Genomic DNA, 288,358 nt, shown 5'->3' on the forward strand with positions numbered 1-288,358 from the left:
CTAGCACAGAAGTCCAGTAACAAACCACCACTCCGGTTCAGATCAGGGGGGCCGTTCCTCCCAATCACGCCCCTCCAAGTGTCTCCATCATTGCCCACATGTGCGTTGAAGTCTCCCAGCAAGATTAAAGAGTCCCCTTCAGGAGCCCCATACAGGACTCTTTCCAGGGTCTCCAAGAAGGCCGTATACTCTGAACTGCTGTTGGTGCATAAGCACACACAACAGTCAGAGTTTTCCCCCCCATAACCCGCAGGCGTAGGGAGGTGACCCTCTCGTCCACTGGGGTAAACTCCAACAACGAAGCACCTAACCGGGGACTTGTGAGTATCCCCACACCCGCCCGGCGCCTCACACCTTGAGGAACTCCGGAGAAGAATAGAGTCCAACCCCTATCCAGAAGTAAGGTTCCAGAGCCGACGCTGTGTGTAGAGGTGAGCCCAACCAGATCCAACTGGTAACGCTCCACCTCCCGCACAAGCTCCGGCTCCTTCCCCCCCAGAGAGGTGACGTTCCACGTCCCCAAAGCCAGCTTCTGTCGCCCGGGTCTGGTCCGTCGAGACCCTCCGCTTTCACTGCCACCCTTCTGGCAGCGCACCCGACCCCATCGCTGTTTCCCGTAGGTGGTGGGCCCGCGGGACGGAGAAGCGGAGGTGTTGCCCATGTTGCCTTTTCGGGCTGGGCCCGGCCGGGCTCCGTGGCAAGCCCACCGGCCGGGCTCCGTGGCAAGCCCAGCCACCAGACGCTCGCCGACAAGTCCTCCTTCTGGGCCTGGCTCCAGAAGGGGACCCCGGGCTTCCTCCGGGCCGGGTATCCTCACTTCTTGTGTCGTCTTTCATGAGGTCTTTTGAACCAATCTTAGTCTGGCCCCTTGCCTGAGACCAATTTGCCATGGGAGACCCTACCAGGAACACAAGGTTCCAGACAACACAGCACAGACACAGACAACACAGTTCATCAGGGCACACAAACCTCTCTACCACGGTAAGGTGCTGGTTCTTCAGAGAGGTAAAGTAAATACATTATAAGGTTATTTTGGTTTATAAAGGGATAGGAGTTCAACTTTAAAAATTGCTCAGGATCATTCTAAGAAGAGTGAGAGGGCTAATGAGCCAGCACCATACCTCCTCCATGCATTTTCTTGACCTGTATCTGATCTTGAAAAACTCTGGTAAGTACTTTTTATTTTATTTTATAATATCATGTAATTATTTAATGCTGCTTGGTGTGTGTTAAACAACCTCTGTGCATCTGTTGTATTTTATTTTGTAACAGCAGTATGGCTCGTAATGATTTAGAAGCTTTGGGAAAAGTACCCCTCTATGTACAAATAATGTGGTGTAGATTTGTAATCACATTTTTTTGTTTTTTGTTGTGTGTGTCTCAGTTCAGGAAAGTCTGAACCAAATACGAATTGGAATATTAGAGAGGATTAACTCTTTTGGTGGAACCCCATATGATTCATTCCCTGTGGAAAGTGAGTATATATGTATTTAAAACTGTATGTGTTTGTATCTAGCTTATTTTTTAAATCAAATATGTTTTTATTTTTTTTTTGCTGATGTGTAAAATATCTAAAATAACGTTTTATATACTTACTCTCTTGTTAAAAGGTGATGAAGTTTGCAGTGTAAGCCAGCCATCAGTGTACCAAAACCTCCCCACTCTGGAGTTTACACACAGCATACCTTCTGCGACAAGTGCTGATCTAAGTTTGATCTTCAGTGATCCTCTCACACACCATCCCTCAGAGAGCCAGACAGACTCGTCCCCCTGTAACGCCCCCCTTCAACAGGTCTGATGCTAACCCCCAACACAACTAAGGAACTCGTTTTCTTTTAATGGCCTAGGCAGATTTTGGCTTTTTTATCTTGCCAAGATACTTTTAGAAACACTTTGAGGTATGCAAAACCTTAAAACTAGAAATGAAGTACACTGTCTGATTAGATTTTTTCTTAAAGACTGTTTCTCTAAAAGGCAAGTTTGTGATTTTAACACTTTTTACTGACACTCGGCAGATTTGTGTGTCAATCACTTTGTAACAAATGTATTTTCTTAAAGACTGTGACTCTAAAAAGGCACGTTTTGTGATTTTAACACTTTTGTACTGGCACTATGCAGATTTTGTTTTTTCTCTCGTTGTTTTTCTCTTCCTTGTGGATACAGTTTTACGTTGGTCAACTTTATAACTGGTAGAAAGTTAAGTGCTTTTTCTGAACACATTTTCTTAAAGAATCAAACTCTAAATGGAAAGTTTGTGATTTTAACACTTATTTACTGACACTAGGCAGATTTTGGCTTTTTTCTCTTTTCTTGTGTTACTAAGATACTTTTAGATACACTTTGATGTATGCAACACTTAACAACTGGTAGAATATGAAGTAATTTGTAAGGAATTCAGTTTTCTTTTAATGGCCTAGGCAGATTTTGGCTTTTTTCTCTTGCCAAGATACTTTTGGACACACTTTGAGGTATGCAAAACCTTAAAACTCGAAATGAAGTACATTGTATGATTAGATTTTTTCATAAAGACTGTTTCTCTAAAAGGTAAGTTTGTGATTTTAACACATTTTTATTGACACTCGGCAGATTTGTATGTAATTCTCTCACAAAGGAACTGTAAGATACACTTTTTTATGTATGCAAAACCTTAAACATTTTTTAAACCAAGATACTTTTGTGATACACTTTTATGTAGGAGCATTGTACAACTGGTAGAATGTCAATCACTTTGTAACATTTTATTTTCTTAAAGACTGTGACTCTAAATGTGAGGAATTGCGGTATCTCCTTCTCCTTTTTTCTGTTTGTTTGTCTATCTGTTTGTCTGTCTTCCTGGCTGGGCGTGGTTGACCTATTTTCCGTTTTCCGCCAACTCACCTCCGCTCCTGTTTCTCATCGTCAACTGATTACTGATCATCAGACTTCGCCAGTTCTTCGTATACTCACAGTGGTAAACTCCAGTTCCGGCTGACTAGAATTTCTAGTTCTTTTGTATACTCTTCCTGTTGGATTTTTTCGTATGCTAATCCTGTTCTGTTTTTTGCCTGTTCCAGAAACTCCACATTCCATTCTGTCCTGCCTGCCACGTCCAGCCCAACCTCCATCTCAGCCCTGCTCCAAGTTCTCCCCACTCTGTTCAGAGTTTGCTTTGTCCCCTGCCTGGTTTTTGTGGACTTATTAAATCCAGTCTTTTTGACACTTCACCTAAGTCTCCGTCCCAGTGTTCTTGCATAGCGGGTTCAAGTTTTGTGTCTCTTTAGGAGCTTAACAGAAGAACTGGCCAAAAATGAACCCCGCATGATCCGGAGCGGATTCTACCCCAATCCTTCATCCCCTGTCAAGTCAGGGTTCCATGGCTCATCATGTCTCCGAGTTGGCGTGCCAGATCTCCGCTCTCACTACCTCGACGGTAGCATCTCAGGCCACTCCCAGTCCAGCTCCTTTGCCCTCTCCTCGCCAGGATTTTCCTATCACTGATCCTGAGCCATTTCACGGAGATGTGGAGAAATGCAGAGGTTTTTTGTTTCAATGTAACAAGGTTTTTCGCCAGCGTCCTGTTGCATTTGCTGCTGAAGCAATGAGGATCAATTTTGTTTTGGGGTTGCTCCGCGGTAGAGCTTTAACCTGGGCAGAGGCTTTAAACTCTTCGGTGGATTTTGACACTCTACGTTTTGAGAGCTTCTCTGATCGGTTCTCAGCTGTTTTTGTTCATCCCAACTCCTCTGGCTCCGCCGAGAATAAGCTGCTTAGCCTGCAACAAGGAAGCCGGACAGTGGCTGATTACTCCATTGAGTTTCACACACTCGCTGCAGAGGCTCGATGGGACGAGGCGGCTCTCAAGGCGGTGTTTTTGAGAGGATTAAGGGACCAGCTTCGGGACGAATTGGCAGCACGAGACGTTCCAGCGGATCTCTCAAAGCTGATTTCCTTAGTGTCTCGTTTGGACGGTCGTCTGCGGGAGCGCCGAGCTGAGCGGACACGGAGGGATTCACCAGCCTCACTCAGTAAGCCCAGTTTTTCCTCCTACTCTGCTCACTCAGTGTCTAGACCTCCCTCTTTCCCCCCGTCGTCCAACGTGCGCACCTCTTCTAAGGAGGAGCCCATGCAACTGGGTCGTGCTAGACTTTCTCCGGAGGAGCGTTAGCGCCGGATAGGTGCAGGCCAATGCCTGTATTGTGGAAAAACTGGGCAGAGCATTCCCAACTGCCCAGTACGTCCAAACTGGGAGGCTCGTCAGTGAGATTGGGGTTCCTGACGAGTCCACAGCAATCATCTCTAACCCCATCCTTGAGTCGTTTTCTTATTCCCGCCAAGCTCTGTGTTAGTTCTATGACATTGCCTCTCCAGGCTCTCATTGATTCTGGTGCGGAGGATAGCTTTTTGGACCAGGAGCTAGCTGAACAGCTGGGACTCTGCATGGAGCCTCTAGAGCAGTGGTCCCCAAACTAAGGCCCGCGGGCCGGGTACGGCCCGCCTCCACATTTGGCCCGGCCCCCTGAACAATACCAGAAACGCATTATGATTATTTAAAAAAAAAAAAAAATTCAGTCTGGCCACGTGAATCCTAGACTAGCCCCTGTCAAAATGTTGTGACCTGCTCTATCGAAATCAGTCGCATTGACCCGAAGACACCTTTTGAGTTGTATACACTGTTGGAAAGAGGATATTCCTAGCTTTCTAATGATATCAGGATTGTTTTTGTACTTCAAATATTAAGCGAAATATGTCACATTATATAATGACTGTCACCGAGTCATCATTTTGAGAAAAAGGCCTTCAAAGTTGTCTCTTCTCTGGAATCCATCGATCTGATTGATTATTAGCGGAGCAAATGATCAAAATACTACCGAGGGAAGATATTTTCGTTTGGAGGGGAAGCTCGCGAGTGTGTGTGTATACGTGTGTGTGTGTGTGAGTGTGTGTGCTTGTGTAATTTTGCGTTTGTGTGTATTGTGTTCAGTGGCGACTGGTCATTAGGGGCAGGTGGGGCACAGCCCCACCTAGTGTCAGCAGAAAGTATTAAAAATAATGATTACAAAAAAATGCAAAAAATAAATTAAAAAATATATAAAATATATTTTAAGATCATGTTTAATCATCTGATTCGTCTGTACATTGCTGTTTTAGTCTGTGTTCTTCTAATTAGTGTCTACAGTGTGTGCCTATTGAGCTGTTTAGAGCCATGTGGGACAAAACCCGATCCTGCCCCTCCCTCTCCCTGTTTAAGTCAATGGTGACTGTAAAAACTACACTGCGCATGCTCAGAGTATTGTCCTATTTAATGTGTGTGGCAAAAAAATAATGACCATAGGGGCATAGAGCTGCCATCCCCACCATACGTCATCTCACATCATTCAGAGCTGATTGGCTGTAAGTACGTGTGCCGCGAAAAGTGTGGTGTGTGAAGAGGAGGAGAGAGAGCTGCAGTGAGGCGTCCTACAACCCGGAAATAAACTGCGCATGGCTTCCCTCCACAAAAAAGCAATGATATTTCTCCATAGGATTTTAGAAAATAGCTCCAAATAAGATCTGTGGGAAACAAACCTGTTAGATAAATGCACGTTTTGTTCAGCCGGATAATATCCACATGTCTACCCTACTTTTATAATTTTCGAATCATAAATCTATTGATTAGATCAGATTTATGATAGACTTTTGAAACTACAAGAACATAAGGAGGACTTTTACAAAAAAGTAATAGAGATTTTTGTCCAGAAGGATAGGCAAATGGACTTCATCTTCAAGTCAAGGTAAGACCGCAATTTTACCACCGCCATGAAAATGGGATCTTACTAAGAGAGAACAATTCAATATTTAAATGATACAATTACATTTTTTGGGTATCCTTTTGTTGAACTGTCTGTTTAAAATTAATTGAAGCATCAGACAAAAAAAGCTTTTGAAAATAATATTATATTTTGATTTAGGTCAAAATATAATATTTGTAAACCTGAAGAGTCAGAGCCTCACCAGCCATGAACCTCACTGCAGAAGCTTATATATAGACATCTAAGTTTTTTGTGCCCCACCACTTTTGTACATATAAAAACGCCACTGATTGTGTTTGTTTCCCGGGGAAAACACTCACGAGAAACACCGGCTGTTCTTATGCCTGCCGTTCTCCGCTTGTAATTATGCCGAAGCTTCAAAGTTGTATTTATCATCTGAATTTGCCGAAACAAGTTTAATATTCTGAAAGCCAAGACTTTGTTTAATTGAAATCAGATGAATACAAACTGTAACGGACCCTGCAGTGTTATCTATGATTACTATACTCTTACATTCATAATTTCAGCGGAGTGAGGGGGGGGGGGGGGGGGGCGGCGCTGCGGAAGAGCAGATTGCGAGTGAGAAATAAATAAATTGGAAATAAAAGTTTAATTATGAAAGCCAAGACTTTGTTTGTTTAAAATCAAACAAAACACCCGAACCCCGAAATTTTTATTTTTTTTACGTAAATCCACGTTTATTTTGAGAGATTCTGCTCTGACAACTAAGCTAAACTTTTACCTGTTAAGATTGTGCACGGCACAACAGAAAGTTACAGTAATTTTCAATGGACTTTTTTTCTGTGAAGAACCCAGAGAGGGTTATTTGGTTATTATTTATTTCATAAATAGTGTTATTTATTTCATTAATAGTGTTATTATTTATTTCCTGACTTTTTTTTCCGTGAAGATCCCGGAAAGGGTTATTAATATTTGGTTATGTGTGGCTTTCTAGAAAACAATAAATGTTTACGTTTAGACACCCATGCGATCGTCACACTTTTTCTGTTACAAACTGACCCGGCCCCCATCAGAGAAGGGAAAAGTTATGTGGCCCTCACAGGAAAAAGTTTGGGGACCCCTGCTCTAGAGGAACCGTTAACTGCCTATGCTCTAAATAGACAAATCATCTCCTCAGTCACAGCACAGTCACCCCTTGTGACTTTAATCACCTCCGGAAACCACTGTGAACTTATCCAGTTTAAGGTAATATCCTCTCCTTCCACACCTCTGGTTTTGGGTAAGTTTGTGATTTTAACAATTTTCACTGACACTTGGCAGATTTGTGTGTAATTCTCTCACAAAGGAACTGTAAGATACACTTTTTATGTATGCAAAACCTTAAACATTTTTTGAAAATAAAATACTTTGTCTGAATACATTTTCTTTAAAGGCACTTTTTTTTATTTTAACGCTATTTCAGTGGAACAATCTAGTTTTTAGCAAATGTATTGCTCACTTTGTCGTAGTTGTTAGTTTTTGGTTTTATATCAGGATTAATACGATTGTGTGGAGGAGAAAGAAACACATCTGTCTAGCGCACCGCCATCTTGGAATCGCCATCCAGTATTTTTTAACCAAAATCTGTCCCTTTCTACCAAGATCCAGTCTTTATTAACCCAAATCTGACCCTTTCTACCTAGATAACATCCTTTTTCTACCAAGATACAGTGTTATCTACCAAAACCTTTGCCTTTTTTTTACCCAGATACGGTCTTGTTGTGCCCAGATAGGACCGTCTTTTACCCGGATCAGGTATAATTATACCCAGATACAATCTTTTTCTACCTAAATCTTGCCTTTTCTACCTAGAAAACTTCTGTATCTATGAAGATTTGGTGTCCTCTACCCATTTCCGGTCATCTTCAACCCAAAAATGATCATCTCCTACCAAGATTTTCTCTATCCGGATCCATCCATCTTCTATCTGTCAATACAATATATTTGGATCTTAACTTCTTTTACCTAGATCCGTTCTATTTCTAGTAACCTTAATAAAACATGTCTCAATTTCACGTGTGCAGGTGTGTGTATAAAAGCACACCTCTTTCAGTAATCAGGAGAATACATGGACACAAAGACACACTTGTGTTTCCGAAGCCACTTCAAACAAGCTTCTTGAATATAGATGAGCTCTCTGGTGAACAGCAACACACACGACACACAATTTGCAATTTAAAGGATGCTTTTGTCGTTAGCCATGTGATCTTCCCTTTGATAGGTTGCTTTGTTCTCTCCATCACCCATCCAATCCTTCATATTTGTCAGTCCTTCATGATTAATGTCTCATGAATCTCACTAAATGGATAGAGATGGGTTGCAGATGAAACACAGACGTGAACATAACTGAGGGATTGATGAGCTAACGTTGGGATATCTGGACATTTATCAGGTTTGTTGACTTCGAACATCTCTCTGTTTCTCCCTCTTATGATGTGTTGTCATAATTACTTTACAGCTTGTTGCTATGCTATGTGGTTTCCATGGTGATGCCTAATATGGGATGACCTCGTACTGGATGTCCTTCCTTTTCTGACTGTGGGTCCATCATTGCATTAGTGTGTGCTGCTTAGTGAGTTGATTGTGTGTTTGGCAGTCAGCGTGAGCCTCTGTAATGTAAATGTATGTTTGGTAGCTTGCATTTTTTTTGCATTTATCCATGTATGTTATGAGAGTGTTTGTGTATGTTCAGTTGACGTTTTAGTTTAGTTTTGTAATTTTATGTCGGCATGTCTGTCAGTGGTGAGAATGGAAATTAATTGAGACTTGCTGTGCGCAGGATGACAGGACCAGTGCAGGATTCACACAGGCTTTCTGTGAAAACATGGACAGAGGACGAGAGTGAGCGAGCTGACAGCACACTCAGCAGGTACACACACACACACACACCACACACACACACACACACACACACACACACACACACACACACACACACACACACACACACACACACACACACACACACACACACACACACACACACACACACACACACACACACACACACACACACACACACATTTTTATAGTACCGATATTCGTAAATCGAGTTGTGTGTTAGCTTACTCGTCCTGAACTCAACCCCGGTATCACGGCAAGACGTGAACATGTGACGATTTACCATGCTGAGAGACGTGAATGTGTGACGGTTTCGTCCCTTCAAACGTGACAGTTACACGCAGGGCCGCCCCTCCCTACAGGCCAATCACGCAGGCTGCATGGGGCCCCCCGCCCAGAGGGCCTCAGCTGCTGTGCGCAGCAGTGACGTTTTCTCCTGGAGGCCAAGGGAAGCCAGGCTTCCCCTGTTTTTTTCAGATTGTAGTTATAATTTTAATAAATAAATAAAAATACTTCGTTTAGTTTCGGAAATTCTTGTTGTGTGTTGCTGCCGGCCCGTCTCTCCTCCATTCTCATTGAGTATTTTACAAAGAGTGAAACAGCGCCCCTCTAGATGTTATGGCGAAACAGTAGATTGCACTCTCTGTTGCGAGAGGAGGCCAGACAAAATTGGCTTCCCTGGTGAAACAAAATGGAGGGATTGACCAATCAGACAAGGCTCACGTCATGTCCCTGCCAACCTGTGATTAGTCAGGGCCATGCCAGAGGCTGGCTTCCCTTGCCTCACAATCCAATCAAATCGCATCAGCTTAGTGGTGCAGTGACGCGTCGTATAACCCGGAAGTAAGCTGCGCTCGGTTTCCCTCGCCAAAAAAGCAATGGGATTTCTCCATAGGATTTTGGAAAATAGCTCGAAATAAGGTCAGTGGAAACCGAACCTGATAAATGCACGTTTTTTTCAGTCGGATAATATTCACATGTCTACCCTACTTTTATAATTTTCGAATCATAAATCTAATCGATAGAAGATAGATAGCGCCACTGCACCACTCTCACCGCCGTTAGAAAGTAGCAAGCAACTGAAGCAAGTGCAATTATGTAGGGTGGAGATTTGGAGTATATAATCGAAAAATAATTGTACTAAACTTCCATTACAGCAGCAACAACAAATAAAATCTGATGACAGGCCAATGCCCAAACTGGAGCTGTGTACAGCGAGGAACAAAGGAGCGAATCGGACGTAAAACGTGAAAGGTCTCCTGATTTAGTTTGTGAATGAATGCTTATTAGAGTTTCGGCTGGAGAGTGCGTGCGGACCTGTCGGTTAGATAACAGGCGTGTGTATGTCCTGCATCTGTATGATACAAATGTGTGTAAAATGATACCGGGTGCTGTAATCACTCATCTGGTTACGTTATACATTGACCACCACCCCCCCCCGACCCAAAAGAAAGGACGTATTATTGGCTTCCCCTAATTTTTTTCCCACGCCACGCTACTGGTGCGCAGTTCTCCGCTCAGTTCTCCGTGCACCCCCCGCGAGAGTGGGAGGTTACAAGGGGAGCACGTCTGTAACCCGACACCGTTGCAATGAATCGACATCTGACCAATCACGGCTTTGATACGGCCACTAGTGCAGGTGAAGAGATGTCGGTGAAAAGACAGTTTCAGTCCGGCGCAAGCAAGAGGGAAAAAAAACAAACATGAAGAAACTAGAGCATCACTCAAAGGTGGGTTATTGTATGAGTCAAATGTACAACTTGCGAATGTTGTATAAGTCAAATTGCCAATTGCCATATTAAAACATCAGCTGCAATTCACGACATGAATAAGGCAGTGTCTGCATAGCATTATAGGCTAATGGAGATGCAGTTATTTCCAGCATTCTTTATTTACCATTCATTCAAGCAGTGGCGGTTCTAGACCAATTTGACTGGGGGGGCCAGTTATTTTCTGAGGGGGGCACAATAAATGCAGGATGAAAAAGAGAACTAGACAGTATGAAGTAATTGCGCATAAGAAAACAATGCAATACAGTTATTGGTATTTGTTTCAGTACACTTATTTATTTCAGATAGATCTTATAGTTATTACTGTTAGCTTCAGCTTAAGTTATAGTGCAATGTTTGCACTCACACCATATGTATATAAAAATAAAGGCAATGAACAGTTACATCTCTACTTTACATAAGGGTGTCTGCACAATATCACATTACAGCAACAAAATCCTGCGGTTTTTGGCAAACCGAGTACCAGAAAATATACAATTAAATTTTTTTTTAAAAATAAAAGTTTTCATTGTTAGGGGGGCCACAGGGGGGTCAGAGGTCAGTGTTAGGGAGGCACTGGCCCCCCTAGAACCACCCCTGCATTCAAGTATGTTATGCCTTGTATCTGCTAATGTACAGGAGGAAGAGTAATACACTGTCTGTCTAGTTGGCTTACATAACAGTCAAAGTTTACAGCCTAAAAAACATGGAGCATTTTTCCCCCTTTTATTCATTTTTATGTCAATTTGCACATTTCATGGTGATGCTCAGCCTCTCCCCTTAACTCCTAACAGTCATCATCATGTCAACCACAACACAGAGAAATACTGATAGAAATGTGTGTGTAGTTGTTGATACATTGCTGACAGAGGGAACTAAATTTGAATACAGATTTAAGAAATATCAGTTTTTGAGCATGTCATAAGCATGTTTTGTCTTGACTATATTACAACTATATTATAATAAAATAATATAGTATTTATATTATTGAATTGATTATGATTATTATTATTAGTAGAAGTAGTTTATTTGCATCAATTATATTTTAATCTTTTTGAGGCTAGTATTTGGCAGGAAATGCAGACGTATTCACCTGTAAACGCATACTGAACGACATACATGCACATTCACCATTTACCTCACTGTATAAAAAAGTAACTGTGTTGATAATAATAATAAACAGGAATTATATTTGCAAAGTAGCCTACTTTGTTTAAAAAAAAATGTGTTTCACTCCTGTCGGTTGGGGGGGGGCCTCATCTCACAATGTCGCTTGGGGCCCCAAATTGGCCAGGGGCGGCCCTGGTTACACGGTATTGTTAACATGGTCCAACCAGTGGATAAATACCCGGAAGTGCCATTATTATCAAAATTAGATGTTTTTAATTTCTTTTTTAATCCTCACACTCGATTTCGCCGATTTTCTTGTGGCCCTATCTGGTCAACACCTCTTTTAGCAGAAACAAAGGCTACATTAATGTATTACATCGATGTTAATCCCCTTCAAATGTGACAGTTACACGGTATTGTTAACATGGAGAAATACCCGGAAGTGCCAAGCAAATGGTCTACCGCACCTATTGGTCGGTTTTTATTGTCAAAATTAGATGTTTTTAATTGATTTTGTAATCGTCACACTCGATTTTGCCGATTTTGTTGTGGCCCTAGCTGGTCGACACCTCTTTTAGCAGAAACAAAGGCTACATTAATGTATTACATCGATGTTAATCCATTTGTGTTGTTGTGGAAATACCGGACGTGACGTTGTGTGATCACTTAGCTACTGAACTCCGGTTGCGGTCGGTTAATCCGAAAATCAGCTCCTAACGTCCAACCCTATCGTCTATTCCTTTACCTCTGAGTGAAACGTCACAGGGTTAAAGGATAGTGGATAGGAGAATTCTAAAGGACATGGGCTGAAGTCGAATAGTCCATTTAGCTTAGGAACCTTCCTAACGGAGTGAAATGACCCGGAAGTCCCTCAGTGGCAGCCATGATAAGTGCCGTTTGAATTCTCTAGATCAGTGCTTCTCAAACTTTTTTCAGTCATGTACCCCCTTTGAAACATTTTCTCAGCCAAGTACCCCCTGACCGACCCCGAAAATGTTTGATTGAAAAAGCCTATACAAATCATTCCAATATAGTGATGTTCCCTCAGTGTGTGATTTACTAACTCCTTTACAACAAACTAAGGATATTTTCATTTTATGCATGAAAAAAGAAAACAAATTTAAACTGATTTTTCAAAGGAGTTTTTCAACTGAAGTAATACATTAATTGGTTTAACAAACCAATGAACAAAATGATATATTATGCAAAACTATAAAATACAATACACCAATTTGACATGTTTATATGTGGTTCTAGGAATATTTTATATAAAATTGTGTTTTCTATTTAACTTATTGTACTAAGATTATTTTTGTAATCATGCATGGTATTTTTTTTGAGGAGCTTGACGCTCGTCAACTATCAGCAGGAGGGCGGGGGAGCCTCGCTGCGGGGAAGCAGTGTGTGGACCTGTCAGCGCAACTTACATGATGCCGAATTTAACAAACACATTTAAATAATTGGTTTAAACGGCATAATAATAAGGACGATCGTCCGTTCTGTGATTCTCCAGAGCACACGTTATGATATTAGAATATGGAGGGATGAAACCCTCTTGAAACCGCAGGTCCTTCCTTCCTGCAGCGGTCAGACTTTACAACCAGCACTGCCCCTAGTAGACCCTCACACACACCACAAGACAGACTATAACACCCCTTGCTGCTAAATACAAACCAACTTTGTGCAATATGTGCTATATGTGCAATATATATATATGCCATTAATAACTGTCTAATTTATTCCTGGCCACTAAATCAATATATATGCCGTTTTGTTTTTTATCTGTATTTTTGAAAATTATGTAACTTTTGATCTTTTTTTGTAGCATATTGTTTATTATATTATAGCTTAGTACTTTTTTAGCATATTGTTTATTTTATTATAACTTAGTACTTTTTTAACGCATGTAAGATATGCAACACTAAGCTGTCTGTGGCTCTTTCCTGCTGTAACGCTGCACATTTCTCCTCTGTGGAACTAATAAAGGTATTCTGATTCTTTAATGGTCACACATGCAGAGCACACAGCACACACAGTGACATTTGTATCTACAGATAAATATTAAGCCTGACAAAGTACTTAACGTCTAATATATTGCTTTCCTGCAATGTTAACTATGTTTAAGCACTTATTTGTTTATTATTTGTTTATTATTAAACAGATATTATACATATGTATTATACTCTTATAAGATGTATGTAGATAGTATAGGAAATGTGCAGAATGACAGTTTAATGGTGGAGTATAAACACATATTGATAGATGTCTTGTAATGCACTGTTGAGGAACCTGCGACCCAAGTTTTTCATTCATTGCATAACTACACAGTAGTTGTGTATAATATGATATGTCAATAAACCTTAGCTTAGAAAATCTTGAAAGGGATGTGCAAACTAGTCATTATATACAGTCTTTAATGAACTATTAGTAGAGAATAACGAGTAATGAATATACTTTATAGGGATCCTATTAATATCTAATAATAAAATAATACAATTCAATAACGTGCTTTAACCACCAGGTGTCCCTTTCTATCAGCTCTGCACCGTTATGGTGTAAATACAGCCTATCTACCAATTGGATCAAATATAAAATGTCAGCCGAATTAGTGTTGATACTGCAAGGAGACGCATTGTGTGAAAAGAAATGTAAGATGTTGTTTAATTGCTTATATATTTATGATCCACGTCACATCTTCAGTTTTGGCGGCAGTTCTCCTGTTTGTCTAGAAGTCTTCTCATCAGGGCTCTATAAATAGAGAACTACGGCAGATATGTAATATTTAATGCAGCCGAACCGTGTATTACAATGCCGTTATGTGATGACTTTCAAAGAGAAAAGCAAGCACACTCGGAATAAAGTATTATTGTATTTTTAAAAAACGTTTTCAGATTTCACATCACATAAACACCAAATCCCAGCATGCATTGCGGCTAAACCATCCAATCATCGAGCTGAGGATCTTGCCTACGTCTGTTTCCGGTTTAGTTTATGACCGATGTATTTTGTTATACACACATTCCTTCACATTTACATTTTAATTTGCATTAAAGTATTTCGTGAGGCCTCCTAACATGTTTTCAAATATAACTACGGTTGTAGTTGAATAGTTTGTAAATTAACATGAACCGAAGCTGTTGCCTGGCAACTCAATCGCACAACGTCACGTCCGTTAATTCCACATCTACACGCATGGATTAACATCGATTTAATACATTAATGTAGCCTTTGTTTCTGCTAAAAGAGGTGTCGACCAGCTGGGGCAACAAGAAAATCGGCGTAATCGAGTGTGACTATTACAAAATAAATCATTACTTCGGGGTAGCATTTGCTTGGTATTTCCGGTTATTTCTCCATTGGTTAACATGGGTTAACAATACCGTGTAACTGTCATGTTTGAAGGGACGAAATCGTGACATCTTCACGTCTCCCAGCATGGTAAATCGTCACATGTTCACGTCTTGCCGTGATACCGGGTTGGATATTCGGGTCATGCAGAGTGAGATGAGATCGCTGTCCCTTTAAGAGAGCGAGGGGTGTGGCTTGTGCATGTGTGTTTGTGGATGGTAGAGCGACAGTGAGAGAACCTATGGAGAGAACGTGTGTATGTTTCTGGAAGTGAACCGAGGAAGCAGAAAAACAGAGGTCTGTGATGTATTTTGTGAAACAGAAGAACAGCTAAATAAATGCAACGGCCTCCCAAGAAGAGCTCGCCTCTCTCCAGTCATTTAAGCTAAAGTGGGTTATTGAACCTGAAGCTTGTTGCTTCTGCCTCCTCGACTATTCTTTCACACACACATACGGGTATTGGGCCGAGGGCGACACCGTACTTCCGGTATCCGCCATTTTACGCGAGGTGCAAGCAGGCCGAGGGTTTAGCCGTGCACCGTCTAGGTGTTGCTAAACTTCCTGTACTGAATCTGAGTCTATTGCCTTAATCAATATCTAGTCAACTCTAAAATACCACATATATGCAATGGCATGATAATATTAATGTGACAAGTGGGGTATTCACCTGGTGTTTCCAGAAATTAGACGTAGATGCTGCCAAAATCGACGCAGTCTGTAAGGGCAATCCGACAACCCACACAGCTCTAGTTTACGCTGGTAACAACCTAGAGCACACCCCTCAAGTCCAGAGATGTAATCCGAAGACATGCAGCGATTTCTTCGGTCGTTAATTCAGAAAAAAAACCTAGTGCGCTCTGCCTGGCTACGTTAGCTAGCTGTTTATATTTGCGACTCCAGGATATTTGCACCTCCAGGAAAATGGCGTATTTATATATATATATATATATATATATATATATATGGCGCGCGATGCATTGTGGGTAGCTCGTGACGTCACTGTGTGTGAAAGAATGGTCTGGGAGCCGACAGGAAAGTTCAACACACAGATGGCCAGTCCGCCCCTTCGTAGCATATTATTTCGATGAGTGATGAGCAGATCGCCACTGGGCTTTCAACTAAATACACAGCCACGCAAAAACTGCGGCATTTGTACAGCTCCTTATGGGTAGGCCTACTGCAATTTGTGAAGTGCTTTCCTCCGTGGTGAAACGATCAGCGCTGCACCACGGAGGAAAGCGGCAGAAAGTCACCTGGAGTTAAAGAGAGCGGGGCTGCGTTGCGTGCATGGCTTCCTTCTGCAGGTAACGGGGAGACGTGCTCTGGCGGCGGTCTCGTTCAGGATCCGAAAATACAATTTAAATATTTTGCACATTTATTCCACTTATTCCTAGTGTGCCACTGGTTACGGTGGCACGCGTGCCAGGGGTTGCCGACCCCTGCCATAGACGGTATATATAAATGGACGTAGGGTCCGTGACGTCACCCATAGGATTCTGCAGAGTTGCCGAGAAGCCCTTAGTGGGCGGAGTCGGCCACTAACGGCTCGACAGTGACATCAGAGTTCAACTCCCGCCTGTTCCAGCCTGCTCCAAATGGGCAAAGAGGCGGAGCCGAGGCAGGACCTGCTGCCACCGAGCTGGAAGTTCCGGAGCTAGCTGAAGCTACCATGCTAAGCTAACATGCTCTCCACCTGCACACTGCCGTGGCATTTTACGTTTCTAAGGTAAGCGGACATGAAACTATTCAGCAAAACTATAAATAATAATCTAAGTTATTGAGTTTTTAGCATAATACTTCAGAATCTTAAAACCCCTTAACGTGTGTATGCAATTGTGCTAAATTCAACCCTGGAATCAAGCAAATATTAATATGTTTGCATGACATTAGTTATTTCTATTTTGATATCACTTAATTATACGTTTAATACAATTAAGTCAAGCTAAGGTACATGTGATGGTAGCTAGTTAGTGCTCTTACCTGTGAGGCCTCCTTCAAACAGCATAATAACCAGACTGTATCATTACAACTAAGTACCAGTTCTAGATCCTTGACTTTAGACAAACAATTCAAAAGACAAAATGTATTTAAAGACCAATCTTTATTTAAATGTGCCTCTTAACCTGATATATTAGTTATACAGTAATAGTATTGACAATCTAAAAGAACTGAGCAACTCAACAGTCAACTTTATATTTCTTATTGTCTAAAGCATTTATTATTTTCATTTCCCCCCTCTCATATTCAGTGTGGACGGATTGAGACAGCGTGGTGTCCAGAGAGCTGCAGAGACTTCAGGGAGAAACCTCCGTGTGATGGATGTCCTGTCTGTTGGTTTGGAGAGGACTGAGGGTCTTTCCTCAGCGAGGAGGACCAGGCCTGATGGAGGAGCCCATGCTGGGTATAGCTGATACCAACTGCACAGGCCTAGTCTGTCACTTTATTTGACTAAATGTGTTTACTTATACATTTAATAGGTTTATACCTTCTGTCCATATGTGCTTTTTATTTAAAACATGTTTGATTCACTTTTGGTTCACATTTCAATAAATTGTATTTGCACTCCTTTCGTCCATTATTCTTACTGAAAATGTTAGATTACACATTCACATCTGACTGAAGATTGGCCCCATTTATTTGTGACGTTGCAAACTCTGCGGTACAAGGCACAAGTGATGTGAAGCTCATAAAGCGAGGCAAATGGAAATAATCAGCTGATGGAGTGTAGATGTAGGTGCATTCGATCAGCTGACTGTGTTTTCACAATAAAAGTAGTTTCTTAGTGAATGTCCAGTACTGGTCTTAAAATCTCATAGCATCAGCTTTTAATGTTCCTCTTGGATGTTCTTCTTGACCCTCAGAGAAGGATAAAATGTTGAGTCGTGTCTTTCAGGCATGTCCTTTCCAACAAAAATGACAGGAAACATAAAACATATTATTGCAGAACAAGTGTGTTATTTATGAAAGCGGTGTGTTTGTGTGTTTAGGGGCTGTAGTGTAGATATCATTATTTTGTAATTGTAATGTTTTTTTTTTATTTCAACAGTGAGCTACAAAGACAATCAGATTATGAATGAACAGTATGAAGTTCATCAACATTGAAATATATGTTATTATCAAAATAATATTTAACTGTTATCAAAAGGTAGTGCAACTGTAGAAGCTTGCTCTGTTGTCTCACTGAAATAATAACTTTTACCACGTTTTTTACAGACAATATTGAGAGATAAATAGTCGCAGTTCTCACTATGTGTTAAATATCTTTGCCTTCAATACATTAAATTCGAAAGCTGACAGTCATATTGCTAAATATCTAAATGTAACTTTTTGCATGGAAAAAAACCCTCAACATAACTGATGTGTAGGTGATCTAGTACAGTGGTTCTCAACTGGTCAGGCCTCGGGACCCACTTTTTACTTGGTCAATAAATCGCGACCCAACATTTTGAAGCACTAAAATCTATTCAACAAAAAATCGTGCTGTAATATACGCTTTTCAGCATACAATATTAATAAAAGTGAAGTACAGTGCATATATCCCTTATATCCCTTCACAGAATTAAAGTATGCTTTTAAAAAAGTTTAATGAGTTGATGGAATCAAAGCTGAACTGTATAAAAAGGCACACATGCTGAAAACCCAACCCCAGCAGGGGGGTCTGGGGGGATTCTCCCCCAGGAGATTTTTAGAAATACTAACATAAACTACACATTCTGGTACACTGAGAAGAAAATAAATAAATCTATCACTACCCGACATATTAATAATATTTTATGCCATTGTTTGTTTTTCACTTTGTTCTGAAGCTGAACTTGCTGCTCCTCACAGAGAGAAGAGCAAAGAGGAGATAGTCTGTGTGACTTACTTTAAATTGTGGGTAAGGGTAGATAGCTCCCATTGTTCTGTGACCTGTCAATCATCAAACCGGGGGTCATATTTCATTACGTGTTCATTTGTATCTGAAGTTGTACCCATGGATGTATAAAGAATAATTCTACCGCAAAGTTATTCTCCGGCAACAATCTTGATTCTGATTGGCCAGAAGACTCGAAAAAACATCAGCAAAGATGTTTTATTGAGAAGATGATCACTACGTGACAGAAGTTTTCAAAGCCGGTACTTCCAGTTCAACGCCTACTGCATGCACAGCGTTAGAAAATTGGGCCTTCAAAATAAAAGTTTGACTTTTTCCAAAAAAAAAAATGTTTCTTCACTCACACACTTTTGGGTCGCGACCCACCAGTTGAGAAACACTGATCTAGTATATTTAGTATTGTTTAATGGAATGTATATCAGTGTATTAAAGTCAATACTTCATTCATTTAAACCAATATCTTTCTTGATTCTTTGTACAGTATGAACAAAAGAGTCTTTGTACCTGTGCTGAAGTTCACTGCTGTGAGGAGTCCAGTTCTGTCTCTCGCTCTCTGGTCCAGCCTGTCTGCATCACCTGGACACCTTAAACAAACATATATATATATATATATATATGTAAAGTACCATGTGCACAAACAATATAACTGATTCTCTTCTGTTGAACATGTTGGATTGTGTATTGTCCGAGTCAGGGTCCTTTTTATTTTTACTGTAACTTTGGAAGTTGTGTTACCAATGCTTACTGTTTATTTGATACCAATTTGGTAATGCAATTAATAAAAACAACTAGGTTTGGGTTCGTTCTTCAGATGACTGTGACGTTAACGTGTAAACTCAATAATGAACTCCAGTTTAGATTAGAATCTTTAATGACCACACAGCCAGGCTGGTGGAATTAGTGTTCAGTGCAGAGTATTACAGCTTGTTCCATACAATTCAACATACAATAAAAAGTACAACACACAGCACAGGGCAACTACATATCATAACATAAAGTTCAAGGTGTGGTGGATTGTTATTGTTAATTGGGGTTATTTAGAGTCCATTTAGAGTCCATTTAGTGTCCGTATTGCAAAGGGGAAGTAGCTGTTTTTGAAGCGGGCGGTTTTGGTGGACAGTGACGTAGCGCCTCCCTGAGGGCAGAAGTTGGAAGACATAGGTGGGAGGGGTCAGAAATTATTTTCTTTGCCCTTGTGACAGTTCGTTGGTGGTGAAGTGATTCGAGTGATGGAAGGGGACTGCAGGTGATTTTTGATGCTTTATTGATGATACGTTGAAGTTTATTCCGGGAGAGGTTGTCTGTACTGCTGTACCAGACTGTGATGGATGATGTAAGGATGCTTTGGATGATGGCTGTGTAGAACTGGATTAGGAGATGTTTCCTCACTCTGTATTTCTTGAGCTGCCGCAGAAAGAATAGCCTTTGGTTGGCTTTTTTGTAGATGTGGTCTGTGTTGGTCTTCCATTTGAGAAGATATATTGTAATATCTATGTAATCATCTTGAAATATGACATTAATAATTGTAATATACACACATCTTATTGTGAGGTTGATTTCACATACACTACTTCGACATTAGCTTGTCTACATACTTGAGCAAAGCCAATTTAAATTAACCTTAGCGATGCATACAGTTCCTACCTACATAATAAAATATCTCTCTAAGTTACAAGGATGACATTATTTTATCAACCTCAAACAGAAGCCGTTTGTTCTACAGTATTATCCCACTTAACGCTTAACACTTGTCTATTTCGTTTGAACCTTTATATACAGTCTATGATTTTAACTTGGAGGCTACGATTAGCATCGTTAGCACCGATGTAGCTACCACTCGCTTACACGCTAAACCAAGCCTTAACATTCATTACGTAGCTGATTAGAATCATTAACACATAAATAAAGTACTCGATTTTCACTTACCGTAAAACCGCATTCATGCACCGTCTGTTTTAACCGCAGAGCGAGTCACAATAGTCCGATATATAAGCATGAAGAACAAACAGCCACGCCCGGCTTCAAGTTGTGTTCCCTGGATGAACTGAGCATGCAGAGTCCCTGTAGCATCAGGTAGCATCACGGAGCTGCTAGCAGAGAGACAAGAAGCTAGCAGCAGCAGTCACTTGACAGAGCCGTCACTCAATGTGACCACGCCCTAATTTATGCAAAAACGTTAAGACCTAATATAAATAAAAGGGTCGCGTTAGAAAACAATTCACTCACAGATCCATAATCATGAAGGTGGAATCTAACTATATTCATAATAATATTTATTGCATCTGTGGCGGGGGTGGTGAGGGTAGGGGTTTAAAGTCGGTTTGCGGACAACGCCACCTGGGGGAGTTTCGCCCCCAGGAAATTATAAAGACTAGGTCTAATACTGCTAAGGACAATCAGGTTCGTTTTACACCACGGGCAGAGACAGTTTTAAGGGTCAGAATACAGTTTTATTTATAACATACAAAATATCTAAAAACACCACACACAATACATTCTGAATAAAATACCCACTTTGGGGAAACGGACAGGGCTTGGCTTACCACGGCGGCAGTTAACAAAAAGGGGAGTAAGGGGTCCAAAATAAATCACCCGTGACACTGCACACCACTCAAAACGGATATGTGTAGAAAACCTCTGCCACCACCAGGGTCGGCTCTAGAACAAATCAAATGGGGGGGGGCAATCATTTACCAAGGGGGGGCACACACTGCCGTCAACAACCAACACACAAACACCAACGCAACTTCAATTTAAAAAAACATGCTGTAAAGTTTATTGTCTTTCACACACATTGCAGGGGTGTAGTGCTATTTTATAGCGCACTTATGACTTGTGCATACATGCACGGTTGTGGCACGATCACCAAAACAGAAACATATGGACATAGGCCACCATATGAAAAGTGTGCAAATGTATTTAGTATCCTATCCATGTGAACATGTTTTAGGTGGGGGGTGGACCTAACCTCCTCTAGGAGGGTCTGGGGGCATGCTCCCCCGGGAAGATTATTTCTAAAATATTGAAGTTAAAAGCATCAATCTGGTGCACTTTGATAGCAAAATGAAGAGATCTATGGATACATCTCTCAACATCCATATGAAACAGAACTGTAAACAGATTTACTTTTTCTTTATGGATATTTTACTATCACTCCCCTTTTAAATGGTATTATTGTGTTATTGTCCTATAGTATTTCATACCCGTTTTTCATTTATTCTTTAATAACTACAATGATCATATAAAGGTATTCCTCGCAAATACTTGTTTACATAAATGGTCACCAAAACGTTTGAGACCCACTGAGATAACTTACACTAAAGTGAACTATCTAAACACAGAGTCCTTTACCTCACTGAGCTGACGTTATAAGATCCTCTCAGTCTGACAGGAGAGGACTCTCCTCCACCTTGGTGTAGAAACAGCTCTTTATATCCGTTAGCATAGCTAGCTAACCAGATGCTAACAACAATATTCCACGTTACCGCTCGCGCACTGACAAAATGCGCTCGTGCCACACACAGAGAGCCGAGCTTGAATGAAACACAGAGACCCATGTACTTGTACATCATATTATTTTCGATGGCTTTACTGTATAATCAGTATAACAGATGGACAGATCGCCACTGGGCTTTCATCTAAACACACAGCCACGTAATGATAACAAAACAAAAGTCGGGGTCATTGGTCAAGCAACACACCAATCAGAGAGCAGCAGTGAGCACACCTCAGGCTGTGTTTCATATAAAGAATAAATAAATAATACAAATTTGTATTCTTTATTTCTGATGTATTTCACACAAAAAACTTTTGGTGGAAACTTATATGATTAAAAAAAAAAAACTGCAAAGTGGCAATAAGGCTTGCCCACCCTGCGTTGGGGGGGCACAGTGACTCATTTGGGGGGGCATGGCCCGCGAATGACCCCCTATGACGCCGACCCTGGCCACCACCAGGGAGTCTGCCGCCTCAGGCCCACAGCACCTGTCTGGCACAGGATAAAAGGTTATAATTCTGACAAAAGGATAAACAAAAGAAAACAACAAAATACACCAAATCTGAATGAATGGAAACAATTGAATAAACAAATTAAAGCAAATTTAAAGGACTGCAAGGAATAAACAAATTAAATCAAATTAAAGTAAATGTAAAGGACAGCAAGGAATACACAACTTAAAGTAAATGTAAAGGACAGCAAGGAATACACCAATTAAATAATAAATGTCCTTATAGTCGTGTATTAGGACTATTCCCTGACGCCAAGAACGGCTCCAGCAACAGGCCAGAGCAAGCAGTCTGGGCCTGTCCACAGCGAGGAGCGAAGCTCACAGAGAGCCCAAAACTCACAGAGAGCCAAAACAGCAGCACGGGACGGGAATGATGGCCAAAGGTGGGGAGCGAGAATAGTTAGAACACCCCTGGAAAGGGGATTGGAATTACTATAGAATCTGTATGAAAGTGACGGTTTAATTTATAATATGGGGGAGGGGCTCATACGTACCACCCCGTGCAGCCAGGCGCAGCCACAGAGCCGACAAGGGAGGGAATGAGACCCGCAAATCCCACGGCCAAATCCCGCTGTGACATATACCTCATTCACACCAACGGTGTTTCAGGGCCGGTTCGGAGCTGGAGCTTGAAAAGCACCGGGGTTTCCTCTTCACACCGCAGCGGAGCAGCCTCTTAGCTCCGGAATCCGGTTCGTTTCAAGCACCAAAAAAGTGTCCAGCCAGAGCAAAAGCACCACATACGTCACGCTTACGTCGAGGCGGGGGCAGAGACACATCCATGGCAGAGACAGATCAACTCCTGAACAACAACCAAAAGCCCGCGTTTTATCCAGTTTGTACACAACGATGGAGAAACTTAACAAGAGTTTCAGTGTTTCTGCCATAGACTGTATATATAAAGGTTTCTGCTCATGGTGAAGCAACGTGTCTGCGTGTTAAGGTGGAACCTGAGCATTCACGTTGATCACCTCTCATTATAACTCATTATAAATCTATAAAACTATAAATATTAAACTTTACTTCACGTGTTCATTTGAGAACAGCTGTTACATACCTGGGTGAAGGTTACAGTTCATTTAAATGAAAGATACAACGTTACTCCACACTCATGGTTCAGTCCACCTTAAGAAATAAGACCGACCTCGGAAGCAGTTGTGTTTTAAAAAAACCTTTATTGACACGAGTACAGTTTTTTATAAGAATATAACTAAACCACAGAAATGACTCCGGAAAAGCTGCAGATAGAGCCATAAGAAATGAATGCAACTGATTTCATCCGCGCGGTTTGGCTTTATGAAGCAGGCACGCAAACGGTTACGTCATGACGCAAACGATGACGCAACGACGCATTACCAGTCGGACTCTGGGCGGTGTGCAAAGAGCCAGAGCTAAACCGAAGAACTGGTTCTGAACCTGAAAAGCTCTAGCACGGAGCTTGAACCGGAGTTGCGTTGGTGTGAATGAGGTAATAAATAATTGATAAGGCAGGGGAACTACGCAGCAGATTTAAAGAGAGCAGACAACGGCACTCACCCAACAGTGTGCAACGCCGCTATCACGGAGCCTCTGGCGGAGCAAATGCCTCCTCTAACGCCCCGGACGTCAGCTGCGCTAAAATGGGAAAGTGTCAGCCGTGTGCATCTTGTGACCATGAATACATTACAGACTGCACAGTGCTTTACCTGTCTGGTAGAGAGTAGGACATGAATGCTGCCAAGCCAAACTATTTGCGTTACTACGCCAAGCTGCAGCCACCACAGGAGAAGCGGAAATGGGAGGGACCCAGTTTGTCACCTCAGTTTAAATAGCCGGTGCGCACAATTGGTGCGCTGGCCCGGTGCCAAGCAGCGGCACAGAGGGAGAAGACCTCCGGTCACACATCCATGGGTAGAAACATGTTTTTTTCTGCTGTAAAGTTTATGGAAATTGCTCCTTTCTGCAGTCAGTCCCTATCGGCCAATATATGAACTGCAGTGTGTGGCACTTCCGTATTGGCGTCCCGGCTCTTCCCCAGAGTTTCTCCTAAATCCTTTTGAATTCTCCTATCCACTATCCCTTAACCCCATGACGTTTCACTCAGAGGTCAAGGAATAGACGATAGGGTTAGACGATAGGAGCTGATTTTTGGATTATCCGACCGCAACCTTAAGAGACTGCGGTACTTTAGAGCAGTGGTTCTCAAACTTTTTTCAATAATGTACCCCTTTTGAAAAAAATATTCCGCCAAGTACCCCCTGATCAGCGCAAAAACAATTTGTTAGGTACAAAATGCCTATATAAAGAGGTACAGTACAGCGCTGCACCATCGGTGTCTGATTTATTAAAACAACAACAGTAACTGAGAAACACTTAAATGCTACATTTCAAATGTTTACAATGCATCACTAAATTCATGGCAAACCAATTTTGACATCATGCAATAACACTAAGACGACATTATTTACATTGAACTGATCTTTTTAATAAGTTGTACTTAATGTCGTGAGAAACATGGGCTTGTGCTTCACTGAGGATCTTTGTCATTCCTACAGGGAGGCAACTGCAGTTAGGCTATTACTCTTCACGTTTTGAAATATGTGTAACTCTGTTCATATAAAACCCACACTGCTCAAATTTCGTTACTTTTCCTAAAATGTGTATATTTATTTATTTTGGGGCGTGGGGAATGAAGAAAAAAAAAGATATGAGCATGTAATGAGCATGGGATTGTGACCCCTCATATAAACATATGCATAATGCTATACTTTGCGGCCACACGCCGTTGCCAAGCAACGCTTATTGTTTAGGTCCTTTGATAAGCAGGCAGTCATATCATTAACTAGAACTAGCTAGATCTGATAGATTTGGACAAAAACGCGAGTGAAGTCTAACTGGACACGAGAGAGAGATCAGAGATCAGATCAGCTGCTGCTGACGGAGAACACGCAGCTCTGCATGATCACAGCTCCGCCGCTGTGACGGACCGGTGAGCGGACCAAAATACACTAAGAGTTAGACCTAACACACTTAGCTATAGCCAGTGCTGGAATTGGGCCGGTACTCACCGGTACGCAGTACCGGCACTTCTGGTTCTGACCCATGGAGTACCGGCACTTCTTGCTCAGTACCGGCATGCTGGCGGTACTCCGGTACTCATGCACCGTGCCAGTACTCAACACTCTCCCGCCGTTCTTATTATACATCCATATATATATATACAGCCGCCCGGTACTCAGTAGATGCATCATGAGGTGCCGAACGGACATTCTCATCGCTCTAACCGCTGGAGTTTCACAGCGGCTGTCAGCTGTTTACTCCTGTCATTCAAACAGAACGTACTGGAGAGGGGGCGGGGCTTATCTTCTCCATGTAAATACTGTGGTGGAAACGACTATGTCAAAATTAACCTATTGACCGTGATTTAATAGTAATACACGTTTCAAAATAATAATAATAATAATGCCGAAGTAACAACATACTGAAAACTGTTAGTAAAACCATGTTTTAATGCTTTACAATTTACATACCTAGATGCACGTGTGTTGTGTTTATGCAGTGCAACTCCCACCCAGTGGGTGGCTATGTAGAGTGATAGAACAGAGCAGGCACGCCCCCGAGAGAAGGAAAGCAAATCACGTTACAAATTAGCATTTCTAAAATGTTAGCGTGGATTAATAAAAGTGGCAAAAAGACAAGCGGTTGTCGCCGGAAGAAACTTCAAATACAGAGAATGCTGTGCCTGTGTTGGAAATTGTGTCTGATGGGGAGCTTTCTTTGGTTGATCCTCCTGCTTCCAAGTTCTAGTGCATTAGCATTAGCACTAGCTCCGCCGCCTCCTCCAGAGCCTCTAACGTTAGCTGCTGCTGGCGCAACTGCCACCACCAACACCGGGCAAAGCGATGCACCTGACTGCTGGACAACGGACCAGGTGCAATATTTTTGCAAGACCAATGCATGGCTCCTTCTTAAAGATAAGAAGCTAGGATGTCGGATATGCAGAGATGTCAAATCTTTGGGAATACACACTGGACAAGGACTGAAACGGTCAACTGAATGGGGTGAGTGTGCAGTGTCTCATTTCGGTGTTGACAAGGACAAACAACAAGCTAGCCTGAGAAAAAAAATCAAAGAACATAAAGAATCACAAGCCCATGTAAAAGCTGCTGACATCCTTACATCTGCTTCACGTGAAACTATTCAACATCAAGTGCAGTCTATGCATAAATCTGAATTAGACACCACTATCAGAGTTTTTCGAACGGCATATAAAATTGGCAAACATAGCCGGCCATTCACAGACATGCCAATTGATTTGAATGTACAGAAACTGAATGGGCTGAACGTGGGCAGGGTTTTGCACTCCAATAAAACCTGTGGCGAAATCATCGACCACATAGCTCATGAGCTGAAGAAAAAAATGGCAAAAGACATTACAGAAAACCAAAGAAAACTCTGTGTTTTGGTCGATGAATCTACCACTATTAGTGGTAAAACGGTGCTTGTTGTGTGTCTACGCTCAGCATTAGCTGATGCTGAGCCCGAAACGTTTTTTTGGGAGCTGATCGAGTTGGATGGAACAACGGCTGATGACATCACAAAGGCGTTAATGGAGTGTCTTGGAAGAGATTTTAACGAGGACTTTTAGGTCAGTGTTTCGTTTCTTTTGCATGTGATGGGGCTTCAGTCATGCTAGGGAAGAGAACAGGCGTTGCTACCCAGTTGTGTAGTGAATTCCCAAGCCTGTTTGTGTGGCACTGCTCCAATCATCGTCTAGAGCTGGCAGTTGGGGATGTGGTCAAGGAGGTCTCAGGGCTCAATCATTTCCAGATCTTTTTTGACAAACTCTATTCCTTGTTCCATGCCTCCCCCAAAAATCAGAGGCAGTTAGCGCAGTGTGCGCAAGCAGTCGGACAGCGTCTCCTGGTGATAGGGCGTGTTTTGTCCATCCGCTGGGTGGCTTCAAGTGAAAGGAGCGTCAGAGCAGTCTGGGAAAACTACCGAGTGCTTCATGATCACTTCACAAATGCTGCAAACGACACGAGCAGGGATTCCAGAGACAGAGCAAAGTACAAGGGCCTGGATGATGTGCTCACATCTGCAACGTTTGTCAGCAATCTGGGACTGATGTACGATGCGCTCACAGAGCTCAGCGACCTCTCTCGGCAACTCCAAAAAAGAGAGATGACACTGCCTACAGCAGATAGGCTCTTAACTCGAGAAATACGAGTTTTTGAATCCATGGTCACCATGCCTGGCCCACACATGACTACAGTTCATACAGCTCTAGCTGAGAAGTCCTTCAAGGGTGTTGCCCTTTGTGAGAATGGCAGGCTTGTACAGATTCATGCAGGTCAGTTTTTCCGCAGTATGGTAGAGAATCTGAGACACAGAATGACTTCCACAACCTCCTCTCATGTCAGCACAAGAGAAATCCCATTACATGGCCGGGAGGCCCGGGACAATCAGCTAATCCAGGACATGAAAGTTATCCATCCTGGAAGTTGGCCTGAAGAGGAGTTAGACGTACAGTATGGGGACGTAGAGGTGCTACGTTTGTGCGAAGTGCTGAAAGTGGACAGAAGAGAGACTGTTCAGGGCTTTCGCGAATACAAGGAAACCAGGGCATCCCGTACACCTGCTGCCATGGAGCCTCTACTGAAAGCAGTCCGAACCATCGCTGTCTCCACTAGTGAGTGTGAGCGGGCATTCAGCTGCATGAACGATATCCTTACTGCAAAAAGGAATGCTCTCTCTGTCAGCCGACTGTCCAGCCTGGTTTTCATTAAATGTAATGGACCATCACTAGGACAGTTCAATCCGGAACAGTATGTGAGGTCCTGGCTGGCAAAGGGAAGGAGAAGTGCTGATGAAAGAGCCTGTCCAGCTCCAGCCCCTGATACTGATGTCCCCAAGGCCTTCTGGAGCCTTTTCTAACAATGTGAAGTATATTGCAAAGCAGCTCACCCAGTGAGAAGACTTTTGGCATAATGTGCCGATTTGTACAGATCCTGGAGATAGAAGGACTTCAGACCAACCAGGGAGTTATCTGATCAGCTTGGTGTTCAATGTAACTCTTTACCATGGCTCAGACTTTGTTACTTGCAGTTACAGTTTCTCATTTTAGATTGTGCACATTTTGCATTTGTTTTTACATGTTCTTTGTTCATGCTCTTTATCATTTTTCTGAGTTGGAAAGTTAGATTGCATCATAGTTTACTTTATACATATTTGTATTCTTCAGTGGTGAAGTATATTGCAAAGCAGCTCAGCCATGTGAGAAGACTTTTGGTACTTTTTCGTTTTTCGTTTTCTGAGTTGGAAAGTTAGATTGCATTCAAAATGTACAGAAATACTTAATTTTGTTAAAGCTTTTTATAAAAAATGCTTCTGACCAGAGCTTTGTTTCCTTGTCATTAATGTTGAACACCACCAGAGGGGCTCTCACCTGAAAGGTCTCTGCTTCATGTGTCTTCAGCAGAAGATCTAGACTTTGATTGCTATATTTTCAGTTAATATTGACCTTACTGAGCTTTAGCCATATCCGCTGCCTATCATACAAAATGTTAAGTACAGTGAACCTTTCTAAAATATACAGTAGTAAAGAGACAAACCCACCAGCATTATAGTAGCCAAATTCTTGTTTGTGGGCTGTATATATAAAATTGACTTGAAAAAGTTGCTGATTTTAGAGTACTGGCACCTTTTTCATTCCAATTCAAGCACTGGCTATAGCCAGTGCTGGAATTGGGCCGGTACTCACCGGTACGCAGTACCGGCACTTCTGGTTCTGACCCATGGAGTACCGGCACTTCTTGCTCAGTACCGGCATGCTGGCGGTACTCCGGTACTCATGCACCGTGCCAGTACTCAACACTCTCCCGCCGTTCTTATTATACATCCATATATATATATACATATATATATATATACATATATACAGCCGCCCGGTACTCAGTAGATGCGTCATGAGGTGCCGAACGGACATTCTCATCGCTCTAACCGCTGGAGTTTCACAGCGGCTGTCAGCTGTTTACTCCTGTCATTCAAACAGAACGTGCTGGAGAGGGGGCGGGGCTTATCTTCTCCATGTAAATACTGTGGTGGAAACGACTATGTCAAAATTAACCTATTTGACCGTGATTTAATAGTAATACACGTTTCAAAATAATAATAATAATGCCGAAGTAACAACATACTGAAAACTGTTAGTAAAACCATGTTTTAATGCTTTACAATTTACATACCTAGATGCACGTGTGTTGTGTTTATGCAGTGCAACTCCCACCCCCCCCAGTGGGTGGCTATGTAGAGTGATAGAACAGAGCAGGCACGCCCCCGAGAGAAGGAAAGCAAGTCACGTCACAAATTAGCATTTCTAAAATGTTAGCGTGGATTAATAAAAGTGCAAAAAGACAGCGGTTGTCGCCGGAAGAAACTTCAAATACAGAGAATGCTGTGCCTGTGTTGGAAATTGTGTCTGATGGGGAGCTTTCTTTGGTTGATCCTCCTGCTCCAAGTTCTAGTGCATTAGCATTAGCACTAGCTCCGCCGCCTCCTCCAGAGCCTCTAACGTTAGCTGCTGCTGGCTCAACTGCCACCACCAACACCGGGCAAAGCGATGCACCTGACTGCTGGACAACGGACCAGGTGCAATATTTTTGCAAGATCAATGCATGGCTCCTTCTTAAAGATAAGAAGCTAGGATGTCGGATATGCAGAGATGTCAAATCTTTGGGAATACACACTGGACAAGGACTGAAACTGTCAACTGAATGGGGTGAGTGTGCAGTGTCTCATTTCGGTGTTGACAAGGGCAAACAACAAGCTAGCCTGAGAAAAAAAATCAAAGAACATAAAGAATCACAAGCCCATGTAAAAGCTGCTGACATCCTTACATCTGCTTCACGTGAAACTATTCAACATCAAGTGCAGTCTATGCATAAATCTGAATTAGACACCACTATCAGAGTTTTTCGAACGGCATATAAAATTGGCAAACATAGCCGGCCATTCACAGACATGCCAATTGATTTGAATGTACAGAAACTGAATGGGCTGAACGTGGGCAGGGTTTTGCACTCCAATAAAACCTGTGGCGAAATCATCGACCACATAGCTCATGAGCTGAAGAAAAAAAAATGGCAAAAGACATTACAGAAAACCAAAGAAAACTCTGTGTTTTGGTCGATGAATCTACCACTATTAGTGGTAAAACGGTGCTTGTTGTGTGTCTACGCTCAGCATTAGCTGATGCTGAGCCCGAAACGTTTTTTGGGAGCTGATCGAGTTGGATGGAACAACGGCTGATGACATCACAAAGGCGTTAATGGAGTGTCTTGGAAGAGATTTTAACGAGGACTTTTTAGGTCAGTGTTTCGTTTCTTTTGCATGTGATGGGGCTTCAGTCATGCTAGGGAAGAGAACAGGCGTTGCTACCCAGTTGTGTAGTAAATTCCCAAGCCTGTTTGTGTGGCACTGCTCCAATCATCGTCTAGAGCTAGCAGTTGGGGATGTGGTCAAGGAGGTCTCAGGGCTCAATCATTTCCAGATCTTTTTTGACAAACTCTATTCCTTGTTCCATGCCTCCCCCAAAAATCAGAGGCAGTTAGCGCAGTGTGCGCAAGCAGTCGGACAGCGTCTCCTGGTGATAGGGCGTGTTTTGTCCATCCGCTGGGTGGCTTCAAGTGAAAGGAGCGTCAGAGCAGTCTGGGAAAACTACCGAGTGCTTCATGATCACTTCACAAATGCTGCAAACGACACGAGCAGGGATTCCAGAGACAGAGCAAAGTACAAGGGCCTGGATGATGTGCTCACATCTGCAACGTTTGTCAGCAATCTGGGACTGATGTACGATGCGCTCACAGAGCTCAGCGACCTCTCTCGGCAACTCCAAAAAAGAGAGATGACACTGCCTACAGCAGATAGGCTCTTAACTCGAGAAATACGAGTTTTTGAATCCATGGTCACCATGCCTGGCCCACACATGACTACAGTTCATACAGCTCTAGCTGAGAAGTCCTTCAAGGGTGTTGCCCTGCGTGAGAATGGCAGGCTTGTACAGATTCATGCAGGTCAGTTTTTCCGCAGTATGGTAGAGAATCTGAGACACAGAATGACTTCCACAACCTCCTCTCATGTCAGCACAAGAGAAATCCCATTACATGGCCGGGAGGCGTAGAGGTGCTACGTTTGTGCGAAGTGCTGAAAGTGGACAGAAGAGAGACTGTTCAGGGCTTTCGCGAATACAAGTAAACCAGGGCATCCCGTACACCTGCTGCCATGGAGCCTCTACTGAAAGCAGTCCGAACCATCGCTGTCTCCACTAGTGAGTGTGAGCGGGCATTCAGCTGCATGAACGATATCCTTACTGCAAAAAGGAATGCTCTCTCTGTCAGCCGACTGTCCAGCCTGGTTTTCATTAAATGTAATGGACCATCACTAGGACAGTTCAATCCGGAACAGTATGTGAGGTCCTGGCTGGCAAAGGGAAGGAGAAGTGCTGATGAAAGAGCCTGTCCAGCTCCAGCCCCTGATACTGATGTCCCCAAGGCCTTCTGGAGCCTTTTCTAACAATGTGAAGTATATTGCAAAGCAGCTCACCCAGTGAGAAGACTTTTGGCATAATGTGCCGATTTGTACAGATCCTGGAGATAGAAGGACTTCAGACCAACCAGGGAGTTATCTGATCAGCTTGGTGTTCAATGTAACTCTTTACCATGGCTCAGACTTTGTTACTTGCAGTTACAGTTTCTCATTTTAGATTGTGCACATTTTGCATTTGTTTTTACATGTTCTTTGTTCATGCTCTTTATCATTTTTCTGAGTTGGAAAGTTAGATTGCATCATAGTTTACTTTATACATATTTGTATTCTTCAGTGGTGAAGTATATTGCAAAGCAGCTCAGCCATGTGAGAAGACTTTTGGCACTTTTTCGTTTTTCGTTTTCTGAGTTGGAAAGTTAGATTGCATTCAAAATGTACAGAAATACTTAATTTTGTTAAAGCTTTTTATAAAAAATGCTTCTGACCAGAGCTTTGTTTCCTTGTCATTAATGTTGAACACCACCAGAGGGGCTCTCACCTGAAAGGTCTCTGCTTCATGTGTCTTCAGCAGAAGATCTAGACTTTGATTGCTATATTTTCAGTTAATATTGACCTTACTGAGCTTTAGCCATATCCGCTGCCTATCATAAAAAATGTTAAGTACAGTGAACCTTTCTAAAATATACAGTAGTAAAGAGACAAACCCACCAGCATTATAGTAGCCAAATTCTTGTTTGTGGGCTGTATATATAAAATTGACTTGAAAAAGTTGCTGATTTTAGAGTACTGGCACCTTTTTCATTCCAATTCAAGCACTGGCTATAGCTAGTAAATATACTCTGGAACAAGCTAAACTAGATACATATATTTATTCTTTACTGTCGGGTCACTTATTACAGGTTCAGCGAGCTGCACGAGACTGACGGGGGAGCTGTCAGGAGAGGGAGAGGAAAAGAGAGCACCCTGTTTATTTTTCCCATTTTATTATCCAGAATTACTGTAAACCTTTGAATATAGTAGTTAATCTACTATTAGTAGTTTGTTTAAATGCATTAATTATGTTTTGTTTTTCATTAACATAAAATAAATCTCACGTACCCCCATGCAGTACTCCAACGTACCCCTAGGGGCAGTACTCGAGTTGAGGGGGGATGGCATCCCCCCTGAAATAAAAACGGTCAAAATCATCCCCTTCTAAAACTGCCATTCCCCCTTTCCATCCCTTATGTAATTTTATCAATGAACGTGGCGGACACATTTTCACCATTTTCACCCCTTTTCTGCGGTTCTTCCAAAAGTGGCACTGGTATTACTGCTATTTCAACATTAATTTTGCGCATTTTGAGTAAAATACTGTGGGCGAGGGAGCACGCACACACGCAATGACATTTTTACCAAGTCACTGACGCTATGCTATGCGAGTGCCCTAGAGGGCGCCAGAGCGCCGTGATGCGCCTGTTTGATCGACGCCAGAAGCGCAGGTAACGGTCATCACAATGGCCAAGCGACCAGGAGGACAACGCGATCTCAGGGACTTCATATTTAAAAATACTAAAAAATAACATTTCAGGTAAGTCAAGAATCAGTAATCTTAGTCATTATTCACTACTTTAGTCAACAAAGGTGGAATCTATGGACATAAGCAGCAATAACAACTTAGTTTGGAGTTTAGCTACGTTTTTCTCTCGTGTTAGCTAGCTGGTAAGACTCAAAACTGTTGATGAAATGATACCACCAGCACCAGAAGAGCTGAAACCCCTCCTTCAAGCAGTGAACACTCTGGTCATCTCCACAGCTGAGTGTGAACGTGGGTTTAGTCAGATGAACATTTTAACCACAACTAGAAGCTCCCTAGAGGTAAAAAGCATGTCAGCCTTGCTTTTCATCAAGTGTGTTGGCCCTCCACTGAACAAGTTCAGACCAGAGGTATATGTCAAGACTTGGCTTCAAAGCCATTGCTTAGCTAACAATCCGAAAGCAAGAGCCAGACAAATTGAGACCAAAAAACATGATTATGAAAATCTTTGGAAACTTCTCTGAGATGGGGGAGAGTGGAGCAGGCAGCCATTGACAACATTGGTCCTATTTTGTATTATCTGTATAATATTTTAATATATTTTCATATTTTGTAAATAATTTAAATTTGCACTTAATGCCCTGTTAAAAAAAGTAACATTGGGAATGTTAACATAAAATATTTGTATTTGAACTGCAATAAAATGATGACGGATCAATATTTTTCAAATTGTTTTCCTTAATTTTTTCATAAAGAATTTACACAATGATTTAATTAATTACGATACAAATGTAACCCTTTAGATACCAGTTTTGATCGTATACCAGTAACTGCTTTTTTGAAAAAATACACTATAATTCAATATTCTAAAAATTATTTTGATTTGATTATTAGTATAATCAGTTGATCCATCTGAATGAGGGACTGTTAACCTACAAGATTTGTACCATATACTTCCATTATAACCACATTTGTGTATCCCCTCCCCCCCTTTAAATTAAAGTGAAAAAAAGATTTTGCCCTAATTGTCCTCTGCATTTGTCCCTAAATGTTAGTGGTGCCATGGCAGCCCGGGGACCGACTCTAATTCTGAGGTGCCTTGGTCAAGAGCAATGAAAGGAGTATCTGAACATCCATAACATGCATGTTGTTTTAGGAGTATAATAATTATCTTTATGCTGGTTGGTCTCCCACCCTCGGCGGGTTATCAGCACAAATGATGTCCCCATATGATAAAATCCACCATCCCCCCTGATTTTTTTTTACAACTTGAGTACTGCCTAGGGGTCCGCGTACCCCCATTTGAGAACCACTGCTTTAGAGAATCCGAATGCACTTTCACTATCCGACGTGTTTATGATGCGCCAGCGGACTTCCTAAATGTGCGTCTGCTGCTGTGGGGAAACTATGGAAACTACAGTTTTCTATACAGCGGACTACAACATGGATGTTTAATAAGAACGAGGGACTACTGTAAACTCATCTAGAGACTCTGCACCGTGCTCTGATGCTGTTGTTTTATGCTTTATGAACGTGGACAACAGAGAAACATATTCTTCATGACCAAAGTTGGAATTGAAATAAAAAAGGAAAGTGAAACTTACGCTCGTCACCCTCTCCCTCTGGTCCACATTAATACAAATGATCCCAATACGTATGATTGTATGAACTATGAAAATATCTTAAAATAAATACAAATGTATTTATTATAAACGTTAGTTCTTAACATCTATCACTGTGTACATCACCATTCAAACATCTTTTAAAAGTTGAACAAACCCCACACAGCTCAGTATGAAATGAAATGTTGACTTTATTTGATAATTTCAGTAAAAACTAACGTTCATATTTCTCTTTGATTATAATACTGATGAACGTTCAAAACAAAGCACTTTGGCAACTTACCACATACGTTTAAAAAAGCTTAATAAGCACCGTAACTTTCATGATATAATTTCTCGGTCATAATCGGTTGTTTCCGTGAACGGCCAACTGTTGTGTGACGGCAAATGCTGCGGCTGCAAGGCATTGTGGGGCAACATTTTCTCATCTCCTTTCGTCAAGGGAGGTCTAGTGGTTCCTAAGCTAAAGGAGGTTATAAAGGAAGTTTGAAACCTCCTTTCCTATCATCTAGAGAATTCGAACGGCACTTATCATGGCTGCCACTGAGGGACTTCCGGGTCATTTCACTCCATTAGGAAAGTTCCTAAGCTAAATGGACTATTCGACTTCAGCCTCTGTGAAAAATAAACACCACAAAGATTCAAGGGTTTTTGTTATCAGATGCTAGCTACAGTGTCATTTTGGCATTTAAAATCTTAGATCCCGAGCTCCTCCAACAGTGCAACATAATATAAATAGGACATAATAAGAAAATAAATAAAGATAAATCAAAAATAGTGCAAAATGTACCACTTGTGGTTCAAATTATGAAACCAGTAGATTCATTCATTTATTTATCTGTGTTGCCCCAGCTAAATCGATGTTAATCCATTTATGTGGTTGTGGGATTACTGTACGTTACGTTGTGCGATCGCGTAGTAAGTGAACACCATGCTACTGATTACTATCCGATGACCATGAACGCACCGGACATCGGCTACAACTTCCTCTCTGTCTGACTTCGCCAAGCAAGTAATGTGCTGCACCGCATGCCTCCAATATTTTAATGTTTATTGCATGTAAATCAGTTGTAGTTACATTTTTTTTTTAAGCACGAGCTAGCTAAACACATATTAGCTTTACTTGACCGGAGATATAGGCCCTTTCTCATTTCTCTAACTCCCCTCCTCAACTCCTATCCTCGAGACTTAGTCCCGCCCACACGAGATGCGAGCGGAGGAGCCGAGGAGGGGAGCCGAGGAGAGAGGAGGGGAAGCAGCAGGCGGTTAGAGAAATGAGAACTCCTCTGAGCGGTCATTTTAAAGAGACGTCCATCAATGATGACAGGAGGCACAGCAGCCCTCTGTCTGATGGACAGATGTGTTCATGATGACTTACTTTTAATTCATTCACAGTGCGGTATGATGAGACAATAACAGGCTACAGATGCGGACACACACACACATGTATATGTAATATGTATATATTTATATAAATATATACAATTTCACACACACCTACACCACACACACGCACCTACAGCTCCAAAAGCATAATCAGGCTACAGCCGTTGTGTATTTTATTATGTGAAGCACTAAATGGTTTTAGAAAAATATCGACTCTTTGTTTGTAGATATCTACTAAACTAAAGCAAATAAAGAGAGTAGGCCTGTTATACTGAGTGATATATATTTTACACACTGCTCTGCTTTCTGCACGGACCTCACAGCTGTTCTCACTGTAAACATCGCATCGCGATGAAAGCAGTTAATAAAATAATATCCAGGGGATGCATGCAGAGCTGTCATTGGCTGAGATAAGTCTGGCCGTGCGTCACGACTTTGAAACATCTCTGTTCCCGGAAATGCATCCACGAAGGAGCCGTGGAGGACCGTGGAGGACCCATCAGTGTATCCTCGGTTATAGCTCCTCCAGAGAGCCTCCTCGATGCTCGGTCCTCGAAGTGCATTTAGAGAAATGAGATGTCCTTCAACATGGCGCGCTAAAATTCATTTCCGGGTCACTATCGGAGGACTGAGGAGTCGAGGAGTCGAGGAGGGGGATTTAATTAAATGAGAAAGGGCCATTGTGCAGTAATGAGTCCTACAACCCGGAAGTGAGTTAGCATTTTACAACTATTGGTTCCCTCGTCTCAGAGTCTATAGAGGTTTCTCAATACTCTAATTTCCCCTCCTCGACTCCTCGGTCCTCCGGTAGTGACCCGGAAATGGATTTCAGCGTGCCATGTTGAAGGACATCTAATTTCTCTAAATGCACATCGAGGACCGAGCATCGAGCATCGAGGAGGCTCTCTGGAGGAGCTATAACCGAGGATACACTGATGGGTCCTCCACGGCTCCTCCGCGGACGCATTTCTGGGAACGGTGGAGGCGTTACGCACGGCCGGACTTATCTCAGCCAATGACAGCTCTGCATGCATCCCCTGGATATTATTTTAGAAACTGCTTTCATCGCGACGCGATGTTTACAGTGAGAACAGCTGTGAGGTCCGTGCAGAAAGCAGAGCAGTGTGTAAAATATATATCACTCAGTATAACAGGCCTACATTACTCTCTGTATTTGTATGCTGTAGTTTATCTACAAACAAAGAGTCAATATTTTTCTAAGACCATTTAGTGCTTCACATAATAAAATACACAACGGCTGTAGCCTGATTATGCTTTAGGAGCTGTGTGTGTGTTAGACAGTGCGTAGATGCGGCGGACAGACGGGTCTCAGTTGGTTTGGTGTCCTATGCTTACTTTTAATACTTGTAAATACAACTTTTGGCCCGTAATTTCAATTCCCCATTTCAGCGACCAGAGAGAGTCTCTGGTTGTGTTATGTTATTATGAGAGTGCTCTCATACTTGTTTGATTCTAAATTGTATATATTTATATAAATATATGTGTGTGTATATGTCCGCATCTGTAGCCTCTTATTGTCTCATTATACCGCACTGTCAATTAATTAAAAGTAAATATATAAGTCATCAGGCTGTGCCTCCTGTCATCATTAATGGACGTCTCTTTAAAATGACCGCTCAGAGGAGAGGAGTTCTCATTTCTCTAACCGCCTGCTGCTTCCCCTCCTCTCTCCTCGGTTCCCCTCCTCAGTCCTCCGCTCGCATCTCCTGTGGGCGGGACTAAGTATCGAGGATAGGAGTCGAGGAAAGGAGTCGAGGAGGGGAAATTAGAGTATTGAGAAACCTCTAATGGGATTTCTCCATAGGATTTTGGAAAATAGCTCGAAATAAGATCTGTGGAAAACGAACCTGCTTGATAAATGCACGTTTTGTTCAGCCGGATAATCTCCACATATCTACCCTACTTTTATAATTTTCTAATCATAAATCTAATGGCCAGAAGCAAAATGCTAACGTCATGCTATAAACGAACTACAGACCATGGATGTATAATAATAACCTTTAAAATAATTACCTTTAGAAGTACACCAAAACATAACTGCTAACAATGTAAATGCTGTGTTGGAAAAAAAGTTAACGTAAGAAAATGTTGAGTTAAATACTTTTGGCACTGTATATACAAAGCTTGGAAAAATGCCTATTGTGGCTGTCATACTTGCATACAGTGGCAACTAATAGTATTGTGAAGAAATGTCATGACAACCATCTACTGTTACCTCACGCTGATTGTTGTGGTCCTATTTAGGACAAAACGTTCAGAGCTGTCCTTGTTCCAGTCCGCCCCTGATTGATTAGTGCTTTAACTCGTAAATTACCCCCAATGTTAAAGCTTGTTGATGATATGTGAGATTGTAAATGGTCATGCATTCTAAAGTGTTCACTGTATTTTTTTCCTTCAACAGATTCCAAGCCAAAGCAAGATCAAACAGCACTTTTAAGAGCCTTTTTCTATTTCTTCTCTTCTCCTTCCTCAGAGCTATATTCCCTACATTTCTTCCTGTCTTCTCCCTATTTTTACCATCTTCATCTCTGTCTCTTTACCACTTTCTCTTTTGTATTTATACGCACGCAAACACACACACGCACACACACACACATGGGTAGTTGTGCCCACAGGTAAGAACTTAAACTTTTCACGATTTATATATAGCATTACAATCGACTAACAGTGTCATATGTTTATGTCTTTGTTATGCAAAACTTACAGGGAAATAAAAAATGGTCTTATTCGAGCTGGTAACACAGTAGACGACGTTGCAGCGTATTACTGTAGTACTGCTATAATTCGAGATTATATTATAAAAACAATTTTATATATAGGATTTCAACAGATTAACATTATCATATATTTTCGTCAAATTCAAGATTGTGCTTTTACAGTGCAATGTCATGGTCAAGCTTGTAAGATAGTAGAAGTTGTGTAACCTTACTTTCGATTACATAATATTTTACCGCTGAATTTGAGCTTTGCTTTGAAATTGTACTAAAACTAAGTAAGGGGCCATTATTGCATTGATACTAAATTAATTTACTCAAATCAAATAAAAATGCAAGTGTTTTTATTCTATTCTAAACAGGATACAGTTTTTGTTGTAGCTTGAGGAGGGACTTACAGTGAAAAAAAAACTATACAAAGGAAAATTAGTCAATATTTGTATTTGATTGCATTCTGAATTTGAAACCCAGTTTTAAATGTGTCACGATCTGTCTGTGTTGTGTTTTGTCTTGTCTAGATCTGTCTTTGGTGTTCTGTCTGCGTTGTGTCTTGTCTAGATCTGTCTTTGGTTTTCTGTCTGCATTGTGTTTTGTCTGGTTTAGATCTGTCTGTGGTTCCCTGTCGTTAGTTTCCCTGGTGTGTCTAATTTACCCGATTGTGTTCACCTGGTGTCCCTGTGTTTTCTCCTCCCTCCTCACCTGTGTCTTATTTGTATGATTAGTCTTGTGTGTATTTAAGTTCTGGTTTTTCTGTCTGTCTTTGTCGGTTCGTCTTGTGTAATGACTTAGTCCTTCAGATCCAACGGCTGATGAGTAGTAGAGAACGGAGAAGTGGTGTACAGAGTACGATTTAAAGCGTTTGTGAGGGTTTTTTCACGGAGCCTACATATTCGTTGTTTTGGTGAACGGTTGTGGTTCTTTTTTGAACGCCCCCCCTGGGGGTTCTTCCCCTGAGCTGTTTTTTTTTTTTTTTATGACAGAATCAATGGCAACTGAGCCAGGTATGGACAAGACCACGGCAACGCGGATCATGGACAACGAGAAAGAGGGGGGCAAAACGGACGGAAAGGAGGATACCGACGAAGAACAAGGACAAAACAAGAAAGGAGAAGGGGAGTGAGAGGTACAGTGTAGAACTAACTGTGGAGGTAACTGTGGATGGAGGAGCTGCAGTAACAATGATGGACTTACTAAAGGGAATACAAAAAAGTGTGGGGTTGTGGACGGGTGCAGAGTGAGAGGGGAGCGGCTATATGAAGTCACCATGCGGACCTGTCTAGGAAAAATGAAAATAATGGAGGGGCTGAGGGTGAACGGGGTCATGGTGCACGCACAGGACCTCTTGAACAAAGATCTGACTGTCTCGTTCCTAAATCTGCCGGTATATGTACCTGATAGGATGATACTTAAGAGACTGGAAGAGTGGGGGGTCGAGCCCATCTCGGCAATCAAAAAAAGAGTGTGGCCGGGCACAGAAATCACAGACGGCACCAGATTCCTGAGAGTAAGGTTCAATGACAAGGTCAGCTCCCTCCCCTATTCCACAAAGTTAGACACAGTGGGGGGGGCGGAGTACTTCAGAGTATTGCACAATCGCCAGGTTCCTGTCTGCCGGCTGTGCATCCAGTCCGGTCACTTCTTTAGGGAGTGCCCGGAGTTTAAGTGCCACAAGTGTGGCCAGACAGGACATTATGCCAGGGAGTGCAGGTTCAGGGCGGAGAGAGAGGAGAAAGAGGAGGAAGAGAAGGAGGACAAGGAGGAAGACGAGGAGCAAGATGAGGAGGAGGAAGACGAGGAGGAGGACGAGGAAGAAGCGGAAGGAGCGAAGTAAAGGTTAAATTCTTACCTGCCTGGATTTTGGATTACCTCACGGTTTGTTTTCCCGATCCTGATAGACCCAGGTCTCCCCATTCCCTTTTTGATACCACACGCATTGGTGTGGTCCGTTTGGTGTCAGCCCCTGCTTCTCACCCAGTGTTTGCTACAGTCCAGGAGCCTGGCTTTTGGAGGTCCACGGAGCCTCCAAACGGTTCCTAAAAGAAGGAGTCGCAAGGCCAGGTTAACAGCACAAGCCCAAAGGGCCATGGTTACAGACCCAGTTCTGGCCCCAGCAGCCATGATTCTTGCTCCAGAACCGGTCCCGGCAGCCATGGATTCGGCTCCAGAGCCGGCCCATACAGCCATGTTTCCGGCTCCAGAACCGGACCTTACAGCCATGGCTCCGGCTCCAGAGCCGGCCCATTCAGCCATGTTTCTGGCTCCAGAACCAGCATGTTTCCGGCTTCAGAACCGGACCTTACAGCCATGATTCTGGCTTCAATTCCGGCTCTAGAGCCGGCCCACTCAGCCATGTTTCCGGTTCCAAAACCGGACCTTACAGCCATGTTTCCGGCTCCAGAACCGGACCTTACAGCCATGTTTCCGGCTTCAGAACCAGACCTTACAGCCATGATTCTGGCTTCAATTCCGGCTCCAGTTCCAGAACCAGTTCCGGCCTCAGCAGCCATGGTTCCAGAACCAGTTCCGGCCCCAGCAGCCATGGTCCCAGACCCAGTTCTGGCCCCAGCGGCCATGTTTCCGGCCATGTTTCCGGTCCTGGTTCCGGCCCCAGCAGCCATGGTTCCGGCCCCAGCATCCATGGTTCCAGACCCAGTTCTGGCCCCAGTAGCCATGGTTGCGGCCCCAGTTCTGGCCCCAGCAGCCATGGTTCCAGACCTAGTTCTGGCCCCAGCAGCCATGGTCCAGGCCCCAGTTCCGGCCCCAGCGGCCATGGTTCCAGACCCAGCTCTGGCCCCAGCTGCCATAGTCCCATCTCTTGTCCCATCTCTGGTCCCTTCTCTAGTCTTTTCTCGAGTCCTAACTCAAGTTCCTTCTCTAGTCCCTTCTCTGGTCCCCTCTCTCTTCTCGAGTCCCTTCTCTAGTCCCTTCCCAAGTCCCTTCTCTAGTCCCTTCCCAGGTCACTTCTCTAGTCCCTTCTCCAGTCCCTCCTTTAGTCACTTCTCTAGTCACTTCTCTAGTCCCATCTCCAGTCCCTTCTCTAGTCCCTACTCTATTCCTTTCTCAAGTCCTTTCTCAAGTCCCTCCTCTAGTCCCTTCTCTAGTCCCATCTCCAGTCCCTCCTTTAGTCACTTCTCTAGTCCCTTCTCAAATCCCAACTCTAGTCACCTCTCGAGTCACCTCTCGAGTTCCCTCCTCTAGTCCCTCCTCAGGTCCCCTCTCGAGTCCCCTCTCTAGTTCCCCCTTGGTTCCCCTCTCGAGTCTCATCTCAGGTCCCCTCTCGAGTCCCCTCTCTAGTTCCCCCTTGGTTCCCCTCTCGAGTCTCCTCTCAAGTCACGTCTCAAGTCCCTACCCAATGTCCTGGTCCGTTGGAGGTTCCGCTGGGGGTCCTGCCAACTCCATGTCCTGTCCCGTTGGAGGCCCCGCCGACTACTCCTCTGCCGGGGGTCCTGCCAATCCTATGTCCGTGCCGTTGGAGGTTCCGCTGGAGGGCCTGCCAATCCTATGTCCTGTGCCGTTGAAGGTCCCGCCGACTACTCTTCTGCCGGGGGTCCTGGCAACCCTATGTCCTGTACCGTTGGAGGTTCCGCTGGGGGTCCTGCCAACCCTTTGTCCTGTCTCGTTGGGGGTCCCGCCGACTACTCTCCTGCCGGGGGTCCTGCCAACCCTATGTCCTGTGCCGTTGGAGGCCCCGCCGACTACTCTCCTGCCGGGGGTCCTGCCAACCCTGTGTCCTGTCCCGTTGGAGGCCCTGTCGACTACTCTCCTGCCGGGGGTCCTGCCAACCCTGTGTCCTGTCCCGTTGGAGGCCCCGCCGACTACTCTTCTGCCGGGGGTCCTGCCAATCCCTTGTCCTGTTCCGTTGGAGGTCCCGCCGACTACTCTTCTATCGGGGTCCTGCCAACTCTATGTCCCGTGCCTTTGGAGGTTCCGCTGGGGATCCTGCCAGCTCTATGTCCAGTCCAGTTGGAGGCCCCGCCATCACCTGTCCTGCCGGGGGTACTGCCAATCCCTTGTCCAGTTCCGTTGGAGGCCCCGCCATCCTCTGTCTCACCGGGGGTGCTGCCAACTCCTGGTCCTCTTCCGTGGGGGATCCTGCCGAGGCCTATCCCACCGGCTCCAGTTCCTGTTCGGCCGACACCGGGCTCTGCTCGGTCTCTGGAGCTGTCTGGTCTTCGCCCTTGAGCCCGGCCCCCTGACTTTCCCGGCCGGGGCCCTCACCCTCATGCTCGGCCCCCTGACTTTTCCGGCCGCGGTCCTCACCCTCATGCTCGGCCCCCTGAGTTCGCCCGCGGTGGCCTTCGCCCCTCCATAACCCCCACCTTGGAGTCTGTCTTGCACCCGGGCCGTCCGCCCGAGTCCCCCTTCTCGGCTTCTGCCTTGCCCCCGGGCCGTCCGCCCGAGATCCCTTCCTGGTCCTCTGCTGTGCCCCTGGGTTAGCTCAGTCGCGTCCTCCTGACCCCCTCCACCCACCCTGGTGGCTTAGTGATGCGTTTTTTCTGTCTGTCTTTGTCGGTTCGTCTTGTGTAATGAGTCTGACTTGGTCTGCGGTGAGTGTAGCGATGGAGGAGTTCGGCTATATAGGCAGGAGCCAGCCCATTTAGGGCTTTAAAAACAAATAAAAGGAGTTCTATCTATTCTGAACCGAACTGGAAGCCAGTGCAATGAAGCCAGAATTGGGGTGATATGGTCGCGCTTTTTATGGCCAGTGAGAAGACGTGCAGCTGCATTCTGAACTAGCTGAAGGCGTCTAATTGAGGCCTGGTCCATACCCACATACAGAGCGTTGCAGTAATCCAGTCTCGAGGTAACAAAGGCGTTAATAACCCTTTCTAGGTCTTTAAAAGATAAAAACGACTTGGTCTTAGCCAATAGTCGTATTTTGAAAAAGCAGGTCTTGACTACAGCTAACCTGCTTATCAAATTTAAAGGCGCTGTTGAAGGTCACTCCAAGGTTCATAACAGAGGGGAAGATATTTTTATTGAGGGAGCCCAGAATATCAACCGGGGAGACTGTTGGTTGGGGTCCAAAAAAGTTACTTACTCTTATTAAGGGTGAGGAAGTTTTGGCTCAGCCAGGATTTAATCTCTATTAAGCAGTCCTTCAACTGCTGTAATGAGTTGGCATTTTGATTGAGAGGCAGATAGATCTGTACATCATCAGCGTAACAATGGAAGGGGATATTATGTTTATATTGATATGATATTATGTGTTAATGGGTGACATGTCCGGTGAGTATGCTGGCCATGCAAGAACTGGGATATTTTCAGCCTCCAGGAATTGTGTACAGATCCTTGCAACATGGGGCCGTGCATTATCATGCTGCAACATGAGGTGATGGTCGTGGATGAATGGCACAATAATGGGCCTCAGGATCTCGTCACGGTATCTCTGTGCATTCACAATGCCATCAATAAAATGCACCTGTGTTCGTCGTCCATAACATACACCTGCCCATACCATAACCCCACCACCACCATGTTCCACTCGATTCACAACATTGACATCAGAAAACCGCTCCCCCACACGACGCCACACACGCTGTCTGCCATCTGCCCTGAACAGTGAAAACCGGGATTCATCCGTGAAGAGAACACCTCTCCAACGTGCCAGACGCCATCGAATGTGAGCATTTGCCCACTCAAGTCGGTTACGACGACGAATCGGAGTCAGGTCGAGACCCCGATGAGGACGACAAGCATGCAGATGAGCTTCTCTGAGACGGTTTCTGACAGTTTGTGCAGAAATTCTTTGGTTATGCAAACCGATTGTTGCAGCAGCTGTCCGAGTGGCTGGTCTCAGACGATCTTGGAGGTGAACATGCTGGATGTGGAGGTCCTGGGCTGGTGTGGTTACACGTGGTCTGCGGTTGTGATGCCGGTTGGATGTACTGCCAAATTCTCTGAAACGCCTTTGGAGACGGCTTATGGTAGAGAAATGAACATTCAATTCACGGGCAACAGCTCTGGTGGACATTCCTGCTGTCAGCATGCCAATTGCACGCTCCCTCAAAACTTGCGACATCTGTGGCATTGTGCTGTGTGATAAAACTGAACATTTTAGAGTGTCCTTTTATTGTGGCCATTCTAAGGCACACCAGTGCCATAATCATGCTGTCTAATCAGCATCTTGATATGCCACACCTGTGAGGTGGGATGGATTATCTCGGCAAAGGAGAAGTGCTCACTATCACAGATTTTTTCAGATTTGTGAATAATATTTGAGAGAAATGGTTATTTTGTGTATATAGAAAATGTTTTAGATCTTTGAGTTCATCTCATGAAAAATGGGAGCAAAAACAAAAGTGTTCAGTGTATATATGAAGGGCTTATTCTAAGCTAATCACAACAAAAAATAGTTATAGGTGATTATACACATTAATGGAAACCTAATTATGAATACCATAATCAATTATATCTTATAGAACCCCTATAAATACTCCAGAGTGTACTTTAGAGATAGAGATATTATCTCAACACTGTGATTGAGCCTGTGCTTAACAGCAGAACATCTAGTATACTTGTAAGGCATCAAGTGAATACTCACCTTCTAGTAGTACAATTACCCCAAGCACAAGACTAAAGAAAATACTGCAGGTGATACAAAATTGCGACGTTTATGTTGTTGAATGGCTCTAAACTTAATCCCACTTAGAATCTGTGGCACTGTTCATAAACCACAGTGCTACTCCAAAAACCTAGATGATATATACAGTGTAAATTCCACCAAGAGAAATGAGAAATGCAATGCAGAATAATGTTCAAAGCCTCTACTTGCTGATCGCAACAGTCTTAAGACTGTTAATGCATGCATCAAAAATGTCTTTGTTATTGCATAGGGGTTAAATATTTGTGCAAGCAGTGTATGTGATTTATGTTTAACAACTGGTTTTGCCTTTGTAAATAACCAGGGCATAATTGTTCTGAAATAATGTATATTTTGGTTTATTGGAAGCTGGAAAAACTTCAGGCCCTTGGAGCAAGAGGCGTCTTGTTCCTAGCCCGGCCTGGAATAAAGAAGGACTGGACCTGCGAAGTAATGATGCCAAGGTGCAATGTCAGCAGCAATGCCTCCACCTGCCTCCGAAGGATGGAGGTGTTATTTGAATTTGTTGCAAAAGGTATTGTTGTCTGTTAAAGTGAATAAAAAACTTATTAAGTAGGTAGTACTGTAACTTACATTTTTGTAGAATTAACCAATAATGTCATTGGAAATGGAATTAGACACTTAGATGTCGTTTTCTTAAAAAAGTTTAGGAGGAGCCCATAGCCCATAATTGACAGCAATTAACTTACACCTTTTCCTTAAATCAAGCATTCAAATGGGAGAACTAGTGAATTACATGATGTTGTTGATGCTATCCAAAGCTTATTTTCTTTAATCTAGGTTGGAGTCATACAGAGCCTGCAGCAGCCTCCGAAACCCCACAGCCTCCTGCGGAAAACTCGCCAGCCACATCAAGTAATTGCAGAAGTCTATTGTACCACTCTTCTTATTGTTTTCTGACTATTTTCGTTATATGAGGATTTTATAAACAGCCAGGAGCTGACCATTCAAAATGACATTTGTTGAACTGCCTGAGTCAAATAACGCCTAAGAACTTAATGTCATTACTTTTATTATCACTTATGAGGACATTCCTATTGGTGGGGTTAGAGACCAATGTGTCCTTTTTCTGTGGTAAAATTATGTTTGCATGGTCCATTGAGTGGTTGTACTTGATGTAATATAAACTTGTGTTATTTTTGTAAGCTTCAAAGTCATTGTCACTTTTAACAGCAACTTGTATGTTTTACAAATTGTAACCTTTTCTTTTTCAGAAGTCGTCATTGCCACCGCAGACACCCCCACCGAGTCCTGGTAAGTAGCACAGCATAGTTCATCGCGATTTCCAGTAAAATAGAAGGTTCTGTACATTGAAGAAGATGGCGTACATCCATTCTACTCTTTCTACTTCTATGTAGGAAACCTATCCGACACCCATCCCTGTCCCAGCTGCAAGCACCTATTCACTCCCTTCACCATCGGCTGCATCCCAGCCAGGGAAGAGGAAGAAGGGTTAGTGTTTTGTTTGTGTGATTCATTACATTTTAAATAATGAGTGTTGAGTGTTATTTGCCCTCTGGCATCATGGTTTATAATAATAGCACTTGTCATTTAAATGCACCTTTCAAGGAACCCAAGGTCATTTTACATATACAACAGAAATACAACACAATTCACAGATATCTTAGGGAAACCGTCTTTCCATAAATAGGGTGTGATTTGTCATAAAGTCACAGCAGGACGCTAATCTTACATCTGTCACAGGTTTGCCCACAGAGCGCTCCTCCTCTCCAAGACTTGCTACCTCTGTAGCAAATGGGTGTAGCAGTACCACAGGTGAAGGGATGAAGAAGAGGAATAAGGGTATGTTTTGTTTTTGTGGTACATCCTACTGAACAAATAAATAGCTGTATTCTCCTATTCACGCGCAAGTCCTTTTGCACACCACAAGTTACGCACATTTCAGACAAGATATCAGATCCAGGTTTCCATAGTCCCTCTCTTTTTAATAACCATAAAAAACCATAAAAGTTTGCTCAATGACTTGTCTTTATTTATAAGGTGGTTAGAAATGATGTTTCATGAAATAAAACAAAAAGGAAGTTGGATACAAATAGGCCACAGTGCAGATTAGCTAATGTTCTCTTCCTATATGAAAGTCATTAATCAAATATTCTTCTGGAGGATGTCCAAACCTTTTCTTCATTTGTTAATAACTTCTTATTTGCATCATTTCAGGCTGCAGAAAATGCTCAAGGCAGCAGATATTTAAGTACAACGGCATAAAAGACAGAAGGGTAGAGAAGGTAAGATGTTGAAACTGAGAGAGCATGAAGCAGCAATGCATTTACCCGTAGTCGCTGATATGGCTAACACTTGTTTTTGCCTGTCTGTTTGTGTGTGCCCGTGTGTAGGGAAGAAAGGAGGTAATGGTCTGCTGGCTACCTTGCATGGTGAGAACACAGCTCTTTGGTTAGCTTTTTTTTAGACTGTGCGTTATAAATAAATGTATTACTTCATAACTAGTTTACTATCAGGCTTCTACAAAACTGACCCTAAGTAATTTGTTGTTTTATGATAACCCATGCATATGAAATTATCTTGTGGCACATGCAATGATCTTATGGTTGTTTGTATTCATTGTGTTTTTCAGTGGGAGAAAATGGGAAGACACCTGGGAGCCTGCCAGTCAATTCAGTGTCATTTGTGTGTGTGTGTGTGTGTGTGTGTGTGTGTGTGTGTGTGTGTGTGTGTGTGTGTGTGTGTGTGTGTGTGTGTGTGTGTGTGTGTGTGTGTGTGTGTGTGAATACCGATTTGTTTATTTGTTTTATTAAAAACATTTCCCTTTTTGCAACATGAAGTCAAATGCTTCAATATTGTGTCATTATTACTCATGTCATGAGACACTATTACACCACATTTCAAATAGATATAACCCATGAAATAATGTTATAAATATTTAGGGATTGAGATTATGAAATCTAACAAGTAGCCTACCTTTGTGTTCATCTGAACAATAAACTGGACTGGTCGGATCACTGCTGCTATCTACAAGAAGAGCAGACTGTATCTGCTGAGGAGACAGGTATTTTGGAGTGCAGGGGGCACTACTTAAGACCTTCCATGACTCTGTGATGGCATCACCAGCAATCTTTTATGGTCTGGTCTGCTGGGGCTGCAACATCTCGGCTGCTGTCAGGAAAGTTACATGTAGTTTGGTAACAGCACCAGAATGGACAGGGTGTGCAGACACAGGAGAGCCGAGTCAAGGGAAAAGGAGCTTTGCATTAATTGTATTTATATTGACCCGAATGGTCTTGAACGGGACTTTAGTGGCACTAGATATACGACCAGGCTAGGAGTAGGCAATATCATTTTTTCACCTAGTTGTATCCCATAAGTGTGCATCTTACTGAGATTAAGATAAAGATGTGCCTTTACCTCACTGGTTGTAGAAAAAGCTTCTTATATTCTTTAGCATAGCTAGCTAACCAGATGCTAATAACAACAAAGTTATTGATTGTATGATCAGTATGACAGATCGCCACTGGGCTTTCAACTAAAGAACAGCCGCGCAAAAAGTGCGGCATGTGTACGGCTCCTTATGGGTACTGCAATTGTTGGCTGGAGCGACGTTCTGGTGCTCTCCGTCAGAACTGCACCCCTGTCAGACAAGACATATACCACGTGATGACATGTTAGGCTCGTGTTGTGTTCAAGGACCCCGACAGGAAAAACAGGCACTCGCTTGTTTAATTTTTTTGCGGTCTAGATTTCTTTAATTTTTTTCTTTTTTGCGTGTTTATAAATTACCTCGAGGGCCGTACCAAATGGTCTCGCGGGCCGTATACGGTACGGGGGCCGGAGGTTCCCCACCCCTGATGTATGAGAATAAATGAAAAACAGTTATGCAATACTTGACTGTAAAACAAGAATACAGTTTAAAAGGTGAGTGATTTGTAAAATATCCATAAAGAAAAAGAAAATCTGTTTGCCATAAATTCATTTTGCTCTCAAAGTGCACCAGGTTGATACATTTAACTTCAATATTTCAAAAAAAATAATTCCTGGGGAGCATGCCCCCGGACCCCCCTAGAGGAGGTGAGGACCCCCCCCCCACTTATAAAATAGCACTTTACCTCTGCTTACACTTATATGCTATTGTATATGCTGTGAGCTGATTATCGAGCCTTCATTGTAAGAGTCGCGGGTACACTGTGTATGAAAGTATTCCACTGTAGCGCCCGGTACATTAATGGGAAACCCTAGTTTGTACATGTTCAATTCATTTGTAACACTGTACACATGAACGTTTCTTTTTTCGGTTCACCAAAAATCTCACTCCAAGCTAAACTCAAATGTTGGCAGCCCTGGGTGACAGTACTCTTCAAAGGGTTCACGAAATATGACTACTACACAAACAAATGCTTTGGCTCAACAAAGAAAATCAACGCAACAGTTTGCATCAATGTTTATTGAGTTAAGACAACTTCTAATGAAATTGTGTTAAACCAACAAACTTATTTGAGTTAGGGGAGAAGGCTTTTCCTCTACAATCAGAGGTGTTTTTAATTACCACTTACTTAATAATTGGTAGCATGAACACAAGTTTTTTAATTGATTACTCAAAATATTAAGTTGTTCCGACTAGTTTTACCGTATGATTTAAAAGGAATTTTAAGTTGTATGTACTTAATTACCATCATTGTGAACAACCATTTATAAATTAAGTTGCTCCAAATATATTGTATTCAATAGTTTTTTTTCTTAGCTTTTTCATGTTTTTGCCTTTTAAAGAAAGAAATTAATTGATTCCACAACAAAAATATTAGGCAATTCACTTTTTATTTTGAACTGCAGTTGTTTATTTCAACACATGATGTTCCAATCAGGAGAGACTTCATTTAGTTTGAACATTTATTGACACATGCCATATGATAAGGTGCATGAACACCTGAAATCACAGCTGACTGCAGGAGAGAGGAGAACCATTTTATAGTTTGGCTGCAGCACGTTGATTGGCTGCTGGAGAATGAGGTGAAATGTAATAGGTTAAAGAGAACGCCTGTGATGAGCTGATTATATGCAGCTGCGGAGTGAATGTATATACACTCTGGCCCATTCCCAAACCGCCCACTACACCCTACCCCTACACCCTACCCGCGCGTTCACGTGACTTCACTATTATTTAACACCTCTTTTTATTGGGTTCTTTTATTTGGGGTTAAGTACATTGTCAGAATAAGTGAGAAATGTATTTAACTTCTGTTAGACAGCTATCATACTGAATACATATTGACTGTGAATGTATGCAAAAATGTATGGCATATGGCTGTCTAACAGAAGTTACATTAATTTCTCACTTATTCTGACAATGTACTTAACCCCAAATAAAAGAACCCAATAAAAAGAGTTGTTAAATAATAGTGAAGTCACGTTGTAATAACAATAACTCATCTCTCTCGAGTTTTATTTTGTAGCTTTGCTAAAAGCCACTGTGTCAAGTGTCCATCTTGGGTTGCCGTCCGGAGTTGTCCAATATGGCGGACCATCTCGCACATGCGCAGTACAGATCGGGCAGGGGGACGGATCGGGTAGTGACAGAGGGATGCTAACTCACTTCCGGGTTGTAGGACTCATCACTGCACTATATCTCCGGTCAAGTAAAGCTAATATGTGTTTAGCTAGCTCGTACTTAAAAAAAATATGTAACTACAACTGATTTACTTGCAATAAACATTACTTGCTTGGCGAAGTCAGACAGAGAGGAAGTTGTAGCCGATGGTCATCGGATAGTAATCAGTAGCATGGTGTTCACTTACTACGCGATCGCACAACGTAACGTACAGTAATTCCACAACCACATAAATGGATTAACATCGATTTAGCTGGGGCAACACAAATACATAAATGAATGAATCTACTGGTTTCATAATTTGAACCAAAAGTGGTGCATTTTGCACTATTTTTTTATTTATCTATATTTATTTTCTTATTATGTCCTACTTATATTATGTTGCACTGTTGGAGGAGCTCGGGATCTAAGATTTTAAATGCCAAAATTACACTGTAGCTAGCATCTGATAACAAAAACCCTTGAACCTTAGTGGTGTTTATTTTTCACGGAGTTCAGTTGCTAAGCGATCACACAACGTCACGTCCGGTATTTCCACAACAACACAAATGGATTAACATCGATGTAATACATTAATGTAGCCTTTGTTTCTGCTAAAAGAGGTGTCGACCAGCTAGGGCCACAAGAAAATCGGCGAAATCGAGTGTGAGGATTAAAAAATAAATGAAAAACATCTAATTTTGACAATAAAAACCAACCAATAGGCGCGGTAGATCATTTTCTTGGCACTTCCGGGTATTTCTCCATGTTAACAATACCGTGTAACTGTCACATTTGAAGGGGATTAACATCGATGTAATACATTAATGTAGCCTTTGTTTCTGCTAAACGAGGTGTCGACCAGCTAGGGCCACAAGAAAATCGGCGAAATCGAGTGTGAGGATTAAAAATAAATTAAAAACATCTAATTTTGACAATAAAAACCGACCAATAGGCGCGGTAGAGCATTTGCTTGGCACTTCTGGGTATTTCTCCACTGGTTGGGCCATGTTAACAATACCGTGTAACTGTCACATTTGAAGGGACAAAACCGTGACATATTCACGTCTCCCAGCATGGTAAATCATCACATGTTCACGTCTTGCCGTGATACCGGGTTGCCTGAACTACAGATACTTGAGATAAAAAAAACAATTATATGAAAGTTTATGAGATGCTACTATGAGAAAATACATGTAATTTTCAATTTAAATTTCCCCTTTGGAGAATTAAAGCTTTATGTAGGAAAGCCAAGTAAAATATTTTAATTATAATATTCTGGTGACATTTTCTAATCTCATATCTGAATAGTTTTTAATCCCTTGTTTATTACCTTAAAGCGGACCAAAGATAACAATAACGTTTTATGTATTTTGTCAATGATATATATTTGCTTTAACATTAACATGACAAATTGAATGCCAATAATTCATGTATATTAGCAATGGGAAAAACTAAATGTGTAATTTGATAGTTGTTACTTCAAAACCTATTGAATACCACCAGAATGTACGGTTCCGTTAGCTCTGCAGAGCTCAACTCAATGTCTTGGTTTCATGGCCCCAAAACCTTTTGTTGGTTCAGTCTCACAACTGTTATCAAACCCACAGCTGCAGGAAGCTGCTTTCAGCAAAACAACTCAGATAAACAACTGTATGCTACTTGCTCCGCACCAAACAGCACACAGACAAGTTAGCCCCTAGCTAATGAACAAAGCTTAGCAGTTAGCCGCTAAGCAGCCACTTTTATTTTCTAAGCAGTCGGTGGTTACTAAAGCAGCACTAAAAGGCGAGTTATGTTATTGTTTACTTGTGCGAAGAAGAAGATACTTATTATCACTAAATAATATATGTCTATTTATTTGTTATATGTGTAGAGCACAGTCAATGTGTGATGACACTTCTTCGGAGCTTCAGAGAATGGCGGCCATTGAAAGAAGAGACATTCATTCCCAGAATTCCTTGCAAGGGCGAGGTGCTCTATCCAGGTAGGACAGCTGATAGCACATAAGATGAATTTGACAAGTTCAGTTTTTTAAATATTCAAATAGATGTATTTAGATCTGATCTATTTCCTGTGAGCGATAATGTTAAATATTTGATTATTGGTGCCATTTACTATAAATGTAACATTTTGTCTTCAGGATAGTGAGTATGGTTATGACTCTGAGAGAATGGGCCCATAAGAGTTTGGCAGAAGAGACCGAGCGTCCCGATTCCTTCTTGGAGCGTTTCAGAGGCCCCGCCAACACGGACGAACAAGCCCCGCCCAGCAGGTTCAGCCACAGCCAAAATGGTTCTGATGCAGATCATGAAATCAGACGCTCCAGACGCATGTAAGACAACAAGAAATATTTTTAAATGCCTAAAGATAAAACATTACCTGAAACTTACATGCTTAAACCTTTGAATTTTCGTTTTCTCTTCTCTGCCAGGAGGAGGAAGTGTAAAGTGGAGGTCTTATCACCATCTGATGACGTCTACTACCACTGGCTGATTGTGATTGGTGCTGCTGTTTTTTATAACTGGACCCTACTGGTTGTCAGGTTGGGAAATATTACCGTGCCAATACAACAATACCTTTCACAGTTCTAGTACTACTGTGTATCTTTCTTAGAGATTCCACTGACTATAAATGCTATAACAACTATTACAGTTCCAGTAATGCAGAAAAACATGGACGTCATTATTTCAATATCTCTGAAAAGATGATCAGACACTTGAATTTGGGATAACAGTTGGCTTTTTTTTTGCCAGTCTGTGGTGTGAGAAATCCATTAGTATGGCTTTGAAGGAGGAATTGGCAAAGACAGTAGTGCTATAAAAAAAACTGTGAGAAGCACCACTTCTGATACAAACTGGCTGACACACACATGCTCCTAAAATATAATTTAAAGGTGCAATAATTCATATTTTATATCAACAAAATGACTGCGTAAATAAAAGCGTAAAAAAAGAGATTACATTACATTACATTACATTGCATTTAGCTGACGCTTTTATCCAAAGCGACTTACAATAAGTACATTCGACCAGGAAGACACAACCTTGAAGAAAACAGAATCATATAAGTACATCAGGTTTCATAGAGCCAAAACATTTCAAGTGCTACTCAACTGGCTTTAGATAAGCCAGTCCTTTATTAGTATATAAGTGCTTTGTTAATAGTTCTATCGCTCGAAGTGGAGTCGAAAGAGATGAGTTTTCAGTCTGCGCCGGAAGATGTGCAAGCTATCTGCTGTCCTGATGTCAATGGGGAGCTCATTCCACCATCTTGGAGCCAGGATAGCAAACCCACGTGTTTTTGCCGATGGGAACTTGGGTCCCCCTCGCAGCGAGGGCGCAACGAGTCGTTTGGCTGATGCAGAGCGGAGTGCACGTGCTGGGGTGTACGGTTTAACCAGATAGTCGACAAAGGAGACTTCCGCTGTGTCTTAACTCGCTACGTGAACCAAAGTTAAGTAAAAAATAATGTGCGCGATTGCCCGGTGTTTCGGCTCCGCCCCAAAATATTTAATGTTTGGTCAATTAAACAAACAGACAGACACACCAAACCAAAGAACATAACCTCCTCTGATGAGCTAATTATCCCCAGACTCTGCAGTCTGCCGCAGCTCTGCAGGACATTTTTACCTTCTTTCAGCTTCTTGTTATATTTTTCTTACCTGCAACTCTATGGTTTTGGATCAGTCTTAATGCTCTGATCAGCTTGTTTTTAGGAGAAGAGCATAACTGTACAGTTTCTGCTTGGCGCTTTATAGCCGAGAGACAATGCTAGCAGCTAACTATTGAACATAGTATAGCAGCAGCTTAAGAACCAGGTATATCCCACAGGAATTGGTAGGAACCAAAACAGTGAATAGAGTGAATATTGTACTTGTTGCTGTGATTTACTTTGTTTGTTAGAGTCACTAATGGCGCGTTTCCACTGCAGCGGGTAGCTCGCTTTAAGCGGGTAGCTCGCTTTAAGCGTGCCGAGCCGTGCGGGGCCCGTTTTTGGTTGCGTTTCCACTTGGCCTAGTTTTTGCCCGGGGCTACTTTTTCACCTTTTTCTGGCCCGACTAAATCGTGGTCCTAGGGCCAGGAACAACCAGGCTGAGTCGGGCTGAGTATGCTAAACTAGAGAGAGAATCGCTGGCAAGGGGGCTACAACTACAACAAGATGAACATATTTGATCGTGATTTAATTATAATACACGTTTCAAAATGATGCCGAAGTAACAACATACTGATACCGGTTAGTAAAAACCATGAATTCATGCTTTGACAAGTCTGCAGACAGACGGCAGGCGAAAAACCCTTTTAAAATGCGTGTTTTCTAAATGTAGCTTGGCTAAGCTAACGTTATATATGCTCCGACCGTCCACACTCACAACAACGGCCTATACAGACATAAATAAACCAGCGACTGTATTCGCCATGACACAGGCAGTCTGTGGTTTGTACTTGTTTAACTTTTGTCTAGTTTCTGAACAGATATGAGGAGCTGTGAGCTCTGAGTGCTAAGAGCTAACGGCTGTGTTGTTTTTCTGGGGCTCTCATTGAAGATGACGTCATGGCTCCGCCTACACTGCGTTACTATAGTAACTGCCCCAGTTCCTAAACTGTAATGGAAGCGCAGCATTAAAGTGAGCCGGGCCTCATAAGGCCTAACCAAACCGAGCGAGGCCGAGCGAGGCCTGCAGTGGAAACGCGCCATAAATGTATGTACTTTTGTAGGGCCTGTTTTGATGAGCTCCAGATGAGGAATGTGATGGTGTGGCTGGTACTGGACTACGTCTGTGATGGAGTCTATATCTTGGATATAGCTGTTCGTCTCCACACAGGTACTGAAAAGACTAATTTCTATTACTACATAAACATTTTTGATTAGAAACTCTGTTCTGGATTGTTGTTTTAACTGATACCCTAATGCTTTAGTTTATTTGTGTTTCTAATGTATTTAAAGGTTTCTTGGATCAAGGCTTGATGGTAAAAGACATGCGGCGTCTGAGAGAATCCTACATTCAAACCTTGCAGTGTAAGCTTGACATTTGCTCCATCCTCCCAACCGACCTCCTGTACCTGGCTGTTGGGATGAGCTATACTCCTCTTCTTCGATTCAACCGCCTGCTGCGTCTGTCACGTCTGTTCGAGTGGTTTGAACGTACAGAAACACGAACGGGCTACCCCAACGCTTTCCGCATCTGTAAGCTGGTTCTGTACATCCTGGTGATCATCCACTGGAACGCCTGTGGATACTACAGCTTTTCCAAGGTCCTTGGATTGGGATCTGACTCTTGGGTTTATCCCAATGCATCTGATCCGGAGTTTGGCACCCTGACCAGAAGTTACATATACTGTCTGTACTGGTCCACTCTGACGCTGACCACCATTGGAGAGACTCCTCCTCCAGTTAGAGATGAGGAATATTTGTTTCTGATTTTTGACTTTCTGGTAAGTCGATATCTTACCTTAAATGATTCATAAATTCCTTTTACTGTAAGGATCCCAGTTGTTCCAGTCCATCAATACAGCTAATACCAATATTTCTGTCCTAGGTTGGTGTTCTGATTTTTGCCTCCATTGTGGGTAATGTTGGAGCCATGATCTCCAATATGAACGCCACAAGAACAGCCTTTCAGAGCCGCGTTGACACCTTGAAACACTACATGCAATTCAGGCATGTAAGCAAGGTGCTAGAGCAGCGCGTCATTCGTTGGTTTGACTACCTCTGGACCAATCAAAAGACAATAGATGAACAGGAAGTGCTGCACAGCCTGCCCAATAAACTGAGAGCTGAGATTGCTATTAATGTTCACCTGGACACACTGAAGAAGGTAAAGACACTTGGATAGTGTGACACAATTCCATTTAGCCTCTTTTCTGTAGTATTTCTGTTGAGAGTATCATAAAAGGTCACAGTATCATTCTTAGAGTTTGGCTAAAACACAACGTTGTCTTAAATGCTGCATTGTCATTTAAACACTGTCTGTTGGAATTGGTTAACAGTGTCATTTAAATATTTTTGTTTTAATTTTTGCACCATCATTACGTGTAAGCTCCTCAACATTATTGTTGTGTCCATGTGTGTTTGAATAAAGGTGCGCATTTTCCAAGACTGTGAGGCAGGTCTCCTCGTAGAACTTGTTTTAAAACTTCGACCACAGGTTTTCAGTCCTGGAGACTACATCTGTAGGAAGGTTAGTATTCACTTTACCTCTACTGGTACTAAAGAGATACAATGAATTGCTTTTGCTGTAGTACTGTCTTGAATGTATTAAACTAGTGACTGTTTACCGTACAGTGGTCATACCATAATAAGCTGCTGCTTAGACCACAACTTTTTTTTAATACTGAACTGTACACATGTTAAATTGAGCAGTTTATCATTGGGCTCTTTCGAGATTGACTGTCTAGCTTACTGTGAAAGGTTTACGTAAGCAATACGATAATACAGACAAAACCAAAACTGGGCACCAAGACTGGGCAACACAATTTTAGTGATTTAGTAATTTTAGTAATCACAAGATAGCTACCCTGCCTTTTCATATATTGAACTCCAAGTGGGACCATAACTTACTAAATGAACATCATGCTGTATTAAAGAAGACATGAAACTAGTGTTTTGGACAATACATTCATTATGAAAATGTTTACTGACGTGATAAATTAAGTGACAAGTAGGGTAATTTTCTCATAGACATCTATACAATCAACCTTCTTTGATGTATATATGTGCTATACATACGGTAGTGCTAAGTGCAGCACTAGTATTAACAGCCTTACTCTGCCATTTTGTTGAAAGGACAGTATTGTAAGTCCTGATATATATCCTCATTCCTTTTTTTCTTCCAAGGGTGATGTGGGTAAGGAGATGTACATCATTAAAGATGGCCAGCTGGCAGTGGTGGGGGAGGATGGAGTCACCCAGTTTGCTGTTCTGACATCAGGAAGCTGTTTCGGGGAAATCAGCATCTTGAACATCAGCGGCAGCAAGATGGGGAACCGTCGTACGGCTAACATCCGCAGTCTGGGATACTCAGACCTCTTCTGCCTTTCAAAACAAGACCTGATGGAGGCCCTTCAGGAGTTCCCCCATGCCAGGGCCCAGCTAGAGCAGAGGGGGCGGGACATCCTGCAGAAGGAGGGGCTTCTGGAGGAAGTGAATGTGTCTGCAGGGGAGGAGCTTGAAGAGAAGGTGGAGAGGCTGGAAACCAGTCTGGACCGGCTACAGGTCAGTTTACTACTTCTGCAGGTTTAATGCTACGCTACAGCCACTACAATAATGCTGATTATTAACAATTACCTTGTTTTTCAGACGTGTTTGGCCCGTCTGCAGAGTGAGTTCAACTCTTCCCAGCTTCGACTAAAACAGCGGATCACAAACCTCGAAACCAACGTCACCACAGTGTGCACAGGCAGCGGCTTCCTGTCAGACGGAAACGAGAGTGTTTTCGGTGACGGTGTGCGCAGTGAAATCAACATCCGGCTCTGAAAGAGAGACTAGGAAAATATATGGGAATAGAACAAAGAATATCACAAAATACTTACTGCGTTTTTTGTTAACCTGTTAAGCCCGAGAGACTTTGGTACCGGGGCCCTCCTGCAACATCTTGCAGGAAAGTGTCTGAGGGCATGTTCATTTAATAAACTATGAATGTTTTATATCCATGTAACGGGAAGAAACTCATCTACCTGATCATTTTTATTTATTTTTCAAAAAAAACAACACAATGCTAATGCTGAGCCTCTGAATTAGCAACGAGCGAAAAATGCTAACAGATGACTGCACCGAAATTCACTCACAAAACCTTATTATTTATCTTTGCTGCACATCCAACCCATCGTTTCACATCGTGAGGTGACACAGAATCGAGGGGTACCGTTCATTATCACTCACTAAAACGAACTCTTGGAGATAATAACAAGAACAGACATCAAAACATATGGCGCTAGGTAGCTAAAAACGCTAACATGGCTCACCTGTGTCGTAGTCTGGTCAAAAGTGGTCTTCAATGGTATTACAACGATAAAAACGCTGCTGAAGTTAATCCATAGGTTAATCCAAAGTGTCTGTGTCCCTTTGAAATGATTTCTGATCCATGAATCCATGAGCAATAAACCTGCTTTTCGGTTTTCAAATGTCAGAGCGAGAGATAGGTTCACTCTGGTGCAAAACTGTGTGCGCAAAGCCCCCACCTTTTTGTTTTACCATGTGTGTGAGCAGAGATGGGGTCGTTACTAAAAAAAAGTAATATATTACATATTACATATTACTTTAAAAAAAAGTAATATATTACACTACTTCGTTACTCTCACATAAAGTAACTCGTTACTTTACTAGTTACTTTACTCGTTACTTTACTCGTTACTTTACTCGCAGGGCCGACCCGCCCCTCCCTACAGGCAGATCACGCAGACTGCGGTGCACCTACAGTGTGCGCGCCACAGTTTTGCCTCTGCGAGCAGTGGCGGCGCCAGAGATTTTCTCTAGGGGGTGCTGTGGGGTAGCTTGACGTTTCATAGAGGGTGCTCAAACATTAAGGGTTTCCCATTAATGCACCAGCGCTACAGTTGAATTTTCTACTGCAACACTCCCCACACGCACACACAGTATACCCGCGACTGTTACAATGAAGGCTCGGTAATCAGCTCACGGCATATAGGTGTAAGCAGGAGTAAAGTGCTATTTTTACAAGTGGTGTGTGGACCTCACCTCCTCCAGGAGGGTCCTCACCTTCTCTAGTGGGGTCCGGGGAGATTTTTTTTTAAATATTGAAGTTAAAAGCATCAATCTGGTGCACTTTGAGAGCAAAATGAAGAGATCTATGGATATACTGTATCTCTCAACATACATATGAAACAGAACTGTAAACAGATTTTCTATTTCTTTATAGATATTTACAAATCACTCCCCTTTTAAAACAAACAGTTTGAGACCCACTGAGATAACTAGACTAAAGTTAACTATCTAAACACTGAGAGTCCTTTACTTCACCTGAGCTGAGGTTATCTGAGACTCTTCGTCTGACAGGAGATAGTTCTCCCTCCACCTTGTTGTTGAAAAAGCTCCTTATATCCGTTAGCTTGGCTAGCTAGCACCAGATGCTAACCACAACGATCTCCGGTAGATACCCACCGGTGCGCGAGCTCTCTCTCTCGCTCGCTTGCGCACGCACACAAAATGGCTCGTGCCACACACACACACAGAGCAGAGCTTGAATGAAACACAGAGACCCAGAAGTAAGCTACTTGTACTCACGAGGCCTATTATGTGTAGAATCCCTCTCGCTTTCAGTTGGTTTTGATTGAGTGTCCACATGTGGACGTTTAAGGACTAAAAAACGATCCATTTGTCACTTTGCTGTTAGCAAATAATGTGGGGCTCCAGCTAACAGGAAGTCACTCAAGTGTCACAAAGTAATTTAGCCTATGGGTAGGTCAAAAATCTAATGGGTGCTGGCCATTGGCCTAATCATATCACCTGTGTTGGCTTTATGTTTTTGGTCAAACATGTTTGTTTCACATTTGCATTGATGTAATCAATAATTTTTCTGATTTAATTTAATAAAAATAATAATAATAATTTTCGAAAAAAAAAAAAAAAAACATTTCTTGGGGGTGCTTAGGGGGTTGCTTCGGCAATCCTGTGGGGTGCTTCAGCACCCCCTAGCTCCCCCCTGGCGCCGCCCCTGTCTGCGAGACTCCACTTGCACCCCCAATTACTATTGCATTAAGGAAGACATAACACAAGTCTTTCTTTTTATATGCTCTCAAATAGGCTACCAGCCACACAACAAGCTAACAGTCTGTGAAACGTAAAGATACTAATTAATGAAACCAGTTCAAGACGCATTATTCTTATCATTCTTTATGAGCGCATAACGGTAAGGTATCTAATTACTTATTTATTTAGTATTCCATAACTTAGTAACAGAGATGGTCAAACTAAAGTGGTAGAGACATGGCAGAATTCCTACAATGAAGCGGGACATTGAACTGTTCACCCGTGAGAGGGCGATCAACAAAAGAGAGTGAGCGGCCCCGTTGAGGGAGTTTACAGATGAAAAGACTCAGCCATGTTTATGCAGCACTGCACGTGGAGATGATGTCTCGCAAATCGCGGCGGAAACCCCTCTTGTCTGTCAGTGAGTGTGATAATTTTATAAAAGTAACGAAGTAACGCGTGTCGGGGCAATGTTAGTAACTGTAGTGTGATTACTAAATTATAAAAGTAGCGCGTTACACTACTCCGTTACCGACAAAAGTAATATTATTACAGTAACGCGTTACTTTGTAACGCGTTACTTTGTCACGCGTTACACCCAACTCTGTGTGTGAGTGGGGAGATTCCCCTTTGATTATATTGGCTCTAACGGTCAGAAAGAGATGTCAATCACCAAAATCGACCAATGGGTTCCAGAGACACGGTAAAACCCCCATTTCCACCCAAATCACCTCAGAGGTGGAGTTTTTTTGCTAAACCTCTCTAAAAAGGTCAAATATCACTTGTTTTGCATCAATCTTGATACAGGGTACTTATTATATGTTGTAATTTAGATTCCTAAAGCTTTTAGTCTACCTTACCATCATCCAAGGGTAGTTTTCACTATAAGTAAAAAAGAATCTTTGGGCGGACACTATCATTTACAGTTTTTTACTATGTCTGAATTTTCTTTAAAATAAAAAACATCTATATTGATTCTGACTCTTCTACATCCAACTCACAGGTCTATCATTACTTTGAGAAAAAAGATTATTAATTTAACCCTTTTAGAAGGGAAGATATGGTCATTTGTTCTGGGAATGTCATTTTCGAGCATGATACCTGAAAAACAGGCTCAGGGTTGAACTGGTTAATTCGCAAAAATGTATGTACATACATGTTTGCATTTACGTATTACGTTAGTTACTTAACTTTTTAAAATCAAACATTTACAAGTTTACACAATTTCTTCAAAGGAGTATGAGAACATATCTGTGTACTGTTTAATGTATTCTAATGCTCCTAAATGTATCACTGCTTTGTGTCTCAACTTTTAAACTGACAAACAAGTTGCAGACACACAATTAAGATAAATAAAGTAAAATAAATATTTTAATAACTAACATATTCAAACCAATACACTACTATGGAACTATGGTTGCTAAATTCCGGGAATTTTCAAAGATGGAAACTTTCCATGGGAATTAACGGGAATAAACAGGAATAAACTGGGAATTTTCCAAATTGAAGGTTGGCTCTTCATAGGGAACGTAAATATAGTTGGGGAAAGTATATTTTAGCACAATCTTGACTAAAACAAACATATGCCATTCAAGTACACTTGAATATCCATGCCATAGCACACTGCTTACTGCATGGCTATTGAGACCACACCCCCTACAGGCACTGTGTATGCCTCCATCACATGCACAGATGATTTAGAGAAGACTGGATCACACTATGGGACTTTTTGGAGGGAGAAGGGCTCTTTTCATTTAACATTTTGAATGGGACTGTGTGGGGATTTTTGGATGGGGTGCATTTTTGTTAATTTTTTATTGAGTGGGGTTGGAGGGGATGAGTAATTAACTCAACATTCCTGTTTTCGTTCTTCAATGAAACAAATAATTGTTCAATAAAATAATTAAAACTTGTTCTGTTCTACTTAACAAAAAAAACAAAAAAAATCTGTTGAAATGTCATGTTTTTTTGTTTAATTTTGCATCGAATATTTCCAAAATTCCCCAGCTTAACTTCCCATGGAAACTTTCCGGAAATGTACCGGAAATGTTCCGCCCCTTTGCAACCCTATATGGAACTAGGGTGACCAGATAAACTGGTTAATTCGCAAAAATGTATGTACATAAATGTGTGCGTTTACGTATTACGTTAGTTACTTAACTTTTTTAAATCAAACATTTACAAGTTTACACCATTTCTTCAAAGGAGTATGAGAACATATCTGTGTACTGTTTAATGTATTCTAATGCTACTAAATGTATCACTGCTTTGTGTCTCAACTTTTAAACTGGAGGGAGAAGGGCTCTTTTCATTTAACATTTTGAATGGGACTTTGTGGGGATTTTTGGATGGGGGTGCATTTTTGTTAATTTTTTAATGAGTGGGGTTGGGGGGGATGAGTAATTAACTCAACATTCCTGTTTTCGTTCTTCAATGAAGCAAATAATTGTTCAATACAATAATAAAAACTTGTTCTGTTCTACTTCAATTAAATAAAAAATCTGTTGAAATGTCATGTTTTTTTGTTTAATTTTGCATCGAATATTTCCAAAATTCCCCAGCTTCAATCAATCAATCAATCAATCAATGTTTATTTATATAGCCCAATATCACAAATGTTACATTTGTCTCAGTGGACTTTACAGTTTGTACAAAATATCAGTATGACAATACGACACCCTTAGACATCCTTAGACCCTCACATCGTACAAGGAAAACCTTCCGAAGAAAACCCACAGTTTAAACGGAAAAATGGGAGAAACCTCAGGGAGAGCAACAGAGGAGGGATCCCTCTCCCAGGACGGACAGACGTGCAATAGATGCCGTGTGTAAATTGAAAAGATAATACATTTGCAACATAGGTAGTCCAAATGTTTGGAAATGCATGTGTGTATAATAGGAAGATGAATCCACCAGGATATCCATCCAGGACCTATGATCCAGGACCACAGCCACGACTCAAGATCCAGGGCTCGCGATCCAGGACAGAGGAGCGCAGGATCATCCATGACTTCGGATCCCGGCGTATATAGACACCAAAAAGAAAGACATTTGGGGAAGCTGGGTTAATCGGAACATGAGAGTACACAGGTATAGACAGAGAGAAGGAAGAAGTAAGATGTCCCCCGACAAACTAAGCCTATATCAGCAAAACTAGGGGCTGAATCTAATCAGCCCTAACTATAAGCTTTATCAAAAAGGAAGGTCTTAAGCGCACTCTTAAAAACGGATAGGGTGTCTGCCGCCCGAACACAAACTGGAAGCTGATTCCACAAATGTGGAGCTTGATAAGAAAAGGCTCTGGCTCCCATTGTACTTTTAGAGACTCTAGGAACAACCAACAACCCTGCATTCTTGGAACGCAATGCCCTAGTAGGACAGTAGGGTATAATGAGTTCTTTAAGGTAAGATGGCGCCTGCCCATTAAGGGCTTTGTAGGCGAGAAGAAGAATTTTAAATTCTATCCTGTGTTCTATAGGGAGCCAGTGTAAGGCAGCCAGAACAGGAGTAATGTGGTCCCTTTTCCTAACTCTGGTTAGTACACGAGCTGCAGCATTTTGAATCAGCTGAAGCGACTTGACTGACTTCTTGGTACACCCTGATAATAAAGAGTTACAATAATCCAGCCTTGAAGTAACAAATGCATGGACTAGTTTCTCTGCATCGTTTTGAGGCAAGATATGCCTGATTTTTGCAATGTTACGTAGATGGAAGTAGGCGGTCCTTGAAATTGATTTTATGTGGGCGTTAAAGGATAAATCCTGATCAAATATAACACCAAGATTCCTTACAGTCTCACTGGAGGCCAAATTAATGCCATCCATAGTTAGTATATCCTTAGATAATTTGTTTTGTAGATTCTTCGGGCCAAGTACAATAACTTCAATTTTGGTCGTGTTTAACATCAAAAAGTTTAAGGTCATCCACGTTTTTAAGTCCTTAAGGCAGTCTTGAATTTTATTTAGATGATTAATTTCATCAGGCTTGATTGATAAATATAGTTGAGTATCATCCGCATAACAATGAAAATGTACAGAATGATTCCTTATAATATTGCCTAACGGAAGCATATATAATGTGAACAAAATAGGTCCGAGCACTGAGCCCTGTGGCACTCCATGGCTAACTTTGGTTTGCGTGGAAGATTCATCATTGACACGTACAAACTTTGAGCGTTCAGATAGATAGGACCTAAACCAGCCTAAAGCAGTTCCCTGTATGCCAACTAAGTGCTCTAGTCTTTGCAATAAGATATCATGATCGATAGTATCAAATGCAGCACTGAGATCGAGCAAAACAAGAATAGAGACATGTCCCTTGTCAGAGGCTATTAGAATGTCATTTGTGACTTTAACCAGAGCTGTCTCTGTGCTATGATGTGTTCTAAAGCCAGACTGAAAATCTTCAAATAAATCATTGTTTTTTAAGTAATCACACAACTGTTTTGCGACCGCTTTCTCAAGAATTTTTGAGAGGAACGGAAGATTGGAAATAGGTCTATAATTGGCTAAAACCTCTGGATCGAGGTTGTGCTTTTTAAGAAGCGGTTTTATCACTGCTACTTTGAATGATTGTGGAACATAGCCTGATAATAAAGACATATTCATAATATTTAATAAATAAGTGCTAATTAATGGAAAAACTTCCTTCAACAGCTTAGTTGGAATTGGGTCTAACATACACGTTGATGGTTTAGAAGAGAGAATCATTGAATTTAATTGTTCAAGGTTTATGGCTGAAAAGCTTTCTAGTTTACTATCTAGTGTAATATTAGAACTTATGTTTCCGGGAGCTGTTGATAACACTATACTGGTCAAAGGCAAGAGGTCATTCATTTTGTTTCTAAGAGTAACAATTTTATCTTTAAAAAAGCACATAAAATCATTACTACTGAGTGCTATGGGAATAGAAGGCTCAATCGAGCTGTGGCTTTCTGTCAGCCTGGCTACAGTGCTGAAAAGAAATCTTGCATTATTCTTATTCTCATCTATTAATGAAGAGTAGTAGGCTGCTCTCGCTTTACGCAGTGCTTTCTTATATTCATTGAGAGTAATATGCCAAATTAAACGAGATTCTTCAAGTTTAGTGGAACGCCATATCCTTTCAAGTTGTCTCGACTTTTGCTTTATTTTGCGGGTTTCGGCATTATGCCATGGAGCTAATCTATGTTGTTTTATTTTCTTCTTTTTCAAAGGAGCAACAGAGTCTAATTTTATTCGCAGCGCATCTGTAGCACTATCAACAACATGATCAATTTGGGGTGGTGTACATTTTGTATAAGTTTCCTCCCTTACATGCAGACATGCTATCGAGTTAAGTATTGGTGGAATCTCTTCCTTAAATTTGGCTATAGCACTAACAGATAGGTTTCTGCTGCAGGAGCTTTTGACTAATGCTTTGTAGTCTCGTAACAGTACTTCAAAAGTTACTAAGAAATGGTCGGATAAAGCAGGATTATGCGGTTCGACTAATAGTTGCTCAATTTCAATACCATAAGTCAGAACAAGGTCGAGAGTGTGATTATAGCAGTGGGTTGGTTTATTTACACTCTGACAAAAACCAACAGAATCTAATATAGAGTTAAATGCAACAGTAAGGCTATTTTTATCATCGTCAACATGAATATTAAAGTCACCTACGATAATTACTTTATCTGTTTTAAGTACCAAAGTTGATAAAAACTCAGAGAATTCTGATAAGAATTCTGAATAAGGACCTGGTGCACGGTATACTGTAACAAATAAGATTGGCTGCAAAGTTTTCCAGGTCGGATGCGTAAGACTAAAAACGAGACTTTCAAAGGAGGTATAATTTAATTTTGGTTTAGTATTGATAAGTAAACTTGAGTCAAAGATTGCTGCAACTCCACCTCCTCGGCCCGTGCCTCGGGCAATATGAGTATTGATATGGCTGGGTGGAGTGGCCTCATTTATGCTGACATATTCTTCATGTCTCAACCAAGTTTCAGTGAGACAGCATATATCATTATTATAATCTGATATTCATCAATGTTTATTTATATCAATGTTTATTTATATAGCCCAATATCACAAATGTTACATTTGTCTCAGTGGACTTTACAGTTTGTACAAAATATCAGTATGACAATACGACACCCTCTGTCCTTAGACCCTCACATCGTACAAGGAAAAACTTCCGAAGAAAACCCACAGTTTAAAGGGAAAAATGGGAGAAACCTCAGGGAGAGCAACAGAGGAGGGATCCCTCTCCCAGGACGGACAGACGTGCAATAGATGCCGTGTGTAAATTGAAAAGATAATACATTTGCAACATAGGTAGTCCAAATGTTTGGAAATGCATGTGTGTATAATAGGAAGATGAATCCACGAGGATATCCATCCAGGACCTATGATCCAGGACCACAGCCACGACTCAAGATCCAGGACAGAGGAGCGCAGGATCATCCATGACTCCGGATCCCGGCGTATACAGACACCAAAAAGAAAGACATTTGGGGAAGCTGGGTTAATCGGAACATGAGAGTACACAGGTATAGACAGAGAGAAGGAAGAAGTAAGATGTCCCCCGACAAACTAAGCCTATATCAGCAAAACTAGGGGCTGAATCTAATCAGCCCTAACTATAAGCTTTATCAAAAAGGAAGGTCTTAAGCGCACTCTTAAAAACGGATAGGGTGTCTGCCGCCCGAACACAAACTGGAAGCTGATTCCACAAATGTGGAGCTTGATAAGAAAAGGCTCTGGCTCCCATTGTACTTTTAGAGACTCTAGGAACAACCAACAACCCTGCATTCTTGGAACGCAATGCCCTAGTAGGACAGTAGGGTATAATGAGTTCTTTAAGGTAAGATGGCGCCTGCCCATTAAGGGCTTTGTAGGCGAGAAGAAGAATTTTAAATTCTATCCTGTGTTCTATAGGGAGCCAGTGTAAGGCAGCCAGAACAGGAGTAATGTGGTCCCTTTTCCTAACTCTGGTTAGTACACGAGCTGCAGCATTTTGAATCAGCTGAAGCGACTTGACTGACTTCTTGGTACACCCTGATAATAAAGAGTTACAATAATCCAGCCTTGAAGTAACAAATGCATGGACTAGTTTCTCTGCATCGTTTTGAGGCAAGATATGCCTGATTTTTGCAATGTTACGTAGATGGAAGTAGGCGGTCCTTGAAATTGATTTTATGTGGGCGTTAAAGGATAAATCCTGATCAAATATAACACCAAGATTCCTTACAGTCTCACTGGAGGCCAAATTAATGCCATCCATGGTTAATATATCCTTAGATAATTTGTTTCGTAGATTCTTCGGGCCAAGTACAATAACTTCAGTTTTGGTCGTGTTTAACATCAAAAAGTTTAAGGTCATCCACGTTTTTAAGTCCTTAAGGCAGTCTTGAATTTTATTTAGATGATTAATTTCATCAGGCTTGATTGATAAATATAGTTGAGTATCATCCGCATAACAATGAAAATGTACAGAATGATTCCTTATAATATTGCCTAACGGAAGCATATATAATGTGAACAAAATAGGTCCGAGCACTGAGCCCTGTGGCACTCCATGGCTAACTTTGGTTTGCGTGGAAGATTCATCGTTGACACGTACAAACTGAGAGCGTTCAGATAGATAGGACCTAAACCAGTCTAAAGCAGTTCCCTGTATGCCAACTAAGTGCTGTAGTCTTTGCAATAGGATATCATGGTCGATAGTATCAAATGCAGCACTGAGATCGAGCAAAACAAGAATAGAGACACGTCCCTTGTCAGAGGCTATTAGAATGTCATTTGTGACTTTAACCAGAGCTGTCTCTGTGCTATGATGTGTTCTAAAGCCAGACTGAAAATCTTCAAATAAATCATTGTTTTTTAAGTAATCACACAACTGTTTTGCGACCGCTTTCTCAAGAATTTTTGAGAGGAACGGAAGATTGGAAATAGGTCTATAATTGGCTAAAACCTCTGGATCGAGGTTGTGCTTTTTAAGAAGCGGTTTTATCACTGCTACTTTGAATGATTGTGGAACATAGCCTGATAATAAAGACATATTCATAATATTTAATAAATAAGTGCTAATTAATGGAAAAACTTCCTTCAACAGCTTAGTTGGAATTGGGTCTAACATACACGTTGATGGTTTAGAAGAGAGAATCATTGAATTTAATTGTTCAAGGTTTATGGCTGAAAAGCATTCTAGTTTACTATCTAGTGTAATATTAGAACTTACGTTTCCGGGAGCTGTTGATAACACTATACTGGTCAAAGGCAAGAGGTCATTAATTTTGTTTCTAAGAGTAACAATTTTATCATTAAAAAAGCACATAAAATCATTACTACTGAGTGCTATGGGAATAGAAGGCTCAATCGAGCTATGGCTCTCTGTCAGCCTGGCTACAGTGCTGAAAAGAAATCTTGCATTATTCTTATTCTCATCTATTAATGAAGAGTAGTAGGCTGCTCTCGCTTTACGCAGTGCTTTCTTATATTCATTGAGAGTAATATGCCAAATTAAACGAGATTCTTCAAGTTTAGTGGAACGCCATATCCTTTCAAGTTGTCTCGACTTTTGCTTTATTTTGCGGGTTTCGGCATTATGCCATGGAGCTAATCTATGTTGTTTTATTTTCTTCTTTTTCAAAGGAGCAACAGAGTCTAATTTTATTCGCAGCGCATCTGTAGCACTATCAACAACATGATCAATTTTAAATCATTTACCAATATTGCTTTAGATGCTAGAGATCTTATGTTTAAGAGACCACATTTAATATTCCTGTTTTGTTGCACTGTAGTAGTTGTTACATTTACTTTTATTAGGTTATTATGTATGACACCTCTATTAGGTTTTACCTTAACTTGTCCTTGGGCAGACACACACACCGCTAATATTGGGTATTTTATTGGGTTCGGGATTCCTATGGATGACTGCCTAGGAGAGAGCGCAGAGAAGCGTGTAAGACTGCGACTCCGCCTCCTGGTCTCAACTCCAGTTTGTCATGGATTAAGTCCACAAAGCCCTGAAATGCTTGCCGAAATGAGATTTGCACCTTCCAAAGTAGGATGAATGCCGTCTCTCTTAATCAGACCAGGTTTTCCCCAGAAGGCTGTCCAATTATTTACGAAGCCCACATTGTTTGCTGGGCACCACCAAGACAACCAGCGCTGTAATGATGACATGCGGCTATACATGTCATCATTGATCAGATTGGGGAGGGGACCAGAGAAGATTACGGTGTCCGACATTGTTTTAGCGTAACTACACACCGACTCCACATTAAGTTTGGTGCATTCTGATTGGCGTATACGAACATCATTACCACCGACGTGAATAACAATCCTACTGTAGCTTAACTTCCCATGGAACTTTCCGGAAATTTACCGGAAATGTTCCGCCCCTTTGCAACCCTATATGGAACTAGGGTGACTGGCTAAACTGGTTAATTCGCAAAAATGTATGTACATAAATGTGCATACATTTTTGTGCAGTCCCGCGAGTCAAATTGAGACGATGTCCCGCATATTTCATTTTGATAAAACGCTTTTCTAAAATCAGATTTATCCAATGGCTGTTGAGAAAGCATGCTGGTCAAGTGTTAACCAATGAGAGTAACTCACTCACACACCCCCCCCACGGCCCCGCCAAACAACAACAACGAAAGTCAGTCAGAGCGAAGTCACTCCCGGAAAAAAAATTATGTATTGAAGTCAATGGAGAGAGAAAGATTATCTTTCGATCCCTTTCGATTACTTTTCTTTATTAAGATACTAAATTGTTACTGCATTTTGACTTCATTGTTTATTGGATGCTGTTGAATAAACCAAATGAAACAGAATAGAAATAGAGATTTTTTTTGCCGTCGAATAACTTTAGCCTACTTTCAGCTACATTCAAATGTCAAACATATTCAGCCTTTTCAGCACATGATTGGAAACTTTCAACTTTTTCAAAATATGTTATACTTTTTGAAATATTCAGCTTTTTTAATTCTTTTTTTAACATGGAACCTTCAAATCCTATTTTAACTACAGCGTGCGCCAAATGCTACTCCATCCACATACTTTCAGCTATAAAACTTGTTATTCAGATTTTTATATCTTTTATACTTTTTGAGATATTAGTTCAGACCTTGGTAAAGAGGCCTTCTTCAGATTTTAACATTAGTGTGTATTGCGCAGCTCGTTAAGTCTAGAATGCTTTGATCTCAAAACAGAGTAGAGGAGAGCTTGAAATTCTCCCAAAAAAATGTTTTAAACCAGCCATAATTCCCAAACCCTACACTCCAAAACCTCTTCTACATTGAAAAAATAAAAAATAAATAAGAAAAAATATTAAACAAAATGCCTCTTGAGGGCACTGCACATCTCCATGGAAACCTTTGATCTCTGGGCTCACGTACACAGGTGTTTAATAACATCGTCACCATGGTAACCTTTGATCTCTGGGCTTACACACACAGGTGTTTGTAAACATTAATTCACTGGTACTTACATTTAAAGGTCCCATGTCATGCTTTCCCGGTTATTACCTGTCCCCTTGTGTGTTATGAAGGTTTGTATGCATGTAAACGGTCTGCAGAGTCAAAACCCCTCAAAGTACACCCTGTAGGGAGTAAAACTCTAACACAGAAAAGACCTCTCCAAAACGCCTCGTTGGAGATATCTCATTTTCTTCCTGGGTACTCTGACGTGGGGATACCCAGAGGCCACACCCTCTGCCAGCCTTTCACGAAACAAAGCTTCCCAAACCTTTCAGCGATTCATGCCGGATACGTACAGCGTAGGGTACTGAAGAACAATGCTGTTCCTACTTTGTTTGGACCAGCGGGAGATTCGGGTACACAACCTGTAAGTATTCATTGTTGGTTGTGTATTTATGATGTTTAAAACAAACAAGGTATCTACCACGACTGTTTAAATGGGTAAACGTTTTTCGGGCTACTACGTTGGGATCGCGCCATCGCGGAGAAATGCTCTCCGCAGACCCATGCTCACAGCGTTATAAACCTTTTTCTTACTCAATATCAAGCCACACTTATTGTTTTTACTTCGGCTGTGAGTGTTTGTGTGTGCTCAGTATGAGCTTCGCTTGTTCTCGCTGTATCGACAACACGGAAGCCTGTCTGCTCCTGCTGCAGTTCGCAGCAGCTGGGAGCCGCAACTAGCCTCTCAAAGTCCCGACCAATCAGTGCACACTGGCCTCACAGGGAGGGGGGGGGGGGGGGAGCTCCAAAAAGCCATTTAGGACTGAGAGTGAATACCGGTGAATACACATATTTTACAGAGATGCTGTATGAGAAACCAATGTGAGTTTGGAAAATTGCACAATATAAATCTATTTTAGTAGACCTCAACAATGGAATTATGATCAGTAGAAATGGCCATGACATGGGACCTTTAATATCTAACTCTTTCAGCCTACTTTCAGCTGCAGAAACCATTCAACTATTACATTATTCAGCTGTTTCAGGACATTGAGGCTATACATTTAGTTGTTTATACCTTTTAAAAAACATTTTCTTTTAAATATTAAGCTTCTTCACTATTTTTCCTACTCTTCCAGTTTAACATGTCACTTTCAAGTTTCCAAGAAAGTCATTGCAATGCATTTGAGCTTTAACAATTTTGATTCAAATCATTTCACTTTTCTGCATTTCTCCGCTAAGTTCAGCCACACACTCACTTGGTTTTTGTAGCTAAAAGCAGCTACAGAGACCATTCAACTAATAACATATTCAGCTTTTTCTGCATTTTCAGCTAAATTCAGCAACAAATGTACACAGTTTACAGCATTCGCACGCATTTTCAGCAGGAAATGCATTTTCTAGTTGTTAGTAATATACTGTATCAGCAGATTCGTGAAAATACTATTAAATACTACCTCTGAAATGGAACATTTATTTTGAGCATTAATTAATTACTTTGAATAACGCTACATCAGTGTGTGTGTGTGTACACACGTGAATTGCCATAACAACCCCCTCTAATGTGGCTAGTGCTCTGCAGCCATGTCAGTAAGTGACTAGGGACCAAAGTTCAACATCACATGACGACAAGAATTCAGGAAGTGACTTTTAAGGAACTCGTGGAAAGTGTGTTAAATCACTGTGTAAAAAAGGTAGAAACAATCTGCTTCTCTTATTTTCACATCGTCTTTGTGTTACGTCCCACTCTGATCCCCCTTGTGCATGTTTATTTCCCTATCCCTAGCATCTAGTTCTCATTTCCCTTTTTTAGGAGTGTGTGTAGATAATTTTTTCTCTCAGTGTTTGCCCTTTATCTCCCGGTCCCAGTTTGATCTTTGTAAATTAGATCAGGAGAGATAGAACACAATGGTAATCAGCTTTTTTGCCCTTCATTAGGATCCTGTGTTTATTTTGTTTGATATATCAGTATATTGGACGTATATGTGTATGTGTATGTATCTTTATGTATGAATGTGTGTGCATGTAGGTGTGTGTTTCAGACATGGGGATCAGCGTTGTGTTGGGTCTGATGCTGGCAGCCAGTGTGACACCTGTGTTTGCTGCAGCACAGATGTTTAATCGGATATATTTTTTAATTGAATTCAGTCTGTTGATGAATGTCACAAAGAGAGTAGTGTTCTCTTTTAAAAACCATAGAAAGCACATATAAAACATAAAAAATGCTAAAAAAAATTTAAATGTACATTTTTTTCTACAATTATTTTTCTTTTCTCAGTGAACTTTTATCCTCACACAACTTTTGTATCACCTCTTCTTAAGTCATAAACACAAACAACAAAAACAATTTAGATCTTACTTTAAAAATGGATCCCCAGAATATTTTTTCGTACTTGCTTCTTTGTGCTTCCGTACAGTTATGGTAAGCTTGCTAATTCCAACTACTTTAGTGCGGTGCATTAGTAGTAGCCTACTATTACTTACTTTGAATATCTTACGGAGACTCCATAATCCACTGAAAGGTTTTCTGCAATTAACACTTCAATTTCTGTTTCCACATACTTACTTTAAGCAAGGGAATGCTCCGGTTTTGTGACAAAATTAACATGGGATCCCTCCGACCATGTGACGTAGGCCTACTTCGTCTCACTGGAATATTAACGGTCAGATTGAATACAAAATCAACCCCATTTCTCCGGCCAATGACGGGAGAGTTTTGAAAGTGACAAAACACTGTTCCATACATTTAAAAACACTTAACAATTAAACAATGTTTACCCAGGATTCAGGCACCTTCCCTGGCTTGTAAAGTGCGGTGATGAGCCCTGGTAGTATCATACTATTTTAAACAACTTTTCCCCGCCTTTCAAACATTTATTTCTGCCTTAAAAAGTCAGGTTTTGCACAGCCTGCTCTCTGGGTACACTCTGCCTCTATTTACACCACTTTCCCCCGCCTTTCAAACACATTTCCTGGGTTGAAAAGTCAGGTGCTGCAGCCTGGTTCTCTCCCAGTACTGGGTACTAGTTAATGCCACTATCCCCACCATATTTAAACCAGATGAACTTGTAGTTCTCCGGGGTGCTGGAGAGTCATTTTCAGGCTCTTCTCCACACTTTTTCCCCTAAAATGATTTTAAATCATTATTTTTGCATTTAAATGCATTTATTTTATCATTAATATGGTTCCCTGAAACAATGCACATACTCTAAGGCTCATTGGGGTCCTGCATATGCTTTAATTAGGCATTTTAACACTTTCTTTCCATGAAAATGATTTGTAATCACTATCATGGGGCTATATAAATCCAATTCCGGGTAATTTGGAGCACAATTGTACCTTATACTATTTAAATGTATGTATTGTATATTTTTGGGCGAGAAAAGTGACATTTCTGGGTGATTTTGTCAGTTTATGGAGCTATGCTCACAAATACTGGAGGTTCCAGGCCGAGTTTGGGTGCTCATAGGCGGCCTGCCATGCGCACCCACCCGTGGAAAGAAGAAAAAAGTGAAGAAAACGGTTAATTATATCTTAAAATAATCAAAAATGAAGTTTTAAAAAATTGTCTGGGGTGGGGGGTGCCTTTTCCTGGGTTGAAAAGTGCTGTGATGCCGGCTTATGCCAGGCCTCAGATGATTTGAGGCCAAATCAAGCGGCAAACTCTGGGGAAGAGCCGGGACGCCAATACGGAAGTGCCACACACTGCAGTTCATATATTGGCCGATAGGCGATGTCTGCAGAAAGGAGCAATTTCCATAGACCCCCATGTTAAAATGCCCAACTTTACAGCAGAAAAAACATGTTTCTACCCCTGGCTGCAATAAATATTATGATGAATATACTTAGATTCCACCTTCATGATCATGGATCTGTGAGTGAATTGTTTTCTAACACGACCCTTTTATTTATATTAGGTGTTAACGTTTTTGCATAAATTAGGGCGTGGTCACATTGAGTGACGGCTCTGTCAAGTGACTGCTACTGCTAGCTTCTTGTCTCTCTGCTAGCAGCTCCGTGATGCTACCTGATGTTACAGGGACTCTGCCTGCTCAGCTCATCCAGGGAACGCAACTTGACCCCGGCCGTGTTTGTTTGTTCTTCATGCTTATATATCGGACTATTGTGACTCGCTCTGCGGTTGAAACAGACGGTGCATGAATGCGGTTTTGCGGTAAGCGAAATTCGAGTACTTATTTATGTGTTAATGATTTTAATCAGCTACGTAATGAATGTTAAGACTTGGGTTAGTGTGTAAGCGAGTGGTAGCTACATCAGTGCTAACGATGCTAATCCTAGCCTCCAAGTTAAAATCATAGACTGTATAAAGGTTCAAACTAAATAGACAAGTGTTAAGCGTTAAGTGGGATAATACTGTAGAACAAACGGCTTCTGTTTGAGGTTGATAAAATAAGGTCATTATTTGCAGCACCTGACTTTTCAACCCAGGAAATGTGTTTGAAAGGCGGGGGAAAGTGGTGTAAGGTCAGATATTTAATTATGTAGGTAGGAACTGTATGCATCGCTCAGGTTAATTTAAATTGGCTATGCTCAAGTATGTAGACAAGCTAATGTCGAAGTAGTGTATGTGAAATCAACCTCACAATAAGATGTGTGTATATTACAATTATTAATGTCATATTTCAAGATGATTACTTAGATATTACAATATGGTTGGTTGAGCTGGAGTTCATTATTGAGCTTACACGTTAACGTCAGTCATCTGAAGAACAAACCCAAACCTTGTTGTTTTTATTAATTGCATTACCAAATTGGTATCAAATAAACAGTAAGCATTGGTAACACAACTTCCAAAGTTACAGTAAAATAAACAGGACCCTGACAATACACAATCCAACATGTTCAACAGAAGAGAATAAGTTATATTATTTGTACACATGGTACGTTACATATATATCTGTTTGTTTAAGGTGTCCTGGTGATGCAGACAGGCTGGACCAGAGAGTGAGAGACAGAACTGGACTCCTCACAGCAGTGAACTTCAGCACAGGTACAAATACTCTTTTTCATACTGTACAAAGAATCAAGAAAGATATTGGTTTAAATTAATGAAGTATTGACTTTAATACACTGATATACATTCCATTAAACAATACTAAATACTAGATCACCTACACATCAGTTAAGTTGAAGGGTTTTTCATGCAAAAGGTTACATTTAGATGTTAACAAGCAATATGATTTTGTCAGCTTTCTAATTTAATGTATTGAAGGCAAAGATATTTAACACAGTGAGAACTGCTACTATTTATCTCTCAATATTGTCCGTAAAAAACGTGGTAAAAGTTATTCTTTCAGTGAGACAACAGAGCAAGCTTCTACAGTTGCACTACGTTTTGATAACAGTTAAATATTATTTTGATAATAAAATATATTTCAATGTTGATGAACTTCATACTGTTCATTCATAATCTGATAGTCTTTGTAGCTCACTGTTGAAATAAAAAAAAAGAAATGACAAAATAATTATATCTAGCCCCTAAACACACAAACACACCGCTTTCATAAATAACACACTTGTTCTGCAATAATATGTTTTAGGTTTCTGTAATTTTTGTTAGGAAAGGACATGCCTGAAAGACACGACATTTTCTCCTTCTCTGAGGGTCAAGAAGAACATCCAAGAGGAACATTAAAAGCTGATGTTATGAGATTTTAAGACCAGTACAGGACATTCACTAAGAAACTACTTTTATTGTGAAAACACAGTCAGCTGATCGAATGCACCTACATCTACACTCCATCAGCTGATTATTTCTATTTGCCTCACTTTATGAGCTTCACATCACTTGTGCCTTGTACCGCAGAGTTTGCAACGTCACAAATAAATGGGGCCAATCTTCAGTCAGATGTGAATGTGTAATCTAACATTTTCAGTAAGAATAATGGACGAAAGGAGTGCAAATACAATTTATTGAAATGTGAACCAAAAGTGAATCAAACATGTTTTAAATAAAAAGCACATAGGGACAGAAGGTATAAACCTATTAAATGTATAAGTAAACACATTTAGTCAAATAAAGTGACAGACTAGGCCTGTGCAGTTGGTATCAGCTTTGCCCAGCATGGGCTCCTCCATCAGGCCTGGTCCTCCTCGCTGAGGAAAGACCCTCAGTCCTCTCCAAACCAACAGACAGGACGTCCATCACACGGAGGTTTCTCCCTGAAGTCTCTGCAGCTCTCTGGACACCATGCTGTCTCAATCCGTCCACACTGAATATGAGAGGGGGAAAATGAAAATAATAAATGCTTTAGACAATAAGAAATATAAAGTTGCCTGTTGAGTTGCTCAGTTTTTTTAGATTGTCAATACTATTACTGTATAACTAATATCTCAGGTTAAGAGGCACATTCAAATAAAGATTGGTCTTTAAATACATTTTGTCTTTTGAATTGTTTGTCTAAAGTCAAGGATCTAGAACTGGTACTTAGTTTTAATGATACAGTCTGGTTATTATGCTGTTTGGAGGAGGCCTCACAGGTAAGAGCACTAACTAGCTACCATCACATGTACCTTAGCTTGACTTAAATGTATTAAACGTATAGTTAAGTGATATCAAAATATAAATAACTTGAAATAATACAGTTGCTTGATTCCAGGGTTGAATTTAGCACAATTGCATACAAACGTTAAGGGATTTTAGGATTCTGAAGTATTATGCTAAAAACTCAATAACTTAGATTATTATTTATAGTTTTGCTGAATAATTTCATGTCCGCTTACCTTAGAAACGTAAAATGTGACGGCAGTGTGCAGGTGGGGAGCATGTTAGCTTAAGTTTGGTAGCTTCAGCTAGCTCTGGAACTTCCAGCTCGGTGGCAGGAGGTCCCGCCTCGGCTCCGCCTCTTCGCCCTTATTTGGAGCAGGCTGCATGGCAGGCTGGAGCAGGTGGGAGTTGAACTCTGACGTCACTGTCGAGCCGTTATTGGCCGACTCCGCCTACTAAGGGCTTCTCGGCAACTCTGCAGAATCCTATGGGTGACGTCACGGACCCTACTGTCAAGGATGAGCGAAGCAGGCAGGACCCAAACGCAGATTTCACAGGGGAAAAAAACACCTTTGTTCAGGGGCGGTTCTAGGGGGGGGCAGGGGGGCCAGTGCCCCCTAACACTGGCCTCTGACCCCCCTGTGGCCCCCCTAAAAATGAAAAGTGAAAAAAATGAAAAAATGATGATTTATTACCAGTGTTGGGCAAGTTACTTTTAAAAAGTAACTAGTAATAGTTATAGCTCTCAAAAAAGTAACTAGTTACTTTATTAGTTACTAAAGTAAGAAGTTACTTTACTTTAAAAATAATAACAATACAAATACAAGTGTTTGTGTTGTTCTGTGGCACAGTAAGAGAAAAGACAACTCCCCATCATTGTAGCATAATGGAAACATTAACATTATGGATAGATTACCGGCCCTCTAGCGAGTACTGCAAGACATAGCCCAAGAACGCAATGGTGAGAGATCTATTGAGGCACGTGGTCTGCTGGCACAGTTGGATCTAGAATTCATTGTGCATCTTGTAACACTCCGTAAAGTGTTTGCAGAAACAACATTTCTCTCTGACATGTTACGGTCTTCATCCCTTGACCTTTCAAAGGCTGTGGATTTAGTTGGATCTTTAGTTCAGACATTGAATGACTTCAGGCAGGAGTCATTTTTTGATAACTTTTGGGATGAAGTGTTGAACATTTCTGAGCAATGTGATACTGCAATACAGCCAGCAGCAAAACGACAAAAACGACTGAGCTCTAAACTTGCTGAAAGCTTCGTACTGACAGAGAGAGACAGAACAAGATAAAAACGGGTTTCGTACAGCCTTTTTCTACCCTGTCATTGATCAGATGCTCAATGAGCTTAATAGACGGTTTTCAAACACAAACTGTGACATGATGAATATCATCCAAGCTCTTAACCCCAAAAGTAATGAATTTCTGAAGGAGACAACTCTGTTTTCATTTGTTCAGTTGTATTTGAGCTCTTCAGACTCTGCAAAATAGCAGTCGCAATCCCAGTCAGTTCTGCTTACTGTGAGTGTAGTTTTTCTACATTGAAGCTGGTCAAAACTTTTCTCAGATCCACCATAACTGATGAGAGACTGAGCAATCTGGGTCTGCTTAGTATTGAGTCAAGGAGGTCAAAGGCTTTGAATCTTGACTTATTTGTTGATTGGTTTGCCAAAAATCACAAAAACCACAGGATTTTGTTGCTGTAATGTGACATTTTGGGAAGGAAACTACAGCCTGGGATGCAGACACCCTTATGTAAAGTAGAGATGTAACTGTTCATTGCCTTTATTTTTATATAAATATGATATGGTGTTAGTGCAAAAATTGTACTATAACTTAAGCTGAGGCTAACAGTAATAACTATAAGATCTATCTGAAATAAATAAGTGTACTGAAACAAATACCAATAACTGTATTGCATTGTTTTCTTATGCCCAATTACTTCATACTGTCTAGTTCTCTTTTTCGTCCTGCATTTATTGTGTCCCCCTCAGAAAATAACTGGCCCCCCAGTGGCCCCCCAGTCAAATTGGTCTAGAACCGCCTCTGCCTTTATTTCAAGGCTTAAATGAAACAAACTTGGACAAAACAGAACTCTCACCCCGTGAACAACGTCCAACTACAACAAGGAACTAACCAAGACTAACAGAAAACACAGAACCTAAATGCACACATGACTAATCAAACAAACAAGAGACAGGTGAGGAGGGAGGAGAAAACACAGGGGCACCAGGTGAACACAATCGGGTAATCAAGGAGGGAAAACAGACAGAAACCAACAGGCAAAACAGAAGTTGAACACTTTTACAAAATAAAACAGGAAACCAAAGACAGAAAAAGACAAGACAAAACACAACACAGACAGATCGTGACACCTACACTGTTAGCCTTTACTGTTAATTTACGGCGAATTTTCAACATTAACATACTGTTTTTATGTAATACAGCTCTTAACTGTTATTTGCAAAGCATTGTGGAATTGTCAATTGCAATTAACAGCACATTGACCATGAACTCTATGTTAAGGTTAAATAAAGGTAAACTACAGTATTTTTGGGAAATCGGGAACTGGAGCCAATACGCCTGCAACTCAGAGGCACGCTTCTCATCAATCCTCTGGAGTCCTGGGGCTAATTTGGCCGTTTTCACATACTTTTAAATTGTCTTTCTTAACCCCAATGAAATGTTTAACATGTCAATATTTTGTATCTTATGTAACCTCATCACCTGATAGTTATTTATTTCATTTTAACACACTATATGAAAATATTTTGACCCAAAATCACACAAAAATGCAAACATTGATTTTGAAAATGATGTCATTATGATGAGGTAAAAGTGTGATTGACGAATGAATATAATAATATATATTTATTATATGTATATATTATGAATATATATGTATATATTTGTGTATATTATATTTGTATATATTTTATATTTCTGTATATTATTTATATGTGTATATATTATATTTGTATCTATTATTATATTATATATGTTTATATTATATATCCATTATGTATATCATATATAAAACGAAGGGTCCTCCACTTCCTCATCCAAGTCCTCACTCTTTGACTCTGAGGAGGGACTGTCTTTCTCCTTCTCCATGTCAAAACACAAGCTTATAGTTTCCGTCTACATTATAGTTTGCGTTTACATCCTGGATGTTTAATAAGAACGGTCTCCCCCTTTCTCAATGCTTATTCCTGATAACCCGCCCCCCCTTCCGGGTATATGCTTCCTGTTGAGCAGGATCGATAGTTACGGCTGTAACTACGGTTCTATGAGTCTCTACTGACCGCCAGAGGCGGTGCTTTTAGCACTGGATATGTCCATCACATGCATGCGCAGTTCGAGTACGTAATAACAACAAAGTCACCTGTGACCCACGTGACTACGGCTACATAGGCCGGCGTCACTAGTGGATCGGTTCCCAGAATCTTCTCGCGAGCACACAATAATTCTGAGTGACCGGAAACTCTGGCGGTCATCCGGGACTCATAGAACCGTAGTTACAGCCGTAACTATCGTTCTATTTCGTCCCTACTGACCGCCAGAGGCGGTACTTTTAGCACTGGATGACTATACCAACCATGTCATGAAGAATCCGAACACTTGCTTACCTAGCTGGAAGCAGCGGAGCTCGGCAACAGGACCACGCCCAAAGGATGGGGAGTGGCGACATTGACCCGGTAGAACCTGGAGAATGTGCCAGACGATGCCCACGACGCCGCAGCGCAGATGGTCTCCAGGGACACCCCTCTCAGGGCAGCCCAAGACGTTGAGATGCTCCTTGTAGAGTGACATCTCACCCCTGATGGTGGGGGGTGGCCACTGGCCCCATAGGCATGTGAGATTGTATCCACAACCCAGTGGGACAGCCGCTGCTTGGAGAGAGCACAGCCCCTTCTCGTGCCGCCATGGCAAATGAAGAGCTGCTCTGACTGTCGTATATATGGGCCGTAGCACCAATATACGCCTCTAGGGCACGCACAGGGCACAGCAACTCAGGCGTGCCATTCTCCTGTGGGACGTTAAAGCGCGCCAGCTGGATAGGCCGATTGGAGTGGACTAGTGGAAGCACCTTGGGCAGGAATGCCACGTTCGGCCAGAGGGCAACACCCGAGCCATCGGAGTTCCACCTCAGGCATGTATCGCTCACGGAGAGGGCATGTAGCTCATGTAACTCGTTTCCCTGAGGTCATGGAAAGCAGAAATGCTGCCTTTAAGGACAGCCACTTAAGCTCCACCTGGGCCAGGGGCTCGAAGGGAAGAGATGATAGGGCATCCGGCAGCAGGGGCAGGTCCCAAGCCGGAGCCCTCGGGGTGCTAGGGGGATGCTGCCATAAATCCCCTCTCAGGAAGAAGGACACCAACCTGTGGCACCCCGCCGTGGCACCGTCGACCCGAATATGTCGGGCAGAAATAGCAGCCACATAAATTCAGAGTGGAGTGAGAACGCCCACTGTCTATAAGGGACTGCTGTCTGGGCAACAGCGTACATGCTGTCCCAAGGAACACGCACATTCTTGCCCCCCAGTAGGGGTAGAAAGTGCGTGAGTGCAAGCTGCACAGCCCGAAGCTCTAGCACGTTGGCATGGCGTGCACCCTCCTGGGCAGACTACTGACCCTGAACGGCCCTGCCGTACTGCACCCCACCCTGAGAGACCTGCACCTATGGTGACGGTCTCCTGGCGGGATGGGATGGCGCCCATGGGCACGCCCATCAGGAGATAGGCCCTGCCCCTCCAGTGTGACCGAGAGTGGAGGCAACGCTGCGACACCCTGACTTCCCTGCGCCACTTGGCGTCCAAGTGAAGGCTGTTCAGCCACATCTGCATGGGGCGCAACGCCAGCGGGCCCAAGGGACCAATGGCCGAAGCAGCCTGCCCAAGGGCCGAAGGAACTGAATATAAGGCACCATGTTGCCCGGCCCACGTGGAAGTAGGCACCCCTTAACTCCACGGCTGTGCATGTGCTGTGGTCAGCATATAGAGTGGCAGCACCTTCAGGAATCTGTTGATTCCTCTGAGGTCCAAGATCAGGCGAAATCCACCGACTTTCTTGCTCACGAGAAAGTACGCAGAGTAGAACCCCCTGGGCTAAGCAGAGGGTCTACTGGCTCGATTGCGTCCTTGGACAGAAGGACGGACAACTCTTGGGCCAGAGCTAGGGCCTCTGCCGGATTGCTGACGACTGTCATTTTGGCCCGGCCGAAGGCTAGGGGCCGGAACTGCGGTTCGTACCCCTGGGTTAAGGTGAAAACCACCCAAGGGCCGGAAGTACAGACAGCCCAGTAACTGAGCTGCTGCTGGGAAAGCAGCCGACGACCGTCCCCGAGACTCTCGGGGACGGTCGTCGGCTGTCGTAGGCCAGCCTGGCGACGAGTCTGCACCAATAAGGACATAACTCATCCCCATTCCCTAGACATTAGGGCAAAGGTTTACAGTGATGCATCACTGAGGTCCAGCAAAGAAGGCTCAGCCGGCACCTGCTGCAGAGAGGTAGAGAAAGCCAGTATCAGATGGGAGAGGGAGTTCCCGTGCCGCTGTGTCGTAGGCCCTACAGAGCAGCTCGTTTATGACCCTGCACTGAGGCCGAGGGCACCTGGCATCAGGAACCCGAATCGGGGAGGCGATGGCAGGCTCAATGGATGGCAAGTGACCCAGCCCCACCTTTGCCGGATCCTGCCTGGCAGCAGAGTGGGAGAGGGCCCTGGTGTCTCTCCAGCCTGCATGGAGCTCCCTCAGGTACTCCTCTGAAGGAGGAACAGTGGGAGTGAAAAGGGGCAGGGTTATGCCTGAAAAAGGCGCTAGCCTGAGCCGAGTCGGCCTGCGGAACCTGAAGCTGCAAGCGTACCAGGGCTGCACGAATAATGGCCGCCATGAAGGCGTCCTCCGTGCCCTGCAGAGAGCTCTGAGCAGAGGAGTGGGAAGCCTCCTCGGGGGTGAGCGGGGCCCCCGCCCCCCACCTTCATAGAAGAGGTTTGTCCGGAGCCGCTAGCGACATGGCATCCTCAAGTAGAGGTGTGGCAACCGAAGGAGGGCCAGGCGGCAAGCTAGTAGCTCCCGCACCGGCCCCTGGCTGAAGGGCCAACAGGAGCGACTTCGTCTGCTCCATGACGGCAGCTAACCGACCCACCTTAGAGGACAGCCTGTTTCTAGCCCTCTACCTGGGGGGTGAACCCATAGCCATCCCGCCATCAAGTCGCCGGGAACGGTCAGACTGAGCTGGAGGAAGTTGTGACGAGGAGAGGTGCCACCTCTGTGACTCTAGCCACTCTGAGCGCCCGAGGCATGAATCTACAGCTCATGCAGGCGCTTTGCGTGAGACCCTCCCTCAAATGCTCGAGGCCAAGGCAGAGGGGGGCAGCGGTCATGGCCGTCCTCGGGCTCAAGAGAAGCCATACAGGTGCTACATGAATGAGCCAGTCTATAGGTAGCCAGATGCAGCGTAGCCGGGAGTGGGCGCGAGAACACAGCCTTCCCCAGCTACCTGCTGAACGGAAAGAGTAGAGCAATGCTCCTACTCGCCAAAAACAAAGAGGGATGTAACTACACCCACGTTACCGGCAGAGGGAGCGGGAGTGAGAGCACTGCCTTCACCTAGCTGGATTAAATAAAGAAGCTTAACGGGGCAGCTTAGCCAGGCGGCTGCTGCTAAGAATCAAGCAGCACGTCTACCAGGATCGGGGGCGAAAAAACACTGCCTTCACTGGATGATTTAAACAACGAAGCAAGCAACAACAGAACACGCCAGATGTTAGCTAAGCGGCCGCTGTTAACAATCAGAGCAATACGTTACAGGGAGCGGGAGCGAGAGCACTGCCTTCACCAGCTGAGTTTAAATAAAGAAGCTGTATCAAAACATGCAAGATGTTAGCCAAGCGGCTGCTGCTAACAATCAAAACAATACGTTTACCGGGAGCGGGAGCGAGAGCACTGCTTTCACCAGCTGAGTTTAAATAAAGAAGCTTTAATAAAACATGTAAGATGTTAGCCAAGCGGCTGCTGCTAACAATTAAAACAATACGTTACCGGGAGCGGGAGCGAGAGCACTGCCTTCACCAGCTGAGTTAATAATGAAGCTTAACAGTACACGCAAGCCAAGCGGCTGCTGCTAACAATCAAGCGAGATCAAGTCAAACACAAATGTTTAAGACCAGATAACTAGCTTCTAAAGAAGAGAACCGCACAGAGCCGTAGTTACAGCAGTAACCATGGCCAGTGCTTACACGGCATAGAACCGTAGTTACAGTAGTAACTATGGCCAGTATTTACACGGCTTAGACCCGTAGTTACAGTAGTAACTATGGCCAGTACTTACACGGCTTAGAACCGTAGTTACAGTAGTAACTCTGGACAGTACTTACGCGGCTTAGAGCCGTAGTTACAGTAGTAACTGTGGCCAGTACTTACACGGCTTGGAACCGTAGTTACAGTAGTAACTGTGGCCAGTACTTACACGGCTTGGAACCGTAGTTACAGTAGTAACTGTGGCCAGTACTTACGCGGCTTAGAGCCGTAGTTACAGTAGTAACTGTGGCAAGTACTTACGCGGCTTAGAACCGTAGTTACAGTAGTAACTGTGGCCAGTACTTACACTGCTTGGAACCGTAGTTACAGTAGTAACTATGGCCAGTACTTACACGGCTTAAAACCATAGTTACAGTAGTAACTGTGGCCGGTGCCTAAAAGTGTCAGCCAACGGCTGCACCCTAGATAATATAATATTGGGAGGATGAAATCCTCTTTAATGGCCACACATGCAGAGCACACAGCATACACAGTGAAGATTGTTCTCTGCATATCATCCTAGTACAGTAGTAGTAGACTAGAGTCTAGTACTAGGAGCAGTAAATACCACGATATAGCGCTACTGCAATCAAAACCATACGTTAGCGGGAGCGAGAGCACTGCCCTCACCGGCTGAGTTAAATAATGAAGCTTAACAGTACATGCAAGGTGTTAGCCAAGCGGCTGCTGCTAACAATCAAGAAACCAAGTCAAAACACAATGTTAAGACCAGATAATTAGCTTCTATGGAATAGAACAGCCCGCATAGAACCGTAGGCCATGGTCACAGTAGTAACCCTGGCCAGTGCTTACATGGCCTAGGACCGTAGTTACAGTAGTAACTATGGCCAGTACTTACCTTACTCTCTGCGTCTAAACAAAAAACGGGCAAAGTATGGCACACTGGGATTTCCATACTAAATTGAATGAGAGACGCAGCTAAAGCTGGGACTCAAATGCTAATGATAGCTCGGGCTCAACGCCACAAGCAGAACTTTCAAAAGAGCATAAGGGCAACTTCATGGGAGAGGAAGCGGGAACACTGTCGTCACCAGAAAGTCTAAGCCAAACAATAAATAAGACAGCAATCAGGACAATTTAGCTGTGAGAGGGTGCACAAGTTGACACAAACCTGTCCGTCGAGGCTCTGCACGGCGCACAGCCGGCCACAGCTCCTGGAGGACGCGTTAACAACCCGTAGCTCCGACTGTCAGTCGCGAAGCTGCACGCGGCCAGCTGCTTGCAGAGAAATCCCTCAGATCAAACGTTCAAACCTGAACGCTGTAGGCTACAAGAATGTAGCCGCGGTACTCTCGCGAAGCGAGAAGATGAAAAGGAACCGATCCACTAGTGACGCCGGCCTATGTAGCCGTAGTCACGTGGGTCACAGGTGACTTGTGTTGTTATTAGGTACTCGAACTGCGCATGCGTGCGATGGACATATCCAGTGCCAAAAGCACCGCCTCTGGCGGTCAATGGAGAGACGAAGTCACGCCCATCTACTTCCGGACCATGGGACCCCGGAAGCGAAAAATGTACATTGAATTCAATGGAGAGAGAACACGTATCTTTTGATCCCGTTTGAATTGTGCCACGAACTACACATATGATGTTTGTCAATCTTAAACAATAATTTCCATGTCAAAAAAGTCACATTTTGTCGTAAAACTGCTGAAATATAAGACTGAAAAATACGCTACTACAAAGACTACAAATCCCAAATCCCATTCTGGGTCGCGTAAGTGATGTCACAGGCATGCTCGGTGATTTATAATAAGACTCGTAATTAAAGCGAAGAAGAAGAAGATCTCATAACTGATTTATTCCCTCCAATAAATTATAGATCGCTAAAAATAAATTCACTTTTACAAGATGCCTGTGTGCTTTGTACCAGGTTGTAGTCATAAAAGTGATCATACCACTTGCTCCTTCTATCGATTCCCGTCTGATGAAAGGACCAGGAGTCGCTGGATCAGACATATCAGGTAATATCATAGGTAATATACATGTTGTGCATGTTCATGTGCATAGTCAAGTTAGCTACCTAGCTAGTAGCGACGAGTAGCGAGCACGTTAGTTAGCATTACTTTACTTAGCCTTGTTATTTTTAGTAGCCTTACCATGAAGTTATTATTTTATTACATGAAGTAAACCAACATTTTAAACAGTAAGAGTAGTCATGATGGTAAGTATTTCGTGAAACATTTGAAACGTAGCCTACTGCGCCATCCACCGGGTGCTAAGGAAGCAGTCAGGGAGAGTCGCAGGCAGGCAGGCAGGCAGGGAGCTTTGCATGACATTCTTCTGGACGTGTTTCCTTGTGATGACAGTAAGGGTGAGTCAATCTGTTTGTTGGAAAGACAGTCGTTGTGTGCTTACTGAGATAAAATTATTAGAAGAGATAATTATTCAAAGTGTTGTTACTTTCAAGTGTTGTTACTGACCTTTTTCTCTTTTATTTTATTTACCTCACCTGTAACTGCTGAGACGTTGAGGAACATGCACACTGGACTGACCTGGCAACCTGATTTCCACTGTACGTATTTGGTTATGGTATATTATTTATATATATCAAAGGCACATTGCACCCCCCAGAGACACACATGTATTGAGTGTGATATTTTGCATAGGTCAAATGAAATCATCTTTACATACTAGAAAACTGTAGGAGCGGCAACTTGTTTTGAAAATTGAATTTTTAATATCCGATAATAAAGTTGATCTGTTTTCTTTATTCTTCTCTCTTCCCAGCTCCACCCATCACCGTTCTCTGTTCCTGCAGGTCCTGCTTGCTAATCAATGCTTTATTTTTTTACACAATTACAAATGAAGTCAATGTATTGTATGACATGAAGTTGTGCTTCATTCTGAGTCAATAATAAATTAATTCTGCCTTCAACTGCAAAATGATTGTGGACTGCACCGACATCCATGTAGCTGCCCCCCAGTAAGATGAACCAAGCAAAGTTGACATAGTCAACATACAGCTGTGCTCTTAAATTGACATGAAGAATTTGTGAAATATTGGTAATTATTTGGAAAAAATTACGGACGATGCAGAAAACCTTTTTTATTAAGTAACAGTGGTCAGGTGAAGCATTTATCCCTACATATGTGTCACACTTAAAAGGCCAAACACACTGTTTGGCCTTAAGAGCTCTGTCTTACTTAGGGTTCAACTAAAACACATACAAGCTGAATGTTACAAGTGCTTCACAATATAAATACAAGAGTGCAGACTGTTTAAACTATGGGTAGGGGGGCTATTTGGCAGGTTTAAATGATTGTTAGTAATGAATTATATAATTTTCTCATTGTAGACGAGCAGACAGGGAGCCAGATGAGAAAAGCCGAATATGCAGCTGCCATTTTCCTCATGGAAAAGAGAAAGGGCCAACTGTATTTGAGTGGACCAAAGAGAAAGGGAGCTTAGCGGTTAATCAGTCCAGAAACCGAACCTTCCAGTGTGCAGTCCAGTTGTTCCGCAGACCTGGCAGGGGATACTTGGATGCGAATGGCCAAATATTCAGCAGCAGGCTTACCTGATGATGTAATCCGTATGGAAACAAGGCTTCCTGATCAGGCCATGTTTAAAAGGGTGGCGGGGTTGGTGGAGCGCTTTGAGGGCTCCATTGTCTATTTCGCTGGATGGAAAGTGGAGGGCATCCTGCTGGCAGACCAGGTCTTCATGGCCATGATGAAGATCCGGCAGAATTATCCTCACCTGCACCTTGCACAGCTGTTCCACTGCAGTACCGCAACAGTGGGTAATGTGGTGAACACCATGGTCCATCTGCTCCACAGGTTGCTGTTCAAAAAAATGATGTCCACTGTGCCCAGTAGGCAAAAAAAACAAAACAGCATGCCTGCTGCTTTCCAGTCCTCTGCCTTCAACTGCAGAATGATTGTCGACCGCACCGACATCCACGTGGCCGCCCGAAGTCAGATGGACCAAGCCAAGCTGACATACTCCACCTACAGAGGGATGCACTCCTTCAAAGTGCTCATCTCTGTGGCCCCAAATGGAGTCATCAACTTCTGCAGCCAACTCTTCCCGGGCTCTGTGTCTGATAAGGCCATTATGCAGCATTCAGGCATTCTGGAACATTTAGTGGCTGGCGACCTTATCCTGGCAGACAAGGGCTTCTTAATATCTGATATTGTGCCTGCGGGTGTGATTGTGAACATTCCCCCTTTCCTGAACAAGGGTAAGTTCACAGAGAGTGAGGTGAGAGCTACCAGGGAAATAGCCAAGAACAGGGTCCATGTGGAGAGGGCAAATGCCAGAATAAAGGAGTTCAGGATTCTGGACCTGATTCCTTGCCACCTCAGGAACACTGCAGATGTGCTGGTACAGCTTTGCTGTGCCTTGGTGAACCTGCAAAATCCCCTGATAAAGGAAGTAGCCAGCACCCTCACCGTTGACTAAGGCAGGGGTTCCCAAACCTTTCAGCCTGCGATCCCCGGGGGGAACATCCAGCTGGCCCGCTGCATCTGCTGAGACCAGCCCAAAGTCACACAACGGCTCTTTTAAGAGCCACCTACACCTTTTCTAAAGAGTTACAATCCTAAGTTATTATAATGATTACACTGGTTCATATTTTACTCAGTTTACTGAACTGTGATGCATGAAACCAGAAGGGGAATTGTTGAGGTTTACTGAAGTTACAAAGATATGAGTATAACAGGTCAGTGTAAAAACAAGCTTCTGTCAGTCATGAATCATTCAAACTATTTATATAACCATGTAATACAGTTATGTAGTAGTTCAGTAAAAGTAATTCCTTATTTATATGTCTTAAATATCCTTTATTTTAGAGGGGCCTGAGACTTAACATGTTCATTGCCCAAAACTGCACTGTAGTTATTGTGCATGTGACAATAAGGCCTTAATATTAGGGCTGCACGATATCAGGAACACATAACACGATAACACTTGCTATATTTGAACAAAAACGTACACATGCAGCATTATTACTTTTCCAACAACATGGGATTTATTGTTTATTAGTTAAATATCATGTGTGTGTGTGTGTGTGTGTGTGTGTGTGTGTGTGTGTGTGTGTGTGTGTGTGTGTGTGTGTGGGTGTGTGTGTGTGTGTGTGTGTGTGTGTGTGTGTGTGTGCGTGTGTGTGTTTATTTATATGTCCTCCTCTCTACTGGCCAACACAGGGAGCATATGCTGAGTGTAGAAGTTCTCCAGGAGGAGGAGAATTCCATGCCATGCAGGGTCTTTGGGGATGGGGATGATGATCGCCTCCTTCGTGGTCCACACAACAAAATAGCAGATACTCCGGTCTGTGATGTGCAGCTGCCCTTGGACCTGGTGCCAGTATGGGTGATTCTCCTTGAGAACATAAGACCCACCCTCCTCACGGAGACAGAAGGATGGTAACTGGACTGCCTCTGCGATGGTCATGTTCCTCTGGCTGTGTGGACACTTCACCTCCAGCAGGGCAGATGGCTGCACAAGTCCATCGGGTGATGCTCCCAAAACACCCGACTCACTCACAAAGAGACCAGCGTCGATCACTGTCACCCGATAGGCCTGCACAAAAGCCTTCACCCCTTCGGCCTCATTTACAACTCTCCAGTTGACAGCCATGACTCCGTCTAAATTGTAACCCCCAAGCACCCTCTTCATGAGGGACGCGCATGGAGTGGATGAAAGTCCCGACCTCAGCACAGCACCAAAATTGCTGGCTGTCAACCTGCCCTGTCTGTGTAACTGCCACTGGGGATTTGTCCGCTGTCCTACGGTGGCTGTCTGGATGGCAGCTTGCTGGTCTCTTGTCAGTCGCATTGAGGCAAGAATTGCCTCAAGCCCCCGACCCCCATGCTCCTTCACCAGCTCCGGCACGGTGACAATGGCCTGATGTTGAGGCTGCGGCTCTGGCTCAGGTGATAAAAGCCATGCCATGCCACACTGTGTGCCCCTCAGTGCAGACCTGAACCAGTCTACATCCTGAGTGGCGATGTCTCTGGCCAGTGGGTTGTATGTCTCCTCTTGCTGTTGATAGAGTTGAGACACCGGCTGGACTACTTTGGAAGTGCCAGGCTTCCTCCACTGGCACTCAACATCTGTGGAGCTGATCTGCCACATGGCAAATATTGCCAATGCTGCAGTGTGGCTGCATTTGTACATCCCCCGTGCACAATCACAGACAGCGCTCTGCATCGCGCCATCGTCTCCCATGCAGATTTGTAAAAATAAAGTAAGTACCATTTGTTAGCATGCTATAATAGATTGAATGAGCAATACAAGGATGGTCAGGATCTGGGGGTGGGAGGGTTTATTTTTCCATATATTTGTCTGATTGTTGTTATTGTTTGATTTTTCTGTATTACCTATGAGGTTGTTGTGTTTAATATTCATGAGAATATTTGTCATTGTTCAAATGATAATAAACATTTGCATAAAGCATATTTGTCCACTCATATGTTGATAAGAGTATTAAAAACGTGACAAATATTCCTCTAAGGTACATTTAGAACAGATACAAAATGTGCGATTAATTTCCGATTAATCGAGATTAACTATGGACAATCATGCGATTAATCGCGATTAAATATTTTAATCGACTGACAGCCCTAATTTTTTTAAATGTGTATGAATACATTTTGAAAAACATTTGATCAACAAAAAAAAAGGATTTGATCAGGATCTAGACTCAGTGTGTAGTTTATTAATTAATCAATGCTCTCTACATTAGGAACACACATACCAGTGTACCAGAGGGAGTCACACACAGCTGTGCCTAGATAACCAAACAAATTGACAAGATAACCAAAATCCTTGAATCTACACACAGCAAATAAACTCAAATGACACAAAGGAGATCACACATACAGTATAGTCGATATAAAACTGTCCGCTTCAATCTGAAGAGCAACTAAAACAAAACACGGGAGTGTACCTTGTTCTTGTGAACACTAATGTTATCCACAGCATACACAGAGACCACGAAGTTCTTAAAGGAATGGTATGCTCATGACACTCATTTTTAAATAATTATCATCCGATAAAACAGACCAGTCTCTGCCAGTCTCTCTTTTTTTTTTTTGTAATCCGATGACGTTATCAGTGATTTTAAACTGATTAATTACCGAAATAACATCAACACTGTGGGCGGCGCCATTTTACCGGACGTGACGTAAACCATGCGTTTGGTTTCGAGGACACGTTGATGTTCATGTTATTTACTGTAGTTACTCTCTTCAAATATGCCTCATTGTATCGCGAAACATTGCCACAGTTATGATAGGAACAATCCACGGAATGCTCGGTTCTATCTGTTGCCAAAAGGTAAGCGTAGGAAGTACGTTCGGAGGCAGTGGCTAGCGAAATGTGGCCGGCCCGAACCGAAAGATCCACAGGCGCATGTATGCAGCGAACATTTCAAGTTTCCGGACGACTACTATGAGTATGATAAAACATAACATGGGATTTATTGAACAACCATTACTTAATGGAGATGCAGTACCATTGGTCTTTCTGGTGTCATCACTGACCAGGACACCAGTTCGGCCAGTTGAGAAATCGCCCTCTGCAAGTGTGAAGCGACGGAGAACCAGAAGTAGTGCTCGGAGTAAGAATAAGGTATGTTATGGCGCATTTCCATTGCAGCGGGTAGCCCCGTTTAAACGTCCTTTATCGTCCAGGCCAGGCCAGTTTTTGGTGGCCTTTCCATATAGCGTAGTACCGGCTAGTGGGTATTTCCCCCCAGTTTTCCGGCCCCATAAAATCGTGGTTCTAGGGCCAGGGACAACGAGGCTGATTATGCTAAACTAGAGAGGGAATCGCTAGCAAGGGTGGTACTACATGCATACATATCTAGTAATCAAAATCATTGTATCTACTAAGTAGTACTAAGTAGGCTCGAACCTGTATGGCTGAATTCCCCCTTCCAATCTCTTCATATTGCTCAAAACTTCGCCATGTTTTCGTGTGTTTACAAAGTGAACGCATGGATGACGTCACGACCATCACGTGACTACTGAAAATGGGCAAAATGGCAGCGGCCTGACGGAATATACAGGTTTTGATAAAAAAGAGCTATAAAATCATTATTTACAGGAGAATATCGCTGATTTCTTCAGGGTATGGTTTAAACATAATGTTTCACTAAATACTGAAGTTTTGATTAATTATCTAATGAGTGGAGCATTCCTTTAAGGAGAAAACTAGTTGCTAAAACAAAACACGTTAGTGTACCTTGTTAGCTAATGTTATTTAGCTGACATTAACGTTACACATTGCACTCATATTACTCACCGAAACCTTGTAAAGCCGGTCCCGCATGCTGGCTCTTACAGAACCGACTAACTCCCCTTTCATATAGGTACAGCTCTCAACGTGCCCAGACTTGTAGTGATTTTCACCTCGTAAAATACTTTTATTCTCATTCTGAAAGAATGTGGTGAAATGTGCTAACGTGACGGCCATCTTTATGTTGGTGACGCGTATTGTGCGAGACGAGAGACCTGTAGTTCACTGAGCGGTTTCACACAAAAAAATGTGTAACTTCACAGTTTTACGACACATTTTTATTTTTTTGACTTGCAAAATGTTCTTTTAAATTGACAAACATCATATGTGTCATTCGTGGCACAATTCAAACGGGATCAAAAGATAACCTTTCTCTCTCCATTGACTTCAATGTATAATTTTCCGCTTCCGGGGTCCCATGGAGGCTTTCGGAAGGGGAGGGACTTCGCCTCTCTATAGGGACGAAATAGAACCACAGTTTCCAGCATCATTTTCCGTTCAGTAAAATTATAAAATAGGGCAAAGATATTCAAATATGCGCTTCCTTTTTTCATACCTTTTGAGCGGGTGAACAAAATATATTGTTATCAATTTTATCGTATCTCCGTTTTTACTGGGTCGATTTGAATGAAACAAAGACTGGCTTATAGTTTCAAGCCAGTACTTTCGACAGAAAGTCTGCAATGTCCGCTATGTTGTTTTTATGCGGCGTTGGCTTGAACAGTTCACATGATCGCGCCGGCGCGGCGGTCGACTTCAAAGGGTTATGGTTAACTAACGGTAAACTACAGTATTTTTTGGAAATCGGGTGTATGGAGCCAACACGCCTGCAGCTCAGAGGTACGCTTTCATCAACAGAAACTCCGGGTTCATCCATCTGGCTGCATCTACAAAATCGACGGTGATTACAAACCTTTTTTTCTCTTTCTCAGTTTAATTCAAGAATGCGAATTTCCCAAAAATAATGTTTGAAATAAAACGGATGCCCAGCAAGCTGTTGAAGCATTGACTGTGTGATCGAGCACTGAATAAAGAAGATGGTTATGTTGTTGATGCGGATAAATCCAGGCAGAAAAGTGCTTTATCTTTGAGAGGAAAGTCGGGTGAAAGTGTTTAGGCTACACGTGTATACAATTAAAATAACATTTTCTTTTGCTGTTGATTTTCCCGCACTAGCTAAGATGGTTGCCCTAGCCAAGATGGTTGCCCTAGTCAACTAGCTAGCTAACTTTACCTTATAGCCTCTTGCCGCTTGTAAATAACTGTACACCAAAAATACACACTCAACAAGAATGTTATACTGTTGATGCAGATGATTATAAGCAGAAAAGTGCTTTATATTTAAGAGAAAAGTTGTCTAAAAGTGTGTAAAGGCTACATACAATTAAAACATTTATTTTCTTTTGATTTTATAGACAAGCCTACCAAAGTTAACATTGCAACTTGGTTTGAGATTATAACATTCCAGCCTCAACATCGATGCATAATTTGTTAGAAATGTGTTTGGTGGGTGTGCACACTATTTGTTATTGAGAATGTGGAGTAAAAGTCAGGGCATTGTGTAAAACGTTTTTTCCTACATTGGTTGCAACCATGTTCCCCTATCAGTTCTGTGGTAATAACTGTTTAACAATATTGGCCTATGTAAGACACATGAGAGTTCATAAAAATACCCCTAATTGATGCTTTAAGTGTGTTTTGTCTTACTCAAAGGAGCATATATGCTCATTTTGTTACGATTATTGTGTTATGTTACGTTTTGTATGTCTTGTTTTGGGTGTTTTGCTGTTCTCCCTGTCGTGTTTTCCTCCGTGTATATTGTCTGGTCCTTTTCCCTGTGTTTTTCCTCCTGTCGTTAGTTTCCCTGGTGTGTCTAGTTGTCTGATTGTGTTCACCTGTGGCCCTTGTGTTTCTCCTCCCCTGCCCGGCTGTTTCTCGTCTTGTGATTACCCCTCCCTGTATTTAGTCTTGGCTCTTCCTGTGTTCAGTGTTGGTTCGTCTTTTGTTGGTGACTGAGTTCACCGGGGAGTGTTCTGTTTTGTCCGAGTTTTATTCATATCCTTGAAATAAAGGTGTTATCAGTTTATTCTGCATTTGGGTCCTGCCTGCTTCACTCTACCGTAACACATTTTGAGCTGCTTACTGACATCAATGTGCTTCGTAGCTTGGAACTCAGCATGGAGGAATGTGGGAGATCCATCAAAGAGTTCTTCATGAAGATACCTACAAATAAGGAAGTTGAGGATGTGCTCTCCAATGGTGACAAAAATGAGATGGGGCTCCGCATTCTGCAGCTGCTCATGGCACACTTTAGAGAAGACCTTACAGGGCTGGTCCGTCTTGCAGATATAAGTATATACAGTATATATTTGCTTTATTTACCTACATTTACATTTTAAATATGATATCTATTTATTGACAGTACGCCAGCTACAGTACTTCAGAAGCCTACTTTTTTTACTGGTTATTCTCACCCAGTGTTTTCTACTTGATTACCTTTTTCTTCTTTGTCTAATAAAACCATACTATATTCATAAAATGTATGCCTTTGTCTGTTCCCGACAGCCATTTTTCACTGCAGCTGATGTTGAGACAACCCTCACGCTTCCTGCAAGTCCTCGCCTGATACTGCTTGGTATGTATTTAATAGGACACATGTGTCATACAAGCCATTGCTCTATTATTGTACATAATGCTTGGATAAGGTGAGATGAATTAAGATTTTTGCTCTGACATTAAGTTTCAGGTGGAACAGGACAAGTCACTATTGAAAGATGGATGATCTCCCTTGAGGGCCGTGTGATGTTTGAGGGCATCACACCAACGTTTTTGCAGCCTTGTTTGCGATCTTCTACATGCTCAACCTGCAGTACCAGGAAGAGGCCGTCTGTACTCTAGAATTCATTCAGAGGTAAAACATACTTTCATTTTTATGTCATCATTATAGTTTTTTGATTTTTCTTTTGGATAATTGCATATCTTGAAACCTAAATAACCACAAACTGAACCTTGCACAGGGATAGTTTGTTTGTTTTCTTTTTTTAACCATGAAAGGTAAAAGTTACTTATCAGTAATGACACAGACATTTACTCAGGCAGGCATTCCCATGATGAGAAATGTCTTTGGCAGTAGGTAAATTGTGGTCAGGTAACAAAAACATTTGAAGCAACAGCACACAAAACATTGCTGCTTAATGCTCATGTCCAATCTTTCTATCTTGAAAACAATGTATTTGTTTCAATACATTGTAGTAGAGCTGACTCTCTTATAATATGCCTATAAGCTCTGATGAGGCGTGAATGTCAATATGCAAATTGCATACTATTAAACTGGCAAGTTCCCCAAAAAATTATAAATGACCAAAATTGATACAAATTAATGTTCCAAACTTGGTAATCTCTTTAAACCTGATATACCCAAATTACCCTTTTGTGTTCCTTATAGTTTTCTATTCAGTCTCTTATCTAAGACTATTCTGATTTCAGGCGCTTCATCGGTATAAATCCGGAGAGAGGCACGAAGGCAGCCCAGGGTAAGGTCGTCTCCAAGAAGTCTGGACGGATTGTCCAGAATAAGTCTGCCACGGTAAACACACATGTGTCCGTCTTAATAAAGAAACTAATGGACTTTGAGTGGGACTTCATTTAGCTTGAACTCAATCAACACAAAAAGACAATCAGCACAAAAGCAATGAAGGAAAGTAAAAGTTTAAAGTAAGATTTAATATTTCAAGATGTTCATATAAGGTTCAGAAGTTAAACATTTCAACTTTTAAACTCTCAGGGTCAACGATAAACAACGATTAGAAACCCTTTGTAAATTAAGAAAAAATACACTAGATTTAGATATATTTTAAAGAGAGATAATTAGCGTTCAAACATGCTGCTATCGATAACATTGTTAAAATGTCTTTACTAATGTTGATGTTCAAATGTTCTTAATGCAATGTTCTTAGTCTCCAAATACTTTAGTTTAGTTCAGTTACGAGATAATCCACAGCAGCAAATTCAGAGAAATATCTTTGAAGTGGTTTACGTCACAGAATTCTTTGTATCATTTATTATTTGTTCATATTATGTTATCTTGAGTATTAAGACACATTGTTTAATGAACTCCCAGGCTATTATTTTTGCTATGTTTATCTCTTGTTTCTCTGGATTATCCAAACATTTTTGTATTTTGGAAAAGCATTATTTATGTTGACACTGTCCTTTTTAAATAAAATGTTTTTTGATGGATATAAATCAATGTTTATTTGAACTGCTAATTCGTTTTAACAATTGTTCAACAGTATGGATACTGTAACATTACAATAAACTTCTGGGGTCTGTGATGCCAATACTTTTTCTGTAAATTTAAACAAAGGAAAGATATAATGTATTTCTCTTTTACAGCAATAGGCTGTAAAATAATTTCACAGTTAGATACCGTAAAAATAACAGTAAATGGCTGGCGTCTCTGCTGCCAGCTCTTTACTGTTATTTTACAGGAAAAAGTCTTACAGTGTACGTCCATTGATATATACAGTCTATGGGCAAAATATCATATTTAGACTTTTATTTATTCTTTTACTTTTTTTTACATATAATTGTAACGCAATACATGATTGTCACTAAAAGCCTTGTCTCTACATTACAATAAAATATAATAATAATTGATTAATGCAGTAGTGATGGCCCTGCACAACATAAAGAATAGAGGGCAGTTTCAGTTTACTTGACATTTGTTTCTTGTTAATGGTTCATTTGTTTCTAATCTGCAATTTGCGTGTGTGTGTTTGCATTATTAAACAAACAATTTCAATGTGATTACACATTGTCTCCGCATCGAAAAGTGTTAGAACGACTACAAACATGCACAAACTATATATGCAAAATTTACACGGGAGAAAAGTGTTCCTTGCTTAATTAGGGATAGTTAATTTACTTGATTCACATTAGAGAATAAAACTTGTACGGAAGGCAAGCGGCAAGACTTATTTAACTAGCTTACCCATTCTCCCAACATTAAATAAAACAATACATTATTTATCCTACCCGAGCACGTCGTCCTCCACAAAGGTGCCGACAGAACATCCTCCTCCTCCGAGCAGACAGACGCCGCCGACACTCCCGTTCGATCTCTTCCTCCTTCTCATTAAATGCATGCATACAAGACGAAACCAATACAAACGTTTCCATCTTTGTAAATCAGTTGAGTTTTCAAACAAATCGCGCTCCATTTAAGGCGGGGCCTCGCATATGACGCACACCTGCACACCTGTTAGCCTGTTCCATTCTTCGTTTTCCGAGGCTAGGAAGTATTCTTGCCTCGCTTCTGAAGCAAGACGCTCGGAAGACGTGCTACCAAGCAAGCATACTCAACATTGAGAAACACCCTGTATCTCTACCGCTACTTGAATACTGTGGCTCAAACTGGTATGGTTCCACCACGTTAGACTCGCCCGCATGATCTAATTCCACCACACCGGCATCCTCTTCAATAAAATCCTCCTCTTCTTGGAAGTGCACTCGATTCTGTCGAAATATCCGAGCCAGAGTCCGACATTAGCCATATAGTTAGTGTATTATTTAAAAAGTGTTCTACTCGTGACGTACCGTGACGTGCGAGACGTCACTAACTGGCAAAAGCTGTTTTGTTCGGTGCGGTCTTGTAACATCGGAAACGAATATGGAAAGTTGTAATAAATCACGATTTATAAATACAGCGGGCATATTGTCATTAATGACAAATGATTTTCCATTTTTAATAGTATATATTATCATAATAAGAACATATTGTCCTTAATTTCGTAAGCTCTTTAAGATGTTTTTGATAACATTGTTAGAACATTGTGCCCTTCTATTCTTAAAAAGTTTTCAGCCGGATGTTTTATTTTGTTGTTCCCAGAATGTTCTTCTGAAAGGTAGGATAACGTTCTCTAAAAGCATTCTAAAAATGCTTGGTAATAACCTTTTTTTAAATGTTTTTGATAACTTTGTTAGAACATTATGCCCTATTCTTAAAGGCGAGACACTTCAGGCAAAAACATCGTTTTTCAAGCACTGGTCAATTTTGAGATTTTGTGCTATTTTGATTCTATAACATGTTTTCTTTCAGGCTTTTGGAAGGAAAACGTACAAAATACACATTTAAGTGTTTATTTTACTATAGTTTGTCTATTTGCGTCTGTAGATTTATCCTAAATTCACCAAAAGTTAGCATTCTAACGTAACATAAAGTACCGTGACCGCTGTGTGCACCATGTCAACAGAGGTATCGCTGGAAAGCTCCGTCTCTCCTGCACAATCGCATCAGATCCAAATATGGTCATTTCCTTTGTATCAGCAACCAATCGTGAAAGTACAAAGGGGTCTTAAACCAAGAAACTAAATCTCATTGGCTGGTGTCAATTTCTGACAACGTGATTCGTTCAGATGCGTCATGTGGTGTGCTAAAACACTTCCTGGTTAGCTTTCCGCTAGAAATTTAAATCTCAAAATGGCAAAAGAACGGCGAAAAAAACATTCACAGAAAAGATGACAACAATTGTCGTTTGCACGAAGCAAGGTTATACAAAAAACAAATGACCCCGAACATGAAATACATTCACGGAGTGCGTCGATGCGCAAGCTATCTACCAAAGAACAGGAGGGTTTAGCTAGCGCCTCACTGCAATCTTTAAAGGTGTGGTGACCACCTTTAATACACTGGGTTACATAATCCACACATGGAACTAGAGTTGGGGGTATTGTTTCCACACGGACATGTATGTGGTTGTGGTTGTCTATATGTATTGTGTGCCCTCCTGTCTTCTCTCTCTTGTCGTCCCGGGCTGCGACCCGACAACACCTGCATTTCTGCTGCTCATTAAAGCAAGCTTTGTACCGACTCCCTATCTCTCGGCACTACACTGGTGACCCTGACAGCGTCTTGGGAAGTTTCCGAGACGGACCCGAACACGGCAAAGGAAACTCAGGTTTCTTTCTCGAAATGCCGGGGATTTTTTGGAGTCGACCGTGGCTGCTACAGGCACGCGGACCGAGGCTCGGTGCGCGCCTCGCGGAATGGCTGAGGATGTTGCTCGCCATTCCCGCATCTGCCTTCCGACTACAGGGTGGACGATGCACGACCTGCTGGGTAGGGATGAACCCGATTGCTACCTCGTGGGGTTGTTTCTTTGGGGCGTGCGGCTGCACGTCCCGGCTGCGCTAGCTAACGACAACTAGCAGCTAACCACGTTGGCTAACTACGGCTAGCAGCTACAGATGGCTGCCAGCTAACGGCAGCAGCTAACGGCTTTTTTTGGTGCCGGAGAGGAGGTTCGACCAGCCGGTTGACCTCGTGTTGACACTCTCACTTTTTCACCGCCTCGACGGCGGTTCCAGACGCCACTCATGTTTCCATCGGCGCCTGGGTAGTGCACTCCCGGACCCCGTCTCGCCTCGACAGTTTTGGACGTCGCCCATGCTTCCATCGGCACATGGATGGCGCGCTCCGGGACCCTGTCTGGCCTCTCCTCTGTCCACGGCTCCTTCCTCCCGGGGAGACTGCTCCTGCCTTCCGGGGATCCCTCGACGCCTGCCGAGGATTTCGTGCCCGCCGCCGCTGCTCGTCTGCCTGCGGCCGGGTTACGCTCCTTCCTCCGGCCCCCCTTCCGACGGCCCGTTCCATGGCCCGGCCCTCACCTGCAACCTCACCCTCCTCGGCCCCTGTGGTGCTTCCTCCCGGACGCAGAGATTTTTTTTGTTGTTGCCATGTTTGGATTCTGGGGGGGCTTGTGTGGTGACCATGCACTGGGTTACATAATCCACACATGGAACTAGAGTTGGGGGTATTGTTTCCACACGGACATGTATGTGGTTGTCTATATGTATTGTGTGCCCTCCTGTCTTCTCTCTCTTGTCGTCCCGGACTGCGACCCGACAACACCTGCATTTCTGCTGCTCATTAAAGCAAGCTTTGTACCTCCATTGCACCGCCTCCGACTCCCTATCTCTCGGCACTACAAAGGTCGTTTTCTCAAAATGAGTTTTTTCTCCTACTCTGAGTTCGAAATTTCAACTTCAGTAGCACGTAGATACACCAAACCTTCCAGTTATATTCCTATCAATATTATGAAGGCTTTTACAGAAGGGGTTGTTCATATATCATTCATAGCCTGAATTATACAACATTGTATACCTAAAAACATGGCGAAAATTGATATTTTAGGGCTATTGACAGTATTTTCTGATTTATGGAGTGATAAAAAGAGATATCCAATATCCCTTCTGTAAAAGCCTTAGATACTAATATGACTACAAAATGAAACAAGAATTTTGAACCTGGCTTTATACAAAGTTCAGATTTAGATTCCTGAAATGTGTTAAAATATGCGCATATTTAATGAGATCATGGCTAATTTGTATATTTAAAATTTCAGAAAACTTGTAATACAAAAAACAATTGCCTTATTGTAAGTAATTAACTGGAGACATTTCTAGCTGATACCTTTAAGTTAAAAAACATTACCCTATTCACCTGGGGTGTCTCGCAACGCTTTCAGCTGCAAGTTAGATTTTTTAATGTTTTTTTTACAGCTGCGACCAGCAGCTAGTACAAGTCACTGTCGGTGTCACATATACTGGAGGGGACCCATAATCAGACTCGGAATCAGCTGGTGAAAGTAACATTTGTTTATTAGAAAAGGGGAGCTGGGAGTAGAGATTGGTTATGGCGGCAGTGGGAAACAGTTGTTCCAGGGTGGAGACGAGAGGCCTGGGCTGCATTTAATTTCGGTTAAATGGATTCCTTGAGTCCCTCACTTGCGTCGTTTCCCTGCGACTAGTCCCTCCCACCAGGGAAGCATGGAGAGACGCGAGGAAACCACGAGAAGCAGGGAAATGTTAAGAGCAATGGGACGTCCTTTCCTCCGCACAGCTGATCGTCTGACAGCAGCCAGCTCTGTCCCCGTTATTTTCACAAACACCCTGTTAGCATGGCCGTATCCACCATTGAGGTCACCGAGGTCCGGACCTCGGTAATATTTTTCGAGCTGTGTAACAAAACTTGTGAAATAATTGCACTAAACGGGATTCTTTGTAGTACTTCCATTTACTGACGATGGGGGCGCTGCATAACTACGTAGCCTCGATTAAAGCAATCAGAAGAAGACGACATGTATCAACAAACCACCGCAGCTCGGACTTGAACAGGAGCAGCGGAGGAGTGATGAGGTATCTAGAGATGTGAGTCCAGCGGGCTGCTTGTGTTTCTGTTCATCAGGACATCATATGACCAGCAGATCCTGTGTGAACGCTCTACGTTAGTCAGTGGACGTCCGACAACATGCACACTAACTTATATTGCAGCTATAGGCTATACTTTAATTTAAATTGCGTGAATAAACTAGCTAGAGAGCTAAAGTTAATTACATTCATCCAATGTCAGAAGGATTACCTTTTAACAAACGTTGTAATGCTTTTCTTTCATTTCAATTTGAGTAAAACATTGGAGATATAACATTGTATTGTTTTCTTTTTACACTGACTCAGATATAATGAAAAGACTACGTCAGTCGAAGCTCAGCTTTGGTAAGGAAGAGACAGGACAGGCAGAGAGAGAAAGAGATGGAAGTCAGGGAGGAACTGCAGGGACAGTCTCACAAAAATAATGTAGGCTTAATAAGCCCATCTATTTATCTATATATAACAATAGTCTTCATTTACAATATAGACAATAGGCATAATTGTAAAAAAAAAAAGGTGCAGTTATGTCATAACATACCATTTTATAAAACACAATTTGCTTACATCTTTTTTCTCTTTTGAGAATCAAACAAAACAGATTTAAATAAAACAAAAAGTGCAAACAAACAAGTGAAATGAACTAAATTGCTGAATTGCTTTTAATTCACTGGCAGGAGCGACAAGTGAGGAGGAGCAAACAGTGAGCAACGAGGGAGAGATTGAACAAAGAGAGAGAGAAGAGGACAGAGAGAGTAATGAACAGGAAGAAGACAGAGAGACTAAAGACGATGGAAGAGAGGCTGCAGGTTATGGAAAGGAGAGAGACATGGAAAATGAATGTTGACAATGTTTTGTGATCATTTTAGCCTCTTCTGCATGTCCAGATCATTAATAGTAACAATCAACTGATTCTCATGCATTACACTTCCAAAAATAATTGATGTGTCAGCCCACTGACATGGTTTGAAATCAATATATTATCCAATGTGTGACCCCCCTCAGGACTTAAAAAGCACCTAACTAGATCATGAAAATCCCAAAAATCTCGGGGTATCCCCCGAACCCCCCAAACATGTTTGGACCTCGGTATTTAGGAAATCCTGGATACGGCCCTGCCTGTTAGTACACATTTACTGACATAAACATTTGTATCATCTGTTGTAGACCCAAATAAATAAAATAAGAACTCATTCTCAAACAAGATAAACGCCATTCTTAAAATGTATAAACGAACAATAGTTTGATTAATATTGATTAGAGTGCACAAAATAAATAAAACAATTGAGAGAAGAAAAAGAGATATGTTATCTATCAAAACCCAGTTAGATTAACATTCATTGGATTGCACACTTTGTGTGTTTGTGTGGATATGTAGCAAATTAACATTTTAAATAGTACTTAATGACTGACTGAATGGAAATGACTATAAATGAAAATGTAAAACGAAAAAAGCGATCATGAAAATGTTTCCAATAAATGAGGAAAATGATTTTTGACCACTTTATTGTTCAGATATATCACCTATTTGTAACTAAATTATACATTAATTGAAACAAAACACTGTATAAACTTAGGAGTGACTCCCGTGAGGTTCATGTATTTTCTTCACTCCGCTGGGAAACTGCTCTCATGTCATGAAGCATCAGATCAGTGCATGCACTGCATCGTCCAATCAGTGAGCGATACACAGTGAGGGGGCGGGGCGAGTGTCTGAGGATTTCATCGGAGGATGGTCTGGTGGTTCCTCCATTATCGCTCCTCCATTATCACTCCTCGATCCTCGGTCCTCCGGCAAAAATAAGGCCACTGGGACGCTACTCAAGATGGCGCAGACAAATCAACTTCTGGTGAGACCGAGACCGAGGAGCGAGGAAATGAAAAATAAGAGAAGTGAAACACAGCCCTGGCTGGTCTTGGGAGTGTGGCAGGCCTTGGGTTCCTCCTGGGAGAGACACACAAATTAGTGTGAGGCAAAAGCAGGCAAAGTTGTCAAAAAAATCTACTGTCAAAAAGCTAGAGCGGCCCGCAACAAACCATTCATGGCAACAATCCATTCACGGCAACAATCCAGCAGGGAATGAGTGCAAGCTGCAGGTTTTCAGTGTGGCTGATGAGCCGGTTGCAGGTGTGGATGATTGGAGATTGCTCCCAGCCGTGTAGAGCAGACCATCAGGCAGGGGGAGAGACACACAGTAGAAACAAACACATACAAACACTAACAGGGGTTTCAGGGATGGCCAGGGATCATAAAAGAGTTGGAATGATATGATGATTCATACTCATGTACAGTAGGTGGCGGTATGCACCTTTTAAGTTGTTTGCAATCCGCCAAAAACGAGAGAAGAAGAAGAAGAAGAAGAAGAAGGGACGGCCAGTGACAGCTATAGAGAGGCGAAGTCCCTCCCCTTCCGAAAGCCTCCATGGGACCCCGGAAGCGGAAAATTATACATTGAAGTCAATGGAGAGAGAAAGGTTATCTTTTGATCCCGTTTGAATTGTGCCACGAATGACACATATGATGTTTGTCAATTTAAAAGAACATTTTGCAAGTCAAAAAAATAAAAATGTGTCGTAAAACTGTGAAGTTACACATTTTTTCGTGTGAAACCGCTCAGTGAACTACAGGTCTCTCGTCTCGCACAATACGCGTCACCAACATAAAGATGGCCGTCACGTTAGCACATTTCACCACATTCTTTCAGAATGAGAATAAAAGTATTTTACGAGATGAAAATCACTACAAGTCTGGGCACGTTGAGAGCTGTACCTATATGAAAGGGGAGTTAGTCGGTTCTGTAAGAGCCAGCATGCGGGACCGGCTTTACAAGGTTTCGGTGAGTAATATGAGTGCAATGTGTAACGTTAATGTCAGCTAGCTAACATTAGCTAACAAGGTACACTAACGTGTTTTGTTTTAGCAACTAGTTTTCTCCTTAAGAACTTCGTGGTCTCTGTGTATGCTGTGGATAACATTAGTGTTCCTAGTTTTGCTGATATAGGCTTAGTTTGTCGGGGGACATCTTACTTCTTCCTTCTCTCTGTCTATACCTGTGTACTCTCATGTTCCGATTAACCCAGCTTCCCCAAATGTCTTTCTTTTTGGTGTCTATATACGCCGGGATCCGGAGTCATGGATGATCCTGCGCTCCTCTGTCCTGGATCGCGAGCCCTGGATCTTGAGTCGTGGCTGTGGTCCTGGATCATAGGCCCTGGATGGATATCCTCGTGGATTCATCTTCCTATTATACACACATGCATTTCCAAACATTTGGACTACCTATGTTGCAAATGTATTATCTTTTCAATTTACACACGGCATCTATTGCACGTCTGTCCGTCCTGGGAGAGGGATCCCTCCTCTGTTGCTCTCCCTGAGGTTTCTCCCATTTTTCCCTTTAAACTGTGGGTTTTCTCCGGAAGTTTTTCCTTGTACGATGTGAGGGTCTAAGGACAGAGGGTGTCGTATTGTCATACTGATATTTTGTACAAACTGTAAAGTCCACTGAGACAAATGTAACATTTGTGATATTGGGCTATATAAATACACATTGATTGATTGATTGATTGATTCACAAGAACAAGGTACACTCCCGTGTTTTGTTTTAGTTGCTCTTCAGATTGAAGCGGCCAGTTTTATATCGACTATACTGTATGTGTGATCTCCTTTTTCTCGTTGTGTCATTTGAGTTTATTTGCTGTGTGTCGATTCAAGGATTTTGGTTATCTAGGCACAGCTGTGTGTGACTCCCTCTGGTACACCGGTATGTGTTTTCCTAATGTAGAGAGCATTGATTAATTAATAAACTACACACTGAGTCTAGATCCTGACCAAATCCTTTTTTATTGTTGATCAAATGTTTTTCAAAAATGTATTCATACACATTTAGAAAAATACAATGTACAATCACAACCAATACAACACAAATTAGAAAAAATACAGAAAAAACAAACAATAACAACAGACAAGAGGACAAAACTATGGGAAAATAAACCCTCCCACCCCCAGATCCGGACCATCCTTGTATTATTGCTCATTCAATCTATTATAGCATGCTAACAAATGGTACTTACTTTATTTTTACAGATCTGCATGGGAGACGATGGCGCGATGCAGAGCGCTGTCTGTGATTGTGCACAGGAGATGTACAAATGCAGCCACGCTGCAGCATTGGCAATATTTGCCATGTGGCAGATCAGCTCCACAGATGTTGAGTGCCAGTGGAGGAAGCCTGGCACTTCCAAAGTAGTCCAGCCGGTGTCTCAACTTTACCAACAGCGAGAGGAGACATACAACCCACTGGCCAGAGACATCGCCAACTGTCAACTGGGGGGTTGTAAACCAGGCCGAAGGGGTGAAGGCTTTTGTGGAGGCCTATCAAGTGACAGTGTTCGAATCGAGTCTGGTCTCTTTGTGAGTGAGTCGGGTGTTCTGGGAGCATCACCCGATGGACTTGTGGAGCCATCTGCCCTGCTGGAGGTGAAGTGTCCACACAGCCAGAGGAACATGACCATCATGGAGGCAGTCCAGTTACCATCCTTCTGTCTCCGTGAGGAGGGTGGGTCATATATTCTCAAGGAGAATCACCCATACTGGCACCAGGTCCAAGGGCAGCTGCACATCACAGACCGGAGTCTCTGCTACTTTGTTGTGTGGACCACGAAGGAGGCGATCATCATCCCCATCCCCATCCCCAAAGACCCTGCATGGCATGGAATTCTCCTCCTCCTGGAACAATTCTACACCCAGCATATGCTCCCTGTGTTGGCCAGTAGAGAGGAGGACATATAAATAAACATACTCTTAACACCCTCGGACTCTGCGTTGTGTTTCGTATGTGTGATGGGGTGTTATGCAGAGGGGAGGAAAACAGGACACAGCAGATTGGGATTGTGGTGGAGATGCTGAGCAGTTATTTAATTGTTGCATGTAATTATTATTATACTGCGTGCTTCTTAGTTATTCCATCTTTTGCTGTAACATGGATCTGTATGTAACTCTATATTTACTTGTTATCTACCACACTTCCTTCTACATCATACACCATCATTATACATGATGGTGTATATAGGATATATATATTTGTATACATATCTGTAAATTGTATAATTTTATTTAAACGTCTTTTTGATCTCTCAAACTGGGTAAGATTGACAATAAAGTTGACTTTGAAAAATATATATATTCTTTATGAAAATAGTTGACTGTTGTCAAATGAATCCAAATGAAACGTTGGACTGAACTACAACTACGCCTTTAAATCTCTACGGACTGTTTTTCAGTGGGATGGCAAGTTCCTATCTTTAAACATTTATTAGTTTTTTCTCAGAACAGATTTGATTTTCTGAAGTTAATTTAACTTTGCCGACCATGTAAGGTCATCATTAAAAGGTACAATCAATTTGTTTAGGGTTGACTAAAATAATGAAAAACATTCATTTGGATAATTTACTGACAGAATAAGAAACTCAATGATGCTCTACTCACCTGTTCCCTTTTTATAAAGTGAAACAGTTGAAACGATAGATTTTAGTAAACTTAAAAACAACCTTCTCCAAAAGCTATCAAGGAATATACCGAATACTTGTTTTCGAACTTTATTACATATTTTTATATAAATAGTTTGAATGATCCATAATTGACAGAAGCTTGTGTTTACACTGACCTGTTACTCATATATTAATGTCTTTGTAACTTCAGTAAACCACTACCTCACTCATTTCACTTTCATTCATCACGGTTCAGTAAACTAAGTGATATATTAACCAGTTTAATCATTATAATAACGTAGGATTGCAACTCTTTGAAAATGTAGGTGGCTCTTAAAAGAGCTGTTGTGTTTGGGTATGCTGGTCTCAGGTCAGTCTAAGCCCTCTCTCCGCGGATGTGGCGGGCCAGCTGGATGTCCTTGGGCATGATGGGGACCCTCTTTGCTTGGTTCATCTTACTGGGGGGCAGCTACATGGATGTCGGTGCAGTCCACAATCATTGCGCAGTTGAAGGCAGAATTAATTTATTATTGACTCCGAATGAAGCACAACTTCATGTCATACAATGCAATGACTTTATTTGTAATTGTGTAAAAAAATATGAGCATTGATTAGCAAGCAGGACCTGCAGGAACAGAGAATGGTGATGGAGCTGGGAAGAGAGAAGAATAAAGAAAACAGATCAACTTTATTATCGGATATTAAAAATTCAATTTCAAAACAAGTTGCCGCTCCTACAGTTTTCTAGTATGTAAAGATGATTTCACATGATCTATGCAAAATATCACACTCAATACATGTGTGTCTCTGGGGGGTGCATTGTGCCTTTGATGTATATAAATAATATACCATAACCAAATACTATTACGTACAGTGGAAATCAGGTTGCCAGAGCAGGTCAGTGTGCATGTTCCTCAACGTCTCAGCAGTTACAGGTGAGGTAAAGAAAATAAAAGAGAAAAAGGTCAGTAACAACACTTTAAAGTAACAACACTTTGAATAATTATCTCTTCTAACAATTTTCTCTCAATAAGCACACAACAACTGTCTTTCCAACAAACAGATTGTCATCACAATGAAACACGTCCAGAAGAATGACATGCAAAGCTCCCTGCCTGCCTTCGACTCTCCCTGAACTGCTTCCTTAGCACCCGGTGGAGGGCGCAGTAGGCTACTCTTCAAAAGTTTCACGAAATACTTACCATCATGTTTGGTTACTGTTTAACATTTTGGTTTACTTCATGTAATAAAATAATAACTTCATGGTAAGGCTACTAAAAATGACAAGGCTAAGTAATGTAATGCTAACTAACGTGCTCACTACTAGTCGCTACTAGCTAGGTAGCTAACTTGACTATGTTCCATGCACAACATGTATATTACCTATGATATTACCTGATATGTCTGATCCAGCGACTCCTGGTCCTTTCATCAGACGGGAATCGATAGAAGGAGCAAGTGGTATGATCACTTTTATGACTACAACCTGGTACAAAGCACACAGGCATCTTGTAAAAGTGAATTTATTTTTAGCGATCTATAATTTATTGGAGGGAATAAATCAGTTATGAGATTTTCTTCTTCTTCGCTTTAATTACGAGTCTTATTATAAATCACCGAGCATGCCTGTGACATCACTTACGCGACCCAGAATGGGATTTGGGATTTGTAGTCTTTGTAGTAGCGTATTTTTCATAGTCTTATATTTCAGCAGTTTTACGACAAAATGTGACTTTTTTGACATGGAAATGATTGTTTAAGATTGAAAAACATCATATGTGTAGTTCGTGGCACAATTCAAACGGGATCAAAAGATACGTGTTCTCTCTCCATTGAATTCAATGTAAATGTTTCGCTTCCGGGGTCCCATGGTCCGGAAATAGATGGGCGTGACTTCGCCTCTCCATGGAGAGGCGAAGTCACGCAGTCGAAGGCAGGCATGGAGCTTTGCATGTCATTCTTCTGGACGTGTTTCATTGTGATGACAATCTGTTTGTTGGAAAGACAGTCGTTGTGTGCTTATTGAGAGAAAATTGTTAGAAGAGGTAATTATTCAAAGTGTTGTTACTTTAAAGTGTTGTTACTGACCTTTTTCTCTTTTATTTTCTTTACCTCACCTGTAACTGCTGAGACGTTGAGGAACATGCACTGACCTGCTCTGGCAACCTGATTTCCACTGTAGGTAATAGTATTTGGTCATGGTATATTATTTATATACATCAAAGGCACAATGCACCCCCCAGAGACACACATGTATTGAGTGTGATATTTTGCATAGGTTATGTGAAATCATCTTTACATACTAGAAAACTGTAGGAGCGGCAACTTGTTTTGAAATTGAATTTTTAATATCCGATAATAAAGTTGATCTGTTTTCTTTATTCTTCTCTCTTCCCAACTCCATCCATCACCGTTCTCTGTTCCTGCAGGTCCTGCTTGCTAATCAATGCTCATATTTTCTTACACAATTACAAATAAAGTCATTGTATTGTATGACATGAAGTTGTGCTTCATTCGGAGTCAATAATAAATTAATTCTGCCTTCAACTGCGCAATGATTGTGGACTGCACCGACATCCATGTAGCTGCCCCCCAGTAAGATGAACCAAGCAAAGAGGGTCACCATCATGCCCAAGGACATCCAGCTGGCCCGCCGAATCCGCGGAGAGAGGGCTTAGACTGACCTGAGACCAGCACACCCAAACACAACGGCTCTTTTAAGAGCCACCTACAGTTTCAAAGAGTTGCAATCCTACGTTATTATAATGATTAAACTGGTTCATGTATCACTTAGTTTACTGAACCGTGATGAATGAAAGTGAAATGAGTGAGGTAGTGGTTTACTGAGGTTACAGACATTAATATATGAGTAACAGGTCAGTGTAAACACAAGCTTCTGTCAATTATGGATCATTCAAACTATTTATATAAAAATATGTAATAAAGTTCGAAAACAAGTATTCGGTATATTCCTTGATAGCTTTTGGAGAAGGTTGTTTTTAAGTTTACTATAAAATCTATCGTTTCAACTGTTTCACTTTATAAAAAAGGAACAGGTGAGTAGAGCATCATTGAGTTTCTTATTCTGTCAGTAAATTATCCAAATGAATGTTTTTCATTATTTTAGTCAACCCTAAACAAATTGATTGTACCTTTTAATAATGACCTTACATGGTCGGCAAAGTTAAATTACCTTCAGAAAATCAAATCTGTTCTGAGAAAAAACTAATAAATGTTTAAAGATAGGAACTTGCCATTCCACTGAAAAACAGTCCGTAGAGATTTAAAGGCGTAGTTGTAGTTCAGTCCAACTTTCATTTGGATTCATTTGATAACAGTCAACTATTTTCATAAAGAATATATATATTTTTCAAAGTCAACTTTATTGTCAATCTTACTCAGTTTGAGAGATCAAAAAGACGTTTAAATAAAATTATAAAATTTACAGATATGTATACAAATATATATATCCTATATACACCATCATGTATAATGATGGTGTATGATGTAGAAGGAAGTGTGGTAGATAACAAGTAAATATAGAGTTACATACAGATCCATGTTACAGCAAAAGATGGAATAACTCAGAAGCACGCAGTATAATAATAATTACATGCAACAATTAAATAACTGCTCAGCATCTCCACCACAATCCCAATCTGCTGTGTCCCGTTTTCCTCCCCTCTGCATAACACCCTATCACACATACGAAACACAACGCAGAGTCCGAGGGTGTTAAGAGTATGTTTATTGAAATGTCCTCCTCTCTACTGGCCAACACAGGGAGCATATGCTGGGTGTAGAATTGTTCCAGGAGGAGGAGATTTCCATGCCATGCAGGGTCTTTGGGGATGGGGATGATGATCGCCTCCTTCGTGGTCCACACAACAAAGTAGCAGAGACTCCGGTCTGTGATATGGAGCTGCCCTTGGACCTGGTGCCAGTATGGGTGATTCTCCTTGAGAATATATGACCCACCCTCCTCACGGAGACAGAAGGATGGTAACTGGACTGCCTCCGCGATGGTCATGTTCCTCTGGCTGTGTGGACACTTCACCTCCAGCAGGGCAGATGGCTGCACAAGACCATCGGGTGATGCTCCCAAAACACCCGACTCACTCACAAAGAGACCAGACTCGATTCTAACACTGTCACTTGATAGGCCTCCACAAAAGCCTTCACCTCTTCGGCCTCGTTTACAACCCCCCAGTTGACAGTTGGCGATGTCTCTGGCCAGTGGGTTGTATGTCTCCTCTCGCTGTTGGTAAAGTTGAGACACCGGCTGGACTACTTTGGAAGTGCCAGGCTTCCTCCACTGGCACTCAACATCTGTGGAGCTGATCTGCCACATGGCAAATATTGCCAATGCTGCAGCGTGGCTGCATTTGTACATCTCCTGTGCACAATCACAGACAGCGCTCTGCATCGCGCCATCGTCTCCCATGCAGATCTGTAAAAATAAAGTAAGTACCATTTGTTAACATGCTATAATAGATTGAATGAGCAATAATACAAGGATGGTCCGGATCTGGGGGTGGGAGGGTTTATTTTTCCATAGTTTTGTCCTCTTGTCTGTTGTTATTGTTTGTTTTTTCTGTATTTTTTGTAATTTGTGTTGTATTGGTTGTGATTGTACATTGTATTTTTCTAACTGTGTATGAATACATTTTTGAAAAACATTTGATCAACAATAAAAAAGGATTTGGTCAGGATCTAGACTCAGTGTGTAGTTTATTAATTAATCAATGCTCTCTACATTAGGAAAACACATACCGGTGTACCAGAGGGAGTCACACACAGCTGTGCCTAGATAACCAAAATCCTTGAATCTACACACAGCAAATAAACTCAAATGACACAACAAGAAAAAGGAGATCACGCATACAGTATAGTCGATATACAATTGGCCGCTTCAATCTGAAGAGCAACTAAAACAAAACACGGGAGTGTACCTTGTTCTTGTGAACACTAATGTTATCCACAGCATACACAGAGACCACGAAGTTCTTAAGGAGAAAACTAGTTGCTAAAACAAAACACGTTAGTGTACCTTGTTAGCTAATGTTAGCTAGCTGACATTAACGTTACACATTGCACTCATATTACTCACCGAAACCTTGTAAAGCCGGTCCCGCTGCTCTTACAGAACCGACTAACTCCCATTTCATATAGGTACAGTTCTCAACGTGCCCAGACTTGTAGTAATTTTCACCTCGTAAAATACTTTTATTCTCATTCTGAAAGAATGTGGTGAAATGTGCTAACGTGACGGCCATCTTTATGTTGGTGACGCGTATTGTGCGAGACCAGAGACCTGTAGTTCACTGAGCGGTTTCACACGAACAAATTTGTAACTTCACAGTTTTACGACACATTTTTATTTTTTTGACTTGCAAAATGTTCTTTTAAATTGACAAACATCATATGTGTCATTCGTGGCACAATTCAAACGGGATCAAAAGATAACCTTTCTCTCTCCATTGACTTCAATGTATAATTTTCCGCTTCCGGGGTCCCATGGAGGCTTTCGGAAGGGGAGGGACTTCGCCTCTCTATAGAGTGGCGAAGTCCCTCCCCTTCCGGTGGACCTCCATGGGACCTTATTTTGAAAAAATTATGTATTGAAGTCAATGGAGAGAGAAAGATTATCTTTCGATCCCGTTTGAATTGTGCCACAAATTACACATATGATGTCTGTCAATTTCAAAGATAATTTTGCAAGTCAAAACAAAAAAAATGTCGTAAAACTGTGAAGTAACACATTTGTTTGTGTGAAACGCTCAATGAACTACATCTCTGGTCTCGCAGAACAACATACGTCACCAAGATGGCCGTCACTACTGTCTTGTTAACAAAACGATTGACTACCCTCACTATCACCACAATGAAACACGTCCAGAAGAATGTCATGCAAAGCTGCCTGCCTGCCTTCCTTTGATTCTCTCTGAACTGCCTGGTCTTTTTAATGTTTAATGTCAACCATTTGTGCAGATAGCATGAAGTAGAAAATATCGACGATGCTAGCGTTAGCATTTCTCCCCCGGGCTTAAATTGTGTATTATAGTCATATGTCACACCAGTGACAGTACTCTTCAAAGGGTTTCATGAAATATGACTACTACTCTTACTGTTTAACATTTTGGGTTACTTAATGTTACTTCATATTAAGGCTAATAAAAATTACAAGGCTGTAATGCTAACTAACGTGCTAGCTACTAGCTAGGTAGCTAACTTGATCCAGCCACTCCTGGTCCTTTCATCAGACGGGAAGCGAAAGAACGAGCAAGACCCATTGCTGGTATGATAACAACCTAGTACTAAGCACACAGGCATCTTGTTAAAGTTATCTTATCTTAGCCAGCGCCATATAGATAGATTATATATCTATATGGCGCTGATCTTAGCTATCTCTTAGTGGAGGAAAACAATTGTGACATCACTTACGCGACTCTGGGATTTGTAGTCTTTCTAGTTGCGTATTTCTCATAGTCTTATATTTCAACAGTTTTACGACAAACTGTGACTTTTTTGACATGGAAATGATTTTTTAAGATCGACAAACATCATATGTGTAATTCATGGCACAATTCAAACGGGATCGAAAAATAAGTGTTCTCTCTCCATTGACTTCAATACATTATTTTTCCGAAATAAGGTCCCATGTGTGAGGAATTGCGGTATCTCCTTCTCCTTTTTTCTGTTTGTTTGTCTATCTATTTGTCTGTCTTCCTGGCTGGGCGTGGTTGACCTACTTTCCGTTTTCCGCCAACTCACCTCCGCTCCTGTTTCTCATCGTCACTGATTACCACCACTCACCTGCTGCTGCTTAAAACTCCGGTTCGATCATCAGACTTTGCCAGTTCTTCGTATACTCACAGTGGTAAACTCCAGTTCCGGCTGACTAGATTTTGTAGTTCTTTTGTATACTCTTCCTGTTGGATTTTTTCGTATGCTAATCCCGTTCTGTTTTTTGCCCTGTTCCAGAAACTCCACATTCCATTCCGTCCTGCCTGCCATGTCTAGCCCAACCTCCGTCTCAGCCCTGCTCCACGTTCTCCCCACTCTGTTCAGAGTTTGCTTTGTCCCCTGCCTGGTTTTTTGTGTCTTTTTGACACTTCACCTAAGTCTCCGTCCCAGTGTTCTTGCATAGCGGGTTCAAGTTTTGTGTCTCTTTACGAGGAGCTTAACACCATGGACCGGAAGTAGATGGGCGTGACTTTGCCACTCTATATGTCTGTTGGTACTCAAATCTAAAGGGTTCAATAATGATTTGTATTCCACTATGCATAAACAGCGGACACTGTTTATACGCAGCCCTCACAAACCACACACGGCCAGATAGCTTATCTAACAGTTAGAACCTACATATGAGACACAACCTTTATAGTCAGAAAAAAAGTGGGATTATTTTCTCATATTTTACAAATATGATATTATGAATACTGTGGGCCTACATACCTTAGTGTGATTATAAGTCCATGTGAGTGAATATTGGCATGCAAATTCGTTTTTATACGTCCTATTCATTGTCTCAATGCACTCATACGGCCATTATGCAAATGCACTAACTCGGCTGCCGGAGGAGAGTATTACCAACGTTAATTGGCCATACTCCTGGCGACTAAAAGTGGCTTTGGTCATGATAAAAATAAACCTAATTGGTTATTCTATCAATATGACAATAGAGACATGTGCATAAACAACAAAAACACTTGCAGCTAAAAACATTTTATGAATAGTAGCCTATGGCATAATGTTCTAAGAATGTTATCAAAAACATCTTAAGAAGGTTATCAAAAACATCTTAAGAAGGTTATCAAAAACATCTTAAAAGTTTTTAGAGAACGTTATCCTACCTTTCAGAAGAATATTCTGGGAACCAAAATAAAACGTCCCGCTGAAAACATTTAAAGAAGGTTTTTAGAGAACGTTATCCTGTTATCCTACCTTTCAGAAGAACATTCTGGGAACCAAAATAAAACCTTGCGCTGAAAACATTCCTCGAACAATGAATGTTTTTAGAACCAAAAATGTCTGGCTGGGAACTCACACATGCCACCGCAAACATGCAATATCATGAATTACGTGCTTGTTTGTTTTTTTCAAAAGGAAAATGTGGTGACATCAGATTTTTTAAACACCCTTTTCAAACAAATGCAACAACTTGTGTTTTATGACAACTTCTGCTCAATTCTGTTTGTTATAAAGCACTTTGGCACAAACCTGGTCTGTTTGCGCTCTACAAATAAATCTGACATTGACGATGACTGTGTTAATATTTCGCATCACAGGAACATTTAATAAAAAAAAGAGTAACCTCCTGAAAACCTACCTGACGTTCTGTCCTCTCAGGCCTCAATAACCTCCTGATTTTCTGAATGTTGCTTTGAAAATGTTCTTCTTTTGTTATCATGTAACATTGAGGGAATGTTTTATAAAAAGAACATCTGTAATGTGTTACCCCAACAACGTCCAAAAAACATCCTTAGAATGTTGCAGGCAAAACGTTCCACCTTTGTTAACATATCACATTAAAGGAACGTTTTATAAAAAACATTCTGCCATCCCAGGACTCAATAACACTCTTAAAACATTTTCTGAATGTTGCTTTGAAAATGTTCTTCTTTTGTTATCATGTAACATTGAGGTAATGTTTTATAAAAGAACATCTGTAATGTGTTACCCCAACAACGTCCAAAAAACATCCTCAACATTTTGCAGGTAAAACGTTCCACCTTTGTTAACATATTACATTAAAGGAACATTTTAGAAAAAACGTTCTGTCATCTCAGGCCTCAATAACATCCTCAAAACGTCCTCTGAATGTTGCAGTTACAACGTTATGTCTTAGTTAACCTTAAACCTTATAGGAACATTATTTAAAATGATAAACATCCTCAAAAGGTTATTTGACATTAGATTAAAACGTTTTCTTTAAAACATTATTAGACCCTGTAGGTAACGTTAGCCAAAGTTGTGAGAACGTTCCCTGCTAGCTGGGTTAGATTACTGCTCAGGTGAATGTGCTGTAACTATCAAGCCAGGGTCTGCTTAGCTTATCATAATACAAAGACTGGAAACAGTCAGACCATATCTGGCTACAAAAACATTGTCTTCTTTTCTTTGACAAGACACGTAACTTTTCTTCATTTCTAGTTATTTGACAACAGTACAATTATTCACTCAAATTCCTTTGAGGTCCCTTGAGATGAAATGTTTCCTTCTGCTCTGCCTCTTCCTGCATTGCACAGAGCTGACCTTCACTGGCATTTAGCTGCTTGTGACGTTTATTTGAAATGACACAATGCCCCTCATCAACAACATGACTACTCAAGTCTTTTAATGACATTCAGAGCTGGATAAGTGGTCATGAAGGAGCAGGGAAATGAAAGAGCTGGCCGCAGGAGAACAGATGAGAGTAATGAGAAAAAGAGAGGACAGATGGCTGATCACAGACAAAAGGAGAGATTTGCGGATGTTAAGCAACAGCTGAGAATGTTTCCTTTGATCAAATATATGTGTGTAGAGGAATATGTTTTTTTACATTCTGTTAATATAACAATGCCAAACCTTTCTTCTTTTTTATTCTATTATTACATAAATGTTCCCTGAAAACTGATTCTACTTTTTGTGCATCTGTTTTAGACTCTCCCTGCATATTTTGTATAGTTTATGACTGTAGAGAATCAGGTATTTCATCTGTTTTTCTTTCCCCTTGGACACAGGGTTCCACCAGGTCTGTTCGACCAGGTCTGTGAGCATTTAAAAAACGAAAAATTCTCTGGATTCAACTGAGTTAGAAGTCCTGACTCCTGTACCATATTGACATTTGATTTTTTTGTATTTTGCACTCAAAACAAGGATGGCAGGCTTGTTGCTTCTCACAGGACTGATAGTCATTGCAGCTTGCTCTCAAACTCTATCTGTAAGTACTCTGCACGTTACATCAGTTTTTCTATGGTTATGTGTATCAGGTGTTTTTTTAAAATCTTTGTTATTGTTCAAAAACATTCTGTACAGAATGGTCTAATCATCACTTTGAGTACATTTCGAAAGAGATGTTTTAGAGACACATGAATTTACTTTATTTGTGTGTAGCCTTTTGAAAGTTGAAGGACTTATTCCAATAAAAGTGATAAATAGAATGGTGTTACTTTTCACACTACAATGTACAAGCTCAATTTCTATTTAAATGCACGTCCTGTTTTTTTCCCATTAGGGATAGTTAACCATATCCTGACAATGGTAGATTTGATATCTTTGTGTTTGTCAGGGCGTCCTTGTTATTCTGAACCTGTGAAACACTTGACTGGCTGTAGGAGTAGCTTAAACATTTTGCAAATGTATGTTTTTGCTTGTTTGCAGGGAGTTAGAGAACAAAATAATACAGCTCACATGACACTAGAACCAGTAGTCGGTTAGCTTAGCTTAGCCTAAAGATTGAAAACAGCTGGAAACAGCTAGTCCAGCTTCGTCCACATTTCTATTTACATTTCTATTTAAATACTCACCGTGTTATTTTCCAATAGTGATACATGTAGTTAACCATATCCTGACAATGCTAGGCAGGGCCGGTTCTGACCAATTTGCTGCCCTAGGCGAGATTTTAGCTGGTTTTTATTTATCCCAATAAATGTAAAGGTGTGCCTTGGAAATATTTGTTTAAATAAATTGTAATCAAAACGTTTAAGACCCACTGAGATAACTTAGTGCTCTCTCTCTCTCTTGCTGCGGGCGCCTGATAAGCCAACATCCCCCACTTTCATCACTTACAGCGTCCATCGTACAGGGCGAATTAAACGTGTAACCGGGAATGTTGTTACATCTAGGCCGAAAATTAGGATGAGCGCAACCAATCAAAAATAGTTTTTTCCCCTCCCAGAGCTACCAGATCATGCGCCCTATAGGCGAGCGCTTATGCCAAAAACTGGCCCTGATGCTAGGTGTGATGTATTTGTGTTTTATTCAGGATGTTCTTGTTATTCTGAACCTGTGGAAAAACTTGACTGGTTGTAGGAGTAGCTTAACAATTTTGCAAATGTATTTGCTTGCTTGGAGTTAGAGGACAACATTAATACAGCTCACATGAAGCTAGAACCAGAAGTTGGTTAGCTTAGCTTAGATTGAAGAGTGGAATGAGCAGGAAACAGCTAGCCTGCTGTGGACCAAAGTTAACTAAAGTCAATTCGTCATTCAGGTCTGCACATTGTCTGGAGTTTCGCTTTCACACATATAGTTTGCGAGGGAAACTTCTGAAGCAATTGGAAACAGGACTCAGAGAGACACGAGGAGAGCTGGAGCTTTGATGGCAAACACTGACGGTTTATTTGTAGCTTCGGCTGGAGAATTCAACAGACCTGTCATGAGCCACGAGTTGACACAGGTTGATATGCCAAATCAATTCTGAAGAATTCTTCTGTAGTTCAAGGTTTTAACTAGTTCGGAGTGTAATAATCAACATTCTTTATCAGCAAGACTAAACTAATTGGGCCCTGAATCTAACTAGAGCTGTCGTCTATAGAAAATAATGTGTGCTAGGGAACCTACGTTCCAGAAAAGATGGGCCTCTAGATGTCCCTGAACAATACATTATCTCATGTCAGCTTGTGCTCGGTCATAAGCTGGCAACAACAATGCGCCCAAGCTGCCCCTCCTCAAGAGAGATAGCAGCAATACCCAAGGCCGTAGACCTATGCCATGGGAAAAGAGACAGTGAAAGGAGAAAATGATGAACTGTTTCAAAGGTTGAATACCTAAGCAAATTATTCCCTAACATAGTTCACAACATTAAATTGTCTGTAGCACAAGCCTTCTGCTTTCCTGGAAACACGGTCTTTGGTTTAGAATAGGAGTACGGATAAAGTGTACAGGAAGCATCCTTTGGTCGTAAGCATCCTAGTCCCTAGTCCCTAGTACTTTAATTTCTCTAAAGACTGCGACTTCTGGTCTTACATACCGAAGTTACGGAATCTTGCCAACTCTCCGGTTAGATATTTTCGTTGCCGTCTTCATATTTATGACCCTTCTTTTTCACGCTCAGATGTTTGTTTTCTTCTATTTCTTCTTGGTGACTGCCATGGTAGAAATGTCATCACCAACATTTTCTCCATTTAATGGGCTCAAACGGACATCACACAGTATTTATACTATAAAGATGGTATTAAAAAAAGGTCTGTTTGATGTCCGGTCCAAATGATTCGGACATTTGCGTTTTAACAAACATCTTCTCTGTGTAATATCTTCATAATTTCAGGGTTGTAGTGCATATAGGAAAAGGTCTAAAATCTGCCAGCCGAGCAGCTCTTAAACTCACAAATAAACAAGTTATTTTGTCGTCACTGAAAGTCACTGCTACCAACAAAGACTCTGACGCATAATGTTAACACTTTGGTTTTCGTACAGACTTAAATAACTTACATTATTGAAAGGATAGCTGTCTGGCTAACTAAGCTAACTAACTGCCACTGTAACTTTTTTTTCACTGGCAATATTTAAGTGTGACGTCAATCGTTTTAAGAAATAATAATATTTCCCAAAATGGACCAACATTTTTGAAAGTTTATGTTCTAGGGCTGGACCCGGTTTGGGTAAGAGTGCTGGGGTTCACTTTAGTGTTATTAACATGACATGCTTGCTGCTCTAAGGGTAATATATATATATATACATGTACAGCTTTTATTATATGCTGATTGATAGCTTACAACAGCTGACTTGCTGTATATCCAAATTCGATTTTTAACAAGTGAAGATATCCAACTTTCAACAAAAAAACAACAGTATTTTACAGATCAAATAATGGTTACTTGATTTAGACAAGCAGAAAGTAGAAAAAGTTATGTTTCACTCTTTGACTTATGAGTATTTTATCTAAGAGTTAGGCAATGAATATTGAAGACCTTCACAAATGAAGCGATACAAATGTGTGTGTAGGCGTCAGACAGTTGCCGTGAGGAGGAGGCTCGTCTGCGGGAACAAGAGAAGCTTCTGAAGGGCCAACTTCAGACACAGGAAACCCTCCTACACCGACTGCAACTGCTGAACCAGCCTGGCAAAGAGGACAAAGCCAGACCGGACCATTGCCTAGACACCGAGTACACAGGTCAGGGCCACAGCATCAGGACTGGAAAACATAATTTGATAAATTAAATTATCTCGTTTCAGGTCTCACATTGCAGAAACAGGACTCACTTGATGTAACAAAAACTGAGTGCATATTTCTGTTTTTCTGTGTGCGTGTCAGACTGCTCCCAGCTCTTTAGTTCTGGCTGCGAATCCAGTGGTTTCTACTCCATCAAACCCCATGGCAGCCCTTTCCCTTTCAGAGTCTACTGTGACATGAGTGATGGAGGGGGTTGGACCGTCATTCAGCGACGGATCAATGGAACAGAGAGTTTTAACAGGTGTGTCTGAAACCTGTTAGTCTACAATAATGAAATCACAGGAAAGTATATCTATCTATGTATCTATATGTCGATATATCTGTCTATCAGATCGTGGGCAGAGTATAAGGATGGTTTTGGAGACAAGGATGCAGAGTTTTGGCTCGGAAATGATAACCTGCATTACATTACCGCACAAGGTAAATTACACTTCTTAAAAGCATTAAGATGTTTGAAGATTGAAGGCAATAACAATGAAAAAAATCATTAGTGTTGTGCAGATGGGATATGTTTTTTTTTTATAATCGTTTGTCTGTTACAGGAAATTATTCACTGAGGATTAACCTGGGAGACTTTGATGGTAACCAGCGCTATGCAGAGTACAAGAACTTCCAAGTGGCCAATGAAAAGGTGTTGATTGAACACTAAACTTAGAGAGAAAGAATTATGTTAGAATATTTATATTTTTTGGGCAAAAAATCTGCAAATATTTGATACTGCTCAGGAAAGTTTACATCTCATGTATAGTTTCTACTTGATGCATCTAATCACATTGTTTTCATCTAGCTAAATAAAACAGTTTCCCTGTTTCTCCCTTACGTACAGGCTTAAAGGAATTGCCCACATTGCAATTCCTTAAGTTTCTCACTCATTTTGACTTTTATCAGCCCATAAATGGCCATAATGGGTTGTAATCAGTCCCATTATAATGCTTTAGATGGGGTCAACTGCACCTACCCGTACAATGTGAAACGGTTGCAGTTTTAAAACAATATTTCTTTGTTAGGTTTTGGAAAAAGGGAATTGTTTGGATGTACGCTTGTTTCGGAACTTAAGTTACAAACATAATCGAAGTAAATTGCGTTTGTGATGTAAGCTAACGTGAGTCTAAAGTGTTTTTTCCTAAAATGTCAATCTTTTTTTGTTATTCGCGAGTGGTCCAGCTATCTTCATATCTGTCTCTTTCTGCAGGATCACTATCGACTTGCCTTTGGGTCCTATGTAGGTACAGCTGGAGATGCTTTATCTGGAAGTTATCAGGTAGGCGCGTCAGAGTGGGCCAGTCACCAGGGTATCAAATTCAGCACCCACGACCAGGACAACGATAACTACAAAGGAAACTGCGCACAGGAAGACAATGGAGGCTGGTGGTTCAACAAGTACGGGATTAATGATATGATATACACATATGAAGCAAGCAAAGCAAATGTTTGTATGCCTCATATTGCTATCGCAGGTTTACATTTTTGTTTATGAATTAGCGTGTAAGACACGCCAGAAAGGAAGAAGGAAATACTTCTGTGTAAATACCAATGCTTCTTTACGGGATTTCGCGCCATTATCTGGTTCAAATGTTTTTATTAAGAAGCATACATATATACAGCCATAGTATATATTTCTGTGCGGTGGATTTCAGCCCATTATCAACCACATAGAAACATAGGCTGTTGAATCTAAATTGCTACCAAGCCAGACATCTAATCTTTGAAATCTGTTGGGCTAATGGGGGCTTATGCTATTGGTAACCTGTTTCGAAGTACAACAGATAGCTGGAATCAAGTTACAAAAAATCTAGTCAACTTGCTCGGTTACTTTCCTTAAAGAAGGTCCTTTTTTGTACCGTCTGTACAATATGAGGCATCATGTATTACTCCATTTCTGATTCAACAACGTCCGGGAAATCAGAAAGATCTCAACGGTCATAGGCGTACCGTGTGTGTGCAACACAAAGAATTGCAAATGTACTTAGTTTGTGTCAGAGTGTGAAAATGCAAATTTTTCAATTTACACAAATTCATATCATTGCATTGACTGCTTTGGCACGTAATGACAGAGCGCAAGGACCTCACTTTACGCTTGATGTTAAAACACCATAACAGTCATTCAATACAAAAATATACATATTTCCTCTGCATTTATCAATCCCTAGGTGTCACTCAGCCCATCTTAATGGAATGTACTACCCCAACGGGCACTACAGTGCTTTGACAGACAACGGTGTAGTTTGGTACACTTGGAGAGGATGGTGGTACTCCCTGAAGACAAGCTCCATGAAACTGAGACCCATGGACTTCAAAATGGATCCCATTGACGACCCCAATGCTGTACATCACAGACCAACTTCCTAAATAAGACATGTGGAGATATAAAGTCTACATGGCTTGATTATTTTTGGAGCGAAGCAAACCTCTCAAATCCGTACTTAACAATCCCACTGACACCTTTAACAAATATGCTTCCTGGTTTATCTGGATGGAGTCGAGTAGCTGTAACTAAAAGAGTAAATGTAGAACCACAGATTAAATTACACACATTTCTGAAATGGTTTAAATGAAACATTGTGCTAACAATATTCTAACATCTTTATAGAAAATATTTGCTCATATCACGACATACTTGTAAGATGACTTGTGAAACCGTGTGCCTGTTTTAGAGACATGAATGTTGTAAGGGGGAAGTAACTTGCACACACAGCTGTCTGTTTTGCAGGATAAAAGGGAAATTGAGGCAGAATGATTGGACTGAAGGCAAGTGAAAGCAGCCATTATCATGTCATTGAAAAAGGCTGTAACAAGAACTTAAGTGTTCTCTTTATACAGCAATATATGATAATAGGAGCAGCAAATTGGCCCAAATGTTATGATACATAAGTTGTTCACACAAAAAGAATGCTATTATATGAATGAAAGCAAAGAACGGTAGACATAACGTACTGTATTGTTATTTTTCACGATGTTACAGGTAAAGCTATCTTTTAGAATTGCAGTATACATTGTGCTTGTTATCAAACAATGTTGATTGTGAACATACATCCAGCTATATCCAAACCATTTGCATTTTTACCATATTTCACATAATAAAACCAATAAACACATCGTTTTGTCCAGTGAATTATCGCAAATGCTTGCATGAGCACCTTGAAGAATTGACATAACAATGTCAAGAATAACTATTACTCACCATTAATTATAATGTTTTGTGTACTTTATGTATTGCATATTATGTGTTACCATTTAGGAAAGCTGAAATGGAGACTGGATAAAATGCTCAAATTATTTAGGATTTGGGGAGAACAAAATCTTCTTAATGAAAATAAAAGCCTAATTTTACCATAAACAATTAGTTGGGCTGATTTATGCCACAATGACAATTCCTGTCAAATTCCTGTAAAAAAAGGGTTAAGAATATGTTAATGGTCTTTTGATATCTTTCAATTGTGTAGAAAGCAAAGTCATGCAATTTGTTGAAATAATAATTTTATGACTTATTGTTTAATCCATTCATTCATTTGATTATAAAACAATAGAATAGTATTGCGGTAGTATTCTTGGCAGTTAACCAGTAAACAGTTTCTTTAACATTTCATATGAATCCTTTGTCTGGCCTTTAAATTCTGTGAACATTAGGTAATACTTCAAAGGGCTTTTTGCCAATATTTTTATCTTTAATTTTTTCATTGTTTTACAAAATAGAGATAGGTAAATACAGTAATGTTTTATTGATGTCCAGAGAATTACTGCTCAATATGTGTGAAACAACCTGAGGTGAATATGTCTGAATAATACGTATTCATTACTGTGAAAAACAATATTTTAAAATTCAAGAAACATTGAAACAAAAAAACTATTTAATAAATGTTAGACAGCAATTTAATCTAATGCCTGCCAGAAAAAAAATCGAATAACCAGGCTTGTTGATCCTTTATCTCGTCGTACGCTTCATTATTATACCTGGTTGCCCAGTCGGTGGGTTATATTTCAAGTACAGCACAGCAAGCGTTTAATTAGATCCCCGCCCTTCAATTCGGGCTGTCCTGTTTTGTAAACAGGCGCACCGTCCTTGGTTAACACACGCGCTGATTGGCTGACACTCTTTCACATTCGAGAGATTGTCAGTCAGTCAGTCAGATCGAAGAGAATAACAGTTGCTTGTTTTTATCTGTTGGGAATTTTGAACCTGGCACATTTTGTCATTGTAACACTTTTTGCCATTGCAAACCTTCCCATTCATCATATTACAGAGAGGACAACCAGAATGTAATGTTGTTATTGCACACCTTTTGCCACGATAGGTAAGTACGCTAACATTAGCTGATGTTCAATTGGTTATTTAGCAAGCGAGCTAGGTAGCTAGCGTTCGATATCAAGTCAAACCGCACAGCAGTTTTAGAATATTCACTGCTTCTTACTTGTATTTTATATATCGTTCTGTTTTAAAGCATGTAACAGTAACTTATGTTGCCTTCTTAGTTCAGCTTACTGCTAGCTCAGTTGGTTAGCTACAGTCACTAAGCTACCCTTGCACCTATTTGTCTCCAAGGTGACGGTGGATGTTGCTGCTATCACCCCGGGTCTCCTCCTCCTCCGCCTGCTTTTTTCCGGCTCCCGTCGCCCGGTGCCCTGTTCTTCTGCCCAGGGTACCGTGTTGTGGATGACAGGGCTCCGTGCCTGTGCTGGTGCCGATGCTAGAAGCGTGGAAAACATAACGGCGTGGGTCGGAGAGGAGATGTCAGAGCGGGGATGCCTCGTCTTGGACACAGTGTTGTAGTCGAGGGAGATCTTGACTGTATACCTACCTCTCTGACTTCGCGTATAGACTCCAACTTTTCAGCCTCGCTAGCAGTGACACATATATGGATGGTGGGGTCGCAGCATGCCCACCCCCTCAACTACCATTACACCACTGGCTGGAGGGAGTAGCAGCACCGGAGAAGGGGAAGAGGGGCCCATGTCGGCCGCCCTCACCTCTTCTTCTCTCGGCTCCTCTTTCCGGTTCGTCCCGGCATTCTGCCTGGGCGTGGTGGCGGCGGTAGTGTTTCAACTGGCATGGGGAGGCCTGTCTCTCACCTCCTTCTTCCTCAAGTTGTTCATCTATGTGTCCTTCGCCCTGCTGTGCTTCCTGGCTGGGAGTTTTGTTCTGCTGGTCAGGAAGAGTCCTCTCAAAGTCAGCTGCTTCAACAGGAGCAGGAGGCAGTCTGCTGCACGGCTGGAGTTCTTCGACAAGCTGATGGTAAGAGCCTGGCAGTCTACACCCATTCATTAAACTGTTAATAATGCACTCTTTCTCGATTAGGCTCAGTCTTATATCATTAGTCACAGATTCATAGGCTTTATTGGCGCACAATAGCCACCAGCCTCCTCTGACACTAAAACATACAATATACTTTAAACACACACAAAAAGACACAACATAGTGCAAATGACACAATGCTCGAATAAGTGTACTATACAATAAGATAAAACAGAATACAAACAAATATGAGTTAGAATTAAATACTGCTTATTGTAATAGTTAATCAAATGTGGACTGTAAACAGATATTAGCATTATTAATTCTAACCAAATGCTGGAATCCATTGATGGATGGAAAACTGTCAATCTCCAAAGCAGTAATTGCAATTTTGATGTAATGCTTTTCAACCATCGATTTAGAGTGTTATTCGAAGTCATAAAAGAGACAATTTAATTTACAACTTTAATTACAACCATTCAACTTTTATCATTGACTATTCAAATGCAATTACAGCCATCTCTACTTCCATTGTGACATGTTATTATTGTTGTTTCTGGAAGTTATCATACATAGAATTCCAGATATATAACATTCAATTAAGACTGGTAAAAAAAAAAGTATTGACAATCTTAGCCTCAAAATGGTACTAGATTGAATGTAATAACAGATATCAAGAAGTGCATTTCAGATAATTAAATTACAATTTTAACTTAATATCTCACTAGTACAAATGATGACTTGGATATCTTAATTTCCTTTGATAACTTTACATTTTACAACAGCCCTTGTAGTTATCGTTAATATTCTAATTATGTATCAGAAATGCACATGTTTATATGAAATGGGACAGGACATTTCCACCAGTCACAACCCTTGTCATGTCAACAAAGTATCTTTATTTAAAAACATCCCGACAGGTTAAAGTAACCTGTTGACGTGTCAAAATGACATTTCCACAGGGGAAACACAATTGCTCCTAATTATAAAGGTCAAATAGGTCGCCACATTACAAATATTACTAGTCAAATACAATTACAGAGATCTAGTATTTCACATTTTTTTAACAAAATTATAACTAGTGGAGAAATCATTTTGTAATAGTAGCAACTATGTTTGAGATATCTTTAATTTATTTTGTTATATCAGATATCATAATATGGAATTGTAAATATCTTCAATGGCGTAGATACATAATCTGAAATGAAGCTAACTTGGTTAACTTAATGTTCAAAAGGCAATTGTTAGTCTGAAACTCAAATCTAATTTCCTCTAGTCACAACCCTTTTTCAACATGTTGAAATTCAATTGTCGATATCCTTCATTTGTTATTCTTACCAATACAAAAGAAAGCTCCTAATATCTTTAAGTGAATTAAAGATATCAGTAAATCACTTTTCATTAGTTATGTCATTCTAAATGGGAAAATATTTGTAACCTGTAAAAATAGTTTTCCAGCTATCTTTTATTAACATACCGACATGTTAAAATAACCTTTTGATCTTTAATTGCATTTAACATATCTAAAATACAATTGCAAATACTGAAGATGTAATCTATACCAGGGGTTCCCAACCTTTATTGTGACATTAAAAAAAAAATCGCGGACCGGTTGTCAATTTGAACTGATTTTAATATTTACTCACCAGCAGCAGCAACAGAGGCTAATTGTATGTAACAGCCTGAACAAATACTAGAACAATCCAAAACATATTAACAACGTTTAAAAAAGAACCGGTGTCGTTTTTTGGGAAAACCAAAAAACCGACGGTATTCAGTTTTTAAACCAAAACGGGAAAACAGATAAATCAACGTTTTTGGTTGTATGATTTACGGATAATCCAGGTGTGTGTGTGTGTGTGTGTGTGTGTGTGTGTGTGTGTGTGTGTGTGTGTGTGTGTGTGTGTGTGTGTGTGTGTGTGTGTGTGTGTGTGTGTGTGTGTGTGTGTGTGTGTGTGGTGTGTGTGTGTGTGTGTGTGTGTGTGTGTGTGTGTGTGTGTGTGTGTGTGTGTGTGTGTGTGTGTGTGTGTGTGTGTGTGTGGGTGTGTGTGTGTGTTGTGTGTGTGTGTGTGTGGTTGTGTGTGTGTGTGTGTGGTGTGTGTGTGTGTGTGTGTGTGATGTGGGTGTGTGTGTGTGTTGTTGGTGTTGTGTGGTGTGTTGTGTGTGTGTTGTGTTGTGTGTAGTGTGTGGTGCTGTGTGTGTGTGTGTGTGTGTGTGTGTCGTTGTGTGTGATGGTGTGTGTGTGGTGTGTGTGTGTGTGTGGGTGTGGGTGTGTGTGTGTGTGTTTGTGTAGTGTCGGTGTGTTGTGTTGTGTTGTGTGCTGGTGTGTGCTGTGTGTGTGTGGTGTGTGTGTGTGTGGTGTGGGTGTGTGTGTGTGGGGTGTGTGTGTGTAGTGTGTGTGTGTGTGTGTGTCGCGATTATGGCTTGTGACGATTATGAAAACAGCATAATTGACAAAATACGATTATTTTGCTGGGTGTGCTTTCGCCCCTCCCTAAAAGCCCACTCAGCCACGTGGGAGTGACATGTGTTGTGAGTGTTCAGTCGCGGGGAGATTCCCAGTCGATCGCGAGATGTGTCTAAAAATAGAACAACAATATTCTGTTTTATCGTTAATGTCCTATAACATAATCTTCCTGTGCCAGAATAATGCACTTGAACGCATCAAAGCTTTGTGATTGGCCGGCGTGGCTGGTGGGCAGTGGGCAGTGCAGTGACAGTCCGCACACACACAAGACCGCAATTATGGCAGTAGCAAAAAAGCCCAAAATATATAATTTTCACTCCAAGTGGGAGGATGATTATTTTTGTATCTATTCCAATTCAAAGTCCATCTGTCTCATCTGCAATGCGAGCGTGGCTTTATCGAAGAAGGGTCATTTAGGAGCGGCATTTCAAAACAGTGCACAAACGCTACGAGACGGAATTCCCTCCTAATTCTGCCCTACGCTCCAAAAGGGGAGGGGCCTGAAAGGACTGCTAAATGCACAGCAGTCCATTTTCACCAGGCCCAACAACAAGAGCAAGGCTGCTACCATAGCATCTTATCGTGTCAGTCACGTTCTTGCGAAACACATGAAGTCTTTCAAAGACGGCGAAGTTGTGAAAGAAGCATTCCTGGAGGCTGCGACGCGCTTTTTGGGGACAGTAAAAATAACAGTAGCATTTCAACAGGTTTTTGATATAATAAAAACTCAAGTTAGATACCGTTATTAATCAGCTGTAAGTTTTAGTTTGTTTGAACTTATTCATCATAATTATTGTACAAAATGGTATAAGAATGCAAACTTAAATTGATTATAGTCTATCATCAATTCAGGTTAAGAAACTAGTGTTGCTGGCATCCTATTTTAAGGCATTTATTTTTATAATCTACTAAAATGCAACAAAAAATGGGTTTGATTCTATTAATGTTGTCTTTTTTATTGCACTGTTGCTGCAGCAGATTACTGTGTAGCTTCAGATCTGAGTTGTCTTATTAGTAAGCCTAATTTATACTTTTGTAGCAACACTATTTTTATATAATGGCAAAGAAAGGGTTCTTCAGAGTCTTTTCTTTTTTTCCTGTGTCATATGTGGCAGCACTGCCACAAGTTCCTCTTCAGAGAGGGTCTTCAGTACAGGTGGCAATATTGTCACCTGCCTGCGCTCATCTCTGAAACTAGACCATGTAAACAGGCTGGTGTTTCTTGCAAAAAATCTTTAAGAGATGACACGAGCAGCCCTACCAGCATTTGCCATGGTGGCCTAAACATTTTTATTTGGTCTTTAATTGTAGTTCAACATTTATTTCCTGTTACTTCTGGACCATGACGGTTGGCCAGCCTTCAACGTTTAACTGAGTGGAATATGTTGAATATGTTTTACCAAAATGTTGGCTATATGTTAAGGAGTTTTCAGTAGGTTGTGACAGTGCACTGCAACATATTTGATTTCATTTATTTTGGTCTAATTTATTTTTATTGATCATATTAATAATATATGTTTAGTATGGTTTTGGAAGTGCGCTCCAACATATTTGTTGATCTTGTTTATTGGTAAAATATTATTTGTTTTAAAGTTCAATAAATGGTCAATGAATAATCGTCCACATAATCGTGATATCAATTATTGACCAAATAATCGTGATTATTATTTTTGCCGTGTGTGTGTGTGTGTGTGTGTGTGTGTGTGTGTGTGTGTGTGTGTGTGTGTGTGTGTGTGTGTGTGTGTGTGTGTGTGTGTGTGTGTGTGTGTGTGTGTGTGTGTGTGTGTGTGTGTGTGTGTGTGTGTGTGTGTGTGTGTCTGTGTGTGTGTGTGTGTGTGTGTGTGTGTGTGTGTGTGTGTGTGTGTGTGTGTGTGTGTGTGTGTGTGTGTGTGTGTGTGTGTGTGTGTGTGTGTGTGTGTGTGTGTGTGTGTGTGTGTGTGTGTGTGTGTGTGTGTGTGTGTGTGTGTGTGTGTGTGTGTGTGTGTGTATAGAGGTATGTGTGGTTAACACGTAGCGGCCTGCAGTCACTCTTAAGCTGTTCTGATGAAGGTAAACACAGCGAAGGTGGTGCGTAAAAAGGCACAGCTCTCGGCGCGCTGGTGCTGCACTTCTCAGAGGCGGAGTTCCACGTCCCGCTGCCTCCTGATGCTGCAGCCATTTCATGAAGCGAAGGAGGTTTTCCTTCTATAAAACAGCTGCGGGCAGCAGATACCGTGAGAGTCCCGGACATGAATTCATAGATCAAGGCAGACTGGTTTACTCTCCTGTTTTGCCAATCCGGTGCTTAAACAAAGGCAAGGCAAGTTTATTTATATAGCACTTTTCAACACAAAGCAATTCAAAGTGCTTTACAAAAAAATGAAAGACATTAAGAAAATGGCATTTAAAATCAGTCATTAAAAAGAAAAGCTAATAAAATAAACATATAGTTCTACACCCCTGGCCGACATAATCCTTAAAATGAAGTCTGAGTTTGAAATATATCTCAAATAATGTATGCACTGCCATTTCCCCACATAAACATAACAGTCTGCAATGAAACGGTTGTCTCCTGTGCGCTCCTCTTCCTACTTGGCGCACCGGTAACTTTCTCGTGCGCACGAGAGGCTGAGACCTTATCTGAGCCGCTGAATCCCTCGGAACATCATAAAAGCCATTTTCAACGGTTTTCTGGTGAAAGATTAACCAGGCTACTGGATGAAATAATATGACTGGTATAGGTGCGAACATTAAACACTTTTTGAAAAAAATATTATGATAAAATATTTATAATTCTGCAAATATTACGATAAACTCACAGCAATTTCGCAGCCCTGCAGTAACACCTTACTTATTTACTGTCATTAGTATAGATCAGGGGTTCCCAACCCCCGGTCCGCGGACCGGTACCGGGCCGCGGACCGGGGGTTGGGAACCCCTGATCTATACTAATGACAGTACATAAGTACATACCCAATATTAGTAGGTCATTTTGACTACGTATACAAAATGTAATTGTTGATATCGGAATTTGGAAATCACATTTTTCACTAGTCACAACCCTCTTTCCTCATTTATTATATTGTACAATACATATATGTAATAATTCTTCTAACAAATGAAAAAGGACTAACTATGACTATTTGTAGTGTTATTTCATAATGTCAAACACATTTTGTCTTGTCAAAATGGTTTTACAGCCATCTTTCATTAACATTCCTACATGTCAAAATGACCTTTTGATGTGTCGAAATGACATTTCCACTAGTGAAAACAAAATTGCTGCTAATTATAATGTTCCAAGGGTTCGCCAGACTTCTGCATCTAACCTTTACTTCAGTTACAGACACAGGTTGATATTTTGCTTTAATTTTTGCTCTCAAAGATTCATCCTTTCCCCGCTCGATTACACCCCTCCTCCTCCTCCTCCTCCTCTTCCCATCTTTCCGCCTCTCATCTTCTCTCTTCCCTTTGGATCCTCACTGTGTTCTTCTATAATAAATGAGATGGAGTCATGCATGCTGCTGGATTTAGACACACTTTAACACACACACACACACACACACACACACACACACACACACACACACACACACACACACACACACACACACACAGGCTGATTTTTATTCTGCTGTTGTGTCCTTGCTGCTTGCTGGTTGGTGGCTCGCCTTAATGGCAGCCACAACCCAGCGGCTGCCTTTCAGTTTCGATTAGTTATTGATGTTGACAGCGGAGGAGTATTGTCACAAGCATTCGCCTGGTCCACATGTTGTATACACTAGGGCTGCTCAATTAATCGTATTTTAATCGCAATTACGATTTTGGCTTTCAAAGATTATGGAAACAACATAATCGAAATAAAACGATAATTCTTTATTTTTTTAATTTAATGACATTTTTCAATTAAATAATTGTTTTTGTTGGTTTTTCAGTTGAATTATACTTAAAGTTCAGGGTAATCAACTGTTAAAAACATACTTTTCAATAACTGGATGTTTTCAAAGTAAATGGATAATCGTGACCCAATTATTGACCCAAATAATCGAGATTATGATTTTTGCCATAATCGAGCAGCCCTAGTATACACTGTGATACATTTTGGCTGCCTACCTTCTTTTTTTAGAATTTTAAGGCTTTTAGAGTCGTGCAGTGATGACGTATTTTTGTAAGCGATAACGGTTAGCGTCGCAAGCACTTCCTTGACAAAAAGCAATGGTATTTTTCCGTTGGATCTTGGAATATTGCAGAAAATGGGCTCAGACACATTTTGTTCTGCAGGATAATGTCCACATTTGGATCCACTTTGTGATTTTGTAAAAGTAAATAAAAATGCTAACGTTAGGCTAAAACAGAACTACACGGTCACATGGCTTCAGTTCACCACCGCTAAGCTAAAGGCGGCTAATGTTCTTAGCCACTTGTTAGCAACTGTTGTTTTTATGACACATAGAATCTGATATTCACGAAGAGGTTACATACTGACGTATTTTATGTCGTAGAACAAAATGTTAAAATCTCTTTTCTGTTAACCAAAGATCTTATTTCAGGCATCTTACCAAAAACACCTTAAAAAAAACGTTGACTTCTAAACAAGAGAACTGCAAGTGCTAAAAAATGTTATCCTATCTTTTACTTGCTGTGTTTTATGCCTTTTATTCTACATTTTATAGTTGTAGTGTGTACTGTATGTAAAGCACGTTGTACATTCGTGTTGAGAAGGGTGCTATATAAATAAAGTTTTACTTACTTACTAAAATGCTAACTCATTTCCTTAGTTTAAGGACTCATTCCTGCACCACTCTATTAGACACACAGCTGTCCATCTCCTCTTTCTCCTTTGCCCAATATTTCCTTTTTGTCCCTGCTTTAGTCAACTTCTGTGATATGATAATTGATGTGATCTTGTTGTATTTCAGGCCCGTTTTTTGGTGCCGGTTCAGGAGTCCAGCCAAAGCAGGAGGGTGGTGGTGTCACACAATGTGGACAAAGCCCTGAAGGAAGGTAATTCATCACTTTAAAGATATTTTTCTTATGTGTTTTATGACCATTTTATGGCCATGTTAATGCAAATGCAGTTGAACATTTGTCATGAGATTTTTACCAGGGCTACAGGTTTTAAATCATTGTATAAAAGTATTCTGTGGACACTAAAGAAACAATTGAAACATAAAAACATCTACTGCACATCTTTCCAAAAAAAAGGAAATCATTTGCAACATTCTCCTTTTAACTGAATTGACCTGAACAAAGATGCACCAATAAAAAAAGTAAAAGAATGATATAAGTTATATTTGAAAGTGCAGTTTTTTCCTGTTTATTTTTTTCTAAACTGAGTCCAGCAACAGGAGTAGAGTGCAACAGCTGGGCGTAAAAAAGTAGGTCTTAACTCTAACGTCGGGCTTAGCTACGTCCGACTTAGTGATTTGAATTCACACCAAGTGCTCCAAGCCTGACTAGTCACGGTCGTGGCTGCGCCTAGTCTTAAGATGCGCGTCCACGTCGTCAACACGTGTGAAACAGTAATTGTTGCCAAGCAGCACACGTAATCAGCACCTGCAAGGTTGGGGAGAGCGCAGTGTTTCTGTCTGATCCATGCTGGAGTTGAGGGGAGATCTCCTCGATAAATTCTAAAAGGGCTTGTCTGCCGAAACGAAACCTCTATCAGCTCACTGTCCGAATAGATGTCCAGTGGGTTTGTTCGATCACGGACGACTCTCGTCTTAATGCCCTTTCGTTGTTAAACCTGTAAACAAGACGCACTGCCATCGTTATTTTCCTTCTTGCCTGTTTTACGTTACTATGGATATTAGTCTGTCGTTCCGATTTACGCCTGTTCCATACTAGGCGTAAAAGTTACACCCAGGCGCAACGTATACAGGGCTTACTGTAAATCTAAGTGGTGCACTAGGCATAACTTTAGTTTTGTCTTAACCTTTGGTTCTACGTCGGATATAGAGTTACACCCAGTCTTACGCCCAGCTGGTGCACTCCACTCCTGACGATTTGAGATCACTTGAGAAATCAAACTTTAAGTAAAATTACATGTACTGCTCACACTTAAAAAAAAAAAAAACCTTTATATGTTCTTGTGTACAAGGTTTAATGTTTTAATTTAGGTCTTTCGAAACCCACTTCTTCTATGCTGTCTATTACACTGTTGTTCCTTTCTATCATTTTGATAGAATTAAAGAAATACAAAAATGTTTAGGGCTGCAGGAAATTAGGAGAATATGCTAAATGGGCTAAAGTTGTTGACATCTGCATTTACACAACTACTAGTGTTAAATAAACATTTGTGCAGCTTTAGTAAACTTCTCAAACACAATAGTATGCTTTTTGAATAATAAAAACAATTAAAGGGAATTGTTTACAACATTCTTTTATTGACAAAATTAAACCTTGAACTGAATACACACAACACCAATACAAAATACATCTATTAATCTGTCAATTAACAAAAAGCACATGAAATGCATGAATTGATATGTGAGTGTAGCACTTAAATGAATTCAAAAAGGAAGAAGTTGAATAAATAAACATTTATGCGATAACACAAGATTAATACAAATACAAACAAAGATACAATCCAGATATTCTAACCAAAATAAAAATCAAATGGTGTTTTTGTTTTTCTATTTTCCTCAAAAACCAGTCTTGCTTTCAAAGTGTCTTAGCTGACTTTCATGAAAAGTTTGTGAAACTGTTGGAGACTCTTAACTTCTATTTTTTGGGAAAACTGCTGACGGATTGAGCTCTGTTTGTGTCAGTCATCCCTCTCATAGTGGATTACAACTGTTCAATGTCCTGGTCAATGTACACACTCACTCACTCACTCACTCACTCACTCACTCACTCACTCACTCACTCTGTCTGGCTGCCAAGTGACAGATGGTTCCAGGATTTACACCCAGGGTGTGTAATTACATGTGCTCCTCCCGTGTGTTTTATAAAGGTCTTTGTTTGTAGTGTGGTGCCAGTTTATCATGATATTATTAGGTACATTGCATTTAGCTGACGCTTTTATCCAAAGCGACTTACAATAAGTGCATTCGACCAACAAAATACAAACTTAAAGAAAACAGAATCATATAAGTACATCAGGTTTCATAGAGCAAAAACATTTCAAGTGCTACTCAACTGGCTTTAGGTAAGCCAGTCCTTTATTAGTATATAAGTGCTTTGTTAATAGTTCTATTGCTCGAAGTGGAGTCGAAAGAGATGAGTTTTCAGTCTGCGCCGGAAGGTGTGTAAGCTTTCTGCTGTCCTGATTTCAATGGGGAGCTCATTCCACCATTTTGGAGCCAGGATAGCAAACCCACGTGTTTTTGCTGATGGGAACTTGGGTCCCCCTCGCAGTGCGGGTGCAGCAAGCCGTTTGGTTGATGCAGAGCGGAGTGCACGTGCTGGGGTGTACAGTTTAACCATGTCCTGGATGTAGGAAGGGCCAGATCCATTCGCAGCATGGTACGCAAGTACCATTGTCTTGAAGTGGATTCTAGCAGTTACCGGAAGCCAGTGAAGGGAGCGGAGGAGCGGCGTGGTGTGGGAGAATTTAGGAAGGTTGAAGACCAGACGAGCCGCTGCATTCTGGATGAGCTGCAGAGGTCGGATGGCACATGCAGGTAGACCAGCCAGGAGGGAGTTGCAGTAGTCTAGGCGTGAGATGACGAGAGCCTGGACCAGAACCTGTGTCGCTTTCTGGGTCAGCTGGGGACGTATCTTCCTGATGTTGTAAAGCGTGTATCTGCAGCAGCGGGTTGTAGCAGCTATGTTTGCAGTGAAGGACAGGTTGTTATCTAGGGTCACACCCAGATTCCTTGCAGTCTGAGTCGGGGAAACAACAGAGGTGCCAATGTTGATTGTTAGGTCAAGAGTGGGACAATCTTTTCCCGGAAGGATAAGCAGTTCAGTCTTGTCAAGGTTGAGCTTGAGGTGATGAGCAGACATCCACTGAGAGATGTCAGCTAGACAAGCAGAGATGCGTGCGACGACCTTGGTCTCTGAGCGGGGAAAGGACAGAATTAATTGGGTGTCGTCAGCGTAGCAGTGGTATGAAAAACCATGCGGGCTAATGACAGATCCGAGCGAGTTTGTGTACAAGGAGAAGAGGAGGGGACCAAGAACAGAGCCCTGAGGGATCCCTGTAGTTAATTGACAAGGGTCTGACTCCGACCCTCTCCAAGTAACCCTGTAGGTACGGTCTTTGAGGTATGAGGTGATGAGGGAAAGTGCAGAGCCTGAAACTCCAAGTTCTTGGAGAGTGCGAAGGAGGATCTGATGATTCACCGTGTCGAATGCAGCAGACAGGTCCAAAAGGATAGTGACAGAGGAGAGGGAAGCTGCTTTAGCAGTGTGCAGTTCCTCAGTGACAGCAAGGAGGGCAGTTTCTGTGGAGTGACCTGCCTTGAAACCAGACTGGTGCGGATCCAGAAGGTTGTTCTGATGGAGATAACAGGAGAGTTGTTTAAAGACAGCGCAGCGCGTTCAAGTGTTTTAGACAGGAACGGGAGGAGAGAGACAGGCCTGTAGTTTATAACATCAGACGGGTTGAGAGTGGGTTTCTTTAGGAGAGGGTTTACTCTTGCCTCCTTGAGACTGTTTGGAAAGTGACCAGAAGTTAGAGAAGTTTTGATGAAATGGGAGAGAAACGGTAGAATATCAGGAGCGATAGTCTGAAGGAGGTTTGAAGGGATAGGGTCCAGACGACAGGTGGTAGGGCAGGCAGAGGTAATGAGGGTAAGAACCTCACTTGGAGAGAGAGGGGAAAAGGAGGTCAGTGTGTTGGTGGAAGGAAGGTCTGGTGACCCAGCGGTGAGTAAAGGTGAGTCAGAAAAAGAAGAGCGAATATCATCAACCTTTTTTTCAAAGTGGTTAACAAAGTCGCTTGACAGAAGGGAGGAGGGGGAAGGGGCTTTGGGGGGGTCCAGGAGGGAGGAGAAGATGGAAAATAGTTTTTTGGGATTGGAATAGGAAGATTGGATCTTATCTTGAAAGAAAGTGCTTTTTGCCTGAGAGATCGAAGCAGAGAAAGAGGAGAGGAGAGCCTGATAGGTTAGGAGGTCGTCTTGGTGTTTGGATTTCCACTGTTTCCGCTCTGCTGCCCGAAGGACGGTTCTATTAGCACGCAGTGCGTCATTTAGCCAGGGAGCAGGAGGGGACTGACGAGCCTGCCGAGATGTGAGAGGACAGAGAGAGTCCAGAGAGGATGAGAGAGTAGAGAGGAGAGTTTCTGCAGCAGAGTTTGGAAGTAGGAGTTGGAACGAGTCAGAGGAAGGGAGGGCTGAGAGCACCGATGAGGCAAAGGTAGAGGGGGAGAGGGAACGAAGGTTACGGCGGACAGGTGCAGGATGAGAAGAGATTAGTTCGTTATGTTTGGAAAGGGGTAGAGAGAATGAAATGAAGAAGTGATCGGATGTGTGGAGTGGGTTTACAGAGAGGTTAGAAGTAGTGCAGTTCCTTGAGAATATGAGATCAAGGACATTGCCAGCTTTATGAGTTGGTGGGGATGGAGACAGTGAGAAAGCAAAGGCGGTTAACAGAGATGTTAGTTCTTCTATCTTCCCTTTCTGGAGGTTGAAGTCTCCGAGAAGTACAGCGGGAGGGCCTGTTTCAGGGATGTGTGAGAGGAGATTATCTAATTCCTCCAAGAAGTCCCCCAAGGCGCCTGGTGGACGGTAGAGAACAACAATGGTTAATTGTATAGGATGGGTTACTGTGACGGCATGGAATTCAAAGGTGGAAGGAGTGAAGTTAGGTAGCTTGAAGAGGGAAAAGCTCCATTTGGGAGAGAGCAGGAGACCAGTGCCACCTCCTCTGCCAGTGGGTCTGGGTGTATGGGAGAAGGAATATGCTGTGGAGAGAGCTGCTGGGGTGGATGTGTTGGATGGAGTAATCCACGTCTCAGTGAGAGCAAGGAAATCCAGAGACTGCAGGGAAGCGTAGCCAGAGATGAAGTCAGCCTTAGGAACAGCTGACTGGCAGTTCCACAGGCCGCCTGAAACTAGATGTTGGATGTCAGTGGAGCATGTGGGATAGACGAGAGCAGGCCGGTTATATCGATTAGGAGATACACGGGGCCAGTGATAATTGCGAGAATACACATGAACAGGAATGGAGAAAATACACATGATTATAGCATGAGGGGCTAAACAACCAAATAAAATAAAACACCAGCGATACTTAGTTTAGGTTCACAGACAACACCTGCTGTTTCAATTATTGTGATAAACCGATTAGATCGGTGCTCTATATATGTATTTACATCAAGCACCCTTGTTCATGGCATTAGCTTAGCAGAAGACCTATCATAAGGCTTGTTTGATGATGGCAACAATTATAACAATGATTATTTTGGTCAATATTTAGATGAGGTTTATTTACATGTTTGAACACTTCCAAAATGAATACCTCAGAGCAACATTTAAATTCAAACTTTATTTATAAAGCCCATTATGACAAAATGCATTTGTCTCAAAGGGCTTTACAGATCAACAAACATGATTGTCAATTTAAAAAGATAAGAAGGAATATATAATTCAAAAAACAAATGAAATGGAGTAAAATAAGCAGCTGTATCTCTGAAGAACACTGTTCTCTAGTTAACAATTACATGTGCTCATTAGTAACAGAGATTAGAAAGTGAGAAAATAGTGAAAGATGTCCGTCTTTTAAAGATATTGAGTTTATTATCATATTAAACAAAGAAAAGAAGGACATCTCCATGAATGAGAGGCTGGAAACAGTTTTTTGTTCCCTTTTTTTTTTAATGAAAATGTAGATAAACAATGAATCAATCATGAAAATAGTGTGATTATCTTTCTGCCGATAGACTTATCTATTAGTAGACTTATAGTGGGGGTAGATTTGCTCATCTACCAGTCAGAGGGTCATTGGTTCTATCCCACCCCCTGCAGTTAACATGTCTAATGGCGCGTTTCCACTGCAGGACCTAGCACGGCTTAGTATGGTATGGTTAGGCCTTGGTAGGCCATGCTCACTTTATGCTGCGTTTCCATTACAATTTACCAACTGGGGTAGTAACTATAGTAACGCAGTGTAGGCGGGGCGATCGGCTGTTCGACGGGCGGAGCGACGCTGCGTAAAAAAACAAAACATCAGCCGTTAGCTGTTAGCACTCAGAGCTCACAGCTCCTCATATCTGTTCAGAAACTAGACAAAAGATACAAAAGTACAAACCAAAGACTGTCTGTGTCATGGCGTATACAGTCGCTGGTTTATTTATGTCTGTAGGCCGTTGTTGTGAGTGTGGACGGAGCATATACAACGTTAGCTTAGCCTGATCGATCCAATCTCCATTCAGAAAACACGCATTTTAAAAGGTTTTTCGCCTGCCGTCTTTTCTGCAGACCGGTATCAGTATGTTGTTACTTCGGCATCATTTTGAAACGTGTATTACAATTAAAATATGTTCATTTTGTTGTAGTTGTAGCCCCCTTGCCAGCGATTCTCTCTGACCAGCAGTCGAGAGTGTTTACGTCACTAGTTTAGCAAATTCAGCCCAGTTGTTGGCCTGGTAAGAACCTCGAACGACACCCTCTATCCTTAGACCCTCACATCGTACAAGGAAAAACTTCCGGAGAAAAACCCACAGTTTAGAGGGAAAAAATGGGAGAAACCTCAGGGAGCGCAACAGAGGAGGGATCCCTCTCCCAGGACGGACAGACGTGCACTAGATGCCGTGTGTAAATCGAAGAGATAATACATTTTACAGCATAGGTAGTCCAAATGTTAGGAAATGCATGTGTCTGTAATAAGAAGATGAATCTACGAAGATGTCAACTATAATCCTGTGGGAGCCTTCAGGGAGGCAGCATGACGAGACCCAGGCAGGACCGCAGAGACAGGTTTAGCCACGATCCGAAGTCCACGACTTAATCCAGAACTCAGGATAGAGGATCCAGGACCACAGCAAGAAGATCAGCCTCGACTCCGGATCCCGGCGTAGATATAGACACAAAACAAGAACAAATTTGGCTGGGTTAATCGGAACAAGAGAATACACAGACAGACGGAAGAACAAGCACTCCCTTAGAATAAGTTGAGGGCAAAGGGTAGCAAGTAAGAGAGTAAGAAACATAGGTGAAGAGGCACACTCAGGGAACAAAGTCCCCACTGGAGCCTTAGTTGGAAATTGATGAGAGATAGGGAGGCACGCTGTGTCTACGAATTGTAACACTCCCCGGCCTGTCTAAGCCACTCTACAAACCGTTTCCTTCTAATAAAACTCAAGAGGTTAGAGAGGGAAAAGGTCTTGGGTAAATCTCTAGCGACCCCGCAGCCCAAGCTACGAGTGAAAGAACTAAACTTACATGAAACTGCCGTTGGGTTGCAACCTGTTAAACCCCATCCCTGTTTTTCAGGTCTCAAAATGACATTTCCAAAACAAATGACCATAACTACACTTCTGAAAGGGGACAATTAATAATCTTTTTTCTCAAAGTAATGATAAACCTGTGAGTTGGATGTAGAAGAGTCAGAATCAATATAGATGTTTTTTATTTTAAAGAAAATTCAGATTGAACATAGTAAAAAACTGTAAATTATAGTGTCCGTCCAAAAATTATGTTTTACTTATAGTGAAAACCACCCTTGAATGATCGGATGGTAGACAAAAAGCTTTAGGAATCCAAAGTACAACATATAATAAGTACCCTGTATCACGATTGATGCAAAACAAGTGACATTTGACCTTTTTAGAGAGGTTTAGCAAAACAAACTCAACCTCTGGGGTGATTTAGGTGGAAATGGACGTTTTTGCCATTTCTCTGGAACCCATTGGTCGATTTTGGTGATTGACATCTCTTTTCAACCGTTAGAGCCAATAGAATCAAAGGAGAATTTCCACATACACACCAACGTTACCAAAAAAAAGTGGGGGCTATGCGCATGCAGTTTTGCCCAGAGCGAAAGCTGTCTCACGCTCTGAAATCTGAAAACGGAAAAGTAGGTTTATTGCTTATGGATTATCAGAAGTCATTTCAAAGTGACACAGACACATTGGATTAACCTATGGATTAACCTTCAGCAGCGTTTTTATCGTTTTAATGCCATTGAAGACAACTTTTGATCAGACAACAACAGAGGTAAGACCTATTGCCGTTTTGGCTACCTAGCGCCACGTGTTGTGATGTCTGTTTTTGTTTATAAAGTCGCGACTTCTTATCACGGAGTGATGTTATAGATACCTATCGATTCTGTGTACTATCACGATGCTAATCGATGGGTTGGATTTGCAGTTACGATAAGTAATAATGTGTTCTAAGCTCCGTTAGCATTTTTTCGCTCGTGGCTAATTAAAAAAAAGATCAGTTAGATGAGTTTCATGGATATGAAACATTCATAGTTTATTAAATATTAAGAAGCCCTCAGACGCTGTTTCCTGCAGATGATGCGTTTTTCCCCCAGGTGGTGGGGGGATGGTGTTCAACAGGTTAAAGTCAAGCTTCAGTTTAAGATTCACCCTGTAATAGATGTGAAACATGTGATGGAGCATTACTAACCTGCAGTGGCGGATTTAGGATTTAGGAGATCCGGGGCTTAGCCCAGGAGTTGTTGAGCGGGGGGGTTGGTGCAGGGGTAATCATCTGCAAGTGCTATTTTTGGGGGGCGGACCGAACATCCTTTAGGTTTCTTTTTTTTAAATATTGAAGTTAAAAGCATCAATCTGGTGCACTTTGAGAGCAAAATTAAACCTACCTTAACAATACCTTAAAGCGGACAAAAGGCCCTGGAGAACACTTATTCATTAACACCCTTTTAATGAAGCAAACTAATGCCTTAACACACTCAAATACAGTCAGCAGCTGGTTGAAGTCACTTCAGATCACTGATCCAGGGAATGCCTCACATCCACTGAAAGAAGAAAATATAAAACAAAATTAAGATTAACCATATAATTAATATGTAAAATAAAATGCATCTTATTCTCTTACAGTACATGTGATCCTGACTGGCACCTCATAAACGTCAGATGTAAATAAGAAACATGAAATGTATCTTATTCTCTTACATGTGATCCTGGCTGGCACTTCTGCAGTCTTTTACAGCTCTGTTCTTCACTCCGTTCTTCTAATCCTGTTTTCTTCTTTTAGTGTCTTAAAAGTAGACTGAGGTATGAAGGGTTAACGTTACATCTTAGGATAATTTTGAGTCATGTTCTGTATACATACTAACATATATGGGCATACATAGTGTGGTTACTCCATGTTTACTAGCTATAACATTAACGTTACATCACTCTTTTTCACTTGTTACTCAGTCAGCCAGAGTGCAGATATCACCATTAGCCTGTTATTCACTTTAACGTTAGAAAACCAGCAAAGTAAAATTTCAAATAAGATTCACAAACCTGAAACATCATCCATTTCTTCACTGCTGGTGATGACATTGTTGTCAGCTGCTGATACTGCTGCTGCTGCAGCTTGTGGCGCCTGCTTCGATGAAAATAACTTTCTATTATCCATAACTTTATAGCAGGGGTCACCAACCTTTTTTAGGATGAGGGCTACTTTCAAACAATAAAACAAGTCGGGGGCTACTTTTACTCCTCTTTTTTTTGTTTTTTGCAATGTATATATTTAGCACATTTTAACATTATTATATGCTTACCTTTAACCTTTGTGTGCTGTTTGGGTCTTTGGGACCCGTTTTCAGTGTTTACTAAAAGAACATGTATGCAATTTAATTATTTTAACCTGCTTTATTTGGGGGTGGACCTCACCTCCTCTAGGGGCAGCCTCACATCCTCCAGGGGGGACCTCACCTCCTCTAGGGGGGTCCTCACATCCTCCAGGGGGGACCTCACCTCCTCTAGGGGGGTCTGGGGGCATGCACCCCCGGGAAGATTCTTTTTTTAAATGTTGAAGTGAAATGCATCAATCTGGTGCACTTTGAGCACAACATGAATTTATGGATACAGCTCTCAACACTCAGATGAAAGGGAGCTGTATACTTTTCAAGAAACAAACATCTTTGGAATATGATCACAACCAATAATAAATCATTTAAACTTGTTTATTCTTATCTTGTGTTACCTAGTTAGCATTCTTTCTTTTTATTTATGCATATTTTACTAATCACTCCCCTTTTAAACTGTTTTTGTACTGTCCTGCTATTGTACACATTGGAATGATTTCTTACTTTATCTATATTAAATAGATAAAGGGGTGCACTCAAACACACACAGGTTGTGTGCTCCTCCGTGGCGATGACGGCTTGCGTTAAAAAATAATAATAAACATATTTGTAATGTGGGGGGACACAAACGGGATTTCGAAAAGAGCAGGGGACATGTCCCCAGTGGAGATTACGCCATGCGTGTGTGTGTGTCAAGTGCAATAAATAAATATGCAAGTTGCAACACACACAGTAAAATTCTGCCCCTCATGTGGTGTATAGGCTGGCATGATGGGCTGTTCAATGGGGCTGATGTGTTGTGTAGATTCTGCCAGAAGGAACATCAGCGGGGAGGTGCCACATTGCTTTTCTTCCCGACTGCAACGCTGGTCCCGCAAATCAAGCAAGAACGTGATTGGTCGATATTCATTGTGGGGGTGGGGGGAGGAGGGGTGTTAGATAGATATAGAGTTGTAGTAAGTAGATAGAGTTCGCTATGATTTAGGTTTCATTTATGCATGGGGGAGATTCTTTTAATTACATTTCCTTTTTTGTTTTGTGTATTTTATACATTTTGGATTTGCTTGGCGAGCTATTTTTAGAACGTGCCCGGTGGGCGCCTCATGTTGCCCCTGCGGGCGACTGAGTGCCCGCGGGCACCGTGTTGGCTACCCCTGCTTTATAGGCTATTAGCTTAAAACTTGTCAGGCACTAGGAAGGATCACTTCTTCTTCAGGAGAGTGAAGGCTACGCAGTACGCAGGCTACTGTCCCGCAGCGGCTACCTCTCTGGTGGACTCCGGTACTGCACATTACTCACAAGACGTTTAAAAAAAAAAGTGAAACATCCGGGGCTTTTCAGAAAACATCCGGGGCTTGAGCCCAAGTAGCCACCCCCTAGCGCCGCCACTGCTAACCTGACTCAGATGGTTTGTTTAACCAAACCATCTAGGAAAGCTCCATTGGAAGCCATTTGGAAAGGGCAGGCCCTTTCAAAAATACTTGGCAGGTGATTGGATCAATCTGTCTATCACCTTCTATCATGGGCCACTTCTGATTGGTTAACAATGGCTGGTACATGTGGAGCACAGCACTTCTGATTGGTGTGAATGACTGAGACAAAAAAAATAAATAAATGCAAAAATAAATCGCAGGCTTTGCGATTTGATAATCGCATCATTTCAAATTTCGATTTCAAATCGATTAATCGTTCAGTCCTAATACATACTGATGAATACATTCTAATAGAGTGGTGGAGTGATGCTGTGTTTTTGTAGGCCGACCTAGAAGTTAGCTTTGCAAGGGCTCACTTGACAAAAGGAAAGGGATTACTTTATTATATTCCGGAATGTTGCAGAAAATCAGTTTGTATTAACCACTAAACTTATTTTCAGACCAAAAACCTGTTAAACAAAAAACGCTGAACTGACGGTTTAAGGGCTCCATAAAGACATCAGTGTACTTAACCTGCACGCCTTTGGACCGTGTGAGGAGGATAAAACCTACACAGGCAAAATGTGAATGTGCACACATCTTTTGTATGGTAAAAGGGCACCGACTGTTAATACAACATGCACTCAGTAAACAGGAGATGATCTTAGCTCAGACCAGACCTAATGATCAGATCATTAAAGACTTACGATAACCTTAGTCTCCAATGCAATTCCTCATCCACCATGTCCTCTCTTTGGTTATTGCTGTCAAGATGTTAAGATCACTTTACAGTACATACAGTTATAAAGCCTAAAAGATATTTCCTTTACTTATCGAATCAAAATATGGCAGATTGATTTGACTCACAAAATTGATGGAGTTCTACTTCAGTTATCATTCAAAGAGAGGGACATACCACATTTCTTTCTTCAAAGCAAAACTGAATTACTGACACAAGTGTTGATTGAGATTGCACCATAGACATTCCTCTTTAATGCATAAATAGTGCTGTGTAGAACGCTTTTAATACTCTGGTTGGTTGCAATTTCCTGTTGCACTGGTTTTGCTTATTGTGCATGATTAAGCTAGTCTGAAATATAAGTAACATCTAACTGAATCCGTTGATTTGCATATATTTTGCTGAAGAGAAACTGAAGCCGTTTGTCAGAACTATACACGACTTTGTCAACTTTAATGTGAGAGGTCACCTGTCAGTGTGTCCTCAGCCAGCGTAGAAAAAAACATGGATAGATGGATGAAACTTGCTCTATATTTACAAATGGCTGCACCAGTGTTCAGCTGGGTTTTAGAGAAATGAAACCGATTGCAATGCACACAGTTGGCAGTTCAGGGACCCTGGGAGATTAAAGCATTACCAATAAAATAGAGCTCTTCTTGTTGAAAGCTTAAAATACAAAATTGGTAACGTAGGATTAGCATTAGTCAACTACACTTGTTAAAATGATGATCGTTTTCTCATTTACACCATGTTTTTTTTCTAACAAAATAATGTTTTTTAATCCACGTTGGCATTTACAAAGCTTCAACTACAAAAACAATCGTTTGTTTTTTCATCAGGAAATCCAGCCCGGCTCAAACAAACGATTTTTAATCATCATCCATCATATGTTCACCGAATTGACGTGAAAGCACATACACATATTAATTTGCTGTAGTCAACTTCATTACAACTTTATTAACGTGCCTAAACTAAGTAATTCACTAAAAATAGGTTTATTTTTAATGGAGCCTCGTCATTTCACCACGGGCAAACAATAATATTTACAGTGTTAATAGTTTACTGTATTATTACTGTTTAATATTACTACTATAACAATCACACATTGAGTTCATTGTTGTGCACTGATAAAATCAGACCGTTGTTTTTTTAAATAGTCCGAATGAAACTCGGCAGCTCTTAGGTGATCAGCTGATCAGCTATGTGTGTGACTCTCTTTGTTTACACACCTAATGGGCCATCAGCCACAGCTCTTCCACCCCCTCTGTGATCTCCCACCCCCCTGTGATCTCTCTTCTCCAGCAGTAAACTTTAAGGCTGCAGCCACACAAGGATAAAAACGGCCGTTTGCGTTACTGTTTAGTGTCATATAGACCATTCGGCCACACGAGGACGATCGCATACGGCACTAAACGACTGAGGAAACGATAACGGGTCCCAAGGTGGATAGAACGGCATACGCAACGCTCTGGGGGGTCCAACGGCTCCGTGTGTACGCCCTATACGATCATTTTCTGATAATGATTGCGCAATAGCCCACGCCATTGCTGATGTGTTTCGCCACCAACAACAACAACAATGGCGGATCGCAGAGTTGCTATCGTGCTCCGGACGCTACTGACCATGCTACAGTTCTTTGTGCAACATCTACAGCAGACTTACACATCCGGAGGGGATCTTACTCGCTGCTTTTGTGGATATGTACTGCAGCTTCAGCGATCATTTTCTGATAATGATTGCGCAATAGCCCCGCTTCTCCCCACCTCTGCCGCTCACCCCCGCGTCAAAGTAAACTGCACACTGAATTCAGATTATTTATCTTTCTCTCGATATGGACATAAACGCGAGTGAAGTCTAATCTGACAGGACGGAGACACCTCTCAAACTACCTAAACTAGTTATAAATATGTTTATTTTTACTGTCGGCCGGGTCACTCATTACTGGATCAGCTGCTGCATGAGACAGACACTGACGCTGTCCGAAGAGAGGGTGGAAAAAGAGAGGCTCCGTGTATTTTTATTATTATATTATATAGAGTCGTTATTCATTTGTTTTAAAGCTCAATAAATAACAAAGAAGACATTTGACCGGCACTTTTATAATTTTGTCGGAAGATTTAAACTTTAATACACGTTGACTGGCGAAAAACTCTAACCGGTTCCCTCGGCCCCCACCGCGGAGAATAAACAGAAGGGCAACCATGACAACCATGCTTCTTCGCTGCTTTTGTGGAGGAAGTTACAGCACCACGTACAGGCTCCTGCATATGTACTGCAGCTTCTCCAGCGGTTGGAGCTAAACGGAGCGGTCTCGTGTGGGCAGACACTATCCGGATAACTATTGCGTGTGGACGGAAGCTTGTTTGCGATTGCGTTTGCGTTAATCCTATGCGTTTAGCCGTTTTCGTCCTCGTGTGGCCGGGGTCTAACTGTAGGTTTGGGTTTACATATTTATGCTGTCGCAGTTCCTGTTGTTTCTATCGCGCATTGCCTGTATGAAAGGGTCTGTGGAAATATCAAACATTTAATAAAAGTGAAAAACAATGAACAAGACTTAACGTATTCATAATAATTAATTATATTTATTCCATTTTGGATGTACAATTTTTGACTTTGTTTAGAGCAGTGATCTGTATCTTTCTCTCTGCAGCAGAGAGCTGAGCGCTGTCAGACCGGACCATGGCTGTTAAGGCAGAGGGGTGCCTAGTTCCCCCTCAACACATAGACTGATCCTTTTTTTGTCCATGTCTGATTGGCTTAGAGCTTTCGCGACTGCAAACATTTTTAAACAAACATTGACCATGCACCGTTCACCACCCCCCACCCCCCGACAGATCCCTTAAGGTGATCAAGGTCCAGGTCCAGGTCCAGGTCCAGGTTATTTATTTGTACCCGTAGGTAGATTCTGTTTGCAGAGAAAAAGACAAGGGTTCCATCCTGACACTAAAAATAAACACAAACAACAGACACATCTCTAATAAAGGACTAGTAAAAGTACAAGTACAAGTATATCCTGCTCAACCAAATCTCAAAATATATATAAAAAAAAAAAAAACATTTTAAGAAGGAAAAACACTAGTACAAACATGGACATTGAAAATTCACAATTAAATAAATAAATAAAAATAGGCATCTGTGTGATGCTCCTATGATGTGTTAATTTGTGCAATAGCTGCTGGGATAAAACTGTTTTTATACCGCTTCGTTCTACTCCTTGGGACAAGTAACCTCCGGCCCGAAGGAAGAAGCTTGAATTCTGAGTGCAGAGGGTGGGAGTCATCGTCTAATATAGAGCTGGATAACCGCTGTAACTGCCTGAGGTACAGGGTCTCCAGGTTTAGCTGTGGCTCACCAATCAGTCTGCTGGACCACTTTATGATCTGACTCAGAGAGTTTCTGCTCTTTAAAGTCAGGTTACCAAACCATGACATTAGTGAAAAAGACAGAATTGACTCGATAAAAGCACGATAAAACATGATCATCATGGTTTTGTCAATGTTAAAATAGGACAATTTCCTAAGACCGTACAAACGCTGGTGCCCCCTTTTGCACACAGCCTCACAGTTTGGATCAGAGCTCAATTTTGAGTCAATAATTGTCCCGAGATATTTGTATGATTGCACAAATTCTACTTTCTGATTCTGGATTGTTAAGACTGCATGTATGTGGGGATGTCTTCTAAAATCAATGATCATGTCCTTGGTTTTGCTTATGTTCAGTTGTAGATAGGACTCCTCACACCACCTGACAAAGTCGTCAATGACAGGGCCGTGGCTGGTCTCATTGTCCTGGAGCCTACTAACAATTACAGAGTCATCTGCATACTTTAAAATAGTCCTATTTTCCCACCTACTTTTACACATATTAGTGTAAAGTATAAATAATAGTGGTGAAAGGACACATCCTTGTGGGGAGCCAGTGGAGGAGCTGACTTGATCAGATAAGGTCCCATTCACCCTCACTCTTTGTGTCCTATTGGTTAAAAAATCAAGAATCCAGCCCATAAGATTATTGCTTATATCAACGCAGGACTGTGACTCTCTTTGTTTCAAATCTACAGTAATGTAGAAAGGGTCTGAAAGGGTCTGTGGAAATATCAAACTTTTAATTAAAGTTTTAAAAACAGTGACAGTGTCCAAAATCAGAGGTGGAAGAAGTATTCCGATTATTTACCTAGGTAGGTAATAATACGTGTTAGAAGTAAATGTCCTGCATTCAAAATTGTCAATTGCCCGATTGAAAAGTATTATCATCTGAAAGTAAATTTAATCATTATGTTCAGGGGTGCACATAACTTTTTTGCCCTGGTTCTCAAAGGAGCACCTGGAGATGTTGCTTGGTGCTCATCCTTAAAATGAAATAAATAAACCGGTCTTTATTTGTCAGACACACGGCACAGAACACACAGAGGTGAACACAGAACACACATGCAGAGGTGAACACAAGACAACATTAGCACGACCAGTAATCCTACAAGCTGTCATCACTACCCTCCTGACTGTTCTCCTCACTGTCTTCCTCTCTGTCAGACATGGTAGCTGATGATGTAGGCCTACTACTTTCTCTCTGGTTGAGTCTGCGATTAGCTGCTTGCATCCACAAGTCAACAGCTGGGTTTGGGTCAAAAGTCCAGTTTTAAAAGGATATGTTTGGTTACTGTCCTATAGTATACATTGGAATGATTTCAAACCTGTTTATCCCAATCATTATAAAGGAGTGCCTTGAAAATATGTGTTTACATAAATTGTGACTAAACCGTTTGAACTTAGACTAAAGTGAACTATCTAAACACTCGGAGTCCTTTACCTCACTGAGCTGTAGTTATCAGCCTCAGTCTGACTGGAGAGGACTCTCCCTCCACATTATTGTAGAAACATATTCTTCTTATATCCGCAGCAAGCACCAGATTCTAATAACAACAGCGCCGGTACCGGTGCACCCTCCCTCTCTCCCTCGCTCCCTCGCACTTTGGCTGTGAGCTGCGGGCGCCAGATAAGCCAACATCCCCCATTTTCATCACTTACAGCGCCCATCATACAGGGCAAATGAAACGTGTAACCGGGGTGAAAAGGGTGTTACATTTACTTAATTATGAATGTTGTTGCATCAAGACCGAAAATTAGGATGAGCACCAACGGTAAAAAATGTTTGTTCCCCTCCCAGAACTACCAGCGCAGCGCCTCCACAGATCTGGCGCCCTAGGCGAAAATCAACGCCAGTGCGACGGGCCGGCCCTGAGTTTCATATGCAACTCGCAAATAGCTTTCTCTCTCTCTCTCTCTCTCTCTCTCTCTCTCTCTCTCTCTTCTCTCTTCTCTTTTCTCTTTTCTCTTTCTCCCTTCTCTCTCACTCTCAATGTTGGTACGCAAATGCGCCTTTTTTCAAATGACCCGGTGCTCTTTTTTTGGCCGAGGTGCGCATGCGCACCTGGTGCACCAAGTTATGTGCAGCCCTGATTATGTTATAAGTATTTTTAAACTTATATTTATAAATACTCCGTTTTGTAATTATTGATGCATAAATGTGTTCATCCATTCAATGTGGCATCTGCTATAATGGGGTTAGTGTATGATATTACTTAATAATACCAACACATTATAATACATAATAATGTATAAGTTAATTTACTTCGGTCTACTGTACTGTGTAAAAAACACCACAACAATATTACAAAATGATACTGCATATTGTGAAATAAGTGTAAACATTTACATTATTATGATTATTTAATATATAAAGACTATATATGATTGAATACAATTAAGATAATAAGATTAGATATACTTTATTTTGATCTAAAATATTGATGTTTTTTCGTTATAGTCGCCTGTGAAAACCATAACAAATAAGTGATTAAATGCTATTCAGCAAACACAACTGCAGAGCTGCAAACATTACTGAAGTACTGAAAGTCCAGGAAACAAACTGAAGACCAAAGTTCACCCAGTTGTCTTTTGTGTATTGTGAATGAAGCGCCATCTCATGGTTTAAATTCTGAAATTGAAACAAATGGGGAAATCTGGCAACGCCCTTTTAAGAAAATAGTGGGAGGGCTTTAAAATCCGCTGGGTTTTCTGGTTGGAATCCGCTGGGTGGAGTGCATTCTAGCGTGCTACATCTGTAGGTATCCATGGTTAAAAAAAAAAGTGAATAAGTAGCGGTATTATAAAGGATGTGAAAATGTAAAGTAGTGTCCAGTCATAACTACATTATACAATTCTAATTTAAAAAAACGGCTGTCTGCCTCTTTCTAGCATGTCTATTCATTCTGTTTAAACCTTTGATTTTATAGGGCCGTCCATTTTGCCCCATTAGTTGACTATGTAAGCATTTTGTTGTCATATTTTATGCTATTTTTTTATGCTTAATGGCACATCTATGGGTAAAACATATTTTGAAGCAAAGCAGTGTTTTTGCTGGGTTGTTTGCCTACCACTTTATATTTATCGATTAAATCACCTAATACATTGGTCTTTATGATTGTTAGTTGAGGTAGACTTTATTCGAGGACAGCCCTAATCTTTCCATAGTTGCAGAATAACATCAGACTACACTAATATGATCACTAATAATCTATTTGTAGAATTATATTCCAGTGGTGGCTATGCAGAATTGTTTCCCAATGTGATATACACATTTAGAATACCTCCGTAGCTTTCTAAAGTCAAACTGTATTGAATAAAGATAGAAGAAATAATTTCCAAAATGACAACACGTTTCTATCTACACACAATCTGTTTCACTCCACATTTGTTGCCAGTCATCCCTTTTTTTAAAACAACTTTCCATTGCTGTCAAAAACGTTGCTTTTCACACACAAGGGAGGCCCACACAACAGAGTTATATCCATTATGGATAAAATTGAATTTAGTTCATTAAAATCGGACCAATTGCTTTAGTCCAAATTTTTGTTTATATTTGTATTACTGGGAGGATGTCGTAAAAAAGCACATGCAAAGCTTATTTCAAAAACCTCAATAGAGGCTTTGAAGGAAAAAACAACAACACCTTCGGTAGTAAAGCACTAATTACAAAACACACAAACATTATATTCTATTTCTCTCTCCTTCTGTCTCTCCCCAGTGTTTGACTTTGCCTACAGAGACTACATCCTGTCCTGGTACATCCCTCTGAGTCACGATAAGGGCCAGTTGTACTGCATGCTGTCGGAGGACTGGTGGCAGATGATTGGTCAGTTGAGAACCCGGCTGGCTGACATCGACGTCGTCAATGTCGTGTGTTACGACACCATCCGAATCCTGCACACACACTTCACTGACCTCAAGGCTGCATCTGCAAGGTACAAACACACGTACAATTGTAAAGAGTTGGGGTCTGAGTTAGGGTATGCAACATTAGTTACTGCTTCGGTGTTGCAAGGTGTTCATCAAGTAAACCTAAGTCTTTTACACTTCTGACTCACTGCTGACTCACTGTTTAATGTCAGCGTTGTTTTTTATTTAAATGTGAAGAAAAACCATAATCAACCGACCGACCAACCGCATGGCTCGACATTATAAATGGCCCGCTGGCCCGGACGCACTATTTAGACACCCCGGGCCAGCATAACGTACTTTCCACTTGCCCGCTCGGGCCACTAAAAATATTGCTTTAAAATAATTGTCCTGTGGTATTGGTATTTTAAGCGCAGCGCGAGCAGGCTCCCGTGAGCGCAGCGCGAGCAGGCTCCCGTGAGCGCAGCGGGAGCAGGCTCCCTGAGCGCAGCGGGAGCAGGCTCCCGGGAGCGGGAGCGCAGCGCGAGCAGGCTCCCGTGAGCGGGAGCGCAGCGCGAGCAGGCTCCCGGGAGCGGGAGCGCAGCGCGAGCAGGCTCCCGTGAGCGGGAGCGCAGCGGGAGCAGGCTCCCGTGAGCGGGAGCGCAGCGCGAGCAGGCTCCCGGGAGCGCAGCGGGAGCAGGCTCCCGTGAGCGCAGCGGGAGCGCAGCGCGAGCAGGCTCCCGTGAGCGCAGCGGGAGCAGGCTCCCGTGAGCGGGAGCGCAGCGCGAGCAGGCTCCCGTGAGCGCAGCGCGAGCAGGCTCCCGTGAGCGGGAGCGCAGCGCGAGCAGGCTCCCGTGAGCGCAGCGCGAGCAGGCTCCCGTGAGCGCATCGGGAGCAGGCTCCCGTGAGCGGGAGCGCAGCGCGAGCAGGCTCCCGTGAGCGCAGCGGGAGCAGGCTCCCGTGAGCGGGAGCGCAGCGCGAGCAGGCTCCCGAGCGCAGCGCGAGCAGCTCCCGGGAGCGCAGCGCGAGCAGGCTCCCGGGAGCGCAGCGCGAGCAGGCTCCCGTGAGCGCAGCGCGAGCAGGCTCCCGTGAGCGGGAGCGCAGCGCGAGCAGGCTCCCGTGAGCGCAGCGCGAGCAGGCTCCCGTGAGCGCAGCGCGAGCAGGCTCCCGTGAGCGGGAGCAGGCTCCCGTGAGCGCAGCGCGAGCAGGCTCCCGTGAGCGGGAGCAGGCTCCCGTGAGCGGGAGCAGGCTCCCGTGAGCAGGCTCCCGTGAGCGGGAGCGCAGCGCGAGCAGGCTCCCGTGAGCGCAGCGCGAGCAGGCTCCCGTGAGCGCAGCGCGAGCAGGCTCCCGTGAGCGCAGCGCGAGCAGGCTCCCGTGAGCGCAGCGCGAGCAGGCTCCCGTGAGCGCAGCGCGAGCAGGCTCCCGTGATCGCAGCGCGAGCAGCTCCCGTGAGCGGGAGCGCAGCGCGAGCAGGCTCCCGTGAGCGCAGCGGGAGCAGGCTCCCGTGAGCGCAGCGCGAGCAGGCTCCCGGGAGCGCAGCGCGAGCAGGCTCCCGTGAGCGCAGCGCGAGCAGGCTCCCGTGAGCGCAGCGGGAGCAGGCTCCCGTGAGCGCAGCGCGAGCAGGCTCCCGGGAGCGCAGCGCGAGCAGGCTCCCGCGAGCGCAGCGCGAGCAGCTCCCGCGAGCGCAGCGGAGCGCAGCGCGAGCAGCTCCCGTGAGCGCAGCGCGAGCAGGCTCCCGCGAGCGCAGCGGAGCAGGCTTCCCGCGAGTGGGAGCGCAGCGCGAGCAGCTCCCGCGAGTGGGAGCGCAGCGGGAGCAGGAGCGCAGCGCGAGCAGGCTCCCGCGAGTGGGAGCGCAGCGGGAGCGCGCTCCTTCACTACAGACTATCGCGCCCCCTAATCATTCGCCAAAATGTTTTTGATACCAGCGGTAACCGGCCAAGCGCCGGGCAAAAAACATCTTCAAATAAAAGAAAGTCACCGGAGAAGTTAAAGGAGAGTGACAGGGAGCATGAGAAGAAGAGGGAGAGAAAGTTTCAGCCAGCTTGATCGATGGAGTTGGCTTCTAGTGGTGCAGTGACGCGTCCTAAAACCTTTTTATAATCTATCATTAGATTTAGGATTCGAAAATTATAAAAGTAGGGTAGACATGTGGAGATTATCCGGCTGAACAAAACGTGCATTTATCAAACACGGTTTGTTTTCCACAGACCTTATTTCCAGCTATTTTCCAAAACCATGTGGAGAAATCCCATGCTTTTTTGTCGAGGGAACCCAGCAGCTTACTTCCTGGTTTTAGGATGCGTCACTGGCTTGCACCTCTAAATATGATGCCAATATAAACAAGGTATTCTGTCGGCTCTGTTACATCAATGCCGACCTATGCCTGACAATTAAGTGAAGAGTAGAAAATATAAAAGGTATTGGCGAAATGTCCCAGCAGTTTAGGATAATTATTATTATCCTAAATTGTATTGTATTATTGTAAGTATTATCTCTTCGATTACACACAGCATCTAGTGCACGTCTGTCCGTCCTGGGAGAGGGATCCCTCCTCTGTTGCTCTCCCTGAGGTTTCTCCCATTTTTTCCCTCAAACTGTGGGGTTTTCTCTGGAAGTTTTTCTTGTACGATGAGAGGGTCTAAGGATAGAGGGTGTCGTTTTTCTCATACTGATATTCTGAACAATCTGTGCTGTTGTATTTGCTGTAAAGTGTCTCTACTGTAGGCTATTTTTTATTATATGTACAGCACTTTGGCTCGACCAAAAACCATTTATAAATGTGCTATATAAATAAAACTTGATTTGATAATGAAGGTTCTAATCCAATTTATTACATAGCCATTACATGTCTAACTCCTGATGACAGGAAGGCAGAAAGTGCATTATACAATAATAATACTCATAATAATAGCAGACATTTCTTAACAATGACCACAATATCATATTTTAATAAACCAAATATGAACAATTGATGGTAAATGAGGAAGAACTGATGATTCAAATGTTGTAGTAATGTAGTTTAGTGCATAAATTACTATTGCAACAAATGTTGTTAATTTTCTGAAGTCGATTTTCTTTGGACGAATGCTCCGGGCCAGTGGTTACAATGGTGGGGGGCCAGTGATAATACAATTCCACCGGCCCGGAGGGCCAGTGGCATTTTACCCTTAATGTCTACCCCTGAACCGACCGACCAATCAATTCAGTCTATTCAAGTTAAAAGTTCTATCGTAATAATACAAACATAAGAAATAATGTAAAACTGTGCAATTTGAACATTACAAATACAAATGTAGTATAACATAACAAAATAAATTATATTAAGTAAATGTGTAATAAAATAAAAAATTAATAAAAACACAAGAAGTTAAAGTAAGAATGTGCACATTGTGCTAACATTGATAACATTTTGTATTACAATACATAGAGTGGTGAATAAGTATTATTATTATTATATTATTAGTATTATTGGGGCGGTTTTGGCGCAGTGGTTAGAGCGTTGATCATCAGATCAAGGCGTTGGTGAACCAGTTCGAAACCCGCCTCGGCCGCCACTGCGTCAGGCCGTTGTGTCCTTGGACACTTTACCCGCATTTGCTCCTGTGGGTAATGTCCACAGTAATGACTCTTACATGTCTGATATGTGTAATGTGTAATTGTAAAGCGCTTTGAGCACCTGTAAAAAGCGCTCTAATAAAAAATGTAATTTATTATTATTAATATTAATAAGAAGCTCTGTGAAACGGGCCCATACACTAAACAGACAGTATTTAAAATATCATACAGTTATTTAATTGGAGACAGTTCATGTATTACAAAAAAATAGCATTCATTTCATCAGTGTAAACATTTTAAATAGATTATGTATAATCAAAGAGACATTCTTATGTGTGCAGAGAGGGTAAAATGATGGCAGTTCATCAAAATGGTTTGCCTCCCTGTTTTCTCCAGAAAGCAGCTGCCAGGTACACTCAGAGACTGTGATGATTCATACACTCTGCTTTCATTATCCTGGCGAGAGCAGCGAGACTTGTGATTTGATCACACTCTAGATATGTCTGGCCTCCCTAGGCTTTAATACTTTAGGAACAATGTAGCAGCAGTGTAGCGATTAAACTCCCAATGAATATATTGGCTCAGAGGCTGTGTTTGGCTCATCATTTTGACGCCAAGAGTCCATACTGAAGCTAGAGTTCTACAATGTTTTAATGAAGAGAATAAAACAAACGATAAACTAAAGCGCGACCGTACAGTCAACAGTAATATCTGAGCAAAATTACCCACAAACCTCGACTTACAGGTGCCCTAGATACCATAAACCACACTGAGGTGACGATTACAGGATGTTGTCAAACACCAAGGCCAGCTGTGTAAAGAATATTGATAATAAAAACAATAAACAAAGGCCAACTAAGCATTTTGGCTCAGTGCTGCAAATGTATTCAGAACCTTTACTTAAGTTAAATTACCAATGTGACAAATACATGTAAAAATACTCTTATTACACATAAAAGTCCTGAATAAAAATAGTAGTAGCAGCATGTCAAAACTGCATTGTATATGCAGCCATTCATACAAATACCATATGTATACCAACAGAAAAACAGATGCATTTAGGAGACACATTCTCATAATGCAGGGGTCGGCAACCCCTGCAATGCTGGCACGCGGCACCGTAACCAGTGGCACACTAGGAATAAGTGGAATAAGTGTGCAAAATATTTAAATTGTATATTCGGATCCTGAACGAGACCGCCGCCAGAGCACGTCTCCCCGTTACCTGCAGAAGGAAGCCATGCACGCAACGCAGCCCCGCTCTGTTTAACTCCAGGCGACTTTCTGCCGCTTTCCTCCGTGGTGCAGTGCTGATCGTTTCACCACGGAGGAAAGCACTTCACAAATTGAAGTAGGCCTACCCATAATAAGCTGTACAAATGCCGCAGTTTTTGCGTGGCTGTGTCTTAGTTGAAAGCCCAGTGGCGATCTGCTCATCTCTCTCGAAATAATATGCTACAAAGGGGCGGACTGGCCATCTGTGTGTTGAACTTTCCTGTCGGCTCCCAGACCGTAGTCGAGGAGGGCAGAAGCAACAAGCTTCAGGTTCAATAACCCACTTTAGCTTAAATAACTGGAGAGAGGCGAGCTCTTCTTGGGAGGCCGTTGCATTTATTAGCTGTTCTTCTGTTTCACAAAATACATCACAGACCTCTGTTTTTCTGCTGCCTCGTTTCACTTCCAGAAACATACACACGTTCTCTCACTGTCGCTCTACCATCCACAAACACACATGCACAAGCCACCTCTCTCTCTCTCTCTCTCTCTCTCTCTCTCTCTCTCTCTCTCTCTCTCTCTCTCTCTCTCTCTCTCTCTCTCTCTTCTCTCTCTCTCTCTCTCTCTCTCTCTCATCTCTCTCTCTCTCTCTCTCTCATCTTCTCTCTCTCTCTCTCTCTCTCTCTCTCTCTCTCTCTAAAGGCAAGGCAAGCAAGGCAAGTTTATTTATATAGCACTTTTCAACACAAGGCAATTCAAAGTGCTTTACAAAAAATGAAAGAGATTAAGAAAATGGCATTTAAAATCAGTCATTAAAAAGAAAAGCTAATAAAATAAACATTAAAAGAAAAAATACATGGATAAAAGTTACAGTGCTGTCAATTAAACATTAAAAGAAAAAAAGTACATGGATAAAAGTTACAGTGCAGTCTAAGATATGAATAGTTCAATTAAAAGCAGCGACAAAAAGAAAAGTCTTCAGCCTGGATTTAAAAGTAGTCAGAGTTGCAGCGGACCTGCAGGTTTCTGGGAGTTTGTTCCAGATATTTGGAGCATAATAACTGAACGCTGCTTTACCATGTTTAGTTCTGACTCTGGGGACAGAAAGCTGACCAGTCCCTGAAGACCTGAGAGATCTGGATGGTTCATAATTTAGCAGGAGGTCAGAAATGTATTTTGGGCCTAAACCATTCAGTGCTTTATAAACCAGCAGCAGTATTTTGAAATCTATTCTTTGACACACAGGAAGCCAGTGTAAAGACTTCAGAACAGGAGTGATGTGATCCACTTTCTTAGTGTTAGTGAGGACTCGAGCAGCAGCGTTCTGAATTAGCTGCAGCTTCCTAATAGATTTTTTAGTGAGACCTGTGAAGACACCATTGCAGTAGTCGAGTCTACTGAAGATAAAAGCATGGACAAGTTTTATAAAGGGACAGCGATCTCATCTCACTCTGCATGACCCTAATATCACAACATGTGTGCTCTGGAGAATCACAGAACGGACGATCGTCCTTATTATTATGCCGTTTAAACCAATTATTTAAATGTGTTTGTTAAATTCGGCATCATGTAGTTGCGCTGACAGGTCCACACACTGCTTCCAGCGAGGCTCCCCCGCCCTCCTGCTGATAGTTCACGAGCGTCAAGCTCCTCAACCCCCCCCCCCCCCCCCGTTGATAATTCTCGATCGTTGGCACACTGTATATAATATATATAATCAAAAAGGTTGCCGACCCTGTCATAATGTGTGTGGTGTGTTATAATAGTTCATTTTACTAAAATCAGATGTAATTGGTATTCCTTTTCGCCTCATATGAACCATTTCTCAAATGTTTCTTCAAACTGTGATTTTCTCTCAATGATTTGTCAGTTGTCAGTTTTGACATTATATGAATGTCCTTACCTTGCACCATTTCCTAGTGATAGATTTTTTTTCCAGCTTTTAACATTTTTGACAAGATATCTTTTCCTAATTAGGGTATTTTTTCTGTAAAATTACCCAAGATAGAGTATTAGAGTAGATGTAATTCATATGAACATCAAATCCTAGTATCCTTTGCGAAACCCAATGTATTAATCTCCAGAACTTTATATACATTTTGGACATTTCCCAAAATATGTGTATGCGGTCCGCCTCGGGTGCTCCACATTCTGTCCTGAAGGAACATTTTCATTCAAGTATTTACTCTAAGTCGAACGTGTGATTAAAAAAAATGTGATCAAATATTTCCAAGAGGACTTTCTTCATATCAGCTAATGTATTTTAAGTATTAAAGAAAATCTATGGGTTTGGTCCCTCTGACTGTTATATGATTTTATAAAACGGACAAGTCAAATCAAGCAATCTGATTGGTTCTTAGCCATGATATACTGAGCGTATACCACGGGTAGAATTGTAGTTACTTTTCACAACAAGTCAGTTATCCCTCCGCGTCTGAGAAAAAAACTGTAACAGTTGGGTAGTGTTGCACAGTGTACCGATACTTGAAAGGTACCGCGATACCCTGCCGTTAAAAATGTTACGATTCCTCCGTTTCATTAGTATCGGTACTTTAAGAATGACGGGGAAAAGTACTCCGGTGAGAAAGCGCCGTTTTAGTAAGAGTGTATTCAGCGCTCTGCTTCCACTCCCTGCACTGCAGCCGTGCCTGCAGTCCCGCCCCTCTCAAGCACGCTCTAAGTCCCTCCCCTCTCAAGCACGCTCTAAGTCCCTCCCCTCTCTCGTGCACGCGCTAGCTGCCAGAGCATGTGAGAAGACGAGAAGCATGGCTGCAAGTGGGAGTGCAACTGCCGCTGCGCCTCGGCTTGTTGACAAAAAAGACGCCAGAAGCGAAAAACAAAAAAGTTGTTTATACAGAAGATGATGCTTAATTGTATTTAATACAAATTCTAGTCATTTATTTTATTTATTGTTCTCATTGTTTAAAAGTTTGTGTTATGGTTCTGGTGTAAAATAAAGCACAATAATGACATTTAAGACTGTTTCCCTTTTTTAAGAAAAGTATCGAAAAAGAATCAGAATCGCAATTCTTGACTTGGTATCGAAACCAAAATGTTGGTATCGTGACAACACTAAAGTTTGGGTTTGCTTTTCAAACTGGGACAAGAAAACAGCGAAGTAACGGGGGCAGAAACCCTCCTTTTTACGCAGCGGTCCAGACATAGACATCAAACGGCAAAAAACATATTCAGTGTGCAGTTCCTTGGCATTAGGGCAGGGATATCTAGATACTTTCCAAGGTTTGACATAATGAATTGTGCTACTTTTAAAGTAAGCAACGATGTGTGTCAAATCTGTAATAAAAAAGGTCCGCAAAAACGCTATCGAAGCAGTTCCTACCGTTGCCTACATCGTTCAAACAATAACATTCACCTAAACGACGACATGCAGAGCTACGTGAAGAGCAGGTAGACCAACTGGAAAGTACCAACCATTCAAAAGCTTTCTGATGCGGGTCTTGAAACAAGCAGAGAAATTATGACCGTTAGTGGCCACAGGTGCGAAAGCTGTCTCCAGAGCTACTGGAAGCCAAATCTCGGGGACCGGAGAAAGTGGAGCAATATTCCTCGCCATGCCAAGCAACAGCCTAGAACAGGGGTGCCCAACCGGTCGATCGCGGGGGAGATTCCCAGTCGATCGTGAGATGTGTCTAAAAATAGAACAACAACATTCTGTTTTATCGTTAATGTCCTGTAAACATAATCTTCCTGTGCCAGAATAATGCACTTTGAACGCCATCAAAGCTTTGTGATTGGCCGGCGTGACCCCATGTGTCGGGGCATGGCTGGTGGGCAGTAGGCACTATTTCGCTGACGTTTGTCCGTGTCAACAGGAGTGACAGTCCGCACACACACAAGACCGCAATTACGGCATAAGCAAAAAAGCCCCAAATATATAATTGTCACTCCGAGTGGGAGGATGATTATTTTTGCTATCTATTCCAATTCAAAGTCCATCTGTCTCATCTGCAATGCGAGCGTGGCTTTATCGAAGAAGGGTAATTTAGGAGCGGCCATTTCAAAACAGTGCACAAACGCTACGAGACGGAATTCCCTCCTAATTCTGCCCTACACTCCCAAAAGGGGAGGGGCCTGATGAGGACAACTAAATGCCACAGCAGTCCATTTTCACCCGGCCCCCAACAACAAGAGCAAGGCTGCTACCATAGCATCTTATCGTGTCAGTCACGTTCTTGCGAAACACATGAAGTCTTTCAAAGACGGCGAAGTTGTGAAAGAAGGCATTCCTGGAGGCTGCCAACGCGCTTTTGGGGGGACAGTAAAAATAACAGTAGCATTTCAACAGGTTTTTGATATAATAAAAACTCAAGTTAGATTACCGTTATTAATCAGCTGTAAGTTTTAGTTTGTTTGAACTTATTCATTATAATTATTGTACAAAATGGTTATAAGAATGCAAACTTTCAGAGTCTGTTCTGTTTTAAATTGATTATAGTCTATTATCAATTCAGGTTAAGAAACTAGTGTTGCTTGCATCCTATTTTAAAGGCATTTCTTTTTTATACTCTACTAAAATGCAATAAAAAACGGGTTGATTCTATTAATGTTTTGTCTTTTTTTATTGCACTGTTGCAGCAGATTCCTGAGTAGCTTCTGAGTTGTCTTATTAGTAAGCCTAATTTATACTTTTGTAGCAACACTATTTTTATATAATGGCAAAGAAAGGGTTCAGAGTATTTTCTTTTTGTTCCTGTGTCATATGTGGCAGCACTGTTCAATGTTTCTTGAAAACATTACCCACTGTAGTATGTGACGTGTGAATACACTCCAACTCTGTATCAACAACACTGTTGTGTAACTTCAGTTAAATACTTGTATGTGTGTAGATTAGAAAGAGGTAAGATAAAGGATCTGCAGTATTTTATGAAGTGTTAATCGTACGAAGGTCAGTTTTATACAAGTAGTAAGTGTTGTATTTACCTGGTAGTAGGCTATCAGTAATGGCTACGCCTCTCTATTTGGACTGGTAGATCTCGGCAGACTGGCAACTTTAAAAGTAGCTCTCGGTTCAAAAAAGGTTGGGCACCCCTGGCCTAGAACAACCTCAACCTATACAAGTAACCACGTAAGCCATTCTACTGATGCTGGACAGTTTTTCAGTGGGTGCACAATAAATGGCAACAAACAAATGAATGTAAATAAATAACCAAATAATCGATCAACGCTCTCTGTCTAATATGTTCGCTAGCTGTTAGTGTTGCAAGCACTTCGCACTATGTTTCGTGCAGAAGGCAACGGAGGGACTATTTTATTTTGAACATCATTATTTACTAATAAAAACTATTTAAATTAGAGTGTGTATTTTTCTTTCATATTGCCACACTTGGTAACCGTTTTATAAAAGCAATAGCTCACGACAGGCCATGGTATATAATCAGTATATCACAGCTAAGGGTCGACAAGCCCCTTAAATATATAACCAGGGCCCTCCCTGGCCAACTTGGGGCCCCAAGCGACATTGTAAGATGAGGCTCCCCCCCCCCCCCCCCCCAACCGACAGGAGTGAACACATTTTTTTTGGAAACAAAGTACTTTGCAAATATAATTCCTGTTTATTATTATTATCAACAAAGTTACTTTTTTATACTGTGAGGTAAATGGTAAATGTGCATGTATGCGTTTACAGGTGAATACGTCTGCATTTCCTGCCAAATACTAGCCTCAAAAAGATTAAAATATAATTAATGCAAATAAACTACTTCTAATAATAATAATCATAATCAATTCAATAATATAAATACTATGTTATTTTATTATAATTTAGTTGTAATATAGTCAAGACAAAACATGCTTATGACATGCTCAAAAACTGATATTTCTTAAATCTGTATTCAAATGTAGTTCCCTCTGTCAGCAATGTATCAACAACTACACACACATTTCAGTATTTCTCTGTGTTGTGGTTGACATGATGATGACTGTTAGGAGTTAAGGGGAGAGGCTGAGCATCACCATGAAATGTGCAAATTGACGTAAAAATGAATAAAAGGGGAAAAAATGCTCCATGTTTTTTAGGCTGTAAACTTTAACTGTTATGTAAGCCAACTAGACAGACAGTGTATCACTCTTCCTCCTGTACATTAGCAGATCAAAGGCATCACATACTTGAATGAATGGTAAATAAAGAATGCTGGAAATAACTGCATCTCCATTAGCCTATAATGCTATGCAGATACTGCCTTATTCATGTCGTAAATTGCAGCTGATGTTTTAATATGGCAATTAGCAAAAGTTTGACATTTGACTGATACAACATTCGCAAGTTGTACATTTTACTCATACAATAACCCACCTTTGAGTGATGCTCTAGTTTTCTTCATGTTTTGGGTGGCGCAGTGGTCTGTGCATCTGATCATCAGATCAAGGGGGGTGCTGGGGAACTCCAGTTCGAAACCCGCTCCTGCCGCCACTGCGTCAGGCCGTTGTGTCCTTGGGCAAGACACTTCACCCGGATTTGCTCCTGTGGGTATTGTCCACAGTACATGTATGATACTAATGTGTACTTGTAAAAGCGCCTCAATGACTTCGAGGCGTGAAGATGGACGGGTGTGGGCGCTCGTGCAATGATCATCAGATCAAGGGGTGAAACCCGCCGCTGCTGCGTCTGTAAAGCCGTTTGTGTCCTTGGGCAAGACACTTCACCTGAACTTGCTCCTGTGGGTATTGTCCACAGTACATGACCATTGCATGTATGATATGTGTAATGTGTATTTGTAAAGCGCTTTTGAGCATCTGGAAAAGCGCTATAATAAATGTAAGGAATTATTATTATTATTATTATTATTATGTTTTAGTTTTTTTTACCCTCTTGCTTGCCGCCGGACTGAAACTCTTCATCTGCACATAGTGGCCGTATCAAAGCAGTGATTGGTCAGATGTCGATTCATTGCAACGGTGTCGGGGTTACAGACGTGTCCCCTTGTCACCTCTCACTCTCGCGTGTTAGCCTGGGGGGGGGGGGGTGCACGGAGAACTGCGCCTGAGAACTGTGCACCAAGCCGAGCTCATAAGCCGAGGGCCCCCTGCGTTGAGGCCCCCTCCGCAATTGTTGACGGCCCATGCAGCCTGCATGATCGGCCTGTAGGGAGGGACGGCCCTGTATATAACCACATTAGTAGATCAACGTTTTTCAGACTTTTTCCTTTAATCTTGGATTTTTTGTGAGATATTTCATCAAGTTTAGAGGAAAAAATCTTCACTTTGTAGAACTCAAAGACATCTGAGATGTGATCCCATCTTATTGGGTTTTTTGTAGTACATCAGAAGTAAACAATGTTTAACTACTGGTTTCATCTTTAACAATGTGATACATTTAAAAGCTTGTATATAATGCTTTGAGTATGATCTTAAATGTTGTAACTAAAGCTGCCAAAAACATGAAGTAGAGTAAAAAATAATTTCTTCAGAGGTGCAGATCATTTCATGAAGTGGCATGAAATGGAAATACTCAAGTACCTCTTAAGAATTCTACTTAAGTACAGAGCGTGTCCTGTTCAGTTTTATTAGCACTCACAGTGAGATGTCACACCACTGAATATGTATAACAGTAGCAGTGTTATCTGCCAGAATACAGCTCTGTCTCTTTCTGCTTGTATCTCCATTTAAATGTGTGTGTGTGTGTGTCTCTCCCATGTGTGTGTATCCAGACCGGAGGAGTGCACTCGGCCGTTCCCTCTCCACCCCTGCTTGGTGAGTCCGGACTCTGAGCTGGCCTTCCTCCGCTGTGTAGCCAGAATCCTGCTGCTGTGTCTGCTGCCACAGAAGGATGCCAAGTCCCACACACTACGCTGCTGCCTCACAGAAGTCATCACTACCAAAGGTACTGGGAGTGTGTGTGCAAGTACGGCATATACTTTTTTAATAACAACGGAAAAACTAGAAATCTAGAAGAAAACCGTGCATGTTACTGATCCCATGCAGTTTGCTTAGAGGAGGAGGAGTAGAGGATGCCACAGTCACTTTAACTAACTTACTTTTTAAAATTGGTCTCATGCTAGACTTCTAACCTATTGGCTGGATTCTTGATTTGGGTAACAAAAAGGACACAAAAGTTTGAGAGTATGTGTAATTCTGTCTGACCAAGTAAGCGTCTACACTGCTTACCTACAAGGATGTGAGCTTTCACTATTATCACAGGGATTTTAGCTTTGCAGACCATTTACATCAGGGGTCGGCAACCCCTGGCACGCGTGCCACCATTGGCACGCGGCATCATAACCAGTGGGTCACTAGGAATAAGTGGAATAAGTGTGCAAAATATGAAAATGTTATTTTCGGATTCTTTTAAAACCAATTATTTAAATTTGTTTGTTAAATTCGGCATCATGTAAGTTAGGGATGCTCCGATCGGCCGCTGATCGATATCGGCCGATACTCACTTTCTGCCGATCGATCGGTGCTCTCTAAAAATACTGATCGCGAGAGCCGATCACATGATGTCAAATACATGACACTTTTCTCTGTGCGCGGCAAAACAAGCTCGTCAAAATGGCTTCACCAGTCTGGCAGTATTTTAAGGTGCCCGAAAATGACAATAAAATAGCGGTATGCAACGTGTGTGAAGCAGAAATCCTGCAGCACCACCCGCTGTGACGGACCGGTGAGCAGAGCAAAACACTCAAGAGTTGGACCTAACACACTTGGCTATTTTATCTACCTCTGGAACAAGCTAAACTAGTTATAAATAACTATAAATAATTCTTCACTGTCGGGTAGGGATGGGTATCGTTAGCAGGGGTAGACATTAAGGGTAACATTTCACTGGCCCTCCGGGCCGGTGGAATTTTATTGTCACTGGCCCCCCACCATTGTAACCAACTGGCCCAAGAGCATTCGTCCAAAAAATCGACTAATGAAGAAAATTAACACATTTGTTGCAATAGTAATGTAGACACAAACTACATTACTACTTGTGCTACAACATTTGAATCACCAGTTCTTCCTCATTTTCCTCAATTGTTCATATTTGGTTTATTAAAATAATTATATTGTGGTCATTGTTAAAACATTTCTGCTATTATGAGTATTTTTATTATTTGTATAAAGCGCTTTCTGCTTTCCTGTCATTAGGAGTTAGAAATGTAATGGCTATGTAATAGATTAGATTAGAACCTTCATTATCCTAAACTGCTGGGACATTTCCCTATAGCGAATACCTTTTATATTTTCTACTCTTCATTTACTTGTCAGCATAGGTCGGCATTGATGTACAGAGCCGACAAAATACCTATTGCCATCATATAGAGTGGTGCAGTGACGCATCCTAAAACCAGGAAGTAAGATGCTGGTTCCCTCGACAAAAAAGCAGCGGGATTTATCCATAGGATTTTGGAAAATAGCTGGAAAAAGGCCTTTGGAAAACAAACCTGTTAGATAAATGCACGTTTTGTTCAGCCGGGTAATCTCCACATGTCTACCCTACTTTTATAATTTTAGATTTATGATTAGAAAATTATTAAAAGGGTTTTAGGATGCGTCACTGCACTACTCTATTGAAGCCAACCCCATCGATCAAGCCAGTGTGGCTGAAACTTTCTCTCCCTCTTCTTCTCATACTCCCTCACTCTCCTTTAACTCCTCCGGTGATTTTCTTTTTATTTGAAGATTGCTTTTTGGCTGGTTACCGCTGGTATTAAAAACATTTTGGCGAATGGTTAGGTGGTGCGAAGTCTGTAGTGAACGAGCCTGCTCGCGCTCGATCCGCAGCACAGCTGTTTGCTTTTCACCTAACAATGACAACCGCCTCATGAAACGCTATGTTGTAGCGTTAATAAACGAAACAATGTAACACAATTGCTAGTCAAAATACCTATATTACAGGACAATTTTTTTTTAAAGCATTATTTTTTAGTGCGCCGAGCGGGCAAGTGGAAAGTACGTTATGCTGGCCCGGGGTGTCTAAATAGTGCTTCCAGGCCAGCGGGCCATTTATAATGTCGAGCCCTGGTTAGGATTTTATCGATACCGATACCGGTACTGCTTATCGGTATTTTTTCGATACTCTTATCGATACTTTTCAATAATTTGGTGCTCAAAATTATAGATATGATACAAGATGTGAAGATTAAACAGTCATTTTATTGTTATTTTACTTGCAGAAATAACTGTATAACTTATACATTAGCTTCTCAGAAGCAGACACAAATAAATAAAATAACTTAAAGGGGCCTGGCTCGCCCCTATCATGCTTTTTGGGGTTTTCCCTCAGACAGAGGATGAAAGAGGCATTTTTTTAAACATGTTTTAACAGTTGTAAATCAGTTATATCTTCATCCAGACATTTCAAACTGACAACCTAGCTCGACAAGAGATCCTTAAAACATTGTCCTACAGTGACATCATGCAAAACTGTGATATGAAGACATTGGTAAAAAGGCTAAGATGGCAAAAAGATAAAGGTGAGTACTTATATTATTCTGGATTGTACTTTTAAATCATCACAAAATAAATGATGTGCTGAACTGAAACACGTCAAATGTGTCTGAAGGTTTTAAACATAGGAACAAAGTATTTGAGCTTAAAATATGTAAATTCCTAGTAAACGACCAACAATTGCTGAACCATACATTGAACGTTGACCTTTTTTAACAACATTTAAATGCAGTCCAATTCACAATGACATCTGTAAGTTTAACTGGTTTATAAAGCAGTCAATGAAAGGCCAAATTATTATAGGTGTAGGCAGTGGCGTTTTTACATGTACAAAAGTGGTGGGGCACAACAAACTTAGATGTCTATATATAAGCTTCTGCAGTGAGGTTCATGGCTGGTGAGGCACTGGCACTGACTCTTCAGGTTTACAAATATTATATTTTGACCTAAATCAAAATATAATATTATTTTCAAAAGCTTTTTTTGTCTGATGCTTCAATTAATTTTAAACGGACAGTTCAACAAAAGGATACCCAACAAATGTAATTTTATCATTTAAATATTGAATTGTTCTCTCTTAGTAAGATCCCATTTTCAATAAAATTGCGGTCTTACCTTGACTTGAAGATGAAGTCCATTTGCCTATCCTTCTGGACAAAAATCTCTTACTTTTTTGTAAAAGTCCTCCTTATCTTCTTGTAGTTTCAAAAGTCTATCATAAATCTAATCGATAGATTTATGATTCGAAAATTATAAAAGTAGGGTAGACATTTGGATATTATCCGGCTGAACAAAACCTGCATTTATCTATCAGGTACGTTTCCCACAGATCTTATTTTGAGCTATTTTCTAAAATCCTATGGAGAAATCGCATTGCTTTTTTGTAGAGGGAAACAATGCGCAGCTTACTTCCGGGTTCTTCCTCTTCACACACCACACTTTTCGCGGCACACGTACTTACAGCCAATCAGCTCTGAATTATGTGAGATGACGTATGGTGGGGATGGCAGCTCAGTGCCCCTATGGTCATTATTTTTTTGCCACACACGTTAAATAGAAAAATACTCTGAGCACGCGCAGTGTAGTTTTTACAGTCACCGTTCACTTAGACCAGTGATTCTCAAATGGGGGTACGCGGACCCCTGGGGGTACGTTGGGGTACTGCAGGGGGTACGTGAGATTAAAAAAAAGGTTAATTAAAAAAATACCATGCATGATTACAAAAATAATCATAGTACAATAAATTAAATATTTAATAAAATGTTATATTAAATATTTCTAGAACCACCAAGGGTTCGAGATCCGTTCTTGTGCTTTTCTGGTGCTTAACTGGTTCTTCTCTGTTTTTACAAGTGTGTGGTCGTGTTCTAGTCACTTTGCTCAACGCTACTGCTTGTTACAACTTTTAATGCCGTACTCGCCATTAACTGTTATTGCTCAGGTTAATCTCGCCCCCCTCCGACGTAAGCGTATTGTTTCTTGCCAGGCAGCCGAGTGGGGCCATCTAAGAATCGGGTTTCGGTACTGAGAGCCGGCTGTGCTGCGCTGGAAACAGGAAGAACCAGAGCTAAATCAGGCTCTAGCCTGGAACCACGCTGAGCGGAAAGCCAGTTGCAATATTATATTATAACAAATAGACATTGAATTGGAATCGTGGTTTTAAACGTAGCAGCACTACAGCAGGGAACGTGGACAACGGAGAAAAAAAGAGAGCCAAAATTGAGCCAACAAAATGCCGTCAATATCAGGAGGCGTATGCTTTGATGGGATTCACGTCAACCAACGGCAACACGCCCCAGCCATTGTGTTTGTTCTGTGGGGGGAAACTAACCAACAGCTCGATGAAACCAGCGCACCTCCAGAGACATCTCAGCACCAGTTGAACATCAGTTGAACATTGCTCAACTTTTGCAGCCTGAAACGCCAGGAAAGCTCCGCTCTACTTCCCACAATGCAGTTCGGTGAAAAGTGACGGTACCCCATTCAAAGTGAATGGGCAGAAGCTTCCAACGCCGCTGTGTGGACGGGCCGTTAGCACTAGCAGTATCGCTAGCAGCCACATTGTTTAGGCTGTCAAATACGCTGCACCGTTTTAGATTCAATGAGTGTCTCGTTTGCAAATGCTTCATTAAGTTGCTTGTGTTACCCCCTTTACAAGCAACTATTGAGTACATAGATTGCACCTTGCACTATCGCCACTACATTTTTTAACGTGCACCCAGACCTTCCATCGCTTTGCTCTGTCCGCCATGCCTGCGGGAGTCTCACAACTATCATAAGAGCGCTGTTGAGAGAGATGACGAGTGGCATTTACAGTAGCCAATCAGAGGGTTCTCAAACCGGATACATCACACGGGATGAGGGTTCCCAACCAACCAGAATGTTTTAAAGTTAAACTAAGGAAGTAGACACATATAGTGGCGAAGTCACGCCCATCTACTACCGGTCCATGGGACCTTATTTTGGAAAAATAATGTATTTAAGTCAATGGAGAGAGAACATTTATCTTTCGATCCCGTTTGAATTGTGCCATGAATTACACATATATGTCAATTAGGGATCGACCGATATGGCTTTTTCAAGGCCGATAACAATACAGATTATTAGTAATCAAGGAGACCGATAACCGATATTTGGAACCGATATACATTTGCAGTAAAATCAGAAAATCTTGGTGTCAAAATGTAGAATAACACAAACTCCAACACAACTCAACACAACTTCTTTGAAATGCATTTAAGCATATATTATGTTTAATTAACTTTTAAACATCTTACAACTGGTTTCCTCTCTGTGCCCTTTTCTTTAGTGCAGTTATCTGCAATGAGTTAGAGAGAGACAAGAAGTGGGGCTGCAGGCTGACATGCTTAACTAACAATAATGCTTAATGTATTATATCTGTCTATCTAGCATAAAATCCCAATAAGCTGCTAGCAACTGCAAAACACTAGTGCTAGCTAATGTTTTGCAAACTATTAAAAGTGAGGCTATTACAGTAGACCTAACGTTAGTCTAGTAGCCTCACTTCTAATATTTTGCTAAACATTTGCTAGATACATGTTGGCTAGCTAATGAGCTTCACATATCAACCTGAAAAACTGCGAGGCTCCACTCGCAGTCCCTCCCCCCCCCTCCGCACCACAGTTACTCCGCTGCGAGACGCTGCACGCACCCCCAACTCTGACTGACTTACCGCGTCCCTGTGTAACTGGGAAACTGATAGAATTGGATCATAAGATAGGGATGTTTATTGAACTTCGGTTTAACACATATATGGCTCTGCCGCTCAGCGCTGCTGCTTGCTTCAGTCTGTGTCTGCGTTCTTTCGCACCTGCCTGTAATCTGAGAAGGTCCCGCCTCTCTGGCTGGCTCCCGCCCGGAAATCTTCAGTAACGGCCCGTCTACACTACAGGCATCAAAAAAGCTTGAAGCTGGGCGTGTCTGAAGCTTGGCGATTTTTTGCGAGCAACGCGACCAACAACCAATCACATGAATCTCCCGCCCCCGACATACAAAGCAATAGCAATGTTAAAACGAAGTAAACTGGATATAAAATCCCCAAACAGTCGAAAACCTACCAGTTTCACCCACTGTCTCTGCCACCTCCCTCCATGCCTGGTTCCTCCGGTTTGTATCCCGGTAAATAGTTATGGTCGGAAAGAACCGGGTGATTTGCTACCGTAATTTCTCGTTTGGAATATGAGGAAATGAACTGCGGTCTGGCTCTCCCAGCTTGCACGCGGTTTGATTGGCTAGCGCTTGTACTGGTGTGAATTGCAAAAACGGGATTTGATTGGCTGACGCCAGCTTCGAGCAAGCATCGAGCCTCAAAAGTTGAACATTGTTCAACTTTTGACGCCGATAGACGCTTGCGATGCTTGCAACGCCTTGCCATGCTACCCACAATGCAGTTCGGCGAAGTTTGAAAATATCCTACGTCACCCCATTCAAATTAATGGGCGAAGTGTTGAAAGCATTTTTTGACGCCTGTAGTGTAGACGGGCCGTAATAGCGCTGTGGGCGGGACATTGCTTGTGTACACAGAGTGGTGACTGCAGCCAGAGAAACGGCCGCATCAGAGCCAAAGTTTTATCGGCAATTTGATAATAAAAAAAAGGCCGATACCGATAATCGGTCAAATGCTGAAAATATCGGCCCCGATAATCGGCCAACCCTAATGTTAATCTTAAAAAATAATTTCCATGTCAAAAAGTCACAGTTTGTCGTAAAACTGTTGAAATATAAGACTATGAAAAATACGCAACTTGAAAGACTACAAATCCCAGAGTCGCGTAAGTGATGTCACAATTGTTTTCCTCCACTAAGAGATAGCTAAGATCAGCGCCATATATATATAATCTATCTATATGGCGCTGGCTAAGATAAGATAACTTTAACAAGATGCCTGTGTGTTTAGTACTAGGTTGTTATCATACCAGCAATGGGTCTTGCTCGTTCTTTCGCTTCCCGTCTGATGAAAGGACCAGGAGTAGCTGGATCAAGTTAGCTACCTAGCTAGTAGCAAGCACGTTAGTTAGCATTACAGCCTTGTCATTTTTATTAGCCTTAATATGAAGTAACATTAAGTAACCCAAAATGTTAAAAAGTAAGAGTAATAGTCATATTTCGTGAACCCTTTGAAGAGTACTGTGATCATTCTATAATACATAATTTAAGCCCGGGGGAGAAATGCTAACGCTAGCATCGGCGATCGCCAATCTTTTCTACTTCATGCTATCTGCACAAATGGTTGACATTAAACATTAAAAAGACCAGGCAGTTCAGAGAGAATCAAAGGAAGGCAGGCAGGCAGCTTTGCATGACATTCTTCTGGACGTGTTTCATTGTGGTGATAGTGAGGGTAGGCAATCGTTTTGTTGACAAGACAGTAGTGACGGCCATCTTGGTGACGTGTGTTGTTCTGCGAGACCAGAGATGTAGTTCATTGAGCGTTTCACACAAACAAATGTGTTACTTCACAGTCTTACGACTTTTTTTTGACTTGCAAAATTATCTTTGAAATTGACAAACATCATATGTGTAATTCGTGGCACAATTCAAACGGGATCGAAAGATAATCTTTCTCTCTCCATTGACTTCAATTAGGGATGCACGATATTGGTTTTTTGAAACCGATACCGATAACTTCCTGCTTCTCAAGACCGATACCGATAACCGATAATAATATAATATATATATATATATTAAATGTACCTGTAGTTTTTGCACACCTGGTGGTAAAAAAAAGACTAGTAGTGAGCAAATGACATGAGCATTACTACTATGAACAAAACTAACCCTGGGGTCGTCTCTGGCAAACTTCTTGCCTTTTTCAAAAGCCTCGTCGATAGGTAAAAGCCCCGGTGCCTTTGCAGCTGGCTTTGGATTCGCCGCTAGTTTAGCAGCGCAGGCGTCTTCGTACGCTTTTAACACACCATCGTAGCGATGGCGATGTTTCAGGTGACTAATCAGGTTGGAAGTATTATAGCTCGTTGCCTTTTTCCCTCCTCGTGGAACTTCTGCATTGCATTTGTTAATACAAATAGCAAGCGAACTATCTAACTCTGAAACTTTGAAATAGTCCCATACTACCGACGACATGTTTGTTTACTGTCCTGGCTTCACGGCCGCACACCATTTACGTCACAGCCAGGCTTGAGTTAGGGAGCGCTGGATTTGTGAAAAACTCCCCTCTTCCTAAACCACTAATACCACAGTACTGGCAAAACGGGAGGAGCCGAGTGAAAAACAAGCGCCCCTCATCCCAATCCACCCACACTGCAGTATTTTTTTCTTTTTTTTACCCAAAAAATATATTGTATATTATCGGGGCTATTAATACTTTTATCGGGTTTATCAGGATGACGTCATAATTCCTAATATCGGATAATTATCGTGCACCACTAACTTCAATACATAATTTTTTCGAAATAAGGTCCCATGGAGGTCCACCGGAAGGGGAGGGACTTCGCCACTCTATACCGATAGCAGCACCGTTTGTCCAGCGGCTTAACGGTATACCGATACCGTCCAATCAGGTACCGGTATTGACTTAGTACCGGTTCTCGATACCCATCCCTACTGTCGGGTCACTCATTACTGGATCAGTGAGCTGCATGATATACTGACAGGCTGTCAGGAGAGAGGGGGAGAGAGGAAAAGAAAGTGCTTCCGCTAATTTCTCCCGTGTTATTATCCAAAGTTAATGTAAACTTGAATAATGTACTTCATTTGAATGTAATAATTATGTTGGTTGTTGTTTGTGGAAGCGCCAGTGAATGAGCCCCATTAACTGAGCCCCATTAACTCAGTTTTAAACATCACTTTAAATGGAAGATCCCCATAGGCCCCACCCACTCGATCGGATCGGCAATCGGAGCATCCCTAATGTTTGTTTGTTTGTAGCCTTTATTTAACCAGGTGAAGCCCCTTGAGATCAAAAGATCTCTTTTTCAAGGGTGACCTGCAGGACATTAGTTACACATGTAACATAAAAACAACAGAACAACAATAAGGATGACATACAACATAATGTACAGGGTACAGTTTACAAACTCTATTTACAGTGACAGGTACCATGAGTATCAAACAGCATGTCACCCAGCCGAGTTTTAAAATGATGCAGGGGAACCAAAGTGCTCAGTTTTAAACATGTTTGCAGACTGTTCCAATTTAGTGGAGCTGCACAACTAAAAGCTTTCTTCCCTAAGACAGTCCTAGCACTTGGCACATTTAATAAAACAACATCATGAGATCTCAGGCAATATGTACTTTCAATTCGTCGAGAGATCAGAGAGCAGATATAAAAAGGTAGTTTACCCAACATGGCTCTGTAAATGAACATGTACCAATGACTGAGCCTCCGTACAGTTAGTGAAGGCAGACCTGCCTTGGCATACAGGGTACAGTGATGAGTAAGTGCTTTATAGTTAGTAACAAATCTCAGGGCACTGTGATAGGCGGCATCTAACTTTTCCAGGCAATGGGCAGGTGCATTCATATAGATCAAATCACCATAGTCCAGCACAGGTAAAAAGGTCACAGTGACTAGCCTTTTCCTGGCCTCAAGTGAGAAACAGGACTTGTTTCTGAAAAAGAAACCTAGTCTAACCCTCAGCTTTTTAAGCAAGTTATTGACATGAAGTTTAAAAGTGAGACAATCATCAAGCCAGATACCTAGGTATTTATAACTGGTAACTGTTATGGAAATAATTATCATAGACGCCAATTTGTAACATACAGGACAAACCTTGATGTCTGTTTACCTTCTTTAAGGACACAGGCTGCTTAGCCAATAATGTTATTGTTCCCATTCTGTGACCGGTCAATACTGGGTCACAGATGGTCTGTGTTGTGGGTACAGTGGGACACTTCCTTCTCTGTATTTGTGGACTCCAAGGTGAAATCTTCGAGGTCATAAGTGTCCGACGCAAGTAGCTCAGTGTTCCCACACTGTTCACACTCAAATATGTTGTTTACTCTCTGCGAAACCAGTTAGATGGGCTGGCAAGAGAGAGGCTCTCCAGAATTGACGTGGCAAACTCTACCGTGAAGTCAGAACCTCTGACTCTTGGATTTGTGATGTGAATACTCTGGTACCAACTCCAAATAAATCACAGTGGTTTGACATCAAAGCTCCGACTCTTCCCGTGTCTCCTTCCTGAGTCGGTGACTCCACTGCATGCTACACAGAAGTTTCCTTTACAGTAACCACTTCAAGTACTTGTCCTTGCATAGTAACAATATCCAAAACAGGCTCTGGTGTCTTTTTAGCTTTTGAAAATAGCATTAACTTGGTTTTATCAACATTTTAAAATAAGCTCAAGTTCAGCAAGCTGAGTCTGAATAATGTTAAAAACAGCCTGTAATTTAACACCAGCCTCCTAATGTAAGTTGAGCTGACAGGTCCACACACTGCTTCCCCGCAGCGATGCTCCCCCGCCCTCCTCTTGACAGTTCACGAGCGTCGAACTCTTCCCCCCCCCCCCCCCGTTGATAATTCACAATCGTCGGCACGCTGATAAACATTTTTTTTTAAATTGCACTTCATATCAAAAAGATTGCCGACCCCTGATTTACATGTACACAAACCTATAATCACACTCTACAAGAGAGCGAAAACCTAAATAGAACCTGATTATGTGACTATGTATGTTTTTTCACGTTGTAACTTAACAGCAGTTCTCAGAAGTTGTCAGTAATTCAGACTTGATTAACTGCAGTATCTTGTTTTTTTTATACACCTTCTTCCTGTGTGTTTCTCAGTGTTGAAGCCTTTGGTGGAGGTGCTCAGCGACCCGGACTCCATCAACAGGATGCTGCTGTCTCAGCTGGAGCAGAGGGAGCAGCAGGCGGAGCAGCAGAAGAAAGCCTACACCTACGCTGCCTCCTACGAAGACTTCATCAAGCTGATATCAACGTCTGCTGATGTCAATTTCCTCAAACAACTCAGGCATGCAGCACACACACACACACACACACACACACACACACACACACACACACACACACACACACACACACACACACACACACACACACACACACACACACACAATATATACATACTGTATATACACAAATATACTTGTTAACCAGACAGTGCTGTTGGGTAACCATGGCAACTGACAGTGTCTCTGTGGCAATATTTTAGATCTAAATGTAGGAAGGACATGATACTGCTATACTGTTTGTTAGTTTGAAAAGTAATTGCTCAATACTGAATTGTTGCTGATCTATTTCATTTACTCTGGGTTCCCACCATATTGAGATACTCTGATATATGTGCAAGTTTTAGAATGACAATGAATGCTTGCTTTACCATTGTAACATGTCATACTGTGTATATTGTAAACTAAATGCATATGTATATATTAGGGTTGTCAAGTTAACGCGTTAATATACATTTAAAAAAAAAAATAACGCCACTAATTATTTTAATGCGATTAACGCATGTGTATTTTTTTTTCTTGGCCGCCCCGTAGTTTCAGAGCGCATCGAGTTTAAAATACCATCAACAAGCTGATGCTGACAGCCCGCTCCTGCCGCCCGCTTGTGGCAGACCACACTTCCACGCTCACCGGCAGGCACCGACTGGCCATCTGGAGGACCGGGAGGGCGTGTGTATGTGTGGCCCGAGCGAGCGAGAGAGAGACCTTACGTGCATTGTTGTTGTTAGCATCTGGTGCTAGCTAGCTGCGCTAACGGATATAAGGAGCTGTTTCGATGAAAACAGAGGAGCGACATTTCGCCACAACTGCGCCGAGCACTTGACTTTATGCAGGTAGTCAGCACACTCAGCACGGATAGTGCGCGCAACATGATTGCAGCGTCCAGGCAGCTCCCGTTCGAGCATATGCCTTGAGTTGCACATAGCTCCAACGATCCATCACACACACACACACGCACACGCACACACACACACCATTTGTATTGTATGAGAGAGGTTCCAGGTTGAATTGAGGCGAATATTTGTAATGTTCAGAGGTTGTTGTGTTTAATATTCATGAGAATATTTGTCATTGTTCAAATGATAATAAACATTAGCATAAAGCATATTTTTCCACTCATATGTTGATAAGAGTATTAAAAACTTGAAAAATATTCCTCTAAGGTACATTTAGAACAGATCAAAAATGTGCGATTAATTTGCGATTAACTATCGACAATCATGCGATTAAATATTTTAATCGACTGACAGCCCTAATATATATATATATATATATATATATATATATAGGTGTATAAAAAAAACAAGATACTGCAGTATATATATATATATATTAATATATATATATATATTAATACATATATATATTAATATATCTAAAAATATTCTGAGAATGTTACCATTCATTGCTTTAGGAATGTTTTCAGCGGAAAGTTTTCTTTTGGTTATCACAATGTTCTTCTGAAAGGTAGGATAATGTTCTCTAAAAACATTCTTAAAAAGTTTGGTGATAACATTGTCAGAACATTATGTCCTACTATTCTTAAAACGTTTTCAGCTGGAAGTTTTAGTTTGGATCCCAGAATGTTCTTCTGAAAGGTAGGATAACGTTCTTTAAAAACATTCTTAAAATGTTTGGTGATAACCTTCTTAAGACGTTTTTGATAATATTGTTTGAACATTATGCCCTACTATTCTTAAAATGTTGTGAGAATGTTCCCTGCTAGCTGGGCCCAAACAGCCCATTCATACTTGAGGGTTGATTCCAAAAACTTGATGTAAATTGTCTCTCTCTCTGTTTACAGGTATCAGATAGTGGTAGAGATTATTCATGCAACCACCATCAGCAGCCTCCCTCAACTCAAGAAGCAGAAAGGTACAGAAACACTACACTTCACGTGACAAAAGGGCCAAACAAATCATTTCACAAAACAAAGCTTGAATTTTAGGATTCTTACTTTAAAAAAAATCATGTTCAGTTCAACAGCACCACGATGGATAGTATTAATTATAGTGATTAATCAACCTTTGTACTTGCTATGTTTAAAGCTTGGATCTCATTTTATGTTACTTCTAACGGAACATTTTTGATCTATAAATACAAATTTGACGGAATCTGTGGACCTGCATTATGGCGATTGGGAAAAGTGGTAATGCAGATGGTGAGTTAGTGATATTAAGCCAGATAATAATACAAATGTCAAATCATATCAACTAGAGTGTTACCTTTTTTGCTTATGCTGGATTTCACATTCACATTTTCTGGGTACAATTGTTTCAACATGTGCAAAAATTATTGTTGTATGTATTTGATATAACTTTTTTCCTTCATGCAGTTGACAAAAGGATGACTGGAAATGAGCTATACAATCTGGCATAAAACATTTCTTTTATTTTCTGAGATTAATGTGCTTGTCCTTGTTTAAATAAATACATACAAAAATACTCAGAATGATTCCAATCCACTTCCAAAGGTGATAACATTTGTTAACATACAACACTTGCACACAAAAAAAACAAGTTTTAGCCCGTTTAGGAGACACACACATAGAACATACAGTGCCTTGCGAAAGTATTCACCCCCTTGCCATTTTTCCTATTTTCTTGCATTAAAGCCAAAAATAATATAATATTTTTGGGGGGATTTTATGGCAAGACCCCTCACCAAGTCAATCAAAATTAGTGAAGTGAAAGAAAAAAAGAGCACGTTTTAAAACATAACAAAAAATGTAAAACTGAAAAGTGGTGTTTGCATATGTATTCACCCCCTTTGCTATTGAGCCCAAACAAAGACCTTCAGAGTCACACAATTATTTAAATAAAGTTCACCTGTGCGCAATCAAGTGCCTCATTATCTCTAATTATTATATTAATTAATTATTATTACACAACTGTTGTAGACAGTGATGCAAATTAGTCGCTTTTCGGCGCCTCCCGCTTTCTTAACTTGACCTGATTTGGGTGACTTGTGTAATTCGTGGAGAACCGAAGAGTTTTCGTTTTTGGCGGGGGGGGGTCCGTCCGTCAGTCCGACTGACGGACAACTTCTCACTTCAAAAAAGGAGAAGAAATCTAGACCGCAAAATAATTAAACAAGCGAGTGCCTGTTTTTCCTGGCCAAGGACAGGTTCCTTGATAACAACACGAGCGTAACGTTTCTTCATGTGGTATAGAGTGGCGGTGGAAGGGGAGGGGACCTCAGTTTCAGTTAACTTTTTTTTCTTCTCAACTTTGTGTGGAAAAAGGCGGGGATTATGCAGTCTTTTGATAAATATGCGGCCTTTTAAAAATCTGCGGCATTTTGTTGATTATGCGGTAAATTCTGCGGTAAATTCTGCGATCGCAGAATCGCGTTTTTCTGGAGAGTCTACACTCCTTTCAGACGAGACATATGTGGCGAAGTCACGCCCATCTACTTCCGGTCCATGGGACCTTATTTTGGAAAAAATAATGTATTGAAGTCAATGGAAAACGTATCTTTCGATCCCGTTTGAATTGTGCCATGAATTACACATATGATGTTTGTCAATCTTAAAAAATAATTTCCATGTAAAAAAAGTCACAGTTTGTCGTAAAACTGTTGAAATACAAGACTATGAAAAATACGCAACTAGAAAGACTACAAATCCCAGATAAGTAAGTGATGTCACAATTGTTTTGCTCCACTAGGAGATAGCTAAGATCAGCGCCATATATATATATATATATATATATATAATCTATCTATATGGCGCTGGCTAAGATAAGATAACTTTAACAATATGCCTGTGTGCTTAGTACTAGGTTGTTATCATACCAGCAATGGGTCTTGCTCGTTCTTTCGCTTCCCGTCTGATGAAAGGACCAGGAGTGGCTGGATCAAGTTAGCTACCTAGCTAGTAGCTAGCACGTTAGTTAGCATTACAGCCTTGTCCATGGGACCTTATTTCGAAAAAATTATGTATTGAAGTCAATGGAGAGAGAAAGATTATCTTTCGATCCCGTTTGAATTGTGCCACGAATTACACATGATGTTTGTCAATTTAAAAGATAATTTTGCAAGTCAAAAAAAAAAAAATGTGTCGTAAAACTGTGAAGTAACACATTTGTTTGTGTGAAACGCTCAATGAACTACATCTAATAATAATAATAATTTCAATTTATATAGCGCCTTTCACGAAACCCAAGGACGCTTTACAATGGGAAGTAACACAACAAAAAGTTATAATAAACATACAGATACATAGTACATAGGCTGAAGAAAACAAAACAGGAACAGGTTGCTGTTAGTTGAGGCCAAAGGCCTGAGTGAACAGATGGTGTTTGAGGTGTTTTTTGAAGGTGTCCAGAGTGTCTGCATTCCTGATTGCAGAGGGGAGAGAATTCCAGAGGGTGGGGGCTGCGACACTGAAGGCTCTGTTGCCAAATGTTTTCAGCTTGGAGCGCTGGATGGAGAGCAGCCCTTTGTCAGAGGACCGCAGGTGACGAGAGGGGGTGTAGGGCTGAAGGAGGTCAGAGATGTATGGAGGGGCTAGGGAGTGGAGAGATTTGTAAGTTAGCAGGAGGAGTTTGTACTGGATGCGTGACCTGACCGGGAGCCAGTGAAGGTGGATGAGGGTAGGGGTGATGTGTTGCCAGGGCTTAGTGTGGGTGAGGAGCCTGGCTGCAGAGTTCTGGACGTACTGGAGCCTGTCCAGGGCTTTGCTGGTGACCCCGAACAGAACTCCATTGCAGTAGTCCAGACGAGAGGAGATGAAGGTATGAATTAATGTTTCTGCAACGGGGTCGGGGAGAGAGGGCCGGAGTCTGGAGATGTTTCGTAGGTGAAAGAAAGCGGTTTTGACAGTAGACCTGATGTGGGAGTTGAAGGTGAGGCTAGAGTCCAGAGTGACGCCCAGGCTGCGAACCTCAGGGGAAGGGTGGATGGAGCCGCCATCGATGGTGAGGAGCAGATCTCCAACCTTCCGGAGCAGTGTTTTTGGGGCCACAACCATGAGCTCTGTTTTGTTATTGTTGAGTTTAAGTAGATTTTTTGACATCCAGGCTTGGATGGAGGCAGTTGACAAGTGACAGTGGGGGTAGCTGGGTTGATGGATTGGTACTGATGTAGGGTGTCGTCGGCATAGGAGTGGAAGTTGAGACCATGTCGGCGGATGATTTCACAGAGGGGGAGCATGTAGATGTTGAATAGAAGGGGGGCGAGCACCGAACCTTGCGGCACACCTTGGTTGACAGGGGCTGGGGGAGAGCTGGATTTTCCGATGGTCACAAACTGTTGCCTGTTGGAGAGGTAGGAATGGAACCAGGAGAGGGCTGTTCCAGAGAGGCCAAGGTAGACGGATAGGCGGTTGAGTAGGATAGTGTGGGACACTGTCGAATGCGGCGGAGATGTCCAGGAGGATAAGGATGCTGACGAGGCCTGAATCGGCGGCTATGAGGAGGTCATTGGTTATTTTAATAAGGGCCGTCTCTGTGCTCTGGTTGGATCTGAAGCCTGATTGGAATGGTTCGTAGAGCTCATGGTCGGACATATGATGGTGGAGTTGGGCAGCAACTGCTCTTTCCATGATCTTACTAAGAAAAGGAAGGTTGGAGATCGGCCGGAAGTTGCTGGGATCCTCGGGGTCGAGACCAGGTTTTTTGACGATGGGGGTGACAGCTGCTATCTTGAGGACGGCGGGAACCTTGCCTGAATCCAGTGAGGAGTTGATAATTTTAACAATGGTGGAGCAGAGGATGGGTAGGCAAGTTTTGACCAGGGCATGGGGTCGAGGGAGCAGGTTGTAGCCTTAGCTTTTGAGACAAGTTTGGTAACCTGTGTGACATCCACTGGTGCAAAGGAGGAGAGACAACATTGAGGCAGGTGTTGAGTTGAACGAACAGTGACTGGAGGTGGTGTGGCATGTGGATGGGATGGGGCAGAGGCCTGGAGTTCCTGGTGGTTGGAGTTGACTTTGTCCTCAAAGAAGTCAAGGAACCTGGTGCAAAGCTCTGGGGCGTCTGCTGGGTTGGGGGGGTCAATTGGGCGGAGTAGGCGGTTTATGGTGGAGAAGAGCATACGGGGGTGGTGTTGCTGGTTACCGATGAGTGAGGAGTAGTAGTGTGCCTTAGCTTTTGAGAGGGCGTCCTTGTAAGATTTGACATGCTCTCTATACGCCTCCAGATGGACGGTGAAGCCAGACATCTCTGGTCTCGCAGAACAACACACGTCACCAGGATGGCCGTCACTACTGTCTTGTAGAGATGGCAAATCCGGATCCTTTTACGGACTCAGGGTCTTCTGAGTCAGTCATTGAAGAGATCCGGATCATACGAGTCATTTGAGTCATATGAGTCAGCATCACCAAGACCGTAGAAATCCTACCGGTGAAACTGAAAACTTGTTTCATTTCACGAGCATATTAAACTGACGTTACATTAACCTCCGCTACACAGTGTCTTTTGCTTTAATAAAAAATGTTGATCACAAAAAAAAGGGTTATTTTGCGATTTGGCGAATCTGAGTCTGCTGTTGACTCGTGCATGAGGACGAGTCTGCTGGATCTCTGGATCTGCTGCTATATGGTTACGGCTCTGAGTCCGCACGAGTCTGCTGTGTTTTCCACAGTGAGTCAGGATTGCGAATCTGAGTCTGCTGTTGACTCGTGCATGACGACGAGTCTGCTGGATCTCTGGATCTGCTGCTATACGGTTACGGCCCTGAGTCCACACGAGTCTGCTGTGTGTTGCACAGTGAGTCAGGATTTGCGAATCTCTGAGTCTGCTGTTGACTCGTGCACAACATAGCCGCGGGAGCCGGGAGCTGGAGGAGGGGCTGCAACATGTTACTGTTAATCTCTTCCCACTTTTGGCCACACCCCCTAAGCCGCGGCTATGCTCGTGCACATGACGAGTATGGATCTCTGGATCTGCTATGCTATTACGGTTAGGAGCCGTAACTTTCGGCTCCTCTGAGTCCCCACGAGTCTGCAGGAAGTTTCACTGATCCGCGTCCACTCCCCTGAGCCAAACGATAACTTCTGGCAGCTATCCTACTTGCTAAAGGCTAGGATAGACTGGGGTACGTTGTAATGTGATTTTACATGTTATAAAGAGAGTAGCGAGTGACACAATTTATAGTTTTAATTTGTACGTCATACCAGGTGTAGGACTCAAAGGACTCGGGTTAATGGAGAGGGGAGACTCGTCACGACCAGCTCATTACTAGGATCCGGGTTAATGATCCGGATGAATCAGGACTCGCCCATCTCTACTGTCTTGTCAACAAAACGATTGACTATCACCACAATGAAACACGTCCAGAAGAATGTCATGCAAAGCTGCCTGCCTGCCTTCCTTCCTTTGATTCTCTCTGAACTGCCTGGCCTTTTTAATGTTGAATGTCAACCATTTGTGCAGATAGCATGACGTAGAAAAGATCGCCGATGCTAGCGTTAGCATTTCTCCCCCGGGCTTAAACTGTGTATTATAGAATGATCACTCCGGTGACAGTACTCTTCAAAGGGTTCACGAAATATGACTGCTACTCTTACAGTTTAACATTTTGGGTTACTTAATGTTACTTCATATTAAGGCTAATACAAATGACAAGGCTGTAATGCTAACTAACGTGCTAGCTACTAGCTAGGTAGCTAACTTGATCCAGCCACTCCTGGTCCTTTCATCAGATGGGAAGCAAAAGAACGAGCAAGACCCATTGCTGGTATGATAACAACCTAGTACTAAGCACACAGGCATCTTGTTAAAGTTATCTTATCTTAGCCAGCGCCATATAGATAGATTATATCTATATGGTGCTGATCTTAGCTATCTCCTAGTGGAGCAAAACAATTGTGACATCACTTACTTATCTGGGATTTGTAGTCTTTCTAGTTGCGTATTTTTCATAGTCTTGTATTTCAACAGTTTTACGAGAAACTGTGACTTTTTTGACATGGAAATTATTTTTTAAGATTGACAAACATCATATGTGTAATTCATGGCACAATTCAAACGGGATCGAAAGATACGTTTTCCATTGACTTCAATACATTATTTTTCCAAAATAAGGTCCCATGGACCGGAAGTAGATGGGCGTGACTTCGCCACATATGTCTCGTCTGAAAGGAGTGTAGACCCTCCAGAAAAACGCGATTCTGCGATCGCAGAATTTACCGCATAATCAACAAAATGCCGCAGATTTTTAAAAGGCCGCATATTTATCAAAAGACTACATAATCCCCGCCTTTTTCCACACAAAGTTGAGAAAAAAAAAGTTAACTCGTCTTGACGTGAAGTGATGATGATGATGATGACGCGACATCATCAGCTCGCGCATCACAGAAGGTAAACAACACCGTAGAGTGAACGTGTGGCACTCACACGAGAGAGAAAACACCAAGATGAAAAAATCTAATCCATCTCATTTACCGACGAACATTTCTGCTAAAGACCGGGCAAGCAGTACCCCGATGTCTTGCACGAAAGTGGGGGTAAACTATTCTGCACCCCGTGCAACTGTGTGTTGGAGCATAAGAGAACATCGACGGTGACGACCCACTTTGATTAATTCAAAGATTCGAAAATGCTTTCTGCTGCTGCGGACAAGAAAACCAAACAACTCACGTTCACAGAGGCATCGACCTCCAAAACCCTTTCGAGGGCTACAAGAAACGAAGTGAGTAGCCTACAAGATTGAAGCTGGTCAGATAAAGAACGAGTAAATGAAAACAGAATGAGGCGAAGAAGTGTGTGTGTGTGAGAGTGTGATTAAAATAGCCCAATTTCTTTTACAATAAATAAACATTGAATGTGTTTAATTGAATAGTAAAGGGGTTTAACGTTAGTGGCAGGTTGTGTGTGAGAGAGAATAAATAAATAAATAAGACAGCCCAATATTTATTTTTTCCGCATATTTCGCAATTTCACCGCGTAAAATTATGGAGGACGGAACATGACTTAAGTATAAATAAATAAATGTATGAAGAAATACAGGAATAAATAAATAAATACGTAAATAAATAAATAAATACAGGAATAAATAAATACAGGAATAAATAAATGACGAAATAAATACAGAAATAAATAAATGTTGAAATGAATACACAAATAAATAAATAAAAGAATAAATGCATAAATAAATGCATAAATAAATATGGAAATAAATACATCAATGTATAAATAAAAGTCGAAAATAAAACAGAACACACGTTATTATATATCTTTCATTTATTTCTACATTTACGCGACATACATTTATTTATTTATGTATTTATGTGTCCGTATGCTAATGAGGTGGGCGGTCCTAACCTCAGTCTGAAGCAGGATTCGCCAATTGTTGGAGCCAGGCAGAAGCAATAGATTCGTGGCAAGTCACATCATGTCGAGCTGAGCCAAGTCCTCTATACATCGTTCCACACGAAACTGGACATAGTCTTTTGGTTCTCCGTTCTCTAAATGGTCCGCTAATGATCGTAAATGATCTCCAATGGCTCTTAAATCAATATCCATAAATAAACCTTACAACTGTGGATAAACCATGGATGTATAAAGATAAGGGCTAAACAGTAAAGCTCCTGCATTCGAATCAGCGCGGTTATCCAGGCGTTAGTAGTAGAGCCCTCTGCCAGAAATGATCACACACTCCTGTAACCAATCCTGCTTCAGACTGAGGTTAGGACCACCCACCTCATTAGCATACGGACACATAAATACATAAATAAATAAATAAATAAATGTATGTCGCGTAAATGTAGAAATAAATGAAAGATATATAATAACGTGTGTTCTGTTTTATTTTCGACTTTTATTTATTTATTTATACATTGATGTATTTATTTCCATATTTATTTATGCATTTATTTATGCATTTATTCTTTTATTTATTTATTTGTGTATTCATTTTAACATTTATTTATTTCTGTATTTATTTCGTCATATATTTATTCCTGTATTTATTTATTCCTGTATTTATTTATTTATTTACGTATTTATTTATTTATTCCTGTATTTCGTCATACATTTATTTATTTATACTTAAGTCATGTTCCGTCCTCCATACAAAATCACATAAAACCCTGCATGTTTGATCGCATAATCAAGGATTTTTGCCCGCGTTTTTCTGGAGGGTCTAGTAGACCAGCGCCATATAGATAGCGCTGGTGTAGACTAGAGTGCTGACGGAGAGCACCAGAACGCCGCTCCAGCTCTTCAAATATTGCAGTACCCATAAGGAGCCGTACACATGCCACAGTGTTTGCGTGGCTGTGTCTTTAGTTGTAAGCACAGTGGCGATCTGTTGTTATTAGCATCTGGTTAGCTAGCTATGCTAAGGAATTTAAAGAGCTTTTCTACAACCAGGTAGAAGAGAGCTCTCTCCTGAGAGGCTCAAATAACCTCAGCTCAGTGAGGTTAAGGCACACCTTGATATGATCATTATAGTTCTTAATGAGACATTAGAGACTAAATGAAAAACAGGTATAAAATACTAAAAGTTGTTAAAAATAACAAGAATAGAGTGTAAAAGGGGAGTGATTTGTAAAATATCCAAAAAGAAGAATCTGCTTACAGTTCTGTTTCATATGGGTGTTGAGATGTATCCATAGATCTCCTAATGTTGCTCTCAAAGTGCACCAGGTTGATGCTTTTAACTTCAATATTTAAAAAAAAATCTTCCCGGGGGAGCATACCCCCCCCGGACCCCCCTAGAGGAGGTTAGGTCCCCTGATGTAAATAATAATAAAAACTAGGGATGCACGATATTGTTTTTTTGAAACCGATACCGATACCGATAACTTCCTGCTTCTCAAGACCGATACCGATAATAAAAAAAAATGTACGCCACTAATTATTTTAACGCGATTAACGCATGTGTATTTTTTTTCCTCGGCCGCCCCGTAGTTTCAGAGCGCATCGAGTTTAAAATACCATCTACAAGCTGATGCTGACAGCCCGCTCCTGTCGCCCGCTTGTGGCAGACCACACTTCCACGCTCACAGGCAGGCACCGACTGGCCATCTGGAGGACCGGGAGGGTGTGTGTATGTGTGGCCCGAGCGAGCGAGAGAGAGACCTTACGTGCATTGTTGTTGTTAGCATCTGGTGCTAGCTAGCTGCGCTAACGGATATACGGAGCTGTTTAAATGAAAACAGAGGAGCGACATTTCGCCACAACTGCGCCGAGCACTTGACTTTATGCAGGAAGCCAGACAGTGGGACATTGTACGAAAAGTCAGCACACTCAGCACGGATAGTGCGCAACATGATTGCAGCGTCCAGGCAGCTCCGGTTCGAGCATATGCCTTGAGTTGCACATAGCTCCAACGCCCATACCACCGACGACATGTTTGTTTACTGTCCTGGCTTCACGGCCGCACACCATTTACGTCACAGCCAGGCATGAGTTAGGGAGCGCTGGATTTGTGAAAAACTCCCCTCTTTCTAAACCACTAATACCACAGTACTGGCAAAACGGGAGGAGCCGAGTGAAAAACAAGCGCCCCTCATCCCAATCCACCCACACCGCAGTATTTTTTTCTTTTTTTTTTAACCCAAAATATATATTTTATATTATCGGGGCTATTAATACTGGTATCGGGTTTATTGGGATGACGTCATAATTCCTAATATCGGACCGATAAATATCGGGCCGATAATTATCGTCCATCCCTAATAAAAACCCATGATTTATAACTCAACATCTCTGTCTCCTATTGATCTGAGTATATTATAAAGAATAGCCAGTTAATTGAAGCATTATAGCACAGGCCTTTGTCATATGGTATAATACGCTGTTTTTGTTCTGCTTCGAATAGTTCTCTCTTTTTTCACCATACCTGTGTTTGCATCACTGTGTAGAAGGCCTCCGTCTTCCATACCACAGCAAGTGGCCTTTCTAAGCAAGAAAACGACACCATGAAGACTAAAGAGCTCTCCAAACAGGTCAGGGACAAAGTTGTGGAAAAGTATGAGACAGGGTTGGGTTATGAAAAAATCTCACACACTTAGAACATCACAAAGCACCATTAAATCCATTTATTTTAAAATGGAAAAAATATGCCACAACAACAAACCTGCCAAGAGAGGGCCGCCCACCAAAACTCTCATACCGTGCTAGGAGAGCATTGATCAGAGAGGCAACAAAGAGGCCGAGGATAACCCAGAAGGAGCTGGTAAGCTCCACAGCAGAGAGAGGAGAATCTCTACATAGGACCACAGTAAGCTGCACACTCCACAGAGCTGGGCTTTATGGAAGAGTCGCAAAACAAATAAGAAAACATGTTTGGAGTTCGCCAAAAGGCATGTGGAAGATTCCCCAAACATGTGGAAGAAGGTCCTGTGGTCAGATGAGACTAAAATTGAACTTTTTGGCCATCAAGGTAAACGTTTTGTCTGGCGCAAACCCAACACCTCTGATCACCCTCAGAACAACATGATGCTGCCACCACCATGCTTCACTGTGGGGATGTTTTTCATCGGCAGGGACTGTGAAGCTGGTAAAAATAGAAGGGGTGATGAATGGAGCTAAATACAGTGAAATACTTGAGGAAACTGTGTTTCAGTCTGCCAGAGATTTGAGGCTTGGGCGGAGGTTCACCTTCCAACAGGACAATGACCCAAAGCATACTGCTAAAGCAACGCTAGAGTGGTTTAAGGGGAAACATTTAAACGTTTTGGAGAGGCCCAGTCAAAGCCCAGACCTTAATCCAATCGAAAATCTGTGGTATGACCTAAAGATGGCTGTACACGAGCGGAACCCATCTAACCTAAAGGAGCTGGAGCAGTTTTGCCAAGAAAAATGGAAGCACATCTCAATGGAAAGATGTGCCAAGCTTATAGACACATACCCCAAGAAACTTGCAGCTGTTATTGCTGCAAAAGGTGGCTCTACAAAGTATTGACTTCAGGGGGGTGAATAGTTATGCACGCTCATGTTTTCTCTTTTTCATTATTATTTCTTGTTTGTTTCACAATAAAAAATATGTTTTGCATCTTCAAAGTTGTAGGCATATTGTGTATATCAAATAATACAAATTCTCCAAAAATCTAATTAAAGTAAATGTTTTAAAGCAATGAAACAAGAAAAATGCCAAGGGGGGTGAATACTTTTGCATGGCACTGTATATACAAATATTGAATATAGAATGGATCAAAATAAACATAAAATAAATGATTATTCCAAGTTAGTATCAAAGCAATGTGTAATCAGCCATGTTGGGCTACAATAATTAGGTATTTATTTAAAGTATAGTTAAATAATCAACATGTAAGGAACTTTTCTCTCACTATGTTTGCCTGAAATGGCCTATTAGTAAAACAAGATTAGCAACTATCTTTCTCTTAATGAATCAGTGGCTCCATACTAGGAAATAGTGTTTTTGTGTATTGTTGTGTGACCAAAACTACCTTTTTCACCCCACTGCTGTCCCTCTTCCCGTAGATCGTAAAGGTAAAGAGTCAGCCGCCATGAAGGCAGACCTTCTGCGGGCCAGAGATATGAAACGATACATCAATCATCTGACTGTTGCTAAGAAACAATGTGAGAAAAGGATCCGCCTTCTCGGTGGACCAAACTATGAGAACAGTGAAGAAGGAGGGGCCGAGGACAGCGACGATCCGCAAAGTCAGAAGGTAAGACCAATAAAGTTGGAGACAGTGGTCTTAGAAAACGTTTTAGAACATTCTGTCAGGTGTTCAAAAGGTTGAATTTGATTTTTTGCATAAAAAAATGCTCCCCACAGAATCAGTATACTTTATTTATCACAGGGGAAATGTTTTTTTGTGACAGGCACTCCATTTGGAATAAAATATTTAAAAGTATAAGTAAGAAAACAAGTTTTAAATGTCCAATAAAATAAAATAACAATATTATATAAACATAAGAATTTTACGATATATAACAACAACAAATATGTATATAAATAGTATAGTATATCAAATGTGCGGATAAAATAAATCCAGTGTCATGGCTGATGTTTGTCATTTCTTCTTCTCCCCACATTCAGATTCTCCAGTTCGATGACATCCTGTGTAACCCGGGTTACAGGGAGCATTTCAGACTGTACATGGAGCGGGTTGATAAGAGAGCTCTGATCAGCTTCTGGGAACTGGTGGAAACTCTGAAAACTGCCAACAAGGTAACTGTGGAGGCTCTAGCTCAAAGCTGCTGAAAGTACACGTCATCAGGGTATTAGTGATGAGGGACAATGTTTTTCTACTGTGTGCTGTAACAGTGCTGACATCTGGGTGTAGCTTTCAAACAACATTGCAAAACATTGTTGCTGTTGTCGCTTTATCAGAACACACATTGGCCTTATTCCAAACCAACCCCAACATCTCCCACAGTAAACTCCATCTGTAGTCTAACTCCGAGCTGAATGAGGCTCTTTCTTTAACCTGTTAAGCCCGGCGGGGGCTGCAGGCTTTTTTTCACGAAACTGTGTCTCAGGGTTTCTTAACATTTGACAACCTATTAATGTATCATACCCACTTAACGGGAAGAGACTCTGCTAACTGACGATATGAACCATTTTAGCTTAACGAAACACAAGGGTAATACCAAGGTTGCGTTCGGATAGTTTAAAAATCAGCTCCTAAGTTCTAACCCTATCTCCTATTCCTTGACCTCTGAGTGAAACGTCACGGGGTTAAGGGATAGTGGATAGGAGAATTCAAAAGGACTTAGGAGAAGAGACTGCGGTGCTTTAGAGAATCCGAATGCACTTTCACTATCCGACGTGTTTATGATGCGCCAGCGGACGTCATGGATGTGCGTCTGCTGCTGTGGGGAAACTATGGAAACTACAGTTTTCTATACAGCGGACTACAACATGTATGTTCAATAAGAACGAGGGACTACTGTAAACTCATCTAGAGACTCTGCACCGTGCTCTGATGCTGTTTTATGTTTTATGAACGTGGACAACAGAGAAACATATTCTTCATGACCAAAGTTGGAATTGAAATAAAAAAGGAAAGTGAAACTTATGCTCGTCACCCTCTCCCTCCGGTCCACATTAATACAAATGATCCCAATACGTATGATTGTATGAACTATGAAAATATCTTAAAATCAATACAAATGTATTTATTATAAGCGTTAGTCCTTAACATCTATCACTGTGTATATCACCATTCAAACATCTTTTAAAAGTTGAACAAACCCCACACAGCTCAGTAAAGACTGTGAGATGTTGACTTTATTTGATCATTTCAGTAAAAACTAACGTTCATATTTCTCTTTTTGATTATAATACTGATGAACGTTCAGAAAAAAGCACTTTGGCAACTTACCACATACGTTTTAAAATGCTTAATAAGCACTGTAACTTTCATGATATCATTTCTCCGTCATAATCGGTTGTTTCCGTGAACGGCCGACTGTTGAGTGACGGCAAATGCTGTGGCTGCAATGCATTGTGGGGCAGAATTTTCTCCTCTCCTTTCTGTTAGGGAGGTCCAGTGGTTCCTAAACTAAAGGAGGTTATAAAGGAAGTTTGAAACCTCCTTTCCTATCATCTAGAGAATTGGAACGGCACTTATCATGGCTGCCACTGAGGGACTTCCGGGTCATTTCACTTGGTTAGGAAGGTTCCTAAGCTAAATGGACTATTGGAACGCAACCCAGGCCTCTGAATTAGCACTAAGCGAAAAAATGCTAACGCACTTAGCACAGAACTCACGGTAGAAATATTGTATTACTTATCGGATATGCACAAACAAGATATCAAATGAAAGCGGGGATTCCACAGATTCCAGAGGTATACGTATCATCACTGTGCGACCAGAACTCAGGGCAGCAAAGGCAAAACCAGACAACACACAACGTGTAAAACGGCAAATACGTCTTACCTTTGCTGTTTTTTTTTATCACAAGTTGTGTTCAATGGCATTAAAATGATAACAACGCTGCTGAAGGTTAATCCAATTTGTCTGTGTCACTTTTAAATGATTACTGATAATCCATCATAACATTTTTGTTAAAAACGGAGATTTCATATAGAGCAGGGGTGTCAAACTCAATTTCATAATTAACATTATGGTTGCCTTCAAAGGGCCGGTTGTAACTTTAAGACTATATAAAAATACATATATAAATATTTCATATATATAAAATGACGTTATTGCCTCTGCATTGGATTATTTTCAGATAGGGTAATAACTTCATAATTAACTACGTCTGAAAGAAGAAGTCTAGGGCAAATAATTGCAAGTCTTTTCAGTGAGAATGTCATAAAATGATTTAAAAAGAAAAGCCAAATTCTGGAAAAAAAAGGAAGTGACATTTTGAAAAAAAAATAGTAAAATTGTGGGACATGTAGTTTATGGGCAACGTGCTTCTGTAAATCGGCCTGTAACCGTATGATAAACATATTATATTCTTTGCAAGCTCTTGTGGGGCCACAGATAATGAAGTCACGGGCCTCAGTCACAAGGCCCCCGGGCCTTGAGTTTGACACCCGTGATATAATGTGTGAGAGCTACAACCCAGCTTCCGATTTTGGGCATTCTGGCTACGCATCACTCATTCACCAATAGGTAATGTTTAGATGGATTTTAGGAACTTCCCCTCGATTCTAATGGCTCTAGCGGTTAAAAAGAGATGTCAATCATCAAAATCGACCGAGGGGGCCCAGAGATATGGCAAATACACCCAAATGACCCCAGAAGTGTTTTTATTTTTGCTAAATCTCTCTAAAAAGGTCACATGTCATTGTTCTGCATCAATCTTGATACAGGGTACTTATTGTAATTCCCTCGAAGCACAGGCAGACACAAGTGGCTTTCTCATAACGGGTTTATTCCTCTTCGAATCCACCGTGAAAACTACACATAAACAAACAGTATAAATGACAAACATAGTATCGTGTTAGACACATAATAACATGCACAGCATGTGAGATAACTTTAGCAAAGTAATAAACGTAAAATAAATACAAACACAAAAACATACCTCGTTGGCTGCATGCTCTGAAAACAGAGGGAAGTATTCTTCAGTCCTGAAAAACAGGCGTAGCAGGTTAAAGGGGCCCTACTATGCTTTTGGGTTTTTCTCTTTCCTGTAGTGAGCTATATCGATTGTTGTGCATGCGAATGGTCTGCAAAGGCTAAAATCCCAAAGTTTCTCTCCCAATGCTCCCCCTCTGCCTGGAACGCCTCTATTTGACCCATTGTTTAATTCCAACACGCTTTGGTTAGCACATTGTATGTGTTATAGGTTTTTATGCATGTAAATGGTCTGCAAAGGCTAAAATCCCTTTGTTTCCTCCAGAGTGAGTTTTTCTCCCACAGACACAGACAGACGGTGAAAAGAGGTGCTGCAGCACATGAGAAAAATAAAGAGCTTTTTGAACATTAAAGCATGGAGACATGTCACAGTAGAGGTCAGGAGCTAAATACACATATGAACCTGAAAATGAACATTGTATGTCCTCTTTAATAACCCACACCCACTAGTTAGTTTGGAATGATCCTTCTTGGATTCTAAATCCACATTTGAATGGTGACCATAAATTGTTTTCATGCCAATGTCTAAAGCCTTTGTTTCTGCCACTGTCAGACTAAAGGCCCGGACACACAGGGCCGATTTCGGCCGTCGATAGATGTCTGGCCGTCGATGAGCGTCCTGTCGCCCTACTCAGATTGGTGTGTCCAGCACCGTCGTGTCTTTTCGGCCGTGCCGACACCTTCATGTTGAATCGGGAGGCTGTCGGCAAAATAAATCCCTCTGATTGGCTGTTCAGCTTAACGAATCAGTGCATGAGAAGCGAAACGGAAGTGAAGAAGGCACACACAGACAGGCTATTATTTTTCATTTTCCAGTTCCGCACTAAACATGTTTTCGATTACAAGTCGTTATGTGAAACAGTCTGTGATGGACGAGAGTGAAAATGGAACGCACGCTATTTGTTGTTTGTATATATCACGCAGTCTGTCTTCCGGTTGCCTCTTTTGAATGACGAATACACACTACCGCCACTTGCTGGTAAGGAGAGTTATTGCCACTCACGCATGCACATTGCATACGTGCTACTTGGCCGTCGGCTGAAGTCTTTGCGGTGTGTTCCAGTGCGACTTTTTGGCCATCGGGACGTGTTCTTTGGTGTCAGTTTGGTGTGTCAGGGCCTTAAGATCAGGCTTCACTGGTGTTATTGGTATGATACTGCCTGTAGAATTAGATTCCAGTGTGGTGGTTTGAAACTTGGATCATCCAGACATTTCTAATAACACAAAAGCATCCAAATGTCAGCATCTATTTAAATAAAAATAGATGTTATAATTTTCATGATTCACCACAGAATATTCTGCTTCAATCCATTTGTGTTTGTGTTGAGCCTTTCACAAAGGTTCACTGTGGTCAGAAGATGTTTGCTGTCCCACTCAGCAGCACACAGAGGGAGGCTTGTGCTGCTGAGTTATATCCATTGAGAAAGTTGATTTATTAAGGAAAAGACTAAACTATATAATTAGATGATTTCATTTATTTAAATTGAGGATTCATTTTCTGAGGTTGATGACGTGATAAAATATGACAACAGTCACAGTCATTTAAACCCAATAGAATCTTTTAATGTAAAACAAAATGACAGTAATAACTGTGCGTGTGTGTTGTGACAGAATGAAGTGCCCCAAATCGTCGGGGAAATCTACCAAAAGTTCTTTGTGGAGAGCAGAGAGATCCCAGTGGAGAAGTTCCTCCTAAAGGAGATCCAACAGAGTCTGGTGGGGAACACAGGAACACAAGTGTTTGTCCGACTCCAAGAACAGGTAACGGCTGCTTCTGCTACTCACTAACTGTAACAAATAGCCTCTCATTAAAGGTCAGAGTAACTACAATAATCTTCACAATGTGAAAAGCTGTGTCTCAAATTTGCATACTTCTGTGCATAAATGTACTGTTTTGTGAAGAAGTGCATGCCAATGTACTGCAAAATGCTCCATGAGTCCTGGATGGTGCACTCACAATGGTCAACAAGTTGAGTTTGGAAGGCTGGACACTTCTAACCGTTACTGATTGCCATCTTGGTTACGTAACAAAAGTAGGGGAACTAGCCACACAGCACTATGCAAATAAAAGTTATACATGTATATGTTTTTTTCATTATTTATGTAACATACCACTTGGTGTCCAAAGGAAGCCATTATTCATTTTATTGGGTAAAATAAACGGACTATAATGATGGATCCTTGTAGGGCTGCAAAAACAATTGAAATGTTAATGAAATTGCAATATATAGTGCATTCTCCAAATCACAGTAAACAACCCAATTTTCTGAATGGAGTATTGTGATGCTTCCGATAAGTCCTGGCCTACAAATTGTATTCTACAGACAGAATAAAATATCCATGTTTGGTACAGAACCTCCAAAAAAGAGAATCCCCTCTAATATCAGGAATCATATCGTTATTGCAATGTCAGTAAACAATATCCAGTTGGTAATTTAGTCCAGATTGGGTATCCCTAATACTTCAAATAAAAGCGTTGTTAGCGTTTGCTAGCTAGTTGTTAGCTTCCTAGTTATAAGCTAGTTGGTTGTAAGCGTTGACTAGCTAGTTAGTCGATCTGTCCTCGTCCATCGTCAATTCTGGTGAGGACACAGCAGCTATGTGTGATTTGAGACCACGCTACATGATCAAAATTAACACACTTAAACATTTTCACAGTGCATGACATGCAATCTACTACTAAGTGGAGTATCTGAATTTAGACATAGAAACAATTGTTAAACATTGAAGATTAATTATTTCTGTTGCTCCTATGTCTCCTGCAGGTGGCAGAGACGATGAGAGAGCGCTACTACCCCTCCTTCCTGGTTTCTGACCACTACGATAAACTGATCAGACGAGAAGAGCAGAACAGCCAATCACAGTGCAGCATTGAGGAGAAGGAGGAAGAGGTCAGTCACACACTGTTTCGTTAGAACTATTCAACTTTTAATAAAACCTGGTGTATCATTTTTGAGTGTGTAAAGCTTTTAATAAATATATTTCTTTTTTGCTGCAGTGCCAGGGTCTGGAGTCAGGAGAGGAGGTGGGGGATGAAGGCAGTAAAAGAATCAACGAGCAGGCCAGTTATGCTGCGACCAAGCTCCGACAACTCTACGACAAACTGGAGTACAAGCGCCAGGCCTTGGGCTCCATCCAGAACGCTCCCAAACCAGACAAAAAGGTGACAAAGAGAGGGCTAAAATCACAATTCACTTCAGCAGAGTGGCTTAAAAGACACTCAGGATAAAAGTTCATCCAGACCTCTCGAGCATGGTGTATGTCAGGGGTCTGCAACCTTTTTGACCAAAAGAGCCATTTTGCCCCCTTTTCCAATACTTTTTTTTGTCTGGAGCCGCAAAACATATTTGATAGCTTGATAGCTTATAAAGTTGTATATATTGTTGTATCATAGACAAAAACTGCATTAACTGTTTACCTCTAATAATAAACAAAGAACTCTTATAAGGAGAATTAAAACAAATATACACAAGCCTACTTTAAAATAAATTAAACACAGCACTTGGGGAGTCCTCTGCACATTTGAAGAAAATAAATACAATTTAAAATTGACCCACTTTGAAATAAATAAAACATATAGCTGCACCCTAAAAAGAGTTAAAGGTGGGGTATGTAATTTATTTCAGAAAACACTTTTTGTTATATTCCATGGAATGCTCTTAACCTCCCGATAGCAATGAATATATTAAATGCTTTGACAATAAATACATTAAAAATGTCATCTGTGGAAGCCGTAGCGCTGTAAAAAGCACGACCAATCATTTTGGCCGGCCCGGCTAAAATAACTGGATGGCCTACCTGCCTGTCAGCCTTCCATCTGTGCACAAACTTATCTCGTGCCCTCATTGGTCATGTGCGCATTCGTGTGTTTTGGAGGAGGGGCTCTGGAAGGAAGTGGCAGATTTTTTCCGGTTGTGTATTTTCAAATTCTAGCGCACTCGAGCTGGTTTCTCAAAAATTACATACCCCACCTTTAACTGATTGAATTATGACTGAAGATCGGCAGCTGTCTTCCTCTTCCGTTTTTATCCTCGATAGGTAAAGGCTGCAGCACCTTTGACAACTCGAATCGTTTGCTGTGAAAGCATATAACTCTAACCACGCAGAATTAAACCCTCTGTGTTCCTCCGATACTTTTATTTTCTTTGATTTATCCATAGTTCGCTCATCGAGCCGGCAGTCAGGTTATTCACCAACAAGAAAAGGCGCTCGTCTTTTGTTGACTTAATTAAAACCGTTTTGTTTTTTATTTGTGTCACAGTATCACCTCAAAATACAAGATACGAAACATTTTCAACCATGCAACAACATTTTAAATAGACCTACAAATACATTTATTTTATTTCCTTCTTATTTTTGTCTAAACTCAAGGGAGCCTGAGCAGAGGGCTTAAAGAGCCGCATGCGGCTTAAAGAGCCGCGGGTTGCCGACCCCTGGTGTATGTAGTGTAAGATGTTGAGCTGAAATAGTCTTCTATTAAACCTTTTTAAATGTGGAATTTTCCAGGTTTTATTTCTCAACAACAGGTTATTAGTTTTATTTCAGAGGAGATTTAGTCTTGAGACAGTTGCTCCATTTAAGAATAAAAACAAATTGAAGATAATACAAAAACATCCTAAAGACATAAGAAGTTAAAGGTGGGGAAGGTCATTTTGGAGAAACCAGCTCAAGTGCGCTAGAATTTGAAAATACACAGCTGGAAAAAATCTGCCACTTCCTTCCAGAGCCCCTCCTCCAACACACACGAACGCATGACCAATGAGGGTGCGAGATAAGTTTGTGCACAGATGGAAGGCTGACAGGCAGGTAGGCCATCCAGTTATTTTAGCCGGGCCGGCTAAAACGATTGGTCGTGCTTTTTACAGTACTACGGCTTCCACAGATGACATTTTTTTATGGATTTTTTTGTCAAAGCACTTACTGTAAGATATTCATTGCTATCGGGAGGTTAAGAGCATTCCATGGAATATAACAAAAAGTGTATCTCGAGCCGGTTTCTCAAACTTACCTACCCCACCTTTAACGTACAAATGTGCAATAAAAATGTAAACAAAAATAATGCATATATTTATTTAAACATACAAAAACAAAGTTACAATTCCAATAAAAGGTAAAACAAAGTAAAATAGTATAAAACATTTTATTTTGAACAAAGTTGCTTAACTTTGGCACTCTAAGCACAGTCAGAATGATAAATACTTTTATAATCCCAAGGGGAATTTGCTTTTCGTGACAGTTTTTACATTTTAGAATGAATAAAAAGGAGCATAAATAAAATAGTAAATAATTAAATATGGGTACCTTGTGTTTAGAGTGCATTGGTAAAGAAACATTATCCTGGAAGAAAACATCAATGCTTTCAGTATTTTGTACATAGTGTAGTGTTGCCCCCTTTTGGCCGAAATGAGTATTACACAAACACACATTATCTTTTACTTTCCCGCTTTTTGCCTCTCAGGGCTTCGGTAACAATTTATATTCAGAGCAATCATGACACTTTTGAGGAAGTTTTAAAACATCACAAACCCAAACTACATTTATTCTTATTTAAGTCCCTTCTTTGTTTAACTATGATTAGCATGCTAGTTACATCTATGTTGTGTGTGTGTGTGTGTGTGTGTGTAGATTGTGAGCAAACTAAAGGAAGAGATCGGAGCCATGGAGAAAGAACACGGTGAGCTGCAGCAGCACATCTCCAGGACGGACTGGTGGTGTGAAAACCTGGGTCACTGGAGGGCTACCATCACTACTGCTGAGGTAAACAAATATTAGTTTTATTGCATCCTCACACACATTAAATGGCTGGTTCCACTAGTGTGGAAGTAACAAGCTAACTAATATGCATATCCTAGTACTAGACTCCTGGTACTAGGATGGGTTAAATGCAGAGGCCAAATTTCACTGTGTGGGCTGTGTGCTCTGCATGTGTGACCATTAAAGAGCGGTGTCATCCCTCCGATTCTATCTATAACTGCCTTCAGTCCACTGAAGCAACTATGGACAGGGAAATACAGTATATTCTTGTACAAGGATTCAATTGTTTTGTCATGCTGTTTTTGTGTAGTCATTTAGACATTTGTGTGTTTCAGGCTGCAGCAGAAGAGGGTGGAGAGACAGTGGCTTCCTACAGTGTGTGTGTCAGCCTGGTGGAAGCAGAGGAGATGGCTAACAGTCGCTGGAACGTTCAGAGGAAACTCACTGAGTTCCAGATGTTACACCGCAAACTCACCGAGGTAACACAACACTAAGGGGCCGTACCCATAAGCGTTTAATGAACGGGCATCTTCATTGTTTTTGACGAGACACATTCAAGGAGCGCTCAAACTGCAGAGACACACTGTTGGGATTGCCATACACTCATGAATATGAGTCTATGGCAAATATGATATATATGATACAATTACGTTGTACACACCGACGTTAACAGCAGCCCAGTCTGTGCGCACGGCGACCGGCACTGTCGTCCAGTGATCGAAGCGTCTTGGAAATGCTTCACAAGTCCGCCGGTACGCAAGGGTGCTTAGTGAGACAAGTGACGGTACGCATTTCAGATGTTTGCCGTGCCTGCGTACCAGTTATGTACACCCTTGTGTATGTATATATGTATATATAATAAATATCTCATTTATTTTTTACTTAAAGGTCATCTATTATGCAAAATCCACTTTTTCATGTATTTTCTACATAAACATGTGTCCCCTCTGTGTAAAGAGATTCTGAAAGTTCCAGGAAAAAATATTTGCTCACTTTTTATCCTGATCCATTTACACTGAACAAAAATATAAACGCAACACTTTTGTTTTTGCTCCCATTTTTCATGAGATGAACTCAAAGATCTAAAACATTTTCTATATACACAAAATAACCATTTCTCTCAAATATTGTTCACAAATCTGAAAAAATCTGTGATAGTGAGCACTTCTCCTTTGCTGAGATAATCCATCCCACCTCACAGGTGTGGCATATCAAGATGCTGATTAGACAGCATGATTATTGCACAGGTGTGCCTTAGGCTGGCCACAATAAAAGGCCACTCTGAAATGTTCAGTTTTATCACACAGCACAATGCCACAGATGTCGCAAGTTTTGAGGGAGCGTGCAATTGGCATGCTGACAGCAGGAATGTCCACCAGAGCTGTTGCCCGTGAATTGAATGTTCATTTCTCTACCATAAGCCGTCTCCAAAGGCGTCTCAGAGAATTTGGCAGTACATCCAACCGGCCTCACAACCGCAGACCACGTGTAACCACACCAGCCCAGGACCTCCACATCCAGCATGTTCACCTCCAAGATCGTCTGAGACCAGCCACTCGGACAGCTGCTGCAACAATCGGTTTGCATAACCAAAGAATTTCTGCACAAACTGTCAGAAACCGTCTCAGGGAAGCTCATCTGCATGCTCGTCGTCTTCATCGGGGTCTCGACCTGACTCCGGTTCGTCGTCGTAACCGACTTGAGTGGGCAAATGCTCACATTCGATGGCGTCTGGCACGTTGGAGAGGTGAATCATGCTGGATGTGGAGGTCCTGGGCTGGTGTGGTTACACGTGGTCTGCGGTTGTGAGGCCGGTTGGATGTACTGCCAAATTCTCTGAAACGCTTTTGGAGACGGCTTATGGTAGAGAAATGAACATTCAATTCACGGGCAACAGCTCTGGTGGACATTCCTGCTGTCAGCATGCCAATTGCAAGCTCCCTCAAAACTTGCGACATCTGTGGCATTGTGCTGTGTGATAAAACTGAACATTTCAGAGTGGCCTTTTATTGTGGCCAGCCTAAGGCACACCTGTGCAATAATCATGCTGTCTAATCAGCATCTTGATATGCCACACCTGTGAGGTGGGATGGATTATCTCGGCAAAGGAGAAGTGCTCACTATCACAGATTTTTTCAGATTTGTGAACAATATTTGAGAGAAATGGTTATTTTGTGTATATAGAAAATATTTTAGATCTTTGAGTTCATCTCATGAAAAATGGGAGCAAAAACAAAAGTGTTATATTTTTGTTCAGTGTATATAAAAACCTGTCTGAAAATGAGCTGATCAGATTTTGGCCACTTTATGATGTCATAACGATTTTTTGGCTTGTGTAACCATTAGCCAATCAGCAAGCAAGGTAACCCCCCCCCATCTTATCACCTGAATCTCCTCCTAGAGCACCATTGTGTTCTTTTTAACCAAAAATCTCTTATAAATCATTATTTTCATCTAAAGTGACAGACAGAGAATCAGCACTTGTAAAACAGGGCTGAAACAGAGGGGTTTATGGGATGCTGCAATGATCTGTTTGGTATTTCAGACAAACTCTTCAGAGACATGTTTTGTATATATCTGAGACCTATAATATATTGATGAAAAGCAGTATAATAGGGGACCTTTAAAGATCTGTCCAGTGGTTCACCTTTATTCAGCACCAGTATGGAAATGTTTTCTAAATGATCAGTATAGAAGTTGTTACTTTGCCTTATAGTTCTCCTGCATTACCATTGCCTGAAGTCTTAAACTCAATAAATGTTCTACATTTTTTGAAAATGCGCTTCAGTTATATAGAATTAAATCATTGGTCATTAAAAAATTAATCTCATAGGCTATCTCTAATTTAAAAATCCGAATTTCTCTGTGTTTGTCTGTCTTCCTCAGTGTTTCCCATCATTGAAGAAACTCCAGCTCCCCTCCCTCAGTAAACTTCCCTTCAAATCCATCGACCAGAAGTTCTTGGACAAGAGCAAAACCCAGCTCAATGCCTTTCTCCAGGTAACAAACACACACTGTACAGCTATCAGTCATTTGAGTACTTTGTTGTTTGGTGCGTTAGGATGGTTGATAATGAGCTTTGTGTGTGTGTGTGCGTGTGCGTGTGTGTGTGTGTGTAGCGTCTGCTGGCAGATGAGCGATTGTGCCAGTCCGAGGCTCTCTATGCGTTCCTCAGCCCATCCCCAGAGTACCTCAAGGTAACAATTTCATCATTTTCCACTTTCAAATAAGACAGAGATACTAATATATTATGGTCATATGTTATACCATCATTTAGAATGTATTATTTCAATTTGATTCAGAACCGTTTTAGTCTTGGAAAGGAGTGTTTAAAAACTCCTTCCAGCATGTTCTAAATGATTTAGAAAACACCTCAAATATCTGTACGGTCCTGTTTGTTATTTATTTAGCCGTTTCTAACTAAATGCATGATGACACAATATCAAGAAAGGCTACAAAGTAACAAATCTTCCATTGCTTTATAGAGCATTTTTTAATGTTAGAAATAGGTTGTAACAAAGTGTTTCAATATGATTCCATACAGTGAATTGAATTGTGATGATATACAGTATTGTTCCATGTTTAAAGGTGATGTCGATCCAGAAGAAATCCTCTTTCTCTCTGGCCTCCTTCCTGGAGAAGCTGCCTGGAGACTTCTTCTCGCATACTGAGGTACTCCATCATCTTCAACTGATGTATAAATATCAATATGTTTTATGACTAAAGCTGTGTGTATACAGAAGATGGAAAGATGCATGTGCACTCTTTTCCTACGATTTATAAAGCCTGATCCCGTTTTATATACAAGTACAATCCTCTTTACTATTCCCACAGTAAGCCAGTATCACACCCTCATTTGGTGTGTGTGTGTGTGTGTGTGTGTGTGTGTGTGTGTGTGTGTGTGTGTGTGTGTGTGTGTGTGTGTGTGTGTGTGTGTGTGTGTGTGTGTGTGTGTGTGTGTGTGTGTGTGTGTGTGTGTGTGTGTGTGTGTGTGTGTGTAGGAGGAGGTTGACGATGACAGCGATCTGTCAGACTACGGGGATGAGGCTGACGGGAGGAGGGACGCCCTCGCTGAGCCCTGCTTCATGCTCATCGGAGAGATCTTTGAACTCAGAGGAAGTGAGTACACCACTGTCGTATTTTTCATTTTAAAGTCAATATACAAAAAAACAGGCCTATAAACAGAAACTAGAAATGCTTCTATATGGATAACAGTGTTGTTGTTTTTGTTTGAAGTGCGATTTGTTACAGTAAGTCCTTTTCTTTTTGGTACAAAGATATGAATTGTGATTCCATCTGAGTGAATTTATCTAACTCTTTCCTTTTCTCACTTTCTTTCTCTTCGTCTTTGTGTCCGCTCAGTGTTTAAGTGGGTGAGGAAGACACTTATTGCACTAGTCCAGGTGACATTTGGACGAACTATCAACAAGTAAGTGCTCGCAAGATGGAATTTGGACTTGATTTTTTTCCACATTTTTAACAAATAACGACTAAGTCATGATTATTTACCTATTGCGGTATTGACTTATTCACAATGTTTCTGTTGCCTTATTTTACTAAAAAGATATTGCAGGTAACTGTTTTAATATGGCGTCGCTTATTCTACCTGTGACAACTGCTACTTTTTCTATATTTTCGTCAATTAGCTATTAGGCTAACATCTCTTTTTGGCTCCCTCAGACAGATCCGGGACACGGTAAACTGGATCTTCTGTGAACAGATGTCGGTAGTGTACATCAGCGTGTTCAGGGACACCTTCTGGCCCAACGGGAGGTTAGCCCCGCACGTCAAGGTCCGAACTGACACAGAGCGTAGTGAAACCAAGGAGCGTGCTCAACAGAAACTACTTGACAATATCCCAGGTAGCAACGAAAACATATAAAAACATGTACAGTAGATCCTAAACTTAGGAACATGTCTAATCTTTTTACCTTGTGTCAATATGTTTTTTTGTTACAGATGCACTAACAAATTTAGTTGGCCAGCAGAATGCCCGCTATGGAATCATCAAGATCTTCAACGCCCTGCAGGAGGCTAATGCTAACAAACATCTTCTATATGTAAGAATAATATTTATATGTGAAGCACTCTATTCAGATGATAAATACTGCGTTGAAGCTTGTAAAGGCATGACGACTAGCGGCAAAGAGAGCAACTTAGCGACAGATGTAAATCATAGCTAATTCAATGGTGGTCCTAAGGGGGGAGCATGAGGTACCATGCCCCAAAAGTACTCATCCTTGAGCCCCCTATTAAAATAACTTTGGCTAATATTTTTTTTAAACTGTAAACTTCGAAGGCCTTTTTCTCATTGTCGTATCTCGGTAACTGTCCTGACGTTATGTGACATATTTTGCCTAATATTTGAAGAGCAAAAACAATAAAGACATAATTAGAGATCTATCCATCTCCTTTTTAGAACAGTATTTTAAACTCAAAATGTGTTTCGGGTCAATGTGACTTTGATTTGAGCATGTCACATACATCAATATTTATAGTGTCATCGCATAAAACTCATTTTATAATATGTAACGACACCTGTAACAAAGTGATTTTGTGTCACTGTCTCCGTTAGGTGTTGATGGAAATGTTACTGAAGGAAGTATGCCCTGAACTCAGCGCCGAGGTGGACAACATGTGAACACAAACACTCACTAACCACAAACTGAGGATCTTTTAGGCCTTTCTGTAGCTGACCAATCACTAACTGCCGCGGCAGGCACAACATGGAGACGCCCGACCTCCGACAGGAAGCAGCAGCGTCGCTCAGAACTGACACACTGTTGGTGACTTTGCTGTGAAATGAAGAAAAGGACTGGAAGAGGTTTGACTTTGTTGTGGTGCAGATCTCAACTCGTCCTTTAGGCAGCCAGATCACATGTGTACCTGAAAGTCCACATTCTCACAAGATCAAATTGTAAATATATTTTTTTTTCAATAGCACTGAAACATCAGGTCTGTACTATAACAAAAAATGTGTTCCTGTGTTAATCATGGCGGTCTATAGATTACGAGACAGAGTAACAATTTGTGAACACTTGATCATGAGGTCATCAGTTTGTGAAGCTAAAGACTTTCATGAAATACAGGAAGACATTTGAAGGCAGCATGGAACACGGAACATTCCTCGTACACACAACCTGAGCAACAACAACACTTGTGTTCTGTGATTCTTGTTAAGGCTTATAATTGTGCAATATAATGTCATGTAAAAGTCATTGTGATGATTTTATTTATGATTATTATTGATAGATTTTATTTTTACCAACAATTGTTTAGAGTTTATATATGCGTTTATATAAGCAATAAATTGCAAACAAAAAGTGGATGTGGTATTTTTGATTTCTTGAAATGGTTTGGAAGCATATGATTTGCTTGAATTAGATTTGAAACAATATCAAATCTAGTCATGATGCAGTAAAATGATTGGGTTTGGGAGCAAGGATGGCTGTTTTTAATTTATTTTTAAAAACGGCCATCCCAAGCATTAGTCATAATTAAATTGAATCCCCCTCTTGTAAACATTGTAATATATTGTGTCACTATACGATCATTTTTTATGTTTTACAAGTCCTACAAGTTAGAGATGAAATAAATATAAAAGTTACTCGCAATATAATGTACCCTGCTTTCAACAAAAAAATTATATATAAATATTTCCATGCATTAAGTTTATGCACATGATAAAGTGTATGTGTATATTATATTTTAACTAATTTAATTGACAAAGGAAATGTGTAAATGAACATAAGCAAATATATTAATACCATTTTAACTACAGTATTTTTGGAATTTTTGGAAGGTATTCTGTGGCATTCATATATTTGAGTTGAATGTGTTTGAACTTCAATGATTCAAAACCAGTATAGCTTGCCTTCACCTGTTTGTGGATAACAAATGTTTCCTCCATTACCGTAACAACCTTTTTTCGAGGACATGAATGCAACATGTGTTCTTAAAGAGTGGGTGGAATCTAAAGGGAAAGTGGGCGTGAACGATGATGCGATGCCACACAGCTGAGACACCACATGTCAAGTTAGAGTCAAAGACAGGAAGTGTAGCCATATGCCTTCAAAGTAAGAGCACAAAATGTGTCGTGAAAGAGTGCGCTGTAGAGCATAGACTAGTCTGTATATATAAAGGTACTAGAGCTTTACAGAACAACATATCAGGAACATTTCCATTTAACATAGGTCTGCTTCAGATTTTAAAAATGCTGTTTTTAAAATCTGCTCACACTAACTTTTCTCTACATGTTCTGTTAAATGATATGCTAAAAAGATAAACACTGCCAGCCTGAAAGGGAAAATTATTGAGTGGCATGGACGTGCACAGACATTTGGAGGGGCTATTGCTCTAAACTGGAACCCCCCCCCCCCCCCCCCCCAAACATAAGACCTTTTGAAAATGCTAACTTTTTTTTAATGTAAGAGGTTAATAAAATAAAAACACAACACTGTCATTGCAAGTGACACTCAGTTGAATTTTATATCCACTGCTAAATTCGTTATGCAGGCACATTTTTTGTTTTGCGGTCCATATCTCATTAAAATATTTAATGTTAGTAACTATTAAAGAAAAAATGGGGACAATCCTGTTTTAATGTGATTTGACCATTGTAACTGCTGTGCAGACATAGGCTACTGATGAAATAGGGCTTCTAACTAATTGCCTTACATAAACTCACTAATGAAACCAGTTCAATACCCATTATTCTTAATAAGTTCATATTATGAGATACAGAGGAAATATCGGGACAAATTCATTGTGATTGTTTTGTTGTTGCTTTAACCCAGGAATATAGAATGGTCCTTTTAACACAACAGACACTAAACATTTCTAGCATTGCAGAATAGTTATCAGCTGAGATATTACAATGCATGTGCTTTTATTTTGACATTTAAAACCGGTAGTAGTGCACATTTATGATTAACGTGCTAGAAATGTTATGAGCTCAGTGAACAACCAAGGTTCCGCCATCAGTTGCTAGTTAGCAAACCTTGCCTTATCCGGTATCGTCATATTCAAACATCGCTCAATCAATGGTAGGTTTTATTTGTTGTTGACGAGACTACCACTGAGAGATATCTTAGAAGTAACGCTTGCTGGGCGAATGGCTAGTTATTAGCACAGGTTAGCTTTCCTCATTGTTGTGTCGTTCTTATTGGCTTTACTTTAGGTTTGCCTCTCTTCAGTTAGGGCTAACACGTTAGCTTACGTAAAGCTTTGTATAGGTTACTTTGCACCAACTAAGCAAGCATTATTCTATACAACCTGTTAACATTATTTTGAAAGCTAATTACTATATTAATTATAGCCGCTAAGCTAATATCGTTAAGTGGTTCATTGCTATCTGTATGGGATATGACACTATCTTGTTCATTGTGGTTGCCTGACAACGGAAAATTAAAGTGACAGTAGCATTATCGACTTACTTTAAAAACAACATTGAATTGCCCTAATTGCAGGTGCTAAAATGTAACTTTCTTGTGTACTTTTCTTCATTATGGCCACAGATAATGTACACGAAATTGCCTTAAGGCTGTACACAACGGATCATTTAGTTTCCAGCTTGCACGTCATTACATTGATTTGGCTAATTACAGATTAGAGGAACTAATTAGTGAAATCACCAGCTGTGGTCTGTGTTGCACCTACATTATGCATGGCACACAGCTGAATAAAAACCTGAATATTAGCCGTTACCTTCGCTAGTTAAAATGATAAATTGTGCAGTCTGACTTCTTCATACACTGTTTTATATAATGCCAGTCCTGTGTGACATGTTGTGTCTTCAGTTGGGTTGTATGACTCTGCCAAAAGGAGATGGATGACGAGCTGGAGATCTTCATCAGGGAGAGAAGGGCGAGGGTGGCTGAGGATAAAGCCAGTTTGGAACAAGACCCTCCTTACATGGATTTAAAGGTGTGTGGGAAATATGGCTTTATTTAGTCTGATATGGATCAAAACCAGGCCAGTATTCTGGATAAATAACCACTAATAAGGGTTGTGGGGAGAGCTTTATAAAATGAAAATGTTGATGCATTTTCTAATTATGTGGATACAATGGTTAAGTGAGTAAAGGCCAATACTAGAATGGTTGAAGTTCAAAAAGTGACATTGCTATAATGTAATGCAGCCTTTCTAACCATGAAAATGCACTTTTTCCATTTAACGACATAATAAAGCTAAGACCTCATTGACATCATATCACATAATTGATATAACATAGATTATTATATGAATTATAATACATGTACATTTAATAATTTGTATTCTGAAATTCTCAAGGATATTTTTGTTTACCCGCCCTTAAAAAGTCAACTTCAATAATTTCCTTTTATGTAGAAGCAAGTGTACACGGATAATATCCTGCAACACATTTACATTGTAACGATAGAAAGTGTTTGGTTCTTATTTTAACAGTTTATTTGTATAAATAAACTGTCAAAATGTGATTTTGGTTTGAATACCATTTAATGCCAATTATTCTTGTATTTTTTGACTGACAGGCAAAACCCCACCGAGCCTATGGGTTCACTGTTAAGGAGAACATCCCTCCCAAGTCTAAAACACAGGGGAAAGGTACAGTTCACTCCTTAAGTGTTGTATTAGATCATTCTTGTCGTAAAAAATGAACAAATACCACTTACATTTATAGTACCCTCTGCTGGGTGCAATGTTTTTCAGCGTTGTTTCTTTTATAGTTTCAGTTGTCATGTTTTGGCACCAAACTCTTCACCTTGTGTCTTTATTAAATATTGATGGCTGTGTTTTTTAGAGGACAGTTGTTGTGTGGGGCTCCCCCTCGGTGTGGAGTATGAGAGGAAGAAACAGAGGCTGCAGCACGAGCTCCGGATGGACTACAGGCGCTACATGGCTCAGGTGACTGTCACTAATTTACCTCTTAACTCCTGTGTTTAGCTGCAGCTAAAAAGGATGGAGGTTCAGTTAGTAACCACATTTCATTCAGCAACAGGCAGGTGTTCTCTCCGAACAGCGCCCCCCCTCCCACAGGGACGCAGCCACCCTGACAGAGGACAGCAGGGAGCTGCTCCGGGCTCTGCGCCTCGCTGAGGGGAAGCCCCTCTGCTCCGAGGACGACGACGAGCGGGCCTCAGTCCCCCCCCGGCACTGTGACAGGTTGTGGGACTCTGAGGAGAAGGAGGAGGAGCTAATGATGGAAGGGAGGAGGCGCAGACAGACAGGGGCCGAGGCTACTCATGAGAGGAGGAGATTGAATAAGACAGATAACGGGTACAGGTTCATGTGTTCACATTATAATGCTCCCTGAGAGCAACAGGTGCTCAATATACTGACACATCAGCAGACCAATTCTAATATCTTATTTATACTGACACACAGCTGTAGATGTTGTAATATACCTGTTATATATACATTTCTATTGTTTCTATACAAATATTTTTTTATTCAAACTTTCATTAGGCATTTTACTTTAAAATTGTGTTTGTAATAATTATCTTATTTAGTTTTTAAATCTTTTTATTGCACTTTTATGAACTTAATAACTAATTTATATAAATACCTTTATTTTATTTATCTTATCCCTTTATTGTCTGTATTTATTTAGTTTCTTTTTGACATTTGACTTTCCATTTGTATGTTTATATACATTTATTTTGAATCTTCTTCTAGATTTTTTACAATCTTTTATTTATTTTTTTTCTTTCTAAAAAAGAGCAACAGTCAGGACACACAATTGATTCAGATCAAATAGATGAGCTGTGTGTGTGTTTTCCCAGGGAGAAGAGGGAGAATCCAGGCAGAAGTTCAAGGGTACTGACCAAAGATGAAGACCCTCAAATTGTCACCGGACTTATAATAGGTCAGGGGACATTCAGATTTTTCCTCCGTACCGTTAGTTTTTTAGCTAGAAATGATATGTTTGAACATGTGTCATTACTTCTGAAAGGAAAGATATAATTGGGTGTTTGATTGATACAAAATGTGTACATTTGCTGTAAATAAGTGTTCTATATTTCCAGGAGCAGATAATACAGAAGAGGCCTTACGGAGGAGGAAGGAGCGCTACAGGCAGGAGCTGCAGGAGCAGATCGCTGAACAGCACATGATCAAGAAGAGGTGTCCTCTCTCATTGTTCTCTGTGCATGCACAATGTAACACCTGAAGAACAGACATATCGGTGTTCTAACAATAGAAAACGTTCTACTACTAGAAATGATCTTATGTTTGACCATATATAAGATGCGGGTTGCTACAATCCTGGCATCAGCTAATGTGTCAGTCAAAAAGAATGAGTTTTTTCCGTAGTGTAATGGAGGAGAGGACTTCCACGTGTTCTCTTGTTGAACATCTCTGTGTATGAGTGTCATTAATTGCTATATATATAATATGTTTTGTCTTTGTTGCAGGGAGAAAGATTTTGGGCTGAAAGTTGCTGCAACCGGGGCAAATGATCCTGAGAAACAGGTCAGTCAGGTCATTTGGATTGGCTCAAGAAGATGGAGTATACATTTTTAAATTCACTGACTTTTTGTACATTTTAATTTTTTTGATACCTGATTTACATAGAGATGTTTTAATTGAACAGACAAGGCATTGACATAAGATAGTAAAGAAACTAAAATGAGCGGGGGGGGTTCATCATAGTGTGTTTAAGCATAAATAGGACAGACCACCTGTAAAGGTATTATGCCGGGCCAGGTGGCTTTTTATAAACTGTTTATTAACAGGTCTAGCTAATAACGCCAGGAAAAATGTCATCTCTAACTGAGAATAAATGTTATGATGATCTTTCATGATAGGTGACTGGAAAAGGGACATTTTCAAGCAAGAGTTTCCACATATGGCATTTGAATTAATTATTATAAATACATAAATAAGTGGGGATATCAAAACGATTATTAATACATGCTGAATACGTTATATTTGTTTATCTTTAAATGTTGTCTCCATCCACAAACCAGCCGGACAGGATCAGACAGTTGGGGCTGGGCAGGAGGGGCTACCCAGGAGAGAGTGACGGCTCCCTCAGAGTGCTCTGTAACAATGTGAGGGTGGGGGTCAGAGAGAGGGAGACGCCTCCTACCCCCGAGCTGCCCCACGTGGCCTTCCAGTCCCCCCGGCTGGAGTACAGCTCCACCCTCAGCCTGTCCCCTAACAGCCAGCCTGCCCCCCCCTCCTTCCCCAGAGCCTCGGACACCCCCAGGTAGCCCTCTCATTGTACATCAAGATATAATGTTCAGGATTTTAGTCTCGGTTGATTTGATGACACATGTGGTCACTGGGGTAACAGCAAGTGCAGTTCTAACTAAATAAAAACAAGAAAGAAGCCAAAAAAGTGTTCAGCTCTAAGTTCAATATAACAACTCGCCATGTTTAATCTACCTACCTTGCAGTTTATTTGACTATACAGCACTTTGGTCTGGAGGTTTTAAAGTGCTTTATGAATAAAGCTGTATTGTTTAGAACTGATACAACATAAAAAATGCCATAAATGAACACATGAGTGCATTTCCTGTGAGCTTTTCACAATAAAAGGCAACCTTAATTGTAACTGTTTCCATTTGGCTTGAGGAGAGTGACTACTGAACAGTGAGGGGGACATTTGTTATAAACGTCACAGTAGCATTAACATTGTTGCATACATTTTATCTTAAAACATAAACAAATAATATATATTGCAGGCTTGCAAAATGTTCTCATGGATTTGTAAGGCAATTGTGTGTTTCCTGATCATCTTAAGGATTTAAAGAATGAATGAATGATTTTTTTTTTGTCAACTTGTTGCAGAGTCATTTCAAAAGTAATCGAGTATAAATGAACGTTCAACCTGATAGGATTTTGACCTAAATATATCATACTGTGTAGATTTTTATTAGATTAGATAATATAGAACACTGAAATCTTTAGATACAACCAGAAACATTAGATCTGCAGAGACCTTTAGATTAAACAACATCAGTGATTATATGATATTTACGTTGTGTCTCCAGAATCCCTCTGTTTCCTCCTCATCCTCCTTCAACTGAGGCGTTCAGGAGCCCGTACGGAGAGCCCCATCACTACTACGGCTCCAGAAACCTGCTGGGGCCCAACATGGCCGCCTACTGTAAGCTCCTCTGTGAGATGTGTTTCACACGTTTGGTACACAAAAGGTATTAGGCTATAAAAAGCTACATTTAGCATTTACTTAATTATTGTAATGTGTTTTGATTTTTCCAGACGGTCACTTGTCTGTTCCCGGTGCCGGTCTCCCCGTGTCCTACTGGAACCTCCCACCAGGGGGAGCTCTGCCTAGCCAGCTAGGTCACCACAGCCCTCACAGCCAGCACAGTGGGAGCTGCTGCCCTGAGCCCCCTACACAGTAAATATCTCCTTCACTTCTCACTACTGTGGCCTGCAAGCAGGGTCAGAACATGTATTAGCAGCCAACATCAAAGTGGCAATATTTGCTTTATGAACAAAAACACATGAAAGACATGTCAAATAACTTGCTCACGTTATATATGGGATTGCTTAAAGTCCTGTTCTTAAGTCATAAACACAGGAAATAAATCATATTTATGGAGGCCAGTAAGAAAATAAATTGGATTTCCAGATTTATTTTCTTACTTGTAAATAAGATTATCATGTCTAACGGGACAAAAAAACATAATGGTGTTTTTTTCTTTTCTTCCCTTATGACAGGCTGAGGAATGAGTGTGCTGCTGGCTCACAGCTCAGAGTTTTCCCCTCAGACAGATCCAGATCCACCAGAGAGAGGATTCTGAGCTACAGAGAAGAATTGAAGAAACAGGTAGGTTTCATGTAGTGTTTTCAATATTTTTTTTTCTCTTAACTCAATGCTAGAACTGTTAGGGATGCACTGACGCGATCAGTAACAGGTGATCAAAGCGTTTTTAACTGATCTGTATCGTCTCTATTCAGCACAAACATCAGTTGATCCCTTGCTGTACGTCGGCCGTCAAACAAGTATTGTAAAAGTAGAGCCCAGTTTGTGGCAGGACGGTGCTCAATAATCTTTTATTTATATATATATATATTAGGGCTGTCAAACGATTACAATTTTTAATCAGATTAATCACAGCTTAAAAATTAATTAATCATGATTAATCACCATTCGAACTATGTCCAAAATATGCCATTTATTTATGTATATTGTTGTGGGAATGGAAAGATAAATGAAAGAAGGCGGATATATCCATTTAACATACATGTATGTATGTATGTTTATTATAACATTGTTCTGTGTGTCAAAATCAAAGACAGCACCTATCAATCATCAAACCGTGGGGTCTTATTTCATTACGTGTTAATTTCTATCAACGTTGTGATCAGCTGTTTTAGCGCAGTTCTCCAGTGAAGGGGGGGGGAGTCTCCCTCCGCAGCCGATTGGCGTAGTTTTGGCACAATTCCGTTGTACAGACCGACGTTAACAGCAGCCCTGTCTGTGCACACGGAGACCGACTCTGTCGTCCGGTGATCTAACCGCCTTCTGGAAAAGCTTCACAAGTACGTCGGTACGCAAATGCACTTTGTGACCTTTATACACGCACCGCGCATGCGTACCTGCGTACCAGTTATGTGCACCCCTGTACTACAGCAAAAGTATTCTCCGTCGGGACTTCCTGCAACAACACCACGCCGTTATCTTGATTCTGATTGGCCAGAAGACATTATCAAAGATGTTCTATTGAGAAGACGATCACTACGTGACAAAAGTTTTCAAAACTGTTTCTGGTCTTCTGTATTTCCAGACAAGTGGCTACTGAAATCAATCGTACTAACTGCTGTCTGTGCAATTCTCGGCGCGAGTTGGCAGACTTTATTTTGCTTCCTTTAACATCATTTTTCATGGTGGGGCCAAGCCATTTCTTGGTATGGCTGTAGCCTACCCCAGTATACCCTGGTGCTGCCACTGGTGGGATGTATGGGGCGGGCCATTCTGCACATGCGTTAAATATTTTAACGCAATTAATTCAAAAAATTAATTACTGCCGTTAGCGTGATAATTTTGACAGCATTAATATATATAAAAACTCTGGAGGAGACACAAAGATTTACAGAAGTTGATTTCATTTTTTTTAGATAACCCTCTAATTCTGGTAGAGAATACCTGTTATGCCCCTTTCACACCAACGCGTTTTCAGCTCTGGCTCGGAGCTGGAGCCTGAAAAGTACCGGTTTTTCCTGTTCACACCGCAGAGGTGCCGCCTCTTAGCTCCGGAATCCGGTTAACTTCCAGCTCCAAAAAATTGTCGGTCTAGAGCAGGGGTTCCCAACCTTTTTTCCCAAGAGCCCCCCCAAATGACTCTTGTTGGAAGTTGCGCCCCCCACACACACACACACAAAAGGGGGGGGGGCGCAACAGCGGTAATTAAAGTTTAAAACTCTCAAAAATTCTACAACTACTGTCACAAACTAGATGAATGTGAAGTATTTTGTTAAAGGAGGATGAAAGCGTAATTAAGGAGCACTATTGGAGTGACTTTGATGGTTATTGGACTAAGGATTAATTCATTTGGATTCCCGCTGTATGAAGAAATTAAAGGACGGCGCGGAAGTGGAAACAATTCACAAAGGGATTAAACTGTTTAAAACACATAATCAAAGTAAGCCGGATTTTGCCGATGTGTTTATGTGGATTTAAAAGTCGTAAATAATCTACAAAATGGAGGAGACCGATCTAATCGGAGCAACTGTGACAAATAATCCAACTGAAACCGGCATGGACAATGACTATGTTTTTAAAAATGCACTTATCCAGAAAAGCCTGGTTTGGACACTTTACGGGCAGAAGAAACATTTCTATTAAAGAAAGAATTATACATTTCTGTCTTTTTATGCCTTTAGCTACTAACTTGAATTGTTATTCAAATTAATTAATCAATTTTTTTTTAAATATATTTATTGTAATGTAGAGACAAGGCTTTTAGTGACAATCATGTATTGCTTTACAATTATATGTAAAAAAATAAAAAAAGTCTAAATATGATATTTGGCCTCAAATCATCTGAGGCCTGGCGCCCCCCCTGCGATCTTTGGCGCCCCCCAGGTTGGGAACCACTGGTATAGAGGCAAGAGCTTCGGAGCTAAGAGGCGGCGTCGCTTACGTCTCTCTTATGTCGAGTCAGGGGCAGATTCGTCGTTGAAGTAGATGCTGAAGACCACAAAGAAGTCTTGCATTTCGCATGTGATGTTTGTAAAGTTCCAAGTAAAGTCGTCCCTTGTAAAGTCGTCCGATGCCTTCCATTTCGTTTCGTAAGAGGATAACCAAAGCAAACAGCGCTTCAATACAATCGGCCATTGTTGTTGTTGTCGATGTAAGGGATTTCCGCGCGGTTTGGATTTTATGAAGCAGGCACGTAAACGGTGACGTCATGACGCAGCAGCGGCAGCTCTGGGCGGTGTGAACAGAGCGGGAGCAGAAAAGGGAACCGGAGCTGAACCAGAAAAGCTCCCGCTCGGAGCTAGAAAGGGAAAAGCGCTGGAGTGAAAGCCGCATTATTGGTGTCTTTTGGAGCCATGGTACACCCTACCCTTGCAACACTATGAGGTTAACTTGTTTTTATTTCGTTGTCATTTTAGGGAACAGCTACGATACAGAAACTTTATTAAATGTGATTTTGCTTCAGCACATCATTTCACCCAGCATGTGCTTGCTTGAAACTTCAATTTGTGATTTTCTTCCAAAGATACCCAAACAACGATTTGATCGACAGGCTGAGACTTAAAGACTTGAAGTACAGCAAAACGTTGACGGTTGTTGATTTAATCTTAAATTATACATAGAACCAAAGAAGCACCTTTTTAAAATATCATATATAACCATTTTCAGAGAATACTGGTCAAAATGGAGAAAACATGCATTTAGAAATGTAGCTTTTGAACATTGATATTCAGAGATGGTAAAGGATTTGTACTTTCATAATGTTGGATATTTTTAACACATCATATCAGCTTTTATAATGGAGTACAATAACCACAATGGCTGTGTTACAGCATTGACATCATCACCTTTGCTTGGATCCTGTTTAGTTGGAAACAACATTGTAAGGGCGTATGAAATAAAGTGTTAACCAGTAGCTTTTAACTTTCACTGCATCCTAGTCTGTAATATGTTGACAGGAAGCGCCTATGGAAGGGAACAGCGAGCTTTACAACCAGGTAAAAATGAAACTGAGTTTAGACTCAGAGCTGCAGTGTAAGTGTCCCCCATAGACAGTCATTATTGTGTAAATAGAGTTAGCTGTATAAGTGTATCTCTTCCTGTTCAGCTGCTACCTACTGTCCCAGTGCCTCCTGAATGCCATCCCAGTCCCATGTTTCCTCTTTTTACTAAAGATTAAGAAAATCCTCTACTACGCCTTTAAAGCATTTTTGTGCTACATTCTCACTGCAGGCTCACACAAAAAGCTTTACACAAAGTACTTTGTTCGTTGGACTGATGTTTGAAATGTATTTTGTTGCTGTAATGTGATTACTCACTATGGTCACAGTACAAATATCTCTTTATTAGGACATCACAGAGTGTATGATTATGCTTCTACCAATACATAGACCAAAGGACATCACATTTACGAGGTATGAGTTGTGAGAATACACATGTTGTTGTTTTTTCTAGAAGGAAAATGTCCTTTTGGATTTCAAGCTGACTAAAGACATAAGCCAAAAAGAAAAATACTGGTTTGAGATGTTTACCGTGGCGCCCCACACTCCTATAACAGAGTTTCATGTGCCAGACAAATCAGGAACTGTGGGGTCCCATGTTCTGTGCCTTGTGGGATACCTGCATCTGTTTAGTTGCACCTGGAATCTATATTTGACATTAAATTGAACTAAAATTAGCAAATTAAGTTGCTACTAATTATACCTCAAAATGTACCAATTGTTTAATTAAAGGTACGATTGAATTCAAATGTGATATATTTGTTTTTATATGTATTGGTTTTGCACAGTTAGCATCATGATACATTTGTTTGAGAGTAACATGATTCACTAGAAAGCAACTTTAATCTCGGCTAGAATTATTGTTATTATTAATTTAAAACTCTTCCCCCCCCCCCCCCCCCTGCAATTACGCTATTACACCATTGTATGCTCATTGATCCCTGGTTCAGTAAAAAAAACACTGTGCTCTAGATCCAGGAGCAGCAGGAGCAGAGGCGTGTGGAGATCGAGGAGAGGGAGCGGTACGAGGCCAAGCTGGAGGCCGACATAAAGAAGCACCAGCCCTGGGGCCGGGGGGGAGGAGGAGCCCCCCTCAGAGACTGCACAGGAAACCTCATCGGTGTGTCACAGCATACTGTCTGTATTAGACCAAACTGTGAAAGGTATTTATTCCCGTTTCATCAAAACTCACATACTCTGTTCCCTCCCTCTCCCCTGGCCAGCTGACCTTAACCAGATGCACAAACTGAACGAGGAGGCCTACATGAACCCGGAGCAGTGGCAGAGGAGAGCCACGGCCCCCCGGGCAGAGCTGCCGGACCCCAGCGAGAGGGTCTCTGGTACTGTGGCAGAGCGCAGCAGCCATGACAGCAGTGACAGGCTCTCTGGTACGGTAACTGTCTTTCCTCCATACTTATTGGTACATTTACAGCCTGCACTACAACATGAAACATTTGAAACAGGGATATTTTAATCAAAATATAGTCACTGTAAAATAGCTGCTCTGCCGACTCATTTGCTCATTTTCAGTCTACAAAGAAAAATGTCAAGTTTGCTTTTGAAGTGAAAAGTTAACCCTAGCACCACAGCATGGCATCAATGGTTTCCGTTGTATCTTTTAATATGCTTTCAAACCTTTACTTGCCCGTTGTGGATTGTAGTTTTGACAAATAAACGCAGGTCTCAAATGGATGCCGAATAACTTTTTTAATAAGGATCTTTATATTTTAGATACTCAACAATTCAAGAGTTCAGTTATTTGAGAAAACTATGAGCAACAACATTTATTTTATTCAGATTTACAGGCAAAAGGCTTAAAAGGTAGTGACTCCGCTTCCTCTTATAAGCATGTGTTCCAATATCCAATTCATTTAGATTTCTTTGATCCTCCAGCATCCACAGATCAAAAGAATAAATAAAAAAAAGGTTTAGAAAAATCAGAGGTTGTTGATATTGTTATGTGAAGTCAAAGGCTCAATGTCTGCCAACTATTTATCAAACATGGTTGGATTTGCTTGTTTTTGTTACTTTGCTTGATACCAAAGCATTGTCCCCAGCTGTATTTGTTTGTTTTTCTTCCCTTTTTGAAATGCCAAAGCACTCTTCCCTGACGGCCAGGTGCGTTTCAAGATAATAAATAGAGGTGTTGTGTCCGTATGCCAGGTGCCATTAATCCTCAGTTGCCGTAAAAGCAATCCTTTTTTACTTTCTCTGAGCCGGATCAAAAGATTCATAACTGAACCTACTTCTTTTTTTTTTAAATACCAAAATAAACAGGAAGTTGTGCAATAGAAATGAAAGGCCTATTACTATCTATGGTTGAGTTTAGTGATAGAAGCAAATAAAAGCCTGGACTTGTAAATACAGGTTTACAGCACTGATGTCCTCAGCCACTGCTTAGTGACAGCTTGATTTGATTTGGCTCTACTGGTGTTGAATATCCTCATGTTTCTTTTTCTTGCAGGTTTCACCCCTGTCGCCACCCCTCAGTTTGCACGAGGCAGCGTGTTCTCCAACCAGCCCAGCCAGCAACAGCTCCACGAGCAGGACCAGTACAAAGCTTACCTCAAACAGCAGGCACACCTTCAACTCTTGCTCTCTCTGTCTGTAGAAATAAAGCTTGTGGCTTGTAGACAAAAGGAAACTAGAGTTGACCAGAACAAAACAGAAATATGTTCATTTGGTTCCGCCTATAAGTAAAGGTTGTTTTGGAGTTGGGTTGATGGATTTCTGTTGTAATGAATCTGCGTTTGTTTCCAGATTGATGAGAAGATGCTGAAAAAGGCAGAGGAGAAGGAACAGATGAGGCTGGAGGAGGAGAAAGAGGAGAAGAGGCTGGCGGAGCAGAGAGCTCGCATCCAGAGGGAGTACGACGAAGAGCAAGAGAGGAAGAAAGGCAAGGAGATGGAGGTGAGGAGGGTTCACACTTATGTTCAATAACTGCTCTTGATTATTGAATATACAAGACTACAAGAAGATCTGATAAATATTTGCGCTTCATTAAAGGTTGCTTAAAATAAAAAAATGTTCTCTCTTATTGTCTCAGCTAAAGGCGAAGAATGAAGAGCTGACTCAGCTGGCTGAGCAGAGGAAGAATGACACGGAGATGAAGAAGAAGGAAGCGGAGGAGAAGGAGAGGGAGGCGGTGAGGAGGCAGTACGAGAGGGAGAGGCAGGCCCGGGTGGACGAGGTGAGTTCACTGACAGGGAAATATTGTAATTATTATTAAGATTTTGGAAAATAATGATCTCATTTTTTTTCAATTGAATGACTTTGTTTGGTACAGGTCCTTGAATTTGTGATTTGGATATTTCTTTCATCTATATTGCCCTTTCAATCAAATGGTTCTCCTCCTGTGGCTGCTGTATAAAGAGATGATGACAAAATGGTAAAAGACAGTTGTACACAACAGAAGCCCCTGTGCACATTTTCTATTTAACTTTATATACATATTTATGTTTTATTTGATCCTTTATCTAACATTTTACTTGTTACTTGTTTAATGTTTTTATTTTTTTTATTTTTTTTTATTCCCAATTTCCCCTGGGAAGTATTCTGATTATTGCTGTCATTAATGCTGTCATTAATAAACAATCTAAATGTCTGTTTACAACTATGAGTGTTATAAACAATGAATTACACACACATATATATATATATATATATATATTTGTGTAATTCATTGTTTATAACACTCATAATGTAAAATGATATATATAATTTTAATAAATGCTAAACAGGGGGATTCTAAGTAAGAGCAATTTATTTCACACTCATCTGAAACAGACTGTACAGTTTATTCCCCATTAATGCCGTCTTTTAGCCGCTCTTAATATTTCCTATTTGTCTATCTGTGTGTCCTCAGGTATACAGGCAGCCCTCCCCTCCAATCCCCGCCCTGCAGGGGAAACATGGACGACAACAGTACACCCCCAGACCCCCCACTGTGGACAGCCAGCAGTCCTCTGCCCCCCTGTCTGTGAGTCTCTCACACACTGAGCAAAGACTTGTGGAAAAGAGGATCTGTTTTCAGAAACCTTTCCTGGAGGTGTTTTCTCCCCCTTTTGGTATCTTTGTTTTTCATGTTTTCTCTGTGTTCCAGGAGCTCTCGTTCTCAGGCCTGCAGTCCCCTCCTGTCCCCGCCCGACGCAATCAGCTCCGAGCCGCAGGTAAATAAATAACCATGAGAATTATTCATTATTATAAGGTTAAATGTTTGACCTTAATTTGACACAATACACAACACAAAACAATATTATTGACCCTTCAGGTACATATGACAAGTAATGTACTTATGAGAATGAATGATTCATCCTCTATCTGTTACCTGTATCCTATAAATTATTGCTAATCCTTTTTTGGTATGTTGTTTTATTTATATTGTATTTAATTTACACTGTAACTATATCATTCCTTTTGAAATGCATAGACTGTTAATATCAACAAGTCAACAAGTTGTGCTACCTGTAAAAACAGGTAGCACAACTTGTTCCACTTCCTGGATCATTGCCTTAGTGTTTCACCTCTGTGATATTATCAACTAGTTCAACTTATTAATGAGAATTGGTGTTTTAGTGAAAACTCAATTAAAAAGCAGACTGTGTGTGTGTGTGTGTGTGTGTGTGTTCAGGTGACCAGTGGGAAGTGTACAGTGAGCTGTCAGCGCTGCGCCACCAGCTGCGCAATGAGCAGAAGCGTCTGCAGCACGGAGAGTGGGAGGAGCCAGAGTCTCCTCTGAGTGACAGGTCAGTCACATAACTCACTCACTGATAGCTCACTCCACATAGATATACCTGTAGTTGGTGATCAGTTGCTGTGATCAATTAGATAATTTAAATCACTTTTTATCCTCAAGTTGTTGTGCTTTTTCTTCTGCTGTTTTATGTTACATAGAGGGGTGATGGAATATGTCCTGAACAGTGATGGGGTCATTACTCATAAAAAGTAATATATTACTCATTACTTTAAATAAAATTAATATATTACTTTACTTCGTTACTCTCTACATAAAGTAACTCGTTACTCTTTACATTACTTTTGCGTTACTCAGCAACAGCCTATAGCCAAAACTTAAAACTTAGGCCTACATGTGCACAATTACTATTGCAATAAGGAAGACATAACACAAGTTAATAACGGTGAAAATTCTAGTTTTTGCTGCTTGTTCGGAGTCGGCACTCACTCATCATCACTCTGGGTTCGGGGTCTTTAGCTACTAGCTACTAGCTTCGTGTTAGCATGTTGCCTCTGCAGGTGCTTGGAGAGGTTTGATGTTGTTGTGTTTGCAGCAGTGCACCTTACCGTCACATTCCTGTCCTTTCTTCTGACAAATTTAAAATAATGGGCATACCTCCACCCCTCGAAAGTTATAGCTGTTGATGACTCTGTCTCAGTCTGCAGCTCAACCCCTGTGACAGCTGCATGTGGACAAGTCGCACAAATATAAACCTGCGGTGGAAATCCCTCTAGCGACTTGAAATATTTAAAATGTTAAAAGTTAGACGCGTTTCGTGCAATGTTAGTAACTGTAGTGTGATTACTAAATTTATAACAGTAACGCGTTACATTACTCCATTACCGACAAATGTAATATTATTACAGCAACACCCAACACTGGTCCTGAAACCCAAAATTAATTTTGAGAAATTAGTCTTGAAGTCAATGTTATTTCAATGTGTTTTTCTTTAGATTAATTAATTTGATCAATGCAGTCGCAATTTCTACAGGCTCGCACTACCTGTTAGCATCTGTTAGCATCTAGCTCTCCTGCTTACAAACTTTTAGCCATCCCTGCTTATACAAGTAGTAGTTTTAGTTGTCTGCGATCTGCCGAGGCCTACTCCCACCTGTCGAGTACGGCTGTACTGAGGTGTTTTTCCTCCGGAGACGTCGCAAAGAGACGGAGCGGCTCCACCTGTTGCTGCATGAGATCTGCGATTTACGGAGGCCTGCTCGTCGCGAAGAGACGGAGCGGCTCCACCTGTTGCTGCCTGCGATTCTGCGATCTACGGAGGCCTGCTCCCACCTGTAGAATACGGCTGTACTGGAGAGGTTTTTACCCCGGAGTCGTCGCGGAGAGACGGAGTGGATCCACGCTTCGGGCTTGGCCTGCTTCCACCGGGCGTGTGCTGCTGTGCGGAGGAGGATTTTACCACCGCTGGGGCCTGCTTTCCACCTGTCCTGGTTCTGCTGTTGCAGAGGCCTGCTTTCACCCCGGGGATACCACGGAGGGACCGGAGCGCTTCCACGCTGCTGTTTTCGCCTGTCCTTTGCTGCTGTGCTGATTTTGCTCCAGGAACATCGCGGATACTGTGTGCTGGTCTGGGAAAATGGCCCATATCGGGATTCTGCTGTGCCTGTTAACTGTTTTGGACTATGAGAAGATCTCTAGTCATTCTGAGAAGTCTACTGGATTCAGGTCTGTTCTGCCACCCGCAGTGGGCATCCCCTGCAAAGGTTCGGATGTGTTGCTCAAACAATTACCGGTTGCCTTGTCACAGACAATCTGCTCGACAAAATATGTTTGTCTTTTTTGTTTTCCTGCAATGATGGTTCTTCAGGACTGCTTCTTAAGCTCAAATCACACTCTCGCAGATTTTTCCGGTGTTTCTAAATTAGATGACAATATATGTGTGTCGTTTAAGAGGAAAATATGCCTGTTTTTGTTGTTGTTATTACTGTCAGGAAATGTACAACCTAACCCTGGTCCGCCCAGCAGCAGTAGTAGTCAGATCGCTACTCCTGCTGATTTTAAAGCTAGGTCTGGGTTGGGTTTCATCCACTTGAAAGTGCGCAGTCTGTTAGGTAAACTAGATTTTGTCCGTATCTGGGTGAGCTCAACTGACGCTGACGTCATTGTTTTATCAGAAACATGGCTAAACAAATCTATTTTGGCCTCTGACATTGCATTAAATGGTTTTAATGTGTATCGTACCGACCGGCCTAATAAAGATGGTGGCGTTGCCATTTATGTTAAGAATAAGTTCAGTGTAACCACATTAGTTTCCAAATCGATCAGTAAGCAATTTGAATTTTTAGCCATAAATATAGAAGTGGCAAAGGGGCAACAGGTCATGGTGGTGGGCTGTTACAGACCCCCCTCAGCTGTCAAGGACTCCTTGTCTTCACTAGCAAATATTTTATCACAACTAGACTACAAGGAAATAGTGCTACTTGGTGATTTTAACTGGGACTGGTTAACTGCAGTGTCAGAGGATTTTAAAAACCTTTGTATCTCTTTAAATGTTACTCAGATTGTGGACAGTCCTACTCGCCCTAACATTAAGTCCCCTAATAAATCCTCCCTAATTGATCTCATTTTAACTAATGTTCCCCATAAATATTCATCTGTGGGAGTATTTGCAAATGATCTGAGCGATCACTGTGTTGTAGCCACAATTAGGGACACTAAGGTCCAAAAGGTTAAACCTCGCATTATCATTAAGAGAGACAAAAAACATTTTGTGGAGCAGGGTTTTGTGCATGATCTGTTTGATTTTGATTGGGGTAAAATCGATCTGTGTGCTGATGCAGAAACCGCATGGTCTTATTTTTATCTTGGTTTTATGGAGATCATTGATAGACATGCACCCCTGCGTACATTTAGAGTAAAGGGACGAGACAATCCTTGGTTTTCTGCTGAGCTGTCTAGTCTCCTTCATGAGAGAAACAAGGCCTGGGCAAAGGCTAGGCAATCAGGCTCAGAGGTAGAGTGGCTGCGTTTTAGGCAGCTAAGGAATAGCTTCACTTCAAATGTCAAAAGTGCTAAATCAAAGTACTATCGGTCAGTAACCACAAAGAATCTGAATAATCCCGGAAAATGTTGGAAAGCCATTAAATCGTTATCCACCGGCGATATCCGTAATGAGCTACCTCCGTGCATTACCACAGCATCTGGCACTATATCAGACAGGGCTACTATGCTAAATTGCTTTAATGAGCATTTTGTGTCCTGTGGTTCTCTTTTTGATTCTGTCACTAACTCTGCTTCTGTGAACATTACAGTATGTGACTCTGAAAAACGTGTGTTGGAAAACCCTTTTAGTTTTACCCCTTTTACTGTTGATGTTGTTCGTGAAGCTTTAACCAAGTTAGATCCTAAGAAACCGGCTGGCCCGGACAACGTAGAACCTTTCTTTTTAAAGATAGCTGCAGATTTTATTGCTCCACCTCTCTCTACACTTTTTAACCTCTCCCTCAGCTCAAACACAATTCCAAAATTGTGGAAGTCAGCGTATGTCCTGCCTTTGCTAAAAGGAGGGGAGGCCACCTTATTAAATAACTATAGGCCAATCTCTAAGTTGTCAGTTCTGGCGAAGGTTCTTGAACGCTTAGTGAGTGAACAGGTAAAGGTGTTTTTATGTACAAATGATATCCTGTCTAAACATCAGTCAGGCTTCAGAAAGCAACATAGCACCATCACTGCGACAATGAAAGTGGTGAATGATGTGGCGAGTATTTTAGATAATAAGCAGAGTTGTGCAGCTCTGTTTATTGATCTTTCCAAAGCGTTCGATACCGTCGATCATCACATTTTAAAGCAGAGGCTAGCCAGTATAGGCATGTCCAGCCATGCAGTGGGGTGGTTTGTGAACTACTTCTCTGAAAGGTCCCAATGTGTTCACTTTGATGGGCTGTCTTCTGAGTGGTTAAACATTGCAAATGGTGTTCGCCAAGGTTCTGTTTTAGGTCCACTTTTATTCTCCATATACATCAACAGTTTAAGTGAAAATGTGGATGAAGCTACTTTACATTTTTATGCGGACAATACCGTGATGTACTGTGCAGGTCCCTCCATTAAGGAGGCTGTTATTGAATTGCAAGCTGTTTTTAACATTATTCAGACTCAGCTCTCTGAACTAAAGCTTCTTTTAAATGTTGAGAAAACCAAGTTAATGCTCTTTTCTAAAGCTAAAAAGACACCAGAGCCTGTTTTAGATATTGTAACTACGCAAGGAATAAAACTTGAAGTGGTTACCTGTTACAAATACCTTGGTATCTGGCTTGATGATTGTCTCACTTTTAAACTTCATGTAAATAACCTGCTTAAAAAGCTGAGGGTTAGGCTAGGTTTCTTCTACAGGAACAAGTCCTGTTTCTCGCTTGAAGCCAGGAAAAGGCTAGTCACTGTGATCTTTTTACCTGTGCTGGACTATGGTGATCTGATCTATATGAATGCACCTGCCCATTGCCTGGTCAAGTTAGATGCTGCGTATCACAGCGCACTGAGATTTGTGACAAACTGTAAAGCATTAACCCATCACTGTACCCTGTATGCAAGGGCTGGTTTGCTTTCACTAACTGTACGGAGGCTCAGTCACTGGTACATTTTTATATACAAAGCCATGTTAGGGAAACTTCCATCTTATATCTGCTCCCTGATCTCACGGAAAATTGTAAGTGGCTACTGCCTGAGATCGCATGCTGTGGTTTTATTAAATGTGCCAACTGCTAGGACTGTCTTACGGCCCGTACACACAGCAGCTTTTGGCGATTTGTCCACCGCTTCCAGCGCGTCTCCGCCCATTGACTTTGAATGGGGATGACGTCACTTTCCCTCGCTTGTCGCCGAACTGCATTGTGGGGGGGCGAGGCAAAGATTTCCAGGATTTTCAGGATTTCAAAGTTGAGCAATGTTCAACTTTTGAAGCTGAGCTGGAAGCGTCAGCCAATCAAATCCCGTTTATGCAAATCTGACAGTTCAAGCGCTAGCCAATCAAACCGCGTGCAAGCTGGGAGAGCCAGACCGCAGTTCATTCTATATTCCACAAAAATGGAGGAGAACTTAGTTATTGCGGTAGCAAATCACCCGGTTCTTTATGACCAGTCCTTATTTACTTACCGGGATACAAACCGGAGGAACCAGGCATGGAGGGAGGTGGCAGAGACAGTGGGGGAAACTGATAGGTTTTCGCTTGTTTGGGGATTTTATATCCAGTTTACTTCGTTGCTAGTTTACTTCGTTGCTAGCAAGCATAGACAGTATCATTAGCCAGCATGGAATGTAGCAGGAATGCCCAGCTCCAAGATTTTCAAGATTTTTGAAAAGCTGCTGTGTGGACGTACTGTTAGGGAAGACAGCTTTTAGATGCGCAGCTCCTCTGTCTTGGAATAGTCTGCAAATTAAATGGAAACTGAGCAATCTGGTGCCACTAAATGTTTTTAAAGCTCGGTTGGATGCTAGTCAATCGGAAGCTGTTGGTACCTGTTTATGTGGATAATTATGTAAATGATGCTGTATGATGTCCTTTTGTTGTTCTATTTATGTTTTTATGTTTCATGTGGAACTACTTGAGCAGGTCTCCCTTGAAAAAGAGATCAATGATCTCAATGGGATTTATCTGTATAAATAAAGGTTTGAAATTAAATGAAGATGCCTTAAATAAGGACTGTTGTTAAAACAAGCGGAAGAGAATTTAAAGTTTTTTCTACAACATAAAATAGCTGTTATCTATTCATTGTGGTGATTGTGTTTACGCTTGAAAATCACAAATTACTGGTAATATGTGGAGATTATCCTGCTGTACAAAACGTGTGTTTGCCACAGAGATTATTTTCTGCAGTATTCCAAAATCCACTGGAAAAATCCCATTGCTTTTAGTTCAGGGAGCCATTTCGAATTTACGGGTCAGCCTAGCAAAATGTGTCATCACTGCACAACTCTATTGAGAAACTATTGAGTACATTTGTTTGTGTTCTTGTCTTTATTTATGCAGACAGCGGGAGCGCCCCCCGGTGGATGTGTTTGAAATGGCGAGGCTGCGGCTCCAGGCTCCGGTCCGAAGGCCCAACTCCAGAAACCCGGAGCCCAGAAACCTGCAGCGAATCCACGACTCCCTTCTGCTCAAATACACCGGTAACGCACAGGCAGGGTTGGGTTGTAACGGAATACATGTAACGGTGTTACGTAATCAGAATACAAAAAGCAAGTAACTGTATTCAGCTCACGTTACATTTGAAAAACGAGTAATCTGATTACAGTTACTTTGGTAAACCTGAAGTGAATACATTTTGGATTACTTACTTACTTAATTATTGGTGGAAAGATTTCCTCACAACATTTAATATTCATTACTAAAGGTACAGCCGAATCATCACAGCCCACAAAACCTATTACCGCCGCAGATGGACCAAAAAAGCGTTTGAAAAAAAATCGCGGGTCCGCTCGCTCAGTGAAACAATAACAACGAAACATGGAGGAACACAAGTCTGCGTTTAAATCGCGTGTGAGTGGTTAAAACACATCAGCCTGCGATCGCTCTTTCTTTAGCCTTACTAATGATTATTTCTGAAGGTAAACACAGTGAGGCGGTGCGTGAAAGGCACTGCGTGCTCGTCTTCTCAGAGGCTGAGTTAACCCTCCCGCTGCCTCCTGGCGCTGCAGAGATTTCATGAAGTGAAGGAGGTGTTCCTTCTATAAAACAGCTGTGGGCAGCAGATACTGTGAGAGTCACGGACATGAATTCATAGATCAAGGCAGACTGGTGCACACACTCTCCTGTTTTGCCAATCCGGTGCTTAAACAAATATAGCTCTACACCCCTGGCCGACATGTCCTTAAAATGAAGTCCGAGTTTGACATTTTAATTAATGTCCTGCCAACACTGGCAGGACAGAAGATGACACGCTCGTTCTAAGCCGTGTCCCTCACTCCTCACATCCCAAGCTGCATCCCCAAAAAGTTAATTATGTTGTTACATCGTTTCAGATGTTGTGTTTCAGTTGTGCTCTTGATAAGCCATTAAAACAGTAAAAACACATTCCTTTTGCTTTTTGTGTCTCCTGTTCACCAAAACATACCCATCTGTGATGGAAAAAGAAAGTAATCCAAAAGTAATCTAAAAGTAATCTGATTACGTTACTTTTTTAAGACACGTAACTGTAACTGTATTCGGATTACTTTCAGAGCCATGTAATCAGTAATCAGTAACTGATTACATTTACAAAGTAACCCTCCTAACCCTGCGCACAGGCTAACGCAGCGTCCACACGGCGGCGTGCGTTGAAGCTTGCCGGTGAGCTTGTCTGAAACTCGACCAACAACCAATCACATGAATCTCCCGCCCCTGACACACAAGCAGCGGTTTGATTTGCTAGAGCTTGTACTGGCATATGATTTGATTGGCTGACGCTTCCGCCAAAGCTTCAAAAGTTGAACATTGCTCAACTTTTGAAGCGAGCAACGCGAGCAAAGCGAAGCAACGCTCCCACAATGCAGTTCGGCAAAGCGTGACGTCACCCCATTCAAAGTGAATGGGCAGAAGCGTTGAAGCTTCAACGCACGCCGCCGTGTGGACGGGCCGTAACGGGGTTCATTAACTCCACTACAAAACAACAGTGTTATCATTGACCGGTCTCTATGTGTGTGTGATTCAGACGGAGAGTCCAGGCTAGGCTTCAGTGAGGTTCCTAAACTGGAGGAGGTAGGCGTGGCCAGCTGGAGGAGGCGGGGCTACAGGGATCCATATCAGCAGAACAGCCAGACGTCTACAGCCCAGGATGGTAAGAGCTCCCATATAACTTTGCTGCAGTTTCCATCAGAGATTTATCAGTGAAAACATTTTATTTTCTAGTCTTGAACGCAAGCATCACTGGTGTTATACATGTTCACACAATTCTGAAGCATCTGTCAAACACTCTGTACCATCAAAATGTTGCATGCAGTACGATTAGCACTTAAGTTATTATTAATTTGACCAGAGCAGAAAAAAAACCACAACTGCGTCAACAAGCTTTAACACTGAACTTAAGTTGAAAAAACTTAAAAGAAAAATGATTCACACCTGTGACAATATGCTCGTTTCCTTATTCACATGTTAATGCCATTTAACTCGGGTCTATGGCGACTGATATATCTGATTAATATTTACTGTACGTTTTTGTCGTGTTGCAGATTATTTTGACTTGTCCCCATTACATCAAAATGAATATTTGGTAAGTTATTTGGTTTGAATCTTATGTTATATTAACTGTAATTACTGACTTGTAGCTTTAGAGGTGGATTGGGAACAGAGTTGTGTTTCTGTTACAGAGGAGTGCTATGGGGGGGTCTGCCCAAGGATCACTGCTGGAGTCAGAGAGCGCTTTCATCGGTAAGACCGCCATTCTGCAGAACTCCTGATGAAAGGATTTGTACTGCCAATAGAGTAGTTTGAAACTTACAAGAAATGTTTCCTCCTGCAACTTGCGGTACAGACATTTGGACAATAGATTAATCTAAAACTAGTTTGCTGTTTCCAGTACAGCTTACTCTATGAGGGATAACTGATATGTATATAACTATTCAGTACCAACATGTGAAGATACAATGAGTGGGATCTGTTTTCTGCTTCCTGTAAAAGTCAAAGCCGGCCCTCCTGCATGGCACCACGAGCGTTATGGTGCTCGCCAACCTCGGTGCACACTTTCCGTCCTCTTGTTGTTTTGCCTCGCTGTAGTTCTTGTTTTTTTGGCACCGTCAGCTATTTTCGTATTTTCCTCTTGGACTTGTGTTTACAATCTGGCACCTGGTCGCTTCATTTATATAGAGGTTGACGCCAAGAAATATCCCAAACACAGCAAAATAAAAAATCCAGGCGGAGGGCTGCAAGGTCTCTGCGGATAGAGACAGAGCAACACACTTCTGGTGGGCAATGATTCCCGACTTATTGTGCCCTTTCAATTTTAAAGTAGAGGAGTGGAACTAAATTGCCTGGGACTAATTTAGCTCTTATTGTGTGTTCAGACCGCCTAGGTGAAGCCTTCCCAGTCCCACACACCCCCGAGCTGGAAAAATCCCCCCAGCTGTCGGCCAGGGAGAGGAGGAGGCTGGCCAAACAGCCACAGCGCACACGGGTACTTCACACACACACATGAATGAATTATGGAAGATACAACTTAAGGTTTTCTTTAATCACAGAGGTTTATTCTTGTGTCCTCTGCTTATTTCAGGATGGAGCTTCCAGCCAACATGAAGCATACTCCGCCCACTCAGGGGGAAGACTGCAGCAGGAAGTAGAGCCCCGGGGCGATGGGAGGAGCTACAGGGCAGCTCAACTCATGGCTCTTAGTCGTCGTGGCAACACAGCAGGTACAACTTGAAAGTCTGGTGTTTTTTTTTTAGGTAAATGCAGAAATACTGATTGCAGTTTTGTTGCAAGAGTACAAAACTCAGCAAAGCAGTTTTCCAGGGCTAACAAATATTTGACATAGATGTCTGAATAAAAAAGGGCTTTAATGGGTTTCAAAGGCCCAGCAAACACAAGTTATCCACGAAACTGCTGCTTCTAGTTAGAGGGAAAATAATGTTCCCATTTATTTAGATATTAAATACAGTTCAAGGAGTGTGACGAGGTAGGTACCTATTATGCTTTTTGGAGTTTTCTCTTTCCTGAAGTGTGTTTTGTAGGTTTTTGTGCATGTAAATGGTCTGCAAAGTGCAAAGGCCAAAATACCAACGTTTCCTCCAGAGGGAGTTTCTCTCCCCCCCCCTGCCTGAAACGCCTCCATTGGACTCCTTAGTTTACTTCTGTAACATAGTGACATCACTATGTAACACTCACGCTTTTATTGGCTAGCACTATAACACATTGTACGTGATAGGCTAAGCTAAGGGGCGAAATATCTATAAACAGTTGACCAATCACAACAGAGCCGGCCAGCTAACCAATCAGAGCTCTGATCAGAGAGGGTGAAAAGAGGTGCTGCAGCACAGGCAGTATGAGAACAATAAAGAGCTATTTGAACATTACAGCATGGAGACATGTCACAGTAGAGGCAGAAAATACAAAAATGAACCTGAAAAATTATCATAATAGGGCCCTTTAACTTTCAGCACCCCTCTCTGTCTCCCTGCTCCCGTTCTTCAGGTCCAGAGGATTTATCCGACGACGACTGCTCCCCTCCCGGGTTTTCTCTTCACAATGGGAACCGTAGAGGCTCCGTAGACACGGTCTCCATGGATCCCTGGATGCGGCCAGGAACATCGGACACTCTGAACTGTTTGGACCAACCATCCAGGAGGGAGCGCTTGGTGACGTAGCGTTTTGTCACCACCAGACGGGAGGTGCCTTATTCTTCTGGCTTCTTATGCCAACACGGCTGTCTTTAAATCATGAGATCTGTGTGGTTTTCACTCATTAGTGCTGTGCCCATTCAAGAGATGCCTTAAAGAGAACAGGCTTAATGCTGGGCCATCGTTTATCCAGCAGCGACAGTGACCTGCAGGACAACATGCATGACTCTCTCTCTCAGGTCCCCAGCACTACACCTGTACACACAAGAGTGCAGGGGATCAGATGATTGGTCCTTAAGGTAAGCGACGGATAGACAGAAATTCATCATTGTCAGATAAGATGGCTTTCTGATGGATGGACATATGAATATCAATATGAACATCTGAAAAATGAAACCCATGGGTATGTACTGTGTTGAATAATTGTTTACGTCTGAGACATCGGATATCTGATGTCTATTTTATAAATGATTAAATTATGTCTTAAATAAATTATTTTTAAATATATGAACTGTTAGTTTGGGTTCTTTGCATCCTTTGGAAATTAAATACATCTATATCTGTCAATAGCCTGCTTTACGGCAAATAATAAATAGCTGTTTAAATCTCAAAATGTGCAAACTTGAATCAGGAATTAGAAACCCTGCGTTCACAAATAGTGTTTCCCCATTCATTAATCTGTGTATAGCAAAGCAATTTTCATTTTATAATACATAGTAGTTTGATATTTGTATATACACAAGGAAATCAATACCACTGCACTGTCTTTGATATTAAGATATATCTAGCAGTTACGTTTAGCATATTCAAATGTTTACTATCCACAACAGTAGTCGGTTGACGATCAACTCTCAAATGAAAATTATTCAAATTTGAAAAAAACATGTAAGAGCAATTTTAGTAAACTGGAGCATCAACACTTGGCAAATGCGCCACTGGGTTTAAATGATATGACAATCATGTTTGAAAGTAATGACCGCTACGGAGTCATCTGATTTATTGGGCCTTGTTTAAGTCAGAGCTCTGATACATTCACTTTCAGTATTGTCAATTTGAGATGTTGGCATATAGCGCTAAGCATCACTCAGTCTTCTGGTCGGAGATACTTTATTTTCTAAGTTGTAGAGTATTTGGCGCTTCCTGCTGTAAAACACTTCTCATTTCCCAGGGTAATCTTGAGCAGCCAGTGCGAGCAGTCCTTCCATTATTCAGTGTCTGTGGAGCAGCTCCGCGATGTGTCTTGCAATCACAGCCTGAATCATTTCTTTTCTTTGCTCCTCAGTGGAAGTAAAGACTCATTTAAGGCTGGGGTTTTTTGTGTGCAAAGCCTACATCACCTATTACTTGAAAAACTGGAAACTAAACAAACAACTGATGTTGGATTTTCCCAGTAGAATTTAATTGCAGCAGAACAAGTAATGGCATGAATCCAATCTGGATTACCACCAAAAAGAGAAAAACTGATAAACTCTACACCAAATCCAATCTCTGTTTAGACTGTAACCAAGTGTGACCACCCTTTCATCAGGTGACATAATCTGTATGGCACTAGTGGTTTTCATAGTGCATGTTTAAATGTTAAAATAAATGAATGACACGATATTGGAGGACGAGAATACTCATCTTTTCCCCCATTGTGTCCACCAATAATTTCTCATTTTCCCTCCATCTTCCTTTGTCCCTCTCAGTACCCTCCCTCTGTTCTCTGTTTCACACACACACACACACACACACACACACACACACACACACACACACACACACACACACACACACACACACACACTGTCTTTCTTGCCTGAATGAGTACCGTTCCTCTCTCGTTCCGTCTGTCTGTATGAGTGATGACCTTCTCAAGCACTGGATAGGAAGGAGGATAGAAGCCATCTAAACTCTGCTACGCCCCCATTACTCAACCAGACACCCCAGTGTCAATATATATATATATATATATATATATATATATATATATATACACACACACACACACACACACACACACACACACACACACACACACACACACTACATCCCACTCAGCATTACAGTGACACAGTAAGGCCATAGCAGCATAGCATGTATAGTAACTTTATCCAAAAAACGTATTGTCCAGGGAAAAACCTCCCCACCTGGTTGAAACGATGTATTGCTTTAAACTCATTAAAGCAATACATAGTATTTCCCCTAGGCCATCCCAAAACTCAAGTGGAGACCAAGAAAAAACTTTAACTAGGTATCTGCAAGCTTTTTAAAAAAACAGCTGCTTGCATGACACAACTTTGGCGAGGGAGTGAACTGATGTACTAGGTTGCAGGGAGTAAAACTGAAAGGCGCTAAAATGGTCCGTAGAGCTAAAGGGAAACTGCAGAGATGATAGTTTGTTGTGCTCTTGGTGCATCGTTCACATAAAACCATAAACTAAAAGTGTAGATCTGTTACGGCCTCGCCCTTTCTCACAATGTTAATGAAAAGGGAAAATATGTGAATATAGCCCCTTTTGAAAATAGGGCTAGTATTTTTCCGTAATCCCACTGTCAAGGAAACCCAACTGAAAACAAAGCACCCTTGGGGGAGGTAATTGGTGCAGCTTTAACATACTGATGACATTAGATTTGATTTCCACAAGACTAACATTTTAAATAAACAAAAATATCTATATAACACCAAGAGCATTTTACTGACTCAAAGCCCTACAGTACACTTAGTTGCTCGTGTACATCTCTTTCATTTCCCACTAATGTATGCAGACACATTTTGATCAAAGCCTGTAATGCCTTTCTTTATATTTCACTTCCTAATAAAGAACCATGCTAACAGAAACAGACAGACCCCCCACCATGCTGGCTCTATTTTACACTTCATAGAGGAGTATTTGATTAAGAATATATACTTTGTGTACACACTTCCCCTTAATTGACCTAGTGATGGCCTCATTGCCACTGTACTGAATCAGAGTGTTTACATGTATGTCATTGCAGAGAGAACACAGCGTATGTAAATGACTTCAGTGCTCGCGGTGGACAGCATGTGGAGGATCCCATTCATTCTGGTCAGCTTTATGAATCCTTGATAAGGCTAATGAACGCCATAGCTCACTTATGCTAATCAGTCCCTTGAATTAGCCTGCCAGTGGACTGGCCTATTAGTGGAGATCACAGCGTAATGGATGATAATACGGCTGCACGGCCCACAGCCGTCTGTGGGAATTTCTGTTTTTTTTAAAAGTGTTTGTACAGCTCTTTGTGTGTTTTTAAAGGAATGGCCGTGCTCGGAAGCATAAAAACACATACAAAGTATTATTGTTTTAATTATGTTCACTCATTAAATGTTTGTTTTTTTACAAGAGAGGTTCATCATTAGTTAGAATACCTTTTTAAAGAATGATCCATCTGTTTGGTTATTTAATGACATTGTAAAAATCTAGAGTTCCAATTGGCTAAGATAGACTCAATGCTTATTTTAATGCTACTCAAAATGACGTTTATGACCATTTTTTCCGCAATTCTTCATGTTATCCGCATCTGCTGGACATTAATGTGAGAGAAATTTGGTTAATAATTGTTATAAAGACCAGATGTCACTAGTTATTTTGACAAAGCAATGTCAAAAAATTATTTCCATTTCCTATTTCTTAGCATATTTAAGCCCTTAATTTTCTTATAAAAAAACATGTTCTATAAGAATATAATCTTTTCTTTCACAAATGGAGAAAAAAAAACACATTTTAAATAAATAATAATATCATAGTCCTCTTTAGAGTGGGTTGCTGGATAAAGCCATTTCTTTGTAATTGCCTTTCTGGCAGCTACACTCCAAATAAGTATATTGTTTTAATACTTGTGGATGTTGAATGTAAAAGCCCAAAGAATAGTTTTCCCTATTTATAGAAGTTGTTTGCATGTAGTCAAACTTTCCAAGATGTCCAGTTGCTTCCTTACATACATTGTTAGAATAAGTGGTTTTACTGTGCCACCACTGGATGGCAGTATTGTATTACACAGGACTAACTGAGACACCCAAAGTGTCTTCCCAAACAGTAAACTGTGAGATAACATATTCACTCACATGAGCCGACGGAATCCTTTCAGTAGTACGATTGCACATAAGAAGATGTATTTTTTTGTTGTTGCACGTTTTGAGAGCAGCCAGGCTGTGGAGGCACAGAAGGACCAGGAGCCCTGCCCTTTTGTTTTAAACAGGGCAGATGTGTGCAAATCCTTTAAAAAGGTTAACCCACACAAGGCTCCTGGCCCTGATGGCATCCCTGGCCGTGTTCTCAGGGTGTGTGCAGTTCAGCTGGCAGAGGTGTTCACAGACATCTTCAACAGGTCCCTGCTGCAGTCTGTAGTCCCCACATGCTTCAAACACTCCACCATCGTTCCTGTCCCCAAAAAAACAATAATCACCAGCCTCAATGACTACCGCCCAGTAGCACTCACCTCCATCATAGTGAAGTGCTTTGAGCGGTTAGTCAAAACCTTCATTCCCTCCTCCCTCCCTGACTCTCTGGACCCCCTGCAGTTTGCCTACAGAGCAAACAGGTCCACAGACGACGCCATAGCCCTCACCATCCACACTGCCCTCTCACACCTGGACCAGAGGAACACATATGTAAGAATGCTGTTCATTGATTACAGTTCAGCATTGAACACCATTATGCCCTCCAAGCTGGTCATCAAGCTCAGAGACCTCGAGCTCAACAGCGCCCTCTGTGACTGGATCCTGAACTTCCTGACGGGCAGACCTCAGGCAGTGCGGGTGGGAAACATTACATCCTCCACCCTGATCCTCAACACCGGTGCCCCTCAAGGCTGCATGCTCAGCCCTCTCCTCTACTCCCTGTTCACTCACGACCACCGCGGGGGGAGAGACGCGCTACCATGGAAACCAAACAATGGTGTAGCTGTAATAAAGTCCGAGTGGAAACAGTCGTGTGTAAATCTGATTTTGTCAGAAATCGGGAGAAATGCGGGAGAAACCGGGAGAGGGCTATGAAATCGGGAGTCTCCCGCGAAAATCGGGAGGGTTGGCAAGTATGGGGTGCACATCACTGAGGACCTGACATGGACTCTTCACACCACCACCATTACCAAGAAAACTCGACAGCGGCTCTTCTTCCTCCGCAGGCTGAGGAGGTTCAAAATGGATTCCAGGATACTCTGTAACTTCTACAGATACTTCTACAGGTACATAAAGAGTATCCTGACTGGCTGCATCACGGCCTGGTACGGCAGCTGCACCGCCCTCAATCGTAAGGCTTTACAGAGGGTGGTGAAAACTGCAGAGAACATCACCAGGACGGAGCTGCCATCCATGGAGGACCTTTACTCCCAGCGGCTCAGGAAGAAATCTCTTAGGATTATAAAAGACCCCCATACCCCAGCCACAAACTGTTCAGTCTGCTGCCGTCTGGCAGGCGTTACCGCAGCATCCGGACAAAAACAACCAGATTCAGAGACAGTTTCATCCCACATTAAAAATAATAAACATTAATGACCTAGAAAAGCATGAGCAAAATGTAAACCTAGTTTTTATTAGTGTATTGCTTTTAACATAAATTACATTTTTATCACAAAAAACGATGGACACTTCCATTGTTAAATTTGATCTAGCAAAGAGTATTTTCCAAAAACTAATCATATATTCCATTTATATTGTTGGGGGATGAGTTAAAGACAATATATATATATATATATATATATATAAGGAATTGTGCATGTTGAATTTAGTTCTGTATTTTTTTAAAACCCTGAAATATGTCCCGGGTCAATTTGACCCGAACATTACCAAAGGGTGCAAAATGTGAACATAACACAAGGGTTAAAAAGGCGGAGAATGCTTCATAAGGAATATCACACTTGTTTTCTCTATGTGGTACCCAAAAGAAGAGTGTTTTTATGTTTGGATAAAAATCTGACAACCTCTTTTATCATATTGCTTCTTTGATTAGCCACGACAAAAATATACTAAACCCATATGGATGCTTCAGAGCAGCTGGAAAGTCACAAGGGCACACTAACTAATGTTAGGAAACAACTTATTTTATAATTGATAAGATAACAAGAATTAACCTGTAACTCCCCCTGGCATGCCTGCCACTTACCATCTCATTATAAAAATTGTTTAAAGAAAGGCTTTTATCATAAGATATGTTTATTTTCTGCTGAACTGAGTTTAACTCACTCGCAAAACAAAAAGAATAAGTTCTAGTCTCTAGAAGTGAGTCCAAACTCCCAAAAGTGTCTGCTTAACTGTGGCAAGGTAGGTCACTAATGATGGCTGAGCCTCTTATACAAGGGGGGAAAGAGGTGGGGTAAAGTGACTGTCAGGAAACAAGATGAGTAAGGTAGACAAATTGTGCAGGAGAAGAAGTGAATACATGCATTTGAAAACCTGAATCAATCTACATCCTCATATCAAAACTTGTAAATGTAGATCGAGATATGATGTACCGACTCCCGTCCAAAATGAAGGCTGTGGCGATGGAGGGATGGAGTGAAAGAGGAGAGCAGCCGAGGCCACCAGAGATCAGGTAGAAGCAGATGTTTTAATTAGCAGACTGAGAATGCCTGTAGCTCTGTGCACGTGCATGTGTGTGTGTATGTGTGTATATGTGTGTTTGATGGCTTTAATTAGTTGAAGTGTAAGATGAAACAGGAAAATCAACAAAGTGGCATCTCTGCAAAGGTTAACAACCACCCACCTCCTCCTCTCCTCCCTCTCTGATCCCTTCTTCCCGAGCGTTCGTAACGGAGAGAAAGAGGAAATGAGAAAGAGGGACTCAAAGAAGACAGAGTAACTCTCTTTAATCAAACCAGTAGCTCAAAGCGCCTTCAGCTTTATTAGCTCCAAACACACACACACACAACACGCTTGTCCAAAGGCATACAAATTAATTTCTGCCCTCCAGAAACAAGGGAGAGATTTAGTTTGGAGCCTGTGTCTCACTGTCTCACGGAACAAAAATTGAGTGTCTAGTTTCTGATGTCTTGCCGTCGGCTTGAATCACCAAAGAGATGTTCTTCCCCCCCTCTCTTTCTGCTTCTCTGTGAGGGTTGCTTTAAGATTATTTAGGTGGTAGGGGAAAAGTGATTGATGGGACATTTATGAGATGGGATGATATCCGGTTTCAGTCTCCGGAGACTTTAGCCCAGAGAACGGGAAGACGAGGTGACAGGAATTCAAAGTTGTTCATGCTTTTGTGGTTCCTGAGGCTGAGAGTCATTAGACTGTTTGTTACACATCGTCCTATCATCTCCCTGATTGGCCGTTGCATGGTCCCTTATATTCAACTTTCGGCATGAAGTGGTTATTTTTCCTGTTGGTAAGGAGTGTTAGAGTTGGTGAGGTCCTGATAATTTATTCCGGGAAATTACTCTGACCTACTAATTGACCTGACCGAAGTTATTGAGTCTATGTAAGTTTACTGCTTGGCTCAGATCCACCAACGTCAGCAAGATCTCACCTCTATTAACTCCCCGAAGAACCAGGTTCAATTAACTGCTGTTTCAATTCAGACAACTCTCTTAAATCTGTTTAAGCGATCCCGAAGGATTTTGATATCAGTAATGAGGTGTGGCCCTACCTAAATGTGAGTGTGGCAGGGTGCAGTCTTACCTTTGAAGCAGGAGAGGAGAGCGCAGATGTCTTTTAAGTTGTCCCAGTCCAAAAGGTGGGATCAGTTTATTTGAAGAAAAATATGTCCAAACTTATACAGAGTTTTTACCTTCTCTCTTTACAACATTATAATCATACTAAACAAAATGATGCTGTGATCATGTTCAAATATGAAACTTGAATTCACAGTTTTACATTTATTACCAAAATTGTAATTTCAACTGCCCAATTCAGTTGTGATTTCTAAATCTCCCGATAGAATTTAGAGGCATTTCCTCATAAATGACCGGTGATAATAAAAAGCCCATTCAAACTTTCATTTTCACCCAATCAATTCACATCAATTTCATACCTTTTTTCCGACACAGACGGCGGGAATAACATTCACAAACACATACCTATCTTCCGCAGGTATTCGGAGGAAGATCCTCACAGGTGGCGGTTACTAATAACTCACAAACACACTCCTATCCGACACAGATGGCGGGTACTAACATCCACAAACACATACCTATATCCCGCAGGTATTCGGAGGAAGTTACTAATACTCACAAACACATCTCAATTCATTCCACTCATTCACAAAGTAATTCACTCAGCTTTCAACGAAGAAAATCAAGAGATATTTACCAAGTTTGAGAGAACCTTACCGAGAGCTATTAACCCAGCTCTGAGGGCCAGAGCCTCCCGGGAGAGAGTATACCAGGGGAACCCCCCTCTCTCTCTCTCTCGCTCCAAAAAAGCTGTCTCTTTATGCTCAAAAAACCGGATAGAAAACCCCAAAAACACCTCCTCCATACCCAACCAATGAAACAAACTGGGCATGGCCACTGATGTACAGGACTGGACATATTCTATTGGCTATGGCATAAGACACACCTTCCCATGTTTGTGTAAAAAGGGACATGACCAGACATATTCTATGGCTATGACATAACCACCTTTTTGAGGCCTCAATGTATTTCTCCTTAAGTCCGGAGCCTCCCTCCCTGTGTACTGCTGTGAGAGGAGAGGGAAGAAACGGCCTACTCTCTTATCAGAGAGTAAGGCATACATCATTATAGGCCTTACACTCAATTTAACAAACCACTTGTGTTTTGTTTATACTGTAATTATAGAAAAACCTAAAATATGAAGCATTTTCATTGTGGGTTATACAAGAATATAATTGATTATATTTGATTATAACTAACTTTCGTTTTAAGTATTCAACATACTATGAAGATCTCAACAGGAGAAAACCAACCTATGTCTCAAAATGGTATACCATTAAAGTGTAAAGTTTCTAACGAGGATTCATTTAGACATTATAGATGGTTTAATTTACTCTTGGATAATCCCTTTAAACAGATTGTGCAGATCTGTTGGACTACGTTCAGCAGTGAATTCAAACGTCCCGGCCTCACCCCCTAGAGGCCATCTTCTCACTTGAGGGCCCAGATGGAATCACTCTTCCTCCAGAGCCAGCGACTGCCCTTTTCAGCTATACTGGAGAGGTCTTTGACGTCTTGCCTTTGGGATGTCCCTCCTAATCCTAGCTCATGGAGTAGTCTTGTCATTGTTGTTTCTACAAACCTTCTGCAGACTACCTCCACTAGCTGGACCTTGCCAGTTTTCTCTATGAGGAATCTAAAGAGGATTCATTTAGACATTATAGATGGGGAACATTAGTTTGGAAAATGTGCATGTAAATATAGAAGATTTTGGTAATGGAAGGTATCTGGTTTCCATTTGTAGTCCGAGTAGTATTGACGTTAAATACGTTTGATACAGCTAGACAGTATGTGTAAAGAGCAAAAAATGTGAAAAGCAATATGTGAAATGCAATCTTTGAATCCATTGTTTGTCAGACTACATTTACCTTTTTAATATATTAAAATGAGTAAGACTACTTCAGGTCATAGAAATTGTTTCTCAATTCTTATGTCTGAAGTTGCTTGAGGACCAAGATGAAGTGTTGGATAGGATTGGGTATGGAGAACTGATACCGAAGGTCAGTAACACAATACCGATAAGCTTTTGGACAAACTGTAATGTTATTGGTATTTGTCTTATGTTATGTTGGGTGAGGAGCCCGCAATTTGTGTGATGAAGGCGCTCAAACCATTTTATTACTGAGCCTCATCTCCTAATGCTCTGATTCATTCTTTGAACCCCACTGTCATAGCTGACAGACCAGCAAATGCACGTAAAGGTCCACAACCTAATGAAATAATTGCACATACAACATCTTAACGATAACCATCCTTAGTTAGATAATTCAAGTTTAATAATAAATCCGTCATAATAGAAGCTGAGTTTCGTGTTTTGGTTGGTAGTAAAACTATTGAAGGGAATGAAATATATGGTTTAGTGCGTCCCGAGTTTTCCAATGACACAAGCCGGTCATTGGTTGCCTTTTTTTTAACAGTAAAAACTCTCACTCAGTGGTCACCATGAATTCTTAAATGGAAAAAGTTTGGAACATCCAAGACTCCTAAAGTTAGCTGCCAGGCCAACCTTTGTTATCAGGGGAGATAACCCTTAGAAAGAGAACCCTATGGTCCCGCCATGCTCCAAACGTCCTTTGTGGAGAAGAGAGAAACGATAGGTTACGTATTGTAACCCTAGTTCTATAAACACAGGCGGAGCCCTATACTGGACTCTCATCATCAATGATACGCGAGAGTTCACACACTGAATTTGTATAGACGTAGCCAGCCAATCGGGGTGAGCCTACCTGAATGCGCGCGCAGGCTCACAGTATATAAGGCAGCTATACCTCCTGACTGTCATTCTACACCCTCTTCAGCGAGCGGCATAGGAAAGACAGGGCCCCTAGGTAGAGGGCTCCGCCTGTGTTTATAGAACTAGGGTTACAATACATAACCTATCGTTCTATCTCACACAGGCTCCGCCCTCTACTGGACTCTATGGGTACAGTCGGTGGAGCCCCGATGAATAAATGCCCTGTCGCCCCACAACATCGACCCACCACACTGCCCCTGACCGGCCTTTGGTTGATCGCACCCCAACTTCCCATCACCCGGTTGTGACCGTGGAGAAGTCGGGGCCGCAGCTTACCTGGCTGGGTAGAGCTTAATCGGTCTGAATAGGCCCATAGCTCCGCCCTGCAGGTGCCAGCGCAAGTGTCTACATACTGCGCACCCTGTTTCCCAGGTCCCTAAGGAGCATGGGAAAACTATTTCTTCCACACTCACGCCGTCGAACAAGGCTGCCTACACAGCCATACCTCGTGTAGAGTGTGCATGGACCTCAGTGGGGAAGGCTTCCAGTCTTCCAGCCCTGTGTGGGGTTTACTGCACACCACGTTTTCCAGGTCCCTAAGGAGCATGGGAAAACGTAAGTGTATTATGTCCAAGGGGGTCAGATACAGCTTACTGACCCACAGCCCTCCTCCCCTCACCAGTCCTGTGTTGCCCCAGCAAGTACCGACGATGAAAAAAAATGAGCCAGACATGTCTAAGAGATACTTACCTTATGGGCCTGGCGTAGACCAAGACGCCGCCGTGCATATGTCCTCTACACTCACGCCGTCGAACAAGGCTGTCGACACAGCCGTACCCCGTGTTGAGTGTGCACGGACCCCAGTGGGGAAGGCTCTCCCCTGTATGGGGTGGACGACTAAAGTCGTCTAGCTGTATAACCCTCGACCTGGAAGAACTCCTTAGGTTCTTGGGAACAGAGGGGAGGTTCGGTCTGAGTGTGGCATGAGCAAGCTCCTTGTCCACCAGTAGCTATAGTTAGGATAGAATAGAGCCCAATGTACCAGACAGAGGCTCTAGATTCCTTTCCTCGCACCAACGTTCAGTCCGCAAACTGCCTGAAACAGGGACGTCTGTCCATTCTCTGACAGAGTGGCACGTAGCCTGCCCTCCTTCTCGATGGGGTGTACACCTCTCTCTCGATGGGGGAGTACACCTGCTGGTGAGGTATGGTGACCGCAAACCCCCAACTTGATTAGGTGAAAGATCAATTGGGCTGTGTGGAACATCTGCCCATTCCCTGGACCTGGCCATGACTATGAGGTCGTTGAGATGAAATAAAACCCTCATGCCATGGCCGCGAAGCGTCTGAAGCGTTGTGGCCACACATTTGCTGAACGTGCGTGGGGACAGGGAGTAGCCGAACGGTAGTCTGTTGTACTCGTAGGCTATCCCCTGGAAGGCAAAATGCAAATACTTCCTGTGTTTTGGCTTTCTAGCAATTTCGACATGAAAGTATGCGTCCTTCAGGTTGATGGTTTGTGAACCAATCGCCCGGCTGCACCAGTTCCAGTAACTGAAGGAATCCCAGTCACTTCGTCCTGTAACAGGTTGTGGTGGATCCCGCTCTTGCTGCCTGGATAGTCTGTATAACCCAGTTAACATCGCGTGAAACGGCCTTGCCGAATTCAACGAGACATTATGGGGAAATGTGGGATTGTGGAGAGAAATTAATCCTGCTTACTTTCTTTCTTACACCCCTGAATGGAGGAGGGACGCTGCAGAACTGGAGTGAGCGTGGCGTGATCCCACTGTGGCCAGGGACATCACCCGGCCAGCAGCGGCTGCCACACCATGGATCAGGTTATTAATTTGGCCGATGCTGCGGTCCAAATAATCGCTCTGATCTGGTGAGGTGGGGCCATCTTGCGGAGGAGTAATCAGCGAGACGCCCAACACACCCGTGTCATTTGCGGCCGCGGCCCTCCGCTCTAAGACAGAATATTCTATCAAAAATATTCCAGCGTTTTCCCTGTCATGCGGCAGCGGGGGCAGAGGTTCTCCGCCCAGCCTGCTGCCTGTGCCAGGATCTCATCAAGGGGAGTCACGCCGGGATATGAAGTCTCCGTGCGGCCCCGCACCCTCAGAATACCTACCATTCCTGCCACCGGAGCTCTCGTTTTCAGTGGCTGTTGCCACGACGCCTCCACACTAGGGCTGTGCATCTTCACTGGTCTCACGATTCGATTCGATTACGATTATCCTGTCAACGATTCGATTCAATTCGATATCCCGATGCATCCCGATGCATCACGATTCATACCAATGCGTTGCATCCTCAATTTTCTATATTACGGCACATGGCTTATTTTTCATCAATGCATACATGCAGTCTAGTCCCATTTTTGTATGAACTCTCTTTTTATTATTTAGAAAGTGCTTCAGAAATCAATAACATAAATGTCTTGACATTCATTTATAAACCAAAATAAATGAATTGTATAGGTCTAGCCTCCCTATATCTGTGTGTGAAGTTGTTCCATCCTCAAAATCAAAAAAATAATGCTTCTGCAGTCTAGCTGCAGCTTCGGTCTTCTGTTCAAAAAAGGACACTGAATGTCCTGAATGTGGCATCACACACAGGACTTGAGTCTGAACACAGCAGACAACAGGAGTATTTACAACAGCATATAACAACTAAAATACTGCATGTGGGTGCACACTTACATTCTCTGTCTTACTGTTACATACATCCCATGAATGTATGAGATTAAGTTAGCTTCATCATATCTCAGTGATTAAGTGAATAATAAAGTTTCTATCGGGTCACTATCAGCCTGTCACTCATTATTTTCAGGGCGGGGTTTGGAGGAACAGAGGAGACGGTGATCGCGGAAGCTTTTTTCCTCCTGCCTTCTCAAACTTTACACACATATATATCGTCTGAAAATTGCTAGAGGGCATTCATACTTTGCAATCCAAGACTTAATTAAATCCACCAAAAACCTGACATGATTGTAACGCGATTATTTTTGAAAAACATAAATCCCTGTGCCGCAGCGACATCCGTGTCGCTGCGGCACAGGGATTTATGTTTTTCAGAGCGGGTCCTTCTGCTGTTGGTTCTGGACTGGTGTTCTTGTGTTGGTGGATAAAGCAGACTCCGTGTTTGGTGTTGCTGTGCCGCTGTCACGTCTGTTCCCTGATCTCTGCGTCACCGACCGATTTGATATTAAAGTGACAGAAAAAAAAAAACGTTATAGTAAAGCCGCGGCCGGAAAATCAGGAAGCAACGTTACTACGCTATAACCGATTATCTTCCGTCACTGCATCGAGACCGAATCGTCCACGTCCGCATCGCAATGCATCGTAGAAACGATTATTTTCAACACCCCTACTCCACACACTGCCAGATATCTGGCAACGGGGGCGAGACGAAAGCCGGTTGTGCCGGGTGGACCGTAAAACCCCTGGCGGAGGTGGCCGGCTGCGGCTGCAGTAGTGAGGGGACGAAGTCATCTTCTTCCTCCTCAGCAAGCAGAGCCATAACCCGCACGGCTGGGATGGCGAACGTTGGTGGTGTCGCCTCGGCCATATCCTGGTCTCCCACGTCAACCACCTCGAGCTCGTCTTCGGCGTGGTCTGGTCCCAGGCACTCGAAACTGAGCGGGTGGGATCGGCGCCCGCTATTAAGCTGGGCATGAGGAATGAGGTTTCCTGCAGTTGCGACTCCATTTCCTTGCCTGGAGGTAAGATACTTTTTACATGTTTTTTTCGAATTATTTTCTGGTCTGGTGTTGTCTCACTCGCTGAAGAGAAAAGGATGACAGTCAGGAGGTGTAGCTGCCTTTATATACTGTGAGCCTGCGCGCGCATTCAGGTAGGCTCGCCCTGATTGGCCGGCTACGTTTATACAAATTCAGTGTGTGAACTCTCGCGTATCATTGATGAGAGTAGTACCCATAGAGTCCAGTAGAGGGCGGAGCCTGTGTGAGATAGAACTTCCAGAAGGACAACCTTGACTACGACACTCTTCATCACGGTTGGCATGTGAGAACAGATTTAGTTTTGACATATATTTAAACCTATCACGTCTTGGTGTACTGATTTTCTTAAAAATATAGAATCAAACTCATCGCAGTATACTAGGGATGTGCATCTCCATCACTGAGGCTGATGCGATGCGCATCTCGATACGTTGCTAACGATACGATACATTAACGATACATTTGAAACACCAGGCGATGCGAAACGATACGATTCACCCCGTTGCGATCAGTGTTGGGCAAGTTACTTCCCAAATGTAATATATTACATATTACTTATTACCAGTGTTGCGACTAACGCGTTACAAGTAACGCGTTACTGTAACGCCGTTATTTTGGGCAGTAACTAGTACTTTAACGCATTACTTTTAAATTCAGTAACTCAGTTACCGTTACTACATGGTGCGTTACTCCGTTAGTTTTTTTTATATAGTCAACAGCCAGGCGAACAGAGATGAGAACTGTACTTAAGTACAGTACTTGAGTAAATGTACTTAGATACTTCCTGTGTCACATGCGGAGACGCGCTGTGGGCGTGTTTGTGTTGTTTACTAACAAGACTATTATGGCGGCGGCGGCGGAGCTCAAGTCTAGTTTCTCCACCTGGAGATATTCTCACTATTTCACTTTTGTCGAGCACAAAGAAAAGAAAGTTTCTGTTAAATGTAAGTTGTGTCCTGGCGGGTCAAAGATCCTATCTACTGCCCAAACCAGTAATTAAAATCTCTTAAAACAAATGCAAAAACAACATGCTGGGACGAAGCTAGTAGCTAAGACCACAGAGACTCAGCCGACGCCACTCCACCTCCACCTAAGCAACAGCGGCTGGATTTTAACCAAGGGACTGCTAGCCAGGGAAAAGTCGATAAAGCCATTGCACGGTATGTTGTAGAACACATGCAGGCTATTGCTACAGTGGAGTCACCCGCTTTCAGGGAGCTAGTTAGCATGATACCATGTCCGGGCGGCACACGGGACGGAAAACTTTTTCCAACTACCTGGAGAAAGAATATACAAAAATGGAAAGCCAGCTAATATCGATGCAATCCAGATTGCATATAATGCATGTCAAGTTGATCAACAGATTGTATTATTCTCCAATGCAATAACAGTACTGAAATGAAGGCTATAAGGGCATTAATGGGAGCCCTTTTTGCAAGTAACAAAAACGTTACTTTTCACAGTAACGCATTACTTTTAGGTTTAAGTAACTAGTAAAGTAACTGAGTTACTTTTGAAATGAAGTAACTAGTAATGGTAACTAGTTACTGGTTTTCAGTAACTAGCACAACACTGCTTATTACTGACTTTTGAAAGTAATACGTTACATTACAATATTACTGTCTCTGAAATGTAATGAGTTACACTACTTTAGTTACTTTTGAGTTACTTTCACCAAAATAACCGCAAAAGAATGGCTAGGTATTTTAAATGCTAAAATGTAGTTTAGTGCAGCTCATTATACATCCAGTAAACCAGTGACACGTTGTTAATACATTACAGACCACTGTCAAGGACTATAATGAAGGTTGCTAAGGAGGATCAAGAAAGAAAAAGGAAAAGAGGTTCAAATCAAATCAAATCAAATCAAGTTTTATTTATATAGCACATTTATAAACGATTTTTGGTCGAGCCAAAGTGCTGTACATATAATAAAATTAGCCTACAGTAGAGACACTTTACAGCAAATACAACAACACAGATTGTTCAGAATATCAGTATGAGAAAAACGACACCCTCTGTCCTTAGACCCTCACATCGTACAAGGAAAAACTTCCAGAGAAAACCCCACAGTTTGAGGGGAAAAAATGGGAGAAACCTCAGGGAGAGCAACAGAGGAGGGATCCCTCTCCCAGGACGGACAGACGTGCAATAGATGCCGTGTGTAAATCGAAGAGATAATACATTTTACAGCATATAGACCGAATGTTAGGAAATGCATGTGTCTGTAATAAGAAGATGAATCCACGAGGATGTCAGCTACAATCCTGAGGAAGCCATCAGGGAAGCAGCATGGCGAGACCCAAGGCAGGACCGCAGAGACAGGTTCAGCCACGACCCGAAGTCCACGACTTAATCCAGAACTCAGGATAGAGGATCCAAGACACAGGACTACAGCAAGAGGATCAGCCTCGACTCCGGATCCCGGCGTAGATATAGATACAAAACAAGAAAAAAGATTTGGCTGGGTTAATCGGAACAAGAGAATACACAGACACAGACAGAGAGGGAAAAGGTCATTGGATAAAAGTTATTCTTGATAACCCTCTAGAAAGATCTCATGAACTTCTATCAAGACCCGAGCAGTTCTATTAGAAGTCCAAGGTAAAGGCACAGGCCGGCGCATATCGCTCATGGAATCCCTCACCATATGAACTCTGACCCCTCAAGTGTACAAGGGAAGAGACACCATGTGTCAGCTCCTTTTAGAATATAATTTCTTCTCTAAAAGACGAAGCGCTGGACTTCATCACCAGAAGAAGGCAGAGAGGAAGTAAACAATAACAGGACACGGAATGGGCTCTGTATTTTGTTTAGTATATGGCCGTGTACAGGCCCGGTTCCAGAACAAAATTACTTGGGGTGCATCTGAGATTACAGGGGTAATAGGTATAGGTTTACATGAGCAATAGTGGCAGGCAACAGCAATGACAAATAGCATTGATGGTCCCCAATGAACAGATTATGACATTTGTTATGTTTTGAAACCAAGCAAGTGAGAACATTTCAAGTTAAAAGTGCAATCCTGAAATATTTCATAGTCCAAAGTGGACTATGGCAAAGAAAAGCACAAAAGCCTAGTGATAAAAAATGAGAACATATTGTAAATCAAGGCAAATATTATTTGAACCAGCTCATGGTTTGAAATGGCAAACATTGAAAAGCAAAAGTATTATTAAAACCATGTACTAAATCATCACCTTGGTCCCATCATATACTCTGGGAAGAGAATATTTACTGTACTTGAAAACTGGTATCACATCATCATGTGAGGTTGACTTTGTGACCTGGAGAACATTTCAGCTGCAACATTAGCTTGTTGATAAGCTTGAGATATGAGATATTTTTGTAGCCATTCGTGGTGAAGGCATCTGTGCTATTGTATGCATTATTTTTGACCCAATATTTCTACAGGCATGGCAGAATATGGCACTATTTTACATGAATATTCCATTGTCTATTTTTATACCACGAGCTGCAAAATGGCCGCCTAACCCCACTGTACAGGCGGGGCTTGTTTAGATATACCTGGGCAGGCTCTGTTTTGCCGAGGTCCCCTGGCACCTGCGGGCCGCAGAGGGGCGGCGTAGTTTCGGGCGACGAAGACTGCTGCTCCGGGGGCGAGTCGGGCGGGAGTAAGCTAGTGTCCACGACGGAGGGTAACGTGATGTCCCCATCTGACCCGTTACTACTGTCTGCAGTAGATGCAGTGTTGCTGGCATTTAGTGATGATTGCTTTAACCATTTTCGTATAAATGATTATCCACAGATGTGTGTCACTGCTGTGGAAGCACTTTGGAAATGATGCACGCGCAGCGGAGCAGGTCACGCGCACCTGACACAATTTGTTGTTTGTATTTTTCGCTCCGTTCTCTTTTTTTAATAGAGGGTGCATAACATTCAACTGCCCCGAAGATCCCGACGCGAAGCCTGAAGGGTAAACACCAGGTTTACTAATCTACCCGCACAATTTGTCTCTGGTGTCGGAATGTTAGTACATTCTTAACTCTTAAAATGTGTTGTAACTGCGTTACTGAGCATTGTAACGGGTAATATATTACCCACATTTCATTAGTAATGCGTTACATTACTTCGTTACAGCACAAAGTAATATATTACTGTAACTCCGTTACTTTTGTAACGCGTTACACCCAACACTGGTTGCGATACAGTTCGATACAATTTGATTCAACATTATGTGATTCGGGGCGATACGATACGATTCAACACGATGCAAAAATAATGATACTTCAATATGGTACGACAGAGGATTTTTGTTTTATTCCTTATATGCAGCAAATCATAAATTAACAAAAAAGTGCTTTACATTACATTGCATTTAGCTGACGCTTTTATCCAAAGCGACTTACAATAAGTACATTCGACCAGGAAGACACAACCTTGAAGAAAACAGAATCATATAAGTACATCAGGTTTCATAGAGCCAAACATTTCAAGTGCTACTCAACTGGCTTTAGGTAAGCCAGTCCTTTATTAGTGTAAAAGTGCTTCGTTAATAGTTCTAACGCTCGAAGTGGAGTCGAACGAGATGAGTTTTCAGTTTGCGCTGGAAGATGTGCAAGCTATCTGCCGTCCTGATGTCAATGGGGAGCTCATTCCACCATATTGGAGCCAGGACAGAAAACCCACGTGTTTTCGCCGATGGGAATTTGGGTCCCCCTCGCAGCGAGGGCGCAACGAGTCGTTTGGCTGATGCAGAGCGTAGTGCACGCGCTGGGGTGTACGGTTTAACCATGTCCTGGATGTAGGAAGGGCCAGATCCATTCGCAGCATGGTACGCAAGTACCAGTGTCTTGAAGTGGATTCTAGCAGTTACCGGAAGCCAGTGAAGGGAGCGGAGGAGCGGAGTGGTGTGGGAGAATTTAGGAAGGTTGAAGACCAGACGAGCCGCTGCATTCTGGATGAGCTGCAGAGGTCGGATGGCACATGCAGGTAGACCAGCCAGGAGGGAGTTGCAGTAGTCTAGGCGTGAGATGACGAGAGCCTGGACCAGAACCTGAGTCGCTTTCTGAGTCAGCTGGGGACGTATCCTCCTGATGTTGTAAAGCGTGTATCTGCAGCAACGGGTTGTAGCAGCGATGTTTGCAGTGAAGGACAGGTTGTTATCTAGGGTCACACCCAGATTCCTTGCAGTCTGAGTCGGGGAAACAACTGAGGTGCCGATGTTGATTGTTAGGTCAAGAGTGGGACAATCTTTTCCCGGGAGGAAGAGCAGCTCAGTCTTGTCAAGGTTGAGCTTGAGGTGGTGAGCAGACATCCACTGAGAGATGTCAGCTAGACAAGCAGAGATGCGTGCAACGACCTGGGTCTCTGAGCGGGGAAAGGACAGAATTAATTGGGTGTCGTCAGCGTAGCAGTGGTAAGAAAAACCATGCGGGCTAATGACTGATTCGAGCGAGTTTGTGTACAGGGAGAACAGGAGGGGACCAAGAACAGAGCCCTGAGGGACCCCCGTAGTTAATTGACAAGGGTCGGACTCAGACCCTCTCCAAGTCACCCTGTAGGTACGGTCTTTCAGGTATGAGGTGAGGAGGGAAAGTGCAGAGCCTGAAACTCCAAGTTTTTGGAGAGTGCGAAGGAGGATCTGATGATTCACTGTGTCGAATGCAGCAGACAGGTCCAATAGGATGATGACAGAGGAGAGGGATGCAGTTTTGGCAGTGTGCAGTTCCTCCGTGACAGCAATGAGAGCAGTTTCTGTGGAGTGACCTGCCTTGAAACCAGACTGGTGCGGATCCAGAAGGTTGTTCTGATTGAGATAACAGGAGAGTTGTTTAAAGACAGCGCGTTCAAGTGATTTAGACAGGAACGGGAGGAGAGAGACAGGCCTGTAGTTTATAACATCAGACGGGTTGAGAGTGGGTTTCTTTAGGAGAGGGTTTACTCTTGCCTCCTTGAGACTGTTTGGAAAGTGACCAGAAGTTAGAGAAGTGTTGATGAAATGGGTGAGAAACGGTAGAATAGCAGGAGCGATAGTCTGAAGGAGGTTTGAAGGGATAGGGTCCAGAGGACAGGTGGTAGGGCGGGCAGAGGTAATGAGGGTAAGAACCTCACTTGGAGAGAGAGGGGGAAAGGAGGTAAGTGTGTTGGTGGAAGGAGGGTCTGGTGACCCAGCGGTGAGTAAAGGTGAGTCAGAAAAAGAAGAGCGAATATCATCAACCTTTTTTTCAAAGTGGGTAACAAAGTCGCTTGACAGAAGTGAGGAGGGGGGAGGAGCTTTTGGAGGGTCCAAGAGGGTGGAGAAGATGGAAAATAGTTTTTTAGGATTGGAATAGGAAGATTGGATCTTATCTTGAAAGAAAGTGCTTTTTGCCTGAGAGATCGAAGCAGAGAAAGAGGAGAGGAGAGCTTGATAGGTTAGGAGGTCGTCACGGTGTTTGGATTTCCACCATTTCCGCTCTGCTGCCCTAAGGACGGTTCTATTAGCACGCAGTGCATTATTTAGCCAGGGAGCAGGAGGGGACTGACGAGCCTGCCGAGATGTGAGAGGACAGAGCGAGTCCAGAGTGGATGAGAGAGTAGAGAGGAGAGTTTCTGCAGCAGAGTTTGGAGGCAGGAGATGGAACGAATCAGAGGAAGGGAGGGCTGAGAGCACAGACGAGGCAAAGCTAGAGGGGGAGAGGGAGCGAAGGTTACGGCGGACAAGTGCAGGATGAGAAGAGATTAGTTTGTTATGTTTGGAAAGGGGTAGAGAGAATGAAATGAAGAAGTGATCGGATGTGTGGAGCGGGTTTACAGAGAGGTTAGAAGTAGCGCAGTTCCTTGAGAATATGAGATCAAGGACATTGCCAGCTTTATGAGTCGGTGGGGACGGAGACAGTGAGAAAGCAAAGGCGGTTAACAGAGATGTTAGTTCGTCTATCTTCCCCGTCTGGAGGTTGAAGTCTCCGAGAAGTACAGCGGGAGGGCCAGTTTCAGGGATGAGTGAGAGGAGATTATCTAATTCCTCCAAGAAGTCCCCCAAGGCGCCTGGTGGACGGTGGAGAACAACAATGGTTATTTGTATAGGATGGGTTACTGTGACGGCATGGAATTCAAAGGTGGAAGGAGTGAAGTTAGGTAGCTTGAAGAGGGAAAAGCTCCATTTGGGAGAGAGCAGGAGACCAGTGCCACCTCCTCTGCCAGTGGGTCTGGGTGTATGGGAGAAGGAATATGCAGTGGAGAGAGCTGCTGGGGTGGATGTGTTGGATGGAGTAATCCAGGTCTCAGTGAGAGCAAGGAAATCCAGAGACTGCAGGGAGGCATAGCCAGAGATGAAGTCAGCCTTAGGAACAGCTGACTGGCAATTCCACAGGCCACCAGAAACTAGATGTTGGATCTCAGTGGAGCACGTGGGATAGACGAGAGCAGGCCGGTTATATCGATTAGGAGATACACGGGGCCAGTGATAATTGCGAGAAGACACATGAACAGGAATAGAGAAAATACACATGATTATAGCATGAGGGGCTAGAAAACTAAAGAAAAGATAAATAAGACACCAGCTCGATCAGAGTAGGATTTGCCTCCTCTTTGCCTCCCTCGTGACTCCCGCAGGACTCCAATGTCTTTGTCAGTCTTACTCCCGCAGGACTCTAATGTCTTTGTCAGTCTTCTGCTGTCTGACGCTGAAGCTGACGCTCCAGGAAAGAGCTACCCGAAATGGACGCCTGATTGCTCAGTTCTCACAGCTGTAGGGCCACGGCCCTCTAATTAGTTAACTATCTACAGCTGATGGGCGACAATAGACTGGCCGTGCCTATATTAATGCAGGCTTGAGTGCTGAGACCTGTAAAGCAGGTTTCGCCTGAGCAGATCTGAGATTTAAAATCTCTCAAACGCGATTTAGCCGTTTACGCTACAATAACAATTTATACAGAGTCGAATAAATGAAACAGAGAAGTCTAATTAAACAAGAATATAACTTACAGTGGTTGCTGCGTCAATAGGTAATGTCGTCACCGGGTCCAGATGCACACACACTTTACATATTTGGTTCTCTCTACTAGTACTGAGCACCCCATTATGCTGTTTATTTTTTACCTTAAAAAACTCTCCAGAGTACAGTACAATTGTATAACACCTCAGTTAAACAATTTAAGGATGCATTGCCCATGATTAACAATGTGAAAATAACAACTACCATAGAGCAATGCCCATACAGCTGCCAGCCTGATGTGCTTAACAATCATCCATAGGCTTCAGGTTTCTCTTTTCAGCAGCAGACCATGTCGCCTCTTTATAGCTTTGCTAAGTTCCTCGTACTACTTGTGTACTTTAAAGCGGCTCGGCATCGTTTACAATTTGCAAGCGATTTTTCAAGTTGACCGTCTTTCTTGAAAAATCCGAAGTGTTGCCAAACGTTTGATTTGTAGGTATTTTTTGGTGCGCTGTGTTTCTCTTTCTCCTCGACTTCCATGTGTGCTGATAACTGAGACTCTCGGCCTCTGTAGTGGTGAAGCAAAGATCAAAGGTCGTCTCTGCTGAGTGCTGACAGGATGAGGGGATATTCATCATCATCATCATTTTATTTAAAGAGACTCTTGGTCCATTATTACAAGACATACAACACTCAAATATAAATTAAAAAAGGCAGTTATACCAATGTTTCCACAGAGGTGACTGGTATCGTACAGCACTGAAACACGGATTTGAAAGCAGCATAATGACAGAGTTATGAGAAACATTCAATCGACAGATGAATTTGTACATTCGATTTCTCAAAAGAGCATGGAACGTGTTGACTCGTGCGTTACAGAACATTTCACTTGCACTGCACCACCTTGGTTTTCTAAGCAGTATACGCAAACAGTCATTATATGCAACCTGGAGCTTCTTGAGGCTCGCCTTCTTAAACTTGACCCACAAGGGGGCAGTATAGAGAGGAGTGCAATAAGCTCTAAAGAGGTTCACCTTAACCTTATCTGAACACCAAGAGAATTTTCTAGCCAACATGTTGGCTTGCATATATAAGACACGCCGCTGTCTATACATGTCATCATCATCAGCCATTTCATCTGTGATGATGTGTCCCAGATACTTAGTGTTACAGCAAACAGACAGCACCTGTCCTGACAGATAGCATGTTGGAAAACAAAGGTTCTTATCCCCTTTTGCTCTGCAGATCATTACAGCGCTCTTCTTAGCATTGTATTTAACGTCAAATTTGACTCCGTAATCAGAACAAACATTTAGCAACTGTTGAAAACCAGCACTGCTAGGAGAAACAATAGCCAGATCATCGGCATACATAAGATGGTTTACAATCACATTACCAATCACACACCCTGTTTTACAGACACTTAAATCATCTGATAGATCATTCATATAGATATTAAAAAGGCATGGTGAGAGGAGCCCCCCCTGGCGGACTCCATTACCAACACCAAATGGCGCAGAGACTGCATTCCCCCATTTGATCCGCATGCTCTGGTTGGCATACCAATAAGCCAGGATCCTAATTATACTGTTAGGCACACCCCTTTGTCTCAATTTTAAAAACAGTTTATGATGGTTAACTCGGGCAAAAGCCTTAGAGGCATCAATGAAACCAATCAGAACAGTGGAATTCTGTCTCCTATATGTTTCTACCATTTCCTTCAAAGCATAGATGCATAGCTCAGTACCATGCTTAGCCTTGAAGCCAAACTGGTTATCTGAGGTACATAAATAGGAACATAGTCTATCTAACAAAATTCTTTCCAGGACTTTGGATAACACACTGGCTAGAGCAATTGGTCTATAGTTATCCAAGCTCCCTACCTTGCCCGCTTTGTCCTTAATGACAGGCACCAAAGTAACAGTAAACATGGAGTCTGGCAACATACCATGAGTCATGAGGCCGGTAAAACAAATGGCAAGAAGAACTGCAACCTTCGGGCTTTCCAGTTTAAGGTGCTCTGCAGTGATTCGATCAGAGCCGCATGCTTTGTTATCATCTAGCTGTGCAATTGCTCGATAAACCTCTTTAGCTGTGATTCCCACTGTGTCACTTTTCACAACATTACCAACTTTGTAGGGGTCACTTTTAACACAATTAAGTATATTAGAGTAATGTTGCCTCCACAACTCAGCTATGTTATCGGCTCCAGATACTCCCTCTATGGTACACGGTAATGACGTACTGGCCCTGTTCAGAGCTCTCACCTCCTTCCAGAAGCCAGTCACATCATTATGAAGCAGCTTTTCAGCCATAGAATCCGCTCTCAATGTTTCTGTGTGTTTGTTGACATAACGAACTGCATATTTGTATCTAGCATTTGTACGCTTTTTGAGATCCAGGACAGGCCCCTCTCTGGGCCTTCCTGCCTGGACCCAGGCCCCAAAAGCATTCTTGGCTTCAGCATATTGATCAGCCACATGTTTATTCCACCCTGGCTTGACGTTGTGTCTCTTCCTAGAGTAGGTACAGCACGGTCTACTGGCCTCCCATACAGCTCCCACAATACAATCATACATGTTACAGAGGTCTTCACGGTGAGAGCTTTCATTACAACCCACATCAACACACAGAGTTGCTACTTTGGGTAGATATACATCACTCAATAGGACATCAGTTCTCCCATAGTACAATAGCCTATCCTCATTTGTGAGCTTGGACAAATCCACTTTAGTGGTACAGGCATTTTTAACCTCCTGAGACATCTCAGGGAGACTATCATAATCTAGTGACATTATAAAAGGAATGTGATCTGACATTGATGCCTCATACACAATCTCAATTGATCTTACAATGTCATGGGCATTAGCAGTGCTTATGCAATGGTCAAGCCATGAAGTTGTATGCCAGACCTCGCTTATATATGAATAGCTATCTGTAGGCAAAAGTATTTGGCTTGATAATATAAGATTGTTATCATCACAAAACTGTAGCATATGCTTAGCAAACAAGGACCTTTTGTCTGATATGTCAGCATTCATATCACCCACTACATAAACACCGGTGGAATGATTATCAACAATAAAAGAATGTATAAAAGCAAGTCTGTTCAGGTATTCATCTTCATTATGCTGTGACTCATATGGTGTATATACATTGAGAATGCTAAACTCCTTGTTATTCATTTTGATCTGTACAGCAATACACCAGTCAACTTCAAGCCTGATGACATTAATGACAGCGTCCAGCTTTTTGTGCCACAGGATAGCCACGCCCCCTGCTATCCTTCCTCTCACTATTCCCAGATAGGTCCGTAGTGGACTCACCAGCCCCGTGAAAATTGTCATTAAGAGAGTTCAACTTTCCCAAGTCCTGCTTCGGTAAGAAAGTTTCTTGCAAGCATAAAATGTCACATTTTTGTAGCAAGTTGTCCACCACTACACGTCGGATCCTATCAGCAGCGCTGTTGCCCAGGCGCAGCCCGCGACAGTTAAATGATCCAACCCGCATAACGTTTAGCTAAGCAGCTCAGCCGTAGCCCCTATCACCTCCGCTTTACGTGGTTCATAGTATCGCCTCACAACTGAGCCTTCAGGCCAGAGTTCTGGGTTAAACATCTCCGCAACTTCATTGCACTCAGCACACACTTTAAACGAGCTATATCTGTTGCTCGCAGTGTCAATACGGTGACAGTTAACATCACGGCCGAGTTGTTCAGTTAGATATTCGGACAGTGTCTCAGCATCAAGGTCTGGCGAGAATTTGGTAGCAAAAACACTCACCAACTTCGTACGGACCACTTTTATATTCCCTTGTGTAGCAGTGCCAACAATAGGCTTAGGCATCCTCCGTTCAGGTTTCCCAACAAGCTGTTTAGATAAGGCAGACTGGCCCTCGGCCCTATTCCTCCGACCTCGGCCCTGTTTCACAACTTGACTTCATACCTGCGAATTTACCGCAGTTCCTCCAGGGCTCACACAGGCACTCACGGTCCCTGACGCAGCAACCGGGTCAACACAGTTGGGATGTACTACATCAGTAGAAGAGCCGGGGGGGCTCGCATCTTTCACCGACACCGCACCATCCTGGCCATCTCCCTGAGCGCTCCCACAGGCAGTTTCAGTCACTTGGTACAGCCAGTCCTCCACCATGACTCGGCTCCAACCGGCGTTCTACGGCAGCAACTCTGCTGTCCATGGTCGCAGCCACAGCATGCAGGTCCTCACTGATATCTGCCTGAACTTCCACTACGTGTCTTAATGCGCAAACCTCGCTGTGCAGACGCTCCATCTTGCCCAGCAGGTTGGACACATCCAGGTTGTTAAACGTAACAGGCGGCAGCTCATCCAGGTAGTGGGAGACAAAACGGGGGATGTTTTCACCGCACTCATTTAGCACTTTTAGGCAGCTTTTGATATTGTTTGCATCCTTCTGGTTGCCTTTAAAGGCCACACACCGCTGCTTGGTTTCAGGACAGAGTTCTAATTTCAGGACTAGCTCGTCCTGGGTCATAGTTTTAATTTTAACCGCCAGGAAGTTGAGTAACTCATCCTCTACAATAACTAGGCCGTCAACAGTCTTGTATATTGTAGGTTTTAATCGAGACCGGTGGTTTGAATCAGGAGCTACCGAGCCACGACACACACCATCAGCCATCTTGGATATACACAAACAAAATATCAAACAGTCTGCATTCTTCAGGATAGAATATATAATATTATATGAATGATCGATTTTTTTACCGATGCAAAGACGCTACAATCGATGCATCGTGAGTTCAACCCAAACTGTAGCCGATGTGCACTCTTTCAACCGGTGCACTCGCATCTTGAACGTTTATGCCGGTGCACCGAATCTTAACATCCCTACAGTATACTGAAGAGGATCATTACCAGCTTGAATTACATCTAATACATCCAGCTTGAATTACATCTAATGTGAGAAGTGGGAAATCTTGAATAAATGAACAGCGTCTTGGTCCCACTGCTCTCTAGTCTCTTCTCTCCTAATGTAAATGTTAATGTGGGCACTTACATTTAATTTAAAAGATTAGAATAATGCGGTGAACAGATTTTTACACAAGGACATATGCATTCAAGTTATACATCAATTTCTTCTTTCAGCATGGTAAAACTTTAAAGCTTTATTGAAATGTCTCTCTTATTGATTGCAAGATTTTTGCCTTGTTTTCTATGGAGGACGGAACATGACTTAAGTATAAATAAATAAATGTATGAAGAAATACAAGAATAAATAAATAAATACGTAAATAAATAAATAAATACAGGAATAAATAAATACAGGAATAAATAAATAACGAAATAAATACAGAAATAAATAAATGTTGAAATGAATACACAAATAAATAAATAAAAGAATAAATGCATAAATAAATGCATAAATAAATATGGAAATAAATACATCAATGTATGAATAAATAAATAAAAGTCGAAAATAAAACAGAACACACGTTATTATATATCTTTCATTTATTTCTACATTTACGCGACATACATTTATTTATTTATGTATTTATGTGTCCGTATGCTAATGAGGTGGGCGGTCCTAACCTCAGTCTGAAGCAGGATTGGTTACAGGAGTGTGTGATCATTTCTGGCAGAGGGCTCTACTACTAACGCCTGGATAACCGCGCTGATTCGAATGCAGGAGCTTTACTGTTTAGCCCTTATCTTTATACATCCATGGTTTATCCACAGTTGTAAGGTTTATTTATGGATATTGATTTAAGAGCCATTGGAGATCATTTACGATCATTAGCGGACCATTTAGAGAACGGAGAACCAAAAGACTATGTCCAGTTTCGTGTGGAACGATGTATAGAGGACTTGGCTCAGCTCGACATGATAGAGGCTTCTCAATACTCAAATTTCCCCTCCTCGACTCCCCTCCTCGGTTCCCCTCCTCGAGACTTAGACCCGCCCACAGGAGATGCAAGCGGAGGACCGAGGAGGGGAACCGAGGAGAGAGGAGGGGAAGCAGCAGACTTTTAAAGAAATGAGAACTCCTCTCCTCTGAGCGGTCATTTTAAAGAGACGTCCGTTCATTATTACGTGGCAACAGCTGCATCAGCTGTCGAGTGTTTTGTCATAGCGCTGTATCTCTGTTAGATCAGCTGAACATTGTTCCCCCACATATTTACTTTGAATTCATTGAGAGTGCGGTATAATGAGACAATAGCAGGCTACAGATGCGGACACACACACACAAATATATTTATATAAATATATACAATTTAAAGTATGAGAGCACTCTCATAATAACGTAACACAATCAGAGACTGGATATATCCCCCCCCTCTCTCTGGTCGCTGAAATGGGGAATTGAAATTACGGGCCAAAAGTTGTATTTACAAGTATTAAAAGTAAGCAGAGGACACCAAACCAACTGAGACCCGTCTGTCCGCCGCATTTACGCACTGTACAACACACACCAACACACTGTACCACACACATACCTACACACTGTACCACACACACACCTACACACTGTACCACACACACACCTACACACTGTACCACACACACCTACAGCTCCTAAAGCATAAGCCGTTGTGTATTTTATTATGTGAAGTAATGGTCTGGAAACATCTGGACTCTTTGTTTGTAGATATCTACTAAACTAAAGCAAAGAGAGTCGGCCTGTTCTACTGAGTGATATATATTATACACACTGCTCGCGACGCGATGAAAGCAGTTTCTAATATAATATCCAGGGGATGCATGCAGAGCTGTCATTGGCTGAGACAAGTCCGGCCGTGCGTCACGCCTCCACCGTTCCCGGAAATGCATCCGTGGAGGAGCCGTGGAGGATACATCAGTGTATCCTCGGTTATAGCTCCTCCAGAGAGCCTCCTCGACGCTCGATGCTCGGTCCTCGGTGTGCATTTAGAGAAATGAGACGTCCTTCAAAATGGCGCTCTGAAATTCATTTCCGGGTCACTACCGGAGGACCGAGGAGTCGAGCAGTCGAGGAGGGGAAATTTGAGTATTGAGAAGCCTCTGATGTGACTTGCCACAAATCTATTGCTTCTGCCTGGCTCCAACAATTGGCGAATCCTGCTTCAGACTGAGGTTAGGACCGCCCACCTCATTAGCATACGGACACATAAATACATAAATAAATAAATGTATGTCGCGTAAATGTAGAAATAAATGAAAGATATATAATAACGTGTGTTCTGTTTTATTTTCGACTTTTATTTATTTATTTATACATTGATGTATTTATTTCCATATTTATTTATGCATTTATTTATGCATTTATTATTTTATTTATGTATTTGTGTATTCATTTATGCATTTATTTATTTATTTGTGTATTCATTTCAACATTTATTTATTTTTGTATTTATTTCGTCATTTATTTATTCCTGTATTTATTTATTCCTGTATTTATTTATTTATTTACGTATTTATTTATTTATTCCTGTATTTCTTCATACATTTATTTATTTATACTTAAGTCATGTTCCGTCCTCCATACTTTTCAGCTTGATTTGGAAAAAGTAATACACATCAAAAGAACCAGGTAAATGCACATCCTTACATTATTACAGGTGTTAAACATTCTCCCCTGGCTACTGCCTATAATGCTCTATTACCGTGTGTGTGTGTGTGTGTGTGTGTGTGTGTGTGTGTGTGGCCATTACAATACTTGTGGGGACCTACATCTGTTTACATAGTCATGTGTGGGGACTCGCCTCCCTTATGGGGACAAATTGGAGGTCCCCATAAGGGGAATCATTAATTTTAGGGTGAAGACTTGGTTAGGTTTAGGGTTAGGGTAAGGTTAAGGGTTAGGGTTAGGCATGTGTTGGTTATGGTTAAGGTTAGGATAAGTCTCCAGGAAATGTATGTAAGTCAATGTAATGTCCCCTGAAGTGATGTATACATGGTGTGTGTGTGTGTGTGTGTGGTCAGCTTAAGTATCTGTTCCTGGTTTTATTCTTCCATTATATGTTTCTCTATTATGGTTATTGACATTTTCCCGCTGACTGAAATTCTCATTGAAAACACTTTTACACACAATGATAGATGTGAGAGAAAAACAAACATGAATGGTTCTCTTAATATTATCCAAGTTCAATTGTCAGGTTGCACATTTGTAACAATTTATTCATCATTATCGCTTGATCTATGCCAAGTCTGAGGAGGTGGCAGATAGAGAGATGGCTTGTGTCTGTTATTTGGCCTGTGAGGGTAAGTCTGTGGATTTTACTGCTGTTTTATAGTCCATTACAAGCCCATTACTGCAGCCTCATGGCCCCATTCTCTTCTTTTATTCTGTATCTCTTTATGGCGTTAAGTAGCTAAATAATGATAGCAGAAGGGACGTCAGTACTAGCAGGGCTGCTGCACACTCAGGCAAGCAGTTCTTGGCAGGAAAGACGGCAGGAGAGACAGCCAACACCACTTGAGCTACGTTTCCACCTCACTGTCAAGCTGTCCACCCTCAAACTTTGGAAATGTCTGAATTAAGTTTGTTTTTCCACCAGATCAGATTGATGCAGTAAGTCTGACAGAAAATTGAAAAATCTTCGAGAATTGATTGAAGTATTGGTCAAGTTATTTTTGTTATCTTAAGTGACAGATAGTGTTGCTCATATTTCATGCTGTCAAAAAAATTGGGGTAAAAACAGCAGAGTGGAAAGATAATGGTGATTCACGAAGGAGGCATCAGAGGTTCCCCAGAGTTCCAGACCCTGCGATCTATGTAATGAGGAGGATGCCCGGAGGAAACACAAGGTGGAAGACTCGGTCACCCTCTGGGGCGGGAGCTGCCCATGCACCATTAGCCTCTCAGCGACCTGGCTGACCTCTTCGCCTTGGCCACAGAGCGAATGGAAGCCCATCGATAAGCCTCAGAGGGCTGCAACCATGGCTTCCTCGACTGTGTCAAGCAAACACCATGTGTCAGCTGCCCAATCAACTTCCAATACAGCATATGTGAGTGGGACATCCTGCTGGCAGCCATGTTTTGAATGTTGGCTCAATGCAATGGCTGACACACACATCGGCAAACAAAGCTAAGGGGATTGTGAAAGGCTAGACAACGACTCATTCCCTACTCCCAATGACCCATGAATTTGCCATTAACAGTGTTCCATGTGCCGCTCAGATGGGACCATAGACTGAATACAAAAGTGGAAGTACTCACACTGATGTCATCAGGGTTACAGGGTTAGGGTAATGTTGTGAATCGAGTGGCCCATGGTGGTGGTGGGGTTATGGTATGGGCAGGCGTATGTTATGGACGACGAACACAGGCCACTCGATTCACAACATTACCCTAACCCTAACCCTACCCCTCACACCAGATACTGACTGGTTTTCGGACCCCCCCAATAAAGCAAAAATGCACGTTTCAGAGTGGCCTTTTATTGTGGCCATTCTAAGGCACACCTGTGCAATAATCATGCTGTCTAATCAGCATCTTGATATGCCACACCTGTGAGGTGGGATGGATTATCTCGGCAAAGGAGAAGTGCTCACTATCACAGATTTTTTCAGATTTGTGAACAATATTTGAGAGAAATGGTTATTTTGTGTATATAGAAAATGTTTTAGATCTTTGAGTTCATCTCATGAAAAATGGGAGCAAAAACAAAAGTGTTGCATTTATATTTTTGTTCAGTGTAGTTCATGATAGTTCTGATGAACTAAAGAGCAGATCGCGTTCACACCGGAATAAATCCCTGAGGGAGGATTAGACAAATGAAGCCGCTGACGTCACTTATTCTTCTTCTGCTTTGGGTTTACTGGCAGGCCGCAAACAACTTCACGGCGTATACTGCCACCCGAAGTCCCCGGCCGGTAGTCCCTGGAGTTTGGGACTCGCTTCTACTGAAGCTGCTGGGGCTCCCTCTGAAGCCTTCCGAGTAAATCACCAGAACGCCGACTTCTCCTCATCACTCCACCGCTCCCACGTTTTATTTTGTGTTGCCATAAGTTAGTCTCTCTCCGTTGGTGCGCTGGACTAATGCTAATGTTAATAATGTTAATGCGAGCAAATAACTTTCCCACAAAACGTTTTGGGAGTTTTACAGGGCGTGGTTTGCAATCCGCCCAGCCAATCAGAAATGGGAACCCTTTTCTCCGATGAAAGTACCTGCTCTCTAGCAGGGACTGAAAAGGGGGTGGAAATGTTCTCATGAACTAAGTTCTAGTTCCGGATTTTTTTGGTGTGAACGCACATTTCCGGAACTATATCGGAACTATACTGGGAAACGTACTCCGGTGTGAAAGCGCCTATTGACTTTACATGTAATCGCGCCTTCCCCAAACATCGCATCGCGTCCGGCATGAACATAGCATTAGATTCCCATTTTTACCAATAGTATGAAGCTTCAGCGTCGGAGACTGCAGTCTCAGGACCGCACTCCTGGGACCGCACTCCTGGGACCGCACTCCTGGGACCGCACTCCTGGGACCGCATTCCCAGGACCGCATTCCCAGGACCGCATTCCCAGGACCCTAGTTGTTTTGTAACATCGCCACCTAGCGAATTGGATGCCCGCAAAAGTACAACCAGCGAGTATTGAGTCTCAGGGTGCGTTCACACCAGCCTTTTATAGTCCGGTTGAATCTAACCCTGGTGCGTTTAGCCGCTTGGTGCGGTTCATTTGGGTCGGTGTGAACGCAGTCCGAGACCTCTTAAGTGAACTAAACAACCGGACTCTGGTCCGCTAAAATAGGTGGTCTCGGAACGCTTGCTTGCGAACTCTGGAGCGGTTCATTGCTGGTGTGAACGCAGTCCGCACCAAAACATAGGAAGCGTAGTATTTACGTGTCACAAGAACGCGGATGTCTTCAAAAATCTTTAGCGAAAGAGTCTTTCAAGACATCCGCGGTTGTTTAGTTAAAGAGTGAAGCAGAATTAAGTGTTGAACAGTGTCGAGTAAAGTAAAAATGCTCCGTCAACTAGGCTACATAAAAGTAAGAACACCTGTCGTCGGTGAAACGCCCCTCCTTACTGCAGAACGTCTCTCATTATATGTGTTATAATGTTTTTTAACAGACGTTGTCTGATTATATAATCATATGCGCGGGCCGCTAGTGTCTGTTGATCTCCAGATTAACAGCAGCATGAGAATAACCTGCCGAAAGTGCCGATGCTCCATGGCGGAGGCTCCGGTAGAAATTGCCGGGATTTGCGTTTTTATCCCCTTAATGTCTGACCAATGGTTGAACAGCATTTTCGTGCACATGACTTGTGTTTAAAGTTTATAGTCCGTTTGAATTTTGCCCGTGTGAACGCAAACCGAACTTTCTGAAAAATGAAACAATGTAACAAACTGTGGTCTGGTGCGCACCAGAGAAGCGGACTATTACCCCCAAAACACACCAGGAGCGTCTGCGTCGTGTTACGGCCGCGCCGCGGCGGTCGTAAGGATCGCGGCCACTCTAGTCAATGGGTGCTATTACACCACACGCGCCGTGTTACGGCTCAGACGCGTCCCAGAAGCGGCTCGGCGCAGCGCTTCTCTAAAATTAGGATGAATCCTATTTTTGCCGCGGCGAAGCCGTAAGGTAAAGTCGGGCAGGCAGCCCCCCCCTCGCAGGAAGTGGAAAGGTGAGCATCCGGGCCAGGCCCATCCCCCACATATACTAATTTAGCAGACCCCACAAGTAGGAGAATACATGCCAGCGTTCTCCTCCGGTTTACAGGCACTGTAAATGATATATATATAGAATAATTATGATGATGAATGCATATTTTTTTACCTCTAAAATACAGCAACACATCTTTGATTCATGTCGTTTATAACTGGAATATTACAATTATTATTAACTGTGTCTGTAGTCTACAACACAACAAAATAGGAAATAACAACAATAAACACGATTTAAACAGACACAAACATAAACCATTTAACTACGTATAGCCTACTTACTTGTAGAAGTACAAATGTCCAGGAAATATTCCAAAATCAACAACAACTGCGAGGCTGCACACACGACGCTCCGCTTCCGCAACGTTTTGAAACGCGTCTGGTGTGTGTTGTCGCAGGAGGAGGTCGCAGCGTGGCGCAGCTGCAACGTAACGCGGCGCAGACGCTCCTGGTGTGTTTTGGGGGTTAGGTGTGAATGCACCCTTATACACAGCGAGTCTCTTTAGACATTGTAATGCTTGTTATTAACGATCTAAAAATGCATGAAAATATGTTTTTCTTACAGAATTAAAATTATTATTATTAACAACAATTTGTTGTTAATATGTTTTTGTTTTTTAATAACAAATGTATTTTGTATGTCAGATGTAAAAAGATAGTCTTTTATATTTGTCTTATTCAAATTTGACATACAACATATATACAGTTGCAAGAAAAAGTATGTGAACCCTTTGGAATGACCTGGATTTCTGCATAAGTTGGTCATAAAATGTGTTCTGATCTTCATCTAAGTCACAACAATAGACAAACACAGTCTGCTTAAACTAATACCACACAAACAATTATATGTTTTCTTGTTTTTATTGAACACACCATGTAAACATTCACAGTGCAGGGTGGAAAAAGTATGTGAACCCCTAGGCTAAAGACTTCTTCAAGAGCTAATTGGAGTCAGGAGTCAGCCAACCTGGAGTCCAATCAATGAGACGAGATTGGAGGTGTTGGTTAAAGCTGCCCTGCCCTATAAAAAATACACACCAGTTTTGAATTTGCTATTCTTAAGAAGCATTGCCAGATGTGAACCATGCCTCACACAAAAGAGCTCTCAGAAGACCTACCATTAAGAATTGTTGACTTGCATAAAGCTGGAAAGGGTTACAAAAGTATCTCTAAAGCCTTGATGTTCATCAGTCCAGTAAGACAAGTTGTCTATACATGGAGAAAGTTCAGCACTGTTGCTACTCTCCCTAGGAGTGGCCGTCCTGTAAAGATGACTGCAAGAGCACAGCGCAGAATGCTCAATGAGGTGAAGAAGAATCCTAGAGTGTCAGCTAGAGACTTAAAGAAATCTCTGGCACATGCTAACATCTCTGTTGACGAATCTACGATACGTAAAACACTGAACAAGAATGGAGTTCATGGGAGGACACCACGGAGGAAGCCACTGCTGTCCAGAAAAAACATTGCTGCACGTTTGAAGTTTGCAAAAGAGCACCTGGATGTTCCACAGCACTACTGGCAACATATTATGTGGACAGATGAAACCAAAGTTGAGTTATTTGGAAGGAACACACAACGCTATGTGTGGAGAATCCAAAGGGTTCACATACTTTTTCTTGCGACTGTATATATATATATATATATATATACACGGGCTTCGCAGCCATTATATCAGGGTGAGACAAGTCCCCCCCACTTTTTGAAATGATTAGTTTAGACCCCCCCACTTTTACCATGTGGAAAGTCCGTGAATCGGCCTCTCCACTCGCCGCACTTTGTAGAGCGCTGAGTCAGTGCTTCACTATCAAATCCATTCCACTTGCTTATTGAGAGAATGCCCAAATCAATGAATCTCCGTACCATGTTTTCACTGCTACTTTGTACCAAGGCAGATTCTCCCATAGCGCGCGCATGTTCAAGGTGTGTTGTTATAGTTGGACAGCTCAGATCTGTTATATGAAGCGATGCCGGTAGGTAAGGCACACACACCAAGTGTTCAGGACATGGTTAATACAGCGAAAATCAAAGCTGACGATCTCTTGGTTTGATATGTTTTCTCCCCCAGACAACATGGATATAAGAACATTGTTTTCGAAGAAGAGGAAAGTAAGTAATGAGCTGGTGGCAGTTAATCAGTTAACAGTGATGGTGGCAAAAGCGTCTCACTTCTGGAGAGGAGTTTCATCTTTATGTCATGATAGAGAGATACAAATACTGAATAGTTTAGTTGAGAAAAGGCATCGAAATGCCAGGTTACTAGTATTTCTCATGTAAACAGGGAACATGAATAACCCGATCTCTCTGTGCTCATGTAAACACCATGATGTCCATGTAGAGATGCAGTCAGTGTGTTTTACTGGAGCCTCAGTTCAATCAGAGATTATTTTCTGAGTTCTTTAAGGTACTCTCTCTCAAAATGGTAATGTGCATTATGTTTTAATTATACTTCTTATCATTCAGAAGCTTTTTGTGTGTGTTTATGTTTTACTGAGTGCTTATAGGCCATTTCCATCCCAGTATTCAGTTAACTATTTATTTTCTGTGCACATTACATAGACAGCTAATATTCTACTGCTTGGGACTTTGAGTCTTCAAAATGTCCAATGTCACAGACTGGGACTTACTTTAGAGTCAGTTGTATTTACATTCAGTATGACTTGTTATGATTCAATGTGAAAGAGTATACTGCTCAATAAATAGTGATCACCTCACCACCTCTCTTGACATCTAGGCGCTTGAGAGTGAGTCAGAGGCAGAACACAGGGACAGTGGAGAGAGGTTCGTTGCTGAGGCGAGTGATGAAAGGGAAATGACAGTTTAGAGTACATTGTGATGTGGACTCTCATCCCAGAATGTTAAGGAAATCAGTGGGGATATTGAACAGGAAACATTTCAGTCAAGGGGCATCATGTGACCAATATAGACAGAAGAGCAACATTTATTTGAACATTTAAGTCAATGATACCATTCCTAGGTGAACTTAACATCTGTATGGAGTCAGATCAGTCTCAATATTAATAAATGCTCACAGAAGGATTCACAAATGTATTTTGCGATTTATATATAAATGGCTCTCCACAACAATATCTCTCAATGCACTCACAAATATGTATTGTTGTATATAAATGTACAAAAAATGGGCATTTAAACTGCTTTTTATTAATTCAAAGACGGCTCTGAATTAATAATCAAATATGTTTCCTTTCTTTACTACTGGATGAAATTACAAAATGTACCCATCATTTTCCTTATGCTAGTATAACCACATAAAAGTATCAAACCACCTGTTAGAATGCACCAGAATACAGGAAATCTATTTCCTTTTTTTTTTTTCGTGGGGGGGAAATGTTGGCTATGTTGAGTGGAGCAAGATCTGATTTATGTGCATTTTGGTAGACAACATCACAATAGTCCATAATCGGAAGAATAAGTTGAGAAGCAATTCTCTTTCGGACACTGAGCGTAAAACAATTGCGAGAGCGGTGTAAAACACCGATTCCATAATTGACTTTTTGTATTACATGATTTATATGTAGTTTAAATGAAAGTTCAGAGTCTAGCCATACACCAAGATATTTAAAGCTATCAACTTTATGCAGAGAAGCCATCCTGTAAGATATTAAAATCCGATTGAAGAGAGATCTGAATTTGTGAAAAATCTGATTTGGATGTATATATGACAGTGTCATCAGCATAAAGGTGAGTACAACAATTAATGAGACAAGAAGATAAATCATTTATGTAAATAGAGAACAGAAGTGGGCCCAGAGTTGATCCTTGGGGTGCACCCTTTTGTTGGATCAACAGGTCAGACTGTTTTTCATTAACAACCACACATTGCTTTCTACTGTGAAGGTACGAGTTAAACCATAACACTGTATTATTAGAAAGGCCAATGCCGTGAAGTTTATCCAAGAGCAGATATCGATCAACGAAATCAAAGGCTTTTGTCAAGTCAATAAAAATGGCACCTGTGAGTTCACCATCATCTGCAGCAGAGTACAAGTCATTCGTAAATGTAAGTAGGGCAGTTGTTGTGGAGTGATTAGGCCTGAAACCAGATTGAACCGGAGATAAAATATTATAAGTATTGAGATAATGCGACAGTTGATTATAAATAATTTTCTCCAAAACTTTGGAAATAGAGCAGATTATAGATATTGGTCTATAATTATTAGTATCAAGTAAATCACCACCTTTATGCAGTGGAATGATGCGTGCACATTTCCAAATAGTCGGCAACTCACAGGTGGACAAAGACAAGTTGAACAAATCAGCAAGTGGGTACATGAGAATATGGGACGCCAGTTTTATGAACCTGTTTTCTATACCATCGAGTCCTGCACTGCCATCCACTTTTAATTCTGTGATAGCATTATGAACTTCGTGTGGTAGAATATATATATAATCTATTTATAAATGTATATTGTATGTAGACATACATTTAGATGTATATTTTGTTAAAAGAAAACAAACACGTTAATTTAGTTTTTGGGAGAAGGGGTGGGATTAAATAAGTGTACACGTCTTCCCACCTTCTTAAACTAATGGCCTAAGTCATATTTTGGAGAAAATGTTTTTCTTGCCTAAATCATCTCTTCTTGATGCTGGCCACCTCTGGTACAATTGCCTACATCCTTATTGAAAGGATAGTGCTATTCCTACCCTGATGGTACTGTATAATGGCCTATGTCAAGAGTGTGACTTAGGCAATATATTTAAAAAAGATAATGGCTTAAGTCACATTGTCTTGTGACTTAGGCCATTTGACAAGCTTTACAAAATGGCTGCTTCAAGAAGAAAGAAAAACTAAGTTATTTTCATGGTTCAGGGTTTGTCCCCTGTTGGTAAGTGATGTTTACTATACTATAGGCAAGGCTATAAATGTTATGTAGTTATTTAGTATTTTAATTTCACAATTTATAGTTAATGTAGCTACTGTAGCTCCATGAAGCATGCACACATTTCCCTCTGGGACAATAAAGACTAATCTAAAAACGAATCTTTCAAAAATAACGGTTACAATTACAGCGTAATTATGAATAAGGAAAAGTACATTTTGCGTTTGTCTGTTTCAATTCTTAATATTGCATTATTGTCTCCTTTTTCCACATTACATTTCCATCTTATTAGGAAAGATTACATTTGTTTTTAACTGAATTTGGCCAAATAATATTCATCAAAATAGCTTTAATGCATAGGACCACAGTGCAATTACAAAAATGTTTTTCACAATGAATTCAATTTGAAAATACACAACCGGAAAAAATCTGCCACTTCCTTACAGAGCCCCTCCTCCAAAACACACGAATGCGCACATGACCAATGAGGGCACAAAATAAGTTTGTGCACAGATGGAAGGCTGACAGGCAGGTAGACCATCCAGTTACTTTAGCCGGGCCGGCCAAAATGATTGGTCGTGCTTTTTACAGTGCTACGGCTTCCACAGATGACATTTTTTTATGTATTTATTGTCAAAGCATTTAATATATTCATTGCTATCGGGATGTTAAGAGCGTTCCATGGAATATCACAAAAAGTGTATCTGAAATCAATTACATACCCCACCTTTCACATTAGAATATCAATACAAATAGTTACATAGTCAGTTACATTACTTATTACATTTTTAACAGGGTAATTAGTCATCTGTAACCTACTACATTTAAAAAAAGTAAATTTCCCAACCCTGATCATTAATTATAGTCAGCTAATTAATTAAACTTCAAAGGATGTCAAAAGCATGTCAATATGATCTGTCTGTCCGCTACATTAAATCAGCAGTAGCCTAAGTTCTGTCTTCAGTGTAAATGAAAAAAAAAATTATTAAAACATTTTTTAAATAAAAAAATAACAGAACATTAAATCCAATTGAAATATTTAGCTTGCAAATCTTGAGGGATTGAACTTCTAATTTTTCACCAATGGTGTACACTGAAAAAAAAGAAACTTTTATTAAATGCATTATGTCAACAGATTTCACATAACTGTATAAGGTTAGTTGAAAGCAATAATATTAGGTTTAAATAAAAAATATAAGTAATTACAACTCAACTAAAATAATAGTTATGTGAACATTGTTGACATAATACATTTAATTAAAGTAACCGTTTCAGTTTTTTTCAGTGTGGAGAGCATTTAAATGCTACTTTTAAGCCTGGTATTTTCTATGCTTCAATGAAAGGTTATCCAAATGAGTAGTATTGCAACGAGCATAGAACATTTGCTATTCCAGTATGACTCAAAGCCTCGTTAATGATCCTTATCAAGATGATCCACTCACTGAAGTGACCTCTTCTTCATTGGCCACATCTGAAGGCACAACATTTTAAATCATGTGCACTTAAACATGAAACACAGCTCAAAATGACCCCCACAACCTTAGGTTATTAATTAAAATACACATCAGGGCTAATATGCAGCCTCCTCTGTTGAGGGGATGGAAATAGAGACAACATTGTCATTGAAGAAGGTTTTTTCAGTTTGAAACCATTCATTCGATTGGTTCAGGAAACCCTTATCTCTTCAATTAAAAGTTAAAAAAGGTCATCATTTAAGGGAAAATGCAATGAATCCACAAAGCAGTTTCCTGTTGATTTTAAATGGAGTAGCTCCAGGTTTTGTCTTTGTGTCATTACGAAGCATATGTTCAACAAACAAGAAACAAAGGGAAGAGCAGCAATACTCTGCCTGGCCTGGGTGCAATCCATCAACACGCTTCATGAACTGCGTGTGCATGTGCGTGTATTTCCTGGCCATGGTGGCGGTTGCGTGTGTCTTTGAAGTGATTAGGGAGTGCTTTCAGCTCTCAGACATGTCACAAAGGAGGGAAGTCAAACGACGCTCCTTAACACCCACACGCATTCAGCGCAGCCCAGCACAGTTTGACCCTATTCTGTTGTCATCAGGATAGCTTTCTAATTAAGAAGAGCTTCTCTAACACCGGCACAGACACACACACTGACAGCTTGTCGCTTGTCTCCCTACACGTGAGTCTCACAAGGGGCCTGTGGATGTATACTGCTGTGTGTGTGTGTGTGTGTGTGTGTGTGTGTGTGTGTGTGTGTGTGTGTGTGTGTGTGTGTGTCAAAGTACTGTTGGGTGACAATTTCTGTTCCTTTGTCAGAGAGCTGTCTCTTGCTGTGAAGGGCCAGAGAGGTGATTTGTCTCTGTGTGTGAGCGACTGTGTTTTTGTGCGCATCCATGTAGTGTATGGCTAAATCACTTTAACGATGAAAAATCGTTTATTATTAGCCATAGTGCAAAGTACCGCTGTGCACATGTACGGTATATACTCTTGTTTTACTCTGAAAACATAACCAGAGTCAGAATATTAGACCAAAACTAATCAGAGGGAAAAATTACCCTTCTTTTCATATGATTTATTACCTCAGTAAACATTTTCTTAATAAGTTAATGGTCTCAATTGCTAGTTGTAAGTCTTCTTTAAGCATGGTATTCATTTTGTAAATGGTTGTCCTTATTAGAGTAAAATAAAAGATGAAGGAGGGTGTGCTTTAGTGCAGTGCTACGTTATGATTGACACAACCCACTCTCTTCAGTCTGTGTACAAATGACACGACTTTACACATTGGAAATGTGTGCAATAGATACGCAGAAGTCCGATTTTGCGTGCATATGATATGCTAACCATTCCCATTGAGTTCTGAGGCCGAGTTTTGTGTGCATATGATACGCCACGTTTTGTCCGGTCGGGTCTTGGTAGACCGGAAGCTGTGTGGTTCATAAAAACATGTTCTTACTCAATACCAAGCCACGATTATTGTTTTTATTTTAAATCGTATAATGTCAGACTTTTTTTGCCGTCCGTTAGGAAAAGAGATGGGGCTCAGAGCCTCAGAATACTGAAATCTGTATTTTTTTAAATCTTTCCTTCTAATTTGTTATTCTTTTCTAAATAACACACTGTTATTTACTCAACAATAACACACAATTATCCTTGTTTTTATTTATTAGTTTAATTCTATAATCTCAGGCTTTTTAGCCGTTCCTCAGGAACTACATTTCAAAATATAGTCACCGGAAACAGACGTAGGCCTATAAGGGATATTTCGAGCATCATTGCGATACACACCCACTGAACTGAGTATCCAAGATCCTCAGCTAGAAACTCGGTGACTGGATTGTTTAGCCGCAATGCATGTTGGGATATGGTGTTAATGCAATATGAAATCCGAAAAACATTTAAAAAAAGAAAATAATACTTTATTCCGAGTGTGCTTGCTTTTCTCTTTGACAGTCATCACAAAACGGCATTGTAATACGCAGTTCGGCTGCATTAAATATTACATATCTGCCGTAGTTCTTTATTTATAGAGCCCTAATGAGAAGACTTCTGGACAAACTGGAAGAACTGCCACCGAAACTGAATACGTGACGTGGATCATAAATATATCAGCAATTAAACAAAATCTTCAATTTCTCTTCACACAATACGTCTCCTTGCAGTATCAACACTAATTCGGCTGACTTTTATATTTGATCCAATTAGTAGATAGGTTATATTTACACCATAACGGTGCATAGCTTATAGAAAAGGAGTTGTAGTTTTTAAAGATATTACTGATTATATATAGATATTACTATGTCTTTAAATATAATAATGTAAATACTGAGTTGAGAGAATAGTCAGGGGTTTTGGGTTTTGGGAGACACATCTATGGATTCAGAATTTCAATAGCTTACCATTAAATGACGGATATACCTTTCTGTCTGTGATTTTTTACAAATCAGATATTAATGTGTAGAAGTAAAACATGTGAAATAGTATAGCAATATCATGTAAAATTATGTGAAAACATGAATAAAACTACAGATGTTATACATACATAAGTGCCCTACACTCACAATACAATGTTATTTTTAGTATGCTGTGTGTACCTTGTGTCCACCGCCTAGTGGTTAAAGCACGTTATTGAATTATTTTTGTTGAATAATGTTATATTTGATGAAAAAAATATTAAGAGTACATACTTTCATAGGGCGAAAGTAGAAGGTCAATGATAGAAATATAGAATATAAAAAATCAAGAAGATACTGTAAGTGATCTCTACAATAAAACAGTTTAGTGCCGGATGTACAAAGATATTTGCACATGCAAAACCAACAAACTAATTAACCTTTATTTAAACATTAAAGAATACTTTAGGTTAAGGTCTTCTTTTAAATAATAAAACAGCTTTGGGGGTATCTACACTGAACAAAAATATAAACGCAACACTTTTGTTTTTGCTCCCATTTTTCATGAGATGAACTCAAAGATCTAAAACATTTTCTATATACACAAAATAACCATTTATCTCAAATATTGTTCACAAATCTGAAAAAATGTGTGATAGTGAGCACTTCTCCTTTGCCAAGATAATCCATCCCACCTCACAGGTGTGGCATATCAAGATGCTGATTAGACAGCATGATTATTGCACAGGTGTGCCTTAGGCTGGCCACAATAAAAGGCCACTCTGAAACGTGTAGTTTTGCTTTATTGGGGGGGTCTGGGGGGGGGGTCCGAAAACCAGTCAGTATCTGGTGTGAGGGGTAGGGTTAGGGTTAGGGTAATGTTGTGAATCGAGTGGCCTGTGTTCGTCGTCCATAACATACGCCTGCCCATACCATAACCCCACCACCACCATGGGCCACTCGATTTACAATATTACCCTAACCCTAACCCTACCCCTAACCCTACCTTAACCTTACTTTAGGATTATTTATATAAGAGGGCGTTGCCAGATTTTCAATTTCAGGATTTAACATTGAGATGGCGCTTCATTCACAAATACAGAAAGACAGGTTTCATGTGTTATGGTTTTCACAGGCTACTACAGTATAACGAAAAAACATCAATATTTTAGATCAAATAAAGTATATCTAATCTTGTAATTCAATAATATATAGTCTTTATATATTAAATAATCATAATAATAATGTAAATGTTTACACTTCTTTATTTGTTATGCTCATACTTTTACCTTTACAATCGTTTGCTTTAATATGCAGTATATCTTTTGTAATATTTTTTTTGGTGCTTGCTTCCTCCTACTACCTTTCGGACACATACTGTATGATTTATTATTACTATTAATATGAAGATATTATTAAGATAAGATAAGATGTTACTTTATTGATTGAACATTTTTGTTTAGAGTTCTCTGCTGTTCCACGGTAGTTGAGAAGGCTCACATTCCGACCATTATTTAAAACAATAGGCGCTTTCACACCGGCTGAATGGCAGGCGGGGGGGGACACACGAAACAGGGGGTCCTCCACAATTAAACATTTTTCCGATTTAATTCAATTTCCTGCCTTTCTACAAATATATTAGGGACTATGGTGTTAAAAAATCCAAGAAAAATGTGTGTTATTTAAGGTAATTAGGTAGAGGCCCTTTTTTATCAGTAACGAATTTAGCAGTTGAACATACAGTAAAAGTCAACTGAGTGTCACTTGCAATGACAGTGTTAAAAGTCCGACATTATACGATTTAAAATAAAAACGATAATCGTGGCTTGGCATTGAGTAAGAAATGTTTTTATGAACCACACAGCTTCCGGTCTAGCAGGACCCGACCGGAGAAAAATAAGTGGTGCAGGCACGAAACGTGGCGTATCATATGCATGCAAAACTCGGCCTCAGAACTCAATGGGAATAGTTAGCGTATCATATGCACGCAAAATCGGACTTCTGCGTATCTATTGCACGTATTTCCAATGTGTAAAGTCGTGTCATTTGTACGCAGACTGAAGAGAGTGGGTTGGATTGACTAGTCTCTACCACAATATCGTACGTGTTTTCGTCTTACGACTTTAACCCTCTCACAATGTATTTTCAGTTCATAAAAGTTAATTGTAACAATTTTTCTAAATAAGCTCCACTTTTGTGTCACTTCTGGTTCCACAATCCAAGATGGCGACAGCAATACATTCCAAACTCAGGGCTTCAAGCGGAAGTCCAAATGGGACACATCATGGTGGCTATAAATGCTACTTTTTATAAATATTTATTTACCTATTTTTCCTGGAAAAGTACTGTTGAGACTGCCAGAAAGACACTATCAATCCCAACATTTATGATCAAAGTAAAACTACACAGAGATATCAGCTGCCAGGAGAACAGGAGCCACCACAGCAGGTACAAAAGGCTTCATGATTCAGTGCGAAAGTGGAAGTGAGGGATCTACGTGAAACTGTTCCAAAAAACACACCATCCAACAAGTGAGGCTCAAAGGCATCAGCAAGAAAGGAACGTTGTGGGAAGCAACAATCAAAGAAAAAGCAACTATATGAAAGATGGTACAGGGAAGAGGACCAAGACTTGTGCAGACTCACTGGCAAAGAAGATCACCCCAAAATGACCGGGATCATTGCTGATTGTATATGGTGTGATGAAGAGATGATGGATGCGATAATCATTCACAAAATCCCGTTCTCTATCGCCCCCTCCTCCTCTCCTATAGTCTGTCTCTTTGAGAAAATTAATGTCTTCATCGTTGATATAATAAACTGTTGTACAGATGTTCTGTGGCTCCTCGTGGGAAAACATAGAGAGAAAAGTAATCTTTGAAAGGAACTGAACTGACAATGAGATGAGAGATTGTGTGTGTTTGTGTATTTGTGTTTAATCGTGTAAATGAGCCTGAATTAGAACTTCAGAGTAAGTGAGTCATCCATATTAATAAACTGCAGGTCTCTCGCCCAAATCCTGGGACAAATACCTCTCCTCACTCTAATAGATCTTACTCCATCTTTAGTCAGATGGCTGTTTGTTTCTTTAATAACAATATTTGACTGTCTGTAATATATTTTAGCTTTGTGACATTTGCTTGGCATTTCACTTCATTATGGCACTGCCTGTTACTTCTGCGTTTGGACAGAAGATAATGGGCCAGCCTGTATGTCCCTTAACATTTGATTTTAGTTGATACTTATTATTTGAATTCAGGGGTTCCAATTTAGTTACATAACTCAAGTGAATGTGTCTATATGGCCCCTTATCACACAATAACTTGGGGGCTTTATAGCTACCATTACACTGATATACTGTATATCTGTGTAATGTTAAAGAGGACATATTATGGCTTATCAGGTTGATATTTGTATGTTGTGTTTCTACTGTGAACTGTCTCCATGCTTTAATGTTCAGAAAGGTATTTTTTTTCTGATACTGCCTGTGCTGCAGCACTCTTTTCACCCTCTGTCTGAAACCAGAGCCCAGTCTGCTCTGATTGGTCACCCGCCTCGAGATGTGTTGGAAAAGTCCCACCTCTTAGCCTATCACGTACAATGTGTTAGGTTCGCAAACATAGGCCCTTTCTCATTTCTCTAATTCCCCTCCTCGACTCCCCTCTTCGACTCCTATCCTCGTGTCTTAGTCCCGCCCACAGGAGATGCGAGCGGAGGGGGAGAGGAGGGGAAGCAGCAGGCGGTTAGATAAATGAGAAATCCTCTCCTCTGAGCAATCATTTTAAAGAGACGTCCGTTAATGATGACAGGAGGCACAGCAGCCCTCTGTCTGATGGACAGAACTGTGTTCATGATGACTTATATATGTACTTTTAATTCATTCACAGTGCGGTATAATGAGACAATAACAGGCTAAAGATACGGACATATATACACACACATATTTATATAAATATATACAATTTCAGATTCAAACAAGTATCTCCCCCTCTCTGGTCGCTACAATGGGGAAATGAAATGATGGGCCAAAAGTTTTATTTACAAGTATTAAAAGTAAGCATAGGACACCAAAGCAACTGAGACTTGTCTGTCTGCCGCATCCACATCCACATCCACACACACACACACACACACACACACACACACACACACACACACACACACACACACACACACACACACACACACACACACACACACACACACACACACACACACACACACACACACACACACACACACACACACACACACACACACACACACACACACACACACACACACACACACACACACACACACACACACACACACACACACAGCTCCTAAAGAATATCAAATATATCAGGATACAGCCGTTGTGTATTTTATTATGTGAAGCACTAAATGGTCTTAGAAAAATATCGACTCTTTGTAGATATCTACTAAACTAAAGCATACAAATAAAGAGAGTAATGTAGGCCTGTTATACTGAGTGATATATATTATACACACTGCTCTGCTTTCTGCACGGACCTCACAGCTGTTCTCACTGTAAACATCGTGTTGCGATGAAAGCAGTTAATAAAATAATATCCAGGGGATGCATGCAGAGCTGTCATTGGCTGAGATAAGTCCGGCTGTGTGTCACGACTCTTTTAAACATCATAGAAATCCTTCGTGCTTGCCTTTCCGACTACCAGATGGCAGTCAAAGCAGCCAAAACAGAGCACATTTCTCTGTTAATCTCCAAAAACAGCCATAAACCTCAGGTTCTTTTTAATGTCCTCAACTCTATCATTAATCCCTGTGATGTTTCTTCAATTGTGCCATCGACTACTCTCTGTGATAAGTTTCTTAAATTTTGTATCGAAAAAGTATCTGCTCTTAGGCACACTAATGCTACCCCAGATCCTGCTCCTTTTCTGTGCCCTGCTGTCCTCGACCACTTTGAGCCTGTATCCCTCTCTTCTCTCTCGGATGTAGTCATGCACCTGCGGCCGACAAACTGCACCTTAGACAGCATTCCCTCTCGCCTTCTCAGAGATGTTTTCGTTTCAGTTGGAGCCATGGGCGGCGCCAGGATTTTTTTGCTGCAGTAGCTTAGCAGTTGCTATATGACAGCACGGCGTTGCTAGTTCATTTTCTAAATAAACAAACAATACCAGTGGGCCAAGCACGAGCCTGTTCATATTGTAGCGTTCACCGCTATTCAAGATCACTCAAGCCTTCAATGTCGAAAACGTTCTCTTTATTTACAGAACCAATCAATAGTGTAACACTCATGACTTTCACGTGACACACACCGGAAAACGCACACACATACACACACCTGGAAGGGGCGGTCTCTCCCTAACTCCCTGCTACACACTGTCATATATCAACTGCTAAGCTACTGCAGCAAAAAAATCCTGGCGCCGCCCATGTCCCTGACCATATTTGACATCAGCTCAATTAGCTCATCTTGTATGTCGTGGTGTGTGTACTTTGCATTTCTCGGATTATCGGATATTTTTTTTGCCACAGTTTTGTCAAACTTGCCAATCAGGTCTAAAACTTCGATGAAGTTTCCCCTGTTGTTTGATGATGCTTCACTCTCCCTATGCCCTCGTTGTGCAATGGTTTGACACGCAGTGTAACGCAATGCTTCCACAACTGCCCGCATATATTCCCTGTTTTCACATACAGTTTTTGAATGTCCCTCGCTGAGTGCGTTGCTGATTTTTGAGCCACTCTCTTTCCTTAATTTAAATTCAGACCATGCATCCATGGCACATTTATGTCCACTGCTCACATCATGAGTAATGAATGACTGCGTAGCTTTCACCCAGGTGCTAAATCCGTCATGGGTAAAGGCGGTTTCTTTATGGAACCGGCGTCCTTCATGAGCAAAATGCCTGCAGGCAAAACACAATACACTGTCCATAGTCATTGAGTACTCTAGCCAAGTATATTGCTCGTACTATCGGCGATTGAATGACCGCATGTGCAGTCCGTACTTCTTTGACGGGTATTTTCTCAGCATAGGACGTCTTGGTCCATCACAGGCTGACTGGCTGATGTCAATTACGGTGCGGAGAGGAGCAGCGCTAGTTCCACTAGTTCCACTGCAGCTCGTGGTAGCAGCTAGCTGGTCCTGCTGCTGCGGGTGCAGCGGGTCAGTTGGCGGGGGCACCTGTTCTTCGTGGTCCCAATCCTCCCGGTTTTCATAGTGAACATCGGGATCCTTGTGGATAGCAGGGTTGTCCGGCTGGACCGGCTCCGTTGGAGATCGCGGTCGTTTACGCTGACTTGTGACTGTGAGAAATTTTTCCATTTTCGATCTACTGAGAATTAGCCAAGTAACAGTTCACGCAGTAAATTACAACGACCCGCCCCTGATAGATCCCGCGAAAATGTATCATATTTATACACATTCTCGCGGGCTGCGAGAATGTGTATAAATATGATACATTTTCATATCAAAACAATGGGGTTGCTAAGCCGTTGCTAGGCCAATTGTTGGAGTTGCTATAGCAACTCCAAGATACCCCCTGGCGCCGCCCCTGGTTGGAGCAAGTATTTTATTACTAATAAACACCTCTCTTAGCTCAGGATGTGTCCCAGCTGCCTTCAAACATGCCGTGGTGCAGCCACTACTTAAAAAGAAAAATGTCGACCCCTCCATTATCGCAAATTTTAGGCCCATCTCCCAGCTACCATTTGTATCTAAAGTCCTGGAGCGAGTAGTCTACGCCCAGCTGCAGTAATTTTTAACCATGCATGGCATTCATGAAAAGTTTCAGTCTGGCTTCAAACCCATGCACAGTATTGAAACAGCCCTTTAAGAGTTTTCAATGATCTGCTCCTAGCCGCCGACTCAGGTAGCCCAGCTGTCCTGGTGCTGTTAGACCTGACAGCTGCCTTCGACACTGTGGACCATAGCATCCTGTTGTCACAGGCTCTGCCCTTGCATGGTTCAGGTCCGACCTGACAGACCGTAGCTTCTCAGTGCAGCTAGGTGCCTTCTCCTCTGATAAAGCCCCTCTTACCTGTGGGGTTTCCCATGGCTCTATTCTGGGCCCCATCCTCTTTTTACTGTACATATCCCTAGGTTCAATTCTCACTAAACACAATATTCCCTTCCACTGCTACGCCGACGATGTACAGATATATCTGCCTCTCAAAGCAAATGTCAAACACTCACTACAGCAGTTGATGGACTGCTTGATAGAGATGAAATCCTGGCTGAGCAAAAACGTCCTTAACCTCAACGAGAGCAAGACCAAGATCATCTTTTTTGTACCACAACCTCCAGCCTCTCCAGTTGATATTCTGGGCTCTCTCTTTTTTTTAAATAAGACTATTCGCCAAAACCAAGTCGTATTTATCTTTTAAAGACCTAGAAAGGGTTATTAATGCCTTTGTTACCTCAAGACTGGACTATTGCAACGCTCTGTATGTGGGTATGGACCAGGCCTCAATTAAACGCCTGCAGCTAGTCCAAAACGCAGCTGCACGTCTTCTGACTGGCCACAAAAAGGGTGACCACATCACCCCAATTCTGGCGTCACTGCACTGGCTTCCAATTCGGTTCCGAATTGATTTTAAAATCCTTTTATTTGTTTTTAAAGCCCTAAATGGGCTGGCTCCGGCATATATATAGAAGAACTCCATCGCTACACCCCAGCCAGAGCTTTAAGGTCTGCTGACCAGGTGTTGCTGATAGTACCCAAGACCAGGCTCAAAACCCGAGGTCACCGAGCCTTCGCAGCAGCTGGCCCCAGGCTTTGGAACACTCTGCCCCTCCATGTGAGGTCGGCCCAGACACTAGGGGGTTTAGGGGTAAAAACACACTTCTTCTCCCGGGCCTTCTAGTCAGCACGACTCCTGACATTTCCCTGTGTTTTTTTATATTTCTATTGTAAATTAATGTCTTTTATTGTGAATGTAGTAATGTGTTTTTATTACATGTACAGCACTTTGGCTCGACCAAAAATCGCTTTTAAATGTGCTATAATGTGCTATTTATTATTTATAAATAAAACTTAATTTGATTTGATTTGATCACTGTTGCCGGAAATACATCCGCGGAGGATCCTCCAGAGAGCCTCCTCGATGCTCGATCCTCGGTCCTCGAAGTGCATTTAGAGAAATGAGATGTACTTCAACATGGCGCGCTGAAATCCATTTCCGGGTCATTACCGGAGGACCGAGGAGTCGAGGAGGGAAAATTTGTGAAATGAGAAAGGCCCATAGAAGCGGGAGTGTTACAAAGTGATGTCACCATAAACCTGTTAAGCCCCAAGCCTGTTTTTCAGGTCTCAGGCTCGAAAATGACATTTCCAGAACAAATGACCATAACTATACTTCTAAAAGGGGAAAATTAATAATATTCTTTCTCAAAGTAATGATAAACCTGTGAGGTGGATGTAGAAAAGTCAGAATCAATATAGATGTTTTTTATTTTAAAGATAATTCAGATTGAACATAGTAAAAAACTGTAAATTATAGTGTCCGTCCAAAAATTATTTTTTACCTATAGTGAAAACTACCCTTGGATGATGGGTTAGTGAACTAAAAGCTTTAGGAATCCAAAGTACAACATATAATAAGTACCCTGTATCAAGATTGATGCAAAACAAGTGACATTTGAGAGGTTTAGCAAAAAGAACCCACTTCTGGGGTCATTTGGGTGGATTTGACCTATCTCTGGCCCCCCTTGGTCGATTTTGATGATTGACATCTCTTTTTAACCGCTAGAGCCAATGGAATCGAGGGAAACTTCCACATACACACACAGGTTACCAAATAAGGAGTGAGAGTGACGCGTAGCCAAAACCGCAGCTGCGACACACTCTGGTGGCTACCATTAGCAGCTAATTTTTATTCTCCGATTTTTGCACACAAATTGAATTATGGATTATCAATAATTTTTTCAAAGTGACAGACACATTGGATTAACCTATGGGTTAACCTTCAACCGCGTTTTTTCTCGTTTTAATGACTTTTGATCAGAATAACAGCTAAGGTGAGCATATCTCCGTGTTTTGCTACCGAAAGCTACGTTGTGTGTTGTCTGTATTTGCTTCCCCTGTCACAAGTTCTGATCGCTCAGTGATGATCCTTATATTTCTATAATCTGTGGAATCTCAGGATGTTAGCTAAGCTTGCAAACTGATATTTGCTGGGTCCAGGCTCAAGGGCGTATGGCACTCTCAACTCTTTCCAGGACATGCCGGGGCCCTGCCTGCCTTTAGCTTTGCCGATATCTGTGTTGATAGGTAATAGATTAAGAGCGGTGAATCATCTTAGAAACAGGAAGCGCTCAAACATTTGTGTGAGTTTATCTAATTTAGCAGTGATTCCATGTCAGCCACAGCTTGTTACAAAAAACATGACTGATAGTGTGTTTAACAAACTTAAACTAGCTTTATTAAATGTCAGGTCTTTGGCAGGAAAAACATTTTTAATCAATGATTTTATCACTGAGCACAATCTCGATTTTATGTTTTTAACAGAAACTTGGATTGAACAAAATAACAGTGCAGCTGTTCTTATCGAATCAACCCCTCCCAACTTTAGTTTTATGAGTCAGGAAAGAATGCATAAGAAAGGGAGGTGGAGTTGCTATTCTGTTCAATGATTCCCTTCAATGCAGGAAGACATCGTATGGAAACTTTGATTCTTTTGAATATGTGGCCCTTCAGCTGAAATGCTCCTCTCGAGCTCTGTTCCTAAATATCTATAGACCACCCAAATACTGTGCAAGCTTTTTTGATGACTTTACTGAACTGCTGTCTATAGTGTGTATTGACTTTGACCGTCTAATCATTGTTGGTGATTTTAACAACCCCCAGGACAGAGGGGCAAAATAACTGTTTTGTGTTCTTGATAGCTATGGACTGACTCAGCATGTGACGGAGCCCACGCACAATAAAGGGCACACTCTGGACTTAATTATCTCAAAGGGTCTGAATATCTCTAAGGTTGTGGTGACTGATGTTGCACTCTCTGACCATTCCTGTGTTTTCTTTGAGAGCTCTATTTCTGTTCACAAACATGTTCAAAAAGAGGTAACCACAAAGCGATATTTAACTGAAAATACTAGGGAAATGTTTACTCAGAATTTTTCTTCCACACTTGCCCCTGCTAACATCTCAGTAAATGAGCTAGTAGATCATTTTAATTCAAAAATTAAAAATGTTATAGATGCCATTGCTCCAACTAAGTTAAGGAAGTGTCTGGCAAGAAAATATCTCCATGGAGAAAGGCCATGACAGTGAAAACAGAAAAAAGAGAATGTCGAAAAGCTGAACGCAGGTGGCGAAAAACAAATCTCCAGGTTCACTTTGAAATCTATAAAGAGAGACTTGGTCTTTATAATTTGGAATTGAAAAACGCACGACAATCGTTCTTCTCTGACATCATTACCAAAAACAAAAACAACGCACATGCCTTGTTTGCTACCGTCGACAGACTAACTAACCCCCCAGTGTCAGTAGCCTCTGAATTTCTATCCACCAGGGCGTGCAATGATTTTGCCTCCTTTTTCACTGACAAAATTCAGAAAATCAGACAAGCAGTCAGTGCCTCTGCATCAGGAACAGCAAATGTGTTGTCTTCTGTGTCCACTTAACATCAATTCAAACACCATGACACAATTCCATCAGATTAATGATAAAAACCTAGAGGACATTATACAACTTCTGAAATCCTCCTCTTGCTGCCTTGATATTATTCCAACAGGATTTTTTAAAGATGTTTTGCCTTGCATGGCCTCAGATCTACTTCATATAGTAAACAAATCTCTTCACTCAGGTATTTTTCCACAGGCCCTGAAAACTGCAGTCATTAAACCGCTCTTAAAAAAGAATAATCTAGATGCTTCAGTAATGAACAATTACAGGCCCATATCAAACCTCCCATTTCTAGGTAAAATCATTGAAAAAGTTGTTTTTCAACAGTTGAGTAATTTCTTGCATTTAAATAACTGTTTCAATGTGTTCCAGTCAGGCTTTCATCCAAACCACAGCACTGAGACTGCTCTTGTAAAGGTCTTTAATGACATCCACTTAAACACAGACAGTGGCAGAACTTCAGTGTTAGTATTATTAGATCTCAGTGCTGCGTTTGACACTGTTGACCACAGCATATTACTAGACCGACTGGAAAACTGGGTGGGACTTTCGGAAACAGTTCTAAATTGGTTTGAATCCTACTTAAAGGACAGAAACAACTTTGTTTCTATAGGTAAATACACATCTGAGTTGACAAATATGACATGTGGGGTTCCTCAAGGCTCCATCTTGGGGCCTCTTCTCTTTAACATCTACATGCCACCACTGGCTCAGATAATGAAAAACAACAAAATAAGTTACCATAGCTATGCAGATGACACACAAATTTACGTAACAATTTCACCATGAGACTATGCTCCAATTCAAACACTGAGTAAGTGCATTGAACAAATCAATGACTGGATGTGTCAGAACTTTCTCCAATTAAACAAAGATAAAACTGAGGTAATGGTTTTTGGAGCCAAGGCAGAACGTATAAAAGTTAGCGCTGAGCTTCAGTCTGCAATGTTCAAAACAACAGATAAAGCAAGAAATGTAGGTGTAGTCATGGACTCTGACCTGAGTTTCAACAGTCACATTAAAACAGTTACTAAATCAGCCTACTATCACCTAAAGAATATATCTAGGATTAAAAGACTAATGTCACAGCAGGATTTGGAAAAACTTGTCCGTGCTTTTATCTTCAGTAGACTCGACTACTGCAATGGTGTCTTCACAGGTCTCACTAAAAAATCTATTAGGAAGCTGCAGCTGATTCAGAACGCCGCTGCTCGAGTCCTCACTAACACTAAGAAAGTGGATCACATCACTCCTGTTCTGAAGTCTTTACACTGGCTTCCTGTGTGTCAAAGAATAGATTTCAAAATACTGCTGCTGGTTTATAAAGCACTGAATGGTTTAGGCCCAAAATACATTTCTGACCTCCTGCTAAATTATGAACCATCCAGATCTCTCAGGTCTTCAGGGACTGGTCAGCTTTCTGTCCCCAGAGTCAGAACTAAACATGGTAAAGCAGCGTTCAGTTATTATGCTCCAAATATCTGGAACAAACTCCTAGAAACCTGCAGGTCCGCTGCAACTCTGACTACTTTTAAATCCAGACTGAAGACTTTTCTTTTTGTCGCTGCTTTTAATTGAACTATTCATATCTTAGACTGCACTGTAACTTTTATCCATGTACTTTTTCTTTTAATGTTTAATTGAACTATTCATATCTTAGACTGCACTGTAACTTTTATCCATGTATTTTTTTCTTTTAATGTTTCTTTTATTAGCTTTTCTTTTTAATGACTGATTTTAAATGCCATTTTCTTAATGTCTTTCATTTTTTGTAAAGCACTTTGAATTGCCTTGTGTTGAAAAGTGCTATATAAATAAACTTGCCTTGCCTTGCCTTGCCTTGTTTGTGCAGATCCAATAAGTATATCAATCGGTATAGCTAGACTTCTGTGCTAACGGCGTTAAGATTTTTACGCTCAGGGCTAATTCAGAGGCTCAGCGTTAGCCTTGTGTTTTTTTTGGCTAAAAAAATACAAAATTATCAGTTCGCTGAGTTTCTTCCCGTTACATGGATATGAAACATTCATCGTTTATTAAATCTTAAGAAGCCCTCAAACCAGTGGCGGCCGGTCCATAGGGGCGCTAGGGGCGCCGCCCCACCTCTTCCCACATACAAAAAAATATATTAAAAAAAATATTAAATTAAAAAATAAATATTTAAAAAAAGAATATTTAAAAAATATATATATTTTATATTTTAATTTTTAATGAACAAGGTAAATATCATACAATTGGTATCAGTAAAATGTATAATCTACAATATAATCTCGTTTAAAATGGTGTTACGATGTCTAAAGTTACTGATAAGTCACATGTTTCCTGCCTGGCCTTGCCCGTGGCATTAGTTTATCATTACCGGGCGCCGTGCAAGGAGCCCCCGAGCCAAACAGCAGCAACCAGCACGTTGCAAAAGTCTCAATTGTAAACTGTGCCGCCGAAACATAATTTCAGCCAATCAGCGGCGTCAAATATTTTGGTCACGAGGGCGCTCACGTTGGCGCCCACGTTGCTTACGTGCGTTGACGTGAGTTGTTTTTTAGACTCGTGAGTGACCAAGGTGACGCAGTAGTTGGATGAGAATGGCTTTGTGTGCAGGTGGAGTCGCCGGACCTCGGTCCGCACCCAATTTCGTGCAAGAGCTACTCTCCAATCCTTTCGAAAGGAGATGTTTGGGAGATAAATTTATACTTAAAGACCTTGGACCGGACCAACCCGATTTGTATATATCGCAGCAAGCTCGTGAAAAAGACAAAACGTATCAATGAGGCTTCTCACGTAGCTGGTACACCAGAAAGGCATGGCTAGCTGGATGCAAACAGGTAAATGCTGTCTTTTGTTTCCCATGCTTGCTCTTCAAACAGCCGGGGACAGATACGATCTGTTCAGAAACTAGACAAAAGTTAAACAAGTACAAACCACAGACTGTCTGTGTCATGGAGAATACAGTCGCTGGTTTATTTATGTCTGTATAGGCCGTTGTTGTGAGTGTGGACGGTCGGAGCATATATAAATAGCTTAGCCAAGCTCCATTTAGAAAACACGCATTTTAAAAGGGTTTTTCGCCTGCCGTCTGTCTGCAGACTTGTCAAAGCGTTAATTCATGGTTTTTACTAACCGGTATCAGTATGTTGTTAATTCGACATCATTTTTAAACAATTAAATCACGGTAAAATATGTTCATCTTGTTGTAGTTGTAGCCCCCTTGCCAGCGATTCTCTCTCTAGTTTAGCATACTCAGCCCGACTCAGCCTGGTTGTTCCTGGCCCTAGAACCACCATTTTATGGGGCCAGAAAAACTGTGAATTAGGATCCGCTAGCCGGTACTAGGCCAAGTGGAAACGCAACCAAAAACGGGCCCCACACGGCTCGGCACGCTTAAAGCGAGCTCCGCGCTGCACTGGAAACGTGCCATTACATCACCAGAAGTCCTAATTTAAGGGGTAATTTCTCCAAAAAAAAAATGTTTTACTCACTATATCAACAGCCACACCAAAAATATTTTCCACCAGCCGCCACTGCCTCAGACACTGTTGCTTGCAGATGTTGTGGTTTCGGACCCGCCGAAGGGTCCGTGGGGCTTAAG

At 41.6% G+C, this 288,358-nt stretch overlaps 4 protein-coding genes and 1 long non-coding RNA gene across 10 annotated transcripts; all 5 read left to right on the top strand.

Annotated features, from left to right (window-relative positions):
* The first annotated feature begins 1,942 nt into the window (after positions 1-1,942).
* LOC117546964 (cyclic nucleotide-gated cation channel-like) lies at positions 1,943-59,245 on the top strand. 2 transcript variants are annotated; one of them, XM_034217403.1, is made up of 12 exons: positions 1,943-2,950; positions 3,054-4,004; positions 8,548-8,637; positions 53,536-53,646; positions 53,803-53,994; positions 54,094-54,204; positions 56,378-56,484; positions 56,607-57,094; positions 57,199-57,477; positions 57,742-57,840; positions 58,497-58,874; positions 58,959-59,245. In XM_034217403.1, the coding sequence occupies exons 3-12, from the start codon at positions 8,549-8,551 to the stop codon at positions 59,133-59,135; spliced, it is 2,031 nt and encodes a 676-aa protein (XP_034073294.1). In that variant the 5' UTR covers positions 1,943-2,950; positions 3,054-4,004; position 8,548; the 3' UTR covers positions 59,136-59,245. The 2 variants fall into 2 exon arrangements, with proteins under 2 accessions (XP_034073294.1, XP_034073295.1); XM_034217404.1 differs by lacking the exons at positions 1,943-2,950; positions 3,054-4,004 and adding an exon at positions 8,084-8,160.
* A 36,713-nt stretch (positions 59,246-95,958) lies between these two features.
* Positions 95,959-97,761, top strand: LOC117546966. Its single transcript, XR_004569105.1, has 4 exons — positions 95,959-96,203; positions 96,417-96,486; positions 96,592-96,762; positions 97,338-97,761. It is a non-coding gene; the product is annotated as an uncharacterized LOC117546966 (long non-coding RNA).
* A 20,584-nt stretch (positions 97,762-118,345) lies between these two features.
* fgl1 (fibrinogen-like 1) lies at positions 118,346-124,784 on the top strand. The gene is made up of 7 exons (XM_034217419.1): positions 118,346-118,473; positions 121,479-121,647; positions 121,789-121,948; positions 122,039-122,127; positions 122,250-122,338; positions 122,900-123,087; positions 123,858-124,784. Exons 1-7 carry the CDS (start codon positions 118,411-118,413, stop codon positions 124,054-124,056), a joined length of 957 nt encoding a protein of 318 aa, XP_034073310.1. The 5' UTR covers positions 118,346-118,410; the 3' UTR covers positions 124,057-124,784.
* A 1,033-nt stretch (positions 124,785-125,817) lies between these two features.
* Positions 125,818-206,058, top strand: snx25 (sorting nexin 25). Of its 2 annotated transcripts, XM_034217417.1 has the most exons (22): positions 125,818-125,999; positions 126,248-126,937; positions 134,303-134,387; positions 153,276-153,492; positions 165,844-166,016; positions 176,834-177,020; positions 178,823-178,893; positions 190,413-190,603; positions 190,978-191,109; positions 195,590-195,739; positions 196,744-196,869; positions 196,977-197,141; positions 199,604-199,735; positions 200,068-200,211; positions 202,619-202,732; positions 202,852-202,929; positions 203,321-203,404; positions 203,734-203,851; positions 204,095-204,161; positions 204,413-204,594; positions 204,692-204,792; positions 205,308-206,058. In XM_034217417.1, exons 2-22 carry the CDS (start codon positions 126,581-126,583, stop codon positions 205,371-205,373), a joined length of 2,940 nt encoding a protein of 979 aa, XP_034073308.1. In that variant the 5' UTR covers positions 125,818-125,999; positions 126,248-126,580; the 3' UTR covers positions 205,374-206,058. The 2 variants fall into 2 exon arrangements, with proteins under 2 accessions (XP_034073308.1, XP_034073309.1); XM_034217418.1 differs by lacking the exon at positions 153,276-153,492.
* A 1,588-nt stretch (positions 206,059-207,646) lies between these two features.
* On the top strand, positions 207,647-232,385 carry LOC117546977 (centrosome and spindle pole associated protein 1-like). 4 transcript variants are annotated; one of them, XM_034217422.1, is made up of 28 exons: positions 207,647-207,777; positions 208,531-208,657; positions 209,245-209,317; positions 209,514-209,617; positions 209,706-209,989; positions 210,496-210,578; positions 210,739-210,835; positions 211,126-211,183; positions 211,681-211,922; positions 212,710-212,825; positions 212,939-213,080; positions 213,404-213,512; positions 216,845-216,883; positions 217,859-218,006; positions 218,110-218,274; positions 219,351-219,463; positions 219,647-219,796; positions 219,933-220,076; positions 220,752-220,865; positions 220,989-221,055; positions 221,517-221,631; positions 227,602-227,741; positions 229,262-229,387; positions 229,779-229,819; positions 229,917-229,977; positions 230,610-230,719; positions 230,816-230,954; positions 231,733-232,385. In XM_034217422.1, the coding sequence occupies exons 2-28, from the start codon at positions 208,559-208,561 to the stop codon at positions 231,903-231,905; spliced, it is 3,252 nt and encodes a 1,083-aa protein (XP_034073313.1). In that variant the 5' UTR covers positions 207,647-207,777; positions 208,531-208,558; the 3' UTR covers positions 231,906-232,385. The 4 variants fall into 4 exon arrangements, with proteins under 4 accessions (XP_034073313.1, XP_034073315.1, XP_034073317.1 ...); XM_034217424.1 differs by having other exon boundaries at positions 209,712-209,989; XM_034217423.1 differs by having other exon boundaries at positions 207,759-207,777; positions 208,505-208,657.
* Positions 232,386-288,358: the final 55,973 nt, after the last annotated feature.

Source organism: Gymnodraco acuticeps, unplaced genomic scaffold (genome assembly GCF_902827175.1).
Source record: "Gymnodraco acuticeps unplaced genomic scaffold, fGymAcu1.1, whole genome shotgun sequence".
Taxonomy (NCBI): domain Eukaryota; kingdom Metazoa; phylum Chordata; class Actinopteri; order Perciformes; family Bathydraconidae; genus Gymnodraco; species Gymnodraco acuticeps.

Coding starts and splice junctions, on each gene's coding strand:
- LOC117546964 (XM_034217403.1), top strand. CDS start 8,549: ATGACAGGACCAGTGCAGGATTCACACAGGCTTTCTGTGAAAACATGG. Junction 54,205..56,377: donor TGGACCCTACTGGTTGTCAG/GTTGGGAAATAT, acceptor GTACTTTTGTAG/GGCCTGTTTTGATGAGCTCC. Junction 57,478..57,741: donor ACCTGGACACACTGAAGAAG/GTAAAGACACTT, acceptor GTTTGAATAAAG/GTGCGCATTTTCCAAGACTG.
- fgl1 (XM_034217419.1), top strand. CDS start 118,411: ATGGCAGGCTTGTTGCTTCTCACAGGACTGATAGTCATTGCAGCTTGC. Junction 121,949..122,038: donor GGAACAGAGAGTTTTAACAG/GTGTGTCTGAAA, acceptor TCTGTCTATCAG/ATCGTGGGCAGAGTATAAGG. Junction 122,339..122,899: donor TCCAAGTGGCCAATGAAAAG/GTGTTGATTGAA, acceptor CTCTTTCTGCAG/GATCACTATCGACTTGCCTT.
- snx25 (XM_034217417.1), top strand. CDS start 126,581: ATGCCCACCCCCTCAACTACCATTACACCACTGGCTGGAGGGAGTAGC. Junction 195,740..196,743: donor TTGTCCGACTCCAAGAACAG/GTAACGGCTGCT, acceptor TGTCTCCTGCAG/GTGGCAGAGACGATGAGAGA. Junction 204,793..205,307: donor CTAACAAACATCTTCTATAT/GTAAGAATAATA, acceptor TGTCTCCGTTAG/GTGTTGATGGAAATGTTACT.
- LOC117546977 (XM_034217422.1), top strand. CDS start 208,559: ATGGATGACGAGCTGGAGATCTTCATCAGGGAGAGAAGGGCGAGGGTG. Junction 209,618..209,705: donor ACAGGCGCTACATGGCTCAG/GTGACTGTCACT, acceptor CATTTCATTCAG/CAACAGGCAGGTGTTCTCTC. Junction 210,836..211,125: donor CAGCACATGATCAAGAAGAG/GTGTCCTCTCTC, acceptor TCTTTGTTGCAG/GGAGAAAGATTTTGGGCTGA.